This window comes from Carassius auratus, chromosome 18 (genome assembly GCF_003368295.1).
Source record: "Carassius auratus strain Wakin chromosome 18, ASM336829v1, whole genome shotgun sequence".
In the NCBI taxonomy this organism is placed as follows: domain Eukaryota; kingdom Metazoa; phylum Chordata; class Actinopteri; order Cypriniformes; family Cyprinidae; genus Carassius; species Carassius auratus.
In genome coordinates, this window is record NC_039260.1 from 8917327 (window position 1) to 9205684 (window position 288358).

The 288358-nt window shown below is 37.3% G+C and overlaps 13 protein-coding genes, 1 long non-coding RNA gene and 7 other non-coding genes across 30 annotated transcripts; 6 read left to right on the forward strand and 15 right to left on the reverse strand.

Annotated features, from left to right (window-relative positions):
• Window positions 1–181: 181 nt before the first annotated feature.
• Window positions 182–8047, reverse strand: LOC113118352 (uncharacterized). The gene is made up of 4 exons (XM_026287447.1): window positions 7872–8047; window positions 3393–6310; window positions 1778–1814; window positions 182–357 (listed from the first exon to the last, which is right to left on the reverse strand). The coding sequence occupies exons 2-4, from the start codon at window positions 6268–6270 to the stop codon at window positions 306–308; spliced, it is 2967 nt and encodes a 988-aa protein (XP_026143232.1). The 5' UTR covers window positions 6271–6310; window positions 7872–8047; the 3' UTR covers window positions 182–305.
• A 10127-nt stretch (window positions 8048–18174) lies between these two features.
• On the reverse strand, window positions 18175–21360 carry LOC113118353 (phosphopantothenoylcysteine decarboxylase-like). Its single transcript, XM_026287448.1, has 5 exons — window positions 20915–21360; window positions 20195–20290; window positions 19914–20042; window positions 19649–19817; window positions 18175–19424 (listed from the first exon to the last, which is right to left on the reverse strand). Exons 1-5 carry the CDS (start codon window positions 21056–21058, stop codon window positions 19354–19356), a joined length of 609 nt encoding a protein of 202 aa, XP_026143233.1. The 5' UTR covers window positions 21059–21360; the 3' UTR covers window positions 18175–19353.
• A 572-nt stretch (window positions 21361–21932) lies between these two features.
• Window positions 21933–27528, forward strand: LOC113118355 (very-long-chain (3R)-3-hydroxyacyl-CoA dehydratase). The gene is made up of 11 exons (XM_026287450.1): window positions 21933–22141; window positions 23371–23413; window positions 23493–23566; window positions 23681–23845; window positions 23942–23990; window positions 24097–24207; window positions 24746–24873; window positions 24985–25097; window positions 26110–26216; window positions 26354–26485; window positions 26682–27528. Exons 1-11 carry the CDS (start codon window positions 22061–22063, stop codon window positions 26756–26758), a joined length of 1080 nt encoding a protein of 359 aa, XP_026143235.1. The 5' UTR covers window positions 21933–22060; the 3' UTR covers window positions 26759–27528.
• On the reverse strand, window positions 27312–37080 carry LOC113118354 (integrator complex subunit 14-like). The gene is made up of 12 exons (XM_026287449.1): window positions 37026–37080; window positions 36249–36529; window positions 36055–36162; window positions 35338–35493; window positions 35025–35143; window positions 31986–32128; window positions 31383–31475; window positions 29026–29170; window positions 28697–28830; window positions 28192–28310; window positions 28033–28098; window positions 27312–27905 (listed from the first exon to the last, which is right to left on the reverse strand). Exons 2-12 carry the CDS (start codon window positions 36468–36470, stop codon window positions 27654–27656), a joined length of 1557 nt encoding a protein of 518 aa, XP_026143234.1. The 5' UTR covers window positions 36471–36529; window positions 37026–37080; the 3' UTR covers window positions 27312–27653.
• A 463-nt stretch (window positions 37081–37543) lies between these two features.
• LOC113118357 (sodium/potassium/calcium exchanger 1-like) lies at window positions 37544–48898 on the forward strand. Of its 2 annotated transcripts, XM_026287453.1 has the most exons (10): window positions 37544–37672; window positions 38545–39739; window positions 41509–41571; window positions 41922–42030; window positions 44228–44311; window positions 44823–44914; window positions 45750–46016; window positions 46106–46195; window positions 46309–46475; window positions 47429–48898. In XM_026287453.1, the coding sequence occupies exons 2-10, from the start codon at window positions 38702–38704 to the stop codon at window positions 47676–47678; spliced, it is 2160 nt and encodes a 719-aa protein (XP_026143238.1). In that variant the 5' UTR covers window positions 37544–37672; window positions 38545–38701; the 3' UTR covers window positions 47679–48898. The 2 variants fall into 2 exon arrangements, with proteins under 2 accessions (XP_026143238.1, XP_026143240.1); XM_026287455.1 differs by lacking the exon at window positions 44228–44311.
• A 59-nt stretch (window positions 48899–48957) lies between these two features.
• On the reverse strand, window positions 48958–79294 carry LOC113118356 (C-myc promoter-binding protein-like). Of its 2 annotated transcripts, XM_026287451.1 has the most exons (31): window positions 79078–79294; window positions 73757–74102; window positions 72945–73191; window positions 72092–72161; window positions 71565–71734; window positions 70656–70894; window positions 70481–70547; window positions 70279–70337; window positions 69729–69873; window positions 69420–69595; window positions 68815–68915; window positions 67718–67939; window positions 66935–67080; window positions 66479–66505; window positions 63100–63233; window positions 62192–62324; window positions 61874–62080; window positions 61621–61749; window positions 60405–60549; window positions 58681–58803; window positions 56899–57018; window positions 55713–56602; window positions 55408–55627; window positions 53934–54025; window positions 53680–53855; window positions 53493–53598; window positions 52762–52980; window positions 52483–52600; window positions 51588–51741; window positions 51430–51494; window positions 48958–50769 (listed from the first exon to the last, which is right to left on the reverse strand). In XM_026287451.1, the coding sequence occupies exons 2-31, from the start codon at window positions 74065–74067 to the stop codon at window positions 50633–50635; spliced, it is 5148 nt and encodes a 1715-aa protein (XP_026143236.1). In that variant the 5' UTR covers window positions 74068–74102; window positions 79078–79294; the 3' UTR covers window positions 48958–50632. The 2 variants fall into 2 exon arrangements, with proteins under 2 accessions (XP_026143236.1, XP_026143237.1); XM_026287452.1 differs by lacking the exon at window positions 66479–66505.
• Window positions 79295–84584: 5290 nt separating this feature from the next.
• Window positions 84585–84656, reverse strand: trnaq-cug (transfer RNA glutamine (anticodon CUG)). Its single transcript has one exon. It is a non-coding gene; the product is annotated as a tRNA-Gln (tRNA).
• A 644-nt stretch (window positions 84657–85300) lies between these two features.
• Window positions 85301–91452, forward strand: LOC113118358 (ras-related protein Rab-11A-like). Its single transcript, XM_026287456.1, has 5 exons — window positions 85301–85479; window positions 87106–87301; window positions 88243–88436; window positions 88584–88664; window positions 89129–91452. Exons 1-5 carry the CDS (start codon window positions 85440–85442, stop codon window positions 89263–89265), a joined length of 648 nt encoding a protein of 215 aa, XP_026143241.1. The 5' UTR covers window positions 85301–85439; the 3' UTR covers window positions 89266–91452.
• A 1256-nt stretch (window positions 91453–92708) lies between these two features.
• megf11 (multiple EGF-like-domains 11) lies at window positions 92709–195050 on the reverse strand. Of its 4 annotated transcripts, XM_026287457.1 has the most exons (26): window positions 194855–195049; window positions 176345–176476; window positions 174065–174188; window positions 170294–170395; window positions 169658–169758; window positions 161303–161395; window positions 131935–132181; window positions 129574–129694; window positions 128424–128560; window positions 127261–127473; window positions 125734–125908; window positions 117637–117757; window positions 116421–116584; window positions 116184–116286; window positions 109335–109481; window positions 106997–107131; window positions 103220–103348; window positions 102457–102585; window positions 101591–101719; window positions 101220–101348; window positions 100098–100331; window positions 99541–99656; window positions 99211–99265; window positions 95789–95848; window positions 94991–95200; window positions 92709–94042 (listed from the first exon to the last, which is right to left on the reverse strand). In XM_026287457.1, the coding sequence occupies exons 3-26, from the start codon at window positions 174178–174180 to the stop codon at window positions 93867–93869; spliced, it is 3342 nt and encodes a 1113-aa protein (XP_026143242.1). In that variant the 5' UTR covers window positions 174181–174188; window positions 176345–176476; window positions 194855–195049; the 3' UTR covers window positions 92709–93866. The 4 variants fall into 4 exon arrangements, with proteins under 4 accessions (XP_026143242.1, XP_026143245.1, XP_026143243.1 ...); XM_026287460.1 differs by lacking the exon at window positions 106997–107131 and having other exon boundaries at window positions 194855–195050; XM_026287458.1 differs by lacking the exon at window positions 102457–102585 and having other exon boundaries at window positions 194855–195050.
• Window positions 195051–199279: 4229 nt separating this feature from the next.
• On the forward strand, window positions 199280–213366 carry map2k1 (mitogen-activated protein kinase kinase 1). Its single transcript, XM_026287461.1, has 11 exons — window positions 199280–199692; window positions 206548–206758; window positions 207558–207704; window positions 208707–208784; window positions 208908–208959; window positions 209058–209182; window positions 211962–212169; window positions 212266–212330; window positions 212449–212507; window positions 212858–212903; window positions 212994–213366. The coding sequence occupies exons 1-11, from the start codon at window positions 199610–199612 to the stop codon at window positions 213105–213107; spliced, it is 1188 nt and encodes a 395-aa protein (XP_026143246.1). The 5' UTR covers window positions 199280–199609; the 3' UTR covers window positions 213108–213366.
• A 341-nt stretch (window positions 213367–213707) lies between these two features.
• On the reverse strand, window positions 213708–217097 carry rpl4 (ribosomal protein L4). The gene is made up of 10 exons (XM_026287462.1): window positions 216964–217097; window positions 215987–216158; window positions 215700–215806; window positions 215340–215478; window positions 215124–215248; window positions 214914–215043; window positions 214576–214732; window positions 214269–214352; window positions 213956–214076; window positions 213708–213872 (listed from the first exon to the last, which is right to left on the reverse strand). Exons 1-10 carry the CDS (start codon window positions 216964–216966, stop codon window positions 213777–213779), a joined length of 1134 nt encoding a protein of 377 aa, XP_026143247.1. The 5' UTR covers window positions 216967–217097; the 3' UTR covers window positions 213708–213776.
• LOC113118846 (small nucleolar RNA SNORD18) lies at window positions 214160–214228 on the reverse strand. The gene has a single exon (XR_003294397.1). It is a non-coding gene; the product is annotated as a small nucleolar RNA SNORD18 (small nucleolar RNA).
• Window positions 214459–214526, reverse strand: LOC113118847 (small nucleolar RNA SNORD18). Its single transcript, XR_003294398.1, has one exon. It is a non-coding gene; the product is annotated as a small nucleolar RNA SNORD18 (small nucleolar RNA).
• On the reverse strand, window positions 214801–214869 carry LOC113118844 (small nucleolar RNA SNORD18). The gene has a single exon (XR_003294395.1). It is a non-coding gene; the product is annotated as a small nucleolar RNA SNORD18 (small nucleolar RNA).
• Window positions 215539–215636, reverse strand: LOC113118849 (small nucleolar RNA SNORD16). Its single transcript, XR_003294400.1, has one exon. It is a non-coding gene; the product is annotated as a small nucleolar RNA SNORD16 (small nucleolar RNA).
• On the reverse strand, window positions 215884–215952 carry LOC113118845 (small nucleolar RNA SNORD18). Its single transcript, XR_003294396.1, has one exon. It is a non-coding gene; the product is annotated as a small nucleolar RNA SNORD18 (small nucleolar RNA).
• Window positions 216235–216332, reverse strand: LOC113118848 (small nucleolar RNA SNORD16). The gene has a single exon (XR_003294399.1). It is a non-coding gene; the product is annotated as a small nucleolar RNA SNORD16 (small nucleolar RNA).
• A 371-nt stretch (window positions 217098–217468) lies between the features above and the next one.
• On the forward strand, window positions 217469–224329 carry zwilch (zwilch kinetochore protein). Of its 2 annotated transcripts, none has more exons than XM_026287466.1 (19): window positions 217469–217625; window positions 217749–217788; window positions 217878–217967; window positions 218059–218177; window positions 218287–218477; window positions 218564–218643; window positions 218735–218890; window positions 218977–219048; window positions 219497–219590; window positions 219759–219811; window positions 219998–220100; window positions 220183–220262; window positions 220377–220533; window positions 220678–220706; window positions 220799–220935; window positions 221194–221289; window positions 221409–221524; window positions 221658–221754; window positions 224139–224329. In XM_026287466.1, the coding sequence occupies exons 1-18, from the start codon at window positions 217576–217578 to the stop codon at window positions 221747–221749; spliced, it is 1755 nt and encodes a 584-aa protein (XP_026143251.1). In that variant the 5' UTR covers window positions 217469–217575; the 3' UTR covers window positions 221750–221754; window positions 224139–224329. The 2 variants fall into 2 exon arrangements, with proteins under 2 accessions (XP_026143251.1, XP_026143252.1); XM_026287467.1 differs by lacking the exon at window positions 224139–224329 and adding an exon at window positions 223678–223911.
• Window positions 222069–228668, reverse strand: lctlb (lactase-like b). 2 transcript variants are annotated; one of them, XM_026287464.1, is made up of 15 exons: window positions 228481–228668; window positions 228132–228311; window positions 227809–227969; window positions 227634–227721; window positions 227443–227552; window positions 226480–226608; window positions 226302–226397; window positions 226157–226211; window positions 225921–226082; window positions 225565–225839; window positions 225288–225414; window positions 224922–225121; window positions 224007–224070; window positions 222629–222673; window positions 222069–222491 (listed from the first exon to the last, which is right to left on the reverse strand). In XM_026287464.1, exons 2-15 carry the CDS (start codon window positions 228259–228261, stop codon window positions 222376–222378), a joined length of 1758 nt encoding a protein of 585 aa, XP_026143249.1. In that variant the 5' UTR covers window positions 228262–228311; window positions 228481–228668; the 3' UTR covers window positions 222069–222375. The 2 variants fall into 2 exon arrangements, with proteins under 2 accessions (XP_026143249.1, XP_026143250.1); XM_026287465.1 differs by lacking the exon at window positions 222629–222673.
• Window positions 228669–229731: 1063 nt separating this feature from the next.
• snapc5 (small nuclear RNA activating complex, polypeptide 5) lies at window positions 229732–232299 on the reverse strand. 3 transcript variants are annotated; one of them, XM_026287470.1, is made up of 5 exons: window positions 232181–232299; window positions 231792–231966; window positions 231572–231687; window positions 231417–231491; window positions 229732–230620 (listed from the first exon to the last, which is right to left on the reverse strand). In XM_026287470.1, exons 3-5 carry the CDS (start codon window positions 231659–231661, stop codon window positions 230444–230446), a joined length of 342 nt encoding a protein of 113 aa, XP_026143255.1. In that variant the 5' UTR covers window positions 231662–231687; window positions 231792–231966; window positions 232181–232299; the 3' UTR covers window positions 229732–230443. The 3 variants fall into 3 exon arrangements, with proteins under 3 accessions (XP_026143255.1, XP_026143254.1, XP_026143253.1); XM_026287469.1 differs by lacking the exon at window positions 231792–231966; XM_026287468.1 differs by having other exon boundaries at window positions 231792–232299.
• A 26360-nt stretch (window positions 232300–258659) lies between these two features.
• Window positions 258660–259998, forward strand: LOC113118781 (uncharacterized). The gene is made up of 3 exons (XR_003294372.1): window positions 258660–258697; window positions 259821–259888; window positions 259985–259998. It is a non-coding gene; the product is annotated as an uncharacterized LOC113118781 (long non-coding RNA).
• Window positions 259999–288358: the final 28360 nt, after the last annotated feature.

Below are 288358 nucleotides of genomic sequence, written 5' to 3' on the forward strand. Positions count from 1 at the left end.
CGATCTTTACCTCCACATGTGGTCCACTGTCATTGGAAGTCACAGGAGACACTTCCCATTCATCTCTCTCTAAGGAACTGACGACGCTCCACCTCGCCGGTTCCTCAGTGAACTCATCCTCTTGTGATGATGAACTGGTCTCCTCTAAAAATGTCCTTTTGGAAGAAATCTTTACTCTGCCTTTCTTTTTCTTTCTCTTTCGGCAAAATAGTTTTTCCAGCTTGTCCACACATGTGGTTTCCGGTGTAAGAGGTCTGGAGGACTCGAAGTAGAATTCTTCAGCACCATTGACACGACCGGCTGATTCATCCGAGCTGTCCGTGTTCTCGCTCTTGAACGTTAAGATGGTTTCTACTCCTGTAGAAAGAAAGAAATGGAATTTAGTATCAGCATTTGTTGACTGATAAGTGTTAAAGCTGGATTACAATTAAAGACTTGGATTAATGTTGACTAAAGCAGAATAGGGATAGTTTATCATACAAGTCCGCATTTACTCAGCCTCATGTTATTTCAAAACTGTATGTCTTTCTATCTCCAATGTATACATTAAATAAATAGAAATATTATATATAATCTTTAAATATTCCAATATTCTTTAAAATATATTTTTAGGCTCCACAGAAGTCATACAAGTTTGGAAAGCCATAAAGGTGCGTTAATGACAATTTTAATTTCTGGATGAACTATCCCTTTAAGACTCATTAGCATATTTAAGGATTGCATAGAATGGTCATTTATTCAGCTTAATGATCGTAATGTCTAATGAAATAACATAACCACTCAAAAATAGAATTACTCAAACAATGTAATCATAGTTTCAATGCTAGCATTAGGCATGATTTTAAAAATGATAGCAAATATTGAATCTCTTCAGACCACTCGCCAGACTATGGCGTAAAAATTTTTGGAGCTCAACAGAAAAGGGCAGCCAGGATAATATATTTTGTGTTTCATCACAGGCTGAATAAATGATTAAATAAATGTATTTTTGGGGGGGTTAATTAGTACTTTGAAGTATTCAAGCATTCACACAGGATATGTTCTTACATTCTGAGGGAATTTTTGGCTTCTGTCTGAATATGGAAAGCATCTAAAGATCCAGTTTCCAGTGTGAATGCAACCTTATACCTGATGATGCATCCAAATGCTTTTAGAAACTTTTGTGTGGTAACATGACAGTAGCATCAATAAAATGTGATTGAACTGGTTACTAATAATAGAAGAAATATTACCTAACCATGCCAATAAGAACAACAGGCCATTAGATGAAACATAGGCGATAGGGCAATTTTCAAAAGTGTCAGAAGTTATTTAGAAAGGCTACAAGTGACAGAAAAGTACAGAAAGAGCTGGAAACAAAGAAAATAAAAACAAAAAAATCTGCTGCACCTTTAACTAAGTGTGAGTTAACTAAGTTGAATATTTAAGTGCCATAGCTGATGACAGACAACTGTTAAAATCTGTAGGACTATAAATGGCACTGCAGGTGAGAAAAAGAACGCCAGAACATAACTCCAACTCCTTCCATCCTTCACCTGCCGTAGCATACCTCCAAAAACACACTAACTTCCTTCCCTGAAATGTGTATCTGAAACTGATATATATCCTGAAGCATATCACTGTTCCGTGCCAGATAACATCTGATCAGAAACACACCTGCAACAAAACTGCACCAAGGAGCTGTGACTACATGAGCAGCTCAAAGATTTACAGCCCTCTCTAAAACTATTTGTGATTGGAGAAGGAGTTTTTTGCGGACAAGGTAATAAGAAGGTACCTGTGCATTTTTTGGACACCATCTGTAGCAGTGGAATCTGCAAAAACAAATGTGTATCAAATCAAAAAAAGTATGACAAAAGTATGATATAAAAAAATCAAAACAAACGTAAAACATGAACATTAAGACTACAGGTATGCAGCGTGTATGGCTGATCTTAATATAAAAAGTAACTCAAATAAACATACAATTTCAAAATAATTAAAAGGCTTTTATATTAATTAATATGAAATGTATAACTTTTAGCATATGTATATATAGGCTAAACATTTACAGTTTTTTGGGGATCCAACAGATAACACAAGTTCTGCTTACATTAGAAATGTGGAACTGAAAATTAAGATTACTAAAATTATAACAAAGTTTCAGTATGCATATTCATCCCTCTAAGCACTATGAAAGTTACTATGCTATTTAGCCCCAAATGCCCTCAAATAATGCATTTGTGCACATGGAAAATAAGCAGCTTATAAAATGTCCTTCTGTCCTTGTGTGACTGCTTATTTTATTACTCTTTAAAAGAAACCAGTTACAAAGAAATGGAACCACAAGTCTGATACTTATGAGGGTTTTACTTGAAGTTAATATGCCACAGTAATGTTTCAAGCAATGAAGATAAAAGTACCATCATCAACACATTACCAGTCAGACCCAAAAATAAGCAATTATGTAATAAATAAAGTGTATTAGGGGTGCCAAAATGTTTTATTAAGAAGGCAACAATATTAAAATACTACTACTAAATATTAAATAATATTTCAAATAATGTTTATGTTATGGCCAGCAACTCACACATGGTTGACATAACCATTCTTTACTATTTTGTCTATATTTAAACTATTTAAAAAAAACTAAAAACTAAAATCAATTATTTTAAATGTTAGAGGAGGCACTTTAATGCCCTTTGAATATAATGTGTATGTTCCATTGGAACTGGAATCATGGCGGAATATCATGTGAAGTCTACGCTGCAGAGAAAAGACGACGCTTGAATGCTGTTGTCTGAACAAGAGACCGCCTTACTGAAGTGAAAGTGCTGGCTGGTGTCACTATCTCCCAAACGTGGTGGCAGGTCTCCACCAAATTCATGGGATCCCTTCAGCTCGAGGAGCCCTACTCACATGCCACCCTCCATGCGTTGGTTGCCCCCCGGGATCGCCAGATTGGGAATTTAACCACCCGTAACTCCCGAACCCTGGGGGCTATCGACACGGGGGTGGTCTCATTCCAAAGGGGGCCTCAAGATGTTCTAGAGGGATCCTCGAGCTGAAGGGATCCCCCAAATTTAGTGTGGATCCACCGTGCCGTTAAGGAGATATGGCCGTTCTTACACTTAAGCTTAAGTGTATAATATTCTATACACTTAAGCTTTAAAGCGTTTCATCCATGTTGCCAGTAGCAAACAATGGAGCCCGCTCTGCTGGACAAACTACGTAGATACACCATTTACAAGCATTTTATCTGTGTTTTATGTTACGTAAAAAATTTTTTTTATAACAGTGGCATATTGGCGGAATATAAATATCTTGTGGATGCCCAAGTTAAACTTTTTTTACACAGCAGTTCAACACTTATTGAGTATTATGCTAATAATAATCAATCATCCAGCACTCACCAAGGAATTTGCAGACATTGGCATGGTAGAGAAGGTTAAGGACATCAGGGTATATATCTGGCAGATGTTTAAGGGACAGAAGTCTTCTAAGTTTGGAAGAGAAGGCCTTTCTGTGGAGATGAGTCAGCTGCCTCTCCTCTGTGAGGGTGGTTGGCCTGAGCTCCACTCGATGCTCCTGCAGGACCTGGTCTATGAACGTGCCTTGAACCTGAGGAAACAGCACCTCTTTGACCACCAACATGGGAATGAACACCGCACCGGCCCTCATGACATGAGGAAAGGGACATTCGCGGCTCTCAACATACTTTTGAAGTTGGAAGACCACCTTTTTAAGAACCACCTCCATCTCATCTCCTTTCAGCCATACTTCCCTAATTTTTGAGCCCAAAAGACAAGACACCTTCTGATCTTTGCCTGATTCTCGAAGGTCCAGTCTGCATAACCAGTCCCTGAGCTCCTGACACGGGGTTTGATTAACACAGCAGTGTATGAGTCCACAGAGAGACTGATGAAGCTCCATAAACTGATGACGGGCATGTTTACTGCTACTTATAATTGGCTTGGCCTCCAGTGGAGACTGAGGAACCTCGATGGGTTGGGTTACAGGAGCTTTCAGGACCTCCGGGATGACTATTTTAAAGTTGGCCAATTTCAGGCAATGAGGTGGGATTTTAGTGAGGGAGAATTTAGTCAACTGAGGAGGCACTGGAGGTGTTGAGGGCAACGTAGGGACTGGAATGTTGTCCATGTTGTGTTTCACAGCAATCTCAGACTTGCATGTGGCTAAAGATTCAGACTTTTCTACTAAGAAAGGATTGCTTTCATCTTCAGAGTCACTTTTTACTACAACATGACAAGGAAGAGAATCAGATGTACTTGTGTCTGGCTCCCCTTGCTCTTCTTTTACCTCAGAACTGTCCGCTTGATGATTCATCTCCTCTGTAGTGCTTACTTTCATTTCCGACTGACAAGCCACTTCATCTGGATCCAATTTTTCTTTTTTGATCTTTACAGTCTCTGGCATTTCAACTGGACTGTCACTGTTAGCTGGTGACATTTGGGTGTCTTGTTTCAAGCTGAGGTCACTTTCACCTGAATTTGGTTCTAGATCACAGTTTTGAATTTCTGGCTCTTGTTTAAGCAGTGTCACCTCAGGCTGTAGCTTTGAATTTCCTAGTGAAGACAACATGCCTGTAGCTTCGAAATAAACTTTATAAGGAGCCAAGCTGAAAACCTTATTAATAACTGGCATGGGTGGGGAGGACGGTGACTGAGGCTCATTATCTGACATCTCATGGGTTGAGTCAATCTTTTGCCTTTTACTGGCCAGGTCCGTTTCAAGTTCCTCTCTGGGCCTTTTAGCAAATACATCTTTGTCAGGTGGATCTGAAACACAATGCCTTATCTTAGGTACATCTTCATGGGACTTTGTGGGAAATTCTTTGGAACTGCCTACAAGAAAGCCAGTTTCAGACATCTCTGAGTGTTCAAGGGTAGTGGTATTACTGAGACGTCTGTAGTGGGGCGGAAAAGGATGGAAAGCCCCAGTGGTTCCAGACTGTTTGGAAAGCTCCCAAGGGGAGTCGGGTGTTTGCACCCTTCGTATGGAAAAATCAAGTGGTCGCTCTGATTGATGCACTGAGAAAGGTGGGTGTGGCCTATCATGCATGGGTGCTTGGTTACTATTAAAATGCACCCTATACGATTGATAAGTAGGATATTTGGGGATTATCGGATGGGGTGGAGTTACAACAGAGCGGGATGGTGACATCAAGTCAGCTCGAGGGGAATGGAACTGATCCATGTGATGATGCTGACCATGCTCATCTGTAATAACATTGGGATCAGTTTGGTAAGCCTCGTGGTGACTCTGAGGGTAATAGACAGTGGGACATGGAGGCATTGGTGTGTATTTAGATATGCGAGGAAGCTCCTGATATACTTTTGAAGGAACTCCACGGTGTGCCAATGTCCTTGGGTCATAAGTGTGGGGAAGACCCTTGTATATCTGGTGGGGAATTGGGGCACGTTGGCAGTACTCTGGTGTGGAACCAATAAATTGATGTGCAGTGTTGTACGTATAGTTTGGCTGCATTAAAGAAAGTGACCTCCTGGGTTCATTTGATCTAATACCATGGTAACTCTCAGTCTTTCCATCTTTTATACCCCCCGGGACATGCTCTAACTGCAAAATCCTCTGTTGCGCAAATGCCTCCTGGCCCTTTTTATGCAGGTAAGCCAGGCGGCTGAAATGAGCAGCCCATTCGTCATCATATATGCGAGGGGACATCCTCTGTGGTCTGTGTTCCACACTGTAGTGCCCTGCGGTGCATCCACGCTCAGTGCAGCAGGGGCTATGACCATATATCGGTTTTGGAATAGCCAACCCAACACAGCTTTCTGCATCCGATCCTCCAGTGTGACCCTTGGAAACTGCCACTGGAGAGATGACTCCAGCCGCCCTGGGACTGTGCTGTCTGGGACTGCTAGCATAATAGGCAAACCTTTGCTTGGCTGCTAACTCTTGCGGTACAGCACAGCGTCCACCCCCAGCATCCACAGGGAAGGACACTTTATCAGGCCTGTAAATGGCTGGAACTGGAACTGACCCCTCTGTGGCCGATGAGTGAATCCTTGGGCTCGGCCCATTTCTCACACAGGTTTTTGAAGGGCCCCATGGAGAAGGAAAGTCAAGTGTGTCTTGTCCACCAAGAGCATATGGGAAATAAGCTCTGCTGATTGGCAGAGATTTGTCATGGGAATAGTGTGGTAGGCTGTCAGCTTTAGGGAGCCCCGTGGGGACTACAGTGCCCATGGCACCTTCCATATTACTTTGAACTAAAGGGTCGATACAGCTCCGTCCCTGCTTGCTGCTCATCTTGGACTCCCGACTCTGGCTTGACCCAGTTAAATCAGAGCTATTCAAGAAAATAGGAACAAAACAGTTCTTGAGTGTATATGTTGAGGTTATTAGAGTTATCAATTCTGTACAATCATTTTAATAAAATATTAATACAAACAGTCACTCAGCTTCACCTCTGTGGTTTATTTATCTACTTAGAAATAACTTCCTTTCTGTGGTTGTCAAAACACAGTCCCCTGACTTTACATTTTTTTCATTCTATATCCATAAATACCATGTGACACGTTCCTTCAAACATTAGGATGAAATGTGTGAGCGGTAACCACAACAAGAAAAAAGCTGGCACTTTTCTGCTTCACAACAGGGGGTGTACCTTACTTCCTTTGCATGCAAGAGCATCTTGCAATTTGCCAAAATACAGTTAATCAGGTGTGAATATGTACAAATGTTCCAACCGTCACATGCATTTTGAATTCAAGTAGGACAATACTTATTATATACACACACACTCACATATGTTTTAATCTTTTTCCATTTAACTACTCTAACTGGACTTTTACTATTAATAATATAGTTTTGTATTTTAGTTATGCATTTTGATATACATTTGTACATATCTATTCTTTATCTTTATATTTTTATCATATAAAAAGTTATGTTAAATAAAAAACACTTATTAATTGTAAATTTTTATAAAACTCAATCTATACAGCATTTTAAAGGTGTTCGCATAGAGGAGAAGGTGTACTCATTCCCTCCTGTGATGTTCCCTAATGAGCAAAGAGAGCATAATGATGCTCACAGGAGGGCAACACTAGGCTTGACAGTGGCAGTGAAGGTGGATTTAAGTGGTTTATCAGTGGTGAAGACAGCCAGTCCCCAGATGAGGCGACCCAAAGGTATAAAAGTGATGAAACAACCCCCAACATCTTTCAGCATACTGTGGGTTGCGTATCAAAACCTTGTGGCCTGCCTTCCTAGTCAGCAGCATCTTGGAACGCGCCCAAAATGCCCAAATATGCTGCACGTGCTTATGATGCCATTGCAACACAGAAGAGTCATGTCTGTTAAAAACCGAAACTTCTTAACAGTTATCAAATGTTATCAAAAGTATACCTTAACAATATACTGCGTGACGCACACATAGTTATTACATTACGATAAATTGAGTACAATAGTCTATTGTGTGCGCGAAGCGAGTAGCCTATGCAAATTCACTAATGCAAATCTGCGTTAAGAAAAGAGACCATTTGGAAGACGTTTTGAGGTTTTTTTTGGTAAACTTCCGTCAACATAAACCTGAGCTAAATCTGTTTATAATACACGTCTACATACTATGGTGAAAACAAACCGAAAACAAGCCTCCTGAGCACGAGAATCGTGATTCAACATACATTTGAATAAACTATATGAACAAAGTAAAAACTATGTTTTAACATAGTACACATCTGTTACTGAATCGTGGTACTCCAACGACAAATTTTAACCCGTGCCAAATACAGTTGTCAACTTTCATCTCTGTATTGATTATGTTCGTATTGCTTCGTCAATCTTCGACAACACGCCAACGTTCTTATAATCCCTAAAACAACTTTTGTTTCTGCGGGAACACTCACCTCACGCGCTGAGATTCCTATCCGACCGCACCAATCCATGACAACTGAAACACCCCAAAGTATAACCCAAACAATCTGGAAGCGGATGGGGTATTGTACCAGAGAGTAGGGAGGCATGCTTTAACGCCTCTGCTTATTTTCCGAAAGGTTATTTTACACTGCCAGTCGAAGTTTGTCGGTGGCAGCACGTCTAGCCAATCGGAGGGCTACAATGAAAAGAGGGCGGGGCCTCAACGTACAAGCGGCAGCAGTTAAACGAAGCGTGAGTGAGGTACGTTCGTTACATTAACATGAAACATTTTAACTTAAACGAATAACGTTTTAATCCGTGTGGTATAGTATGATATAGTACATTTTATTAAGTAGAAAAGCCTGTAAAAAGTATGAATGAAATCAGGAAACTGGTCTCATTTAGGCTTCAGGCCTTCTATGATTTATAGCCTCACTGCATGTTTCACTTCAGGAACTTTACTGCACCAGTCACCAAGTAGTAAAATGATTTAAGTGAAGCACCCAACTGCACATTGTTTATACAGGTTGAAAAGAGATTTGGAAGTGTGTTTGAAGATCTGCAGGAATCCCGGTTTTGTTGTTTTAACCAATGACGTCTTGGTATCTAGACGAGATTCTTTTGAAAAATAAGGATTTTCTTGAAAACCCATTACAAACCATTGTATATTTTAGTGCCAGTCAAGCATTAAGAACTGCAGTATAAATGTTAGTTTTTTTCTGTTTCATTAGATTTTGCCTTGGTTGCACCCGCACTTAATAAGCAGACTTTTAGAGAACATTGCCTTAATAGTTTGCTATATATAAATATATAAATATATAAATATATATATATATATATATATATATATATATATATATATATATATATTTATTTATTTATTTTACAAAACAGATCATATGATTAGCAAAACAAATAACTGTAAAATGAGAATACATTTTTCAGAATGTCTTGGTATTGAGGGTCACTCCTGGTTTTAACTAAAAAAATGAATTTTTTGTTATATATATATTTGAAAAATATTTGTTTTACATTATTTGAAATCCAAATCTATCATCCAGTTTTAAATAGTAATTTAAATGATCTCCGATTGCTGTAGGCTATATTTCTTGCTACACTGGGAAATATTGTAAAAGTGCTGCAGATTGATTGCTGTAGTCCTGTCAAACGATTAATCATGATTAATCGCATCCAAAATAAATGTTTTTGTTAACATTATATATGTATGTGTACTGTGTTTATTATTATGTATATATAAATACACATTCAGTATATATTTAGAAAATATTTACATGTATATACATTTATATTTTTATATAATTATATTTTAGATTATATATATATATATATATAAATATATTTAATATATAAATATGACATATTTATCTTAAATATATACACTCACCTAAAGGATTATTAGGAACACCTGTTCAATTTCTCATTAATGCAATTATCTAATCAACCAATCACTTGGCAGTTGCTTCAATGCATTTAGGGTTGTGGTCCTGGTCAAGAGAATTTCCTGAACTCCACCACAGTCACCAGATCTCAACCCAATAAAGCATCTTTGGGATGTGGTTGAACGGGAGCTTCATGCCCTGGAAGTGCATCCCACAAATCTCCATCAACTGAAAGATGCTATCCTATCAATATGGGCCATCATTTCTAAAGAATGCTTTCAGCACCTTGTTGAATCAATGCCACGTAGAATTAAGGCAGTTCTGAAGGCGAAAGGGGTTCAAACACAGTATTAGTGTGGTGTTCCTAATAATCCTTTAGGTGAGTGTACATGCATGTGTTTGTATTTATTTATGCATAATAAATATACATTGTACACACTCGTATTATGTAAAAAAAATTAATCATTGGACAGCACTACTATTTAGTGATTTACAGCCACTACAGTGTAAATTACCATTGGTTTATGACCGGAAACAGTGTACTAATTAAAAAAATTACTTGTTACTGCTTTGAAATAGCATCTTAACAGCCATGAGCTGCAAACATATCCTGTAGGCCTATATGTGGTTTGTGATGCTTGAAAAAGCCCATTTACCCATCCCTGTGTGGAAATATCACCAACTGTCAAATTTTGAGCTGACATTAAAATCTCATGATAGCAAAACCTTGCCTTGGTTGCTCAAATGAAAAAGGAAATCTACATAGTCAAACTGGACTCCTTTGTCAAGCTTCTCCCAACCATTATGTCACACATGGATGAGTCAGTATACTCGGGATTGACATAGAAACTCACCAACACCTCTGACCATCACGTTTTGTTGTCTCTTCTTCTTTGTGAAATGATATTGAAAACCAAGTTGTACCAGAAATAATACCTTTATTTATAACTTTATTTCAACACTTATTTTGACGATTAACACTTTTTTTTCACAACAGATGCAGAAACTGAACTTGTGTGACATGAGAATTTTTGTGACAAATGTAGTGAAATGCCAAATCAGACTTTATTTGTAGAGACAACAAAGCTGTGATCACACTTGCAACTCATGGTTATGTACAGTTTTTGACTACAGATCTCATTACAAGTGCCTTCCTCATTTTTTCTTCTTACAGTAGCATATCCCCAGCTGACCTTAATCAGGTTACATACATCATATTGAATTTTGCAACGTTGTACTGTCATGAACACGTGTCAAATTCTGACATGGAATAGAAGAAATTGTTGAATAAAGTCAGATATTTTTGCATTCTTTGCGCACAAAAAAGTATTCTTGTACCTTTATACTACATTTCTGGCCTTGAACATGGTAGTAGTTGCAGGGTCAGAAAGCTCTCAGATTTCATCAAAAGGTATCTTCATTTGTGTTTTGAAGATGAACTAAGGTCTTACAAGTTTTGGACGACATGAGTCTTGTTTCATTCCTGACAAAAATTAAATATGGTGCTACCCTGAGTAAGATCTATAATTTTTCCACAGTTACACAGTTAATCTGCTAGCTTGGTTTTAATAGTGGCATTCTGCCAATCAGAACAAAAAATCACGTTTTCAACAAAATATGGAATATACTTGTATAATACTTTCATGCCATTAAAGACTAATACATGTAAAACATGGGTAAACATTTAGTAAATAGTGGACTTATAATGTCCTGGCCTATACACTGACTCTACAATGCTATACATGAGTATTAATAAAAACACACCATATTAGTAATCTATTTAATATGTGGAATTCAAATTATAAACCCATAATTAGTATGAAGGGGTGTGTTTGTTTGTATATTCCATTCCTTTTAAAGCAGCCGTTTGGTTTATGTAACGTACTACTTGCAAGTTCACTACGCCTCATTAGTCTAACTGGTGATGCAGATATGTTATACATTAAGTTTATTTACTCTGAGGCTTGTATGGAGTGGTGACTAACCTCATGACATTATATCTGTTATTAGATCTGCTCTGCCGGATTTGTGTTTGTTCAATAAACTACTGTTAGTGCAAAAGTCAATATTGAGAAGAAAAGAAAAATACATTAATGGCAGAACAAAGCAGATGATTCAACACTCTGTAACAGGTCTTTGCGTTTCATCTTAGAAGTGATCTAAAAACACATTTATACTCTTCTGAACACTGCTATCCTTCCACATTTCTGAGTAGAGGAATGCAATACTTCCTTTTTTATATGTCCTGAGACACAGATGTGTCCAGTCATCCTGCTTATCCTGAATTTTTTTTTACAATAGATCACGTTGACCTAAAAGAAAAAGTAGAACTAATGAAATACGAAACAGGAAATCAGATATCATGATTCTCTCATGACCAGGAATGACACAACAATGCCTTAAAGAGTAATCTTCAAACTGACACAACCAAAACGTTCAAAGAAACACGTGTGTATCACCATAAATTAGAGAAGTCGTAACAAAGTACAGAGGCTTACTGCTCATATTTTCCTTCACAAAGTTACTGAGTCGCAAGCAGCCCCTTCACCCCCTGTTAAGACTCATAACAGTGCTGATAGGTAGTCCAAACACTGCAGACGGGAATGATAATACCGTTTCATTGTTTACACTGAAGGGTTCTCGCTTATCTGGAAGTTGGTGCATAGAGAAAAAATGGGAGGTTTATGTTCATCTACAGTCAAACTGATTGGAGTATAAAATGCAGGGGCGTCGGACTGGGGGTAAAACCAGTACTGATTACCAGGGCCCCAAGGGAAGAGAGGGCCCTTGAAAAGTCTGGAATATACAGTACAGACCAAAAGTTTGGACACACCTTCTCATTCAAAGAGTTTCTTTTATTTTCATGACTATGAAAATTGTAGATTCACACTGAAGGCATCAAAACTATGAATTAACACTTGTGGAATTATATACATAACAAAAAAGCGTGAAACAACTGAAAATATGTCATATTGTAGGTTCTTCAAAGTAGCCACCTTTTGCTTTGATTACTGCTTTGCACACTCTTGGCTTTCTCTTGATGAGCTTCAAGAGGTAGTCACCTGAAATTTTCTTCCAACAGTCTTGAAGGAGTTCCCCGAGAGATGCTTAGCACTTGTTGGCCCTTTTGCCTTCTGTCTGCGGTCCAGCTCACCCCTAAACCATCTCGATTGGGTTCAGGTCCGGTGACTGTGGAGGCCAGGTCATCTGGCGCAGCACCCCATCACTCTCCTTCTTGGTCAAATAGCCCTTGATGCCTTCAGTGTGACTCTACAATTTTCATAGTCATGAAAATAAAGAAAACTCTTTGAATGAGAAGGTGTGTCCAAACTTTTGGTCTGTACTGTATATTTTCAAGGGGGGGGGGGCATTAGGACTTTTTTTTCTTAAACATATGCTTAAAAATATATTACACTCTCAGAAATAAAGGTACAATAGGTGTTTCTGGAGTGGAAAGGTACTCTTTAGGTACAAATATGTAACTTTGAGGTACCAATACGCACCTTATAGGGGTAAATAATGTACAAAGGTTTACCTTCTGAAAGGGCACTGCCCTGGTGACAGCTTTTGTAAAAAAAAAAATTCTAAGGTATAGCCTTAATTTTTAATTTTGGAAAGTTACACAATTGAATACAGTACAATCAACAACTATTCTCTCTTAAATGGACAGATCACCCCAAAATGAAACTTCGTTTAGTTAAACTCATGTATTTACAAACATGTATAACTTTTTCCTCTGTGTAACACACAATAAGATACTGAAAAATTAAAGGCAATAAAAGGCAAAGAGGTCCTAAGCAGTTTTGACTCATTGTAAGGATAACTCTTAAAGGTACAAAACGTTTTATGAATAATTATATAATTAATTGCTTATAGGTTTATGCACTTCCAATCCATATGTAAGAGATCTGCTGGAAAAAAACTTGATTCTCACCATCCTTCAGAAAGATTCCAGCTATGTAAAAAACAGACATTTTAAAATAAGAATAAGTGTATAAAATGTCACATCTTGAGTGATTGTTAGAACTGATGGAAAGAACAAAGGTCAAGAGCTTTGCTGTCAATATGCATGCTAGTATCAAAGATATTAGATCATCTTGTATAATAAATGGTCAAGGGCACACATGCATGGCCAATAACTTCTGCATAACTTCCTCTAATTATTACCCTTATGAAATGATGTATTGAGTATCTGACCAAGATAAGCAAAAGTAAATATTGCTTGGAAGGACAAAGTTGCTTTAATTCATCACTTCACACACATAAATAAGGTACATCAGTTATCCATTTACTTAACAATTGCACACAACCATTTACTAAAGAGCAGACACTTCAACAATAACAGATGAGTATAAATGATTTACACACCCTTATCAAATTTAAAGGGATAGTTAATTTGGAAAATAGATATCAACACTGACTACCATGTGTTGTTTCAAACTTGTATGACTCCATTTTTTTCTGTGGAACACAAAATAATATATTTTGAGTAAAAATTGAATTGTTTGTATAATAGCTAAAAAAGTAGTAATTTTATGCTGTAGTTTCTCTAGCTTTACACTATAATATGAGAAAGGGCTAATCTAGAGGATTATTCCAATCAGATTTTTTTTTTTCAAGGAAATACTGCATTTCAGGTTTGACGCAACACAGATGGCAGAGATAAAGGATTCCAGCTGTCTGTTGTTTATTGAAGCCTGTTGTCTTGCTTGAGTTAATGGCTGGCCATAATTGTTATAGGAGGCCAGAACTAGGTCATTTATTATCTTAATATATATTGTATTTTTATTTCATAATAGCTGGAGTATGTATGATTCATATCTGAAGGGAATCAGATTCATGCACACAAAATATTTTTCATCACTACTATGAAGTAGGTGTATTTTTTTTTTTTTTGACATTATTATTAAAAAAAAAACATGAATGTTGAGAAAAAAAAGTCAAGAAGTCCCAGATGCCAAAATTAGACTTTAACTTTTAAGACAACAAAGACAAGATGCCTGTAAAATAAAGTTAATAGTGTAATAGAGTAAATAGTGGACTTACAATATTATATAAGAAGAATACCCCATAAACGATACAGTAGATCTGTCAACTGTGTCTAATCTTTTGCCTGCCGAGACAGCGTCTATAGCCTAGACAAGACCCCCTGTTCCCCAAGGGATGGCCTTTCCTCAGAAGTAGAGTCTCTACAGGATTTCCTACAATGCCTTGTGCTTCCAGTTTCCATGGTGTTATGCATTAATGCTGATCAACAGATGGCACCAGGAGTTCTTTATAGAAAAGCCTATAAGTGAAGATGAAAACAATGCTGCTAGATTATCCAAGTCAGTTCCCAGGTAACTAAAATATGTTCTGAGAATGTTTTGTAAAAAATATGTTATTTCTGAATGTCCACAACATCATTTTTCTCCATTATATACAAAGTTGCATTTTTTTCATGTTAAATGATCTCATTTAAACATTTGAAAACCACCAGACAAATGTCTAACTAAATCATTGATTACAGACCAGATAAGTTTGGAATGAACATTATTTCTAACAATGAAGATAACATTATCGGAAAAACAGCTTTAGCTCTGATGTTTTCACACACCTATACTATGAAGTTTTGTGTTCTCATTGTTTTAAAGTATTTTGATTGTATTTTCAAGTATTAAGTTTGCCACTTTATTTAAACAGTCCAAACAGTTCAGGAAGGGAACAATATTCAGAGAGAGAACAAAGGTTGTGTAATAACTATGGTAGATAAAGGAAAAAGGAAGCCAAAGCATGAGTGCTTCCAGTTAATGTGATGGTTGTGACAAATTAAACCAGTTCTGGCGAGGGGGGTGGGGTGAGAGGAGTTTTGCTTTTTAATTCTCAAAAAAGCATGCACAATAACCATGATGTTCTTCATGTGACCCTTGTATGAGGTTGTAATGTTTGATGCCTCAATCATATTTTTATTTCACTGAAATATAAGCTGGAAGATGTTTTGCAGTTAAGAAATATCTTGGAAATTACCATCCCTAGATAAGGAAGAAAACAACAGAAAATAGCGATAGTTAGGAGATAGCAAAGTTCAATGGTTGCTTCTCTCTAAGCACATCTTAAAGGAATAGCTCACCCCAAAATGAAAATATGCAGAAAATGTACTTACCCTCAAGCCATCTAAGAAACTGATGAGTTTGTTTCTTCTTCATATTTGGAGAAATTTAACATTAAATCACCACGCTCACCGATAGATTATCTGAAACAAACTTATCTAACCTATCTTCAGTGGCTTGAGGAAGTGAATTTAAGTTTTTGGGTAAACAATAGTTAGTTTCTTTATATAGTAATACAGTTTTAACATCAAGTTATGAATAAATTCCCATGAGTAAAGTGTGTTGAGTTAATTGAATGCATTATAAATGGTAAACTTATAAATAACATGAACCTAGTTAAAAAGGTTACTTTTTAGTTTACGATACTTTTAAGTGTTTTTTACTTTTCGTTTTTACGAAAGTTTACGAGCTTTTAAGTGTTTTTAATCTGTTTGTGTGATGTTTATCTGTGATGAAATTGATTGTACTGCTGCTCATTTTGGCCAGGACACTCCTGTGAAAGAGATTTTTAATCTCAGAGAGCTTTTTCTGGTTAAATAAAGGTTAAATAAAAAATAAAAGATACCTAACGCATAAACCCTAAAATGTTTCCTGCTGTTGGTTCACAGCTGTACCTTTTTAGCAGCAGCAGTCGTGCTAGTTTGCATGTGTTTACTTTAACCGTGTGATATGTTTAGTATGAGTGATGAAACCGTGCCAGTTCAGGAGCTACAGTCAGGAGCCATGAGTTCACTCAGCTGTAGAGTTACATCAGCCATGTCTGTATTGCCTTTCAGCTACCTGGGGAAGAAGCACCAAGGGCCTGTCGGCATCCCCAAAGGACTACAAGCAGGAAATGTGACAAGTGTTTACTCAACCTTTGTGACACCTCCAACATCAAGCAATCTGTTGGGGTACACCTGAGCCCTGTGTGTGTGCATGCGAGTTCTTTGTGTGTGCAGTTTAAAATCATAAATCCGATTTTCTATTATGATAAAACATAAAGGTACAGGCATGGACAAAAATGGCTAATTATATTACTATAAAACAATTTTGTTGTTGCTCTAAGTCTTCAAAAGCGGTGGAAGTAATTGCACCAGAATTGTGCAATATTTTAGTTCTTGATCTTTCGCAATATATTTCCCATGTAGTTTCCTGTCACTCCTCCACAAAATGCATTTCCGTGAACTGGCCTTGACCAGCACAGATCGGAGTCGTCTACAGCCCACATGTGTATAAGAATATTTCACTCTCATTTAGCATGCCAAGAGATAGGAGCCTCCTCCACATTACACTCAGTTGATTTCACTCTTCCAGCACCTGCTTGATAAACGTTTCCCCTCCTGCCGGAGAGCCTGTTTTTAAAGTCTGGCTTGGCAGCCAATGACAAGAGGACACCACATCAGACTGGGGACTGTGTGTAAAACAGCACTGACTTCATCTGATGACAACACCTCAGCTGCTTTGCTAAACAAATAAGGATGAACAAGTCTCTTGATTAAATGTTCAAATTTAATGTGCCAGTGTATGCATCATCTCGCATGATGGCTGTTTGACTGCCCCAACAGCTACTGAATCTTTCATATGACATGATTTAGCATGTTTAGCAAGTTGATTTCTATATTTTGATTTCAAACCATCTGTTGAAAATAAAAAAATAATTGTGATTTTCCCAAATGGTGGGATATGTTAAGGCGTACATTGTCAAAATAGTTTTTTTTTTTTTTTTTACTAAATAGCCTATGTTCCGCAAAATCCAAACAGAACTACAAATTTGAACATTGAATGTTTAATCTAATAGCACATAAATCATGAGAATATTGCACAAGCTGAAACACACACACACACACACACACATGTTCTGGAGTGATTTTAAAAGGGCAAAAGAAAGATGTTTTTGAACAATGTGTCTCTTAAAAACAGTTTCACAGATTGCATAAATGTTCACATAAGCTGTTTATCCCTATACACATATTAGCAGGATGTTATCTATCCTTTTAAACAGCAGGGACAGAGATACACCCTTTTTTCTGTTTCCAATGTCAGGGATGTGTGTTGACTAGACTTTTATAAATCCTTAGCATTAAGGAAAATACACTAAAAATAATGAGCAGGTAAACAAGAGCCATAAAGGATATATGGCATATATACAAATGAATGTGTTTGATTTAAAATTGCAAATCAATTTTTCAAGTTTCAAATACTGACTAAAATAGATTTCTGATTATAATCATGACACTATATTGGTTTTTCTCTGAAAACTCCATTAAATGCTGGCATGATGTTACTAGCAGCGATACTGGGGACAGTGATTCTTTGTTATAAAAAATGTGTGCACAAATACTAAATTATCTAAAAGTATGACTCAAGTTTTAGGAAGTGCAAAACAGAATTCCTCCTTTAACACTTCTACTTTGTTACAGAGAGGAACTTAAAAAGTCTGGGCAGATGATAGAGCCCAATTTTTTATATATTAGGATATGTAACATTTCAACATTTTTAGTAATAAGAAGAAATATTTAAAACAGAACTAAACAGTATTGCTACTATATCCTTTAAACCTAGATTAAAAAAAAAGTTAAATCTTATCACTATAATCTATTGTCCCACATTCACTTCAGATTAAACTTTCCTCTTTGTTTAAACTTCTTCTTGTTTAAATCTTGTACATATTTGTAGCATAGATTAACAGGTTCAAATCATGCTTGAAGAGGATTCTGGAAAACTTCAGCCAGAAAATGCTTCATGGTGATACTTAACTGTAGCTGAAGGGTGCCCCCCCCCCCACAAAAGAAAACAGACTAAAAAAATATATATATATATATATATATATATATCTATGCTCGTGCTGTTGGCATATCTGAGCAAAATGAGAATCAAGGTGGTTAACCACATATGATTAACAGATGGAACACATTTCTAACGGTAATCTGCAACAGGATATGTACCTGAACAAAACAAGATATTTGGAGGTGTTAAACGTATTAGTATCTTCTAGCACAACCTGAGACTATTTTCATGAACATCTCTTGCTGCTGTTGTGGTTAGAGGCCTCTGAACTCACTCGACCTCTGAAGCCCTCGCTGGGGGAAAGGTCACAGACAGAACACGCATTCACACGTCAAAATGAAGACTTCTAACATTTAAACCAGTTAAATTATCAAGTAAACATGTTTTAAATATGTTTTCCTGTAAAATATTCTACTATTATAACATTACATGATTTTTGTGCTCATTAATCCGATGCCATTAAGTAACAACAGACTGTGTCAGTCCTCTGATCATTTATCATAATTAGTTTCAAAATAAGGATTAGCTACCAGGGCAGATCCAAAGATTAAACAACAGTGACATTTAACTATGCTGATATGTGACACTTTATTATGAGGAACATTTTCAGTATAGAAAATAATTAAGTAGCTTATTTGAAATTACTATGTAAAAATAAATGGATATAATGAATGTAACCATTACAAACATAAATAACAGGAACATTTTGTTTGTAGGTTTCTTAACATTGATACGTATAATTGTAAAACACTAAAATATTAAACATTTTACATATCATAACACCTTAAATTGTCTTTGTGCAGATAACTATAAAAGATGGGTTCTGCCATGAAAAAAATAAAGGGTAATTGCATCTTCACAATTTAGACTTTGTTTCTCACATTTCTAAGATCCAAAAAGATGTCAACTAGCAATTTTTGAAAAAAGTCAAGATTTGTCAGATTGTAAACTTTGTATTTTGACTTTTAAGAATTTTAATTGCTTTTTTCATTCACAATTCTGACTTTTTTTCTAAGAACTGCAAGTTTATATCTAACAATTCTGAGTTTCTATCTTACAATTTAAAAATTCAGAAGTGTGAGATATACAATTCCACACATTTCAATTTATTCTTTTTTATTCTGGAAATATAGTGTTTTAGTTTTTATTAAGAAATGGGGCTCCATAGATAACTTTGTATCTCTTTACCATTGGTATGTTTAGTCCGAGGTCATTCAGGATGTTTCTGGACTGTATTGTTTGACAGTTTCAACAATAGTTGAAACCTCTGCCATGGCGCCTTTACCTGTGAAGACAGCGAGACTGGAATGTAAGACGAGCCAAAACACAAAAAACATTAATTCATTAAGTCCTTCTTTGATCAAGGAGCATGCTTATCAAAGCCTTGATCTTCAGTTAACGAATAATGCATGAGTGATTTTGCACGTCGATTATAATTCTTTTATCTGTGCCATTTTCCCTTATCAATGCAATAGCCTCATAAAACCCACACACTGTCTTAGAAGATACCTTCATCTCCACAGACTAGTTTTTTGGCAATGCATGGTATCTCAACGTAGCCAAAGCTTTTAAGCATGGCCACCTGCTGTGCAGTGATAGGGTGCTGCCACATGGCTGTGTTCATAGCAGGACAGAAGAGCAGAGGACGGCTGGAGTCCCAGGCCCGCACCACACATGTCTGTCATCAACAAAATGGATTAACACACTTAGATACTAATGTATCAAAGCAAATCCATACAAAATGCCACAACAACGTAATAAATACACAACCTACCAGGAGGTTGTCACATATTCCACTGGCAATTTTACCAAGTGTGTTGGCATCCAGTGGAGCGATTACTAGCAGATCTGCCCAACGTCTAAGTTCGATATGAAGCACAGGGTCAGAGCGCTTTGTCCACATCTAGCATAGAAATATAAAGAAAACCCTTCATATCTTCTATGAAAAATGCTGCCAGTCTGGCTACTGATGTAACGTCACAGCAGGAAACAATATTATGTTGTTCTTTGAATAGTTTGAAGATGCGTTGCTTCCTCTTCAAAAGCTGTATTTACCTCCCACTCATCCTTATCTGTGTACACACGGACAGGGACTTCACTGATATCGTAAAAATGAGTGGCATGGTCTGTGGTGACCACACGGACATCAACCTAGAGAACAGAACAGAAAAAATTATGTGTTCACTCCCGAAAAACATATCTTTAAATATAGCTTTTAACCTTGACATAGATTTCACCCAGATTTAAAATAATTACAAATTCACAATAACAAATTAACAGTACAAAAAAAACTTAAAGTTAAGATAAATATTGGAAGGAAATTAAACAAATATATATTTCTATTTTTATACATTTATTCAGTTATTTATTTATAAATCGATCAATAAAACAAACACATACATCAAAACATCTCTTTAAAAGTCTATTTTATTAATTCTGAAAGGCAAAATGCCACAGCCACTTATAATTATTTAAAATTATTAAAATGATATAAAAATAAGCAATATGTTAACTTAAATAAATCTTTAAAAAGTCTTTAAAAAGTCTTAAAAGAGAACTAGCATCATTTCCATGTTTAAAAAGTTTACTTTGTGTTCTATAAATTAAAATCTAGTCATATCCTATTAGAATAACTTTCTATATTGTAACACACAGCACTCCCTAGTGGATAAATGTGTGAAATGACAGTGACATTGGCGAACATGATAAACTCAACGACAGCAGTGGCTCTGTGAAATCATGTAGAAACTGTCTAAACATATATCATATACTTACCCCTGGAATCTCAAGTAGTTGTGTTACCAACAAAGGCGCCTTGAGTGCAGCTACACTGCCAGTCAAACCAACTAGAACATTAAGTTTTCTACTATTTGTTGGCAAGTCCAGTTGAATATGATCAGATTCAGAATTCTGCTGCATCGTAAAAACATAAAACTTAATCTTGTTAACAATACTTTTTATATTTGATTGGTTTCACCTGTCTAAAGTATTTCTTTGGTAAGGTATGATATGATATTTGTATCATTCATATTTGAAATTTATTTCGAAGTGAAATTTTAAACTACACATTTACAATTAAACAATTAAATTACACATTTAACTATCAGTAAATTTAGAGTATGTGCAGGTCAGTTGCATAGACTGCATAAAAACGGCCAGTCGTGTCCTTTCTTTTACTGTCTATGGTTGTCGCTCGCGCTCCACGTTTAGTTTACTTCCGTAAACATTGGAGCTGTTACAAACATCGTCACAGCGCCGTCGCTGGCTGGAAGTACCGAGTAAAATGACATATGAAGCCGTCAAACTGATAATATTCCTACATATAAGATGCCTTTATTTGTGAGAATGAAATATAATTTGAACTTAATTTAAAAAAATTAAAAGTAATTCCCAGTGACGAATTGTGCTACCCATAATCATGAGGGCAGCTCAGGATATTAAATATTGTAAATATTTCATCCTTATAATAAAAATATATAAATTGATAGTTTTGCATTGCAAATTGTATTTATTTCTTAATTTCGCATGTTGTTCATTTGTTCGATTACGTCATTCGCAGTGCTTCATGGGTAGCGTAGTTCATTGTTTTGTACCGTTCACATTTTCTCAGTTTTCCATTTCCTTAAATACATTTTTGAAAGCTGTGACTTGTCTCAGGGCCGGGTGGTTCGATTCGAGGCTTAAAACCTTTTTACTTTTTATATTTTATCGAAAATTAATTGGATACTTCCGGAATTAGTAAAAGTGGGCGGTGAGTGTTGATTTCACGACACGTGCACGCATGCGCACTCTTAGAATATTCTGGACAAATGTCAGAATACTTTGAAACGTCGTCTTCTGGCTGCCTGTTGCAAGATTTACATAGCCTGTCATTCAATGTTAAATCTGAGTAAGGCGCATTATTGAATGTGAATATTTGTAATGCAGGTTCTCACACCTCACGTGTACTGGGCGCAGCGGCATGGGGAGATATACCTGCGGGTGGAGATCAGTGATGCACAGGTAACAAAAACCTGCTTTGGGGCAATTTTTAAATTATAGTTCTTTTCGCATTTATTGTTTTTATGCAAATCCAGATTTCAGAAGGTTTCAGAACTGTAAAATGAATAGTGATTAATATTCTGTTGAATAACAACAGCCTCTGTAGGTCTGATGACAGGGCTTGCATCAAGCCTAGGTCACAGAGGATAAAACTGAAGATTATTACTGAAAGGGAGATCAGGAAGTGATCCTGCTGGACCCACCAACCATCTGGCCTAGTCACAATGACAGAGCATGTTTTATTTACTATCCAGTTTCTGACACAGGAGGAGCATCTCCTGCCCATTTCCCCCTAAATGCTTTCAGGACAGGTTAAAGCTTGTTTGACCAGTCCTCTTATTAAGTTGAATAGACAGAATATCCTTCTGCCACAAGAGCTGTGGAACAAAGGTGGTATTGCTGTGGTATATTAATAGGTTTTCTGTGACGTCCCTTTATGCAAATAACTGTTAAAACAGTTTAGAAAGCTGTTACATTGTTACCTTAGTATGTCTTCAATAAGTCAGAATGGCAAAAGAAAAATAAATGCCATACATAGGTCAAAACTGTATGACTTTTGTGATTTTCATGTCCAACCCTGTCAACACAAGCCCCAAGTATTCACAAATACAACATATAGTTTATCAGGTTTACAAATAACACTTTTATATTTTATCAAAGAAAAAAACACAGTTGAGGGTTGAATCAGGTTAACAGATTTCATGATTTTTAATTGCTTTAGCTTATCTAATGCTTGTTTTGTCTTTATTTAATCTTGCGGCAGCGGCACCCAAGTTTGCTGAGGCCCTTTAGAGGACATTGGCCCCTAGTTTAGAACCGCTGTTATAAACTGTTCAGTACGTTATAATATTTTACTGAAACCTCATGAAAACAGCAGGGTTTCCACAGAGCAAGAACAATTTAATAATCTGTTATAATACTGGTCTGCTGGTCAAGTGTGACAGTATAAAATAAGTTAATTTCAGATGCTGTAACCATTTAAAAATACATGGAATATCAGAAAGACTGATTTTTTTTTGTTATGTATTCTATATATTATTGAAGCTTCATTATTTTACAACTGGGCATAATAATCTCTGTTTGATGCATGGTGCATTTGAAGGCATTGTACTGATAAAGCAGGCAGTGGGAGGAGGAGCTTGAATCTTCACTTCACACTTCTTTGTACTCGTTTTGTCTCTATCGCACAGAGTCTCAGTATTGGTGTCGAAGAGAACATCCTTCACTTCAAAGGTACCTCTCCCGACTAACCGTCAACTGGATGCTCTTTCTATTAGGTTGTGTGACTTCTCTTTCTTCTGCTCTTTTCGAGGTCAAGGGCACGGAGCGAAAGGAGAAAATGAATATGAATTCAGTCTGGAATTCCTAAAACCTGTTAAACCTGAGGTAACAGCCATCTTCCTTTATACTGTTGTGAGAAATTTCTGAAAGCATCTATATATAAAGTGTTCGGTTGCATAATGAAGCACAGAATGAACATGAAAATGTTTGTGTCTACAGGTGAAACACAAATCCACCCAGCGGCAGGTGAATATCACAGTAAAGAAGCAGGAGCACGTCTGGTGGGATCGACTCACTAAGCAAGAGAAGAAGCCTCTGTTTTTAGCACCTGATTTTGACCGCTGGCTGGATGAGTCAGACGCAGAAATGGAGCTCAGAGAGAAGGTGAATATGTTTACTAATAACCAAAAACACGAATTATTTGTTCTACTTGAGGAGCTTCACTGATGCCTGATGTGTTAAACGGTTGTCTGTACACAGGAAGAGAAAATGAACAAAATCAACACTGAGTCAAGGGTTCGTAAGGACCGTGAGTATATATTTAATTTTTTTCAAGTAGAAAGTAAACACATTGGGTCTGCTTACCAAATAATAACCATGTATTTATTACTCTTTTTATGTTTCTGTGTTTACAGCTTTTCTTGGCTTGAAAAAAGGTTTTCTCTTTATGTACAACTTGGTCCAGTTCCTCGGTTATTCCTGGATATTTGTCAACATGACTGTACGTCTGTTCATTCTTGGCGAAGGTTAGTCTAGTTTTTCAGCTTTTTGTAAGCAGTTAAAGATACACTTCTGCTTTTTAGCTGATGTTGTTGTGAGGAAAAGCACCTTATTTGAATTTTTTTTTTTTTAACAGAAGGCCTGCCTGGTCTGTTATGCAAATTTTGTGTGTGTGTGTGTGTGTGTATATGTATATATACACACACACAGACACACACATAGAGAGAGAGAGAGAAAGAGAAAGAATTCAGTTTAGGGTTTCTAAATCCCTTTCAAACGCAGGTTAAAAAATTTTTAATTCTCGCTGGGCATTTTACAAGTGAGGTTTTTACCTAGGGGTTAAGAAACACCTGCTCTGAAACATAGGAAGCACAGCTTTTGCAGTTGTGTGCTGTGTTCATCCAATCAATGATACTGACACCACATATATGGAATAGTATGGATTATTTAGGATGAAGTATGAGCTGTGTGAAAAAGCCACTGTAATTGGTTGATGTATAGTGGTTCTCCAAAGTTGTCTTTGCTCGGAGTTCAGTATGGTCTTCACTGTTTTTTACCCAACAGATTCTTTCTATGACACATTTCATACTATTGCCGAGGTGATGAACTTCTGTCAGATGTTGGCAGTAATGGAGATTATTAATCCTGTTGTTGGGCTGGTTAAGACTGGAGTCATGCCTGCTTTTATTCAGGTATGTCTGGTGCGCCTCATGCTTTTGTAACCAATTCAACGCACTTCATTATATACTGCTTTGAATAATCAATTTCATGACAGTGAGATATTTACATTCCTGTTGTTAAAGGTGATGGGGAGGAACTTCATCCTTTTTGTCATATTTGGCATTTTAGAGGATATGCAGTACAAGCCAGTGGTCTTCTTTGTCTTCTATCTATGGAGTATGATTGAAATATTCAGGTAATTAATAGTGTTACATGTGCATGTTTATTAAGAACAGTTTCTGCTGATGATGTGGAAATGTAGGAGCTTGTGTGGTGGGGTAGACTGCATTCTTTATCTACAGGATATCCTCTTCTTTATGCTAATATTTTAACTTCCTATTTGCAGTCAGGTTTGTTAAAGCAAATGCATTTTCTCTTTCCAAAATATATTGAAAATTAGAACCTTAATTGGAATTACAGCAACAGAATACATACTGCATTTGAAAGAAGTTTACCGGTGTATCCTTTTCAGCTTGGTATATGTATAAATATGTATGTTTATGATTTAAGGCCTTTTTATGTTCTTTGCTCTTTAATCAGTGATGTGGTTTCTGTAGAGCAACAGTTTATCCACACTTCTTTCGCTCCTCCCCCTGAAATTTTGAATGTTACATTTTTGTGATGTGTTTGGATTTTATATATATATATATATATATATACACACACACCACTAACTTAAAAACTTTGGGGTCACTAAGATTTTTATTATTATTATTATTCAGCATTCAATTATTCAAAAGTGGAAGTAAAGGGATTCAAACAATTACAAAAGATTTAGATTTTAAATAAATGCTGTTCCATTATATTTATGGATTTAGCTTTTGAAATTTGTATTCATTAACGAATCCTGAAAAAAAAAAAAAATTATATCATGGTTTCTCAAAAAATATTAAGCAGCTGTTTTCAACATTGGTAATAATCAGAAATGTTTCCTGATTGTCAAATCAAGGATCACGTGACAGTGAAGAGCGGAGTGAATTATATTAGTTTCACAATATTGTTTAAATGTATTTTTGATCTAATAAATGCATTATAACAGAACAAAAATATATTTTAAAACTTTTTAAATGGTAGTGTATTTTTCTATTTTAATTTAAAAAGCAGTGTTGTTGTTGTTGTAATCATCTGAGCCCTACAGCTCAATCCTAAAAGGTACTTTTTTTGAATGAAAATGGATCTAATCCTGCATTTGTAAAAATGAATCATAGGTATCCTTTCTACATGTTGGCCTGCATTGATACTGAATGGAAGTTGTTAACTTGGTTGAGATACACCATATGGATACCGCTGTACCCTCTCGGAGTTCTAGCTGAAGGTAGGTTTTCTTAAGTAATAATCTTTAGTTTAGCCCTACCAGAAGGAAAAATCATGATGGGCTGAAGGCGAGACATTTATGTGTAATGTGCACGTGTAACTGACAGCTTTTGCTATGCTCCCTTATATTATGATCAGCTGTGGCGGTGATCCAGTCCATCCCCATCTTTGATGAAACCAAACTCCTCAGTATTCCTCTGCCTAAAGCCATTGGCACCTCTCTCAGCTTTTCCTACATTCTGCAGCTCTACCTGGTGATCATGTTCTTGGGTAAGGTCCACAAAACGCATGCAAAGAAGTGAATCCACAATGTTTGTCCAATGTATTATTTATAGGCATTTTGAGCATAAATTGGCATTACACTTTCATGACGTTAATATTTTTTAATTCCCTAATATTTCCATGTCTGTGGGACCTATAAAAGAGTATAACTGCTATGCAACAAATATATTTTGGACAATTTCAGGGCTCTTCATCAACTTCCGCCACCTCTTCAAGCAAAGGAGTAGACGGTTTCGCACAAAAAAGAGGAAAGCCAACTGAGAGGGGAAGGGGAAGCCACATTTCACTCTCCATGTGCATCTCGGTTTTCTTTTTCTTAATTTACTGCCTTCATTTTCTTCTTTACATTTGCCCTCTGTCACAGAGAAGTCAAACACACTTCTTTCAAACACCATCTCAAGTGCATTAACTTTCTACATGCTGAAAGACCATGTCTGAGTTGTAGAGGATATGGATGATTAATTTAAAACACTAGTAAGAAATAGATCTTCTCAAACCAGGACCATGAAGGTATTTATACATTGTATCATTCCATCTATATGCAGTATGCTTGTGTGTTTGGTGTTGTAGATTAGCTGTGTGACAGGTCTACAGAAGCAACATTTTATTTTCCTGTCATTCCCTGAGATGTGTTGTAGTAGATAACAACATAGACCATGAACCTCAGGGAAAACGTCATGAGGCATTTGAGTCACATGAGAAGAGCTGATTCAGTGGCGCTGGATGTGAAGGTGTAAATGAAACAGTGAAATGTTTAATTAAATTTCAATGAAAAGAAGCATTGATTTTCAGATGACTATTATTAAGCACAAACTAAAGGCAGGTTCATTTTATTGGTCGTTGTTAGAAAAAGCTATTTACACAAACAGCTGCTTGTCTGAAAACAGATTCCAAAGTCTCTAAATGCATTTTCTTGGAAAAGCAATGAATGTTTTTCTTTCCTCAAATTGAGTGTTCAATGTCATAATTTATGTCACATGTTTCCAAACCTTTCTGGCAACTACTACAACATTGAAAATGCAACATTTGTGAGATTCTATTGCAGTAACTTGTTTCCCTTGGACAAACATTTTGCATTGAGCAAAGTTTTTAAATAAAGGTACATTCCTCTATAACTGATTTGGAAGTAGTCCATTGAACAGTGTACCTCCATCCTCTATATTCTGTCGGCTCCTCCCCCTGAGAAATCCGTGAGCATGGGGGTGATATTGTGTTCATAGGCTGCATACTTGGAGTCTCCACTGCTAGCCAGTTTGAGCTGCTGGGCCGCATGAGAGAGCTGGAAGGCGGCATCGGGATGGGCGGAGTCAGAAAGCAGCGTACACTCTCTCTCCAAAAGTTCAGCCACACTCTTTAAAAGCTCCCAGAAACCAAAGGCGAGAGCGGCCTTCCTCAGACGGTTCAGTTCCTACAGTGATAAAAACAACATTTCACAACAAAACAAGGGTCATACATCTACATATGATATCCTTTCTACATATTTCATACGTTATTTAAAAAATAATATTTATTATGTAATATGTACAAATACCCACCTTATAGAAGGTTTGTGTTTTTTCTGGCAGTTTTCTTGCATTACGGAGAATTTTCTGTACATCTGTCTGAAGGTGCGAATATAAAAAAGTTTAGTAAAATGACTTTTAATTAGTGTCCTGTCAGATATATTAATTGTAGTGTAGTATTCGGGTGTATACCTGCAGTCCACTGGCTTTAATCCAGACAGTAACATTTTGAGCATAGCTTCTTTTGTGTTTTGGTTGTATGGGAAAAGGACTTTTACTGTCATCTTCGCCATAGGGATTCTCAGCTGCATCTGTAGGTCATCCAAACAAAGAATCATAGTCAACTGATATTTATGTCTTTGTCTAGTTAGCAAAACCTTATGGAAACAATGAGCAAATATTTTTTATTATGTTATATGTGTTCCTCCAGTCTCAGAAGGTACCAAAGCATGAGAGAGGAAAATAAATATTTAATCATGCAAATGTGCGGGATTACCGTTATCCCTGAACCTTGTGTTATTTACCTACAAGTTTCCTTACTGAACTCAGTAAACCATCCAGGTTACCTTTGTTTCAGTGTATTAATTATTAACTACTTGAACACAATGCATAAAACAATACAGTGTAGTTTATTTTGTATGCAGTTTTAGTGCGGCTGTTACATAAAATGACTGAGTAATGAGTAAAAACTTGCTACCTGAGGCAGGGCCAAGCTGTGATATTCTGCCTAGCCAGGGCAGAGGCTCAGAGCCAGGATCGAAGAGTGACATCATTAGATTGGACTTCTTCTTACTGTCTGCCTGGGAATAAAGCATCCCGAACCAGTCTGGCCTGCCAGAGGAAACATTATGGACAGGGAAAACTTTGATTTCACAGTAACTAGATTATTCATCTCAAATATGCTGGAGATGAAAACAAATCCTTCTCATTTGACAGTGCAATTCACTAAAAGCTCATTTTTAATGTAATGCCAACATTTTGAATGCTTATGAAAAGACAGATGCATATTTTCATATTGATCCTTACCCTAGTTGTACAAGTGCCACCATCCCCTCCACCTTTAGGCTGCCATGTAGAAGAACACAGAAGTTTGGGCTCTTTCCAGCCATCTGATTTGTGGAGGTTTCTTCCTCTGTGTCATCAGTGGCCCCCGTACCGATCTCATCCCCCTCTGTCAAGCCAAAGAACATTCCTGTGAGCCCCAGCAATAAATAAGATTCCTGGCAATTCCCTCCCAAGTGGTTCCATTGTTGTCAATATTAAGTCAAACAATGATTCAGAGGCTATATAACCCTCATCCGTTCCTCAGGTCATTTTGACCTGAAAGTTATAAAAAAAAAAAATTTTAATCGCGAGTGGATCGTACTGGTCCAATATTTCTTTACTGTCATCGCACTTGCACCGGGAACACACACACACACGAACACACACGCAAAATTGAGTGGATTCGAGTAGTTTAAATGGGTGCAATAAAAAAAGTGTCCCTCGTGGGTCATTTTGACCCGCATTGGAATGAATGGAATTTACGAGAAAACTGAATTTTTTACTACATTCGATTTTTTTCATATACAAAATCTGAGACAATCCAGTAAAGATTTATACCCAAACGAAGGGCTGAGACTACAGAATTATCCCAGTGTAGAAAACACTGACAGACACAAACACACAGGGCACACACACTCCCATAGGCACACATTATAACATATTTGATGTTTCTGATGGAATATCACTGTCAATGTCATTTTGCAATATTCTTTTACTTGAAACAGTTCAGTTTGAGTGACGTTGTGGAGACCAATCAGTTTATATCCTTTTTAGATTTTTAAATATACATATTTTTTTTTACGTATTTATAACATTTTATTAATATTCATATGTTTAGATTATAATTTAGTGTAATACCCCCCCCCCCCACACACACAAAACGTAGTTGTTATTTTATGTTTCAATATATATGTGAATGCTATCAACCAATTTGAAGGCTTAATATGCTCAAAATCTAAAGCAGGGATCCTCAAATCTGGCCCATGAGATCCACTTTCCTGCAGAGTTAAGGTCTAACCCTAATCAAACACACTTGAACATGCTAATCAGTGTCTTCAGGATCATTACAAAATCACAGAGAGGTGAGTTTGATCAGGGCTGGAGCTTAAACTCTGCAGCGCATTGGCCCTCCAGGACAAGATTTAAGAACCCTGATTTAAAGGATTCACATGTAGGGCTCATTAAGAATCTCCAGAGGCCCCTCTAGTGGCAGTAACGATAAAATGCAATTTTATGACTCTTTTTCCACCAGATGGCGTCAGAAAGACTCCACTCAGAGCCCATCTTAAGGTTTTTGATGATTTTGGACTGGAATTGTCTCTTGTTTTCTTTTTGCTGAAATACTGTAACAAAATTGCTTATTTGGTCATAGATTCTTAGAAATATCCAGAATTTAATATAAATAAATACAAATCACCAAATATACCATATTTTCCGGACTATAAGTCACACTTTTTTTTCATAGTTTGGCTTGTCCTGCGACTTATAGTCAGGTGCGACTTATTTATCAAAATTAATTTAACATGAACCAAGAGAAAACATTACTATCTCCAGCCGCGAGAGGGCGCTCTACACTGCCAGAGATGTTGCTCAGAGCTCCTGTAGACTACACTGAAGACATAGAGCGCCCTCTCGCGGCTGGAGACAGTAATGTTTTCTCTTGGTTCTAAATAAATGCGACTTATAGTCCAGTGCGCCTTATAGCCCGAAAAACGTTAATAAAAAACCTACATAAATAATTAGAAGAAAAAAATAAAATGAAAAAATATATTTACAGTACTGAATTTATATATATATATATATATATATATATATATATATATATATATGTACTGAATTTATATATATATTTTCATTTAAAGGTCTTTAGGTAATTTTGACCAGCGAGGGACACTTCTGTATTAGGTACAGGAGTGTTGGATGAGAGATAATTGTCAAGACATCACTTCTCTTTAAAGGCTTTCAACATATTTACCAAAAACTGTATTTAGTAACTTTGAGGGTATTCTCATTTTTTCAACACAACATTTTCACAACACACACACACACACAAGTGCTGTTAAACGATTCGCATCCTAAATAAAAATAATTCTTTACATAATAGTGTGTAATGTGTATATTATGTATAAATAAATACAAACTCATGCATGTATATATTTAAGAAAAATAGGTTATGTTTATATATTAAATATATTTATATATAATATTAAAATATATTTTGTATTTTGTAAATAAACAAGTTGAACAGCTTTGTCATTACAACAGAAGTACCAGAAAATAAATAAGGATGTGGATAAGGTGACTTACTGTAGGAAAAAATTATGAAGCAAATGACTGACCTTTGTTCACAGCAATGGGAAGGACCAGGTGCCTGGATAAAACCGGGGGGCTGGAGATATCTCCAATCTCAATAAAACCCACAATCTCCAAGTCTATATATAAAACACAACAAAGTCAAAGAACTATCAAGTGCACTTTGCTCCAATTTCCTCTATGTAGAATCAATTTCCTTTATGTAGAATTAGCAACAAATAAAAACTTTTATATATATATATATATATATATATATATATATATATATATATATATATATATTTATTGCCTGAATAAAGGCTTAAAATGTAAAGTAGCACTTTAGGATGTCTCCAACAATATTCTCACAAAACTGAAGTTGAGCCACTGATGTCACATGGACTATTTTACCGATGTCCTTACTATGTTTCTGGACCAAGGAACATTACAGTTGCAATGTTGTGTATGGAGGGTCAGAGAGCACTCACATTTCATCAAAAAGATCTTAATTTGTGTTCTGAAGATAAATGAAGATCTTATGGATTTGGAACCACACGAGGGTGAGTAATTAATGACAGAATTATCATTTTGGGGTGAATTAAGCCTTTAACATTAAGGACACGATATTTCACTAGCTTCTTTGCTCATACCTGTTTGCACTGTTCTGGGCATGGGATCCACTTCCTCGTCTATCGTCACTGGCTCTGGCCTGGGAAAGACCTGCACATCAGAAGTCAGGTTCCCACAGCGCAGCACCGCATGGAACGGAGAGTATGCCTGGTCAATCAGCTTACTGCCAACACAAAAGTAATGTTAACCTCAAAATGTTGCATAAACAGCAGAATGCACTAAATTCAATCAAATACAAAAATATATAGAGTTTTTAGAACTTCTCATAATAAACTAATTAATCCTCTAAGCCTTTGAATTACACTGTAAGCTGAGAATTTGTATCTTTCAAAAAGCTAGTAAAATAATATGTACTGTCATCATGGCACAGACAAAAAAATTTGATTAGACTTGAGAAAAATAATTATTAATGCTGACAGAGGAAGAGAAGCATATACACGTTTATCAAAGCATTTGTGTGTCATGAACAGACGTGAGAAGTATTATTAAGAATTTGAAGAGACCCACACAGTGGAGAACAGGCAGAAAGATTTCAAAAACTTTGAAAAGAAAACTACTGACAGTGATTTCTAAAGACCCAAGAACAACTGCCAGGACAATAGTGAATGATTTAATCAAGTCTTTGATTGATATCTCAATGAAGACGGACACTAGAGGCCCGGACAGGTATGGACTGTGAGGTTGCCGGCCATGAAAATCTCCTCTTCTGAAGAGGAGACACTTCTAAGCGAGACTGAAGTTTAAAGGACAACCTGGAGAAAAACTATGCATTCTAGAAACGTGTCGTTTAGTCAGATGAAACAAAAGTAGAGCTCTTTGGCCATAGAGATGTTGCCTATGTTTGAAGAAGGGACAGATGCTCAACCCAAAGAACACCATCTCCAGAGTGAAACATGGAGCTGGAAGTGTAATGCTGTGGGGATGTTTCAGTGCATTTGGAATGATGAATCTCGTCAGGGTCAAAGGAATCATGAAAACGGAAGTTTACTCAAAGATTTTGAAAGACAACCTCAGGCAATCGGCAACAAGAGATGGTTTGGGTCAACGTTTTATTTTCCAGCATGATAGCGACTCAAAGCATACCTCATTTCTGATGTAGAACTACCTCCAAATGAGCAAACTGAATGTCATTGACTGGCCTGCTCAAAACCCAGATTTTAATCCAACAGAAAATCTGTGGGGCTCACTGACCAACAGGAGACCAACAAATCTGGAGGAGCTTGAGAGATTTGCTAAGGAGGAATAGGCTGCAACTCCTCAGGAGACATGCCTGAAACTTGTCAAGAACTACAACAAACAACTAAAGGCTGTTATCAAGCAAAAGGGATACACAATTGACAATTAACATCATATGGCTAATAATTTTGGCTGTAGACTTTTTTTATTCTAGGTTATAATTTTCTATTTGTATTACAAACATTCCAAGCTTCCTAAATAAACTATTATGTTTTGAAAATCTGTGTTGTAAAAAAAGTACCTCAAGTCTCTGGATGCTGTGGGGCTGTCTTGGCTGACACGCCTCTGCAAGATCGCATGGTGGTTGGGGACAGTACCTCTGGACTGGCAGACTGGGGTGGTGGTCCCTCTTTTCAAGAAGGGGGACCGGAGAGTGTGTTCCAACTATAGGGGGATCACACTTCTCAGCCTCCCCGGGAAAGTCTATGCCAGGGTACTGGAGAGGAGAATTCGGCCGATAGTGGAACCTCGGATACAGGAGGAACAGTGTGGTTTTCGTCCCAGTCGTGGAACACTGGACCAGCTCTATACCCTTTCCAGGGTGCTGGAGGGTTCATGGGAGTTTGCCCAACCAGTCCACATGTGTTTAGTGGATTTGGAGAAGGCATTCGACCATGTTCCAAGCGACATCCTGTGGAGGGTGCTCTGGGAGTATAGGGTCGGCGGCCCCCTGCTTAGGGCTGTTCGGTCCCTGTATGACTGGAGCAAGAGCTTGGTTCGCATTGCCGGCAGTAAGTCAGACCTGTTCCCGGTACATGTTGGACTCCGGTAGGGCTGCCCTTTGTCACCGGTTCTGTTCATAATTTTTATGGACAGAATTTCTAGGCGCAGCCAAGGGCCAGAGAGTGTCCGGTTTGAGGACCATACGATTTCGTCACTGCTTTTTGCGGATGATGTTGTCGTGTTGGCCTCCTCAGACCAGGACCTTCAGCGTGCACTGGGAAGGTTTGCAGCCGAGTGTGAAGCGGCTGGGATGAGAATCAGCACCTCCAAGTCCGAGGCCATGGTTCTCAGTCGGAAAAGGGTGGATTGCCCACTTCAGGTTGGTGGAGAGTTCCTGCCCCAAGTGGAGGAGTTCAGATATCTTGGGGTCTTGTTCACGAGTGAGGGAAGGATGGAACATGAGATTTACAGACGGATCGGTGCAGCTTCTGCAGTAATGCGGTCGCTGTACCGGTCTGTCGTGGTGAAGAAGGAGCTGAGCTGTAAGGCAAAGCTCTCGATTTACCGGTCAATCTACGTTCCTACTCTCACCTATGGTCATGAGCTGTGGGTCATGACCGAAAGGACAAGATCCCAGATACAGGCGGCCGAAATGAGCTTTCTCCATCGGGTGGCTGGGCGCTACCTTAGAGATGAGGTGAGAAGCTCGGTCACTCGGGAGGAATTCAGAGTAGAGCCATTGCTCCTCCACATCGAGAGGAGCCCGCTAAGGTGGCTCGGGCATCTATTTCGGATGCCTCCTGGACGCCTTCCCAGGGAGGTGTTCCAGGCACGTCTCACCGGGAGGAGGCCCCGGGGGAAGACCTAGGACACGCTGGAGGGACTATGTCTCCCGGCTGGCCTGGGAATGCCTCGGGGTCCCCCCGGAAGAGCTGGAAGAAGTGGCTAGGGAGAGGGAAGTCTGGGTGTCTCTGCTTAGACTGTAGCCCCCGCAACCCGGCCCCAGATAAGCGGAAGATGATGGATGGATGGATGGATGTGTTGAAAAAAAATCTTCTCTCTGTTAAACAGCACTTGGGAATAAAAAAAAAAGAAATATTTTGTAGGGGGCTAATAAATTTGTCTTCAAATGTATGTATGCAGAAAGTAAAATTACTCACCCAAACATAGATTGGACACTTTTAAGACAAAGGGGACCCTCCATAGTGTATATCTGACCCTCTCCACCATTCAAATTAATCAGCTGTTCTAGGTTAACCATGCTATCCGTAGCTTGGAGCTTCAGGGGACATCAAAACAACATCGATTTAATAAATGACAAACATAAAATAAAGACATTCTATAAAATAAAGTGTATGTTCTTGAGTGTGTTCATTGTAATGAAATAACTATGTTAGTACATAGACAAAAGTCTAGTCTCTTAATCATACCAAAATAACAATGGTAAGGAGACAGTAAAACAGACTAATGTACCTCCTCTGCATTAGCAATGCACATGACATAGAGTTTGGAAGGGAATGGGAACGGCAGTGGAAATTTCTTGTCCTCCACACGTTGTTTCACTGTTTGCAGGGAATGACGCAAAGATCCACGACCAATGCCAAGTGCACCATCAGTAACCAGAACCACCTACAGGCCACCATAAGAACAACATAAACACTGATAAACAACATCAATGCAGGCAAATCAAAACATTTAGCATTATATCTAAAAATAATTATCTGTAGAAAATAGAACAGAACAATTATCTCAATTGTGTATATATATATATATATATATATATATATATATATATATATATAAATAAAAGAGTTTCAAATCTAGACATTCTACTAAAGCAGTTACATTTACATTTATGCATTTAGCAGACGCTTTTATATCTAAATGTATTGTCCAACTTGATTAATCGCATCCAAAACGTGTTCAACGTGATTAATCGTATCCAAAATAAATTTTTGTTTACATAATATGTGCGTGTACTGTGTATATTATGTATATATATATAAAAACACAAACATATATATATATACATATTTCAAAAAAATATGTCGTTTATATATTAAATATATATTTTAGAAATATATATTTATAAGTGTACTGTATATGCATGCTTCACAATATTGCTTTTTTCATAATATATTGTATTTTCAATTATTGCTGTTGTTTTTTTGTTTTATTTGTTTGTTTTACCTGGCATGGGCAAGAGGTTCCCCATTCCTGCTGTACTATATTACTAACACCTTGCAATGCAGCCTCTAGGCAGGTTTTATCAAAGTCTTCAAGGTTATTCAAGGCTTCCTGCAAAACATTGAATTACAGATAACAATAAGAGACCAGACAACTTATGTTTTATGTAGACAGCATGACAACTGGTCTGTTTTTACCTGCAGTGTATTATAGTCTCTGGTGAAAGGCACCATCAGCTCCCAGAGGGAGGAGAAGGAGACAAGTGAAGTGAACTCCAGTCTGTAGTTTGTGGCCATGTGTTCAAACAGCATGGTCAGTCCATGAACTGCCAGGTTCTTTCTCTGAAACTCCTCACTGCCCTCCACTGACACGGGTCGTGTCATGGACAGTGACGAGTCCAAAAGAACCACAGTGGGCATGGTAGCAAGCTCTTCTCGTTACACTCTGAAGAACCGTTATGAATGAAAGCTTGAGATATCTGTATAAAAACAGGAGCATATGACAATGTGAGCAAAGAGGCTTCTGGAGTGGACATCACAAGCACGTCTGGTTAATTGAAAAAGCACATATAAAGTAATTTCCATGGTTTTGTTATTGCTACACTCATTAAAAAAATAAACAAACAAAAAATAGCGTAAACCAGGTTAAGGTGGTTTGCTCGTCTTTGCTGGTGTAAACTATTCATGGCCAGCTGGTCTCCCAGTCTGACCAGTTTACAAAATCCCTCTAAAACCAGAGCTGATTGACCAGGCTGGGAGACCATCAAATCTTAGGTTGTTTACATTTTTAATGATACAGAACAAAAAAAGTAAATAAGAATGTTGCTATGTCAGTGTCCTGCCAAACGTTCTCACTGTAAATTTGACTCAGAATGATCATAAACGTTTAAATTCAGTAGGTATTTTCGAATTCAACTCGTCAGTTAGATATGCAAACCAACTTTCGAATATTTCAACAAAATGTTGAAATTTTACCCATCGCTGAAATCCCGTCTCCTTTACCAAAGTGTGCACCGTGATAACAAGACCGTTTGGAAACAAAAGGAATATGTTAACTAGTTCCTAGTAGAGAACACGCTAGAGAAAATTATATTATAAAAGTTGTATCTTAATATAAATAAAAAATAAACAGTGAAAAATATATAAGAGATAGCCTATACTAAAAAGTACATATCTAGGATAATGTTGAATGACAAATGACAAATAGAATCAGTTAAAAATCTTATTGTGGGCCAATTAGATATTAATCTGCAAACCATAATCCATAACCATAATTATGCAATAACAATAAACTATTATACAAAAGTTTATTTAAGATTTCAGTTTATATTTTTAATTAGCAAGTTTTCGCGTGTGTTCACTTTCTGCAATTCTGAATGAAACGTATAAGAGCAAAATAATTGGGATAAATGGTTCAAGACGTAATGAGAGTGTGAGGAGAGAGTACATCTAATCCTCTTAAAAGACTTCAGGTATTAGGTATTGTGCTGATCCACGCTGAAGAGCTGTCCTGCGGTGCGTCCTGCTTGACCTGAGCAGCGCTCCCAGCATCCGTGCCTTTCCCCGCAGTCCAGCTGTGAGACAGCAGCGCTCCACAGTCCGCCAGCGTCGTCTTTCAACCGGTAGGTTTTATTTGGCTTGTTCTGAAATATTTCTTGCTTGAGAGCAAAGCAAGTTCTAATATACATCTCTTTGTTAATATGGTTCATTTATGGCTGATATAGAAATACCTGACGCCAGCAAAGAGTTGGTCACACTTTACATTTCAGTGTTTATGCTGCTGTGTTTACAAAATGCGTAACTTTATTGCTTTTATGGAGCTTCTTACAATGGCACAATGTTATTATTAATATATTTATAGGCATGTCAAAAACTTTAATACAAATGAGACGGATATTTCCCATGCTATGTTCGTTTAGACTTAGCCTAAATGAAAGAATCGCTTCAGTAAATGTTTTCTTAATCATTTATTCGTTCAGAAGCAGTGTCAAAAGTTTTTATTTTTTATTAAGGTACAATATCATCTCTTGAAACAGGGGTATCTTTATTTTTTTTATTATGGCGTTTTTCAAAACCATACAAGCTATATAGAACAGTGTGCTGTTAATTTACTTGAATAGATAGATAGATAGATAGATGTGAATTAAATGTATAAAAGGTTGAATAATTGATAATTAGGGGCATTTCATTACTTTAAGTGGAATTTTGCCCCAAGCTCAGTGTTTTTTGTGTGTGTGTTTTTTTTACTTCTGACCATCGTAATAAGTTGGATCCACATTTTAATCAGTTCACATGCTTCTAACAGTGTTATTAACAAGACGCTAGATCTGTTAAAATATAATTTCATTTTTGTTTTAATTTATGTCCAATGCAGTGTGTTGGTTAGATGAATAATCTTAGAGGAGTGTAATGGCCACTGTAATCTGCTGATCCTGTATTCAGTGTTTCCTAAACAACTGTTGCACTCAGTATTCCTCCTTTTATCCACTGTAAGGTATGTGAGAGGAAACCTGCGCCACAGAGAAAATGAGATGAAACGGTCTGAGAGTGAGAGCTGCATACCCCTGCATATTTTGAGGGGAAATTCTGGATGTTCTGGGTGTTATTGCCCTAAAAAACAACTTGGTGCCCTTTAGGAAGCATACTAGAAAATGTTCCTGACTCGAAGAAAGAGACTTCACCTTAGCCGGATTATATTTCTTCTGTCTGGGGTGTTCCTTTGTTCTTTATATCAACTCACTATAAGAGCCAGACTACCAGAACCCTGGTTTGAGCCCCAAATCGCAGGAGAACCTGAGGATGGCTCTGAACTTGGCTCTGGAGGGTCAGAGACAACAATGCTTTTGACTAATTTGACCACTGCTGAGCCAGAGAGCTCCAACCACACAGATGGGGTCGAGTCGTCCGAACCAGCTACAAATGTACCCATCCCAACAATATCTAGAACAGAGACACCTACAACAACCACAAACAGGACAATCATCCATTGCATCTATGTGGATCCAGACCTTCCAAAACCCACCCCTGTTCCTACACCAGCAACCGATACAACTACTGTAGTGCCCAACACTACAACGTCCAGACCTGGAGAGGCACCACACATGAAGGGCGAGTACCCGGAGGATATCTTCTCCATTGAGGATCGACGCAAAGGCTGGGTCGTTTTTCACATCTTTGGAATGGTATACATGTTTGTTTCTTTGGCCATCGTCTGCGATGAGTTTTTCGTTCCTACGTTGGGGGTTATAACAGACAAACTGGAGATCTCAGATGATGTGGCCGGGGCGACGTTCATGGCCGCTGGAGGCTCTGCTCCTGAACTCTTCACTTCCTTGATTGGGGTCTTCATTTCTCATAGCAATGTGGGCATTGGAACCATCGTTGGCTCGGCTGTCTTCAACATCCTATTTGTGATCGGAATGTGTGCAGTGTTTTCCCGGGAGATGCTTCACCTCACCTGGTGGCCTCTTTTTCGGGATGTGTCGTTCTATATCATCGATCTCATCATGCTCATCATCTTCTTCTTGGACAATACCATTATGTGGTGGGAGAGTATGATGCTGGTGGGCGGTTATGTTACCTATGTTGTCTTCATGAAGTACAATGTTCAGATAGAGCATGCCTTTAAGTCTCAACTCAGGAAACACAAGAACATAGTCAAAGTTATCGCAGTCGAAGAACCTGAGAAGGTACGCCTTATTGTTTTTGTCTTTAATATTCACACAGGAGTTTTTTGCATCACATTTCACAACCTAAACTAAACTTGTAATAAAAGGGCCAAATTATCGGATACAAAAAATAAATAAAAATGACAAATAATAAAAGTTTATGCCAAATAAAAATAGCATAATATTATTTACATTTATTCACTAAACATATACTTTTATTCAGACTGACTAATTGTGTATTTAATAAACAAATTTGAGCAGTACTGGGATTCGAACCCACAACCTTATGAATTTATAGTGCTCTGATGCACAATTTCAAGAACATGGATTGCATGATAGCAATTAGCAATTTGTAATTAGCAATTAGCACTTTGTTTGTTTTGGATAGTGTTGATGGTATCTGCAGCGGTAAGCCTTCTAGCGATGAGGAACATTTGATCTGCAATAATATCTGCTCATATCTGTGATTAGAGAGCTATAATAGAATCCCACTCAGGTGAATGTGAATGTGAGTCACTTATGTTTATTCATTGAGCAGATACGCATGGGTTGCGTTTTCCTTTGATAAACAGAAATGAAAAGGATCTCTTGTGTCTGCTGGGGCCAGACATTGTTAATGAGTTGTCATGTAGCAAGTGAGGTATTTGGAGCAGGTGCATTTGGCTCACTGTGACAGCCCCATCTGTATTAGTGACACTATCCCGTCACATAATAAAATTGCGTGGTCATTTTCACATGTTCCTTTCTTCATCCTGAACATCCCTCAGCTTAGACGCTGTGGTGAGAGAGGGGTTTAGAGAGATCAACACTTAATAATCTGTCATAACATACCACCTGAGAGGCAGACTTTAAACTGCAGTGACAAACAGTCTACTGATTATAGTAAATATGTCTCATACTGGAAAATGGTCTGACAGAGACCCTCTGGACTGGTAAAAACAATGACACTCTGATCTAAAGACATTCACGTAATCCTTTGAGGGTCTGCTATGATTTACAAACTGTGTAACATATAGAGTGTTTAAATCTACTAAGTGTGATTGAAGCTTATATAGTGTAAGAAGGCTTACTAGACGCAGAGGACCTAGATCTCTGTCAAACTAAACCCATTGGATTGAATTTATCACAGATAACAAATACAACAGTAACAATAAAATACAGAATTGTATATATTTGGGTGCTTATGTTACAGTGCTGTAAATGTTAACTAAAGCCATTAATCTTTTTTTAATTGAAATAAAGCTGAAATAAAAAATATAAGATGGAAAACTTAAACTTAAAAAACATAAAGACAAATTATAAATGTTGACTTGGGAAGTAATTGAAACAAAATAGGTGTTCAAGTACTAAAACAACTCAAACGTAAACTGAAACAATAATAAATAAAAGCTAATTAGAAATATTAATAATAGTGACAAAAGACATAACAAAATCACTAAAACATAAAGTCAAAATTCAATTGAGGACTGGAAATATAAAAAGTTAATTCAAAATAATAATAGTATATAAATACCGTACTACTAAAATAATACTGGCGTGTTTTGTTACAATATCTTATGTTACAGGTTTTCTTCCATTTAGAATAAATAAATTATATGGTCATTTCAAATAAATACATACATTTTAAATACACTCCTTTGAGTCTGTGAGGGTACGTGAATGAATCCCTTGTCAAGTTTGTAACAGTTGTCACCTTTATTCTCATTCAACAGTAGAATGAGAGGTGAAGGTCAAAGGTCGAATCAGTGCCTTGCATCCTCTGTAATGTTTTAAACTGCTGTTGCACACAGGACAATGCGACCTCAAGTGAAGAGAACAGGCCGCCTGAACCAGAAGACAAGAATAGACTAAAGGTATGAACAAATTATAATAATTCAAAATATGTGATATCTGATAAATCTTAAAAGAAAAGGATGTTATCTATGCGTTACTATAGTCAACAAAACAATGACTGTTTCCAAAGAGATCACATAGCTGGTGGAGCCAGTGTTGATGTGTCGAACTGGACATAGCAATGTTTAATTGAATATTGAATATTCCTGTCATATGAATATGGGATTATTAATTGAATTAACATGAAATAACACATTTAAGACATTTATTCTCCATAAAGTCCACACAATTTGCAGGTACAGATATAAATTCTTTCGACATGATCATTTAGTGTGAGCGTTTGTCTGAATATTTCTCCTCTCTTGTGTAGTTGAAGCCCACACTGCAGCGCGGGGGCAGTTCTGCCTCTCTGCACAACAGCACTATGAGGAACACCATTTTTCAGCTGATGATTCACACACTGGATCCTCTCGGAGAGGGTAAGAGCCCTTCAGTGCCTGAACCCTCAGAATGATAACTCATTTAGCAAACATTGCACGGAGCCGTTACAAATTTCAAATCTGGTGGTTTAAAGGGATAGTCCACCAAAAAAAAGGACAATTCTGTCATCATTTACTCACCCTCATGTCGTTCCAAACCTGTATGACTTTAGTTTTTCCGTGGGACACAGTAGAAGATATTTAGAAGAATACTGGGAACCAAAAAACATGCATCCATTGTATGCACATTAAAAAATATTTTATCTCCTATGTTCCACAAAAGAAAGAAAGTCAGTCTTTGGAATGAAAAGATGGCGACATGATGACAGAGTTTACATTTTTGGCTGAACAATCACTTTCAGATATGTTTATGAAAGCTGTATCACAAGCTTAATGAATTAGCTTATTAGTAAATGTTAATATTAAATAAGCAGGAAAGGTGTATGCTAAGTATGCTTTTTTATTATTTGAAAACTCAAATTCTGCCATTTTATGATGTCTACTTACTGTTGTTTATACAAAGTGGTTGATTTAAATTACTGCTTACAGGGTAGATACAATTTTTTGCTCTGGATGTTTTATGGTTACGTCTTCTGAACTGTTCTTCTATATCAATATTGAATAAAGATCAAAATACCAATCATATAATAGGCCTGTATTCCCTCAGGCAAGCGCTGTAAGCAATTCAGAAGTGGAAAGCAGGAGAGTCCCTTTGTCCTTCTCCCAGTACAAATGGATTAGCAAAGCATGTTCTATATTATGACAGCACTAAGTCCAGATTGATACTAAGAAGATAAATAGCTCTTTCTCAGTCTATGGAGTGGAGAATGATTCATAGTAGTGAGATAAGGCCCATCGCAGTGGCTCTATGACATTTTGTCAAGTCACATCAGTGTGTATGTCACCATTTAAACATACACTATATTATTACCTTTTTGCACACAGACTTTCAAACGAGATGGTTTTATGTGTGTTATTTTAGCATCACAAAAATGTCATCAGCAATGTCTGTTCCTATTATAAGACACAGAAACATCATCATAAACTTGAATCTAGTTACATAAATACTATGTGCACTGAAGATATGATATCATACGATTACCTTGTATGGATCCTTGATGGCTGGCATGCATACGTGCAAGGCAGAAGCCCTGGTGCTCTGGAGGTCTGTGCTCAGTGGTTTGGGTTGGTCCCCTTGACCTTCAGCCTGTCCTCATGAGGCTGTGCAGCACCTGCGCTCTCAGGGTCCTCACAAAAACCTCTCAGCGCTGTGCTGCTCCATCATTAAGCTGCTTTTGATTGAGCTCATAAAGGCTGGATGAGAGCCAGGCTCCAGCAGCTCAATCCTGTTATTGTGATGGGGTCCCTGCTCATTTACATGCCATAGTCAATTAGATAAATTTAAAGATTCAGTTGAACATATCAACATTTTGGCTGATGAATTGCTGACAAGCACTTAACAACTTTAGGGCCTCAAATGCCTGCTCATCAGTCTTTTGAATCTCTCAAAGACATTTCTTGGTAATATTTCACCCCAAAATTAAAAGAATTTGAATGAAATGAAGCCTATTGATTCCATTTTTAATTTAATTATTTCTGTTACAATTAAACACCCCACACCTCAAATTTGATTGCATAATGCAAAATATAATATAATAAAAAGCTTAAGTTTGAGTCAAATGTCAAAAGTTTGGAACAATGAAGAATTTTAAGGTTTTGATAGATTTTTTTTTTTCTTGAATAATGTCATAATCTAAGAAATCAGTCTTGATACCCCAAACATTTGTGCATTTATACCTTGAACTGTCCAACGATTTTTGTAAACAAATCCATTTTTTTTTATTTTACTCCAAGTCAGTGCAGTGCAGTAGTTTGGAGGGCATTAGGAGTTGCTTTTGTGACACTCACCATGGTATTTGTTGTATATGAATCTATTTTACTCATTAGAGTCAGTGTTTAATGGAGATGCAAAGGCTAGAAGCTCTTTGGAATGTAAAGGTAAGGGGCTTAGTGTTTGTGATGTTATTCTTGTGATGTGACGCCGTCTTGTAGTAGCCTGTGAGATGTGAGGAAATGACATTTTGTTTTACGTCTGTGAATTGAGGGCTTCTGTCATTTGTGGTACTGGCATTGTTGACCCTGACAGTGTCAGTCAAAGTCTACATTCAAGCTATATTCTTCCTTTCCTGGTTTGCAGTGAAATTTAAAGACAAGGCTGAGATTTTGAACGACTTGGCCCGGGGGAAAGTAGAGAACAAAAACAAGGAAAAATCTGGTGAAGGTGAGATTTTATAATCTTAGTCTGTTCTATAATGATTGCACAGAGCTTTGTAGACAGGTCGGTACATTGTCCTACCTCACAGATGAGCTCTGTTGCATATTCAGAATGGTTATTAATGTTGCATTTCCACAAGCAGTAACGCACCAGCTGTGTGCTGGATGAAAGGTACAAAGAGAGGGCAAGCTGCCAGGAGTTTGGCCCATTTTGCCCTCTACACAGCATCCCACATTCCATATATCCACCTTTTGTTTCTACTTGAGAGCTGCTTTACACATTACCTGACATAATGACCATGCTCCATCTCATGAATTAAGCATGAGTGGCTTGGAATCAATGCAGATTATCTTGTGCCGCAACTGCTGTGTTTGAAATTGCCGCCAAGCAATATAGCAACATTACTCACTCCTACTGAAGAAATCTTCACTCCACATCTGAGAGGAGCTTGTAGTATTGCAACATTTAGAAAGTAATTGCAAGCTTGACTGATATTTTATTATTGTGGTTTAATAAGGTGAAGATCAGACGGAACAGTCCAAGGATTCCAAAGACATGGCTCCAGGAGCCAAGGAAGAAGACACTAGTCAAAAGCCTGAGGCACAAAAGGTGGGCCTATTGCATTTCTAAAAAAGTTGGAAAGAAGAAGGAGATCTGAGAAACTTGTGTACTTTTAATGAGCTCATCAATTCTTTACCTTGTTGCATATCTGACACGTATGATCTGTCAAACAAAGTATAAGATTAATATTTAAGAAATAATTCACCCAGAAATTAGAAGTCATTTAATCACCCTCATGTCATGACATCCTTTCTTCTGTGGAACTCAAAAGCAAATGTTAGAAGAATGTTCTTTACAGTGAAGGAAAACTGGAGGTTTCAAGCTTAAAAAAGCCAAAAAAGCACCATAGATTCAAAGTGTTATTTTTCATGATGCATTAACTGTCTGTTTTATGACGTAATCATTCAGTAATCATCAAGTCACATCTTTTCCAAATCAGTCAGTTCATTCAAGTTACAAAACTGGTTTGAATGATTCATTCACAGTTGGGACTGATCAACTTTTTAAGTTCAGTTCACCGATTCAGTCATAGCAGTTTTCAGGCAACAGCAACATTTCAGTGGAGACAAAGATTATCTTTGAATGAATTCAGTGAAGCTAAAGCTGCTTTTATTATACTTTTATGGTGCTTTTGTATACTTTTTGAAGCTTGAAAGCTCTCGTCCCGATTTATTATTATAACTGCATGGAAAAGAGCAAGCCTTCTGTGTTCCAAAGAATAAAAAAATTCATATTGGTTTGGGACAAATTGAATGATGATTCAACTTATTTTAACTTATTTCACTTTTGGGTGAACTGTTGCTTTTAGTTAGTTCTCCTAATTATTATTTTTTTCTATGTGGGTATTATGTTTACATCTGTCTCTTTCTTACTTTGTCTTAAGGAAGAAGACACTGCAGCAGGAGGAGGTTCAGAGAAGCCAGGAGGTTCAGGTGATCCAGGGCATGATGAAGATGACAGTGATGAAGACAGCGATGAAGACAGTGATGATGATGATGATGAAACTGATGATGAGGCTGAGGAGGAAGGAGAAAATGATGAACCTCTGTCCTTAGAGTGGCCAGACGACAGACGTAAACAGGCCACATATTTGTTTCTGTTGCCAATTGTATTTCCACTTTGGCTGACAGTTCCAGACGTCAGAAACCCTGTGAGAAACAAAACAAAGCATCACATTTGCATTGCATCTACAAAATTTTGTAAAACTGACATGTATATTGCTCTATATTGTGCTTAAAGGCATCCAAGAAGTTCTTTGTCATCACTTTCCTTGGCTCAATAGTATGGATTGCTATATTTTCCTATCTTATGGTGTGGTGGGCACATCAGGTCAGTGTAGAAACTGATATTTGTGACACTTAAGGCACACTTAAATGTCATTGCATCAGCAAATAAAATACCAAAACAAACGAGCAACCATTAATCAAGATTTTCTCTCCTAGGTGGGTGAGACCATTGGCATCTCTGAAGAAATCATGGGTCTTACCATTCTGGCTGCAGGAACATCCATTCCTGATCTCATCACCAGCGTTATTGTGGCTCGAAAAGGCTTGGGAGACATGGCTGTCTCGAGCTCTGTAGGCAGCAACATATTTGACATCACCATGGGGTAAGACAATAGAAACTTTATAACAATTAATCAGGTGTTTTAAAGGCTGGAAATTATGTGCACAGTTTTAGTCAAATGTGACTGGCTGAACACTGGCTCTTTGTGCATTTAACCGATCCAAGTGCACACACACATACACACACATGTAGCAGTGAGTAGTGAACACACACACACACACCATGTACACACTCAACTGGGGTTTGGTGCTATACGCAAGAGCACGTCAGCTTTGGGTATTGGAAGACTTGCTGCCGGACCTGAGATTCAAACCCGTGACCTTTGGGTAACATGTCCGACCAACACTAATTTTTCTAATCATTCACAAATTAAGTGCATTTTTTTTAGTTAGTCATTAGGTAAATCACTCAACTGATTTGCTCAGCAACTCTCATGAAGACTCTGATGAAGTGACTGGCTATATCCAAAACTGCATACATCTCTCTACTATATAGTAAGCAAAAAACTGAGTAAACAGAGTAGTATGTCTGAATTCACTGCAATAACAAAACAGTGGGTGAAAAATACCTGGGTTACTTACTAGCTACTTATGGTGAAATTAGAAAGTGTGCATCCAGAGGTTTTATGAATGGCATCTGACACTGGTAGACAAAGACAATAACAACATGGCTATTATCGTAAAACCATCTGAATGTATTATATTCATACTACACACATTCATTCTATATAGAACACGGTTTTTAGAAGTTTCAAAGTAATTATTTATTCAGAAGAAGCACCCGTGCAGAGCATATGTGATATCTGAACTGAAATGGCTAAATAGACAAAGTATCTGGTTAAATTGCATTTGAAATGTAAGTTACTTAATAATAAAATTTTAAACTGTTGTTTGTGTAGAAATATCACACTTGCAATAATCGCATTGGTATGAATAAATGCCTTATCGCTTATTTTCATTTTGTGTATCTTAATTATATCTCCTCTCACTGTTCCAGGCTGCCGGTGCCCTGGCTGATGTACTCATTCTGCCACTCGCTGGCGCCGGTTACTGTGAGCAGTAATGGGCTGTTCTGTGCCATTGTGTTGCTCTTTCTCATGCTCCTCTTCGTCATTATCTCCATCGCTGCCTGTAAGTGGAGGATGAATAAAGTATTGGGATTCATCATGTTCATCCTCTACTTTGTGTTCCTGGTGCTCAGTGTCATGCTAGAGGATCGAATCATTATATGTCCCGTGTCCATCTGAGCAAACATTTGAATAAAGTCCTGTCATTTAAAACGTTCTGAACTGTAACTTCACACATATTTAAAGCATCTCTAGACTCGCTGTTGGCTTATTCTGTATTTCGCAAGATCTTTTGAAAAGGGATGCAATGACTGGCCATAATTTCCAAACTAAGTTAACTGTTACAGACACTTTTTGGCCACCACTTTTGGCTTGTTACATTAAAATGACTGCAGTATTAACAGAGAAGGGTAACAGGCCTGTCCCAAATGGTCACCATTTGTGTTATCCACACTTTGGTGATGTAATGCCATATGGATTGTTGAGTGCAGACTTCTGTGTTGGCCCACCAGTGTGGGTTTTGTAAAAGGGCACATTGGGACCACATACAGAGGCACTCTTGAACACCCTTTTGAACCGTGTAAAATGACAAATAAGACACCCCACTGCCCTGTGGACTTGGCAAACACAATATGATTATGATTGCATAACCAAAGGTCACAGACAGTGTGGCATTTGGGACAGGACTACAGAGTAATAAATATGTTAAATTGCAGTATGTATTTTTTTCTTTCTCTCAAACTCTCACTTAACGATTTGTGATGCAATCAACCATTTAGGTTTATTTGGGATGATACCTAAACACAAATGCAAAACATATTTGTCTAAAACATCGCAAAGATTATAACCTCATGAGAAGTCAAAGTGTGGCTTACATTTTTTCAAATGATAAAAAAAGAAGAAGAAAATGTTTCCAAATTGTTTTTGAATAATTTTATATTGTGGTTGTATTGTTTGATGTTGTGGGTTTTCAGATAGCTTTGGGACTACATTGGGAGAAATTGTGAGCTTATTGTAAATGATGTAATTTAATCATTCTGCAACGGAATTATTTTTGTAACATGGAAAAATGTCATTAGCGAGCGTTCTAATTCCAGATCCTGTGCTGTATGTAAGATATGACTTTTTTTCCATCATAAAAGTAGAATCTCAAGCATATAAAAAAAGACTTATTTACAAAGTCTAATGTAATCAGTATGATTCTGATAAAAAAAATTTTTTTTTGTGAATTTCCATACAAATATCACACTGCTGTTTTAATTTCAATACTGAATAGAGGCAAAGATTGTTTTTTTTTTTTCAGAAGGTCACACATTGTGTTGATTTCTCTCTTGAGAGTTGCTCATTGTAAATATTCATTTGTTGGTGCAGTGCAAAATTAAATGGGGTTTCAAATGCGACTTTTTTCTCCCTATATTTCATCGAACAAACCAGAGACACCAACACAAACACACTGGAGTCGATTTAAGTGTTTATTTACAGTTTTAAACAATTTTATAGACCTGGCTCAGATCTGACAAAATGATATATACAAATATAAATAGAAGTAACAAAAGGTGTGATATGTAAAGCACATTGCCCGAACAAAAGGATTTGTTTCAAACGAACAAACAATACGATTCACCTTATACATTAACTGCTTTAAATTAGCTTCCATGAAATAGGTCAGTTTGTTTCACTACCATACCATATGGACGTAAAAAGCAGATGATACAAAAACTGCTAAACATTAAAAGCATTTCTCTTTTTTTGTGTGTGTGTGGTTTTACACAGCATCGGGTCAATAAACAAAAACATTCATCCTAAAATGTTTAGGGCAGTATTATCTGTTTTTTTCTTTTTTTTTCTACTTGGGGCATTAACATCAATGTGTCATTGAGTATAATTACCTTTTCCATAATCCATTGCATTTTAAACATTTAAACATCATCAATCCTCTTCCCAACCACACAGACTCAAAGTGCATCTTCATTAACATAATAATAAGAAATGAACAGTATTAAAATATAACATTTCAAGTTACCACATGTTTAGAGTTCAAACTGAGTAAATAAGTGCTTGTATGCTTCAGGTACTTTATGTAACTCGACAGTGGGAATCCATCTTTATGCAACATTGCACAATATAAAGCAATATAAAAAATAAAAAAAAAAGATAATTATGTACCTTCATGGCAAACACAGGATTACGTAAGTGAGTGTAAAACGTCGACCAGATTCACATTAACAGTCCATTTTATTTTAGACTCGCTATAATACCCTTTATACCCTGTTGTAAATTTGTCTCCGTACTGTTCTTCGCCCCAGTTCAAAATCTCATCAAATATTTTTCTCATCATGTGAAGTGTGAGTCAAGAGTTTATATTTGGTCCAGTTCTGTCCCTCAAGACGACAGTGTCACTGACGATCACCATACGACTGGTCTCCAGGACCAGGACGACAAACAGCACACGCTCAAAAGAGAAACCTTTACACTACGAACAGCATAGTCTTTACAAATGGAGACACGTCAATTATAACAAATTCCAGTTTTAAAATATAACTGTATAATACAAATATGCAAAATAATAAGACTATGTACACAAAGTCTCTCTGTATGCGAAATATACAAGTGCCCCTAGTCGGCCTAAAGGGGACTGTGTTTGTTGGGGTTGCTCATTGTGCTTCTACGCATCCTAAACGTGATCGATTTGATTGTTATTTAGCTACTGGTCCCGAATCCACTCCACGATTCACTGGACGTGAATGAATGGAGCGATGGAAAGACCTGAGCACAATGATATTGCTCCTAATCTACAATGACCTCTAAACTCAAGTTTACCTGAGCGGTGCTAGATGATTCAAACGTGACCCCAAGTTTCCAAAAGGGGTTGATGGTCAAGACACCAGGCAGGTTGAAGAGCAAAAGTGAGGGGGAAATGCAAGAAAAAGAACAGGATCACAGACTATATAAAGTGATGTATTCACAGGAAGTGTTTGAAGAAGAACAGTCACATAAATAGACAGGACTTGTGTCGAAAGAGACCTCATGGGAGCCAGAGGTAGCTTTGGTTACGACGAATCAAAGTGTTCCTTCTTTGATTGCCTTCCTGTGTGATGGATGTGAGGAAAGAGGGATGAATGAGAGGAGGTGAATCAGAGACTGGGCAGCCCGAAGGTTCTCCTGCACTCCATGACTCCAGCGCTGGGTGGACGGTCACAGTTATGGGTCAACTTGACCTGGCTCGGCGCCAGACGGTCATATGCCATTTTGTATTCACGGTCAAATGCATCTGTGAGAATAAATGAAGGTGTTAGTAATGATACTAGTGCTCACGTTCAGTGATTTTATAAACATACCATATTTTCCGGACTATAAGTCACACTTTTTTTCATAGTTTGGCTGGTCCTGTGACTTATAGTCAGGTGCGACTTATTTTTCAAAATTAATTTGACATGAACCGAGAGAAATGAAACAAGAGAAATGAACCAAGAGAAAACATTACCGTCTCCAGCCAGGAGAGGGCGCTCTATGCTGCTCAGTGCTCCTGTAGTCTACACTGAAGACATAGAGCGCCCTCTCGCGGCTAGAGACGGTAATGTTTTCTCTTGGTTCTTGGTTCTAAAAATAAATGCGACTTATAGTCCAGTGCAACTTATATATGTTTTTTTCCTCATCATGACGTGTTTTTGGACTGATGCGACTTATACTCAGGTGCGACTTATAGTCCGAAAAATACGGTAATACATTTTAAAAGTTTTGGGTCAGTACAATTTTTTTATGTCTTTGAAAGAAGTCTCTTATGCTCTCCAAGTCTCCAGTATTTGAAATATAACAATGTAATTTGTTTAATGTGTCTTTATTGAAGTATAAAAAAGTATTAAAAAAAATCGTACTGAACCCAAACTTTGAAATCGTAGTATATAACACATCATGAAAGCAGTCAGCTCACCAATATTTATGCTACTCTTGCCCAAAGCCACCAAAGATAAGAACAGGATATCTCTATATAAGCTCCTGCATATAATGAAGAAGAAGAAAAAAGAGATTAGCTTGTCAAACTGTTTCTTAAATCAGTTTCTGTGTTTCATTGAAACACTGTTCTCATACCGTTGTCTGACGAAGCCCAGTTTGGTGCCCAATAGCTGCAGTATCTGACTCATGGGCTGGTAGACATCGTTCCTCTGGATGCTCTTCACAACACTCTGCAGCAGCTCTGGGCTCACAGCCTGCTCCTCCTCCTCAAATACTGCAGGATTTGCACCTATTAAAAAACATGAACCCAAGATGAAGTAGATGGCTGGTGCATGGAGGCAAAGCTGCTGCATCTGAAGTGTTTTCAGGGGGGTTAAGTACATTTAGTAGTTTTGGTTCAGCTTTCAATGCAGTTGCTAGGTTGTTCTGTCAGGTTAACCAAAACTAGTCAAATCGTTTTCAAAAATTTCAATAAAGCTTAAAGAAATATTGTAAATATATCTAATATAAATATTAGATAAAAGCTTAAATAAAAAGACAAACTATTAGTTTCCCTGTCAAATAATTGAAATAAATAAAGCTGAAGTACTACAATTAAAAACTGAGATAGAAAGATAAATATAAACAATTAAATTAAAAATACAGATGCATATAATAAAATACTAGAATTTCAAATATAAAACTGTTATTATAATACACAAATAATATTAATAACACGACTTAGTGAAAAGAACCAACTCTCTGATATTCTGGCACCTAAATATGTCTCTGATTCCTTTTCCAATGTATGATTAAAATATATTTTATATCCACATTTTCTCATCCACCAGGCAAAAATTGTAAATCTGTTCTCTTTAGAAAAATAATGCCACACTCCAGCTAAAGCCTCAAGGTTTGACGCATAACTCATGTCCATAGCACAAACAGGATAAATATATGTTGTCAAAGAACCACTTTCATGCACATTTACAGCCATAAAGCTCTGTGTAAATGACTTTGTATATACAGTATATTTGTATCATATTCTTACAATATGAATTCCAGAGCAAGTAGCAAGGCTTGATGGGGTCCTGATGCAGTCTGGGATTGTCCCATAGGATCTGGACCAAAACATTCTTACTGTCTTCAGATGCACTAATTTGCAGAGGCTGCAGAAGCAAAACAACAACAACATGTAAATTACATTTATGCAAGCTCTTATTAAGAAGTACAGTGGCATCACCTACAGCTTCTATGCATTCACGATTATTTATTCATTCAAACACAAATGGGAGAAGAGGAACATCATGTGAGAATTCTTGAGACCCACCTGAGAAACACTGCAGTAGTGTTTGGAGCTCAGATAGAGGCCCGGCAAGCTGCTGGCCAGGTCCAGCCTACGGAAAAACCACACCAGATTCCAGAACACAATAGGGTGGTGATCCACAATGGCTGCAGATGAGATGGCCTGGTCCCCCTCGTTCTCCAGCAAGCTTTCCAGTTCCTTCCAAAGTACCAGAGGACTCAGATAGGGCACGGTAACTGGCTCCTGGAGCAAAGAAACACTAAAATAACTACCAGCATAATCAACTGAACAAACTTTTGAGTCACAGACATATCAGCTATTACATAATACCGCATTTCTGGAAAAAATTTAGTGAAAATCGCATTTTTTCTGCATTGGTGTATGTTACATATTACATAAAAAAAAATAAATACTGTTTACAATGTTTATAAACACTATAAACACCTTAAACAAGTATTTGAGATCTTTACTGGCATGTGAGAAATGCACTGTATAAATAAACTTTGGCTCACGTAATGCATTAAATCAAATATGTGTGCTTTGCATATTTTGCATGCTCAAGGTTAATTGCATTATAAAGTCGCTTTGGAATGTAAATCACTGCATGTTTCAGATTAACTGCAATTGCTATCCCTGAAAATATGGCACATTGCACTACATATCGTTATAGATACTATTAGAGATCTGATGCATCCAAAATATGATTCCAAAACAATGAAATGTAATGAACTGAAGTTTGAGAAATGTATTCTTACAGGGTCTTTTTTGCCATTGCTGGATAGATTGCCAGTGGCATCATAAACTTGTGGTTGTTCATCTGTGGTGTCTGTCTGGCAAGAATGTGCATCTTGAGAGGGGGATCTGATAAGATAAAAAATATAACAGTTATAAATTGTGAATATCTCCACAGAAATGTCTATTCTGTAGTTGCAGACCAATTACCTTTCCTGGTCACCCAGGTTTCTGATGTCCACATTGAGCAGAGGCAGAAATGGAGAGCCGCAAAAGGGGCATGTGCTATTGAGGTTAGAGTCATCAGCTGTCCAACCAGCCATGATCTCTTCATCATACACCAAACTCTCACAGGTGTTACAGCACGAACAACTGGACATACGTATCTAGAAAGTCAAACAAAATTAGCCACCATACCTCCTTCTACAGTAATACTTCAACATAAACGTCATTCAAAAACTCACTTCAACAGCGTAGTTCTGCATGGACTGAGAAAGGCTGGAATCAGAACACACATCTGGGGTCTGCAGAGCTTTCATTACTGTCAGCGGTGGACCTGAAGGACAAAAGACCAAACAAAAGTCACTCTCTGTGGCAAAGGGAGCTTTGAAGAGATGATGTTTTTCATCAGAGAGCAATCTTCTGCAAAAACAAGTGAGATTTTAAGTTGATTGCCTGCAGGGATTATGAATGCTAATTCTGATGGCGCTGAATGAGGAGAGAGGCTCTAAAGAAGTCTGGGAGAAGAGCGTGTATGCGGATGTGAGTGATTGGGGAGCACTCCAGCACAGCCCCATCAGCCTGATTAAAGAGCCCCTCTAAGACCCCATTTCTGCAGAGCCAGACACACTCACAGCCGTGTCTACTGGCCTACTTCTGCAGCTGCTGGAGCAGAAACAATGACCAGCCTCATGAACGACACACAGCACTCCATATATGCAAAAACATGCATAATCACCCAACCAAAGCATCAAGCATAAATGGCCTGGAAAAGCGGCAAATAAGTTCATTTTCACAATAGAATTCTTCACAATTAGAATGATCACTCCTTCACAAGCATTTAAATATAGCTGTAGCTCCTTCTCTTTCTTTGTTTCTCTAATTGTACAACATTGTTATCTTAATAAAAGACCGGAAAATAACAAGCATTACTCATGGGAGAGCCTGATGGGTAATTTTCTAGCACACTGTCTATTTTCAGCCAGTGTTATTCAGGAGAAACCTCAAAGTTACCTCAAACAGAGGGAGCCACTTATAATCAACATCATTTATTAATATTAAAGATATTGTATGTAGTTTTTGCCACTTTGCCGAGCTTGCTCACTTCAACCTCATGTCCTCAATTCACTGTCTAGAAAACTAAGAACTAAAAAAAAAAAGTGGGTCACTCTTTTGAGCCCAGGCGTTTCACATAGACAAGTGTGTGAGATGAGTTCAAATTAAATAAAGTAAACAAATTAAAAAATTAATATTTATATTAAAATTACAGTAAAAGTTGTACATTATTATTTTAATGAAATGGATAAACGTCAACACATATTTATAATTAAAACTTTACATGGACAGACATTAAACAATATGTTATGATTAATAACTTGAACTGTCAATATAACAAAGTGTCATAATTTCAAAGAAAGCTAAATAAAGCAGTAATATAATGTAATAAAATCATTATTGAAACCATTAGAAAAATGGTTTATATGTGCTACATTGTTTTTATTTTATTTTATTTTCACTTTGTATCAAGACACCCATTCATTTTTGTGAGGCAATAAGGAATCATTTTATCTGTGGTATTAAAAATGGAATGGAAGAATGGTGTCTGGATATATCTATAAGAATGTAGGATGACGCAAAGCATAAAAAAATTAGCATGAGTGCTTGGCATTTAGCCTAGATAAGTGTTTCTTCAGAAGATCTAGAATCTAGCAGACGTACCAGTGAGCGAGGACTGGCGGTAGAGTCGAGGTGGTGCAGATGGGCTTTCTAGGCAGTGGTTGCTCCTGTAAGGGCTCCTTTTGGGACGCGTGACCGGTTGAGCGGCGTCACGCTGCGGGGAAGAGAGCCCGTCAGGGTCTACACAGGAATCGCTCTCAATCAGAGAGGAGCAATCAGGGTCACCTGACCCCAGAGAGGACACACTGACCCGGTCAGAGTCCTGGGGAGGATAATAAATAGAGGTGAAGAGATTCAGAAAGCATTTCATTATCAGAAAGTAAGAAGTTACAAAACGTCATACATACCTGTGCTATAGACGTCTGGGAGGAAAGTCGCGAATACAGTCGGCTGGCTTTCTCAGCAACGCCCTTCCCAGCAGAGAGGAAGCTGATCTTAAACACGTCCAGGGTCGGGGTGAGCAGAGAGTCCATGGAGAAAGAGGAAGAGGAGGGAGTCGGTGAGGAAGGGGAGGCCAGGGAGGTGGGCCGCTGCTCCCTGACCCTGCGCACGCGGCCCTGGGGGAGAGAGGGCGAGGAGAAGAGTCGTGTTCGTGGCTGAGGTTGGAGTTGGGAGGTGATGGGGGAGCTGAGTGCTGCAGACGTGCAGGGAGAGCTGTGAGGGGATGGGGTCTGACGACCCTTCAGGTCTACACTGAGAGACCGCTGGCTTAACGGGCTGCTCAGGTTGTTCATGTAGTGGTGAATCTCTTCAGCCAGGTCTCGGCGGGCGGTAGGGGTGTCTGCATTATCGCCCTCACTGTGGGCTTGAGTCTCAGCCGCCATGAGGGACAGAGGATCAAACCCTGATTCGATACCTGTCCTCTCAACCACTCGTCCAAGAGCACTGCTGCAGCTCACGCTCCTCTCCACGCCAATATGCTCCTTCTCCATGGCAACTGTGCAGCTAAGAGTCCTCTCCACAGCAACTTTAGGTGGGCTCACAACGCCCCCAACTGCTTCCATTTCGATCAATGCTGAAACAGATTCATTGGTGTGTTCTCCTACTGTCTTATCTGGGGTTAGATCCAGAGTGCTTGGCCTTATGGGCTTTTCTCCAAAAATATCCAGGGAGTTTGGCCTTTTCGTCTTTGGAAGGGCTTCAGAAAAGACATCACTGGTTTTCCCATCGGTTGCAGATGGATGGATTCCAACCATAGGAGATGACTCCTCTTTCTTTGAGAGTACAGTCTTGGACACTGAGCATTGAAATGAGTTGGAAAAACAGGGAGTCACTTGTTAAAATGAAGCAAATAAAAAAGCAGTTTAATAACTTGCAGTGCCATACTTTACCACTAGGTGGAAGCATAGAGGTGTTCAGTGCAACTCATGTAGCAGGTGTTGCTTACTAAGGTTACTTGCTAGTTGCTTATTAGCATGCCTAATATTAACAAATTGATCACTAACTACTAATAAGCAGCAAATTAGGAGTTTATTGAGGCAAAAGTTGTAGTTAATGGTTTGTTTAGGGACAACAGCATTCTGTGTGACTCACATGGGCAAGAGTTTCTGTCCTTCTTCTCCTTCATGTCTGGAGATGAGTTCTGCTCCTCACCTCCTCCTAATCTCACCTCCTCTTTAGACAGAGAATCGTAGCCCTGATCAGACTGACCACCTAGAATCAAACAATACACAGAAAAACTCCTTAAACCTTGGCAAACCATAACAATGTGCACAAAAAAAATATATATTTGCACAACAGAAAAGTTAAAGAGATGCAAGGTCTTTTTCATGCCTCACAAATCTGTATAACATACTGTCAGTATTACTTGGGTGATTTGATGCAACTGGATAGAGACTCTTTAACAGAACGGCTTCAAACAAAGGTATTTTAGTCTAGCACATCATAAGGAATGATAACATAACACTAAAAAGGAGCACTGGTTTATTCTCTCATATACCAAAATGGGACGAAATACACTAAAAAAACACTCACAGGGTGGCGCCTTCCGAGCCACACTGAGAAAGCTGATGGGGCATAAATCTCACATCATAGCATTGCCTCCAGAGGTGAGCTAAAATAATACCATTAGTCATTCCTTCTTTCCTTTCTCGCCTCCTCAGTCAGACTCCGGCTACACCGCTGTCTGTGAGTGCTCAGTAACTGCAAGTCTCTTCTGTCAAATCCTACATCTCTCAGATCTCCTCCATGGGCATCACTGCTTATAGCATTAGAATACTTCTAAAAGCTGTACGAACATATAGAGGGGCTCTTTTAACTTATTGTCAGATACGGGTGTCAGGCACCTACTGCAGTCGTGCTCATTTGTTTTCATTACTTCCCTTCTTCTGTGGAATATAAAGGTGTTCAGTATTTGTTTTTGGTCACTTAATGAATATTAATGGTCTCAAATGCTGTTTTGAACCATACTGACTTTTATTCTATGGACAAATACAACAACAAAAAATATGTGTCCTTTGATATAATTAACAATAAGGCATGGAGATGACTGCTAGACCAGTCTCAGTTTAAAGATCCAGCAAAAACGCTGCACACTACTTTTTAAATGTTTGGGGTCAGTAAAATTTGTAAAAAAAAAATTATTAATATTTTTATTAATCAAAGATGCATTAATTTGATCAAAAGTGACAGTAAAGGCATTTATAATCTTAACCAAAGATTTATTTTTAAAATAAATGCTGTTCTTTTGAACTTTCTATACAGCAAAGTGTCCAGACAAAATGTATTATGGTTTCCGCAAAAATGTAAACAACATAACTGATTTCAGCATTGACAATAATAGGAAATGTTTCTTGAGAATCAAATCAGCATATTAGAATGATTACTGAAAGATCATATCACAATGAATATGTAATTTCTGCAAAAATGTAGCTGTCATCACAGGAAAAATTAGATTTTAAAATACACTGAAATAGAAATTACTGTTTTACACTGTATTTTTGATCAAATAAATGCATCCCTGTTGACCATAAGAGAGTCAAATATATATTTTGAGAAAAAGTACAAACCTGTTATTTTTTGTATTAAACTTTTGTTTTGGAAGTTGCATTTGAGGGGGCATGTGAATGGGTGTAATGGTTATGTTCACTGAACCAAATGTGTTATACTAATGTGTGCTTTAAAAAAAGAGAGAGGACTGAAAGTGAGAAAAAACAGGGAGAGATGTCTTTTCACTCCCACAGTGAAAAATAATGACTCTCCTAGAGACTTCTGACGAGTTTTGAAGGAGAGAGAAGCATGTCCTGCTGTGCCGAGAGCGCAGTGGAGAACTGATGAAGGAACGAGAACACAGACAGAGTGAAGCAGACCGGGTACCTGTGCTGGATCTGTCATCACTGGAGTCCATTTTAGTGAAGTCTGTATCAATGGAAACCCTCTCCGCCAAATCGTTAGAGCTGTCCAGACTGCCATGGCTGACACTGTCGAGATCACTGGCATCTGCTCGGAAGAACAGTATGAAAGACAGTTAGCAGGAGAACTAACAAGTAACATATTTCAAAACACAACAGTTTGCAACGTGAAAAGCTCTCTGGCCAAAAAATTGCATCATGTTTCAAAGTGGCAACAGAGCAATCAAAAAAACGTGTGTGTAGTGTGTTTTCTGATCCAAAATGAAAAATAAAGCCACCCACATGGTGAGACGGCTGTTGAGGGCTTTCAAATTGAGAATTGTTCAAACTGATCTCCCTCAAAAATACATGATCATTTTACCCAAAATATTGAAAAATTGGGTTTTTATGTTTATGCCTTTAAAAAAAAGTAAAATAATCTTAATTCCAGGTAACATGCTTAGACAGTAGACAGTTAATTTTCAAGTTTTTTTATTTTATGATATTTAGATGCTATGCTATTATAATGTAAAATATTGTACAATAATAGTTTCCAGTTTATTCTTCTGATGGTTGATTATTCAGCAGTCATTACTCCAGTTTTCAGTGACACATGACACTTCAGAGATCAGCTGATGATGCACAGGGCAACCAGGTGAGACGCAGGGCCCACAACCAATCTAAAGTGTCCAGATAGAAATTTGTTACCCATTCTCAAGACTTTTACTGTGAGATAAATTCATTCTGCATGACAAAGTTGCAGTATTTTGTGGGTAATGGCAGATTGTTTTAATTATGAAAGCCCTCTTGTGCCCTCTCTCTACTATGCTGTTTACAGGGGACTGTGTGAGAGAGGAGATCAAATCAAGTGCAGACCGTGAACTGTAGTGGACGAGGAGGTGGCTATGGACTCTTATCTTAATCGGCCCCATTAAAGTCTTTCTGGTTCAGCAGACAGGCTGGATCTAGCCTGAGTACTGAGGGGGAGATAGCTGAGAGCTGGTACCTCCTCAGGCACAAAACTCAAGTAACCCTGTCTTTGTGAGAAATGATGGAAAGTTTTTCTGACAGTGGGAACCGATATTGAGTCCATGCTCCCCTGTAGACTTGGCTAGCATCTCAAAGGGGATATCTTTATTCTGTTTAGAAGAGAAATTAAAAAGTCCTGGTGTGGAACTGAGTCTAGCCAAGTACCGTTTCTATACACAGCTTCCTAAAAGAAATGAAATCACAAAAGGGGCCAGTTTGGAACCGGCAGCAATTCCTTCTCATATGAAGCACCTAGAGACTCGCTCACAACTGATGAATTGACTGGTAAAATACTACTTTTATAATGTATTTTATTACATATACATTATGTTAGAATAGTCATAGCTGAAGAAAATGGGTGATTTGGGTGAAATTTTCCTGAATTAAATTTATTTAACATACTCAGATATTTTGCAAGCCTTATACACCATCTTATACTGATTTTTGAGCTTTTACAGTGCATTAAAAGATTATATTTTTTTATTTAATATTATTATTAATTTTTCTTTTTTCTTTTTTTTTGATTTTGACAATATTAGAAGGATAACAGGAGGCGAGAAAGGGAAGAAGCAGCATAATCCTGTGTAATTGTTCTAGATTGGACCTGACTTTGTTTTTACAGGAAATTTAAAGAGTGTGTCCAAATCTGTGGAATGTGTGAAATGGAGTTGGGGGTTTTACCAGAGAGATGGGTGTCTTTTGGGTGGGTGGTCTGCCTCCTCCATACTTGTTTGAATAGCACCACACCCCGAATCACATTTCTCAGCTTTCCCCAAAGGAAGTATCCCCCTCTGGTGGAGGAAGGCCATGTGCTCTCCAGAACGGCCTGAGAAGAGAAGAATAGCACAGTAAGACACACACACACACACACACATAGAGATTAACTAAATAATTCTACAGTGCAATGCCTCTCATTATCCTAAGTAGATTGTGTTCTCTCTCAAGGTCTAGCGGTAATTACTTTGATAGAATTGGAACAACACTCAGCTGACCAGACTTATGTCTCTCTGAGTGTGTCCTATTGGTATTTTGGGACGTCTTGCAAATCACAGACAAAAACTGGCCCGCACGGAGATGATTGCTAATCTAAACGTTCTTCTACTTCTACTATACTTTTCTACATAGAATAGCTTTTGAAGAAGTTATCTCACAAAAAATTAATTACACAAATGTCATCTGTCATCTTTTTATGAAATATAAAGTGGCTCCAAAATGTATTTGCATACTTAAAATATATTGATGTAATTTCATTAGATAACAAAATGTCAAACCAGGTGGCATTTACAAACCAATTATGCCAGAGCAGCGGCTGGGTTGGGACTCATAAATGGGTTGCACATCTGTCCTGATTCTGTCTGTTCTAGTTAGAAGGCTACTAGGAAAAAAATGCTAAAAGCTAAATTGCAATTAACCACATTATTGTGCAGTTTATATGGAATTTGAATGCAAAATAAATATGCTTATTCATTTATAAAATTAGGAGAAAACAACATCTTATATATTTTGTGGTCTATGTTGTTTTCATTTTAGTGTGCATTAAAGTAACTTTTGTAAAATATAATAAAATCAGATGATGCGACACTGTTTGCGTGACATTTCTCATCCTCAAAAACTAGCAAAACACCAAAAAGAAAAGGAAGCACCTCCCAGACAACATTAAAAAACAGGTGCACTTTTGATATTTCATTTTATAATACATTTCATAAATTGTATTTTGTTTTAAAAGGTCACTGCATGTATTTGAACAAGAAATGGCAATAAAATTCAGAAATTTTGTATCATGTGGTCTACCACAAAACCAAAAGTATGTATCAGCACAGAAAATGTATGCATATTTATTTAGTATTATTTAGATTGCAATGTGTCTCTGTGTAGCACAAAAGAAAACTATGCTCACCCTGTTGTAGTATCCATATGTAATAGCATTAGGCTGCACTCCGGCTTTCTTCATTTCAAAAAGAACCCGGACAGCAAGAACAGGCTGCCCATACTGCCCACACAGCTGCATCAGGACCCGGTAACACACCTCCATTGAAGCAGAAACAAACCATTACTTACAAAACCACAACACCGGTGGAAATGTCCACTGTCTAGGTGCAGCACAAACTGTACTGACAAACCAATCAATGGAGACTTTTAGGCAATTCTACCTCATCAGGGGGCTGCAACTTTTTGTCCTGCATGTTTCTCAGCACGTCGTAAGCAGTATGCAGCGCCCGCACCTTCGAGTGGCAGGCGCTGACATACGCGGGCAGGCAGATGAACCACAGGCCGTGACAATGCCTGAGCAGACACTTGGACCACATCTGTGGGATGGAGGAGTATGTCTTAGCCATCCTCTGGGCTGATTTGATCTCCTACAAAGGGCGGATCAGAGAGATGATGGGGCATTAGATAGGAGGGGGTGAGATTTGACAAGCGGCATCATGGGGTGTGATTTGGATGAGATTTCTGTTTGAAATTCCAACCTGTTGGGAACGCCTGAATATGGCAGCTGGGCTGATGGGACTGATGTGTCTCATGGCTGATGTTGCTTTGGGGACTCTGGGACCATCCTGAAGCTCACAGAGTTGGGCGTTCAGTACAGGAAAGCCACTGTAGCTGCAAGACATCAAGAGTTCATGATAAGCTTGTACTTGATTGTTATTGTCAAGTCACGTCAAAGCTTATTTATCAAAAAGCAGAATGCTACAGCATGCAGCAATCGATGTCGTTTCTGCAGCTTTAGAAAAGATTATTATATAGATAGGATTGCAGATTTCAAAAGTTACAAATAATATATAACATTAAAGTTATTTGTTTTTGTTTGTTCTTTAACACCATACCAGCTTCTGTGGCCATTTTTATGACGTAAACTATACTTAAAAAGAAACAAATTCAGAGTATAAATATTTCAATTCAATACAACATGTTTATATAATAGAAAATAAATTCACAAAAATAATAGAAAATCTGTCATTTAAAATAAAATTCAAATATTTCAAAAAATTTATAATTTTTTTTATATAAATATCATGCAAGGATAAACTTGGGCTTCAAATAATAATAATTAAAAAATGTACATATGGGATATGGGACAATATTAATCTTTATTGTCAAGATACCCCATTGCCCATTATAACAAAATAGAACCAAATCCCGAAATAACAGATCCACTTAATATTATCACATGCTCTCTAAGGAGTGTGCATTACTGCTTTAGTGAGAGTTTCTGTACACATACAATCCGTAGAGAGGTTTACTCTACACGCTACACCCTGGGAAGGTTTAGAAGGGGATTATATTGCTACAATGCCATCTGTGGTGTGGCATACTGTTTATGTGCACAGTAATGTAGTGTGCATGAGAGTTTGTGTGCCAGAAGCGTCTATTGTACCTATAAACCATCGGTGGCTCTTCTCCTTCTGGAAGTGCTGGCAGCTCTGGAGGGGTGATGTAGACCGTGTGCTCGCTGCGGTGGGATTTGTCAAGTTCAATAAGCCTTGTGTCTTCTGGCTTATCGCTATCCACCTAGGGTAAAAACACACTTAATGAGATACAGACTGTGTTCTGTTTCCACTAGAACACAGAGCAGAGGCAATGACCAATGACTGAGAAAAGATCAGGTTTAGGTAAGAGGACATATGTTTGCCAACACTGGTCTCTGAATAAAATGAGGAAAGTAAAATGCCGAAAGAGGAACCGGTGAGAATAATTATAGCAACTGGAAGTCTTAAAAAAGCCTTAACACTTGCTAACTTACTCAGTACTACTATATAGTCAAATAGACAATTTGGTCAGAATTGGGAACTGAATCTTGAACTAGACACACACACTGCCATACAGCCATGCCAAGGGATTTTCCACTGTCTGGACATGCTGCAGCTTGCCAAGTACAGATGATCTGATCTCAGATCAGATGGAGCACCGGTTTTAGTGTAAATGACCCTGATAACCTCCCACATCTCTGCGTCCGACTGATCTCACATCTGTACCAAGAAGCTCTGATCCTCCTAGTCTCCATCCAATCCTCACCATCTGCCACAGATGCACTACAAGTGCACTGACCTGGACTTAACGCTTAATGTTGTATTGCTTGAGGGGCGTGAAACCATCCCAGTGCAATTTATAGGCTAGACAAGGCTTGGAGGAGCCATTGTGCATTTAGCCCTTCAGACAAAGTCTGTCTACAAGCCCTGTAAATAGACCACAAATGCATCATAAAGCCTATGCCAATATACTACACTGGCTATCAAATAAAGCATGACTTTATATCTATTGCTAAAGGGAAAATCAGTTTAAGTATCTGTAAAGCATTTTCAGCAAAGGGGGTTTTGGATCATACTATTAAAAAATTATTAGACAGACAGTAAGAGCAACAGAACAGAATCGAGCTCTAGCTAGACTTGCCAAATGAGTTTCCCTGAGAAGGTTTTAGATCAATCACTGGCTCTTTTTACCAGAAAAAAAACAGCAATTGATTACTTGTGGCGTCAAACAGAGCTCTCTGTAATGCACCAGGATAGCTGCCAAAAGGCACTTTCCATGAATACGGTACAAAATGAAGTCTAAAGTCCATTTTCAAGTCAGTGAAAGCAGGTGCCTAACCTTTAGAAAATGCTGAAACAATTTCTACCTCAGGGTGTCAAAGTACTGTGTATATTTATTATGTATATATAAATAATATACCCACATGCATGTATATATTTAAGAAAAATATTTGTATATATATATATATATATATATATATATATATATATAATTGTAAGACTATAAATATATACATGTAAATAATAATAAAATGTCAATATGCTACCTCAAGAGGTGAAAGTGCTGTATTAGCTATTAGCTTTTATTGAAATCCTGATTCGTTTTTTTGTGTTTTTTAAATGTTTCTTATTTTTGATATATATCTATATATACAAGTAAACAAATAATGTACAGTCATTCTTTAACCTGTTAAATGTCACCCCGTCCCGTATACGGGACGCCTACGTTGACTATACTATATTACAATCAAATCTAATCTAATCTTGACAAACTATATATCGTTGGAAAGGTCTAAGACTCCCAAATATATATTATACCAATATTTTTTGTTAAAAATTATTTAGGAAAAGTAATAGATCAATTTATGACAAGAGTGCACCCTCAGAAATCTACATTACAAAAGGAGCTTTGACCTTTGTTTAAAAAAAAAACTTCCTCGTTGCCTTTTTCTCTATCACATTTTAGAAATCATCAGAAGTTATATATCACTTGAAAACATAAAATCTCAAAATTCATCCTTTAAAACCCATTTTAAAATCAGACATTGCATTACCATGTAAATGGCACATCAAAATCATGTTACAAAATGTTTTCAGTCATGAATTATAAAAATTTAGGTTTGTATCATGCACATTCAAGTCTATCTTCAAAAACGTGAGTGACAGTTAACAGGTTAACCACAAAATAAACCAATGGGGCAATGTAGATTTGAATCTGCTTTTTACACAGCTTACCAAGTAAATACATAAACTGATGTTGATTTGAGCTGAAATTAGTTTATTGTGTGAGAGGAAAGAGAGCAATAGTATACATCTAGCAGTGTAGGAGATTTGTTGCTAGGGACAACAGTGTCATAAAGAGTTTAAAAATAGTTTTAATAATATTCCACAGTAGAACACTACACTTGTTGAATTATAAGCAAGTATTTGAGTGAGCCGTGTAATAATTATACACAATGCTGCAGAAAACAGAGGCAGCACCATAAAACAAAAGTTTTACAGATACTCAGAAAAATGGTCGCATATTACTAAATTCTGATGAACTTTAAAACTGGTTCATTGGATCATTGAGGTGTCAAACTGTAACCAAATGCTTTCAGGCTATAGCTGTACATGGTTTGTCCTTTACCTCCATGGTTCCTTTATAAACGTCCTCTGTGAGCACAACCCACAAACCCATGTTAGTTTAAATCAACTCAAACTGTCATTTTCATTACCACCACAGTGCTAAAGAACTGTCCTGCAAGGTCCTTGCATAACGGAGGGACAGGCCAGAGCAGGATAAGTGTGACTTTCATAACTGAAAGTGTAAGACTAAAGAGCTGCACAGTCATCTTTACTAGCACACTACAGCCTTGTGAGGAGGACAGGTGAGAGATGATTCCTGCTCCTCTAAACAAGAATAAATTGTGCTCCTGTTGAGACGGATATAAATGTACAACAAAGGCACAAAACCACCGTCTGGAAATAAATTGATTTGCACTTGAAAAAGGAGACAACTTGCAGTGGTTTGCTGAAGTTACAGCTTCAGATCCATGTGCAGTCTGGATCATACCGAGAAAGGGCACATGAGTTGCGTATAAAAAAACGCAAAGTGCCGTAAGGCACCGAAAAATGTATTATGCATGCAGGATCTCAGTGGTTCTGCAGAGACTCTGATCTAAACAGACATGTTTTTTTAATTATGAAGGCAGCAAATATGCATCTTCAAAGCCAAGCTTCATAATACCAGCTATGAATCACCAAACCCATGGAGGAACCACAAAACAGGTCATATGTCTGTCAACTGAGGTAAAAAAATAAAATAAAAAAACTAGGCCAAGCCCCTCCCCCCCTTAACAGTCCTAATGTTTTAGATATTATTAATAAAAATAAGGTAAAATAAAATTGTTCACAGAATCATTAAAGGGCCTTTTTTTGTAATCAAGGTGAAGTACAGTACTCTAGTGACTGTTTTCAGTTTTGCAATACATCAGAAGTTAAAAGACACTGAATTAAGCAGCTTACCTTCCCCCCTTTCTCCGTACCGAATAACTTTCCAAGCAAGCAAGTAAAGATAAAAGTTTAAAGAAAAAAGAGAAAAGAGAAAAAAAAGTAGTGAGAAAAGCAAAAATAATAGGACAGGCTGTTTAGATGAAACACCAGAAAGAACAAACGAGAGAACAATGCTCAGAGAAAATTAATAACCTGACATAAGTAAACCCAAGGGATCACAACTGCACAGCTATTAACGACAACATTTCCCCTTACTGTTCTCAGAAATTATGCCGTGTACACTTCCTCGAACTCTTTGTTTTTTTCCACATGCTCTTTGCTAAGAGCCTGGAGTGTAGTTTAAAATGATAACTCTTCGTGAGCTTTGTAGAAGCAGTTTATATTGAATCTAATTAGAGGCGGCTGCATTCTGGATAAAGGCATGAGATGTATTTCTTAGCGGGAACTAATTATGTATATGTTTCCTACCTTGTCAACACAGTCATCAAAGAAAGCAAGGCTTGCATCCTTATCGCTGACAAAAGAGCACTCTTCGATGAAACGAATGAACATCTGAGTCTTGGTCATGAGGGAGTAAAACTTTTGATGGGATCGATCGCGACTCTTCAAAAAGCCTGCAAAAAAAGCCATATTGAAAGTCAAGGACATCAAGCGGAGAGTCTGAGAGGTGCCATTACAATAAAAAAAAAGTGGTTGCATTTCTTATTTAATTACTATACTTCACGGCCACAGTTGTCCGTTGCGATTAAACATTTAATCAGTCAAATTTAAGAGGGCGTGTCATGAGTTACGTGTTATTCACTGGACTGTCGTCATTGAGAAAGCCGTAGTGTACACAGTGTGAAAGATGCAACAGATTCTAACTCAGGGATTACATAAGAGGCTGCAGATGTGTTCTCAGACATTCTATTAATCATTGCAGTTTGTTGGACCTGTCAGGCATGTCTAATTTAAAATGGGGCTTTATCAAAATCGCCACAATAATTTCAAGCCTGATTTAAGCCAGACTCTACAGGCACAGGGCCAGATTTGAGCATTCTGAGCAGCTGCTGAGCTCCAGCATTCCACTAATGTATCACAGTGGACCCGCTGCATGTGGTCGGGTCAAAACAAGATTTGAATGCATTGTTTTTTCAGTTTTAACGCTGATGAGGCAACACTTTTAAAGCTGTTCCTGACGTTCACAAATAACCTGATACATCGGGACAGGAGAAAGAGGATTTAAGAATCAAGTCCATTTTGGCTGTTTACCTTGCAAATCAAAGAGAGAACTGGAGTCAGTTGATTTTTCAGATGGAGCCTGTGTGATGGGCAACAGGTATGAACGGTAGCCTTTCAATATGGCCGCCATGAAGCGCAGGAAAGCCTCCTGGATCTCCATCTCCAAGGTTTCCAGACTTTTCCCGCCACTGCCAGGTTCCCGCTCACTCATGAAGGCCTCCATCTGTATTTCCTCACGGCTCATCTGATAACCTGTGGAAGATCGATGCTTAAATCACTATTTTTAAACTCCCATTCAAAAGTTTCTAGTTAGTAAGAGTTTTATTTATTTCCGTTTAAAATTTTTAAAACAACACATTCAAATTGTAGTCATATTTACCATAATTATTCTTTTAGTGTATGTCTGATCAAATCAATTTAGCCGTATAAAATTGCACTAAATTTTTCAATGGTAGAGTACAAATCAACTTTCATACACGAGAAATTTACTGATCATATCTCAGTAATGAAGATATAGTAGGCTCAATTTGAGATATGGGTGCGGTACATAAGCTCCTTTGACATCACTTCAGAAAGGTCAGCAAAAAGATCATGGCTCTTTCTGTTGTTAAACATCCATATCAACTGACACATAATGTTCTCAAAAAAAATATGGGAACACAGTCACTTAGTGCAGAAACATACATCATTTTTATTACTCTTTACCTATAAATAACTTCAGTCTTTAGGCCCAATTCTACGAGTTGGTACATTCCATACAGGACATATTCGAGAACCAAAAACACATTGAATAATTGAGTTCAAAGACTGAAGCATCAATCAGCTCTCATGTATCAGATAGTATCCCAGCAAGACTTTGTGCCTTACTTCACCTCTATCCAGCCAATTGCTCCCGTCTCTAAATCTCATCACATCTGAAGGATGACTGGTTTTGCTCTTACTCAGTCAAGCTTTCATAAAACATTGTTAGGTAATAAAAATGATACTGTCAGAGCCCAAAAGGACAGTAGAAGGCCAATAAGAATGGCACTTTCTGTGCAGTGAAGTGAACTAACATTGCCTTGAAAAGGACAGAAGATAAGTGAAATCTTTCTTTTTTGACACCACAGTGACCCGCTCTCACTAACCCTCATCCAGTTGCTGGTGGAGACTGCTGAGGGTGTTGATCAGATGTTTACAGGCTTTTCTTGGCAGGATCTTCCAGGTCAGGGATCTGCGTTCTTCTTTGCTGAAACAGGCCACACACGTTTATCATTTGAGAGAGTAAACAGCTAAGGGAGTCCATGCCCGTATAACAACATAACTGAGGACTGTTTTCTACTGTCTCAATGTTTTTACTGTCTCAATGTAGCTTTTTAAAAGGTCTGTAATCTTTAAGGTGAATACTGGCAAACAAACAACACAGGAGCATGTGTTCAACACATGGTGGTACTGAGGGTCCTATCTTTACTACAACATTCCTCACTGCTCATATATCTCCATCCTGATCTTTTAACCATCTGCATAAAGATAAAGATTATTACTTGGAATTTCACAAAAATGTTTGCTTTTGCTAAAAATGTCAGTATTCATATCACAAAGGACACCGATCATCACCTAAACTGGGAAATTAGTGTTTATTTTGTGAATTCATGTGGTAAAGGATGCCTTTATCTCAACAACATAGGTCAAAAAGGTCAGGAGAGCATCTCATGGGAACTCAGAGGTATGTAGATGTTAAAAGGTCACTCACTGAGTTATAGTGTTGGTGTCCAGGTCCACACAGCTAATGTCCGTCGGTGGCTCATAGAGGTCAAAGTACCGTGAGTCCACCCCTACAATGAAAGGGCATGGAGCACTGAGCACGTCTGCCAGGGCCAGCGGGCAGAGAGGAATGTATGGGCAAGGCCAGTGGAAGGGAAAAATCATCTGTGGAACATGTAAACAAGTTGAAACAAGACACAGCCAAAAGTGGGACAACAAGCAAAAGGAACTGATACTGTAAGAATCTTAAAATAGAAATTGCAAAGGCATGAGTGAAAATGAATAGTCTTCCACTCACCGACACCAGGGCCTCGGTAACGCTGGTAAGAACAGCTGGACGCAAGGAGTGAACTAGGATCTTATGTTCAGTCACAGCCAACACCAGCAGAGTCGCTGCATTTTTTGGGCCGAGGTTCAACAGCAGTGTAGAGAGCCTTCCGCCACTGTGGGCAAAGAAAACAAGTGTGTAAACAACACTTACTCACTAAAAATAAAACCAAACAAAAAAACTAAACAAAAGCAAAACAAAACAAAGCAAAGCAAAACAAAGCAAAACAAAGCAAAACAAAACAAAACAAAACAAAACAAAACAAAACACATAACAATACAAACAAAGCACAAAAACACAAAGCAAAACATAAAAAGACATGAATGATCATCTGCAATGAAATGAGCAATTGACCTGTGTTCAGGTAATTGCATAAAATACAGTAAAGGAGTCTCAACCCACTTTAAACATGCTATTAAGATATCACACGTAACCAGGTCCTTTTGAAGTATAATTTCCACACTTCATGGTTTGATCAGCATTCATCTGACATGGTCAGTGTATCTTGTGTCTGACTTACCTCAGAGGGAGTGGGGAGGAAACAGGCTGGCTCAGCATCAGGCTGTCATGTGGAGACAGCTGTGAAAAACAAGCACACAAACAACGGTCAGAGTGAGATGAGGGCCAGGGTTGGTAGCTATTTGACTACACAATGTCATTTTGTTTTGACACATTCAAGAAAGACGGTGTTCAAACAAAGTGCCACGTGTACAAAAACTCACCTGTACCAGGATGCGTGGCCTTTGTGGGGAAGGGAAAGGAACCTTGTGCATGAAATGGGATATATGCCTAAGGACAAATAAAAAATATTACTTTATAGTGGCCGCCAAATATTTTTTGGACTTTAACATTTCAGCTCTAGCTTTGCAACCTCTAAAAATGTCCTTAGAAACTCACTTTTCAATGGGCAGAGTGTGTGGACCTGAGATGGAGTATCTGTAGAGGAAGGTCAGGAAGTTATGGAAAGCATCAAAAAAGGGCCAGTGAGAGAGAAGGCAGATGCTTTTGTTGGTGTGGACAGTCATGGATCCTAGGGGCCTGAGCCCGTTAGCCTGCAGACCCAGCTGAGATCGCTGCTTGTCAGTCAAATAGTCTTCTGGGTAGGGCTCATAGAACTGGATGGCGGCACCATAAACCTGAGAGCAAGAGACAGACTCATGAACACCTGCCTAGGATTTGGGCTGGTTTACATTTTAGAGAACAAAAAAATGCTGTATTGATACCTGCATTACATTTTTTAAATGCACAATGGCAACTATTCTAGCCTACTTAAAAGCAATCACAAACAGTATCTATTTCAAAACCGCTTCTCAAATCCACCCATTGAGAAAGTGATACGGAAGATTTAATTTTGCAGTCTTTTAGATCAGAGATATCTCAGCTTAGCCATGTTTCTTTGAAGCTGCTCACCTAAAATAATAAATTATACAATACTGCAGCACAAACAGCCTTGAGACGTGTTCAGCTCAGGAGAGTGAGCTGAGTGTACCGATGTGTTCGACATAATTGAGCTGACCCAAACAGCACTTTAGCAATGCATTATTAAACAGGCCAATTACACGTTAATCTTATTTTCGATTCTTTTCTGAGGCCCTTTATTCATGGGCAGTTTTGATATTCTGTCCACGCTGGTTTCGAGCTGCTTTAAATTCTTTGAACATTGCTAAACCAGACAAGACAATTCCCCTTCTTGTGTGTCTGATTTTCAAAGAATGCTGGTGCTGCAGTGAAAAGAAAGCATACAGAAAGTCTAAATGTTTGTGTGTGTTTTTGATGGTGCTCATGTGTGAATTTTCCTGTCTGTACCTTTTCTCCAGAGGCGCCTGTAAGAACAAATGTTGAAAAGACAGGAAGAGAATATTTGGTATGAGAGGGCCAGCACTCAATCGACGCTCCCGTCGGCAGGCAAAACAGGGGCACGGATTCAGGCAAAGGAAAGGAATCATAATCCTCTTCTGGATATCTGGACAAAAGACCTGCACACACCCCATACAAACCCCCAATTAGGCTGTACGGCTCCATCAAAGACAACAATTATTACTGATCCCACATCGTTTCCCCTGTAATTCATTAATTGACCCAGTCTTCCAAATGACAAGCTAATCACAGACAGCGGTTAAAGCCTAGATCTTTTTGGTGCTGAGAGCACTGAGTTTAACAATGACATCTTGTTGTTCTTGCTACATGGGAGTATCAAGTATAATTTAACTGCAGTCGTATCCTACTGCTCTGATGTGTCTCTCGCTAACGTATCCTCTCCCTCCTACTGTTCACTGCAAAAAACACAACAAAACACAAACTGTGAAAAACAACTCAAGGCTGAGTTACAATACCTGCTTTGAATGCAAGTGTGTTGGTTTTGGCCAACGATTTTTTGTAGCACAGATACACAGAGGACCCCCACTGTAAAAGCAGAAAAAACAGAAATTAAGTTGATTTCAAACTTTATACAGATATGTAAAATGTTGATCGTTGTGGTCTGATGTTATTATTACTCATAATTTTAAAAAAAACTACCCACCTAAAACGCTTTGAGCAGGGTTGTACCAGTACTAAAATTTTGGAAATACTGATAAGCTGATAATTATTGAAAATCTTGCCAGTGTTGACTGATATCTAATATGGTAAGCATATTTAAATCAAAGGGCCAGCACAAGTGGTCTCTTGGCATTACAATATGCGCAGTAAAGAATTATCACTGAAAAGGAACGGGTTATTTTTTTGCCTGACCTTATTGAACATGCATTTTTAGGAGTATCCTTTTCAGATGCATAATTTATGGGAGGAGAGTATTAAAATGAATCCTGCAACACAATTTACTAAAGCTAATTTGCGCTGCTAATTTGCGCTGCTCTTGGTAGATTGCGCTGGTCATAATGGAAATTATCTGGCTGCGTATGTGTTCTTTAATTTGTGCACTGTTAGTACATCACTCGCAGAATTTTTCCCCATCTGTGCTTTTATGGAATTGTGCTCTAATGCTAATTTGCCCTGTTTAGTAAATCTGGCACTAAATCTCTACATTTTAATGCAGTTCAATTCTGCCTAGAGTTTAAACAAGGTTGCTTGGTTAGCAGGGCTTCCATGGACAACCAGCATTGCTAGAAAAAACCATCACGGTCAACCAGTTTTCCTCCATCTAAACTGCTGGTTATTTGAACAGGATAGGGTGACTGTTGTGCTCACCATACTGCTGTTGAGATTCTTGTCCACCTTGCAGAAAGCATGTGGTGGTGTTTCTCCCTTGTTGGGAATAATGACACAGATGTCTGTGACAGCCAGCGTGGCATTAGAGTGGTTCTCAGAGGCACGCCGATATGTGATGTAGATCCTTTGGGAGGAGGAGCTACTGATATTAGCGGGGCGGCCAGAGGGTGTGGTCTGTATAATTTGACAGTCCGGCTTCAGTTTCTTCTTCCACTCAAAGAGGACTCTAAGAATCATGAAACAAAGGACATGAGGATAGTCAACGTTCTGCACAAACACACCAGGTTCCAAAAATGACTGAGCTGCCTCACTGTCTACTGCCTACATTAGTAGCTACCTTAAAAGACAGCATCCTAAATAGTACCTTATGAATTATTGATTGGGAAAGCAGCTCCATCAATAGGCATTTGGCAAGTAGCATCAGTGACATGACTCACTTACTGCTGATTCCAGTAAAATTGAGTTTTAGCATGTTGCTAAAATAACTATGATGTTCGAATAAGCTAATTATATACAATTAAATATTAATAGAGTGTAGATGTCACTTTTTGTCTTCAAGTTCTATATTTAGCTTTTTTTCTTGATACCTTCTAATATATATAAAAAAAATTGGGTATATTTATAGTCAACATCTTCATCTTCATCAGCAGAGTTCGTCGCATGGAAAAGAACAAAACTTTTAGCAACTGTGTAGAAAAGACTTTGCTTCAGGAGCATAACTTAAAATGCTTTCTAAATAAGCAGCTTACTAGGTTTTTGGTACAACCATATCTGAAGTTTAGATGTCTTACCCCAGGTCTGTGAGCGGCGGTTTGTCTCTGCCTCTCTTATAGCAGAGGAAGATCTGCGGCCCCATGAGGCTTCCTCCATTCAGTTCGGCAGGAAGTCCAGAGGGGGTGCATTCAACGCAGGTATACCCTCGAGGTACTTCCTCCCCTAGGGAGCGAATCACCACAGCCACATCAGTGATGGGCGCCTTGAGCTGGGCTGAACTCCTATGGCCACCATCCTCAGGGTGGACATCTTCCTCGAGGGGCTTAGATGAGTCGGTGAGTCCTGCCACCACAAAGTAGTCTGCTACACGAAGGCTTTTGTCTTCCATCTTCGATCATCCCCATAAAACGAGGACTGTTTATGCTGGGAACAAGAGAGCAATGTGAATAGAGTGAGCATATGAAGAAACGGGGAACTGCAGCCTAGTACACACTGTTGCTTAATAATGCCAGGTGTTCAGATTCGACCATCTTCACGAATGAAAACATCCGTCTTTAAACCAGGAGGGATTGAAAAGAAAAAAACAATCAGAATATGCAGTACGAGTTTTACAACACTCCTAGGAAATACCATTTTTACTCTGGTTACATTTGCTCCCTTATGGGCTTAGAAAAGGATATGACCATTACACATCCACAGATGCAGAGAACAATCTCGTACAACAGTCTTTGTGAGAAATATAAACTGGACAGACGGAAGCAATTACCAGTTCCTGCTGGGGATAAATGAATATGTCCTATTGTGCTTTTGAATCATGAGTCATAAGAGTTTGTACCTGCTGAGTAAGTGCACAGGAAGGAAGAAATAATGTACTTAAAAAGGTCAGACAACAAAGGGAATTCCTTCTGTCTGCAACTCTGCATCAATGTGAAGTTTGTCACCATAAGCCTCACTAATACCACAACCACTGATATCTTAATTAGAGGTTCCCTTCTCTTTCAGAAGAGGCCTGGGGCTTTTACAACACTCAAGTTGGCACAAGTACTCACTCTGAGTCATTACGAGTGACTGATGTTCACATGGCTTCATAGCACCAAAAATAGCATGGTACCTGCTAGTAGACTGTAGGTCCAGTTTTATCTTTCTGTAGAGGTCATGCAGTCCCAAAAAATGACTGAAACCTAAATCTAGGGTAGACTTTTTAGAAGCCATTACTCTAGTCTTCAATGTCACATGATCCTTCAGAAATCATTTTAATGTGCTGATTTTCTACTCAAGAAACATGTTTAATTATTATCATACTGAAAACAGTTGTGCTGCTTAAGATTTCTGTGGAAAGCAACCAAGATAAATGTTTTTTCAGGATTCCTAGATGACTACCCTTGTGAAAAAAATATGTGCTAAGTTCACTTAAAATAAATTTACATATTTATGTGCCTAATAAAAATACCCTGCAGTTGTACTTTTTGTATATAAAGTCTGCTAAATTGGGACAACTAATTTTAATGCACATTAATTTTGTTGAAATAGTGCTAAGGTCCAACTAAAGATATAGATATAGCTATAAATAAATATGTCTGTGCTAAAGTGAAATTATTGCAAGTATACTTCAGATATTGAAAATATCTTGCATTGAAAGACTCATGCAATCCTTATTAATAGTTATATTAAAACACATTTTAGGGATAATATTAAGAAATGTGCAACAAAGAAATACTCCAAATAAAGCTTAATTATAATTTTATATCAGTCAGTCTAATGTGATATGTCAATAAATATGTTAATGTAGTCTTTTTTCCCCTGATCAAATATTGAACTGTACCTAAAATCATGAACATAGAAATTTAAACCGTTACACGCCTAGTACCATCATCATTACAGTGGACACCATCTGGGCCAATGGCTTCTCTGTGATTTACAGTAATGGCCTACAGAGTCATGGGACACGGCTTAAGAGCTCAGGAATTGAAACTGACCTATTGACTAGTTCATTTGATATAACGATGTGTCGAAGTAAAGACGTTTTTCTTTTAAGGAACCAGTGACGCTGATGGTGTGAAACGGGAAGTTGCTGTTTCTACCAAATATTTTGGAAATGGTGACAAGTCATCGGCAGATTTCAAGATCCTTGTTAGACGCCGAGAATAAATTCAGGCCTTAGAACTCTAATCCTTCTCATCCATATAAACCTTTGGGCTTTGAAGGAGGAGACTCTAGAACACTCTCTCTGTCCCTTGTCCAACAACATTGACAAAGACACTGATGCACACTTTGTTCCAGATGTCTCTCCGACAGCTGATTTCACATATTGTGCTCAACAACATCACACAAAGCAAACATAAATCCATCAATCTACTTGCAGAAACAATCAAACATCTCAAGATCCGATCAGAGACACACACAACAGAAAGTCCACCAAACAGACACAAAGTGAGAAAAAAAAACGTAGCAGATGTGTCACATGTTACGTGAGAGATTTAGGATTATATATAGACATAATCTCTCGGTCCAACAACCACGCCATCCGCAGAGGCTGGCTGTGCCCTCTCTACCATCAGAAGAGAAAAATGATAATCCTCACCATGGCAACCATGAAGAAAAGCCAGCAAATATTCATCATTCGACTTTAAAATGTAACGGGGGAGAGAAAAATACTTACATAAAACTAATAAAAATGAGTCAGAAAGCGGACTCTTTTGGTAGAAATAATGATGCAGTAATGAGGACTTCACAATCTCACATCAACAGTTCAATAACAACTGTTGGGGAGGAAAGGCAACAGCATAACCCGACAGGTTAGAGAGAAATTCTAGGCAAATTTGGACAAACATGCAGAGAATTATATTGTTATTATTATATTGTAATAAGGCATACTGTGCACTGGAAAGCCCTGAGGCAGATTTCATTGTTTTGTGATGCAATAATAGAGACTCTTGCACTGACTCAACACTTTTCCTTTCAACTCATAGGAAGTCACTTCTTGATTGTGAAACACCATGGTAACGTCAATGAGGGACTTAAAAACGCCCGGAAGTGCGTTGGTAAAGGCACTTTCATCAGACAAATCAACATGGGTCCTACGCAGCGGAAATCCTGGCATGGAGAAACCATGAAAGAAAATGACACTTCATGTCTGAGCCATCCCATCTGGCTGCTGAGAAAGAAATAAGGAACTCCTTTACTTCCCTGATCTCTGACCGACTTGATACTTGTCTTTCCAAAGAACAGGAGTAAGAGATCGATGGTTCCCTTTTCCAGTTTAAATGACTGGACAGTTCCAGTACACACAATACAGAAAGCACTACGCAATGAATGATGCCACAGAATATGAAAACAGATTCAGTGATCTAGGATTAGCACTCAAAGTCCTGGCCCATTATCAAAAAAGTAATGCATTATTACATTACATAAAATCTATGGAATAAAAACAGTCCAAAAATAATATAAAAATGATAACATAAAAAAATCGGGAAACATATAGTAGTAGACAGAGTCTTGTCCCAAATAAAACACCCACGGCATAACAAACACCATTTTCTAATAATTTCATCTTAGTACTGCTTTGGGAGGCATGCTTTTGACATGATAAGCCTTGCTCTTCTTTCACCAACCTGTGGCGTGTAAGAGCCACAGGATAAGCCAATTTAACAGCCTGCCCATAAAAACAAGCCTGATCTTATCCAGCTGTGCTGGAGCCATGGGCTGTGGTCCTGCGTAAGGGCTCCATGGACCAACAGGCTGCACAGCTCTGGGACAGCAGGGAGGCCTGGAGGAAAACACAAGAAGGGGGAACTAATGCAGCACATTTGGCCGAGCATCTGGTCCTGCTTAAGACATGGGGCGGACATTTGATTCCTTTGCACCATGCCGGGAAACAAGCAGACATCTGCATACTTTGGATAGGGGGAAGCAGGCAAGCTATTTCTATGTGGAAATGTTTTGTCAGGAAGACTTTACTGAGGTACAGGACAGGCAGGGTTTCTTTTCTCTTTAAAGTTCCAACTCAACTGTATCTACTAAAACTTTTGGGTTAAAAGACACTTATAAAGCAATGCATTTATTCAACCTATTGTCAAGAGACAGATTCTGGCAAACTTCTGGAGTTTTGAAACAAGTTCTGCCCATGCAGGTTTTCCAAAGTGGATGAGAAGATGAAAACAACCAAGAGTCTTATTAGTGAAAATGTTTCAACAGATGTTTCCCTTTAATGTAACATTAACTGTAATGTCATGACACATTTTAAAGGAACGCCCAACCGAACTAAAGCATGCACTGCTGAAGCTTGTTAAGCACAGACTGTTAAACTTAAAATATATAAATTACAGTTGAGCGATGACGAAATGCAATAAACCGGTAAAACTGGTTTGATGTATCATATTTTAAAAAAATCATATTCATGCTTTAATGAATTTAAAGATACACTGGCAATTACCGAACTTCAACACAAATACATGCTCATGAATCCATTGCAGTTTTTTTCTGAATTAAGATACATATCACATCCAACTCTGAATCCTGGATCAAAGCCAAATCTCCACAATACATGATGGATGCTTTGAGAAATCTTCCTTAAACTCTCTGAAATAACTTTCAAATTTTTCATGCTTTGCTCAACCAGTCTTTTTTTCAAACAACTACAGCTTCACATTATCACATCAGACAAAATCTCTGTCTCTGTAACTCTTCTGATCTGTATTTGAGTGTGGCACCCTGCTGAGTAGCTATGCCAAAGGATTTAACCCACATATTCAGAATTGGGAGGACAAAATGTACACATTTACAAACAAGTCATTAAAAATATACAAGTCAACCACTTATCTATATATTGATAGCACACATTCCCTTTAATGCCTATAATTTGTTCTGGCCCTGCAGACGACATCACACCAGTACTGACATTAATACTCTTTTCAATTATAGATCCATTTTAATTGCCAGTAAAGATAGAACATTGCATACTAATAAACAAACATAAAAAAATGCGGTGAAATAAATATGAAGGTGAGACTGACTGCATCCAGATTCCAGACAGCTGGGCTGGGTCAGTCTTACAATAACTCATAAATCATTAGGGCCATGTTATTTACATCCGATGCTCAAAATCCTGAATTATACTAATAGAAACATATTTCTAATAAGCTTCACCGATAAATGGTGTAGGGGATGACTATCATCACATAGTATGTAAATCCACGATCAGAATCAAAACAAGCGCACAGTTACCTACGCGTGTTGACAGCAGTCACTCCATCCCCGGTCAGTTTTATATATTTACATCATATATTGACTTAAACGCTTCATATTTATCATCTATCGATTATTTTAACGTGTACAATTCATAAAGGAAAGCAAATTAATGTTCGTAACCAATAAATAGAAATGAGCATAGCGCACTCACTGTTTCAGTAGGACGACGATTCAGAGGACACGCTCATTGAAACACGCACCGTTATTCTGATTATTAATCACGGGACTGAAGAAGGCCTTTATGTATTTCCTTCCATTTTCATCAGACAAATAAATTATTCTTCTATCACGTATAAATATTCCCTCCGGAAGGGCTGTGTCTCATCTCTACACGCTTTCAGAGATGCGCTCAGCTCCAGGCTCGCGCAAGCGCTTATTAAAACCTACCACCGGGGCACGTGACTGCCAGCAAGCCGTGACGTCAGCTGAACATTCCGGGGACCGTCGCTGATTTAATGTGGGGGCGTCCCGACAGGTAGTCCATATAAAGACTGTGGCGCTGAATGTTATTGACAGAATTTGTTTGAAAGTGTTGGGACTTGGAAGTTGGATTTAAAGACACAGTCCGTGATAAATAACAAGCACAAAAAGCCTTGGAATTATAAGAGAGGTACACACGAAAAAAGTAGTTTGAATAACGCAAATAATTAATACAACTATAATAGTACCTCAAAGAGGAATTAGTTTTAGGAATTCGTTCAAATGGAATAAGTTTGTATTGTTATATTTTGCGTTTTTTATATGAATTTTATTTGTAGTTTTGGTAATGTTGTGTTTTTTTATTGTTATTAATATGTCTGTTTTTAAATGCATATGCATATATACAGGTGTATCTAAAAGAACATGTATTTTTTTTGTAGCTTATTTAAAAAAATCTTTAAATCTGAAAAGTTTAAGTTCTTTAAAGTATGTTAATTTATGCACTCAACAATTGGGTGGGGCTCTTTTAATAAAAATTCCAGCATCAGTGAGGTGTGGCATGGAAGCAATCAGCCTGTGGCACTGCTGAGGTAATACTGAGCCTGTATTTTTGGATCGACTCTCTCTCATATTTCTTCTCAGCAGATGGAAGCATAAAGTGCTCCAAAATCTCCTGTTAGATGGCTGGATTGACTTTGGACTTGATAAAACACAATAAACCAACACCAGCATATGTCACGGCTCCCCAAATCATCACTGACTATTGAAACTTGACATTGGACTTCAAGCAGCTTGGATTCTGTGCCTCTCCAGTCTTCCTTGTATCTCCAGACCTTGATTTCAAAATGAAATGCAAAATTTACTTTAATCTGAAAAGAGGACTTTGGACCACTGAGCAACAGTCCAGTTATTATTTTCCATAGCCCAGGTAAGATGCTTCTGACGTTGTTTTTGTTTCAGAAGTGGCTTGGTAGCCCTTCTCTGAAGACGGCTGAGCATAGTGACTCTTGATGCACTGACTCCAGCTTCAGTCCACTACTTGTGAAGCTCTCCTAAGTCTTTGAATCAGCTTCGCTTGACAGTATTCTCAAGATTGCAGTCATCCCTGTTGCTTGTGCAACTTTTCCTACCCAGTTATTAAACTTTACATTTAATATGCTTTGATACAGCACTCTGTGTACAGCCACCCTTTTCAATCATGACCTTCTGTGACGTCTTCTGGACCATTGCCAAGTCAGCAGTCTTTTCCATTATTGTGGTTTCATGGAACAAAAGATACCCAGAATTTATACTTTAGGAATGGTTCATTTAATGAAACTCAAATGTAAATATTCTAATATTTTGAGATACTGGATTTTTGACTTTCATGAGATGTAAGCTCTAATCATCAAAAATAAAACCAATTTTTTTTTTATGTTTTACTTTATATGTAATGAATCTAGAACATATGAAAGTATCACTTTTTGCAATAAGTTACCAAAAAAAGAAAAAACTTTTTCAAGATATGAAATTTATTTTGAGATGCACCTGTATATATACTATCAATATATATATATATATATATATATATATATATATATATATATATATATATATATATATATATATATAGAAAGTCAAATTTTTTATATATAAAATGTTTTATATATATATATATATATATATATATATATATATATATATATATATATATATATATATATATACACACACACACATATATATATATATATATATATATATATATATATATATATATATATATATATATATATATATATATATAAAACTACAGTTTTACTATGGTTTTAACTCTAATAACTCTGACAAATGGTCAATCTATTAGAATTATTTCAGACACCCTGCTCTTTCTAACTTCCCTTAGCCATTAAAAAAAAAACATTTAGATCAACCATTAATTGTTACGTGTCATAATATGCCAATGTAACAAAAATCAACGTATTTCATTCCATTTTGTATTATTATTATTGCTCATGTCCATTAGCAGTCATTGTGTGGGGAAATATCACCATGTAAATGGTTGAGTTTATGGAGGCAATCTCCTTCACATCTGATTCAAGGACAAAGTTAAAGAGAGTATAGGCCCTATGGGACTTTTCTAAGTTCGTTTGCAAACCCTGGTCCTGCACTGCTGCTTTAACAGTGCTTTGAAAATGGCAATGCAGCCCACATCAGACAGAAAATGAGCAGAATTTTTTCTAGTTAATGGTGTGACTGCCAACAAAATGTGCCACTGACTCAAACATTCCATGCCATTCTAGGTGGTCTGATGAGGGCGGATTGCCGCTGTAACTACATTCTCAGCTACAGCTCCTCAGCTTGTTAAATAAGTGTTTCAACTGACATAGCATAAGGTATTTTCTTGCAGTGTGTCCAAAGACAAAAAATAGCAGGATTTGAAAACAATAGGAAAGAAATCCACTGACAAAAGTTGACTTTTAGGAGGTGACATTTGCAGTGCTAATCTAGAAAACGTGTGGGTGTTAATGTTCTGCAAGAGAATTTTTGTTTAGAAGGTTCAGAGATCAAAAGGTGTTGCAAAGCACCCCAGAGACTACTGAAGGCCATCTTCAAAGTGCTTCAGGTTTCTTCATCAAGAAGACACCCAGAACACTTCTTAAACTCAGATGAATGATTTAATAAAGCAGTTTAAGTGGATGCTGGCTGGCCACCCAACTGACTGTGCCAAGCCATAAACATCAGAAGGAGTGGGATATCCATCACCCCCTCGTGATATAGTCCTATAGCTATGTGGTTCCAAAGGCCACACCATAGCCACCCAAAGGACTAGAGTTTCATCAATCTAGTATGCCCTTTTTGGCGTCAGTAAAGATAAGGTATTTGGAACGTCATTGCCTGCCTTATGAGTTTCAGTCTGCTGCGGAGTGTGGAGTACAACATTTCGCTTTGTTTTTTTCACTTCTGTAAAAGCCTTTACAGTGTTACAGAGAAGTTTTTTAGTTTTAATGTTTGGATCTGAATCTGAGACTGGAGTTGGGTTTTATACATCTGACATGAGAGCAGCTGAACAAACTGAGTAGAGCTTGAAGGCTGCTGTCGCTGATCTCTGCCTGCATCTGATGATATCCACTGGGGTCTTCCAGAATCATTGCTTGTAATTCAGTGGTATTCAATATGTTGCGCGTTTCTACACAACTTCACAGGATTCTCCATTTGTTTAGATGTAGCAATTATGTTTGTTAGGCTAGAAATTGTGTTAGTTTGAAATGGAATTTATACACAGCCCACTTGTGGTAGTACTCCGGTTCACCATAGATATGTCATCTTGATATAATTATCTAAGGATTTATCTAAGAACTGAGAGGTACATCTGGCAAAAATAAGATGTCTGTGCCTAAATTTTACTTTAACGTGCTGCACAGAAATCATATTTATGCGTTGGATATGTGCCTTGTGTTTGTGTCTACCTCAGTGTCTCTGTAATCTCCCGGTGGAGCTGAAGTAATGTTATTATCTTTCAATGTGTGCTTGTGTATGATTCGAATAACTAATAACCCAAACTTGAAATGTGTAATAAGACATCTCTATTTTTTGGGATCTCATGTCTGACTGCTTTGAATGTTTTACAGGAAAATCAAAACACCTTGCAAACTTGTTAAGTACAGTTTTATTATTGTCTTTATTGATGTTCTCATAATTATTCTGTTATATGGTTTTGTAAAGACATAATTTTGCTATTTGAAACGGTTCCTATTTTAATTGAAACTCAAAAACATACAAAAATGTACTGTTTCCATTTTTTTTAATTCATAGATATTAATAAGAAAGATTTAAATAACATTTTGACAACTGAACTGGGAAATATGTAAAAAATCCAGTGACCTTTCAATTGCATTTACACTGTATAAGTTTAACTGTAAACTCCAAAAAAGCTGAAAAGTAAAAAAAAATGTCTTCTTCTATTGTGTTTAATGGTGACAAAAGTGAAAGGCATTATATTGCATATTGTTTGGTATAAGAACATATTTTGCAGTGTAGAAACCCCCCAACTGTCCAGCAGGTGATTCTTTTTGAATATGAGTCAGCAACACAACTACAGTACATTACTGGCAGACAGAATATACATAAAAAATGTAGCTCTGATTACAGTAATGTACCGTTTGCTGCAAAGCACCAGAGGATATTCACTAGATTCTAGAACATCTGGACAAAGTCTTGGGTGATGTAAAAAAAAAAAGAAAAGAAAAATAAATTATGAAAAAATGGGTGTAGCCATTTGCTAAACATATTGGAATAGTTAAGGAATATTTGAATGCTGGTTTATTTGTCTCTCTGAACTAGAATCTAAGAAGTACAAAACCTTCTTATAGCTGTAACTGTTTTTTTTTTGTGTAATCAAAAAAATATTTTGATGTAAAAAAAATTAACATTTTAAAAGAAAAGAAAACAATCTAGACAAATAATCTCTATTCAACAGAGTACTCCATACAACTGGAAGAAAATCAGGTCTGGTATACATTGCCAGGAAATGCATGTTTATCTATTATGAATCACAGGCTTGGTTGCTATATGATTGTGCAATATGATTGAAGAATGGAATATGAACCTTTTAAGAATATAATTACAGAATGACTAAATACTTTTGGTGGCATCATTGTCCTTGTCATTTCCACATTATCCACTCAAAATAAAATAAATATAGACGCCTAAACATGAGATATGCATTGATTCAAATCTGAAATATGTTTCTTACTGTATGTACCGTGACTCATTGTGAACCATGGGGGCTTTCCCATCAGCACTGCAATGCATTGCCTTTCATCTGCCTAAAGAAGGTACAACTGTTTGTTGTAGATTACTAAATGAAAGTACTCAGAAAGCCCCCGCCATCACATTCGGTACATTTCAATCTTTTTGTATTTTTTTCTGACTCAAGACACGCACAATACTGCACCCTAGTGGTCAAACGTAAAGTTTCAATTTATTATAAATAAATCGTTTTACGTTAGAAAACGCTTAATAGAATGGGGTTCCGTTAATTTAAAACTATTAATACCTGATTTACGCCTTTCCTTTGTGTAAAATGAAAAATATATATATATTATAAAAATTATAATAAATTAATAAAAAAAAGTGTTATGGATTTATCAGTGTTTGAGCTAATTATTGGCCTTTTAAGCACAGACGTTTCATGCTCCTTGTGACTAGTATTGATAAATCCAAACTAACATTTCTTACTCAAAAGAATGAAAAGCTAGGTTCCACCGAGATTTGAACTCGGATCGCTGGATTCAGAGTCCAGAGTGCTAACCATTACACCATGGAACCGCCCTACTAACAGTAAGAAATCTACCGGTTTTGATGACTAATTATGAGATGTGTGGTCACTTTTGTTATTAGTTTGTTTGTTCCTCCAAACCTCCATCACCAGGAAGTATGACCTAAACAGCCACATACAAGCCTAGATTGAAAATAACTCTCACGAACACAGTGGTACGCCACAAACCCATAGACAGTAAAAAAAAAAACATACCTCACTGCAGGAGCAGGGCATATTTCATATCACTTCCTTTTTATGTTCCCCGTAAATGAAAATAACGTTAGTGTTTTCTGTTCTACAAAAAAATGTTTTGACAACGCACATATTTTATATTAAAGTATATTAAGCTTTAAAATTAGCATTTTTGTTGTTGTTTAGTAGAACGTGATAAATCAGCAAAACGTTATCACTGTACTGTATTCAGATCAAACCACACTTAAATCACCATTAACATATACGCTATCAACAAGGCACACAATATTTTACACACTATACACCATACATTTGTACATTACAATAATATCTCATCTTAATGAAAACTTTTTGTTAAAAACTACAGTCAAATGTAATTAAATGAATATTATAATAAGGCTTTTATTTTGGCAGTCTGTAAAGGCTCTAACCCGGAACACTTCGGGAGATGTTCGCTGGTTCGCCTGCTTGCTAACTTGCTAGCATGGCTACAGCCTAATCACAAATACACTGCAGTGCAGCTGCGGAGAGGACAGGGTCGAGTCGGCTCCACTTTTCCTTCACATTCTTCCATTGTTTGCGCTTTTGTTTTAACCGAGATGGGGACGCGAGATGACGAATATGACTACTTGTTTAAAGGTGAGTACAGAATACATTTGTCTCGAGTGTAAAGTTAAAGCGGCTCCGATAATCGTGGTTATTGTGGTTTTATATTAAACACTGAAGGCCAGCTAACCGGCTAGCTGATTTCCAACAGCCCAAACAAACTCCTGCTCCTCGACTGAAAAAGTATAATTTTAGCGTTTGTTGGTTAATGTGAAGTATTCCTCAGTTAGAGCGCACTGACTTCATATGGGTGATGGCTGTCACATAAAACGCAGTTTACCGTGGATTTGACCACACCTTGAAGCGGCTAGCTGAAGTTAGCGGAGACTGTCGCCGGGGGATTTTAACGGAGCAGGCGGAAATTGGAAACGGCCTATTTTTTTCAGTTTTTTTCCTAGTATGGGTTTCTTTTTGTTTATGGACGACAAAGGAGATATTTGGAACAACTTAAACCACCATTCACTTTCATTATATCTTCTTCTGTACGGTTACAGTGAACGGTGATTGAGGTTGTCATTCCCTCTAACATCTCCTTTTGTGTTTTGTCGGCAAAAATAAAGTAATACGGATTTGGTAAAATGTGAGTAATGACGGACTTAACATGTTTTGGTTGAACTGTGTTTTAAATATTAATAATTGTTTGTGTCAGGTTATTGTTATTGTATTTTAAGTCGCTATAAGGTGTCAGGTGACGCGGCCTCTCTTTGTGAACCTATGTTTTTTTTCCTTCATGAAATCATATGAGACTTTTGCGACAAGTCCCTGAAACAAGTTGTTTTCCATTTTCTTTGCAGTGTATTGTTCTAGCAGCTTGTTAGGTTGTCACCAGTTAGGAAATTACATGCTGTCATGTGATTCGTAGTAAACTACCTCTCTAATCTAGTAGTTCAGTCATGATCAGTGTATGCGTCTTAAAATAAGTTTAGAACGTTTTTCTACATCCACAATCTGCAACACGTTTGTGTCAGAGCAGTCTTACCAAAAATGGTGATCTCTCCCAACAATTACATTTTTTTGCCACTTATTTAAATGCACTTCACTTTTAAATGTGGCATCTGGTTGTGACATAAGCACTCAGTTTCCTAATGTGAAGAGGTTTGTTCCTTTTATACTATTTTAGACAGAAGTACCTTTGATTTATCACTCACACTCCCATTTAAAGGGATGGTTCGTCAAAAAATGTAAATTCCATCATTTACTCACCCTCATGTCATTCAAAACCCATAAGACTTCGGTTTATCTTTGAAACACTCATTCAAATATTTTAGAAAGAAACCTCAGAGATTTCTGTTCCTCCATTAAAAGACCATGTAGGCTTAACTAAAACTTGGTTCAAAAACTCAGACATAGCAAACAAGTCTTCTTGCTTTATGTAATTTAGTCTTATATTCATATCTAAATATCGATCAGTGCATGTATATAGAGTATATCAAATATGGTAAGCATGGAACATGCTTGTTTCTGAACTGTTTAAGTTTTTTATGGAATGGATACAAGGTTCCATTTAAAATACCTTCATTTATGTTTGAAAGATGTGGAAAATTCTTATGGGTTTACATGAGGGTAAGAAAATGATGACACAAAATGTTTTGGTGAACTAACCCTTTAAAGAGAGGTCTGATGTCCTGATATGAAACCCTGATGCGTTTTATTTTGAAGTGGTCCTGATTGGAGACTCTGGTGTGGGGAAGAGTAACCTGTTGTCACGTTTCACCCGAAATGAATTCAACCTTGAGAGCAAAAGCACTATTGGAGTAGAGTTCGCTACACGTAGCATTCAGGTGGATGGAAAGACGGTGAAAGCTCAGATCTGGGACACAGCCGGACAGGAACGCTACCGGGCCATCACTTCAGCGTAAGACTCTTCAAAAATCTAAAATGTTATTCCTCATATTACAGATAACGGTTGATATTTCTGAATTTTTTTTTTTTTTTTCTGAAATCTAAAGTCTTAAGGCCCATTCACAGCAAGGACGATAAGTGTGACTTGTGAAGTTTTAATAAACATTCTAAGCCTAGAATTCCACACCACAATCACAACAGTCACAATAACAACATGTAATGCAGAATCACATTCAGTAATAAAAATTCCCAGTTGAAGAACGTGATGGTCAGAATACACCTGTCTTTAAAGAACTCAAGCACTTAAAATTAGAGAACTGCTATGAATGATAAACAAAGTTATTTTGAGTTAGTGTGAATGCAATTACGGTATTGTTAACGTTATAGTTATTTTTATAGATATTGTTTTGAGTGTGAAACGTCCTTAACTCAGTGTTCAAACTCAATGTGAAAATCTTCAAGAAACACCTGAAAACTCCTCTCCTCTGTCAGCATCTAACTGCCGCCTCATAAAAAAATCAATGCCTTCTCTTTTTCTATTCTCTTAATACCCTTTATCCCTTCCTGTCCTAGCTTGTACTATTTTGAACAATAATTAAAACCTTGTGTAAAGGGCACTTCTCATGTTTATTGGCATCTTAAGATAGTCGATTGCTGTATTCCTCAACTGTAAATGTAGCTGTGGCTAAAAGCGTCTGGCAAATGAATAAATGTAAATGGCACTCACATTAGCATAATCTGATATATTTTTGATTAAAAAGAAGTACGTGACCAGCCCCAAATTAAAACCGTTTCAGAAGTTTTTACATGAAATAACCAATTAGGAAGTCAAATATTTTTATTTTTATTGCAATAACCATTGAATTACTCAAATTAGAATCAAGAAGTGTGCATTTTGACTTTTAAGTGTACATATTGAGCTTACTTTGATTTATTATCCATGCTGGTCTACAGGTATTACCGGGGAGCTGTTGGGGCCCTTCTAGTGTATGACATCGCCAAGCACCTGACCTATGAAAATGTGGAGCGCTGGCTTAAAGAGCTGAGAGACCATGCAGACACCAACATAGTCATCATGCTCGTGGGCAATAAAAGCGACTTGCGTCACCTTCGGGCCGTGCCCACCGACGAAGCACGTGCTTTTGCAGGTTAGATCCACAGTAAACTCTTACAAGTAGACCTTTAACTCCTGCTAAATTACAGGAAGAGTGTATAGCCAGGGCTTCTTTAGTATCGTTGTGTACTTTGTTAATTGTTACCATGTCCATTAATATATATCCCCTTCATGCTTGCAGAGAAAAATGGTCTGTCCTTCCTAGAGACCTCAGCCTTGGATTCCACTAATGTAGAGACCGCTTTTCAGACCATCCTGACTGGTGAGTGTGCGTTGAAGAATTATAAACTTTTTTTGATTTTTTTTTTGTAATGAGTAATGCATGAAGAAGGAAATACACACTAAACAAGCTTGAGGAAGCGATTGTGTGTTTGTGTAAAAGGAAAAGAAAGATTGGCTGAAGGCCAGATCCTTATGAATGACTCATCAAAAGCCCTGCTTTGGTCGGTTGGGTTTTTCTAGCCTGACGTGACTGCAATAGAGAGTTTCGGTCGTCTTTTGCGCCTCTGTTTGGCTCCTGGCATCTGCAGAGGAGGACCAAATAATAAATGTTTCAAAAGCATTGCAGTCCGTTGCAATGCTATAATTGCGTTCGTCCCTGACATCCAGTAATAACTGTAGGGTTTATAGGCTTTTATGGCAACACAAAGTCCATATTCATCACCAGTTCCTGGATTGTTGGCACCGTACATCATCTTAGCATCAATATTTCTTTCTGTTCTGCAGAAATCTACCGGATCGTATCCCAAAAGCAGATGTCTGACCGCCGGGACAATGACATGTCACCAAGCAACAATGTGGTTTCCATCCAGGTGCAACCTACTGAGAATAAACCAAAGATGCAGTGCTGCCAGAGCATCTAGCGGCACCCGTCCCGTCCCGTACCCTCCCCCAACCACCCACCTGCAACACCCCCCTCCTCCCCTCCCCTTCAAGACTGCTTTGGGTCTGAGATGCAGCTGCACAACTAGGCTTGAGCACAGAGGCTGGTTCCAAAAGCTGGAGTCTCAAAGGGTCACCACCTGCAGTCTGGACTAAGCTTGTTTTTTTTTGTTCTTGTTGTTGTTGGTTTTTTTCCTTCCTGCCATGGTAGGCTTTTATATTGCAGAATTTTAATAATCATTTGTGCCCATCTTCACTGAAATGTCTTAATATATAATTTCATTCGCAAACGTGTGAGGTTCGCTTATGTCTTTAGTAGCAGCCCCCTTGTCACTGGGGTGGAGGGGAGAAACGTGCAGTATTGGAGGTTTTGCTATATTTAATGTTGTGATTGTAGAGAGATGATGTACCTGATAGATGTTAGATGACATTTAGGGCCCAAAGACCACAGTCTTCACCTTTTAGCCATCTCCCAAGTATAGTTTACATCGCATGTACAGTCCCTTCATGCACTTGGCACGGGGAACATCGCGTCACGTTCTTGATTTTTTTACCATCAGGCCAGTGGAAAAAGGCCTTGGCATATAGCTACCGCGCTGTTTTTCTCATCACCTTCACGTGCTTCGAGGTAGAATAGTGGTTTTATAGTGCCTTTTTTTCTGATGGAACGTCATAAACGGACGCCTTCACGCATGTGCTTAAAACGCAGCACCTTTTCAGCTACCCGTGCATGTGCGAACTGTAATGTAGTCTTTTTCTTTTCGTATTCCAGCCCTTGTCTTCATATAGCAAGAGTTCAAATTGTACAAAAAAAAATTGATCATGCAAAAAGAGGGGAAAGTACTTTAGCAAACAGGCATAAGTTCTCTTTGAAACACTACCACAGATCTATTCCGTAAGAAACGAGGGAACGTAACATTATTTTCTCGTCACAACTTCGAACCCATTGTACTTTTGCAGGTCGTTAAAGTCGGAACAGGAAAAACACGCAACGGTGAATGGCGGCCAGCTGATGGCCACGTCACATTCGAGAGCATTCTAGGGAATAGACTGAATACTTTCTCTTTTCGTTTTTGCACTGAATGTAAAATCTCTCTCCCGGTTTGACTTAGCGCCACTACATACAGTTAATGATCTTAAGACCCGTAACTTGTATTTATTCTGTGGTAGTCTCTTGAATCGAGTTGTTAGCCTTTAAACTTCGTGGCGAAGTGGTGGGACTCTTAAATATTAAGACCGTGTGATAATTTATGAATGTATTCTGTTTTAGCCTACAAAAAAGTTGTTGTCCTGAGTTGAGCAGATGGGGAAACTACCACAAGCTGTGATGCTTGTCTTCGCTTAATTGCTGTCTAATAAAACGTACTCAGTGTGACATAAAATATCAGTAAAGACTGAACTAATAATGCATGTTATATAATGGTCACTCACCGCGGGTGACCTCGGAGCGGAGGAATACTGTAGACCTCAGCATATTAGTCTGCAACAACCGTGAAGTCATTTATTTGCTGGAAATTTCACTTTGGTTATCGATCCCCTTGACTTTAATTACCCCAGCCCTAGGTGAAACAACATAGTTTGCTACGATCATTCTCCGCAGTATCAGAACACATTCCAGGTGGAATTGAAGGCCCTTAAAGGCTGCAATGTTATTAGTGAATCAGACTGAACAGACATAAGTGCATGTGAGTCATTTTACGGTTTTCGTCTCCTGTATCTTATAAGGTAAAACTCTAGGTCTTCTAAGCAGCACACCGAGGTAATATACAGTACTTATCGCCATCAAAAGGAAAAGACCTGGAGATTATACACACGTCAGGGTCTGCTTGCGCTCGTTTAGGACCCTGACTCTGATTGTATGACTGTTCTTTCGAGGCAGGGGTCTCTGGTGCTAACGGGGGCCAGTGCCAATGATGTGAGGGTACAGATGGCACAACTATGACCTGCCCATGCACTGCACATAGCTGGTGTGTCCTAGGAAGATTAGCCGGATATTACTTTTCTGACTGTCGGATCTTTCACGTATTGCCTCGAGAACTTTCTTTCGTTTTGTTTCTTTTTGTCTGCACTGTACTGTGATTTATTTTGTATTGGTATGATTATACTATTACTCTGTCCACCTGTAATTCCAATTTAAAAGAGCAAATAAAATATGTAGTTAATTCAAAGTTTGGCTTATGCTGGTTTTTGTGTGTTTGAAGTAAGTTTGCCCCAAAATGAAAATGGTCCCTCAGGCCATCCAAGATGTAGATGAGTTTGTTTGATCTCTTCTAGCCAAAATCCATAACATCCATAATGATGCTTCCTCCAGTGAAAAATCCTTCCCGTTTTGTCTTCACATCAAAACCACCAAAATAATTTGTTTGTTTGGATCTGTTTTGGCTTGTAACCAGTGCTTAATCTGTGTCTTATTTCTCTCCTGATTCAGATGACGTGACTTGAGAAAGCAATATTATAAATAAAACACTCATATCTTAGTTAAAATCAACAGGGCTGACATAAAAAAAATGCCTTGATGGATTTGTTTCTTGAAAACACACAGCTTTTCACTTCACAATACATTACTTGTGAAATACTGTGATTGTTTTATCAGCTGTTTGGACTCTCATTCTGACGGCACCCATTCACTGCAGAGGATCCATTGGTGAACAAGTGATTTAATGCTAAATTTCTCCAAATCTGTTTCATAAAGAAAAGCAATCATCTAGATCTCGGATGGCCTGAGGGTGAGTACTTGAACTTTTCTTTAAATGCTTTTAAATTCTTTAAAAAAAATTTTTTTACCTCATTAATCACTGCTGCTATATTCTGTTACTTTATTCCTTTTTTTGTTATATTTTATTTCACTTCCTTAAGGCATGAGCATTAAGTCCTAATTTCTTAAGTTAGTAAAAGTAGTTGGTTTATTCAAAAGGGAGCACTTGTATGTAACAAGATAATATTCAGTACAGATCTGGAAATAAATATTTTCATAATTGTTGGCCAATATTAAAAACGTGTTCTAAATTAATTAGAAATAAAAATCTTAAGATTAAGTACTCTGATTGAAGTATGTGTACTGTACAAATTTAAAATTGTGACATATATATATATATATATATATATATATATATATATATATATATATATATATATATATATATATATATATTTTTTTTTTTTACAAGAAAAAATCAAGCAGCAATTAACCAAAAAAATTTAACTTGAGTATTCTGGAAAAAAACAAATCGTAAAAAGTGCGAGAGCAGCCAATATTAATCTGTAGATCTGGTAGGATCGATGAAATGCGTTTTTTTTTTTTTTTTTTATTTATGAAGGATTGTCACTATGTTATTGCTATAATATGGGAATGCAGCCACTTTAGAACAAAAATCAAAGCAGCAAAGCTGTAGTCATCAAACAAACTGAAACACAAAGAATGGGACACGTCTCCAAGTCTATTTATACTAAACTTTTCAGGACACGCATGAGGTCTCATCTGGTCATGGAATCTACTATGACATAAGAGCTAACATATAATGTCGACTTTATATATTAATACTGTGCACGAATAGCACAAGCACATGAAAATAATTGGTCACTATGGTTATCATCATTTGTTCATGCTACTTTTTTTTTCCAGTTTAAATATGTTTACCTTTTACACTACAAAGAAAAACATCACTTGCACAAACGAGGCATAAATAAACATCATAAATACAGAACCACAAATTAAAAGCCCTTCAAGGCCTGCTAACAGATGTTTAAAAAAATGTAAACATACAAAGAAGAAAAACTAAACATGATAGCTTAGTCCCACGTTCATACAACATACACACCCAAAGAAATGACAGCAACAGTCATAAACTCCTATGTACAGTAGAAAGCACCAGGATGTTACACAAATGAGCAGTGCAGCTCATGTTGACCCAGGCTCTCCTCATAAACCTTTATAAATATTTCTGGGTAGGTTTAGAAGTGGTCGATAAATGATCGGTTCTCGCTCTTCTCACACACTGTTTTGGCAACCATCTTTACACAATAAGAAGTTTTATTATTTCTTACTGAAACCATGCTTCGTCGCCAATGCCTTGAAGTCCAGACTTTTTTGGGGGGCAAAAAAAAAGAGGATTGTTCCTTCATCGTCACCCCTGGCTCACGTTTTCAAGATCGATGCCAGCTCCTAAAGAAAAGTTCTGGATCACTGGGTCGCATTGATTATCCATTCCAGTATGCGGAGCATACTGTTTTTAAGATTCAACATATCATATGTTTCCATTAAATAATCTCAAACACTCCTTTATTCCCTCTAAAAGTCTTTTCACAGACCTATAAACAAAGAATGCTTTTTACACCTGATTTAATATGCACAGCTTGTTTTAAAACGCCTCTGAGAGGGATGATGAATAATCGCTGGTGTCCAAATCTGTTCTTGTTTTGATGTACTATTCATTTCCCACAGACCTCAGAGAGGGATCCGCTCTTCTCCTGTGTCATGTCCAGTATGTCATGCATCTGTACTTGAATGATTGTTGAAGAGAAAGAGAGATTTTAAAAAACGAGGTCCTGGCGTCTGTGTTTTTGGGCTGGGCAGGACTGGGCTCTACAGCAGGGAGCTCGGGGGGCTCTCTGGAGGGGGTGGGGTGTGTGTTGGGCTGTGGCGCATTGGCAGGATGTCGTAGTGGCTGGGAATGTGGCTGTTCCGCGGGAGGTCATAAGGACTCTGAGAGAATCCGGTCGCCAGGCCGTTGGGTCCCTGAAGAACACTCACTGTCGGTTCTGAGGAAGAAGGGTGGTAAGGGGTGAGTGGCTCCATTTCTCAAACTCTCTGAATCTTTCAATCAAACTGTAGCTTTGTCTATGGGATGCAGTAGATTATATTCTAAACATATTGCAATATGGCAACCTTATAGTACAACTGAAAATGGTCAAATGTTTCCTTTAAATAACTTTTTTTTAAATACATTGATAATAAATTGACACGTTTAAACATTTGCACTAAAATTGAGTGCATTATCATTTATATTTTAATGTTTGGTCTCATACATAAATAATGCTTAAAAACATTAAGCATAAATATACTTATGGATAAACACATTTTACAAAAACTTTACAAAAGCTATTTTATTTTAATAAAGTATATAGTTTAATATATGCTATTTTATATAGATAGCAGTGTTTTTGTTAACAAAAACAAACTTAAAATAATTTTTGGTAATTGAAATCAAGCTATGGCATATGGCAACATTTAAACTTCCTTTTTTTTATTACACTTCAAAATGAATATTTTATAATAATATCATAACATCTTACTAAAATATATTCATATAAAAGAAAATTCTATTTATAAATAAAATAAGTATAAACATACGCCTTTATATTGAAGTACAAATTACATAAAAAATATTTAAGTGCAACTTCATAGCTCAGAATAGTAGGATTATTTATTTAAGAATTGATTTATTCTTTTTTAATTTATGAAACATGGCAACAGATATTTTCTTTAACTATTTTGGACAAAGTTGATCTGTCAACAATACAAAGTCCCTGTCTTTCCTATAGGAATTACAATGCAATTTTTTTTCTCTCAGTAGTTAGACTGTGAAGGACAGTGTTTTCATATGGCAGCATTGTACTTACAACAAAGTAGTGCTTAAAGAGACAAAAATGAGAGAACTGGAGCCTTTCTATAAGTAGTAAGTCCCCATCTGCATTCATGAGACTCACCCGCGTCATAGACGTTCCTGCTGGCACTGGTCAGGGTCGTGCTTGTGCTGGAGCAGAAGCTCAGGTCTCTGTGAGCAGGTGACTTCATCTCCACGTAGCTGCTTTCAGTGTGCTTGCAGGCCAGGCTGGGTGGATCTCGGATGGTGGCGTACGGGTTCTCACTATTTAGGGAGCATGAGCTGGAGCTACACATGGAGGCCTTTATGTAATCTACACACATTACAGAAGCGATATTACTCACATATTCATTTCACATCATCCTCTGGGAGAGACAAAATGTAATAAATGTTAGTATTTGTACAAAGAACTATAGGAAAATGAAGTTATGTTCAAGACGGTCTCTAGTCAAAGATGCAAAATAAACACTTTTCCATGATATACTGTTTAGAAACTGCATCCCATGGTAGATTTTCACTGTGAAATCCTGTTAGACAGCACTGGAAAATCTTGTTACAGCAGCTAAGATCTAATGTAGCTGAAGAAGAGTTTGTGTATAAGATTTGCAGGACATACACCATCCGGAAACAGAGGAACAGATTAAGTTGTCCTCTGACACAACTGACTATTTATAAATCGGTAACACAGTTGAAAATGTAATGTGTTTGTGAATGAGACACATGCACATCCAGGTCAGCATGAACTCTATTTTGTATCACTTCACTGACTCCAATAATCTTCGAAAGTAATCCTTAATTTACTGAGAGAATGCAATGGACCATAAAAAAAAGGTGAAAGGACCTCTTGTGTATAGTTTGGTATATTCTTAATACAAGAGCAAATGTCCATCAGAGTTATTACCTTTGGCCATTCGAGTGGTTTTGTTGTCCCTCAGTGTAAGTGTGTCTCCTCGTGATACTCCTGATGAGGCAAGTGAACACACATTCTGAGTAATTCATGATTCAACAACTGTATAAATAGCTGATGATAAGCTTCAGTAATGGGAAATCTCCACAGAAATGTCAAAATGACAAAGTGATGGGAACAGATCAGCTGCACTATCAATCAAACAGCATGCTCTATAATATTCCTATATATACAGTTTATAGTCTCTTGTGCTCAGAGGCTTTATTTGTTTGATCAAAAATACAGTAAAATAGGAATACTGTGAAATATTATCACAATTAAAAATATATATATTTTAATTTATTTTAAAATGCAATTTATTCCTATGATGGCAAAGCTATTACTACATTCTTCAGTGTTACATGATCTTACAGAAATCATTCTGATATATATGAAGAGTTCATTTGCAAAAACAGATTCTAACAGTTTTCAAAAATCATGTTTTTTCACTGTGCATTCCAATTTGATTGACTGACTTAAGGATATATACACACACACACACACACACACACACACACCCATATATATACAGTCTTGTTCAAAATAATAGCAGTACAATGTGACTAACCAGAATAATCAAGGTTTTTAGTATATTTTTTATTGCTACGTGGCAAACAAGTTACCAGTAGGTTCAGTAGATTGTCAGAAAACAAACAAGACCCAGCATTCATGATATGCACGCTCTTAAGGCTGTGCAATTGGGCAATTAGTTGAAAGGGGTGTGTTCAAAAAAATAGCAGTGTCTACCTTTGACTGTACAAACTCAAAACTATTTTGTACAAACATTTTTTTTTTCTGGGATTTAGCAATCCTGTGAATCACTAAACTAATATTTAGTTGTATGACCACGGTTTTTTAAAACTGCTTGACATCTGTGTGGCATGGAGTCAACCAACTTGTGGCACCTCTCAGCTGTTATTCCACTCCATGATTCTTTAACAACATTCCACAATTCATTCACATTTCTTGGTTTTGCTTCAGAAACAGCATTTTTGATATCACCCCACAAGTTCTCAATTGGATTAAGGTCTGGAGATTGGGCTGGCCACTCCATAACATTAATTTTGTTGGTTTGGAACCAAGACTTTGCCCGTTTACTAGTGTGTTTTGGGTCATTGTCTTGTTGAAACAACCATTTCAAGGGCATGTCCTCTTCAGCATAGGGCAACATGACCTCTTCAAGTATTTTAACATATGCAAACTGATCCATGATCCCTGGTATGCGATAAATAGGCCCAACACCATAGTAGGAGAAACATGCCCATATCATGATGCTTGCACCTCCATGCTTCACTGTGTACTGTGGCTTGAATTCAGAGTTTGGGGGTCGTCTCACAAACTGCCTGTGGCCCTTGGACCCAAAAAGAAAAATTTTACTCTCATCAGTCCACAACATGTTCCTCCATTTCTCTTTAGGCCAGTTGATGTGTTCTTTGGCAAATTGTAACCTCTTCTGCACATGCCTTTTTTTTAACAGAGGGACTTTGCGGGGGATTCTTGAAAATAGATTAGCTTCACACAGACGTCTTCTAACTGTCACAGTACTTACAGGTAACTCCAGACTGTCTTTGATCATCCTGGAGGTGATCATTGGCTGAGCCTTTGCCATTCTGGTTATTCTTCTATCCATTTTGATGGTTGTCTTCCGTTTTCTTCCACGTCTCTCTGGTTTTGCTCTCCATTTTAAGGCATTGGAGATCATTTTAGCTGAACAGCCTATCATTTTTTGCACCTCTTTATAGGTTTTCCCCTCTCTAATCAACTTTTTAATCAAAGTACGCTGTTCTTCTGAACAATGTCTTGAACGACCCATTTTCCTCAGCTTTCAAATGCATGTTCAACAAGTGTTGGCTTCATCCTTAAATAGGGGCCACCTGATTCACACCTGTTTCTTCACAAAATTGATGACCTCAGTGATTGAATGCCACACTGCTATTTTTTTGAACACACCCCTTTCAACTAATTCAACTAATTGCCCAATTGCACAGCCTTAAGAGCGTGCATATCATGAATGCTGGGTCTCATTTGTTTTCTGAGAATCTACTGAACCTACTGGTAACTTGTTTGCCACGTAGCAATAAAAAAATATACGAAAAACCTTGATTATTCTGGTTAGTCACATTGTACTGCTATTATTTTGAACAAGACTGTATATATATAGTACAATTTCTAGCACAAATGCCAATATTTCCTCATGTTGTCTCCAACCAATATTAGATTCTACTATAAACACCTTTGTAGACTACACTTTACTGTTGGAGTTTTGGCTTAATGGTATTTCTAAAGCGCCAACAAAATATCGCAAATAGAAAAAGCAAGATAAAGAAACAACACAGGAACACCTGCACATATACATATAAAACCAAAGTCAAGCTCTTAGCTCTTACCCAGCTTTGTCTGTAATAAGTACTATGAGTTAACCTTTAACCAAAGCATATCTCTAAATCCCGTTTCTCAGCTGACTACCCAGAGATACTGACATGCCTTTAGGGTGACGTCAAGATCCATGCAGGAAAATGCTCAAACAAAACTCCCACCCCACACTGATAAAGCCAGTGCAATATTAATTTGGATTTTCTCGGTGAATAGTCACCATGGCGACATGACAGCAGTGGAATCTAAGTGTATGCACACTGTTCAGTTGGGTTTTTCCTCTCTACAAATGTGACGTAGTTTAATCTGTTTAAAAGAAGAAGGACAATTTGTACTTTCACTCGATTTGACTTGAATCAAAACGGTTCTCATTTACTCACATAAATTCCTAAACGATTCATCAAGAAGACAATGTCACTGTAATCTCTATTAAAATTGAACAATTCCTATAAAAGGATTGAAATCACTGTCCCACTTTGTACTTGTGGTCCCTGGCCCTATTGCACTTCCTCTATGGGCTTGTAACAGAACATGACTGAAATACCCAACCTCCAACCAGAGTCTCTGAGGCCTGTTCTTATCAGCAGACCTGCAGGTAGACATAATGGGGTGAGGTGGCTTGGGATGGGAAGTCAGAGAGGTAATGAACTCTCTCCCCCCTAGTCTGAGTGACCTTGGATAATATAGGCAAAGTCTGACCTTCCAGCATGTGTGTGTTCCACCTTATTAAAAACGCAGCAGGCGGACCCGGACATCTTGCTCTGGTGCCAGAAGCACAGTCTACTGTTCGTTACAACCCCAGGAATGAGCAAGTAGTTTAATTCCCTGGTGCTTCAATGGAAAACACGTCTTATTTGTTTTGCGGAATAGGCTGAGCAGAGAAAAGAACGATATATCTGATCCATTTCAAATTGCATGAGTACTTTTCAGGCTTTGTTTGACGGGAACAGATAGAAGATGGTTTGAATAGGGGGTGAGATAAGAAATTAAGTGAGGACACTGACCCAGGTCATTGAGATTGCAGTACGCTCTCCATTCTGAACTGTTCCTGTCTCCTTTCTAAAAGGGGAAAAGAGACAAAAAACATCAAAGACAATGAAAGCTCATTGCCCTGAATGCCTTGATGAAACAGTAATGCAGGGATTTGTGACCTTTTTTGGTCTGCGACCTATTGTTCTGAAGTTGAAACCATTTGAATTAAGATGTATCTTACAAGCATGATCATCTAATTACAGAACAACAACACGTTTTATTAGTCAGTTTTACTGTTATTGGCTCTGTCATAGCTCAAGGATGTGAACCTCGCTGTAAGGCAAATGTGTCTATGTCCTCACCTTAAGAGCAAGAGTGCCGTCCAGGTTGTTCGTGGTGGACGAGATGTTGCACTGTGCTACAGTGTGGTAGCTGGGATTGGAGAAGCACTGACCACCACTGCTGCTCTGAGATGTTTCTAAGGGAGAGAGCAAGGCAAAAATATTCACAACTTCTACCACAATGTTCACAAAGTTTACTAAACTCCTGTCTAATAATGCATGACCTTCTGTTCCTGCAATAAATTTAATGGACCGAAGTTCATGACACTTAATGGAACTGGTCAAGCCATTTATAGCCACATCATCAAAACTAGCCCATGCAGATGGGATAAAAAAGCGATCATAAATATGCAGCATTTTCACATTATTGAATACTTAAGTGAAGGTTATCAGCACTGTGATAACAATAATACAGTGCTGATACTGTTACTTTTACTTCCAGTTACTGATCAGACAAAAATGCCACTACACATCTTTCAAAAATATGTACTATATAAGTCACAAAACATTCTTGGAGCATCTGAAGTTGGTCATAGCTTATTCAATATTTGATGATTAGTCTCAAAGGAGGTTCTCACCAGAGAGGGAGTAGTCAGTGTTGGTGACACGCAGGGCTGGGGTGTACGAGACACTGGGCATTTCCTGGCCTTTGTCTCTCTGTCTCTGCCTGAACCAAACAAACAAGCTGAGCATGGCCATGATGATCAGCAGCAGGAAGATGATGCCCATCACAGCGCCTGCCGACTGCCGCTCTGAACCCAGAGAAGGACTGATCTTAGTGTAGGGGTTCAGCTCCTCCATCACTAGAGCCGCTAAGACACAGAATATGATTATAGATCAGGTACAATAGAATTATTTGAACCATTTCGTTGCTCCAGTAAGCATTAATCCATAATTGATTTACTTTTTAAACGTGGCCAACACTCCCTCTGAGTCGAAATAAACCAATATCACGGAGTAATTATTTACTTTGCACTGACTGAACTGTTGTGAAGACAGAACTGAAAATGAACACGAGCCGAGCAGCTATCTATAAGCAATCTGTGGTGCTCTATATTGGCGCCTTCAGTATTATAATATTTTCTGCTAAATTAAAGATTATTAACGTAATAGTCTTCATTTTTCTGTCCTATCTATGATACGTTGCTGCCTTTATTACTGTGCTATAGATTTAAAAGAAACGTCTTTTAGATTTCTATATAAATGTATATACTTGTTTTTTCAATAATATATTTTACAACAATACAAGGAGCAATGTGTAACCTTTTACCAGATTTGAGACTTTTATTTGTAAATAAAATATTTAAATAGATTCGATAAAATTATTGTGCCCCCGTGATTTTTCTAGAATCTAGGGTATCTTTTGCTGCCGAATTATCTACCAACCTAGTTTATAATAATATTTTTGTAATTGTTAATGATCATTTATTATTTTTCATTAAAATGATTGTGATTAACACAAAAGAATGATGATCAGGTCAACAGAGAGAAGTATAGAAATTCAAAAAAAAAAAAAACTGTGCCGGTATCGGATTGGATCGGTATCGGCACATTCTCAGAATTTTCGGTATCGGTTCGGTTCTGAAAAAATGGTATCATTGCATTCCTATCTAAAACAATTCCTTTTTTTTTGTTCCGTATAAACCTACTATTTTTCCAAATTGTTTTTTTTCCACCCTAGATGAAAAAGAGAGTGTTACCCTGGTCACAGCGGATTCCTTTGTATCCCGGGCTGCAGTAGCACGTTCCAGTCACATAGTCGCAGGTGGCGTTGTTCATACATTCACACAGCTGCTGACAGCCATAGCCAAACGTCCCAGGAGGACACTCTGTATAAAAACACATGCACCAACACAATTAGCCAAACACCACGGGCCAACAGCGTGTAAAACAAACTCTCAGACACATGTTGTGATCGACTGCCTGGGATGGTGGATGAGGAGCACAGTCACACACACACAGATCAACAATCACCACCATCATCAGGGCTGCTAAACGTCTCTTTCGAATTGACATTCTCACAACCCCCTAAGACAAGAACACACACTCTTAAAGAGACTACAACACTCACTCTGTTCACAGTTGGTCCCAATAAAGCCAGTCCGACAGGCACACTGGCCAGTGATATGATCACAGTCAGCTCCATTTTGACAGCGGCACACCTCTGCACAGTCTCGCCCATAAAACCCTGAGGGACAGCCTGAAGGAAAGAGATATCCTGCTATATCACATTAACCTACAACACACAGTTGGTGTACGCTGATGGTGCCAGCAACAAGGAACCCAGAGTGAAAGAGAAGCCTTGACATTCGAATTCCACAAATGACCAAAATTTTAACTGAGTTATATTAGCATGGCATTGTTTCCCTATTCACGACGGCCTCGTACACTAATAGCATTTCGTAGACAAACACACATACAGTACATAAACACACAAACACGCAAAGACACTCTGGCCACTAAAGATAACAAGCCTACTGGAGCAAACATTGCAGCATAACACAAACTGATTTCATCACTCCTCAAGAAAGAGTTTATATCACTGCCGACATTAAAAAAAAAGTTTCAAACAGAGTGGCAGCAGAGGAGGGATCAAGAAATGATTGACGTAATGAATGAAAGATGGATTCGGGTTTTTTTGCAGGCGTGATGTTGATGGGTTTTGATTTCAGCCTTGAGCAAGGTCATATAATGAGTTAAATGACTGACGTGAAAAAACGTGCATTTATTATTAAGGACCACTCAGTGGCATCATAACATCATGAGATTTCATAACTCCCTGGTGCAGTTCTGAAATACTGCCAACAGATGTCACTGTGTCACTTTATGTTCATTAAGTGCGCGGGAGAGAGTGTTTGCATGTGTATAATAGTGGCTTGTTATATGTTTAATAACTGTGAATGTGTGTGTGTGTACTTGTGTGTGAGAGAGACTCACGCTGCGTGCAGTAGAGGCCGGTCCAGCCCAGGCTGCACCTGCACTCTCCGTCGTAGGCACTACATTGGGCTCCGTTGTGACAGTTACATGAGTTCAAGCAGTCAGGGCCCCACTGGCCTATGGGACAAACTGCGGAGCCAGAGACACGTCAAATGAAGACTAACACACATGTGTAAAACACGCGTCTAAACGCACATTTACAGGCCCCTAAATTAAATAACATGTATACAAAATGATGCATTTGATGTAAAATTTGCACGTTTTGCAAATAAAATATGGTTGAGTGAAAATAAAGAGAAAATCACATCGAAATGAGGGCCATAGCTGCAGTATAAGCTGAAATTGTCACTGTTGGGAATTAATAATTAAAATCCGTCAGTTAGTCCTCACCCCTTCACTTACAGCAAACAGTGTTAGATTAACAGCATGAGGAGGGGAGGGGGGTTGTGTGAGGGCGAGCGATAAATTCCCCGGGACATTGCTCTCGTCTCTATTTCATATTGCTGCTCTCTTGCGCTGTGTAAATTATTGAGAGTGTGCTATCAAGTAATTTATTGAAGAAATTGTTGGTCTTGTGGGGTATTTGGCAAAGAAAAATGGACGTGGTCATGATTTACGTGGCACTATGCCATGAGACGTCCACGAAAGACAAATGGATGAAAATGGATGGGAAAGAGTAGCAGGATAAAACACTAAGAGTGGGACAAATAAAAGAAGGTGGAACTGAAAATGCGAACAAAGAAAAGGACAAATTGGTTCGTACTCTGTGAACAGTCGTCTCCAGTCCAGCCTGGGAAACATTGGCAAGAGCCGTCAATGGGGTTGCAGGTGCCATTGTTAGTGCACACGCAGATCTCAGCACAGGCTTTCCCGTATTTGCCACTGGGACAAACTGACGAGACAAAAACAGACATATCACAGACACAAACACAACACTTAAACCCGCGAGTCATTCATTCAGAGGTAATCACAGCATATCTGGATGATGCTAACAATGATTTTATTCCAAAGAACACTGATCTTAGTTCACAATAATGTTATTGTGTTTTCGAGTTAAAACACACATCCTTCCGAAATAGCTTTTGCTTTTAGTGAAATAAAGGTGAAGTGTGTCAGCAGTGGCACTAAACAATTTTAAGACTGAAATGATGAAAAATAATGATTATTTCCCAAACTCTAATACAGCCCCCACTCCTGTCAACCAGTCTTTTGAAAAGAAAAAATGCTCTTATATTCACCAAGGCTGCATTTATTTCATTAAAAATCCAGTACAAAACAGTAGTATTATGAAATATTATTACAATTTACAATAATAGTTTTTATTTTTATTTTAATGTATTTCAAAATATATTTCACACACACACACACACACACATGTCTCAATTAAACTTTACTGTAACATCTTTCAGGTCACCTTTAAAACTTTTCAAAGATCAAAATGCGTCGTCGTAAGCTCTATAATAGTTGTGCATGAGTAGTAACTGATGATAAACCAGAGTGACACGTGCAGGAGTGATTGTAAGTCATGTCTGCGTGCACTTCAAAGCTGAATCACCCTTCAAACATGTGCTTCTGTCACACTGTCCAATTATCCGTCTTTGCCAGCTTCGCTCGGCACCGTCAAGAACAGGGTCGACTGATGTACTTGAAATTAAAAATAGAGCTTGTGTACATTTTTAATAAAATGAATATTTCACCACGCTCTGACACTTGCCTCAATTAGAAATTTTTGGTTTAGTTTAAAGCCCATCATGTTTTTCACCCCTCTCTATCTTCTAGTTTCGGTGAGTTCACAAGGTAGATACAATGGGATGCGTCCCTTGTGGAAGACAACGTATATGTCTTCATCTTCTCATGAGAGTTGAAATACGGACACACAATAGAGTCACATGTTGCAATCAGACAGTTCGTCCATTGAGGTGAAGCTAAAGCTAAATCTTGGTGCCACTGGCTTTAATAATTATTTTTCCACACTCTTCTTCATTTTGTGGAAACTCTTTCAACTAACTCAAAGCTTCCTCTTATTAGTTAGTGGCCCCCTCATGTCACGAGCTCTGTTTCATTCCAACTGTGACTAGCTGAAGTTCATTAGCTCGATCTGAGACGAGTGAACATGGGCTCAAGACATCGGAGGACACCGGCATAGACCAAACTACAAAAAAGTAGGTATGTGGGCTAGCCATGATCCCCCCGAGGCCTGCCTTTCTTTCAGTAATTATGATCTGGACAAATTAAAACAAGCCTTTTCTCGAACTTTTCCTTCTTTCGCTTTAACATATCAAATATTTATTCACAAGACGGCTCTGAAAGCAATGAAAGTGAATTCTATATATTCATACTGCCTTTCCTTAATTCATGAAAAGACTGGTTAATTATTATGAGATGGTCTATCTATATTTCATCTGGACGTCTCAGTTGGGTGCTGTGGAGTGGGAAGTTAGTGTTAGGGTTTATTAATTTGAGTTGAAAATATGCCTCATTGACCTGAAATGTGTACTTGCATATAACAGTCAACACAGAGGGAATATTTACAGTGCTCTCTTTGGACATGAGCTTCATTTGAAAAACTTTTAAAAAGTTAAAATCGTACAAGAGAAACGATCCCTTAAAATAGTATATGCAGGGTTTATTTTGGTCAAACCCTACTGGTAGAAAGTCATAATTACATTTCCATTGCGTCTTTCTCCATTGACAGCCATTCAAAAGTTGCCATGCTTTCTGATGAAATAAATGCATTTTTCAAGCAACATACAGTATATGCAGATATGTCATTATATTACAGTAGATGTTTTGCCATCAGCCAGAGATGGCAGATTTCAAACTGCGCTCTTCTCAGGGAGGGGGTTATCCATAAGCAGCACAGCTGAACGGGAATGATGAATGGGAATGTTAACGGATAGCTCTCCCCAGGTATTATAGACCTCCTAGATGTAAATCTTGAAGCATGAAGTATATTAGAGGAAATTAACAAATTATTGTCTCTGCGCTGTCTCTGGTTTTCCACAGGAGCTCAACAAAAATGGAAAGCGGTGATATCGACCTGACTCTTCAGTGTTTGTCTCGCTCAGAAGAATGAGCTCAGCAATATTCAGATTTCCTCTGAAGGTTATTTGTCAGAGTGTCAGTGATAATGCCAATTATTTTCAGTACGGGGAGCCGCAGAGTCAGCGTGGCGTTCTGTGGATGGGCATAATGCCAATGGCAGAGCGCACACACACACAGAATGGTATAACATGCCACGCGGGTCGAGTACAGCTCATTTCAGTGACAGGTAGGGTGAGAGGGCAACATTTTTATTCATGTGCATCACTTATGTATAATCTCCAACATAACCGCTATATCGTCATTACATGCCAATCAGAATGCATGCCAGCAATAAATGACAGCGTCAATCCATTTATGCTTCTTAAAGAGTGTACAATCCAGCCGCATAATCTCATCTACATAACAATCGATTCTAGTTCACTCTTGTTCATCAGCAGGGGAAGTAGCAACTAGAAGGAAAGACCTGTGATGTCATTACAGTTTGTGTGAATTGCTTCCGAGAAGAGTCACCTGCTTATATGGGTCTGAATCATGCATTTTTAAAATGTGAGGAAATAATCTGCAGCTAGATTTTCTCAGCCAAAACTTTCACTGGCCCCACCACAAAAATGATAATAAATTATTTTATTATAAGCAATGCACTTTAGTCATGTGAAAAGTACCAGTAAATGTTTTTCTTTTAATGATAAATACTGATACTTTAAAAAGATAAATATAATAGTTTAAGTTTAGAAATTTAGACAAAAATTAAACAAAAAATATTTAAAAAAATGTTTACGAAGAGAGGTATATATATATATATATATATATATATATATATATATATATATATACACACACATACATACAGCTATAAGTAAAACTCCACAACAACTGTAATTCATTAACACAATGTTGCTGCATAACAATAACTAGTTTGTAACTTTACTTTTTTTCTTTTCTTTTTTTCTCATGACTATAACTATGTCATTCTCACAATATCGACAAAACTTGTCTTAATCTATGTCAGCCAGTTAGACAGTTTTACATTAGTGACAAGTTTAAACCAGCAGAATTTGCAACAACACTGTTCAATACCCCAAAAAGTTTTCAAGCCATTATAATTACTGACAGCAATATTTTCATCAGCTGGCAAGGAACATTTTCACATTGGCCCCTGAGAGTTGTGCAAAAAGCAAAAAAGTCCACCAGAACTCCAAATTGTGTGTTAGCAACAACAATGTGTCAACAGTTTTGCAGAAACTGCGTATTTCTGGCACATTATCATGAGAAATGGATGCCTTAGTGTATTGATTCAGTCATAGTGTGTTTCCAATGGAAAAATACTGTAATTATAGTAAAGGTAGTTGGACAGTGATGTGACCATACTTCTCTCTTACCTCTCTCCAAGCACAACTAGCCTCCAAGGATCTATAGTAAGGTCCATAGGTGAGAAGAAGAGAAAAATAGAGAGAGAAAGCAGAGAAACAGAGGGAGAGGAACATGAGCTACTTGCCTTGGTTGCAAAGCGGGCCAAAGAAGCCGGCCAGGCATTCACAGTGACCCGTGATGTGGTGGCACGGCCCTGTGCTGTGCACACACTGTGGGCATGACTGGCTGCAGCGGTGCCCGTAGAAACCAGGAGGGCAAACTGTCACGGGGCATATGACAGCAAGGGGAGCAGAGGAGCAAAACAGAAAAGACAACAGAGATTTGGAAGGAAGGATAAAGTGGGAAAGCAAGAAATGACAATTTAGAGATTAGACACTTAATAAATGGAAAATATGAATACAAATATGTATTATTATGCTGAAGGACTTAGCGAACATACATGCAACTATAGTTAAAAAAATATTGTACAAAGTAGTTGACATTTGTATATAACATTCAGGAACATCAATGTTTTTGTCCTGTTATTCAGTAAAATAATATCTTATGTACTCTACCATTCAAAAGCTTTGGGTCAGTATTTTTGTTTAATAAATAGTAATAAATTACTATTTGTGACCCTGCACCACAAAACCAGTCATAAGTAGCATGGGTATATTTGTAGCAATAGCCAACAATATTTTGTATTGATCAAAATGATCAATTTTCCTTTTATGCCAAAAATCATTAGGATATTAAGCAAAGATAATGCAAATTTCCAACCGTAAATAATTTTTTTTTATTCATATGAATTGCAAAGAACTTAATTTGGACAACTTTAAAGGTGATTTTCTTAATATTATATATATATATATATATATATATATATATATATATATATATATATATTATAATATAATATATATGTTGAGATCTTAATTTCAAACTGAACCTTATGACTAGTTTTGTGGTCCAGGGTCACACATTCAGCGAGAACGCATTAAACTTTTTAACAGTAGTTAATGTAACAAAAAAAATAATAATTCATCTTTTCATCACAAGAATAAATACATTTTTAAAACATTAAAATAACAAAAGCTGAAACAAAACAAAGCTGTTATTTTCAGTTCTAATAATATTTTACAATATTACTTTTCTTTACTTTATTTTTGATCAAATAAATTCAGCCTTGATAAGCATAAGACAATCTTACGGAGCTCAACATTTTGAATGGCAGTGTATAGAAATATACGTTAGCAATTCATTTAACAGCCCTGAAACATTTCAGTAATGTAATAATCTATGGCCACTTGAGGTCTGAAACATTCTTCCAGGTGCAAGCGTTTAACCCTAAACCACAGACCCACCGTCACCTGTACAACTAATATAGGCAGAAATAATGAGGGGGTTTTGTCGTCCTCATGGTCAGGCTCATTGTTTCACAGAGCATGAGGGCTCAGTCTCTGTCACTCAGCTCTGTCCAAGACAGGAGCTTCTGAGGGTCATTTTTCTTCATTAGTGTCTTGATTTGCTTTAATTGCTGTAGCTTTGTGTAATGCAGGAGAGTAGTGTGTGCTGACCCTTCCACCATGGGTGGTGGGCCTTTGTAATTAAGATAATTGTACAACAACTAACAGTATGGTGAAGATTAATCACATTCCCTTTCCTTTATCGCTGCAATCTTTGAACACACTTGCATACACATCTCCTTACTGGTTCAATCTCAAGACACATGTCTGGATTATTTTTTACACTACAATCAAGAGGCATAAAAAATAAAGTATATTTTACATTTTTTATATATATTTTAAAATAATATTTTAAGATTTTATTTGCATTTTGACACCCTTAATTTTCCTAGTCTATTTTCAATATAACATAATTTTTTAAAAAATTATTTTAACTGAATTTGGCACCAATTTTGGCATAAGTATTTATTGTAGACAGACAGATAGACAGACAGAGAAACAGATACCCTAACCTGGACATGTCTCCTGCCATATTACTGCCTTTACCATATACAGACTATATTTGATCCTTGAAAATGACCAGCAATCAGTCAGCTTATCTGTTGAGGGCACAGTGTGGTAAAGAGAAACAGCAAGAGCAAATCAGTGTTTTAAGAAGCAGACCCTTGAGAGGCTGAGTAAACACTTCTCCTCATGGAGAGGCTGATGAGAGCCCCACATGGACACTGCATCTCTACAGCGATCCAGGCCTGAAGTGATTAAGACTTGTGTGATTAAAGATTTGCTTGCACACGTTCATGACTCTTTACTAAGTGCTTCCCTCTTCAACCGTCCCCACTCCACTCCCAGAGGGTCACCATCTGGATGTAATAGTCGTGACCCCCTCTCATCCCACCAGTTGTTTATCGTCTCGGTTGAAGTGTGTTCAAGGAAACCACTTATGTGACATCCTTTGAGAAGGTGACATTGTGTTAAGAGTGTCACTGGAATGACAACTGAAGTTGACAGCAAGCTTACTTCTCTTGCAGGAAGTCCCGCGGTAGCCAGGAGCGCACACGCAGGTCCCGTCTTCAGGAGAGCAGGAGCCTCCGTTCTGGCATGAGCAGGTCATGGAGCAGTTAGGACCCCAGAAGCCTTGAGGGCAGATGCTGTCACAGTGGATGCCTGTTAAAACAAATGAGAGAAGTCTCACTGCATGTTCTCCATGTGCTTACATATTTACTATTATAGCAGAAAACAGGAGTGGGAATAGATGCAGGAAAGCAAAACTAAAGCAAAATAAATAAGTTGCTTGTCTCGAAAAGAGACATGTGTGATGGGGGATGCCTGATCCTTAAGGGCACTGGTTTTATAGTAAGCTAGTATCACATTTTCTATTGGAACAGCAACAGAGTACCAAGCAGGCTGCTCTGAAAGCACAAGTCCTGGTTTCAAAAGTGTGGGGTGTGTGTAGGTTCATGGATCTCTTGGCCGCAGAACTGGGCTGCTCTGTGCTGTGCTCTGTATGTATTTTTGATCAGACTGGGCCTCCCTGCCAGTGTAGAGTGTTCATTAACAGGGCCAAGTCCCTCGAGTGGTTGAGCCTCCTCTCCCATTCTCTTTCAGCTGGTTTGTGTGTTGAGTTCCACTAGGGACAAGCTCAAGTGCGCACACTCATATACACACACACACACACACACACACACAAATATATAAAGAAGAGACCTACTCATATATTATGTAAAAAAAAACGTTTATTTCGGATGCGATTAATCGTGATTAATTGTTTGACTCAAACAATTAATCATGATTAATCGCTTCCAAAATAAAAGTTTTTGTTTACATTATATATGAGTGTGTACTGTGTATATTTATTATGTGTATATAAATACAAACACATGCTTATATATTTAAGAAAAATATGTTATGTTTATATATTAAATATATTTCTATATAATAAAAATATAATGTAAATATATAAATGTATATATTATTATTTCAAAATATATACCATATGTGTATATATTTATATATACATAATAAATAAATTATACATTATGTAAACAAAAACTTTTATTTTGGATGTGATTAATCATTTGACCGCACCAATATATATATATATATATATATATATATATATATATATATACATTAGTGCTGTCAAATGATGTGGCTGCTGTCATCAATTTAAACAAAGACATTAGTCATTTGGATCGATGAACTACAGAACTGACCACAGTTTTGACTAAGTACACCATTTATCTTTGGTAAAATCAGTATAATTCTCATCCTCGAGTGGCTTATTGCTTTAATAATACAACTTAAATAAATTAGCATCTATATATTTCACACTCCATAAGGAAGATTGCATAGAAGGGAGAAATGATGTACACACACATTCTCACACACATCCTTTCAAGCTTCAGCTCAGGAACCTCATTTACAATTTCCTTTGACAGAGACTTCCCGAGCAAAGTGGCATGGCCCATTAAAATGGCATTAGTCCCAGGGCTTTGAATTAGACTGGGTCTAAACTTCAGGGACAGGCATCATACCTGCTTCACCTCTGTGGCAGGACAGAGAAGTGGTCGGACGGAGAGGCAACGGGGATGTGCAGTTAAGACAAGCCCAGCCACCGCTCATCAAAGGAGGGTCAAGACTTTTTGAGCTTCTGCTGGGCTTGGCAGAAAAAAAGTCCTGCACTTCCTTTATTGTCAGCAATGAATGAGAATAGAAGAGTGCCCTGAAAGCATAATGGTGACAAACAGAGGGGCTTTTGAGCAGAGCGACGGAGAAGAAAGAGGAGAAGTGACTCACTGCATATGAGACTTTTCTAGAAGAGAACTGCCAGGAGGAATGGCAGCCAATTAATGAGTGAAGAGCAAGTACCATCATATACAATCACTTTCCACCACACTTTACATGTTAAGTGGACACACGGGCGCACATGTAATGCAAAGGTTTCTGCTGGACACTCTGTGTTATACCCATGATCCTACAGTTTAGAGCCCCTGGAGCACCTAATATCGCACGTCCAAATTTCTTTGCTTTTTCACTCTATCCCTCTCTCAGTTATTTTGTCTCTTTCTCTTCCTCCCTCCATTAGACGCACACACAGTTTTATTGAAAGTGACTATTTAATTCCCGTCTCACACATCCCTCTCTTTCTCTCTTTTGATAAAACACACTCTCAGCTTGTCTGTCCTTGGGCATATCTTTCTGTATGCTGTGCTCCTCTATTCTTTAGTAATATTTTTCATTTTTATCACAAAAATCTTCTAACTGCTGCTTTTCAAAGACAGTCCATATCCTTTTTTTTTTTTACCTTAATGAGTTCTTAATAAATATATTTTATTTGTAATTGTTATTACTATTTCACAACAATTTCCCATCTCTGGCCCTTAGAATATTTTTTTTTTAATATATAATTTTTTTTGCTGCTGTACTATTAACCCTTCTATGTATATGCTTTTGTAATTATTAAATATTTTTATATAATACTTTGACCAGTTTCCATGACCTTTCCAGGTTGTGATTACTGGATAAGGATTTGTGAAAATCATTTTGGTTCATATGATTCACTTATTAATTTTTGTTTTTGTTTAATGAATTAATGAAAATAACTAAATCAAAATATATATTTTTAAAATTATTATTATGGCTTGCAAGTTTTACTGTTCACAAAAGCCATATATAGCCAATGAATATATATACACATACACACACACACACACACACACACATATAAAACATTTCTAAATAAAAATATAAAATAAAAAATTAATTAAATGTTAAAAAATTTCTTTAAATAGTCTTTTGGGACTGTGAGGATGTTTTGAGAGATAGAGTTTCTGGGCTTTATAGGTACAGTAGTTGAGTGACTTGATTGAAAATGATTATACAGATACTATTTAAACTGAACTGAGATGATGACATCACTGAATTCAATGATCAATGTATCTGCCTTTAACCCGATTCGATTAGTCGATTAACGCGTATACTTGTCATTTTCTCCTGATAACCCTGAAAAGAACTTAAATTACACTTTCAGTTCTGATCGTACATATAAGAGCAATACATCAATCGAATCTGTAAAGGGTCAACTTTTTTGGTATACAGACATAATAACAACAAAACTGTGCATTTAGAAAATAAAGATAACAATGTCTGCAGCATTTGTCTGTGCTGATCTTCATTTACAAACGCGTCATTAAAGTGAACTGTAACTCAGTGAATACTCAACGAAGAGACAGGAGAGATATATATATATATATATATATATATAAAGCTTGACATGTCTACTTTTAAACTAAATAAGTGCTGCTGAAAACAAATATTCTGTGATAAAGTAATCCATATGAAAACAACATGACAAAACTTCTCCAGGCCCCAAAAATACCCTTAGACTTCAGAGGGTTAACTGTCATTTTGCTCTACTGACACACTGTTTTCCTAATTAATGTTGTTCAGTTGCTTTGACACAATCTTTTTTGTTTAAAGGGGGGGGTGAAATGCTCGTTTTCACTCAATATCCTGTTAATCTTGAGTACCTATAGAGTAGTACTGCATCCTTCATAACTCCAAAAAGAGAAAGATAGTCTGAACCGATTTTTCCCGGAAAAACATGACCGGCTGGAGGCGTGACGTGTGGGCGGAGCTAAAGAATCACGAGCGCCAGTAGGCTTTTGCGTTGAGAGTGTTTGGAAGCTGTGACACCGTGAGGAAAAACAAACCATGGCTAACAGTCAGATTCAGCCGTATATTTATGATCCAGAATCAGATCCAGAGGCTGAAATTTAACAAGAGCAGCATCAGCAACAACGTCTCTATGTGGTATGTACTGAAACTGTATATATTTGCTTAGCGGTTTTGGGAAAGTTCCACTTTGTCGTCTTTTTTTTTTTTTTTTAAGCTGTACATGTGGAAAGTGCAGTTTGATGACAACATTGCATGTTGTTTACTTGATGTGCTTACGCGCCGATAGCTAAGTTAACAACACAGAGATATTTGAAGCAGTTTTACTCACCGCATGCGGTTCCAACACACGATCGTGACCCTTTTTCGTTGGGACTGCATTATCCTTAAGAAATAAACGATGTGCAAATCCGGCGTCAAACTGGGCCTTGTTTGTAAAACAAGCATCTTCGAAATGCAGGGGAACAAACACTTGCACAACTCCGTTGATGCTCTGTAAAAATAAACTCCATCCACTGGTCCCTTAATGCTGTTTCTCTTTTGGTAATCTGTGCAGGGTTGTCTTGCCCTGGCAACCAAAAACACACTCCTTTTGTGACATTTCGTGACGCTCTCGCTCTGATCAGTGAATGCCTGTTGTGCTCTCAGTCAGTGCTCTGCTATACAGGAGCGCGCGCTCTTCCGGCAGACGTGCCCTAAGGACCCATATAAGGAAATTCCGCTCCATCTAACGTCACACAGAGCCATACTCGAAAAAAACTTTCCGAAACTTGTGACAATCCGGAAGGAGTATTTTTGGAACAGAAATACTCCTTCAAACGTACAACTTAATTTTTGAAACTTTGTCCATGTTTAGCATGGGAATCCAACTCTTTAACAGTGTAAAAAACTCAGTATGCATGAAATAGCATTTCACCCCCCCTTTAAAGTGCTATATAAATAAAGGTAACTTGACTTGACTAGTATAGACTTTATAGTAAAAACTTTTATTTTAGGAGATCGATTCAAATTTGATATGACCTATTTTAAATGAGCAACCTCAAAAACAAGACTCCACATGAGATTCCATTCTTATGCAACCTCTCTCTTTCTCAATCTTATGTGTAGCTCATTCTCTTAAAGTCTTAGACCTGACGCTATCTTCTCACATATGCACTGTGTACATCTAGCTCTCCCTTTCTCTCTCTCTCTCTCTCTTTCTCTCTCTCTCTCTCTCTCTCGATAGCTTCCATAAATCAATGTTCTTCATAGTCTTTTTGTTCAGATGCTCGCAGTCTCTGAGGCCTATTTGCACCCTGGTGACTCCATTAGGTCTGGCAGATGGCGGAGACCTGGGCAGGATGCAGAGCATGAGATTTCTGCGAGGATGGCTCCTTCTTGCAGATAATGAAAGCCACATAATTTCCCAGTACACATGGTCAGAATTCAGAGACCTGAAAGGAGAGAGTCATGGAGGGCCTGCAGGCAAAGTCACATCTACCATCTCAACCTGTTCCCTTACGCTTCTTGTATAACATGTTCACATGCTGAAGAACTTGTAAACACAGCCCCTCTGTGATTTTCAGACATGTCCACTGCCTCTCATATCCCTTTCTTGGACACACAGTGCTGAGACCGTTGCAACAGAAGGTGTAAGCGCAGTGTGAAAGCCATATATGCAAACCGCAGAACGATTGCTTCATTCTGGGTCAGTGCAATCTAATTAGATAACATGTTCAGCAACGGTTATTATAAATGCTTCATGCTTTTGGAGATTTCATATTAATCTGCCTGCAGGCTGTTTGTCCTATGATAGCATCTTTTGGAGGCATGGTGGTCCTTTGTAGAATAATCTGAACAATATACCCACACACACATATGTAGAGTTGGTTTAAATTAACATACAACATTAGCAAGAGCTGAAATAAAAATGTGCTACTGCTTTGCTATTGAAATAAAATGGGATTTCATGTTTTCATAATTATATTTCAGAAAAAAAAAATCATGATTTTCCCTCAAGATGAAGGCTGTTGAAAGATTTATACTTTCATGATTACAAAGAAAACACTGATTTTATTATTTCTGGATTAGGCTGCTTTAAAAATTAACACTGCAATATTTTCTTGCAAAATCCATTACATTCTAACAATAAACTATGGCAGATGCTTTAGGGTGGATATTATATATTATATTTGTGTCATGAAGACACATTAGTATCTCGAGAGACCACAATATCTTCAAAATTCTGCCAGCAGACTCTTATAATGACTAGCAACAGTATTACTACTAGTAGTAAGTCTGTTTCACACAGCTTGAGCAAGCAGCGCTGCAGCGTAACTGTAACAGCAGGGTCTCATTGTACTTTCACACTGACAGTGTTTCTGCAGCGTAACAGAGCTGCGTCTCTATACAGAATATAAAGTAATTTCTGGAAAACCACATTGAGTATTCCTATAACAACTGGTCATAACATAAAACGGGCTATCCATAATTTGTACTTGATCATCTCGAAAACTTCATCCTCAGGTAATCAAAGCGTAGCTATAAACTATACTAGTTTCTACACTAGCATTCAGATGTTTGGTGTTTGGTATCTCATGCTAACAAAGTGAAAGTGAAAGTGACATTCAGCCAAGTATGGTGACCCATACTCAGATTTCTTGCTCTGCATTTAACCCATCCAAAGTGCACACACACAGAGCAGTGAACACACACACACACACACACTGTGAACACACACCCGGAGCAGTGGGCAGCCATTTATGTTTCAGTGCCCGTGGAGCAGTTGGGGGTTCAATGCTTTGCTCAAAGGCACCTAAGTTGTGGTATTGCTTGCCCGAGATTCGAACCCACAACCCTTGGATCAGGAGTCAAACTCTCTAACCACTAGGCCACGACTTTTAAAAATATAATATTCCTGTCATGGCAAAGCTGACAGTGCTCCAGTCTTCATTGTCACATGATCCTATAATATGATGATTTGGTGCTTTTTATGCTTTTTTGAAAACTTTGATAATTTTTCATACCATACTTTGATGAATAGAAAGTTCAACTTGAATAGACTTTATTGTCACTTTTCATAAATTTTGTGTCATATGTGCCTGTCAATTCTTCTTTTAACATTGAGTGACTATTTCACTCCAGTCTCTATGTTGCATCCTAAAACCCTATTTTAACGTGACGATGTGATTATGTCACTGGTCTTACACTCACCGGTCCATCCTGGCAAACAGCGACAGAATCCGCTCACAGGGTCGCATCCATCAGCGTGGTTACAGTCACAACGCTCGCGACACTCCAGTCCATATGTGCCATCCTGAATAACCACACACACAAACCATCTTGCTAAGCTTAAACTGCTCTGTCATGACAAATATTAATAAATCAAACGGCCAGTCTTGCTAGCCTCTGGCAGAGAAACAATGGAACTGGTCCCAGGATGATACTCACAGGGCAGGGCTGCTGGCATAGTTCCCCTCTCCAGCCTGAGGTACAGGTACATGAGCCGTCCATTGGATCACAAGCCGCACCATTGGCACACAAACAAGTCTGGTTACAGCCCAATCCCCAAGTCCCGCTGGAGCACAGGATTGAGCAGTCTACACCCTGCCAACCTGTAAAGCAAAGGGAGATGGCACAGACATTCATTAATTTATTTGTCTACTTCACCATTGGTTCCTTCAACCGTTTATTTGCTAAAATCCAAGTATTTAACAATCTCTTTTTGAGTTCTGGCCAAAACTTCTCCAGTTTTATTATAACAGTGTTCAATTAATAGAGCGGGAAGAGGGGGAAGTGAGGTCACGTCTTAACAGAAGCCAGAGGATTCTTGTCTCCCTCGGCTCACGTCAAGGAGTTGAATATATGCATGGTTTGAGGTCAACATAAGAGCAGAGTGGGATAGGCAGAGAGGTTGTGTAGCACACTGGGGTTCTGCATTATGAATGGGATGAGGATTTTAAACGGACTGTCTCTAATGAGCTTCCTTCCAAACTGGAGAGACCTGAACGAATACTCTGCTGGTGCAGGCCTTTAAGGACGAGTCCATGTTTATGCAACAATAAAGGCCATCCCGCAGGTACGGTTAGCTGCGGTCAGCCAAACGATGAGCAGTCACAGGACTCTTGTGGATTCACGCTGCATTTTTTATGCTATTACAGGCAAAAAATGCCATATGTGCATTAAAGTGCTAAGTGGTTATGTATCCTTTGAAAGTGACCTGGAGAGACTTTGGATCCTTTGATACTGAAACACCAGTTTTTCCGTAATGACAGAGATGGATATATACAGAACAGATGGGGATGTTATTTACTTTTTTTTTCTTAATGTCTGATGTCCGGAAAGTGTTTTTGGAGTATAACCGGCTTGTCAGGCATTCCTAATTTTTATTTATAGACAGGGTTAATTCTCTAATCATTGACATCACTGTTTTAAAAGGAAATTCGAAAATGATGAATTAGTCCCAGAGTAATCGAACGAAAAGATTACGACTTTTCCTTAGCATCTGATTTCATGCATTGATTGTTTATTGATTAATTTGTACAGGTCAAGCTATAATCTTGATATTAGGCTGGTTGTAAACCAAAAGTCTCTCTCTCTATTCATGTCTATAAGAAAAATGAGGGAATAAGGATTAAAGGAAGAAGTAGAGACCATTATGCTGTACCTTCTTTACAGATGCAGGAGCCGTCGATTGGTGAGCAGGATGCCTGGTTGTGGCAGTGGCAGGTGGAAGTGCAGTTAGTACCGTATAGTCCAAGTGGGCAGGTATGGGAACAGTCGTCGCCCTGAAAAACACACAGACATGAACTGTTCAAGAAATGTATATTAAACAAATTTTGCCCTGGCAACTACCTACAACAATATATAAACTGCACAGTAATGTGTGGAACCACCCAGAACATTTTAGCACGTGTTAGGGAGTAACTCGCATGTAAAGGCATTTCGTTATTAAATTACAAAATAAGGTTACACTTGATTTTTAAGGCCGTGTTCTTGTTACAGAGTAATTATACATTTAGGTACTGAGTAATATTAATTAACTACATGTACTTACTATATGGTTGGGTTAAGATTACAGTTACTTCCATGTAATTATGCATGATTAATTGTAATTATAGTAGTAAGTACATGTAACATTTAACAAGTTCACATTATAAAGTTTTACCCAAAATAAATGTAACTGTAATCATTCACTGTGTGATGTGTAATTAAATTACAATTACTTACAAAGGGGGTTACACCTGAATTTTTTCACACATACAGATTTAATTTATTGCTTTCCCAAATTGAGATACCAATGTTTCAGGAGTTTAGGACACAAAAAATTTTTTTATTTCCTGTTTGGATTTATGTATATGATTTATTTCAAGTTTTTTTTTTTTTTTTTAAGTAGGGTATCTTGTAATCTATAACCTGTTAAATTTCCAAAGTAACCTTCTCAACACTGATTTTAGCCTATAGAACAGCAATGTGATAAAACCACTCAGAACGCTCCAGCAGCCGTATAATAACCACCTAGAACTGTTTAAAAACTACATAGCAACACCTTGGCAACCACTCACAATAGCCTAGAAACATAATAGCAATGTGCTAAAACCACCCACAACACCTTGGCAACCACCCAGAACAACCTACCTGTAAACCCTGTAAAAAAGAAAAAGAATTCAGTTAATAGAATTGTTTTCTGCTTTGGAAACCATCTACAACAACTTTGCAACTACAAAGCAGTGTCTTAAACCACCCAGAACACCTTTTTATCCAGTGGCCACATAGCAACACCCTGGTAACCACATCCAGCTTTATCTAGCAACGGATGTGCTAAAACTACCCCCAAAATCTTAGCAAGCATATAAAAATGGCGAAAACCACCCAGACCATTTTAGCAACTGCATAGTAACACCCTTGCAACCACCCACAACAGCCACATTAGAAACCACCCAAATCACCCGACAACCTACAACAATATGCAAAACCTCCCAGAATATTTTAACCACAACATAGCAACACCCTGGCAGCCACTAACAACATCCTAGCATCATAAGAGTGAGTTCTGCTCAGATAGGCACACATTTCTTTCAGAAAATCTAAGTTTTTGTTATCACAATTTTTCTCCACTTACTTATGTAATTTTATACTCTAACATGAGCACTGTGCTGTGAAGTGTGACTCCAAATCCCATCTGAGGATTAAGCGAAACTTCAACTGAAAATTTCCTGCAAAACATTCTCTGCATCAGAATTTGATACAGTTCAAATGAGTAGAGAGGTGGATAACACATTTGTACAGCAGCAAACCTAAAGTCCGTGTGTAGCTAGTCTCCTTGTTGCAGTCACACAGAGTGTGGCAGCGGACGCTCAGAGCTAAAGGCTCGCTTTCCCCAGCCGCATTAATGAGCTGACAGTCCCTGGCCCTTGGCACCTCCGTCCATCCCCCAGAAATGTATTGCTGATGACTGACAGACACTGTGTTCTTAAGCCGTTCCTCAGCCAAACAACACCAGCACAATCTCTGTGCTTTACCAGGCTCAGCAGGGGAGTCGCCTGTATCCCAGCGCTGGCCATCACCGGTGTCTTTTTGCCTCATCCCTGTCTCTGACTGACAGCTGACAAAATGATTTAGACTCCCAATTAGTGGGGTAATGGCAGTGTGCTGTGCGCCTCCTGCCTCTGTCTCCCCGGTGCCGGGGATGGAGCAGCAAAGGACCCGCTCTCTCATTATCATCTGGAACTAGGTCTGAGTGGAAAGCAGGATAAGATATGCCACAGGACGCCATGGGCACTGAGCAGGACCGACTCACGCTCGCTCACTTGCTCTCTCTCTCTCTCTATATTTTTTGTTTCTCCACGCTCTCTCCTTCTTTCAATCTGTCATCATTTATCTCGCTCGCTCGCTTTGATACAATCATCTCCAATATTTTCTCTTACTCCCACTCTTTTCTTTCTTGTATGCTCTCTTTCTTTTTCATTCTCACTCTCCCACATTCCCCCTATTGTATTCCCCATTTCAAATATTCTACCTCTCCATCTGCTTCGCTCGTCCATCCACTCCCCACATGAAAAGCTTACATCTGTGGATTAATTTTTCATCAATCTACGTGCAGTTATCTTTGTTCCACTCAAAAGTGACAGCAAGCAGACTGCTAACAATGGCAGTTCTGTTCTACGGAAAAAAGACTTAAAACTATCGGTGCAGGCAGCCGAATATGGGGCGAGAAAGTTAGTTTGTTCGACTTTTCAGCAGACCTGCAATTTACTGGTGAATGGGTTGGAGGAGGTAAAAGAGTCTCTGGCTCACAAATGACCACAGGGATTTAGCGAGACCCATGAATGCTCCAGATTACACTGACACAGGCCTGAGAGCACTCATTCAACTGGGTGACTAAACTCCTCTAAAAGCAGGCTAAAGTCAGACTTATGTTTAGAAGTTAAATATTCTTAAATATTTACTTTATAATAAAATCAACAAAAATAATTGGCATATTCAAAAAGCTATCAAGCTTTAAAAGGTACATTTTATATTCAGTGAGGTCCAAAAATCTGAGAACACATTGAACATCTTGAATACAGTATTTTTTAAATATTAAAATGATGATTTTTAGGATAAAAATAATTAATATTATATAAAATATAATTTTGATTACTAGTGATAAGCAAATTTCTTTGAAAAAAAAAGAGACAGTTCTGTTTCCATTCAAGTATAAAATTCTATGAGGATAATTCTCAGATCATGCTGGAAATCAGTGAATATTCTTAAATATTCACTTTATAATAAAATTAACAAATCATTAGAACCTTCACCAAGCTGGAAATGTTTTCAAGCTTCGAATGGCATATTTTCATATTCAGTGAGGTCCAAAAATCTGAGAGCACACTGAAAAGCTGGGATACAGTATTTTTAGGATATACATATAAGAAAACAATTTAAAAAAGAATTATTATTATATATGATGATATTCTAATTAATATTGATAAACACATTTATAACACTGATCATTTGAGATTATTGTGGAAAAAGTCAATTTTGTTTCAATTGAAGCACAAACAGTTAATATTCTTAAACATTCACTTTGTAATAAAATTAACACATATCAGTGTTCATTCAAAGAGCTAAAACGGTCTTGAAGCTTTGAAATCTACATTTTAATATTAATTTTCAGAGGTAAAAAAAAAAAGAAAAAAAGCAAATCTGTGATTCAGTATTTTTTCATACCTCTAAAAATAATCTTTTTAGGGTAAAACAACAAAAACAAAAATAAAAAGAAACAAATAGTCAAATTAATTTTAAATAAGCAAATTAATTACACTGATCATTTGAGCTACTTTGTACAAAAGGTCAGATGTTTTTGTGTCCACAGAAAAAAACAACATGCTTTTTGGATAATTTTTAGATCATGCTGGAAAAAACATCCTTAATCCTACCAAATACATAAACTTAACAACTACTTTACTAACTATTAATAAGCAGCAAATTAGGAGTTTATTGAGGCAAAAGTCATAGTTAATGGTTTGTTAATAATGAAAATTTAAGTGTGAACATTTTTTTTTTTCAGTTAAAATCTGCAGTGAAGTAGTTATGTTTATAATAAAATATTTGTATAATTTAGAAAATGCTAAATTAGCAGTCATTCATTAGTAGTCATTCATACAATATCTACAAGTGTCGGTAATGAATGTTATTTTAAAGCATTAAAATTCCTACTAATGCATCTGTGCATTCTAGTGAAGTGTCATGAAAGTACACATGAATGTGGCATGTGTGCTTTCAACGTGGTACTACCAGCATCTCTCCACCTGTGCTCTCTTGTACCAGCAGCACAAGCATATATATGTTCCTTTCCCACCCCTATAAATATGATTCTCTCAGAACTCAGATGAGAGTTTTGGTGGCCATTACCCCTCTTATTTTCCACCAGACTGCGGTCAAATTGTTAACCTTTGTTCTTCTATAGGTCCAAATGAAAAAGCTGTTCTGAAAATGGAGCTTTGTGTCCCAATTCCATTGCATCTCGGTCAGACTCCTTGGCCAAAGCTCCTCGAGCAGGGTTTAATAGAACTGGCAGCAGGCTCCCCAAATCCAACACAAAAAGCAGGTGGTGAAAATTAAGATCCAGTCTGTGCCTCCGCCTGCTAGTTCAAATCGCTGTAGTAGCTCTGCCACAGGACACTGCAACAGTAACAGCCAAGGCAGGAGTTGGCTACAGCCTCTGGTACTGAGTTTGTCTTAATTATCACTGCCGTTCTAGTCTTTACCTGCGGCACTGTCTTAATTTTATCTGCTTTGCAATATTTCCACTGTTTCTGAATGCAGCGGGAGTGAAATCAGTTCAGTGGCGGGGAAGATAATTGAAACTGTAGCTTTCCATCTTACTCATAACTTTAAGTGACGCTACAAAAATTTTACAAAGTTAACAAAAAGTGGCTAGCTACATTTAAGCTGCACTACCATTTAAAAGACTGGAGTTGGTGGTAATGTTTTATGCTCACAAAATGTGCAATAATCTGATGAAAAATACAGTTTTCTGTTTTAATACAGTATATTTTAAGATGTAATTTATTCTAGTAATGACAGTGCGTCCTTGATGAATGAAAGATTAAAAAATAAAACAATAAATAAATAAATAAAATAAATAAACAATAAACTCTTACTCACCCCATACTTTTTAAACATGCAATATCTTAAAAAAAAAAAAACATATAATATAGTCCATACTTTTTAAACATGCAATATCTAAAAAAAACAACATATCAAAGACATACAAAAACATTGAAAACAAACAGAAAAATGATTACTAAATATTTTACTTTGGCTGAACAACATGAAAGTGAGAATAATTTCTGGTAGAACTTGTAAGTATAATTTAAAAGTTGATAGTGAGTTTTAGTTACTCCCAAAGCTACTAGCCCTAAAGGAAAGTACATTTGCTTCTGAGGATGAACAAGACGAACAGGGCTGTAAGCAATACCATGACGCATTCAGTGAAGCAAAAGAACGAGTTATCCATCTATTTTATCATCTCTCTAAAATAAATTCAGATTACTGATATGATCATCTCTCTATCGGTCTTTCTCATGCTCTCTCCTTGTATCTTATCACTTTCATTTTAGCATCCCCTTTGTTCATCAGAGAACACGAAGCAGGGTAGATTGTGGGCCATGTGCAACCAACTGGATAACAAAACGATTTGTTATTTATACCATATTGAGTCTTGACTAGAAAGCACAATCTATTTTGAAGTCCTTGTATCTAGCGCTTCTTTCTGTGTTTGGGAAGGTCTTTGTGTTAGGTATAAACCTGCTGTGTAATAAGACACAAGCATTGCGAACGTACCATTGCTGAGACTCTCACCTTGTTCCCAGACTCCCTGCAGGAGGTGATGTGTTTATGTGTGTGTGTGAGACCACTATAGAGATCATTTTCAAAGCAATAAACTGTATTCGCTGACACTTCTGCTTTAAGTATCAGGACACAAACACTTTTCAAAGAACGATCAAGGGAAGTGCTGACTAGAAATGTTTTCTGAAAGATGCTTCCATTTTTCCCTGAAAAAAAATCCACAATCATAAACCTTTATTATGTAATTATGAGTTTTGCCACCCTCATTTGTCATATCTATGGCCCTGTTTAGGCTTGGTATTTTCCATTTTGGGTCATCCGGTCACAAGTGGTGAGCCGAGACACATTGCTGTTTGCATCTGTGTCACACAAATGTGTCTCCTGTGAACACCTGTGATGGGATTTTGATGGGAGGTTTACTGATTTTGTAGGTATAAACCTACAATTTTCACTTATTGCTTGCTACTGCATGGCATTAAAAGTACAAACTAAACTAAACAAAATTGATCTTAACAACCAATTGAATGTTTTGTCCAGGATTCTCACCTGGGGACTGAATATTTTCATCTGAGGGATCTCTATATGTCATATATAGGATTAACTAATTCCATTAATTAATCTAATGAATCAGCAAATTATGACATAAACTGGCTAAACTGGTATACTTAGGGTGTATTAACAACTGGAAAGTCCGCTAGTTCAATTGCTTTTGTTCGGACCAAATACAATGTAGATTTTTTTTGGCTTGGTGCGGTTCGCTTTCGCATTGCCCTTTTTGCAAGTCAACCTGATATTGTAAACAAAACCACCTGTGTGCTAAGGTCATCCATTCATTGGACAGAAAATTCTCAAGCAGGGAAAAACAGGAAGTGAACAAACAGGCTAATCATGGTGATCTTTTTTATTGAAAATGAAATGGATTCAGTCTGCCTTTTCCACGATGTCGAAAAATCACAGGGCCCTACTAATGTCGCAAACGAATATGATAAGCTAACTGTGAGAGTAAAGACAGGGACATTGTTTATTGACTTTAGCATTTAGCATTGTTTATTGACTTTAGCATTTCCAACTAGGTGGCAACGCAGAATTAATTCACCATTCAATAGACTCAAGCTACCATCGCAAAAGATACTAACTTTTCAATCTGCTACGTTACTCACTGTAATGTTGGCTAAAAAAATGTGGTTGACCGATTTTATGTTCTGTTGCATGAGTTTTGGGACATGGCACAGCTGGTATAAACACAAGCGTTGACTGAGTGGCCATAAAGCTTTTAGTCGCCGCAGACGTGTGCCGTGATGTGCAGATCAATTCTAACACCACTGAACTTGCTGTTAAAAATTAACAATCCATTCATCATATCATCATGCAAAACTTAGAAATTATAATCATTGTATTGTAATGATCGGGTGCAGGGATCAGCATGGCTCTCTCTTTTCTCTATCAGAGAAAAATATAGCTGCAGGTGGAGACTTTTCTAGTACAACCCCAAAACAAAATCAAGACTTTGTAAAAGAGCGTAATAAGACCCCTTTAAAGCATTTAATTACTCTTTTACAGGGGAATTCACTTGTTATAATGTCTATTTTATGATTTAATTTTGCCACAATAAAATAGAAAAAAAGGAAAAAAATATAAAATTAAATAGAATAATAAATAACTGCAAATAAAAATAAATAATATAAATATAAAATTATAATAAACCATAAATTTTACATTTTAACTTAACCAGAAACCACTTTTCTGAGCAAGTACTTATGTGATTAATTCAGTTAATGAATCAGTATTTAAATTAATTAATTAATTAGATTAAGAAGTTATGATTTGAAGGTTATGAAAGTTACTGATAAAATTATATATGTACAAAAACATTAAAATCCAACAGATATTGTAAAGCCATATTTGACCCTGGACAACAAAACCAGTCATAAGGGCCTTTTTTTTTAAATGATACAACATCTGAAAGCTGAATATTTATATATATATATAGTATATAATATAATATACTAATAATTTTTGGCGTAAAAGCAAAATCTATAATATTGACCCATACAATGTATTGCTGGCTATTGCTACAAATATACCCGTGCTACCTATGACTAGTTTTGTGGTCCAGGGTCACATATGTAGTCGACAATTCAAATCCTTTTTTCTTGGTACAGTGCTTCATAGACAGGTTGGTAGGTGGTCTTTAATGGTTGTCTAGGACGTATCGGTGTTTACTCTACAAATGAGAGGTTAATGGCAGGTGTATAGGGGGCCTATATGTCAGGGGGCATATGAAAAAAGACCATCCTTTAGTTCAGAACATTAACAACTATAATCATCAATGCTTAGCAGTCCATTTCATGTGACAATTTTTCAGCATGGCAGGATTTAGCAGTATTTAATGAATGTAGACAATGATAAATGATAAACATGGACTCACTGTGTAGCCTGGGGCACAGATACAGGCCCCAGTGAGACTGTGGCAGTCTGCTCCATTAGCACACTGGCACGGCACTCTACATCCTTCTCCATAGTAACCCGGGGGACAGGTCTCATTGCAGTATAGACCCGTCCATCCTGCTGTACACAAGCATTCACCTGTCAGGGGGTGGCAGCTGAAAAAGAGAAAGACAGATTGACATTTAGGTACAAATATGCCTAAAGATACATTGTGTATACGACATCCAAACAGAAACACTTTGGTTTCCAGCACAAGGGAGCCAAATCTGAGGACTAAAACCATTTGAATTCATCCATCCTGGTGTCTGTGAGCTCCACTCAGATAAATGGGGTGTCCTTTCTCTCCTTCATGTAGTAATGAGCCCCAGTGTCTTAGGGCCTAATCTACCCATACCAGGCATTAACATTGCATTAGCCAGGAACGCGGCTAAGAAATAATGAATGAAGCACAGGTCACGATAAAGAGCAAGTGCTATGCTACTGTTGAAAGGTGTTCACATTTTTTTTGACTTGCAAGTCAAATGAAGTCAAATGGACTTTACTCACCCATGGCTCCGGAGGTTAACTTGTGGAAAGTTGGCTAAAAAAGTAATGATTGTAGGACTGAAAGAGTGGACTCCACAAAGATGTATTGTTTGTATGAAATAACTTAGCTGAATTGTTATCTTCAAAGCGTGAGGATATTATGATCTAATCAGCACTGTAATTTAGTATAATATATTTAATCATGTCTTCCGAGTGTCATACCTTTGCATTGTATATATAGAACAACTTTTTAAAAATGGCATAAAAGAAATGCAAAAATTCATGGAAAATGACAAAATGGAAACAAAACAAAATGAACAGCAATATATTTATTAAATTAATTTGATTAACAAGAATATAATGCAATTAATTCAAATATATTTTTACTCAGTTGACAGTCCTAGAAACAATGCATCCATAAATATATTGGTTTACAAATTTTAGACAAATTTAGAATTTCTTTTCTTTGCAGGGAAACAAAGTGCATTAGGGATGCACTGATATTAGAAGGATTAAATTATTGCAAAATTCTTACTTAAATTTCATGTTATGGACAATATTAAAATTATTTACTATCTTGTCTAAATCAAAAATAAATAAATAAATACGCCACTGAAAACTAAAAATGTTTTAAATGCTACAAATGAATTTAGGCATCACAGTATTTTAAAATCCAACACGGATATTTGTTTTAGGATTTGCTAAAGATTACATTTAATAGTATTAAAAATTAGATCCTTCATTTTAAGTGAGCATTAAATAACAAAGGTAACAATAGATAACAAAGGAAATCTAACGGTAAAAATAGGGCTTATGAGCATGCAAAATTAAACATTTTTTTAAATAATAATAATAATAAAAAAACTGTTATATCAGCTGATAACCATTATGGTACTAATATGCATTCCTAGTCCATTGATTCTCTTCATTTCCAAGGTTATCATTCTAGTGTGGTCTACTGATGTGTGATAGTGTGTCTCACCTGAGCGTGTTGGTGGCGTTACAGGGGCAGTATTTGTCACAGATGAGACCGTAGAGGCCTGGTGGACAGAACCTTTCCTGGCAGTAAGGCCCTTTGAATCCTGTATCACACAAACACGCTCCGTTGATGTGGTAACACTTGGCCCCATTCTGACAGTCACAGTGGAGGGCACACTGGGGTCCATATGTGCCGACCGGACACTCTTCCTGGCACCTGGGAACAGTGAGGGAAGAAAACCCCAAAGCAACTTTACATTATTCGTTACTCAGATGGCTCAGTAAGAAAAAGGAGCCTGTCAGAATAACACAAGCAGAATTAGTAGAATACTGAATCATTCTAATCTAAGGGTCAAGGGTCAAAGCCTTGGGCATCTTCTTTGGAACCTCAGGATCATCAGCCCTTGGCTTCGCCTGGGGTGACAGCAAACTAAGCAGTCATTTATTACCGTGAATACAATTAGACCCCGGCTCATTCTCTCTGTTGAATAGCAAAGTGACTTAAGGAACAACGACTTCCACAAGATCTTCAATATACATTCCTGGCAGAACATCAATCTTGAGTGTCCAAAGAAGCCATTAGGAGATAGATAAATAGCTCAATTAAATTATAAAACGGACTAGGTATGTTTCATGTTGAAATTACACCAGCGTCCTTTGTATCAGGAGAGACGGGTGTGAGAAGGACTTTCGGGAAGGGAGGAGGGGGAACTAACGCAATCTGAGATTATTCCTGCTGGACTAATTCACCTGTCACAGACCAAATGAATGAGGGCAATTTTGTTAAATATTAGAGGATAAGAAGTGTCTGTCCTGAAAGTGTTTTCATTCTGCAGACAATCACTTTACTGCGCTAATAAACCCTAAGCTGCTGCAGAAGACACTGGGAAATAAAGGCACTGAGCAATTTCAATTGGATCCTAATAAAACTCCATTAATGGTAATTAATGGACAGAAACTTAACAAACCAGTGCAGATCTCGGAGTGGGATCAGTGGACACAGGGAATGTAAACACAGAGCAGTAAAAAAAGAAAAAAAGCAATTAATCAATTATTCAGCAACCAAATTTTGCAGGCTTGTTAACAAACTGCTTTTGTGGTAGTTTTTTTTAAAGGCACAGAGGAATAACAGATATAAGATCTGATGGAACTGGGTATTTATTTTACCTGTGGCCACTGTATCCTGCCATACACTGGCACTGTCCTGTAATGTGGTCACACAGTCCTCCGTTGCGGCAGGAGCATTCCTTGCTGCAGTTGATCCCGTACTTGCCGAATGGACATGGCTGGGCACACACAGACCCCTGTACAGAAAGAGGGCAGAGAAAATTTGGGAATCAAATGATAGTCATTCACGACCATTAAAACAGCACTTATTTATATAGGAAAGATTTATTTACTAACTTTTAAATAGCATTTCTCATAAAGGGAATAAGGGAATAAAGGATTTTAGGTGAATATACAGTATATATAATCATTGTAATTAATCTATAGAATTAAAGATGAAACAATTATGCAGAAACACAATATTTGGCCCTTTAAAAAGGCCATATTTTATATATCTGTAGCCACTTATGTTAAACTGATGAAAGTGCATGATCGCTATCTGATCCAGTATTTGCTGCTGTACCTTTAAGACCTCTAAGCAAGGTTCCTTAATCATTGAATAGGAACTGAATCACTGCATTTCTATCTAAACAGCTAATATGATAATATACAGTACACAGTTGAGGCCAATACTATAACAATTTCTAAATGACCCATTTTTGCAGTTTAGTTTTAATAAACGATGAACTGAAGATGGAGCATTGCTTTGTGAATATTAGAGTATGTCTACATACTGAGAAGAGAAAGGAAGGAAGGAAACTTGTGTTTTTGATATGTCCTCTTTACGAGTTTGAGATGATGCAAAAGGAGCAATAATGAGACTTTACACAATTTGCTTCCAAATATTAACTTCAGCTGCTCTGCGAGACTCAGATCAGTGTCATTTCTTCCCAACTTAGCTTTTGCATGTATCTACATTCAGATTCTCCTCCACCCTTCCTTCATTTACCTCTGAAACTCTTTCCCCTTTCCCTCCATTCACTTAACCCTCCCTTTCTCCTTCTAATTACTCTCTCTTTTCCTTCCTTATTTCCTTTTAAGCATGACTCACCTCCTCCATCGCTTCAGTATCTTGCCCTTTTACTCTCCTTCACTTTCTGCCCCTCATTCCTTATCATCTGTCTCCTCATCTTTATTCCTCTCTGTTTTTTATTCTCTCGGTCACTTTCCCTTTGTCCCCCACTCCTCCACCGTGTGTGCAGCTTCTTACCGTCCATCCAGCAGGGCAGGAGCATTCTCCAGTGATGTGATGGCAGGTTCCTCCATTCTGACAGGGGCAGCGCTGCTCGCACTGTGGCCCATGACTTCCAGAGGGACATCGCTCTCCACAGCTGCCGAACCACAAGAGCAAACACTTGAAACTCAGGCAGTCATTGCAAAGGATTGCAACATAAAACACAAGAAAGTTCAAAGACTTTAGAACAAATGCTTCAAAAAAAAGCAACCTCACAAGAACTTCACAGTGTTTTCACTATGCTAACAATGAATATAGACAAAGAGTGAGTATATAGTATGCAGATTAGTATGGGAGACTGGGGCTAGTTGTCACATGTGGAAACCCAAAAGGTTTTAGGTTAGAAATCTCCATGCCCAAAACAATCGATATTTTAAGGATATTAAATTTTTCTCCCCCATTAAAAAGAGATAGACTTCTGTTCAAAGTTTGGGTGGCACTTAATAGTCTATTAATATGCACACACACACAAAAAAACATAAAATTCACATTTTATGATGATCTAAAAAATTTTTTTTCCAGTCTTCAGTGTCACATGTCACCTTCAGAAATCATTCTAATAAGCCAATTTGCTTAAAGAGCCAGTAAGATGAAAATTTTAAGCTTCCTATCACTGTTTATAAGTCCTGTACATTAGGTTTAAATCCATCCAAGGTTAAAAAACATTGTCATTTTGTCAAAATATCATTTTAAAATTACCTCAATTCTCAGAGATCCCCAAACGGTTCGTGCGAAGCTGTTCAAAAGATTCAGTTTCCTTAAACCCCACCTTTCGGTAGCATACTGTGTTCTGATTGGTCAACTAACATAGTCAGGTTTGATTGGTGGTTCCGCACACACCTCCACGGTAAACTATGCATCCAAGAGGGTTAGCATCTGTTTGGGGTGAATTATGTCTTATTCCTCTCATCGCGAAGCAAACAGTAAAATAAAAAAACTTGAACAGTCTCGCTGCTCGCGCGCTTCAGTTTGAATCTGAATAGTGCGTTCAATGCGCGGGGGTGGGGGGGGGGGTGCACATTAGATATAAGGAAGGGAGACATGAAAAACAGACATCGCGTTGTTTTCATATGGATTACTTTATCACAGAATATCTGTTTTCGGCAGATAGTTTTAAAGTAGACATGTCAAGCTTTCTATAGATATCTCTCTCATGTCTCTTCGTTGACTATTCACGGAGTTACACTTCATTTTAATGACGTGTTTGTACATGACGATCAGCGCAGACAGGCTGCAGACAGCACACATACTGATAAGACGCTCGGGAGAATACAGACACATAACTTCATAATCATACTTCGCGTTGTGATTTGGAGATGCTCGTTGTTCTAAATAAAGTTGGTAATGAACCCTCTTTTATGGCCAAACGCTTTGAAAATCCCGCTGTACTCACCGAGATTAGAAAAGCAGTCATCAGTGAAATGTTGTGAACACAACAAGGATTTGTTGTACTGCTCTGGTATTGTGGTAAAAATGAATTTTAGCCATTGGTTCTTCTGATCTTCATTCTTTGGCAGTGAAAATAAAACAAACTTGTCTTTACAATTAAAAACACACTGTCTCCTTGAAATGATGCTATCACACTAACCAGAGCGTCTGTGTGGGGGGGTGGGGCAGGTGAGAGTTCCGTTTCTCCCAAGACGGTAGGCGGAGATTATTATGCAAAGTGTTCCTAGTGACGTACATAGAGATGGGCAAAAGATTTGAAATCTATAACGACTCGTTTCAGCGATTCAGAGTTGACTCCTTACTTTAGAAGCCAATAACTTTATAAATCGTCTACTTTTTGGTTTAATTACTTTGCACACTGTTTACACGGATGGACAGCTACATCATACACAGTAATACAGGTAATTTTTGATTTCCCATCTGTGTGGCTCTTTAAATAAATATTTACTGTCTTTTTTGATCAATTTAATATATCTTTGGCAAAATGAAAGTATGTATTTGTATTCAAAGAACTAAAATCGTACTGACCCCGAACCTTTTTGAACAGAAGTGTATATTTGAAGGATTTTCTTTCATATTTCACGTAGCACAAAACATTATGGGTTTTAATTTAGCTGAAAAAACTGACGGCAGGTTCTCATTGTGGTAAAACAAAAGGTCACACAAGCTGAATCTGGATCCTTGGCAAAGATGGTGTAAAGGTTGAATAGCTTTTTTGTAGTCAAGAGGTGTGTGTTTATACAGAAATTGTCTTTCAAAAAGAAACCTACCCTTTTCACCAGTGTAACAACTTGCCCTTGTCTCCTCTATATGAAGAATATATTTCAGGAAAGACATATTAACCTTCATATCTCTATATTGCAAACTGGTTTTATCCCTGGTACTCACATGGGACCCATGTAGCCTGGTGCACATATGCATTCCCCCGTCTCGTGGTGGCAGGTGGCACCATTGAGGCATTGACACTGCAGCTGGCAGCCCTTGCCATAGTATCCAGGCTCACATTGATCTTCACAGCGCCATCCTTGGTAGCCGTCTGTGCAGACACAGGCTCCTGTGATGGGGTTACACAGGGCCCCATTCTTGCACTGACAGCGGTTGCTGCAGTGGGGCCCCCAGTGGCCACTTTCACAACCTGAAACACAGAGAAGAAGAAAGAACACATTTTTACTCAGGCTGGGGATGGAAACTCATGCTTATCAGTACAACTCGGTTGTAACACATTCCAAACGGTTACCTGTAATCCTGGAATTGCCAAAACACAAGATTTGTGAAGTCATGGGATTTTATTGTGGAACGTGTGCAAGTTTGTACAGTGTTTTGTCAATACAAGTGAATCCCACTGTGAGTGGGGATTAGCTAAAGCATAGATTATTTACATCCCCTCATATATTCTTTTTTAATTATAAACAAGCTAATACCATGCGGAAAGCAAACGCTATCAATAAAATGAAACTGCAAGGAACTAATCTTGCAAACGCACCTTAAGTGGCCCAGAGATGCTATAAAACACTGACACAGTCATTCTTGTGTTAACACAGTATTAACTAGCATAAACAGGGCCATAACCACCATAGACATCAGTTTCAGATTTTTTTTATTTTATTTTTTTACATTTGTTTACACCCTGACTCTAAGAGCACTTTTGGTTACCCTCGCCACACACTCTAAAAATCAGTGTTAACTATTAACTCGTGCTAACTTAGTGGATTTTTCTGCATCATCACAACTGTTCAAATGTTTGTTTAAAAAAAAAAGAAGAAATTATTTTATTCAGCAAGGATGCAATAAATTGATCAAAAGTGACAGTTAAGACATTTCAAATGTTACAAAATATGTGACCCTGGAGCACAAAATCAGTCTGAAGTAGCATGGGTATATTTGCAGCAATAACCAACAATACAGTGTATTGGTCAAAATTATTTATTTTTCTTTTATGCCAAGCAAGCATCTTTAGGATTTTAAGTAAAGATCATGTTCCATGAAGATACTTGGTTAATTTCCTGTAAATATATCAAAACTTACATTTTGATTAGTAATATGCACTGCTAAGAACTTCATTTGGACAACTTTAAAGGTGATTTTCTCAATATTTAGATTTTTATGCACCCAGATTCAAGATTTCAAATAGTTGTATCAATAGTTGTAATTTATTTTGGACTGTTCAAAAAATGACCCTTATGAATGGTTTTGTGGTCCAGGGTCACATATTTCTGTCAAATAAATGTGGTTCTTTTGAACTGTCTATAAATCTTTTTTAATTAAATAAGTGAGCACAGCGACTTTTTTTTCCTTCCAAAAACAACATTTCAAATTCTTACAGTTCCTACAATTATAAACAGTATCTATCATTTAGATGATGGTCACATGTTGAAGGTACCATATGATTTAAACAACCTCAGAAACTAGTCCATATTTAACCACTGATGCGGCAGATGCTTGACTAAGCTCAGAAGGTTATTTTGAAAGTGGATGAAGCCCTAATGATGGCTGTGTGCTGCGAGACACCAGCGTCCGTCATCTATGCCAGACAAACACGAGGTGGATGATCAGCATTTCGAGAAGACAGCTTGGCACAGAGGGGGGTCATGGAACATCCTGGCTCTGCGGCAAGTCTTTCCCAGGAGGTGCGACGTAGGCCGCATTAAGCAGCTCAAAGAGGGCAGGAGGCACGTTATTGATTTGAGTAAATCTGCTACGGATGAGTTCTCCTGTCAGTTGAGCTCTCACACTCACACCAAAAGACCAGGGCACATTAAAGGCAGGAAACCTGCGGGAGGTCAACGAAGACAGATGAGCCGCTCATCGTCTGCTCCACTCGCAGTCAATCAGCACTCATCACGCTCCTCTCAGCTCTCCTACGCTGATGAGAGAAAAAGAGCAGAAAAACACAACACATCCACCGTTTGCCTCACTCACCGGCCCCCGGACCTCGCCAACTCCCCATCAGCCCCAAAGTGAGTGCTTCACTTTCAAAGAAGCCTCATACTGGGACGCAAACAGTTTCCCTCCCATTCAACATGGCAAATCCAAGTCCGCCGGCCTCTTCATCTGCAGCCATTCTGAATCATTGCGGAGGAGGACAAATAAAATGGAAATCTAGACAGAGCTTAATTTGCAGAAGTCTTTTTCTCTGCTGCTCAGAAGCAGCACAAAATGTTGCCATTGAAGACTCAAAGCCTCTTTTCGCCCCACAGCGAAACACTTCAGCACATTTCCTCCTAAAGCCCATTATCTCGGCCCGTCTCTTCTGCGTTTAGTTTCAGACTCGCCGCAGATAGTCTCTCACTGCGGGCCCTCTGACAGCATTTAGCCGTGATTAAAGAGTCAGAGATCATTTTGTGCCACGGGCAAGGCTGTAAAACACACACTCTTATTCCTATTTCTCTGTGTTTAAAGTATCTAAAGGAAAGCTTCCATAAGGATGAGTCTAATCAGAGAAGAGATGAAGGAAGTGCGGATGAGGGCCCCGTTGGGGCGATGGATGGAGTGTGTGGGCAGAGATTCAATGGTAAGTACACCAAACAGCCGACCTGCAACACAACCCCCATTAAAAGTGCTCAGCATTGCACAAACAGGCTAATCAAAGGGGTGCGTTTGGGGAGACAACCGATGCTCCTCTTCACAACAAACTTGCACCTTGAGGCATCAGGACCGAGCTGTGAGCGTGCGATTGTGTACTGTACTTTGATAAGCAGAAAAATGTAACGGCCTGATTTGATCAGATGGTTGAGAAAGATCTCAGGGCAGGGCAGCACCATGCACAATCCTGTGAGAATACCTAATGCTGAAGTTCTCTTATAAGTGTGGCAAGCCTTATTACAAAACAAGTGAAATCCCTTCAGCTGCAGGCCTGATTTAAAAATTATTAAGACTGACAAGAAAAATTCTGTTTGTATTTTGGTGCTACGTTCTGCCTAGAGCTGTGTGTGCAGCTAAATAAACATGAACATCACAGAAGGCTAATTAGGGAGAATTCCAGAGTCTAAACTCTTGTATTTTCTATGAAGACAAAATATCTCACTCCTGTGGAATATAGAAGCCCTGCTTACGCTGTCTGTTTTTATTAAAAATCAGTTTGGTGTTGGAGCCATAGCCTTAAGTGTAGTGCACCTAGAGCTGAAGATCTTTGCCCGAACACGATGGGACCCGTCGGGACCTTAATTTCTATCATCTTACGCGGGCTCGGGCCGGGCTCGGGCTTGCGCTCTGGTTTGCTAGGTAAACGAGCGGTCATGTGATGTGTTTCGATTAGCGCGAGAAAGATGCGAAAATGAATGCTGAGCAGGTGTAACGGAGGCTTGCCTCTGGTGATTACGTTTTGGTTGCACCAGCAACTAAAGCCAACTCTTGAGGTGTGGAAAAGTTTTGACCATGCTTATAATGAGAATAATGAGTGAATAATGACGCACCATCAGTGAGCGCAGGAACGCGCTGAAGACATCTACAGTGGATTCAATAATTTTCCTCCACAAAAACATGTAGACCTAGCTTAATCTCTGTGAGTAAAGGTTTTTCAAATGATAACTAAATATTCATTGAGTCTTAAATGAATATTGTCTTAAATGCATAATGTTGACAGAGTATTTACGCTAATGTTGGCATTATTCTTTTATTAAATAAAGCAAATTTTAAGGTTTTAAAATTAAAATTTACCTTATCTGCCTTCAATGTTATTTTCATTGCAAGAATTAGAATTTTTATTTTTTTACTAGTTTTAAACTAATGCAAAAACAGTTCATCACTCCCTTCCTAGCATTTCCTGTCACTTCTCACAGTCAAATAAAGGCAGAAAATCTATTTAGAAACTATTTTATTTATTTTATTATTTTTTTATACCACGTCAGCATGAAAGGCTATATTTGTATCACTAAAATCAGTATAAAATCTATAAAAAACAGGTAAGTTAATTAATAAACATATTTAAAAACGGCACTTTGGATCCCTACTCTTCTAGCATTCCGTCTCTCCTCAAACTGACATATAAAGTCAAAATGCATAAAGAAGAAACCTATACAATATCTTTAAATGTACTTCACTACACATCCTTTACTAAACTTTCTGAACAAAATCTTTGTCTGGTGGAAGATGAAAGTTCCTCTTCAGGAAATCGAGCTGCGTCGATGACGCTTTGGGGAACGCCTCCAGCGTGATGTCTCTGAATAACGTGTGTAATCAGTCCAATGGATGGGCGAGACGTCATAAGCAGGGACGTCAGAGACCAGGAAGCATAAAAGCACGAGCGGAAAAGACAACAGACAGCCTTCTGTATTCAGCAAGTGATCTGTGTGTGTGTATCTGTTTGTGAGTCTTATTTAGTGTTGTTTGTCCACTGATAAACTCCATTGTCAAAGCTTCAATCAAGAGAAGTTCTGGGCGAGAGCAGGCAGCATTCAGGCTGTGTGTTTTCCCTGCCAGAAAAAAAAGGGGGTAGGAACATATGAGAGTGAAGCGCGCAGTGTCAGTTGATGGCTGCGATGCGAGTGTTTTGCTTCACTCTCAGAAGGCTCTCTTTGAGGAGGGAGCCTTCATTGGCGTTTCTCACGGTGCCAGCCCTGCTTTCGCCGAGGCGGAGCGGTGGTTGTGCTCGTGGGTTTAGCTTTCGGATCCGCTGGAAGGAATGTAGACGGGCAAGTCCCTATCTTCTTCCTTTACCACCAGATCCGGCGCCCGCTCTTGGGGGTTTGGAAGCCTGTGTTTGCAGTACTTTCTCCGCAGTGAGAGAGCACAACACACTGCCTGTATTTCTCTGAGGAGTTTGATGTGGAAGTCATCAATTAGCTCACCAGATGCACAAGCATCAGTTCCACAAGCACCAGTTCCACAAGCATATTATGCCTAATATTATAATAAGCAGCATTATTGAGGAGTGGAGCTCGCGCAGTCTGCTTTCGAGTGGCTGATTGTGCTTTTCTCGCTGTTAAGCGCGCCGCAGAGTGTGTCCGTGCATGCGATCTTGCTGTTGGGAACGCACGGATTGGAGACGGCTCATCCAATCGCCACCCGTGTTCACTAGATCTAGAGCTCATTCCAGAGCTCGCTGCAGCATTCATCTTTCTCTGAGGAGATTGTTGTTGTTTGTGTAATTGAGTGGCAAAAAAAAAAAAAAAGATATGCGCACTGCCGAGGCAACGCGTGTATAACATTGTTTCGTTTGATGTGAGTTTTTCTACACCAGACCGTCTTGATTCGTCTGGGTGTTGAATATATTTAATTCTGAGGAATAAAATGACATATTTATCTGACTATGTGAAGTTAGATGCACAGGGGCTCTTGGGATGTAATTTCTTGTGTGAGAACACATGTTCACCTCTCTTCCTCTGAGGAGGTTGGGGCGGTCAGGGGCTGCCGGGCAGACGCTAGAGTCAGAGTGGCGCTCCCAGGCCGAAGGCTTCTAGTGGAAAGCAGTTCTGCAGACCTTCATTTTAGCTGGATAGCCTTCATCATAATGTCCTGATGCCTAAGCCCTAGGACGTTTTGAGGGCCAGCTCCCTCTGGGGAAGAGCAGTGTAAACTGCATTACACAGTGCCAGTCTCTCCTCAGTGCCATCAGGAGATCGATCTGCCAACCCTGCGATCTCCGGCGAGCTCTTCTCTCAGTTACTTGGAAACGTAGCAGGCTAAGAGGTTTGCTACCTCTACGGAGGTCTCTAGAGAAGCTAGTATGGTCGTCTCCCCTGCTGTCCGCCGCTTCAGGGCACCGAGCTAGTGGCTCTAGGCGCACCAGAAGGCCAGTCTCGCGAGACTGGTTCCCTTAGGAGGTCCACTTGGTACAGTGCTGTAGTTCCTGCAGGCTCTCCGCAGGGTTGACCCGCTCCACCCTGAAGGTCTATGTGGCAGCCATGGTGGCCTACCGTGCCCCTATCGGTGGCCAGTCAGTGGGCAGAAACCCTCTGGTTACATGTTTCCTCCATGGTGTGCTGAGGCTGAGGCCTCCAGCCAGAAGAAGCATATGCTAAGCTGTGATCAGGATGCTATCCTAAGCCTCAAGTCCTCTGATCTCTCTTGGGGGGTCAAGACTCACTCCTTCTGAAGTTGGCCACTGGACGGGTTGTCCCCAAATACTGTCAGGCTCCTGTCTCCTTCTCTTGCTTTACCTGTGCTCTTCCACACTAGGCATCGATTTGAAAGTCTGGCAGTGTGGGCATTCTCGTTGCCCAAAGCGCCATCGACGCAACTTGAGTTCCTGAAGAGGAACGTCTAAGGTTACTTATGTTACCCTGGTTCCTCAATGGAACAAGAAGCTGCGTCTCTGTGCCACACTTCCGGCATCTCTGGCCGGCGCTTGCTTCATCCTTTGAGGCTGGCTGCCGGCTTCGCCGCTCATGCTTTTATGCTTCCTGGTCTCTGACGTCACCCGCCTATGACGTCTCACCCATCCATTGGACTGATTACACACGTTATTCAGAGACATCCCGCTGGAGGCGTTCCCCAAAATGTCATCGACGCAGCGTCTCGTTCCTTCGAGGAACCAGGGTTACATATGTAACCTTAGACGTTTTTCATCCTTCAATGAAAACACACATATAGGTCTTGTATAGCCTGACATTTTGCATATACCACTTCATGACTATATGTAAATGAATATATCAGTCTTTTGCCAATCTACAATTTGCCCTTTTATCATCCAATAGATGGACAGCAGCCAACTAGAAGTTTGTAACAGAGCCAAGAGTTTCTGAATCCGATAATGTCATAGGAAGCACTGTACAAGAGTGTGATTACAGTGTCTCTATCACAGCACACAATGCCTCCAGGGCCAATTACTACTTCCTTGCACCCAGTCCATCCCATTCCACTCCTTTAATTAAAGCTCCAGCGGTGGAGGGGAAGACTCTAGTCAACCCCTTACATCCAAGTTTTAGCTTTTGTGGTTAATGACTGGAGGAAGTGCATCCAGACAATTAAACCTGCAGATAAATGAAGATCCCAAAGCTTGGCAGCTGAACTTTTGTGTTTGGGTTCATCTCTGTTATGCCATGATGAATACAGGATGGGAGTTTGTCTCTACGTGACAGAGTGTTTTAATTAACTGAGCAATGTCACAGCACCATGTGCTACAATGACGGTTAGAGTGAGACCTGTTTTGTGCCAGTTAAGTGTGTTTTTCAGATCACCAGTTATACAGAGTCCTTATTAAGTCACTGAAACAGTGTGCAGCTTCAAAGAAGGCAAAAGTAAATTAAAGTATATGGGCAAAGTGGCATAAAAGATCATTTTAAAATATACAGCGAACGGGAGATTTGAAATTTGCTCTGATAAAATATTCTGTCCAGTGAGAAATAAGTGAAGATTCATATTCACTCAGAAACCTTGGCTGATTGGATTTAGACTGCAAGAATAGATATTTTAAACAATTATAGGTCCAGCAGGTTTTCTGATTAGGGAGGAGGCAGAAGAAGAAAAACTGCCAAATTAGATCATTTCAATAATTAATTAATTTTTTACATAGACCTTTTGATGACAACATTTGGAGTAAATGCCATTCAATCATTTGTCTTAACTATAGGCTTCATATTAAACAACAACATTAGATAATCAAAAATTTGTTAACATTTCGAACACTCACTTTTATATAAGAAAACCTACTGACGAAACTCATTATGTGTATCTTTAACTACACTTGGTCATGTAAACAACAACATTAAGCTGTACACTGTATGTTTGATTCACTAAAAAGAACAGACTCATAAAAGCCAAACTAAACTGTTTGCACTGTATATGTTTTACATTCAACAATTCAACAAACTGGATCTTACAAGTAATTGAGTATTTTTTTTTACGTATTTTGTTTTGTCCTTGTAAGTTATGTTTGTTCCATTTCTACCCTTTCATTCTTGAGAGGAGTAAACCAAGAAATAATTTCATTGTACTAGGCCATATGACAGTAAAGCTATTGAATCTTGAATCTAATTCATTTAAAAATCAGATCACACTACTAGTCTTGTACAATTTTAATTCATGAAAATAAACTTGCTCACAAGATTTATTTGCTCGGTAATCAGACTTCACTGCCTTTCTGTAAAAAAATAAAAAATATAAAAACCATAGCGCATGGTTTGATTCACTAAACAGAACCAGTTCATGAGACTCATCTTTCAGTAATCAGACTTCTCTGGTCATATGTGTCATGCTTTAGATTCGGTAGTGATGTTAAAGGACATTTAAATAGTGGTCAATCAAACTCTGTGAGCATTTTAGTGCAAATATTTCATCTACATTTTTCATCTGCAGAAAAATGAGCACCGTTAACAGAGCCAAACGTCATTCTTTTTTGGTATTTTGAAAATGGAAAGGTCAGTTCTACTGGCAGAGGTTCCAGAAGGGCGAACATCACTTTCAGTTCCTTTACCGCTTAAATTTTAAAACAAACATACGCCTCTATCCTAACATTCTTCAATTAAATTTCCCACATTCATCTCGGTTCTACAACAGATGGACAGAGCTACAGTGCTTTGATGTACATTTACAAATATAGCTCTTTTTGGACAAAAGTGCTGAATGTTTTTTACACAAGGGTGACAAATGTCTCCTGGACATGCTGTTAAACGTATAGTTGTAAAAGCTGCCAATATTCTCACTGTGAAATGGCCCACTGGGCCGTCTAGGGCTCCACTGACACTTATCACTATGTTATTTATCTGTGCGCTGAAAGAGGCGACTGCTAAAGAATGAATTAGGCATACATTAAGGAATTTTGGATACATTATGTGGGGTGGAGAGCTGATGGATGCTATTCTAAATATACAGAAGAAACTGCCAATAGTCATGTGGGGTGGATAGTGCTGAGTTGTAATAACAGAGGGGGGAGCGCTTGCACTGCAGCTGCCAGGCAGCCTCGATGGACCGTGTGTCCCTCCTACCCTAATTTATCTCAGACCAGCCCCGGCTACATGTTTCCTTTTCCCCAGGAACAGCATGGGACCTGCCAGCCAAAGCCTCAGGGGAGACACGTAGCATAAGGATGTGCTGATGTCGTATCTTTTCGCACTATGACTCACGCTGTGTTATGGTTCACATGTAAAGTCTTGTACTTTACTGTTTTGATGTCTTACAGTATCTGCTCAAAATTAAAAAAAATTCAACAAACTTGTGTATGTTAACATATTTAACTTCTGGTTGCAGTGTTTAGTAAGATTGCCCAAAGATGAATGATTGCCCGTAGAATTGTCAAAACTACTTTTCTTACTATACTAAATGTGTGTGTGTGTGTGTGTGGGATTGAAAATGTAAAAGTATGTAATAATTAGACACATCTGGGATTTAAAAGATGTGATGCTGAAGCCATTGTTAACTTAGAAACATGCTTTCAAACCAAACCAAACTTGAGCACCTTGTATTCAAAGAAGGTTGTTTGGAGACATCTATATCAAATTAAGCACCGACTAATCACTGTCTAGAAAAGACGCTCCCCTGTGGATACAACTAGGTCATTTGTTCAAGATACATCTAGGATGTGAACTCAGATCAATATCAGCCTTGAGAAGTCACCTTCTGTTCAATACAGTGCTAGAGACCTTTCACAGACAACTTGCGGGATGGCACACTCTAATCCCAGCATCTTTTGTGGAAGGTGAGGAGATCTTTGAAGTGAATCATGCAGGCACAAGTCGGGTCATTATCGCGCTACTGAATGATTCGAGAAAAGCCATGACCTAGTGCAGCAAACCAGTAGCTTATTCAACAAAAGTCAGAAGTGTCCTCCTCAGCAGATTGTTACACGGGCCGTTGCTTTACCAAATTAATAACTCTATCTTCCTCTCCCCCCTTGGGAAAAACACAAGCTTTTCTTTACGCCACGAGGCCAACAAGCACGAAAAGAGGCTGTTTTACAATGCTCCACCCAGAAAGGAATGACTCGAAATAAAGATATGCATGAGATGGAGATGCATGAGACAAATGTGAGATCAGCAGTGACCAACAACCGCTGCTCTTGAGACAATGTCAACCCAATAAAGGCCACTTGCGCTGCGCTTAATTTGCACCCATCGATTTCCTATTTTCAATTATTAATTCTAATTAGGATGAAGTAGATGGTGCCAGGGGCCGTGGCAGAGGGTCGATGATGGAGAGGCCCGGCAGATGTAGCCGAGTGATCCACATACGGGAAAGAGTGTGACTACTCTACACCAATGCTTGATTTTTGATAACGATACTCATAGATTTAGTTATTTAAACCCAATTTATACAACTTTCAACATCATTATTTTATATTATCATATATCCTGATCCGAGCTGGGGGGTTGTTATGCTCACGTTAGCTTTGATTCCTCATCTAAAAGCGTGAAACTCTTTCACCAGGGGGCAGTATACCACATAATTGAAGCACAGGTCAATATGCGGAGAAGGCTGTGCGCCCGCCAATGGTCTGACATGCAGAATGGTGCTTCATGATGTATGTTTAATTATGAAGTTGCTACAGTGTGGTGACGGTTGCAGCCCCTCCTCCATCTAGTGTTGAAAACACAACAACAACCATGATGCATTACCAATAATCCACAATGCATTCATCAAAAAACATGGCCGCCCAATGAGCTGAACTTGCATACACTGGAAAATTATTCTGTTAGTTACCATAAAAACTGTTAGCTGCAGAGAAATTCACAGTAAAAAAAGTTCTATAGGATGCATGTATATTTTACAACTTATAACCATTTATTTCATTAGGTTATATATTGTTAGTATACCTACTTGATGGGGTGTAAAAGGTACACAAAAACGACCAGTATTTACCTATAGGTTTTGAAGTTACGGTTCAGTATTTTTTTTTTCCGATACAGCAGCGGGAAAAAACTAAAGATAAAATGTCAATTTTTTATTAAATAGTGGTTTACTGAACAAATTGCTCTTTCTTTTAATAAATTCACTTATAATTTAAAAAAATTATTATAAAAATCTTAAAGTTTATGCTCTAAACTGTAGGAAGCTCTTTTACATTACTCTAAGGTTACAATTAAAGGGTTACTTCACCCCAAAATTTACATTTTGTCATTAATCACTTACCCCCATGTTGTTCCAAACCCGTAAAAGCTTTGTTTGTCTTCAGAACACAATTTAAGATATTTTGGATAAAAACCGGGAGGCTTGCGACTGTCCCAATGACTGCCAAGTAAATTACACTGTAAAGGTCCAGAAAAGTATGAAAAACAATGTCAGAATAGTCCATCTGCCATTAGTGGTTCAATTTTCGACATGTATTTTCACTTTGATTTGAACGAAAACAGTGCAGCGGATGTTCTCCAAAATGGCACTACAGTGATGCGGAGCGACACAGAAGAGTTGTTATTTTTGTTTTCTTCACATACAAAAAGTATTATTTCTGCTTCATAACATTTGGTTGAACCACTGATGGCAGATGGACTATTCTGATGATGTCTTTGATACTTTTCTCGACCTTGACATTGTAATTTACTTGGCAGTCAATGGACAAGTCACAAGCCTCCCGGTTTTCATCCAAAATATCTTAAATTGTGTTCCGAAGACAAATAAAGCTTTTATGGGTTTGGAACGACATGGGGGTAAGTGATCAATGCCAAAATGTTCATTTTGGGGTGGAGTGTCCCTTTAACAACAGATCCCAAACTTAAATTGAATTACTATTTATTTTTAAATATAATAATCAACACTCAACTTAAAAAAAAAAGTATGCAAACGTAAATTGCACATAATGCAGTTTTTAGATTAACTTCTAAATTATAAAATGACTATTTGTTGTTGAAATATATTCATTTACACAGTGGATGTCATGACAGATGTATTTAAACATATATTAAATAATTAAGACACCACTAACCGTTAAGGTAAAATATAATGAGCATATGGTCTAATATTTTACAAATGTTCTTCTCTATACTTTATTTCTCTAGATAACTAACAAGCTTTGGACACTGATGACTTGCCTGGGGTAAATGAAATGCTACGTGTCATTTTGTGTAGAAGGTGTTTTATTGATGTTTTCCCGCAGTTAAAACACTGATTGAGTGATTACATGAGATGTTCATTAGTGGGGTTTTGTGTGTGTGTGTGTGTGTGTTAATGCTAGTAGTAAAGAGGAAAGCATGATCATGATTACTTGCGCTCTGACGAGGCATTTATACAGCAATCTGTCATGCCACATCAAAGAGCATCAAAACAGCATTTATTGTTTGAATTTCCTTAATAAAAGAGCATAATTTGAAAGATTAGATTTTGTTTCTTATCAAAAGTAATAATATATAAAACTGGAAAATTCCAATTCATGCAGTGGTTAAAACAATGCTGTAATTATTTGGTACACATACATACTTAACCAAAAGACCCATATCGATTATACAAAATATAACTATAAGCACTGTGGTATACTGTAAATAGCATAGCAATTTAGTTTTTTATTGCAAAAAAAAAAAAAAAAAAAGGATTGTATTTTAAAGTAAAATGACATATAATGCGATGTTAAACCGTTTTTTACAGTTTAGTTTGTCACTACACGGTTAAAGTAACTTTACAGTAAACATTTTTACTGTAGTATTCTACTGTATTTTTCTGTAAAAACCTATTTTTTTTCAATATAGCATTCTATTAAAAGCTTCAGAACACTTACATAAAGCAAGAAGCAAAATACAAGAGGAAGAGTCTTCTAATACTGGGACATTTTCAGTTGGTTTGCATATGTGCGTTGCATATATTTCAAAAAACCAGAAGACTGCTCGTTATGAATCCATTACTAGAACCACTTGACCATTATGCCAAAGCAAATAAACAGAAATGAAGACCCAGAATAAGGCAATTAAAAATCATATGTGGACAGGGACAATGACAGAGTAATGCTGAATGAAGATCTCTCCTGACCCACACTGCCAATGCATTATGGGTTTCCATGGCATCTGCACCTGCTGAAAACTGGTAAGGGGGAGGACAAAAATGAGGTTGTTATATATCTTTCCTTGGGTTTGCTGCTAGTCTATTGAGCATGAACTCATTCTGCAGGTGCTGGCAATAGTATACTGCATATTATGTGAAAAGAAAGTATCTCATACAAAAGCCTTATATAGAGCATGCACAGAAGAGTGAGCTGGAAAAGCAAACTATAATAGCTAAACATGCTGGTGTTTCCTTTTAAATTGATTCACAATAACAATTCAGTGGCGTGTTGGGAAGGATGTTAGTTATAGCAGTGTTCAATGTGCCCGTTTAACTAATGATGTTTAGTAACCACTAGTAGTATATTAGTGCCACATGGACATCACTTATCTCTCTGACTGAGAATACTTTCTGATTGTAACATTGAAACATACATTTTCTGTGAAGCAGCTTTGAAACAATGTATTGTGAAAACCACTATGCAAATAAACTTGAATTAAATCATGCAGTGTGAGAAAAAGTAAATATTTTCATAAATGGAATTCGTGTAAGGCTACAGAAAAGTCTTCCTATGACCGCAAGCATTTTCTGCGTGCATATGCATATGCCTACAGGCAAATACAAAGGCTAGTAATAGACAATTCTTGGTGGAATTATCTCTCTCAATCCACTGCCTGCTGCTTCCGATTGCAGCTTTGGGAATAAAGTTGCCTGTTACTGCTGTTGTAGGATTTTCTACACTAAGCAGAGCTACAAGGGAAATGGGAAAAGTTGACTACATGTGCAATGAAAAAGTTTTAAAGGGATTGTTCCCCCCAAAAATGAAAATTACCCCATGATTTACTCACCCTCAAGCCATCCTAGGTGTATAAGACTTTATTCTTTCAGATGAATACAATCTGAGTTATATTAAACAATGTCCTGGCTCTTCTAAGCTTTTTAATGGCAGTGAATGGGGGTTGAGATTTTGAAGCCCATTAGCATTCTTCTCCGCAACATGGATCAAGATCCTGCGAGTGCCTTTGGATGTACCACCACATCAGTACACCAAAACTACAGCGAAAAAGCATGAACATTTTCCTTCCAAGAAACTTTCCCAACACTTTTCACCACACGTACACACACAGATCAGTATAATTGGCTTTTAATGATCTGACATTATGCTAATGTTCATTGTAAGGAGATAAATCCTTGCGAGGGGTTTACGATTCTCGGCAGGTGGCCGTCTGCCCACCAGGGCCATGGAGATTAAACATGGAGGACAGACTCGGGAAAGCAACAATGACGTGCGCATCATCAGAGGGTCAGAGAGCAACGCTTGAATCAGTTTGTGGGGAAAAGCAGATTATCTTTGCAACAATGACTTCATGTGTTTACATCGACATTAGGCTGAAATGAGAAGAGACGTTTCGGTTGCATTTGTAACAACAAGTGGTTTGTTTTAAATCAACCATAACCCATGCAAACAGCCGTTTAAAATTTAAATGCTAAGAATTAAGGTGTTTTGAGAAATAATGGGTTCGCAGGAAACAGCCACTTGAGCTCCATCAGAGAGCTGCCCACTTAGGCAAGGACCACATTAAAGCTTCATTAGCGGAGTGACTGCAGCAGCGAAAGTGGAGGTAAGAGGAGTCTCAGTGGCCGAAGAAGGCTTTGGAAAGAAGAACCGCTTCTGCGGTCGGGGCTCTGGGGGTCTAAGGGTCCTGTGAAGTGGCCAATGTGTGTCAATCACAGCTGTTCCTCTCCTCCCTCATCCACTCAGCAGTCACATGAAGAACCCTCAGGAGAGTCCCAGCCTCTCCGGGAAAGGTTGGCAGGTTCAGAGGCGCAGAATTATCCGGAATGAACGGAAAGATCTCTGAACGCAGTTTTGTTCTTCTCGTCTTTGGGAACTCACCGGGGCCCATGAATTATTCCTGTGGATTCTCAAAGTCACAGTGAAGTCAAAGGTACACATCAGTGACTCCCTGAGAAATCAATTGTGTATCTCTTTCTCTAACTGACAGTCAAAAATAGACGTGAAAAAAAAAAGTCTTGTTGCTGGGGAAGTTGTAGTGCGAGTTAATGGATTATTAGTCATGATCTCTTGCATGGCAATAAAACTGCTTGGTACTGAGAACAACTGGCAATCACAAGACTCCCAGTGCAGTTATTTGTTACTTCCTTCATGACAGACAGAGTTGCAGATGTCTGAGAAGAAGACAAATAGAATGTAAAAAAACTAAAACAAATCTGATTTATCCATTCTCTGGTAAAGTTTACTAGAGAGAGGCTGCAGTATTGATCTGCTGAGGAAAAGATCCTTTTTATTCCCGATGAACAAAAGCAAATGATCTTATCTAAATCAGACTTAAAATTAGTCTGGCTCACAATAGCTGGTATTTACTCTTGTAGATGCACAACTGGGGGAAAAAGAATCAATGCTGGACAACATATTTAAAAATAATCTTACAGGAGGTAGACTTTCATTGCATTTCAACATTTCTCGACTTAGTTGTCAACATCAATACAGCGAATTATTTTTTTTAATTAATCAGCATTTATTTCTTGTTTTCTATTAAAAATATCAAATTATCATTAAAACAAATTTAATCAAGAAAACAATATAGAGTATAGAGTACAATACAATCTGAATATATTTTCAAATATACATAAATATATGGCTTAATTAATATATAATTGAATTTATACATTTGCATGTTTAATATATTCTCAATTTAATGTTTATGTTTATATATGTATATATGTATATATATATATATGTATATATATATATAAAGAATTCTGCCAATGAGGCAAGAAAAACAAACTTAATTCAATAAATATTCTCTGAGAAAAAAATATTAATATTTTATGCAATTATGCTTGCTATGTAATGCGTATTGTTTAAAAGATACTACTTACTGGATGACAAGACAATACTGATTAAGAGTTTTCAGTTAAGTCTTTGTCTTCACAAATATTGATAGTTTTTTTCATTCAAAACAAACAAGTTTGAGGCATTCCACAGCACACTTTTTATTACAGCCATGAGAGTAACCTTGAATTCCTTTGGAGTTTATTCAAAAGAGGAGCATTAGTGTAAAATCGTGGAAGGAACGTTCTTCAAAACTCTCCTTTGAACCTTATCGTCTAGATGCCCTTTCTCAGACGCAAAGATCACAAACCCCATGCCTTTGTTCCTCTTATTAAGCCTTACCAATGCACACCGGCCTTTCTCTTTCCCTCTTTCTCTATGCCTCTTCCCTTTTGCTCGGAGGCAAAAGGCAGGAATTTAATTGAATTTCAGGGCTTTTAATGTCTGCATCAGGATAATCAAAGCAAGCCAGTCTGGAGTTTATCATGACCTTGGGATCATCAGCAAGGCCACGTTCACAGAGATAGCCATTGTACTCAGCCTTAAAAAAAGAAAACCAAACAGTATTGCACAGGACTGTTTGCCTTTGAAGCTCAGTCGGTCAGAAGACATAATGAAAAATTATGAAATAGCAAAGATGCTGCTTCTAAACTTCTAAACTGGTAATGTCAAAAAAATCAGAAACAGAGCACTTCAAGGTTATAAAGCCACAGTAAAAATTAAAAACACATCTAGTCTTTATCTCAAAGAAGTTGCAAGTTATCTACTAACTGGAAATTAGCAGCTTTAATCCAAAACCTAGAAGACTAAACATGTTGGCAGGAAGCATAAATGTCCTTAGCACACAAATATTGCTTAATAATCTGTTTTTAATTAAATGGAATGTCTGTTTTTCAGTGTTAAATGAAATGTTTATTTATATTGAATATAATTCTCATTAAGTATGTCGCAATGCATTCTGGGATGTGATGCTACTTTACATTTTGGCTAAAACTAAGCATTTTGAGAAGAAACCAAATTAATTTGTTTACTGTTTGGATCAGCCATTATGTTGGAAGCCTGCTTACGCTTTAAAATGCTGTCTCCGTTGGGAGCCAACTAAGTTTTGGCAGCTAAACAGATACATATGTTAAATATATAGTTCATACATTATAGCTGGTTGAAAACTGTCATTAAAATGTGAAGGCTGTTGTTCCTTGTCCTTAATCATGCAAAAACAAATTGTTCTCTCAACAACCTTTTTAATAAGAAAGTGTGTAACAACCGCCAGAGAAGAATGGAGTAGAATTCAGAATAAAACCCCTGTTACCTTGGGGCCCGGAGCACAATTTGATTAAAAGTTTGTTTTTCTTCCCTCTCCTCAGTTACGGAGGGGGCGCGTCGATGCAGCACTGACAGTTAATTGGACTTGGCAGGGCCAGGAGTTCATTCGTCAGCATTGTGTGGGGTTTGCCAGAGAGGAACAGGACAATCAATGTCCCACAGGACGGCCAGTAATCAGTGCAACACTACCATGGAGTGCAGGGTTAAACATCAGGAGACTGCAGGTGCAGGAGGATCCGAGGCAGCATACCGCTAATACTATAACCCCCCCACCCCACCACCACCTACCTCAACATCATAATCAGCCAAGCACACCCAAGGACACCGCAGAGGCAAGGCATCATGGGGTAGTACCCCAAGAACAAACAAGCAATATCACTATTTATTGTACTTTACACTACCAGCAGGAACAGACTAAGATACCAAAACTTCTTTGGAAGTCATTTGAGGCATAATAAATAAATAAAAATGTATCCCTTAACCATAAAAGGTGAGTAGATGCAAAACATAGTGCAAATTTACAGAAAACATATATTTTTATCTACATTATATAAAACATATATATTATATGTATTATTATTTCTGACTATTGTTAACAAAAATAAAGATAAAACTATCAAATATATATATATACACATATAAACCTTGGAAACTAACTGACTAACTTGAAGTACTAAAATTACTAAAATTACTAAAACTTTAACAAAACAAAAATTAGAAGTGCAGTATTTAGAGAAAATATTATTGAAATTACAAAACAAATTTTGTAAATACTAAAATAATAAAGAGAATTAAAAATATTAATAAATTGTAGTATGAACTAATTGCATTTTAAGTATACAGAAATAACACTGATACACTTACATAATGCAAAAATAATTGCTGTAAGTTAAGACATCATCTTACAGGAGGTGAACACAATTTATTTTTTGGTAGGAAAACAACAGCTCAAATAATATTGAAAACATCACTATTAACCATAGCAATTCTGATTAATTGGTTGGTCTCATTTTCCATCATTCCATCTTTTTCCAAAGCCAAAATGTTTTCAAAGTATCAAAATTAACTTGAAGTTGACACATCAAGGACAAGCAGGACAAACTTTACAGTAGCTCTTTATTTGCACCCTCTTAGGCTCCATCGTGTTCATTGCCATTATGCAATCAAGTTATAATTGAAAAAAGTTTAAGTGCCTGAGGTTAGCCAGACTTTTCTGAAATAAAAAATACTTGAAATTACAGCTGTGCATCTTCATTTTAGAAAAGTTTGAGAATTCAAACGGTACTACAAAAGGCACAGAAATGACCCAACAATAATCCACATAAAGAATACCTGCGGTGACTGCAGGTACCCTTGAAATCAAGGCCTAGAGACTTGTGCGGGGGAATGTGCTCCACAGCTCCATTAGGCAGAGAATCCGGTTCCCTTTCCTGCCTTCACCTCATCACAACATGACCTCTAATGCCAAGAGCAATTTCTGCTCGGAGGCTGGAGAATTAACATCACAGCGAGTAAAGAGATCATCAAACGTAATGATCAATGAAATAAATTGAATCCTGTAGCGCTAAACTTCATAAACATGGAAATCAACCCCAAAATCAAGTGTGACTCAGACTATGAAATGACCACAGCAGAGCCCGGCCCTACATTAGTATGCTGCAAGCAGCTTGTGGTTGCCCTGTCATCACAACATTTTAGCTATTTTAGACCCCACAAAGAAGTGATAGAGCTTTTCAATTACGCAACCTAAAGGCTTTTTAGACTACGGATAACATTCTAGATTCTGGCTTTATGTCCTTTGTGGACATCTATTTGATGGTTATATCTAGCGAAGGGAGGCATAAATGATTCCTGTGCAATCACAGACGCTGCTATCATCTCCGACACTCATCAAAATAGCTGGACCTTTTCTAAAAAGCCTTCATTCGAGAAAGCCGCTGACTGTTTTCAGGGAAGATATTGCTGTTATCAACAATGTGCAATATGGAAATAATCACGGCAGAGAAATATGCATCCTACAATAGGCCGTATGGGACATTACTCTAAAATTAATTGTGATTGAATACAACAAAAGGCTGATGAAAAAACTACTTTCCTGGTGGGAAAGCAAAAATGCATTCAGGGCTGAGCTATACAATAGCATAGGGGTAGTTTTGGGGAGCTTCTGTGAGAGAGTGGCCTATAAAGAGGGCACAGGGTTTGGCCCATTACAGCTGGTCAATTAATAAGTGCGAACAGTAGGGAACAATCACATGGCCTTCTCAACTCCACCGATAGCCATTAAAAACACTACTATAGTGATTTATATAACCAATTTATTTAAAAACACATCATCTATCAATGCTCTAATCACACAAACTCACACACACCTTGAATCCTGAATGATTGGAGCAAACTCCCTTCAAGGACTTTCAGCCGTTTCTCTATTATATTTTTATTCCATCCTCATCCAGAGAGTTTCGGGGTCAGTCACAAACAGTAGCCCCCAGTCCCTCGCTTTTGACAACAGAGACGCAGCGCTGGCTCATAAGTGAGCAGTCTGCAAGGCTCGAGGGGCTGAACTTTGAGACTGCAGACACACGCACACACACAAACACCTGGGCAGTGTTGAGGTCACTGAGCGAATCTCACTCCCTCGCCACCTTTCACAGCACGCTTTGATTCTTCAAAGTCTGAGAAAAGTCTGTATCGATGGCAATTTTTCCAAAGGTGCAGGTTTGGACCGTGAGAAAGTGATGCCGTCTGGCTTTTTTAGGAAACCCTGTGCATAGCGAGCGATAACATTCAGTTAGCTATATAATGAGGTATCCCACTGATTACGTTTTGTTTTTCCTCCAGCACGGTAAAAATGATTTGTGCTTACAGATGAGACAGATGAGTTGTCACCGTGTTTGGAATGTGCAATTAGCGTGAGTGATCAAGTTCTGGACTTTTCTGTCACCTTTTCTGATTTTGCATTAACACCACTAAACCAGAAGATGGACGCACACTTAAAGGCCAAAAGTGTGTGGACACCCGAACAACACACCTATACCTATATACTTGGTCGGCATTTAATTTCAAAAACATGAGAGTTTATAGAGTTGGTCTTGCCTTTGAAGCTAGTTTCCTCTCATCTGGGAAGGTTTCCAATAGATTTAAGAAATTGGCTGAAGGGGCTTTCTTTTAAAGGTACATTTCGGAAGATGTTTTGGGGCAAAACTTAATGAATTTTGGGAAAATACGTAACAAAATCATCTGTGTTCAAAACCTGTGTTCTTAACCTGGTTCAATACGGTAAGTCTATAATAATGATTTGAATTTAAAGGAGTCATGAATGGAGAGATTTCAAATAAATCAAATTTCCATAAGTTAGTCATTTAAGTTTCAGAACTCAACATTAAGCAGATTTTATTAAAGCCAAGCTGCCAAAATGACCTGTTTCATCTCAATAAGACGCCATGGTGCGATGAAAGACAGTTTCTGCAGAAGATCAACTCCTACTTCTACATCATTACCTCTTCAGTTTGCCCACCGATTCAAGCATATAGTAGGAGTAAATACATTCCAGACCTTCGGTAAGTCACTGTTCATTTGTTCACTTCATTTTACTCCGGCTGCTTTTAAACAAGACACATTTCTACAGGCTTTTTAGAGAGACTGAAACGAAAAGAGAAATGCTGACTAGATTGGATCAGACAGTAATGTCACAACACAAGTGTGACTATTGTGTCACTATTGCTTTATCAGTTACAGATCATTTGATACGAGCGTACAACACAGCAGTGTCCATCTATTATTTTAATATGCAAAACTGTTGAAAGTGGCATGCCTCTCAAAACATGTTTCAAAGAGAGGGTGGAAAACAGGATAGAAAATACCCTATTACTACTAAAATATGTTTTTTGATGTAAAAAGATAAAATCATTGTAGAGGTATGGAATTCGCCACTGGAAGATCGAGTTTTGACATTTTGATTAAAGTTGTGATGATACGGAAATAGCAGAAGATCTTTCTTTAGTATTGTGAGAAGTCTTGGTTGGAGCTAAACTCTGCAGCACATTGGTCCTGCAGGATAAGAGTTGAGGAACCCTCGTTTAATGTTTTTTTGCTGAAAATACAAACTCCAAAAATGATCCAAAAAGCAAAAGATATAGTAAGCAAAACTAGGGCCCTATGATTTCCATGATGTGTAAAACTTCGACGGAATTGCAGAGTCATAAAAATAGAATTTACTGTATAACGTGGAATGTCATGGAATTTGTCAAATTTTGGATGAATCTGTGAATATTAAACTGCAAAAATGCTATTTAAATATGAATTTTGAATGTTCTGTGTGTCTCTGTGTGATTGAATGGTGAAGACACGCAGTACCAGAAAAAGTATTTACCAGAACATTTCAAATACACAACAAATGAAAATAAATAAATAAAATAATAATCTTTTTTTTTCATGAAATCAATTAATTAAAGGTGCTTTTGATTATAAAAATTTAATCGAACCGTTAAAATTGAATCCAGAAAATTACATTGTGTAATAAATCATGTAAGTTTTAAGATTAATTTAGATTAATTTAAATTAATTAGACATGCTTTCTGATTCATTATTTTTAATTTAACCTTTAAAATGGAATCCAGAAAACAAAATTGTGTATGTTTTATGATTTCAATGAATTAGACATGCTTTCTGATTAATACATTTCCCATTAAAATGTAGTCTAGAAAAATGAAAAAAAAAAAAAAGATTTTGAAAATAAATAAAAATAAAAACTGAATTTGGGAAGATTTACAGTATAGGGTCATATAAAACTAAAATGTATACTTATTTAAATGAGTGTAAAATGTAAACAAGAAAAACCCTTTTAATAAGATTAAAATGTATTTAAAGAAAAGCTGATATACAGTACAGCTAATACCAAAATAAAACTCACAGATCCATAAATTCATGATTAAATCTAATAATAGATCTATAAATCAAAATAAAAAAAACAAACTTACCATAACATCAGCGATTCATTTAACGAAAAGTAAAATCAATGAATGGCCAAGTCACCTGCACTGCAATTACCTGCAATTACAGTGAGGTTCAGGTCACACTCTGTGCAGATCGGTCAAGTTCTTTCACACTCTGTAAACCATTTATTTCTGCACCTTATTTTGTGCACAGGGGGACGGCTGGTCATGCTGGAACAGAAAGGCATTCTACTTATAGCAATGGCTGAAAACCCATTAATTAGAAGCAGATTTACACATACCTTTTGGCCACCATGTAATGTATATGTATAATGTATACATCTCCTTTCCTTACTCTCTTACATAAAGAGCCTCACACACACACACACACACACACACACACACACACACACACATATATATATATATATATATATATATATATATAAAACAAAGGCAATGAAGCTCTTATGAGTGTGAGCTGAGAGCACTTCCTGGTGCGAAGTGTCTGTATTTGGAGCTTTTGAGAGCACAGCAGCAGCAGTGCTGAGAGATTAAAGGAGGCAAAGAGAGGAGAGAATAGGGAATGAGAGAATGATTTATTTAACTGCTTTGTAGATGACAGAGGAGAGTCGGCGAGAGTGTGTCCTTCTTTCCTGCCAGCTTTTCCTTCTTGCCCTCTCTTGAACGCTGAATAGGTCTGCGATTTCTTTGTGGTGTTTGCTCCTTCTATGTAAATTTTCATCTCTGCCTTTTTCCCCCAACTTTAATCACTCCATCCATCTGTCGCATTTAATCCAATTCAGTTAAATTCAAAGTTCAGTTACATTCAAGTCGCTCTCTCACTTTGACGGCGTATCATGTCAACGTACTTGTGTCGGATCTGGAATGGCACCATCTGTTTGAGGGCTTCTGTTGATAAATGAGGTGTCGTGAGCAGGTGAGCCAGAGGCCCCCTGCGACCCCTTCCCTTGCACTTCTCCTTCCTTCAAACCCGCACACGTTTCTTTCACATCATCACAACCTGCACTTATGCAAGAAAATTGCCTCCTAAACACTTCCCGAGACAACTGCCATTAGAAGTCATTAGTTGAGAGTGAGCTGCATAACTACCATCACAACCTGGCTCAACCAAACAGTCAGTCCGAGGGACTGCATCACAGTATGTACATTCCCATCTGAAATGAATCAGCTGAATAACAGTATAGAAGATAAAAAGGTAAGTGAAGTGTTAAAAATAAGCACTGGTTGCTATGATTTGTACATGAAAGCTGATCACTCTTAAACCGCTTATTTTCACCTAAAATGAAATAATATTTTGCTCAGTTGCCAATAGGTCCTGCTGTTTGTTGCCATGGCAGTCAAGCTGCCACAGAACCTGACAATTATATTCTGCAATGCAAATGTCCCACTCTACACCCTGACTGGGCAATGTGGGGGAAAAATCACGAAATATTGTGTAACTTCACAGAGAATCTCATTAGCACTGCGCACAGTTCACAGTTTACAATTTGCAAAAAAATACATAAAATTAATAAAATTCTAAAATAATATTTACATACATTTAATCTACAAACAATTTGATTTATTTCAGTAAATACAGTATTTAATGGAATTAATATTACTGAAAAGGACAGACAAGACAAAATAAAATAATATTATAATATTAAAAACAATGATATAAATAAATATATATTTAAATATATAAGAAAAGTAAAGCTGTCATTTTTAAGTGAGAAAAAAGTGAAGTGAAAAGATAAACAGCCTGAAAACCTTTCAAATGTTTTGATGCCAAGCATTCACCAATTTGAGAAAAAAAGATTCAAAGAATCATGTGAGACTGAAATAATGTATGCTGAATTAAGTTTTGGCAAGACAGAAATAAATTGCATTTCAAAATATAATATGTTTTTAATTCTAATAACACAATATTAGTCTTTTACTGTATTTTTTATTAAATAAATGCAGCTTTGGCTGTCCCCAATTTGAAAACCCCAGGCTTACAAAATATTACAGTATTGGTTGCTTGTTGATAGTCCTATGTGTAAAGTAAATGCTTTTGACCTGCAAACATCAAACATAACTAGAACATGCATACATCAGAAAATGAACACCTACTGTATCGAGGCAGCTTTGCCTCCCCACTTCAGACTTTCACTGCATGCCACTGCTACAAATGCTGTCCCATGCCATGAACAAATACATTTGATTGACTGCGCTAAACCAGAATAAAATATATATGCATGTATGTTGATGTGGGTGTAGCTCTCATTTCCATGTGTATTCATATTTAATAAAAGCTTTGGGCCAAGCTGGCATGCATGTTTCAGACCATAATGACAAACTAGAGACGGAAAAAGATGTAGCCATCATAAAGACTGCAGCTGCTGAGATACTGTATCAAAATCTATTACTCAACATCCATCCTCACCCCAGGCTAATCAATATGAAATAGAGAAATCTGTAGATGCATTCTGGAAAAAACTCCCCAAACGCAGCATTCTCTTTGGTCCTCCAGTCCAGCTTTAATTCTCACGCTTTGAACAAATTATCAAATAGAATGAAACTCTGTTGCCAAAGCAGCAGAAATAAATTTGAGACTGGAATCTGAAATAGACTGTGTCAGACAAGTGCTTCACTGTAAGAGCATAATTCGGATTTGTGTGAAAGCATTTATGTCGCCGATGACCTTGCAGTGACTTTCAGCACCTGAAGCTTCCGGGACGGTCCGAGGTTATATCTCGCATTTGCAGTCTGACAAATGTGACGGCTACATTGTCTTTAGGCAATGGCAGATTGACCTCAGCGGGAGTGAAATGACAGGCCTCTTCTACTCACCTCCCTCCCTCTCTTTCTCATTCTTTCATTTAATTTCTATCCCTTCATCCTGGATGATAAGCTCCACCTTCCAGTTTTCATTTCTGACCCAAATAGCAGACTCCTAGTGGGTGCTGCTCCAGTAACGCCAGCCAGCCTCTTTGATGCTGCTCCAGAGCATCAGCGCAAAGCTCGTCACTTCAACTCTCAAGCTCTTCAGTTGCCCAAAAGCAGCTCTGTTTTTCATAACCATATCATCCCTATTGCTTAGCATTATCCTATATACTCCATTCATTCAGCATGCACATAATACTCGGCTTTATCTCACTCTCATACCTTCTCATTGACTCAACCACCAGGCATTTGTGCCAGTGACCCAAAGCCCTGATTGTGATTAACGATTTATGACTATTTGTCTCTTTTCGCTCGCAGGATCCTGATGACAGAATCCACCCCAGGACAGTCGACGTTCCCAGCATTCATGAAAGAGAAAGGGAGAAGAGAAATTTACCTTGAATGGCCAAAAAAAAAAAAAAGATGCACCATTTATGTACGAGTGAAAAAAGAGGTCAGATTTAATTTAAAAATTGGCTCTCATTCCTCATTTCTACAGATGAAAGCTCATAAATGAAAAAGCCTGGCCTAACGCCCGGTATGGAAATATGAAAGTTATGAATAATGCTTCTGTCTCAATCACCGGGTCTGTTTTAATAAGGTGGATTAGTACAGAACAGCAGCTGCTCAGAAGAATGAGTGGTCCTCACACAGAGATACTCAGGGGAGGATCTCGAGCTTTAGAGGTGGGTTCCTTTCCTCTGTTGCCCACTGCTAAAACTCACATGTAAAGTGTAATATAGAAAATCGGTCTGGGTCATTAGTGCCGGTGGTGTCTTTGCCTCCTTTACTGTGGCTGGTGCCTTGAAAGCTGCTGATTTACAGACTGTTGGTAATCATGAAATGGCTCCTTTGTTAATGAAAATGGCCATAGAGCCATGCACAACCTTTTGCAACCATCATTCACCGGCAGCGAGTGAGCCACAACCAAGCCGGAAAACTTAATGAATCGGGTCAAAACACACATCTTGAATGAGAAAATTAGCGTCATGTCCATTGACGAGACCTTGTACATCAGTTATCGATGCTGGACTAAAAACGACTAAGGACATTATTAACGTGCCTACATTAGCACAGATCAGCAAGGTCAAGAAGTTTGCACCCCTGCTGTTCCTAACATGAAAGAGCTTTAGTTTGTTGTCCCTTTTTCCTTCAAGTTTCTCAACACATAAATATTAAACAAGTCGATACCGCTTTCTCTCTCAGCCTCTAGTCTCTCCTACTACCTGCTTTTTCATCATTTAGTTGATTAGAGAGTCAATGTCGATGGCTTCCTATTTTGTCCCGCAATGTTTCAGCCACTGAGGTAAAGGCCTGTTAACCAATTCATCTTGAGGATCCAATGACAGTCTGTTTGTTTTTCACATGCAGATTGATTCCACCCTGTGCACTACTTATCATTTTAATTATGATAAAGACCATTTCATCAAGTACTGGGGCAAGAAAACAGGCCAGCTTCGTCTAATCCATCTATCCATTCACCTGTCCACCCACCCCATCCATCCATCCCACCTCCATCAAACTATCAATCCAGCAATCAACCCATCTATTCAACCATCCACTCTTCTATTCATTGGCCCATCCATCATCTATTACCCTGACTAGCTTTGTATTGAATAGGGTTGGAACAACTAATCAAAAAAACTGATAAACAATAATCAAAATAGTCAATGAGGAGTTTAGATTAGATTTTAAAATAGTAGTAGTAGCAGTTTTACAAAAATAAAAAAACTGCAAAAATGGCAGAACATGCAGCAAGAGGCAACATACTTTTTACTGTTATATTGATTTTTCAGAACAGTTTCTAGCATTAAGCAAGCAATTGTTGCTGTCACTTTCAAACTCTAAATACTTCACATGACAAGCTTGTCAATCAAACAGAGAGGAAAAAAAGCACAATTATTTTGGACAAAACAATTCATCATTGGATTTCACATTTAGGTTTTAAATGAACCATAATGAATTTACATCCTATACATGAAGCAAGTAATTTGATGTTGTAATTGTGGTCTGTAATGTATGCAAAACACTGAGTGCAAATAAATGTGTAAAATTCATGATAAAGATAAAAACACAGTTTGAAAACAGTAAAAATAACCATTAAATGATCTAAATAAAATTCTAAATGAATAAATAAAAATATAAAAATATAAAAGCCAGAAAAAAGAAATAAAACAATGATTATATATATATATATATATATATATATATATATATATATATATATATATATATATATATATATATAGAATCATTATTTTATTTCTAAATATACACACACACACACATTTTATTATTATTTTTTTATTACACACAGTGTTAATTTCGTTGACTAAATATTTTCGTCATTATTTTCGTCACGAATATATTTTTGCGGACGAAAACGAAACGAAAACTAAAAAAGAAGGCACTGATGGAGACTAAAACTATGACTAAATTGATTGGCATTATCGTCAACGAATAAAGGACGAGACGAAAATAGACTGTGACGAAAATCAAATCAGCAGACGGGAGAGATGCGAGGAATGAACAAAAGAACCGGCAAAACGGAACAGGCGAGACTGCATGAGAGAAGAGAACCAATCCGAGCCTGACTTATTGAGACGTGAAGCGAAGGTTTTCAGTTTTTAAATGAGCTCCCGGGAAGTCGGCATTCGAAGAGGTGATGTCTAAAAGAGCGACAAAATGTCCACAGCTCACTTCACGTTTGACGACGAACAAAACAAAACAAAGTGTAAAGCACACGGAGCGCTCATTCGTGGCAAGAACACAACCAATTTGAAAAGACATTTACAGACGAGCCACCTGGACATTTTCTCAAATGTAATTTCACAACGATGTTCTTTTGTTTATTGAGCTAAGCAAAATTGGAAGACTGCAGTGCGTAGATGTTGTAGCATTAAATATTACGAACTGAAAAGTACTGTAAAATAGCCCCTTCTTCAAGTTAGATGCTAATACGTAATATTATGATGCATACATTTGATTAATACTAATGTTTAGTATATTTTATAATGTTCTACCTGTTGACAATATCACAAATATTTCTATATTAGTCATGTGAAACGTGAATGTTCACATCCTATCATTATACATACTAATCTAGCAATAGTGTAGTATTTAAAACATACAAAATTGCTAGACAAATGAATACCTTATAAAATCTTGTTACTTTTTTTATCCACCCAACTTATTAAATATTTACTCTAAATTAAAAATGTATGCACTTATTGTTCAGCTCAGCTGTAAGCTTTAAGGTCCTGGATCTAACTTTATTTTTCTTTTATTGATGGTCAATTGGCAGCTAGTTATTGTTTACATTATCATGACAGTGTTTGTTGCTGCATAAAAGCTTTTGAATCGAAATAAAGACACAGTTGTGTTTAAATAAAGTTGAATTTGTGTTTTATATATTTTGGTTAAGTTTGTTTCCTATACCAGCTGTAAAAAATTGTCTAGTAAATCTGTTATTGATTTTAGTCTTATTTTAGTCGACTAAAATACCAAGCAATTTTAGTCGACTAAAATAAGACTAAAATTAAAACAAATCAGATGACTAAAACTTGACTAAAACTAAAAAGAATTATAGTCAAAAGACTAAGACTAAAACTAAATTAAAATTTCGTGTCAAAATTAACACTGATTACACAGCTCTCTGGAATACTAATTCAAACACATCTACCATCGTTTTGCATTTTTACTTTAAAATGAAACCAGAGGAATTCAGTATTAATAGTAGGCTTGTGGTAATATTGTCGAAGTGTTCATCTTGTTGGCATAATACCACTGTTATAGATTTAAGGTAATAAAAAATTAAGATTTTAAAATGCCTCCTTCTCAAATAACAATTCAAGTCCTCAAGAACATTATGCCTTAAACGTCCGTCTTGTATAAAGTGTGTCTACGTTCAATGCCATTTGTTAGGAACAGTGGTTCTTTTTTTGGCATATTTGGTTTTAAAAAGCTAAGAAAATAGTTCAACAAATTTTTCAACTATTTTCTGTATATTTATTTAATATGTGGCAAGTAGCTATGTAATAAGCTGGATAACACACTATTTTGGGGACAATTAACAAACTGGCAGAACATGGAATAATTCCATAGTCAGAGAAATAACTCATCAAAATAGTGTTTTTTCCACCCAGAGCTTTAGCCGAAGAAGTAACTTGTTGATTGCACATCTCATTCGTCCTTCATGATTTCCAGCTTTACTTTTTAATACAGCTGGCAAAAGAAAAGAGGGGAGCGAGTAAGTGAGAAACATGGTAGCTTTGCAGTGGTGTCTGGGGACTGGTGCAGCCATTAACTATGTGAGAGTGAGAGGGCCTTAATGAAGTGAACTGTGCTCTCAGAGTTAATGAGAGAGTGAACTCACCACTAGAGCAGTCCAGTCCTCCCCAGCCTGGCTCACACTGACATGTATCAGGAGACACACACCGACCATGGGCACACTCCTCGGTACATCGTGCTATCAGAGAGAAAGGAACAGGAAGACAAAGAATGCTTTAAACACAGTAGAAATAGAAAAGGATTCTGGCAAAACACTTTGCAGAGAGTAAATGGAGCTTGAGGTCCAAACACAAATAAGTTGTTGGATGGATCTTGCATAAGACAGGAATGTGAATTAGCACAGGATGCTATCCAGACACTGCAGGTCTGGACCTCCCGCAAGACATAATTTAGCTGCCCGCAAATGTCTGCTGATGTGCTGATATGGAGGCTAATGACTACACTGGCCATTTTCCAAAGATGGCTGTCACCGATGCCTCCTCGCTAGTGCTGTCGAACACAGCAGAGGAAAGCACTTCTCATGGTCGCACGTTTAAAATACTCAATCTGACCACAAGCTAAATGATTTCCTAAGAGACTGAGCCCTTGGTCAACATCTCAGTTTATCACGTGAACCAGTTGTTCAGTGCAAAACGAGCCGACGTAAGCAGCCACAGCCACAAGGAAACAAGCTGTAAATCCCTCCAAATTTGATCAGCCTGCACTTTGCCACAATACTCTAGCGCAGCGCCAGCCAGCCTTCGTGCTGTTTACCAAGTGTGCAGTTTTCTTGATCATTCCTATTGAACAACACAGCATCCAATTGATTGTCTGTAGCATTAGTATTCCTGCCCTGGCCCTCGCATTCAGTCAGATATTTGGATTCGGCCGCGTAATAAAATGACCTACATGGAGTTTTTGCCAGTCTTCTTTTTTTTTTTTACTTTTTCAGGATGATGAAAAAGATGAATTAGAGGGAAAATATGTTAGCGTTAAGAATGAATAATGCTTAAGGGAGTGAAGGTCACCTGGCCAGCAGGACTCAAAACGACAGGCTCTTATCGGAGTCAGGAAACAGTCGACCCCCAAAGCTTCTGGAACAATCCACTTTGATTGGAATCAGCAGTGACTCTCCAAGTATAGGAGGAAGAGAGCATGTACTACTAGAGATTTAAGCGTGAAGAAGGTAACAAAAATGTGTCAGATGCTATGGTATGTGCTTATCTTTGACCATGAAATATGTGAAGGTTGGTTATATAAATAACAGAAAGCTAATGTGGCCAGTCATGCATTCCGTTGAAAGAAACCTGATAAACACAATGTGATGACCAGCATTTATCTTGGTTAATACGCATATTATGATTCTCTTGGAAAACAGTGGGAGAAGTCTCCCCTAACCTTTTCTAACCTAAATACAAGCTCAAAAGGCAATGAATTCAGGTTCTCATAAGTGTTATATAGCAATACAGTGGAGTGCGTGTTAATCTGAATAAATCAATTCAGAATGAACTAAGGGATTGGTACTTGGGCTTCTTTCCCCCCCCCCCCTTCTACTCCAATGTGTTCCTCCAAACCACACAAGAGCCACTCAGTAAGGAGCTATATTTCAAGTTCTGTCACGTTCACAGGAGCCCCGAAGTATGACACCAATCTTAAATGTCAACACTTCGGGAACAGTGAATTATTTTGGCAAAAGCTGCCCACACATTTCGTGGTGCTTATGATAATCTGGGTTTTACCAGTAAATTGTTTTGAAATATTACAATGCATTTTTATACGGAGGGAAAGGGCTGCAGATTTCTTATATTTTTAAGTATGTAAAAGAGTGTGATTTTATGTATTTAAAATGCACTGTACACGAATTAAGGTTTCTATATGAATCAGCTATGGATACTTTTATACCATGTGAAAAGAAATCTTAATTTTTTTAATTATTACACTCCCACTTAACCATTAACCAATAAATAACAACCATTAGTTATATACATGCATATGTAAGTATGCACTAATAATAGAATAGTGACTAGAACATCAGCAATTCTTCACAGATCCAATAATATTCATACTATTTACTTTGACTTTTCTTTGTTTTATTATTGGGGAAAATTGTTGGTTGTCATGGAAATGACAGCACAGCTGTCTGACAATAATGATAAAAATGTAAATATTATAATGGATTTTCATAGCTAAAATCGAAAAAAAATATTGAGAGTCTGGGTTAAAAAAAACCCGACACCCCACAGTGAATGTGACCTTCACATATCAAAAAGAAAGAAAAGTCAACTCCATAAAAGTGCCAGAAGTTGTTTGTATGCAGACATTGCAAATTACCTTCTTGGTTGAAAAAGTTGAAAAGAGCCTCTCAGAATGAATTTAAACATTTTTGTCATGCAAATAAATCACGCTCATAAGAGTGAATTAATGTGTGTGCATGTTTTGATTCTGGCACACACTAAAGCTGGCTGCATTAGGTAAAGGATGAGGCAGGACTTGCCCTCATTCCAGGCCAGCACGGCTATAGATTATTGCTCTTTCAGCCTTCACCTGGGCCCTCAATATTGGACATAAGCACAGGAAGGGTTGGGAGAGAGAGAGGGAGAATCCCAAATACCCAGAGGATGGTGCTTAGAGCAGAAATGCTCCACACACAGAAAATGCTAAACCTGCCACTGGCAAATAATGCAGTATGGATTTACACAGCACTGAAAACCTGATATTCAAGCATGCCAGTTCTCCTCCATCTTAAGAAAAAAGAAAAATCCTTCGCATTTTGTGCTGACAAAGACATCAATTTGACTTCTTGAAATCAATGAAGCCACACAACGTGCTCAAAAGCGACGTTTAAAAAAACTCTGGTGATGAAATGATTGATTTTTGTTACAATCAGCAATTTCTGATCAGACAACAGAGACGAAATGCTAATTTGTCACATCTTTTCAGCAAATTAAAATTAATTTATGTAACGTAGGTGAAAGGATAAAGCGTGCCTTCTCCCGAGAGCTGAATTGATGTACGTGTCTATAATACTTCAGAAAATAGGTCCTGCATTTTAATTAAAATTCAATGAATCTTCTTCCTTCCACACAGAAAAAGTCTATGTCTGCAGGCTGTGGTGAAAAATTACGTCTTTCATCTCGATAAAAGGCTAATCTCATTACACACTGGCGTTATCATACCGTGTAACAATAGAGCTAATTGTAATTGGCATGCATTATTACACCGAATACTCGTCCGGCCAAAGATTTAAACATACAGTTTGACAATCAGTCAATCATTTAACACACTAAATAATCCAAGGTTATTACTGTATGCATTTATCATAAAGGATCTGCTTTAAATCCTAGTACAGTGTTTTCATTTTAAATAACAAACCTAAAACAGGATTTGCAATCAAATATCTAATCCATCATTAAAACTAAGATGGGAATTCTACTTTGCGATGGTGCATGGGACTTCATTAGAGCATCTAATTCTCCAGCAAGAAGCTGCAGCATGCACATAGCATCATTAATACTGCATCACTAACTATTTGAGACTTCTCTGACCAGATGGTGTAAACTGCTTTGGCCACATGTACGGCTTCCCTCTGCAAAAGCAAAGTCATTTTAGCTCAGTATGAGCAAGATTGCCTTCTCAATATTACATGCAAATAGTCCACACTTGCAAAAACAGTTGCTAGTGTTATGAGAGGAACAGACTCACTGGTTTTCTTCACTGCTAAGTCCACTGACAGTTTGGGATTGATAGGAGTAGTGCATGCAGGTTAAATGACTCACATGATGCGGGAACATAAAACAAGAGAAAGTCTTGTTTGATTGACCTCCCTGTGGACACAGAAGGTAACCCGCAAACATGTTGCCTTCAAAGCGACTAGGCTCTGTTGGTTTAGGCCATTAATGAATTATGCCTTTAAAATGCAGCCAATGCACAAGGGACTGATTCAACTAGGAAAGCAGCTCATAAAAGACCCATCCGAGAGGATAAACCCTGAGGTGTTCCGACTGAGAAGAAAAGCAAAGATACACATACATGTAATGAAAATGGCTTTAATACCTTTTCTTGTCCCGGTGAACTGAACATAGCTAGTACTACAAAGCTTTTAATCCTGCCAGTGAGAGCAGTAGGATTATTCACAGAGCAGATACAGCAAAAAAAAAAAAAAAAACACTGAAAACCCACAGACCTCTCTAAGGTGACCACACCATTGCACAAAAACACCTTATTAGACTTCTTGCTAGCACCTCACATACAAGGTTAAATTATACCAGGAAATCAAATGAAGTCTGAACAACAAAATGAATGCCTAGATTAATAATTATTTTTAACAATTTACATTTGTTGAAGACTTTGTACAGAGGTATTTCTTCACTCATGGTTGTACAGGTAACAAATGTCTGTCGCCAAGTCTGGTCTGTGCACTATTTACTAAACGTCTAACAAACATAGGCAAAAGTCCAGAAATTAAAGGGGTCATATGATGTGATTTCAATTTTTCCTTTCTCTTTGGAGTGTTACAAGCTCTTGGTGCATAAAGAAGATCTGTAAAGTTGCAAAGACTAAAGTCTCAAATCCAAAGAGATATTCTTTATAAAAGATAAGACTTGTCCACGCCCCCTAAAACAGCTCGTTCTAACACGCCCCCACATCTCTACATCACTATGTGGGAAGATTTTCAAATGCCGCCCACATGTTCACGCAAAGAAAGAAGGTGTTGCTGCCAGCTCAATTTCGTGGAGAAGCTGCGTTTCATTGCGAAAGTGAAACTACTTTGTTTGACCTTCAAAAAGAGCATGATATCTGCTTCGTTGATCCGTGATGGACCTGAGAAAATACATTAACTTTGTGCTGTGGATCGCCAGATTGGCTTTCACTGTGGAGGAAGTGGAGTCCAGCCTGGGGTTGTCACATGTGGATGCCACAACCCCCGGCCGCTCCTTCATCAAATCCACAGGCCGTTCCTCATTATAGCCGCTGGCTGCTGCTCACTCTAGCTGTGGGCCGTTCCTCACTTTAGCCCCTGGCTGTTCCTCACTCAGGCCGTGGGCCATTCCTTGCTCTTTGTTCGGACAGTCTGGCACTTCTGACTCACGGTATGTAAGTAGGTTTACATATGTAAAGGATTTGCCACTGACGATTCAAAAGCGAGTTTTGAGCAGTGTAGAGTAGCACTTGTTGTTTGTTATATCTCCAATCACAAATGCAGACATGATTTTATGTTTATGTGACAATATGCAACCCAACACGTTAAAAGACAGTATAAGTAATTATAATCAGTAATTATGTCCCCACTGGATGCAACAACTGCCTCATTAGTAATGGGTTTTATTGCTTTTGTCCTGTCATGCCGGTGTTCTGACCGGGACACACCATAACAGTATATGTTGAGGGGTGTAACATTTCCATCAAACGCTTAAAATGTTTGGCCAATCACAACGCACTGGATAGCTGGCTAATGTAAAAATCGAGCCTTGTAAAAATCAATGCATTTCAGAAGGTGGGGTTTAGAGGAGAAACAATAACGCACGTAAAAGACTGACATGGAAGATAACTTGTTGAATGAAGTTGTTTTTGTTTTTTTCTTTGCGCACAAAAAGTATTTTCGTAGCTTCATAAAATTAAGGTTGCACCCCTGATGTCACATGGACCATTTTAACGATGTCCTTACTAACTTTCTGGGCCTTTAATGTGGTAGTGTCTTTGCTGTCTATGCAGGTTCAGAAAGCTCTTGGATTTCATCAAAAAATAACTAGATTTTTTGGTTTTCTGAAGATGAACTAAAGTCTTACAGGTTTGGAATTACAATTTCTGTGAAATTGTATTTTTGGGTGAAATACTGTATCCCTTTAATATTCACAATAAACAATTCTTCCGCCAAGTAAGCCTGAAAGGTTGCATGCTAGGTAGCCTCATTGTGCAGCTGATCAACTGATTTGATCTATTTTACCAATCAGATTTGGAACTACTCGTTTTATAAAGTATACCTTAGTCAACTCCATGTTCAGCCATGTTTTAAACAGCACAGAGGCAATAAACATACCATGAGGTCACTGAGGGGAAAAAAATTATGCCTACCATCTTCTCCACAGATGGTGTGGTTCCATTACAGCAACAACTGTTAACATGAAATTGTTGCAGCTATTGTGTGGTAATGAGAACATTATTGATTATTGTCATTGCCTTCTCCCACTCAGACCACCAGACAATGTCAAAACTGATCCCTATCCCAGCTGCACCTAATCCCATGGTTGTTAGCAGTGCCTTCAGGCTACAGACAGAGCTGGACACAATCCCACTCAATAAGGACAGAAACACAAGATCAACTTTATCTTCAACAGACCATAGTCACTCTCATTCAGCCATAAAAAAAATTCCTGTTACTAAAGGTCATTGTTGAAACCTCCTCCTTTATACAATGACCTTTAGTAACGAAAGAACAACATCTGGTGAACAAGCTGTTGATTTACAAGAGGGTTACAATGTATGTATTACTCTCTTTTTTCACTTATTGTTCAATATTATAAATTTCATTTTTAAAAAAAATCAAGAGGATTTGGTCATTTGGTCAATCAGTTTAATTATAACAACTGAACAATAGTGAACCCCAAAATTAAAATAGCATCTTCATTTACTCACGTTCAAGTATTTATTTTTGTATTTTTTTTCTGTGCAATTCAAAATTCAAAACCTTGAAGAATGCTCATGCTGCTCTCTTCCATTATATGATATTATATTATACAAGTAGATAATCAAAATGTGTCGGGGGGAGTGGACAATGGACATTGTGCTGTAAATAACTTTATTATGTTCCACCACAGAAGTTAATAGGTCTCGAAAAACGTGATGGTGAGTAAATGACAGAGTTTTAATTTCTGGATGAATTAATCCTTTTAACGCTAAAAAGAGTAACTGTGTGAGCAAATATATCAATTAAATAACTGGTTGAAATATCAAATTGCTCAATACCTGCTGTCATGAGAGCGAGGTGTGAAACCGAAAAATGAAAAATGTCCTTGGATCATAAAAAGTGTTTTCTGCAGCATATGTAAATGACTAGGCTTTTAAATCAAACTACAAAGACTGACTACGCTGGTTAGGTCCCTGTGACACGACGACAGCAAAACAGCTGCTGGGTCTCATGGCTCGTTCTATGGTAAAGTGTAAAATTCTCTTTGATACGGTGGAATTAAAATGAAAATTAATTATGAATTAGTGTGAATTCATATAGCAGCATCGCAGGTTAGCAATCAGCATTTCAACCATCCACACCTGCAGTCTGCAGCTCATCCTCTTCTCTTCATAACATTGAACGGAAGTAAAGTTTTATGATTCCTGCAGAGTTGAATATCACAGCGGCCCATATCACAATTTAATGTAGGCTGTTAATTTCTTTCTTTCTCATGGGAGTCCATTTAAAACGCACAGGCTGAAGAATTACATGACATTATGCTTATTAACGTCAAGATGCTTTAGTAGCGGACACCGAGTTGAGACTGAATTAATTTATCATAACCTTACATATTTAAAGCCTAAAAACATGACCACAGGTATTAGTTTCATGCAGACATAGCTGTCCATAGTTAGCCATCCATCCAGAAACAGACATCCATCAGAAAGCCCGTCCCTTCCCTCTTGTTAATAATGCCGAGTAGCTGTGAGGGCATCAAATCCCATTTGCTCTTAAGCTACGTGTGCTGATTTTTATCCTCTCCCTGGAGCTTGGTAAGACTGTCATTTACCTCATCACCTTGACACGGTCCTGTGCGAGGTCCTTTCACGCAGAGATTTTTGCATATTGTCAAACAACCGCTGAACTGTGTGAGCCAAAGGTCTGAGCTGACTGACAGGATTCGCTCACTCGTGATTAAAACACATTAAAGAATAATGAGTCTGGTCTACACAATCACCAATCCTGAGAAACAAAACACGCATTTACAGTCTTGGCAGCGCCAAAAGACAATAAACTAGTATAAAAGCTGACATTTTTGACATTCACTGCTCATAAAATAATCGCTAAAATCTATCATTCAGACCACAGCAAGGGAAAGTTGTTATTTCCTTAATTAGCGTATTATCTCCAGAACGGGAGGAATTAGGACAATGTATTTGCAGTGAATCACTCAAGATTCTTTTTTCTAAAAATGAGCGATAACTGAATGCTATTAACGCGGTTGTAATGGCGTACTGGCAGTGTTAAAACAGAAAATATGAGCAAACCCAATATGAGTAGGACCAGTAATGAAGGGCACAAATTATGCCTAGAATATGCAGTTGCAAAAATGCCTCAAAGATGGCTGAGATTTTGATGAATGCCTCCAGAGAAAGGAGCGGGGTTCAAGGCTTAAGAGGACATTGCTCAAGCAGATGAATGCTTTTATTGTGCTCATAACCACTTGCAAGAAAGAGAAATTGAACTGTGATGATTTAAGAGGAAATAAGCGAGTGAAATATGAAAGACACTCACGGACACACAAGTCTCCGCTCTCGAAGTAGCCAGGGCAGCATTGAGAACGCCGGCGGTACATGGTCCTCACCCCACGCCGATAAGCTGTCTTGTAGCTGGTCCTGAGGTGCAAAGAAATACACAAACATTCAAGAGAAAGCATGAACATCAATAAACCAGGCAGGTGAACTCCACAAGGGCAGAGACACAAGGACATTATGGTATGCACCTGGCTAGTGTAACCGTTAGCTTTTCTATTTGTGTCTAATCCAAGCTACACGCTAGAGGTGGATAGGGGAGAAATAAACATAATTAAAGTGAGCTAAGGAAAAGTTTCCACACTCAGTGAAGGACAACTCGCCTCTGAATGCAACGTTGCAGCACAGTGACTCAGTGAACCCACAGCTTTTAGCCGGGACACTGATGATAAAGTCTTTAATGCAGCAATTAAAACCAATGTAATGTCGGATGACAGTCAAACGGCCATTTCCATCCTGACTCTGACCACTACAATCACAGCTGGTAACATTAACACTTGGTAATAAAGACAATGGCACACCGGCACCTTGATTTTTATGTGTCTAGTAGGAGAGTGCTGCTTGTTGCCATGGAGCAGAATCGTGACAACTGTAGTTCAAAGGTCAGGGTCATGCTCACCTGTGTCTGGTGCATTTAAACCAATTGAGGATGTCGGTGCACCTGGTGTAGTAGATCTGGTCAAAAGGATGAGCGTAGGACTCCTGAACAGTCACTGCGTAGCTGAGAGAAAAAAAGACCAAGAAGAAATTGAAATCTCTCGTTCTTATGTAAAAATCTTTTTTTTTTTTGCTTGTTTTCTCTTTTGCTTTGTTGAAATACATTTAGGTTCTCAACCCTTCAGACTTGAAGGCCCCCTCTGTCCAACACAATATTGCTAGGATAGCAAAGTCCACTAAAGGAAGTATAGCTTTTTCACATTTGGCTCCCAAACTCTGGAATAGCCTTCCCGATAATGTTCGGGGTTCAGACACACTCTCTCTGTTTAAATCTAGATTAAAGACACATCTCTTTCGCCAAGCACTCGAATAATGCATCTCTTAAATTGTGATTGCATTTTCATCTGATCAAATGCACATTCTTATTCTTTAGCTTGGGTTAAACTAATTAATTGTATTTGTTGGAACAGCAGCTACAATAATTATGTCTCTATTTGTCCCTTTGTTTTGCCACGGGATGTAACTAGGATATAAACAAGCTCCAGTCTGGACCAAGAACACCTGAGAAAAGATGATAGTAAAGTTGCATTAAATGCATACATAATTGGTTTATTTTATATTTATTCATTTTGTAGAAATGGCATTGTAACATCTTAGCCCATATAGCATGACAACATTCCCAACTATTAGGGGTGGGCGATATGACAAGAATCTTATATCACGGTATAAGTAGTTTCGCGTATTTCAGTTAGCAGTATATATCACAATATAGATATTTTTGTTTTAAATACACCCTATATCATATAATCGAAATTTCCTAATTCTTGTTTCCAATGTCAGTCACAAAAAACGAATACTAGCCTAAATGTTTTTTTTGTTTTTTTTAATTAAAGCTCATCGAATACTAGTAAAAGAATAAGAAACAAACTACAAGCAATAGGACAAAAAACTACAGTAGAACAAATTAATAAGAAAAGCTACATACATGGTATAAAGAAATCTAATGTATTAAAACACTGCATATTTTTCACAGTGTAAACTAAATACATGTCTTCTTATTAAAACTACACAAGTGATTTAGTCAAGAGCAGTGAGATTTTCTCTTTTTTGTTGTTTGAATAACATGAATGACAGAATTACAGGAATATTAGACTGCTGTCACTTTAAGAGCTTCCCAGGTCCAATATTATGTTACACATGGGTTTTCTTCCTCAGTTGTTTGCTTTCACTTAAGACCTACTGTGTTAACGAGGATACTTGCAAAGTCAAGCATTTTAACACATAAATGTGTGTATTTAACCGTTCAAGTCCTTTAAAGCAGCAAAAATTACTCAATAAATAAGTTCAATACTCCCAGACTCTATGAAAACCATCTTTGGTCCTGGGCATTAACAGTGCAAAGTTTGAGCTTTTTTGTCCATTTAGGTTTTTGCATAAACAGCAATAAACCTACCCCAAGAAACTAATTAAACTCATTAAAGTAAGAAGTGACAACTTGCCGTGGGGACCCCTACCTGAAATTGCCCAAACATGATTATGCTGCAGAGAGACAAATAATTCTATGCTAGTCTTCTAGTCTCAAGTCTATAATTAACTGTACCGGGAAGGTACTGTATCCAAAGAAACAAAACCATAAAATACTTAAATATAATATTCAGACAAGTATCCAACTATTTTGCTTCATTTCAAAACAACTTATCTCTAATAACAAGACTAGCATAATACTTCCCTTCCGAGCTACAGTAGAAAAACAAGATGTGTTGTCTTCCTTGACTTCCTTGAAAAAACATTACAAAACTGTTGCCAACAAAATGACATAAAAGCTCCGAAATATTCAGAGAAGCAATGCTAAAAGTCATTCATCTCTGCAGCCCTCTGTCCTCCTCTCTGCAGAGGCAATTGCTCCTGCTTATTTGTCATATCTGATAACACCATTTACAAACAATAATTTTTCAGGCAATAGTTTCAGTCAAAACAGATTGTTCTGGTCAACTGGATGCTGTTCTGCCTGCTTTATTTTAGCAACTCCCTCCCTCCCACTCTTCCTCTCTCTCTCTCTCTCTCTCTCTCTCTCTCTCTCACACACACACACACACACATAGCTACTACAAGGTTAATAATAAGAACATCAATATTGTTTTGCGAGTTTAGTGACTGAACCTAATATCTGTAGGCAAGTGTAACCAGATCAACACTCCCAAACACAATCCTTTACATCACTTTAGCTGTGCCATTAAAAGTGAATTCAGTCAATACAGGAACAAACAAATGTAAATCCCCTAAATCTCTGAGATAACAGAACAGAACTACACATTGTTTGTGTTTTTCAGCTAATCCAAACAGCTCGTAACCACTTACATCCCACCTTGTACAGAACAAAAGTTTATCCACTGATATCAACTACAATTTCATCAAATACCCAATATCATTCTGACTAGTATGCATATATTACAAAACAAGTTTTTTTTTCAGGAATCAGTGTTGAAGATTGACCTAACTTGACACTGACTGGGCATCAACACTATTTTGAAAAACTAAGCTACAAAAAATGTTTAGTCAAGTTAGTAGCCTGACTTCTTATAGTACTAACTTCACTACATTTTTCTATTGCCCAGCTGTTAAATAGTGTCAGTTTTTTAGTAACCATTTTTCAGCAAGTAGCAGGTAGCTTGACAAACACAGTAAGTCATATTTAACATCACATTCAGTTGTTAAATTTGCAATGTATAGACGGGAGAATACATACAGTACAGCTTTTCCTTTATGTCAGGAAAGTCCAATGCATTCTAGTGAATCTAGTGAAAGTTTGTTTGGACTGTTTAAATACATGAACTGATTCAAAACAACTCCCAATTCAAAAAATATTAAATGAAATGTTCAGTGCTATAAATTCAACTCTGTTACATAGGGTGTCTTCTAGTGTATTTACTGTAAATATATCTGTTAAAGTTAGATGCAGTCACCCTAACTGAGATTGTCATATTTTATAGTTAATTCATACAACTTTTTCAAAATAGTAGCTTGGCTGTAGAAGAAGCTAGACGAGTAGCCAGTGAGCAGCATCACACCATTGTTTTTAAAGTTTAAAATGTAATTATAAATATTTATATATAATATGAAGAGTTCAGATGCAAAAGCTTCTAAGTGCCATCTGCGATTTTCATCTAAAAGGCGCATTTTTATCAGGCTGCTTAGATCAGTAATTTTACTCTAATTGCAATGTATAGGTCCTTTTCTATGCAGTTAAAGTAAAATATCTGAACATAAATATAGGGGCCTGATAAAAATTGTCTTTTTTAAACACCATATAGAGGCTTTTGCATCTGAACTCTTCATATATACTTAATAGTTATTAAATTGTATTATAATTGTTCTGTTTGCAATAACAATACTATCAGTAATAGTAGCAATTTTATTATTTTATAGTAATTAATCTGAATATGATTATTATTATTTCTCATCAAGTATCTATACAATATGTAATTTTTGTATACTAAATAAATTAATAAATAATATAACATTTAATTGATTCATTAATTTATTACAGCCATTATTATAACACTGTCACAATCCATTAAAACTCAAACAATCAAACTGACATAAACCCCTTCTCCATTAAGTTAAAATCCTCTTTTGACCAAAACATTCTTCTGGCATGTCAGAGAGGAATAACTATGCTGTGAGAATCGGAAGGTAAAAGGGAGTTTAACACAGGAGAGTGCCTCTCTCTCACCTCTCCCAGTGACTGCAGACGTTGGGGTCATCTGGGTTGAGGCTCCCTGCACTGATAATGAGGCCCAGAACAGCCAGCACAGGCAGGGCTAATGGGTAGGCCCGTACCGGCCCCATGACTCCTCCTGAGAGAAAGAGAGTGAGAAAAAGAGTGAGAGAGAGTGAGAGAGAGAGAGAGAGAAAGAGACAAGGACACTTTTTGTCCTTTATCATTCTTCTGAATTGGAGCCCTTGGAACATTCTTGGGAGTGCAGTGAAAAGAGATTACTTTTTAAGAATAATATCAAGAAATGTTACAGGAATTTGATAAGCGCGTGACCGTGTGTCTTTGTTATCAGCTGACCGAAATGGGTGAATAACCAAAGTGTGGTGGCAGATGGCTGATATAATAGTGTGAAATGTGTGTGATATAGGCTAATACAATTTTATTAAAACAAATGAGACGCTTGCAAACCTTTTTTTTTTTTTTTTTACAAAATATTTACTTAATAATCTCAAAATGTCCAAATACTGTGGAATTCGTTCATCTGGTCTTTATGCACATTATATATTTACGCATATTTGAGTGACTGTGTATGTTCTGTAACACTTGGCACAGGATATTAGTCTCATGACAGTGACTCTTTAAAACCACACAGGGTTTTAAACTTTCAGGATATTTCATTAGACTCATGATGGGAGATGAGCATGTGTGTGATGAATTGACATGACAGAGACAGATGTAGAAGGGCACGTGAATGACACACTGCTCAAGCATGGGCCAGCGAAGCGTGAAAGCACTGATTATGTTAAACGGCAGGAGGCATCGCAGAAGGACACAAGAACAACAGTTTACTTGATTCTAGCCAACTATAATGTATATGATGATAAAAGAAGCACTATTACAACCATTAACGACCTGGTGATTGTTTTTGTGACATTTTTATGATATTGCACTTTGTTTGGACTGTATACCTGATCTGATCTGTTCGCTTCACTCACTAGCCAATCTGAGAACACTGAAAGGTCTTCAGGGGTCATTCTTGTGTGAGAGAAAATCAATATTGATTTCACTTCCACTACATAACAGTTCATTCAAAGGCAGAGTCTGAAGTCATGTTCATTTCTGTAAAAAGGTTAATTTACACAGTCACCCTTTGAAGGCTTCGTATCATTCCACACTAGGACTGCAGCTGTAAGACATCTCTATTAGAGGAAAGCTGTTAGGATGTTCTGCTCAGCTGTACAAACAGCTGTTACCTATAGTGAATCACTAAAATGACAGATTGGTAGTTAAAATGAATCACATGGGTTTCTTCTGTATTCCTAGATAGGTGTACATGTACATTTGGGACGCTTGCATAGACTTTGAAATGTACAATAACCTAAAAGATGTAAAATCTTTATAAATCCTTAATGATTGGTCAGATCCTTTACAAGGGTACCACAGAACTGATTTCAACTAAGACACAACCATATAGTAGGAAACTTTAGTAACCTAGTATAAGAGTTCTTTAATGTCTTATAATTATCTTTATTTCCTCTTTATTTATTCATAAATAAAATTCAAAATGTTCAAAGAAACTGTCAATGTTACAGTTGTTTACTGAACTGTGTGTTTCTGTGCTGTCACAATGGTTCTGAAAGTCTATAGAAATCACACAGAACAGAGTGAGCCTCAAAAGATAAAAAAAAAAAAAGTTTGAATGTATGAATTAAAGCTCAAACCTTTTAAAAGTAGTATACGTTAAGTAGAAACAACTCTTTAAAGTAGGAGCAAAAACCAATTGCAGGTTAACAAGTGGCTGTTGATTTGTCCTGCCAACCTTTTGACACAGTGCAATTTTAAAGAATGGCAGTTATTGACAACACTAGGTGACATCCAAATTATAGGAGTAAATGTAGAATGTAGAATGCTATTAACATATATGGATGGCAAAAACAATAAGTTTTAAGGGATGATCAGACTACTTCTGTAATGAATTCCATGTATTATGAATCACTGATTTGCACCGTAAGATCACTTAGCCTTTAATCAAAATGCATCTGCGGCTCTCTGTTATCCCCATAGACTTGCGGTGGTTCTCGAGCATGAAAAAGATTGTACTTTTGTCATGGCTTAAGTAGAAGTACCATAATGAGGCATCTGACATCAAATTATTCTGTGCTTCCTCTTGAAGTGCAGGTGACTCTAATGAACACTGATTTCTAAGAATTAAAGCTGCGTGGATCCGACCGGCATAATGGTGATTGCGAACGAGGAGAGACAGGAGCAAAGGCGATGGATCCCAGTCAGACTCACCTCAGACCACGGGCTACAATCCCTGGAGATGTCTGCTGTGGAAGATCACTGCTCGCCCGAACCAGACAACCAGACTAAAAGAGCTGGAGACCAAGCAGACCGATAATCAGGCTCAAAGCAAAGAGAGGACACCTGGGTATTGAGAAACAGAGAGAAGAAACAGTTAGTGTTCAACTTCAGAACAAGAGAGCACAAGAGAGCAGGGAAAAAGGTCTAAATGACAAAAGAGAATGAAAAGATTGAGGAAAAGGGACACTTGGGGAACTGACTCGAGCATTAGGAGCTCCCCAATGCAACAGCTGCTAAATCCCCGATATTAAATCTAAACTGCACTTCCAGTTTGGAGGGGATGCAACATCGGGCTCATTCGCCTCCTGCTAACACACATTACATTACCTTAAGAGCATGGAGAGTCAAAGCCTCTCATCGCCCCGCGAGCATTCTCAACAAAAGCAAAAGGAGAACAAGCTATTCATGGCCATTAACGACACAATGACATGTACTGCCGTGCCGACAGCTCTGGTCTAACTAGGGGCCTCGTATTCCTCAGCCTCATTACGCGGATCTTCATTATGCCTGCGTCGGGCCTTGGGTCATCTACGTGGGTTTCAGAAAAAGATGAGAAAAATAACACTGTGGGTGCAAACAAAAGATTCCGTTTCCTCGCTGTCATCAAGATTCATTATTTATTCTCCTTCTCCTTCAGATTCAGAAGAGGCCGGGCAGAAAGCCGCAGGCGAGGACACAGAGTGGAACAAGAGCAGGAAGACGAGCTGGAAGCACACTGGAGGGGACAGGCTGTCTGGAAGTGACCTCTTCCACCGCTGTTCTGTCTACAAGCCGAAAAGTTCAGCAGTCAGCCTCTAAAAGCTACTGGGTCTTGTTTGTCTGTCTAAGTAGTCCGTGGAGCATCACTGAGAGACACGCAGCTTGAAGATAGGAAGATGTGACGGAGGCGCAATAATCCACGACTCATGTTCTGTTGGATTTACATAAGAAGTATTCTTTAGAATCTCGAGGGGAAATTCTACGAACAAATGATGCTCTGAATTCTTCTGTTTATTAGTTGCAACAAAGCCTAAGGGTGCAAAATGGGATTGCATATATTAACCCGACGAGGCCCACAGGGTGGAATGTACTGTATAGGCACATCACATTACAGACTCATTACAGAACATAATGAAGTGTGTAATAGAAATCTAACTGAATGAAAGGTGAGAGTTAGATTGAACCCAAAGTGGAATTTCCATGTGAAAGAAGCTAACTCTGTAAATAATATAACTGAACATTGTTTTATGACTGTATCTTGCTATCACAAGTCCACTCACATATATCGATTTACATTTTCGGCCACATAGTGCTGAATGGATAAATTATTTGCAAAGTATTTTATGCTCACCGAAGCTGTGTTTATTTTAACCAAAATGCAGTTAAACATTTTTTTATTTTAATATCTTTTCAAATGTAATTTATTTCTTGTGACTGCAAAGCTGAATTTTCAGCAGTCATTACTCTGAGTCTTCAGTGTCACATGATCCTTCAGAGAAATCATTCTAATATACTGATTTGATACTCAAGAAACATTTCCTATTATTATCAATGTTGAAAACAGTTTTGCTACTTAATATTTTTGAGAAAACCATGAGTCATTTTTGTCAAGAACACCTAGATACCTTTACTGTCACTGTTGATAAATGTAATACATCCTTCCTAAATAAAAGTATTAATTTCTTCACTGACTCCAAATATTTGAATGGCATTGTATGTTATATGCCAATATTATGATTTAGTTTTTAATATTTATTGCTATTAGCCAACATTTGATGTTCGGATGCCTTGTAGCATTTAAAATGACTCATTTTAGTTTTCAGTATTTTATTATTATTTAGACAGAACCGTATCGAATTTTAATATTGGCCATTTATCATAATCAAGCATAGCATGACAATAATGAATCGACTGAACCGTACAGAAACTATAATATCATGCGTCTCTACTATTAGAGAGGTTGTATTTGTTTAAAACACTACACCTCCATCAAACTTCAAGATTAATCTTTGAATAAAACCTCTCAGACAAACAGCTTAGTGTTACTGAAATGACAAAATGCATTAGGCTCTGTTCTGCTGCCATGTATTTCAATGGCTGTAGTATTACATGACAGCCATGAAACAAATGGGTAACTAAAAGTATTTCACCCGAGACCGTGATACTGAAATATGAAGCCGTACCATTTTACTTCTCATTAATGAGTCTGTGCACAAAGAACAATAACCTAAAACTCAGATCAATAAGGTGGGCCACAGTGTATATTTGTTGTCTGCTCTGCCTGCCTGGCATCACAATAGGAACAACATGTTTTATTGTCTAAAGATCCTTTTCATAAAACTAAAACTCCCTTTTGGATTCTTTTATCCTGCTGCACTTATTTTTGGCTTTGGAATACAACAATGCAGTAGTCTTCATAGACTTTGAAGTATGTACGTAAATAATAAAAAAGTGCTCTCTGTCCAGACTCTTGAGAGAAAAAGGGTCCTTTAAAATGCTCAATCCAACTCTGTATTCCCACCTTGTCAAGCAAAGGAGACATTGACATGATTCAGGACATGCACGTATTAGAGCTCAATGCAATTAACCGACCAATTCCCTGATCCCCCTGCATCTGAGCCCCTCTGTGAGTGATGTTATGGGTCTGCTGGCAGCTCTCGCAACGATAAAGTAAAATCAACCCATCCACTCAGACAAGAGTCATGACCGCATCTTAAGTTTATGTCAGCATGTCACCAGGCAATGGTTATTTATTTCTGTCCTCATTTAGGAGAAGATACTGACCATTTACATATAATCATTTAGAAACTGAAGAGGTTGCTGACGTTGGAGCGAAGACGCAGTGATTGATTTAATATACAGTAAAGCACCGTGTTCTACCGTACTACACCTTTCCATCCGTCACATAATTTCTGTCTTCATGTACAAAACTAGATTAGATTTGTTAACACTACATGCACCAGTTACAGCTACGTTTCAACTGTAAGCCTGATGGTCATATTTGATTTTGTGTTTGGCTGTTCACTTTATTTATATTTTTTAAACGTATCCAATATCAGATTTGTGTGAACCTGTCACAGCCTCGACTGCCTCGCATGTGCAAAAGAACAATAACAAAGATGGCACGTAGCATGCTGTCATATAGAATTACACATGGAGGCCACTGAAGTTAGTGCTTTCGTGTTCACTTATAAGTTGATGTGTCACGAAAGCTAGTGAATCTGTACACAGATGATAAGTAGGACAAATAAGAGGATGATGGGGAAGAGTGCTACTGTAAGTTTTTCTCACATAGTTTTTCCTCAGGTTTTATTTGTTGTCATTGTAATACTTGAGTTTAACACCTCACAGTCCCTCCACAAAATACCTCCGTAGCTGTCTTCCATATCAACCAAGTGACCAAAGAACTACCATCGTGTTAAATCAAGTTAAGAATTGCGACAAACGTCAAATCAGAGTGACAAAGTTGCATGAATTCTGTAATGAATGATATGACTGTTCAGAATGAGGTCGCAGTAGACCTGTATCTTTATTAGTGGCACATATGAAAGTAGAAATAATTATATAAAAAAGAATAGATTTCAAGAGGTTAGTGAAAAAAAAAAAAGAAACAGATTGGAGTCTTTAAAAAAAATTTAAACAACTTTTAAAATAACATTCAGTCTCGTGAAGCTCAAGAAACAGGTTATCTTTGTAGAAAACAATTGTACTGCTTTCAGTTTTTGTGGAAAACGTTTTTTAAGGATTCATAAGAATATAATTAATCTGAAATATAAATATTCTGTAATATACATTTTACTGTCATATTTAAGCATTTTAATTTGTCCTTACCAAATAGAAGTATTAAATTATTCCAAAAAAACAAACAAAACAAATCTTACTGAACTTCAGTCTTTTTAACAATACAACTTACACTCATTTTCCATATCCATGACTTTGTTTACATTTTGTAAATCGAGTTTAAATTCCATTTTATTTCAGATTTTGATGGTACTCTTCATATCTACCTGCAGACCCAATGATGTTTCCATACATTTGCATCATACATAATACATTTTCTGCACATATGAAGAGCCATATTTAGTGTCAATGTTGCCATAGCACTGTGTGTGAAGCCTGAGACCTGTCAGTGTTCTTGTCACGAGAAAGCAAACAACCTCAGCTGATTAAAGAATTTCGGCAACTCAGCATGGCACCCCCGTGCATAATTGGCCGGTTTGCCTTAAATTATGCCAAGAAAGCTTTCTCCTCATTTTTCTGACTTTACTTAACAAATGTGGGATTTAGAAGCAGCTTCCTGAAATTCTATCTTGCTTAAACTAAACCCCAATTACTTGAGAAGTCATCTTTTAATCCATTTGTATGAAATCGTCAGATTCAAAGTTTCACATGCTAATTAATAATTTATTTAAAGGATTATTTGAGAAGCAAATGGAAAACATAATATCCGAGGTTCTTATACGAAGCTTTTCATTCCAGCTCAGCCCTGCACGTAAACATATCTACTCCGTGGATTCACAATAAGATGAGCAAATAATCATATGGCTGTAACTAGTGGTAACTCAAGCAAAAATAATAAGGTACTCTCTCTGATACGATTAGATGATCACTGCTGATTACTAAAGCTGTTTTCAACCAAAAGGTCACAGACTTTCTCACATGAACCATGTGATTGACCTGAAGGATCTAACTGTTAAGATAGCCTTGTCTTGTCTCATTTGGAAGCATGGACCATTAAGAGTGCCATGGTCTGTTAAATTGCAGCAGCCAAGTAATTCCTTCCTTTATCTGAATGATCAGTGTGTGTGTTTGGACCTAAGGGCTCTAAGCAATGGCTATCTACACACATTAGTTCAATAGGTACTAATCTGACCTGTTTTATTTGCCTTAAAACTTTCAATCGCTATCAATCTTGTTACAAAGCCTGCCAAATGCTATTATACAAAAAAAAACAAAAAACAATATTTTGCAAAGGGCAAACAAACAGAGTCCACACAGATAAGCCAATCTCTTGATCAGCAGCACTCCGTCCTGAATGAAGTAAGTGTGGATGAGAAAGCGTGGAACTGAAAAACAGAGCGAGGAAATTTGGCGAATGCTCTAGGTCACTTAATTCTGGGGACATGGATTATTCATGTGGCAACCACTGATCGTCATGACCCTCATAAATCAAACAATGTGGCATCTCGCACCACCACTGAGCCCGGTTACAGCCTGCTAATCTCAACGCCATCCTTCATCACTATAACCTTTCCTTATCCGCAGTCTACACCCCAAGACAGAACTGAGTTTGAGGGGGCAGGTCTTTCACGCTGATCTTATTTCACCTGTTTATGCAAAGAACAATGCAAACTTTATCTCTCTTGTCATGCTGTGTGCTCTACTCCTGCATAGGCTATCAAAGGCCTCCAGCCATTTAACTCAGGACACCTGGTTGCAGCACACCGGATGCCTCAGGCTTACAGGAGACTAAATATAATTTAGGCCATGTTTATCTCTCGTATTAACATATATCCAATCACACGCCCTCAACTGAGACTACTGTGCATCTAAAAAATACCTTCAGTGACCACTTGTGTTTGGAGGGTCCCTGATATGCATAGTGCATAGTGCCAAAAAAGTAAACATCACAAAGATTCTGGACTCTTTTTACATTAGATATACATAAACTGTTCTTGGATTTTTAAATTGTGCACACTCATTTCCTCCATTTTTACATTTAAATGACCTTTTCTGTGATCTAACGATCAATTTTACGTGTGAACTGTTTATTATGTAAACCAAAACGTTTATTTTGGATGCGATTAATCACAATTATTCGTTTGACAGCACTTTTATATATATATGTGTGTGTGTGTGTGTGTGTGTGTGTGTGTACGTATATATATCTATATATATATATATATATATATATATATATATCTATATATATATATATATATATATATATATATATATATATACACTAAAAATTATGTATACGGCTAAAAATATACTGAATATACTAAGAATATACTGCACTAACTGACCAACAACTTTCTGGAGCTTTAATACAAAGAAAGCAAAGATTACAATCATTACTTAAGTATTAATGAAGAAACCACAAAGTTGAAGGCAAAAAAGAAAAAAGAAAACAGACAAGATCAACACTAATGAGGGATATATTTAACAGCTCTCTACCTGTTAATGTACCTTGTGCTCATTTGCTATTTCAGTATGGTACGCCCCATCTTATGTCAAACACACAAAGTCTTACAGTCTTAATTGGATATATTTTGAGCAAGTGACTGAAACCCTTCTTCCTGAACTCTGTGCTGCTCCACAGTTATGATTCATAATGTCTGCATGAGCCTTAAAGAAACTGGAAAAAAAGCTTAATTAAGCAGAACAAAAAGTCAATAAGGACATATCACAGCCTCTCTGCAATCAAATGCATTTGTTTGTTTGAATATTCTATGAAAATGAATAACACATAAGCTACTGACCAGTCTTCATACGGTCACAAGCTTCACACCCACTCAAGCCTTGACACGGCATCCCACTGCCCCAGTCAGAGGGCAACGGCAGGGGTCCCTTGTCTTCTCACCAATCCCCAGCAGGTTCCAAACAAGCTCGCCACAGCAAAGTCAATTACTTCCCCTGTGACTTCTCACATAATAATAGGATCGTATGCATCTGGTGCATGTCATCTGGCGAATTAGAACAAATTAGCAGCGTGTTGGCGAGGGAGGCGGTGCTATGTTTTTATACGAAACACCTTTGCACATTCAAGTGTAGCCTTGAGACATAAATGATGGAATATTACAGCTCTTAGGGTCTGGATGTAGTGCCTTGAAGCGGTGCATACAAAACAAAGCGATCGGTTGTTGCTTTATAGTTCCGGCAGACTCTCGGGCCAGGGCTTAAGTCAGCATGAGCGCAGTAGGGCAAGGTATAGAGATGGGTGGAGAGAAAAAGGTGAAAAGGAAAGATACAGATAGGTAGGGAAGCAGGCTGAGCGGCTCGCCATGAAATGCTGAAACAACAGCATGGCTGCCAGGGCAATTTTACAGCTCAGTGGTTTCACACCTCAGCCGTCGCCTATCCAACTCTGAACATCCAAGTCCATTCTGCGTCTTCATTTATTTGGTGTCAGCATCCGAGGAGGTGCAAGGCTCGGCATGGATCGGGAGCCCGTCCCAAATGTCTTCAAATAAGTGGTGTGTGAAGTCGACAAGAGAAAAAAAGAAAAAGCATTATTCGGCTTCCCGAAACCATGTTACGGGTGACTCTCTCCTACATTCGGTGAATCATTATTAATGAGCTTTGAACACCAAATACACACCCAGATCAGCCTTGGCACATTTGCTTCAAACTTGATTTAAGAGAAGCTGTCCATCTTCGCTTTGTCCTTGCAGGGCAGATAAATTCATTCGGTCTAAATTTAAATGTCCAGTAGAAATAACAAATGAGGGCGGCGATCTATGGTGTCCCTCAGCGTGGAGGCCGAACTTCAACATTTGACGTAAGCGCTATGATTTCTGGACACATCATGAATTTGACTAAACAATCCACTGTGTAAAAATAGAATGCTAGGTTGAATCTCCCCTAATCTTTGACTTTGTCAAGGTCAAAGCTGTGAGCTAATGGTTTATTAACCTGAGCTGTTGCTGCTGCACCATCTACAGGGAAGTAAAAACCTATGATCGTGACTTGAGTGCGTGAAATATGGCAGCATGATTGGAGTACTTAAAAGACTAAGAATAAGGTTGATGTGACCTGGCCTTAGAGAGGTGACATATTCGCTCCATCTACTGTACCCACATTATTAAATATACATGCTCAATTCATCGCAAAGTCATCCTTATGTCCTTGAGGAACATGGGGTGGGGGGGGGGGGTATCATTGTACAAGTAACAGACGTTACATAATCCATGATGGATATGATGGAGTGTGGTACATATGTGCTTACTAGTGAGTGCAGCTTTCGGTTCCCTCAGAAATTTGTTTTTAAAGCTTCGAATGTATTACTTGAAATCATAAAAAAGTAGCAGTAACATAATTATAACAATCAAGAAATGTGTTTTCTGTTGGTTGTGCACAATAAAAAAATTCTATATAGTAAATTTAGTATTTTAAGGAGTATTGGTAAATATTATCTAACATAATTTATAGTGGGTAACTTCAGTAGATAATATATTTAAATGTGGCTCCACTGAGGTATAGGAATATTATCGTGTTTCTTATCTCACACTGTATATACAAATCAGCAATCGCTAATGAGGGCCATCAAAACATTTGAAAACTATAGATCATAAGTTACTTTATTTAAACTATGACTTAGATATTCTTGTCCATAGCAATACATTCATTTATTATTACCAATATAAAAAAAATACTTGCAAATGAAGCATAGCAACTATACTCTACATTGAAAAAAATGGTGTCAAAACAATTTTCACTGAGATTGCAAGTAACTTTCAGAAAGAATTACAAAGAAAAACATTTGCATATTTAATTTAAGTGGAATAACTGCAATAGTATTTTCATGTAAAATGCACCCCAATTAAATCTACCAAAAAAAAAAAAAAAAAGACTCAATCACTTGACAATGAGAAAAAAGTAGCAAAAGTACCTCAGTGCATTATTAAAAGTAAAAATGCAACATTAGATTAACACAATATTTTGTTCATTTTTAAATGTGATGGTCCCCAAAACTGTCCTTGAGCACACCTCTGCCAATATTAGACTGTCATACAAAAACATCTAGTCAGAGGAGAGTACACCACACAGGCACACACTCACACTCACACTCACACTCACACATGTACATCCATGTATGCATTAACACAAATGCTTCTCAGAACTTGGCTGAGTGACATGGAAAGTGTGAGAATTCATTAGGAACAAATGCAGTCTATAGAAAGGAACATCTTAGAAGAATCATCTGATGAGCATTATTGCAGTCTTGCGCAAAGCGAGGTAGTGCGATTAATCTCGCACCTCTTCGAACGCCGCGGCTTCCTCCGCACAGGTCATTACGAGGGGTCCCTCACCACACACAGGCAAACAAATGAGCCATTACCACCATCACTCAGGCTCCAATTAAACAACCCATGCAGCCCCTGCTCCTCACAATCACTGCCAATTAAAGCCCAACTGTGTGAATTCCAACACCACTAATTACATGAACCTGATAGCACTTTCTGACATTGCTCTCTAAAATTAATTTACAATATTGTTCAAAATTAATAATTAAATCTGCTCTGCCCAAGGTAAGCCACCCTGCGTCTTCATGCGAATTAAATCACATTTTTTTAAAGCCAAAAACTCACAAAGGATGTTTCAAGGTAAAGTGCAGTTATTAACTCAAGGTAAGTGTGTCTTGACTAGACGTAATTTGCAATAGAAGCAAAAGCAGAAGTGTTAAATATTTAAAAGCTAATGATTAAATCCTACCGTAATATCTGAACACTGGACCCATGAGGTGGCACTTAAAAGACAAGTCCCAAAAAAGTTTTCACATGCACGTTCTCTCTTTAAATAACTTACCGGTAACTCTTTCACTCTATCTGTTCTCCTTCACTAACTCAGTTGATGGGACAGTCCACGGTTACCAGAAGTAGTAGCTCTCATCACCACCTCCGTTCTCATAAGCGAGACTGTGATAGGAGTAAAAGTGGCCTGGTCAGAGATCGCTGAATTATTCATATATGACTGGCAGGTGTTGTTGATAGGGCAGCTCTTCTGCATTTCCAAGTCCCAGGTGTGGTTTTAACAGCTCTATGTTCACAGCCCTGCCTATAGCTGCCATTGATTGCAGGCTAAAGACCCTGCTGCTGAATAAGCAAAGGAGCTTTACATAGTGGCACATGGTGCATCCAATAACACTACAGATCCATCACAGCCCATGACACCCACTGGTGGGGGCTGGGGGCATCCTACAGTACCTCTGGGTTTAGAGTTAAAGACAGAGCAAAGAATAAATGACATTCAAACAGGACTGTTCAGCATGATTGAAGCTAATCTAATATCCCACCGTGCTTCTGATGACCGCTGACTCGGGAGACACGGATTTGAGTACAATACAAAGCTGCAATAAAAAAGCATCTGGACTCTGTGGAGTCATGCATAATAATGTGGCTCTGAACTAAATGTTCCCTAAAACGTAAGAGAATGACATTTCTTTAAACCTAATTTTTTTTTTAAGGAATTGGATCACACTAATGTTTTGCTGGTTAAGGGAAAGTTCACTCAAAAATCATCACTCTTGTTATGCCAAACCTATTTAACTTTCTTTCTTCTGTTTTCCATACAATTAAAGTCAGTGGGTCCAGTGTTGTTTTGGACTGCAATGACTTATTTTATTGACAGAAACATTTGAGATGCTATAGGGGTTTGGAATGACACAAAAGTGAGAAAATGATGACAGAATGTTTGTTTTTGGGTGGACTATCCCTTTAAGGTGGTCTTGTATGCCCCTGTCATATGTTCTGGAAATTGGTATGGGAATGGATATGTCAACTTGCACGCATACAGTACATACACATATTGCAATGCAGGAAAGAATAACAAAGCTGCGAAAATGCCCATAGCATTACGTACCATTAAAGGTCACAGTAGGTCATTTCTCAGAATCAACTGCCTCTGGCATATCAAAATATGAAGTCATAAATATCCTGTGCAGGCTTTTACATGGGGACTTTTTCCATGTGAAAAAGAATGTAAAGTACTTTCCCGGCTGTGTAAGTACACTTGTTAGATTTTCATTAATGATGATGTAATTGGCTGCAAATGCACATTCGTTGTGTATGAAACGCTCATTATAATGTATGTGAAATATTCAAAGCTAGCACCAGTCCTTTGTAACAAGCTCGTGTTTCATTAAAAGTTCAAGAAAGAGAGTTGCACCACCAGTTCTAGAGATAATGGAGAACTGTTTTCCTTTTTGCTCAGTCCTTTGGATGTCATCAAACACACTGAGCTGTTCTACGTTACAAGTTCAATTGAGATGTCCCTGAGCACAGTTGTTTGGCCTAGGACAGGACAGAAGGAAACACCAAAAGCAATTTCCACCCAGGTGATGCCGCCCCAGGGCCCCAGCGGGGTTTAGACGAGGAAATTAAACCCAACGCTCGTCCCGCTGCTTGAGAACTCCAGTCAAATGAACAGCCAATGTGCAGTCTTTTACCACTTCACAGAGAAAATATTAGCAGAATAAAGAAAGAGGTTTCCTGCAGGGTGTGGAGCGAAGCCGCTCACGCAGAATGGCTAATGTCCTCTCTCCTGAGTGATGGAGACGTCTGCAGGTTCAACTCTAACGACTCCCGGAGCCTGTGCGGAGAATAGTAATTTACCAATCACGCTGTCCATACATGAGCAGAGAGCACACTGGGTAAAAAAACTCAACAAAACATTATGATAAGTTCAGACACAGTCACGAGGCTTACCCATCAGTAAGAACGGCTGTACACAAACCACTCAAAAAAGTAACTGAGAGCTATAGTCAATGGAGGACTAAAGGGAAACCAACTAGAATGCGCAGGACACAAAGTACAGAGCAGAACAGACTGGGCATCCCCCTCAGTACATCCATTAAGATGTCTCACAATACAGGACGGATCCATGGAACACTGAGCTTGTTTAGGTCTCTCTATTGTGAGTGCTGGGACAGGAATAGCTTGAAGCAAAAAAGCATAAAGTTAATGGGGGACACACTCTCTGGGATTGCAATGGTAAATTATGACTCCCATAATATACAATTCAGGGGCACTCTTGGTTTACAGTAAAGGCTGGATGAAGTCCTTGGGCTATAGTGCTCATAATGGGTGCCGTAACTGAAAGCCTGTAATGTTAATGAATAACCAACTCAATCCAGATCCAAAATAATGCAATAACTCCAAAGCTCCAGTGGAGCCAACAAAGCAGATGGCCTGGTTTCTGTGAGCTACTCAATTTTGCATTAATGTAACTTTTCAATATAAGGAAAGATTTATAGGCGGCATTAAAAACGATGACCCTTCCCCACTTCAATTACAAAACAGAGCCGTTTTAGTTCCTGCGCTCACGACGATTCCTTATAAGAAGCGTCCTGCGGCGTGATGACATCAGGTCAGGAAGGCTGTGTGGCTCTGAGAGCTGGTCTTTATGGTAATACTGCTCTGATTGAGATAAGTGGCAGATGTAAGCAGGACCATCAGCAGTATTTGTAAAAAGTCAGTGGATTCTCAAGGGAGAGCTGCTTGTCATTACAACCGCTGGGAAAAGACCTGATGAGTGCATTATTCAGGACTCAGCAGAGCCGCAGCAGCTAAGAGGTGTGGAGTTGGCATCTGAGAGACGAGCTCCACATCAGTGCTTGTTAATTAGCTTTCCTTAAAGATGCTCAGAGCCAATCTTTATTTGATTCTATTCTTGTTGCCTCTGAACTTACAATTGTGTGACTTATCATTCGCCATCTGTACTGAAGAGCGCAGTTAGATATGAAAGATTGTTTCACTCCTTACTAGCTGGTGAAATCTTTATCGTTCATCATATCGTAAGTATTGTCATTTTCTCTAGACAGTGGAGGACCTGGGATTGGCTGGACGTAGAAGCACTGGAACTTTTCAGGGAGGGCTGCCTGTTAAAACCAAACAAATACACTACAGTTCAAAAGATTCCGCTGGTAAGATTTTAAGAAAAAAATCTTTCCAAGGATCCATTTATTAAAAAAAAAAAAAACTACTGTAAAACTTATAATATTGTGAAATATTCCTGTCATGGCAAAGCTGAATTTTCAGCAGCCATAACTCCACACTTCAGGGTCACATGATCCTTCAGAAATCATTCTAATATGATGATTTGGTTTTCAAGAAACTTACTGTAAATGTTAAAAATAGTCACGCTGCTTAATATTTTTATGCAAACCATGATACTTTTTTTTAAGGTTCTTTGATGAATACAAAATTCAAAAGAACAGCATTTATTTAGAAATCTTTGGAACGCTACAGTTGCCTTTGCGGTCCCTTTAATGCATGCTTGTTGAATAAAATAATAAATTCATTATTCTTAAACAAAAGTTTTGCTGACTTTAAACTTGACTGGCATTTTGTATTTACATTTTGTAAAATCTTAGATTTTAAAACGACGTTCACCTGACTCTAGACTTATAGGGTTGGAACATCCTCAAAAGAAAATCTTTTTCATGTCTTGCCTGGTTACATTTATTTATAAATCATAAAGTATTTGATCATTTAGAAGCTAGTTTGCCCTTCTATCCCCGACTTAATGTCTTTGCAAAGAAACAATCCCCTGAGAGCTGTCTAAACGATCTTCCTCTTTCAAGTTTTCTGCTGGACAAATGCAGCAACATTTTTTTTTGGTAAATTATTATTATTAATGAGTAGTCAACACGGCAAATACGGGCTGTTCTGTTCCCTAAAGACATTTTTTTCCATGTTTCATGCAAGCCAATCCATTTAAACAATCTGCTCCAGACATTACTAAAAAGGCTTTTTTGGTCTTACTGTGTACGATTAATCTGTGAACTTTTTTGTACATTCATATAACACCTTATAAAAGCCTAACAAGCACTCCATCTCTATACTTTTCTGTAATTAAAGACATGTTTGTCATGCCTCTTTCAAATTAGATTAGAGTTTTCCTCCCAGTGGAAATGTAAACACTAACCTCTGGGTTAACGTGGAGAAAAACATCTCTGAGACTGAGACCAAGTACTGACACAAAGATCTTAATTGAAAGAACATAATTTGCTTTGAGACAGGCAATGACATGCAACATTGCAGAACACAGCGAAAATATACTACGGTCAGGAGACAAGGATGAGGAAAGATACAAGCTATCGAAAAAACAAAACAAAAAACTTGTGGCTGTCCTTGATCTTGAAAGCTTCTGTATATGCCATCAGAGGAAATGAGAAACATACATCAAGGTTTTCAATTATAGAGCAAAAGCTGACCCAAGAAGGCTCAACTAATGGCTTTATATTTTTCATTAACATTTCTTAATGCTTCTACCATGACCCCAGGGTATTTGTTCAGTGTATAATGTTCAATACGCCTTGGATAAAATAGCATCTATTGGGCAGCTCATTAAGAAATCAGCTTGATTTGCAGAATAAAGGTCAGGTCTTACTATGCCATTGAAGGTTTCCTCTACTGAGCACTCACTGTCTTCAGTGTCATTGCATAGCATCCAGCATTACTGCAGAAGACATGTTAATATGTGCATTGTAAGATAGTTATAGGCTTCCTCTATTACAATGTTTGGCCTATTAATGGCTGTTTACATCAAATCAGATACTGAACACATACATACATGAAATACTGAATACCACGTTAAAGCAGAATAGAGATGATTTCGTTCCTCTGAATTTCAACCAGTCCAACACCCCCCCCCCCCCCAACAAATTGGCTGCTGTTTTTAATCCATCATTTTATGATTTACAAAGACAGTCTGTTTAATAATAAACCTACATACATATTCTTACCATCTCAGTTTTTTTTGTGCATTTTTCACAAATAAGGTAAAACAGGGCCTGAAAGTTGTATTTTATGCTAATATAAGTAAAAAGACTTCATCTTCAGATTATGTTCAACTTCAAATGGTTAAAGGAAATATTATATGAGCCTTTTTATTTTCAATTAATTTTATATGAGGCTTGCCATTTTAAAAAGCCTTTTACCAAAGAGTGTAAATAGTTTAAAACACCAATGTATGTGATGATGAGATTTGAGCAATTAACATTAAATGAACACCAAATGGACATTTTTTATCCCATAAATAATGAATTTAAAAAAATAAACCAGAATATGGAACAGATCATGGAACACTGCCTGCATATTCAGATATAAAGTCCTATATGGCTCCATCAATCACCCTTGTAAAGATAGGTATAAATCTGAAGAGCAGCAAAACATTAGAAACTCTTTTATATAATTTATGACATCATGTACAAACAAACACAGCGCCATAAACAATGTCTTACATGATCAGTACATAGCATCCTAATGTATAATACATCTACAATCCAAGAGCCACTTCATCTATTCAAGTCTCCATATCCCTGTTTATGTCAGTCATAATAATTAAGGTACAAAACTTTCATGAAATTGAGCAAACCAGTAGACATATAAAGGATATGGATTATGGAAACCAAGCAGAGAGACTCTTGATGAGGTCACAATAAAACAAGGACATTTTATCCAGTTTCTATAGCAATTTGCCAAACACTGATGATTACCTTTATACACACATAAAACATCAGTCTTTAAAACTCAAAATGGATATGCCATGATTCTTAAATCCCCTTGTTTATATTAGCATCTAAATGAAACAAGTTGCATGCAATGTCTGAAACGAACATAAAGTATAAAAATGAGCTAACAGCTTGTGATACTAATGTTAAATTTATGTTGTTGTGATGACATTAAACCAGACTGAATAAAAATAAATAAGCCTTTCAAATCTGAATACTAAAACAAAAGGATGCAGCTCATTTTCAGCATTGAGCTGAGTCAGTGTATAGCCACAGAATACTAATGAAATCTTAATTTGAACTACCCCTATATGCATCAATTCACCAGCACCAATACCTAACCAATTAAAGACAATCTCATCTGCAATTTGAAAATCATCAGGCATAAATATTTCAGAAATGCACAAAGGCACGTCATAAATTTAAATGTGATTCAGAACTTAAAATGCCAGGCAAAGCATTAAGTTAAAGCACATCATCCTTGGGAATGCAAACAACTATTAGCAATGCACAGCCACTGTTCCTTCATTAATCAGCACTAATTAAGACTATTGATTGAAGCAAACATCAGGATTTCCAGCTGAAAGGGTTTACTAGACCGTAAACTCCACAGGCGATGGCAGAGCAAGGAAAATATCCAAAAGATTTGCCTTTGCCCTTGGTTCAGGCTTCACTTTGCAAACCAGCTCAGAAAATTAAACCAAAAATGCCCCTGCCTCCCTGTCATTAAGTGCTGTCAGGACGAATCAGAGCTCACAGGCCAGTGGTGCCGCACAAAGCAGCGCTCCGTCTCTCATTGTTGAGCCTCCTGTCTCACTCACACACATGCATGCTCAGTCACACAGAAGGTTAGGCTTGACAACAATGTCCCAGGACTCAAAACATAACACATGAAGGTCATATTGAACTTGTGGTAATAGTTACAAGCAGTCAACATCATCAAGCATTATCATTATTTTCATTCTTGCTCTAAATCTTGTGCATCATTTATTTAGATATTGTCGTTGTAATATTATATTATTCATGATTCTCTCTGGTCAAATGTAGTGTCTGTATTTACGTAATAACTAAATGTTATATTGGGAAGAAACAGAGGTGTTCACCTTTTAAACCTATTAGCAGTTCCGGAAATAACTCGCCTCAAGACTGAGCTGCATTTAAATTTAATGTGTAATTTTTACAATATGCTCATATTGATATATATTCATGCATGAGGGTGGGAGTGGGGGGGGGGGCAAAACACAACAATGGCTTTTCTAGTTTGTCTTGAAGGAATAATTGGGCAGAATAAATAGCAGCCAAATAATGAATATCTTCTCAACAAGACTGCTGTTTAATTAGGCTAAAAGCTCAAGACTGGAAACAAAAGCTGCATTACTGTATTGGCAAAGTACATTTATGACTTTTTGACAGATGGCTGTAATGCAGTCTAGGCAAGTCGACGAACTAACACGCAGGCAAACACAGCCCTAGATATGCCAGACAGACTGGGAAACAAATGAGAGTCAGACAAAACTGTGCACATATTTGCTTGCTTCACATGCAACAAAACCCATATTGTTTTTCTACATTCTGAATTGAATGCAGATCATGCACACTTCAGAGACGAGTACAAACAAACTCAAATCTGACTTTCATGTCAGTAACAGAAATATGGATCTTATTTTGCATCATAAAGGGTACTGGTCAGTCATCTTTATGACTTTAGTTTGCAACCAGAATTGAGAAAGTCAACAGTGCTCATGTAACGAGACATTTAACTTGGTTTTTAACAGCCAGAGAAAGCAACTGCCTCACAGCCTGGAAAGCTCATACATTTTCAAAAATAAAGTTACAAAATAGACACTGCCAAATCAGAAACAAATGATGTCTCACAAAACAGCATACAGCTTATGTATGATAATAAACACTGGAGGGCCAACCAATTATATTTTATACAGAGCTGTTCTTGTCTGTATGAAGGAATATTGTCCCTGATATTGTTGCTAGAAAAAAATGACACTGCTATATCATCTAAACCAGATATATTTCTCTATTTACAGGACTGCATCTGTTTGGTAATGCACATGGGCTCTGAACATCTCAATAAGGCTGTCAAATTGCTCAACAGAGCCATCTAGTGGCCATAAAACTTTAAATCAAAACTAATGAATGGAAAGAAGACGATCCCGAGCGACTGGTGCGTCGTCTCCTCTCAAATGATTTATATGCCTTTAACAGAAATAAAAACACAGTTACATGCCTATTCAGACTTATTTGTCACTCTTCATTAGCCACCATAAACTTGTTTATGAATACCTGTTAATGTTTTACAATGAGAGCGTTACAGTTTCATTCCTTGTAAATTACAGTGGCAAGACAAGGTTTCACAGACATCAAAACATTACGAGGGGTTTGATAACGCAACATTCTAACAAATGTATTAAATAATATTACGTCGGTAAAAGACTCAGTTAGCAAGATTAAATATGGATAGATTTAGTTAGATTTTAGCATATTTGATTTCATTGACATAGCCCATACGACAACGCATTTAGTTTTATTTATAACAGCATTCCCTAGCTAAAATAATTAGAGCCATGAAAAGCTCGACTGAATGAAGACACTGACTGTTGAACTGTACTGGATACGATACATCAACTTTGGCTATAGAAGAAAATCGACCACGCTTATAAATAAATATAGACTGCAGCGATGTAGGCTGGCCAAACTGACAGCTCACACAATCGATCGTGTCGCCTAAACTAATCAAAAATGACAAATGATTAAAAAAATGTTATTAATTAAATAAATAATAACTTAATTTTCTACATATAAAACATTTTCTTTACTTTTATTAGCGAGCTTACAGAATGAAAACACATGTAAATATCGTATGTATAGGGCAGCCTATATAAGAGTAACCTAGGCATTAATAAAACCATATGTCCAAATGTACCTTTATTGACCAGTTTAACTATCAACTAAAATCATATTCGAATAATAATGTTAAAAAACTACATTTAGGCTAAATTTGGTAAATACGATTTTTATATTCAATAGAAATTCAGCATGATACAGGCTATTCATCCCGTTTACTGAACAGCTCACATATGATTCAGCAACACAGAGCGTATATATATATATATATATATATTATTTTATTTTTTTTAATACAATTTTATTGCAGATGACAGTGTACTCCTATAGGCTAAAGAAGCGAAATACAAAATACATAACGTTACCTTCTCCAGGTCCGTTTTACTCTCCCTGATCTGAAATCGCTGTCTACTGTTCGTCCATAGTCTTCGTCTCTGGAATTAAACTCTCCACTTTCTCGTAGATAATGTATGGCAACCTACATGAAGAAGAGTCCTGGCGTGTATTTTAGAAATTTCGATGGACTGTTCGCATTGTCAGGGTACGTTAGTGTTGTCTGAGCGTTGCGCTGCAGCTCATCCTCTGTAACCGACACTGTAGCCGAATGTTTCTGCCTCTCGCGCGGCCTCATTTTAAACTCACGTGACGTCAGAGCTCATGGTGCTCAGACTGCAAGCGCTTAGTAAACATCACATAGGCTACGTTTTGTTAGAGAAAATACATTTTTCGATTAACTTTTACCTTAGTGTAACACTTAAAGCAAAGCAAAACCACAATTGTAGTAAATACAGTGAGAAAGAAAAAAAACGTAATCATTCAATTAAATCTGTTTACATATTCCTGCTCTTGTGAGCAACCTGTATATATGATTAGACAACATTAGATTACAGAAGTAAATATAGGTTGCAAATTAGTGTGTTGTATTTATTTTTAATGAACACTGAATACAGAAAAACAGTTATGTAGGCTACACTGCCAGTCAAGTTCTTGAACGGTAAGATTTTTAAAGTTTCTTAAAGAAGGCTCTTCTGCTCACCGAGCTTGCATTTATTTGATCCAAACAACTGCTAAAAAAAAAGCTATTTAAAATAAGTTTTTATTTTTGAATATATTTTGAAAATATAATTTATAATATTAAAATATAATAATTTAAAATATAATTTATTCATGTGATTTCAAAGCTGTTTTTTAGCACCATTACTCCAGTCACATGATCCGTCAGCCATCATTCTAATATTCTGATCTGCTGCTCCAAAATTTGTTATTATTATAATGTTGAAAACAGCTGAGTATAATTTTTTTCAGGTTTTTTTGATGAATAAAAAGTTCAGAAAAGCACCATTAATCTGAAATATATATATATATATATATATATATATATATATATATATATATATATATATATATACACACACACTCACCGGTCACTTTATTAGGTACAACTGTTCAATTGCTTGGTAATACAAATTGCTAATCAGCCAATCACATGGCAGCAACTCAATGCATTTATAATTCTTTACATTTATATAGTACTTTTCTAGACACTCAAAGTGCTTACATAGTCAGGGGGTATCTCCTCATCCACCACCAGTGTGCAGCATCCACCTGGATGATGCGACAGCAGCCATAGTGCGCCAGAACGCCCACCACACATCAGCTTACTGGTGGAGAGGAGAGGGAGTGATGAAGCCATGATGGTCAGAGGCCAAGGGGCAAATTTAGCCAGGATGACAAGATCACACCTCTACTCTTTTCGAAAGACATCCTGGGATTTTTAATGACCACAGAGAGTCAGGACCTCAGTTTAACGTCTCATCCGAAGGATGGTGCTTGTTGACAGTATAGTGTCCCCATCACTACACTGGGGCGCTAGGACCCAAACAGACCACAGGGTGAGCACCCCCTGCTGGCCTCACTAGCACCTCTTCCAGCAGCAACCTAGTTTTCTCAGGAGGTCTCCCATCCAGGTACTGACCAGGCTCAGCCCTGCTTAGCTTCAGTGGGCAACCGGTCTTGGGCTCCAGGGTGATATGGCTGCCGGCCATATCAGGCATCTAGATCAGGCTGCCGGCCATTTAGGCATCTAGATGTGGTGAAGATGACTTGCTGAACTTCAAACTGAGTATCAGAATGGAGAAGAAATGGGATTTAAGTGACTTTGAATGTGGAATGGTTGTTGGTGCCATACTGCATATTTAAAAAACTGCTGATCTCTAGGGTTTACAGAGAATGGTCAAAAAAATATAAAATATTCAGTGAGCAGCAGTTGTGTGGACGAAAATGCCTTGTTGATAGCAGAGGTCAGAGGAGAATGGGAAGACTGGTTAGAGATGATAGAAAGGCAACAGTAGCTCAAATAACCACTCGTTACAACCACGGTATGCAGAATAACATCTCTGAACGCACAGCAAGTCGAAACCTGAAGCAGATGGGCTACAGCAGTAGAAGATCACACCAGGTGCCACTCCTATAAGTTAAGGACAGGAAATGGAGGCTATAATTCACATAGGCTCACCAAAATTGGACAATAGAAGATTGGAAAACATTTGCCTAGTCTTGTGGGGCTTAATTTCTGCTGTGAAATTCAAATGGTAGGGTCACAAATTCAGAATTTGTAAAGAACATGAAAGCATGGATCCATCCTGCGTTGTCTCAATGGTTCAGGCTGGTGGTGGTGGTGTAATGGTGTGGGGCATATTTTCTTGGCACATTTTGGGCCCCTTAGTAACAATTGAGCATCGTTTAAACACCACAGCCTATTGTTACTAACCATGTCCATCTCTTTATGACTACAGTGTACCCATCTTCTGATGTCACAGATCTCAAATCATCTCAGACTGGTTTCTTGAACATGACAGTGAGTTCACTTTACTCAAATGGCCTCCAAAGTCACCAGATCTCAATCCAATAGTGCAGATCTGCAACAACAGCATGATGCTATCATGCCCGAAGGAAAAAGGGAGTCCAACCCGGTACTAGGAAGGTGTACCTAATAAAGTGGCCAGTGAGTATGTGTGTATATATATATATATATATATATATATATATATATATATATATATATATATATATATATATATATATATATATATATATATATATATTTAATGAACAGGAGTTTCTTGAGCGGAGTGATAACCTATATCCTAGGCCAATCCTTTAACAGATCCTGCATTAGAACTTCATAATGTTACACAAGACCGCATAATGCAGACAATAAAAGTTTTTATCTGCAAATAAAGCCCTTCAGAGATTCCAGATCTACACTGAACACATCTTAAATAAAAATGACTTAAGATGAGACTATTTATAACAGTGAATCAATTTCAGTTCATAAATATCATTTTCTTTTTCAAACTTACACATTAATTTGACAACTCTTCAATTTAAATAGTATCTGATGTTCCTAAGAGGACATGATTTCTTGCATACCTAAATGCAAATTCAGTAATTATCCAGATCTGCTTTTTATGAAATCACAGGAGGGAGCCCATCAGAATAGCTGACAGAGCAAATCTGCCTGTTGCACCAAAATGTTGAGTATGTTACTGATAAATTGCTTACAGCTATGGAAAAGGCGATAGATTCCTGTTTACACTGCATCACAATGTTGAGAGTCAAGATAGATGCACTTACATTCTTATGTCAAAAATGTTGGCTAAACATTTTTCTTATCATGCTTAGTAAGGCCTGGTAATGCACAATTGACCTTAGCGTAATTAATTGTCTATTTGACATTCTCCTGCAGAGTACAGATGGGAATAATATAGTACAGGAAAATATATAGCAGTATATAGGAATATTATCAACCACAATGGCACTATAAACAGCAGATGAGAGGTTGGCATGAGCAGATATTAGTAATTCGGCTGAATCCTCAAAGCATAATAACTGGACTGGTTCCGGCATAAACATAGATGGATGCTTAGAAAGAAACCACTTTGGTAAGGAGCAAAGGATATGCATTTGTTTACGAAGCTGTAGACAGATTTAAGGCCTTGAGGGGTGCCGAGAAGATTTGTATAAATTTATGTTTGATCTCCAAATGGGGCTAGTTGCCCTTCCTGTGAAATGTGGTCTAAATATGTGTCCAGACATTTGAACTTAATTTTTCCACTTCTTCAGGATTCACACTGAAGGCATCAAAACTATGAATTAACACATGTGGAATTATATATGGAATTATATACATAACAAAAAAGTGTGAAACAACTGAAAATATGTCATATTGTAGGTTCTTCAAAGTAGCCACCTTTTGCTTTGATTACTGCTTTGCACATTCTTGGCTTTCTCTTGATGAGCTTCAAGAGGTAGTCACCTGAAATGATCTTCCAACAGTCTTGAAGGAGTTCCCAGAGAGATGCTTAGCACTTGTTGGCCCTTTTGCCTTCAGTCTGCGGTCCAGCTCACCCCTAAACCATCTCGATTGGGTTCAGGTCCGGTGACTGTGGAGGCCAGGTCATCTGGCGCAGCACCCCATCACTCTCCTTCTTGGTCAAATAGCCCTTGATGCCTTCAGTGTGACTCTACAATTTTCATAGTCATGAAAATAAAGAAAACTCTTTGAAGAATATTCATAAACCCGTTTTAATGAAAGAATTTAAGTGTTACCAAGGACATAACTTTACGAACTAGCTTTTTATATTGGGGGTCTGGGTCTGTAACGTGCAATCTAATATCAATAAGTTATTTATTCTAATACATAAACGCAGTAACAACGCATTTTCACCAGCAGATGGGGTCGTTGCCCACACGCGGTCATGCTGTCCGGAAGACAGATGTAAATATTTTCATGACGTAAAGAGACAATCTCTGTACCCAACCTCTATTATCGTCCACCTTTAAAAATACCCAGTTTCCCCCTGAATAATTTATTCTTCGAAACAACCTCCACACTACCTGTCAGAAGACCATGCTGGGTTGTCGTTGACTGCATTCTGTCTTTATTTATTTATTTATTGTAAAGCAAACGGCGATTGGTAGGGTGTGATAGGCTATTCATCCTGTAGCTTATGCATCACTGCTCTGTCGGCGAGTGAGTTGGTGTAGTCTGCGGATCAGATTGCTCCTGTTTGAATTTATAATTTTCCTGCCGAGAAGCCAGCTATTAAGGATTCATCATGCAAAAAAGGAGGAAGCCAGAGCCGATCCAGCTGAACCCGATTCCAGATGGGAACGCTATAAACGGAACCGGGGCCACAGAGTGAGTGTGCTCGAGTCTTACGGTGTCGTTTCGTGTCGAACAAGCTATTAGACGACTTCAAACCAGAGTTGCTTCATTCATAGATTGTTTGCCACATTAAAAATATGATTTGACTCTGACGGCCGGGCTGCTTAATAGATTTAGCATTGCTAAATCAGCTTGTATTGGCCATTAAATTGGTAGTAGTATGGATCTTTTTGAGGGAGTGTTGGTTGTAAGACGTCAACAGATTTATAAAGACCACCAATGAATTGTAACGTGATTATTACTAGTTGACTTGCATAACACCAAATATGGGTCATTTTTGCGAAATGAAAAAACCTTAAGTTTGATAAAGTGAAACTTAAAGTAAACAGCTGTGAGATTTTAAACATTCTATCGGGTAATCTCTTTGAGTGTTATTAAATTGCATTGTGCCCTCTAAAAATATTGTAATATATGTCGGAATATGGTTATGAGATTTGTTACAGGTTTGAGAATAAGGTTTTACAGTTCAAGACTTTAAAAAGTGTGTGTGTGTGTGTGTCAAAGCACTTTATTTCTAACAAGAAATGAGCACAAAATCAGCATATTAGAATCATCATCACAGGAGGAAACTAAATGTATTTTATATATAATGTAAAAAAAATAGAAAATGGATATTTTAAATCTTAACAATATTTTACAGTGTTTACTGTATTTTCTAAATGATTAAATTCATCCTTGGTGAGTATAAGTAACTTATTTTTCCTCCAATATATACAAGTTATTGTTTTTTTGGGCTGTGAAACATCTATATCTGAAACCTATCTATATTAACACCGCAAGAGTTGGTCTGAATTATTTAAGTCATTTTATGATGAAAACAAATTGCATGCTGTTTGTGGAAAAACCCAATAACCCATATGTTGTTGTTTAGCATCTATCAGGTGCACATAAAAGAGCTGCATCGCCTGCAACTCAGATCAATGAGAATAGCTTATCACATTTGGACAGAGCTGCCAGCACAACACTGCTCTTCTCTGTATTATGTTGTCCAGACATAAATTGGGCCCAAAATGTAGTACTATAGGAGCAAAACGGGAGAGATAAAGCATCTATAGTTATCTTTGTGTTTATAATTTGTAAAGGCCAAAAATCAAGTATTTTGTTGACCCTAAAGTAAAATAGAAGAGTAAATAAATGTGATCTCATTCTCAGAGCCCAAGTATTATCAACCAGTTTACCTCAGTATGTGATTTATTGAGGATTTTAACTGACCTCCACATATAGATGCAAGTGATGGCGATCTATCGATTTGTTTGTCAGCTTTACATCGCCGCAGATAGATATGGTGACAAAGGACCACCTCTGTCTGTGCTACCTTCATTTGGCAGGCCTGTGACTCTTCTCCTCTTGAAGACAAGGCAGTGACAGTCCTCACAGCCTGAGCCAGTGGTGCATGTCATTGCCTCTTGTTGCATCGAGCTCATTTGAGAGCTTAGAGACTTTTCCCCCCTTGGCATTAAGAGACTATTAATTATTTAAGATAAAGTTGCAGCCTTGTATATAGAAACTGGCTATTACTTGTACATAAATGAGTATTAGCTGTGCTATAGTGCGATAGAAGAGGCGTTTGGGAGAATGACAGTAAAGCAGAATTACATTCCTTCCTGGAGAGCAGGACAGGCTGTGGCGAGCTTGCTTTGGAATGTGTGTGTGTGTGTGTGTGCAGCGGTGATTCAGTCCTGTGGAAGTCAGTGTAATAGAGAGAGGCTCAGTGGAATGTTAAATACTGTGACAACACTTTTTTTTTTCCCAGAAGCCTCTGCTTTAAATCTGTCGTGGCAAGCCTATCACAAAGAATGCAATTAATATTATTTTCTAGGTTCTTGCTTGTCGCTTGTGAAGCACTTCATATGTATCAACTCTTTCATGCATTTACAGTTTGTAAATTAGGAATAAAACAGCAACAGTATCTGCCTCCAGTGGAGAGTAAGTTAAGAAGCCAAAAATATATTAACAGCAATGAAACTAAACATTTTTTAATACCAGATAATTATTTTTCATTCATATTTTCATTTTGGTGCCTTAAAGTTTTAAAATAATTCAGATTCTTGAAAAATATTTAATTCCACTGTACACCATAACTATAATGATAACAGCAAAGAGGAACAATATGGTTGAAATCACTTTGAGAATGATAAATGATAAAAATGATAAAAATATTGACGAAAATATTGAAGAATTCATCCTGACTTCAAGAGCTCGAGCATTTAAAGTGGCTGAAGACAAAACTGCAGCATGCGCTTATAATAAACAGAATGATATTTTTCACTGGAGCCCGGTCTCAAGAAAATGCGTATAAATAGTACGCCATATAAAAACAAAAACTTGTGGTATTGATTAGTGCAGTCAAATGATAATCGCGATTAATTGCATCTGAAATAAAAGTTTTTGTTTAAATAATATATGTGTGTGTAATGTATATATTTATTCTGTATATATAAAGACACACATACAGCATATATTTAGAAAATATTTACTTGTATTTACGTGTTTATATTTATATTCATATAAATTATATATAAATATATTTAATATATAAACGTAACATATTTTTCTTAAATATATGCATGAGTGTGACGTATATGTACATAATAAATATACACACTGTGACTGCACACACATATATTATGTAAACAAAAACTTTTATTATGGATGCAGTTAATCACAGTTAATCATCCAAAAATGGACTTTGGCGTGCATATAATACGCAGTTTTCACATGCATATGATATGAAATTTGTTGGCATGTATATGATACGCAGTTTTCATGTACATATGATATGCATCTACCCCACAACCCTAATCCTACCCATCGCTAGCATATGAGATCCTTCAAAAATCATTCTAATATGTTGATTTGACGCTCTTGGTTTCCTATTATTATCGATGTTGAAACAGTTGTGCTGCTTAATATTTTTGTGGACACTTACACATTTTCATTTGATTCACTCAAGTGTCAGACTTTAGTTCTGGTGATATAGTTGTGTTCTTAAAAAGGTTGCTGTCCAAATGACTGGTAACCTTGTTTTATTTTCTTACCAAAGCCAGTTTCCTTTGCATTTGGCACTTGCCAGTGCTAATTTTGTACCCTGCCAACATTGTTTCATCTCTCTTCATTGGCAGCGGTGCCTCTGCTGCTATTGTTTCCCATTCCCACAAGCTCAATGCGGCATTGTGTCTTTTCAAGATTATCAGTAGGAAACCACACAGTGTTACAGTGTTACACCATGGCACCATCTGCTGCTCTTCATTTGACTTAAGAGCGCTGCTGAGTATATGAATGCTGTGATAGTGCATCAAGAAGAGCTTGATAATTCCCAGACACTCCCTATACCTGTTCCCTAATTCTCTTCCTTTATGATGGTTATGTCTGAGATCTGGATGACAGCACAGATGTATCCACAGGAGTGATTTATGGAGCGTAGTTAAAAATGGACTAATAGAACAATCTCTGGTTTTGTGCTCCTCCCCACAGAGAAACGATTTGCTTCTGTCTAACCTCAGCTGGTCCCGGAGCTCTCCCTAGTGTTTACATCCACATTCCATTGCATGACATGTGAAGTTGACCACTTATTTCCTGTGTTTGAGCATACTGTATCCACACACCTCTTCAAAAACTCAAAAGAGAAAAAGGAAGATAAGTTATGATTCTTCCAAGTACTGTGAGCAGTTTTACTCTTCTCTTTTATGCACTTTTTGTATCTTTCCTCAGAAAGAATCTGCCTTTTTTTATGTATACAAAATGGTGTATCAAAGGTTAGACTAAATAATTAAATACTATGTAGTAGTATTGAATTATTTATTACTTTCATACAAGTTGTTGCAGCATAGCATGCTGGGTTGTCACTACATTAATACTGTTGCAAAAAACACCTTTGCTATGAACCGTTCCACTTTGTATTATGCTCTGTAAATATATTTTGTAAATATTTTTTAAATTAATAATTACATTTTCAGTTTATTTGTAAAATGTTATGAATTGATTTTATTTGATGCTCTTTTTTAAGATGAATTTTAATTTTAAAACTCAGAATCCAGAACAATTAAAGTGAAAACACATTTTTGGGAGGAAAACATAGCAGTTTGTTATGTGGGAAAAATGTGGGAAAAACAACCATATTCTTACCTTGCAAACGTAACTTTTGCCATTTTTATGTGTGATGTATTTGTTGTTGTTTTTTGAAGGATCATGTGACACTGAAGACTAGAGTAATGACTGCTGAAAATTCAGCTTTGCCATCAAAATAATTAATTATAATACAAAATATATAAAAATAGAAAACCAATTCAGTTTCAATGGTAGTATTATTTCACAATGTGTGTCTTTTTGTTTAAATAAATGCAGCATTGCATTTTAAAAACAAATTTTGCATTATATCATACTGTTGTCATTTTTTAAAATTTTCTTTATAATATATTAAATAAATAAAAAATTCCGATAATACTGCTAAATAAATAAAAAATGTATTTATGTTATTCATTTAACATATATATATATATATATATATTTATATTTGTGGCAAGTCGATTAAAATTTTGATATTGGTCTGATCAGGCCAACATAAAACATCTTCTGTTGCTCTTCACTTGGACTGAAACTGTTCTGAATAAGGCCTCCTACATGCAAACACAAGGTTTGAGTTAACTTGTGAAAGTATTTTTCTCCACTCTGGCATCTTCTGCGTCCTTCACCATTATCACGTCTCCACCGCAGCGTGTCCACGCCACCCACGTACACCCACACAGCAGCCTCGTAACCATGGTTATATCTGGCCTTGCTGTCAAAAATGAAAACACTTCGCCTCATTCTGCATATAGATGAGACAAAGACATCCTGGAGCACTTGTGCTGTTCTCATCCACCTGAGTCGTGCCGTCTGTCCTGGAGCTTAAGTGTTGCGATATTTTGCAGACTGATCAGCAAGCTTTGATGTAAATTTATGTGTGAGTGTCACTTGTTGTGGACCGAAACATTGTTCAAGAGCAGAACAACATGTTTTACATCTGAATTGGCTCAGTGCTTAAAAGCCCTTGAGGCTCATGGTGTCCAATGGTCCTGAAACACTCATTTGGTGATACAGCATGAGATACACCCACATTACAGATGTTTGCAACGTGTGGCAGCCAAAGCTGGATTGCAAGCTGCAGGAAACCTAAGATTATGTTAACATAATTCCTAATTAGTATCAATATCTGAATCATAAGACTTTTAATTGGTTCATTTGAGCACAAGATTTAATCATGATTGCACCTGGTAAAAGCAGTTATGCAACAGTGACGAACAACAAGAAGTGCTGTTGGAGGAGATGCAGAGAGGATGGAGAGCGGAGGGTCATGGAAGTTAAAGGAAGCTAAGGAAATACATCACCATGACAACAGGGCCAAGGGAAAGGTTCGCATGCTTAGAGGAACTCGCTGTTTCCTCAGCCAGAGCTTTAGGAAGAAGATGTTATAAAGTCTTCTCATCACATACATTTCCACGCACAGATTGTACAATAATCTATTCAATATTTTTACGTTTTCTGCCTTAAGGATGGGAATATGTTTCAGCATGCAAGAGCTTTGGCTTATTACCAATCACGAGAGGAATTACTGTTGTAGACATTACATTATTCATTTAGTTGACGATTTTATCCAAAATGACTTACAATTGCTATGTCAGAGGTTGCACACCTAGCAAACAGGGGTTAAGTGTCTTGCTCAGGGACACATTAGTGTCTCACAGTGGATTCGAACCCGGGTCTCTCACACCAAAGGCATGTGTCTTATCCACTGCACCATCAACACACAGTGTTGTGTAATATCTAAAGCAAGTCCAAGACTGTAGCAGTGTTATTTTAGTATTATTTATATACTATTGTAAAAAGAAGTTTTAGTTTTAGTTTTAGTAATTGTATGTACTTTTGTTATTTATTTTTATATAATTTTAGTGTTGGTCATTTTAGTACTTCCACCTCAGCTTATTTTATTTTAGTTCAGGGCAACATTTACATTATTTTAAGTTATTTAATACTTTTGTTTAATTTTATTTCAGCTTTTTAATTAACAATTTTTTCCCCCGAAATCTTAAGACTTAGTTAACAATAACAACACAGGACTGAAGTTTGAAAAATGACATTGTCAGTGACATTAAGCAATTTTGTCCTATTCATGTATATACCAAAAAAATGCATCAAAAAAGTAATGCATACAGTACAAACAACGACTTAAAGGAATAGTTCACCCAAAAATGCTAAATTCTGTCATCATTTACTCACTCTCAGGTCGTTCCAAACCTGTATGAGTTTCCTTCTTATGTTGAACAGGAGATATTTTGAAGAACGAAACAGGCATTTCAACAGGCATACGCAAAAATACAGAAATACAATGGAAGTCATTGGGAACCATCAACTGTTTGATTATCAGCATTCTTCAAAATATCTTCTTTAATGTTCAAATAAGAAAGAAACTCAAAAAGGATTGGAACGACATGAGGGTGATTTTTCATTTTTGGATGAACTATCCCTTTAAATACACACTCTGTGATATGCATGATTTCATTTACTGATTTAAAATTTAATTTGTAAAAAAAGTAAAAAGTAAAAAAATGTCAGTCTAATACAACTGTCCTGCTACTGTAATGAATAAAAAAGAGAAACTCTAATAAAAAACCTTATTAAATAATTTAGCATAATTATAATTAAATTTTAACAAAATTGCTTAACTGATTATTAATATTTGAAGCAATTGCTTTGGGTAAAGAGAGGAGCTCTGTAGACCCTCATGGCTGCGTTGAGGTGTAGATTGAACCAGTTCCATCACAAATTAAATTAATTTTTTCTGTCTGTTAGAACAAATCTGGAAGCTCTGCAGAAGAAACTGGAAGAACTGGAGCTAGATGAGCAGCAGAAGAAACGACTGGAGGCTTTCCTCACCCAGAAGCAGAAAGTCGGAGAGTTAAAAGATGATGACTTTGAGAAGATCTGTGAGTTGGGTGCAGGCAATGGAGGAGTGGTCTTCAAGGTCTTACACAGACCCTCAGGCTTCATCATGGCCAGGAAGGTATGTTATGATAAAGAAAACTGCTACAACCAGGGAGGGTGTCACTTAAGTCCAGCGATTGTCATTACCAGCCTTGAATCGATCGGAAGCCGTTTTAGAGCTGAGCCAGTGCTGCCTTTCCGATATCTCTTGAAGGCATCAGCTATTCATGTCATCATGTCTTTTTATAGATTGGACAAAATTAGACATACAGTAATAATGCATGACATTTTGTTATTAGCATGCAGAATGGATACTGTAATATTTATTGCACATGTAATGCATGTAGTGAAGCTAATTGCATTTGATTCAATAGTTCTTCCTTGAGAGTTAAATTACACTTTTCCTTAAAAAACTTGTGCAAGGAACAAATCTACTTTTAAGCCAAATTACCACTAGTCTCCTACCTAGAATGATGAAACAAATCATCCTTAATATGAGACCGCCCAAGGAAGAAAAAAAGCTGAAGTGCAGTCAGCAGACAAACTCCAAACAGCTCATTTACCGCATACATGAAACAAAGAATTGACAGTACGCATGCAGAGAAGCAACTACTTGTCAAGCTAACTATAAAATGCAAACACCCTGGCAATTACAGAGAGAAGCTCTGCCTGGTACTGAGAGCAGTTAATTAGGCTTTTGCCCTGCACTTACAAAGACAAAATCACAACATTGTAAACAGCAGCATGATTGTAAAACATTGATATAAAGAAAAAATATGCAAAATATTCTTCGATTTCAGTGGTTGATTTTTATTAAAAGTTATAGATTTCAACCTTTTTTCTTGTAATATAGTCCTCTTTTTCTTCTCTTCATGCAGTTGATCCACCTTGAGATCAAGCCAGCAATAAGGAATCAGATCATCAGAGAGCTGCAGGTGCTGCATGAGTGTAACTCCCCCTACATAGTGGGCTTCTACGGAGCTTTCTACAGTGATGGAGAGATCAGTATCTGTATGGAGAACATGGTACTGTCTGCTCTCAGTGTCCAATATAATACAGAGGAATATGGGAATATCTCTCTCTCTTTGTATAACAGTATAAATATATATTATATATATATATATATATATATATATATATATATATATATATATTTAATCTGTTGGATACTTTGAAGTCAGTAAGATTAAAAAAAAAGAAATTAATACTTTTAATCAGCAAGGATTCATTAAATTGATCGAAAGAGTCAACAAAGACATTTATAATATTTAGATCACTATTTCAATTAAATGCTGTTCTCTTGAACTTTTTTATTAATCAAAGAATCCTGAAAAAAAAGATTTTTCCTCAAAAATATTAAGCAGCATAACTGTTTTAAACTTTGATAATAATATGAGAAATATGTTTTACATTTTATTTAAATAGAAACCTGTACAAACAAATTACAATATCATTGTTTTTACTGTATTTTTTCCTGTTTTTTTTCCTGTATTTTTCTTCCTTGGTGAGCACAAGAAACTTTCAATATATATATATATATATATATATATATATATATATATATATATATACATACATTTAATTTTATCATTCCAGCATTCTTTCAGTTTCCTTAAAACACTACCTTTGCTTTTATAGGTGCTTTATAAGTATTGTCGAATAAAAAGAAAATCCATTAAAAATCTTGGTAACACTTTACTTCAAGCCTTTATGTATAATGTAGTATAAAAGTAGTTTTAATGCATTAATTATGTTTTGTAATACACCTTATAATCCACTGTACAATCTCATGAATAATTGTAACTACAGGTTATACATTATATCACTTATGAATTAATTGTTACACCATGCATTTAAAATTTGGTTATAATTATTTCCGACAAGATATAATGTAGTATAATGTATTATAAGATATAATGTAACACACATTGTGAATAATTATAATGCATTATACCATTTAAGAATCCTTTATAATGCATTATACATAAAGGGTTTAAGTAAAATGTTACCAAAATCTTTTACTGTAGGATGGCGGCTCGCTGGACCAGTGCCTGAAGAAAGCAGGCAAGATCCCAGAACAAATACTGGGCAAAGTTAGCATTGCGGTTGGTATCTCTGCAACCTTTCTCAAAAATATCCCCAATAGTCTCTTTTGGACTGTTTCCAGAAAGCAAAGCTAAAGCAAAGTGCTTAATGTTACTGGACCTGTTTCCTTTCCATTTATGCAGGTGATAAAAGGCCTGTCCTACCTGAGGGAGAAACACAAGATAATGCACAGAGGTGACTGGTGTTGTGTTATCTCTAACTGATATCTGTTCATCTACTTTTTCTGTTGACACTGTATTTACTGAAGGGAAGACCTTATCGTTGTCTTTCAGATGTCAAGCCATCTAACATACTGGTGAACTCGCGTGGTGAGATCAAGCTGTGTGACTTTGGTGTGAGTGGACAGCTCATTGACTCCATGGCCAATTCGTTTGTGGGCACCAGGTCCTACATGTCTGTAAGTTTATTTGCATCAAAAATACCAATACAATAGAATCTTCTTACGAACATCACATTTAATTCTTGATCAAACTCCTCAGACATGTTGATCACCTGAGATACACCCAGACACTTTGATTAAACAGTAAGACTGGAAGATCTTCTGAGATATAGACAATACACACCAAGTGCATTAATATACAGACATTCATCTCAACATCCCACTCAGAGAAGACGTGAGAAAAGTCCCTTCTCACCTATCCACTTCCTTCCTATCCTGTTTGGTATCGTTTGAATTGTCTCAGGGTGACTGGTACAATGGTCTCAATTTTACAAGAAGTAGACTAAAAGGTAATACAGATCTTTAGAGTTAAGAGATATTTTGCTCACTGTAGAGGGTGTGCCATTTCCCAGTGTCTTTCATGCAAAGTACCTTCTGTTCCAAAAGGTGATAACTCTACTTGATCAATGCAAATTACAATTCTTAAGGAAATCTTGCAAGAAGATCAGGGCGATTCTAATAAAATAATAAAATGGAGTCAGATTAGAGTTGAACTTAAATAAATAGCTTTGTGCACTGAAAAGCCTTCAGCCACCATTGGATACCTCCGTAGGGCCAATTTTTTTGGGCCAGTTTTTTTTTTTTATACCTTTGAATCTCTTCTCGTGTGTGCCAAAAAGCTATTTTTAATTTTATCTGTTTGCACCTGTGTGGAGTTCCAGTAGTGTCTGGCAACTGAATAATCTGGAGTTTGTTTTTGAATGAGAGCAGAATATTTTTTCTTGAGATGCTCCCAAGCTGCTTGTGGTGGAGTAGGTGATTTTTTTAATTATTTTAATTTTTTGGCTTTCTGACTAAAGCTTAACTAATTTCAGCAATTTTCCAACTGTGATCCTTTGGTTTTATTCATTCTGATGAATGATCATGGGAATTTAGCCTTTGTGTTAGCTCATATTTATGTGTCTGTGAAACATTAAGTCCGTTTCATGTTCCTAGCCACCCTTGTGTATTAAAAAGGATATTTAAATATGAATGGTAATATGCTTCAGAGATATTTTATACATATTCTTTTATTTTACGTTTATTGGAGAACAAATATTTATTTTATCATTACAATGGTGCCGATCAAGGGGTGGGATATATCAGGCAGCAAGTGAATGGTTAGTTCTTGAATTTCATGTGTGGAAAGGGCCAAATAGTCATGGCTAGACAGTTGGGTCAGAGCATTTCCAAAACGCCAAGTCTTGTGGGGTGTTCCTGGTGTGCAGTGAATAGTGGTACCAATAGTGGTGCAAGGAAGGATAACCACAGGTAAACTGGTGCCCAATACACCCTGCCATACTACAAAAAATGTTTAGGGATGGCTTGAGGAACTTGACAATATGTTGACCTTCACATCTGTGGGATGTGCTGGATCAACAAATACAATCTACGGAGGCCTCACCTTGGAACGTTCAGAATGTAAAGGATCTTGGTTTGTCTTGGTTTCAAAGATATCACAAGACAAAATATTAGGCAGGTGGTTTTAATGTTCTGGTTGATCATTATCAGTGTATATATTTTAAAACATATGTAATTTATAACCAATATAGGTACCCCATATGACACTCCTCCCCTCCCCCCAACCCAAAAAAAAAACAAAAACAAATATTCATGAACACGTACTCTAATCACACATCACCATCAGAAGAACCCTCACCAACAGAAGGAAAAGTAAAAAGTAAAAAGTAAAAAAAAAGAAAGGACAGGAAAAACAAGATCGAATGACACGTGTAACACATTAACAACATAGCAAGGACATCCTTAAAATATAGACCTGAGAAAGGGGCCCCAGATTTTGTCAAACATCTTCAATTTATCAAAATCACTCTTTTGGCCAGCACCATGCCAAACATGAGAGGGACTTGTTGAGATTGAGGCCAAATTAGAGCCTGGTCTGAACATCGCAATAGCTCTAAATCCATGTCAATATTAATGTAATTTTCAAAAGCACGGGAATAAAGCATAAAAATACTTTCCAAAATTCGGACGGGACCAGAATATATGACTGTATGTCCTGTCAGGACTTTTACATATATCACACAAATGAGAGATAGAGGGGTACAACCTATTCAGTAGGGGTGCACAATTAATCGAATTTCTAATCGCAATTACAATTATGGATGCCACAATACTTAATCCTTCAAAGTCCACTTATTTTTTCCTTTCTGTTATCTTAAGGGTTTTTCCCATTATTTTAATTTTAATTTTATCATAACATTCTAATACCATTCATATTTAAAGAAACCAATCCGATGTTCAGTTGACATTTGAGTCTATACACTACAGAACTATTTCTACACTACAGAAATAGTACTATAGAAAAGCACAATGTTTTTCAGTTAGTGTTTTCAGCTTATTTTCATATAAAAATATGGCATGCAGTTGCATCACACCATGGTATAAACTTCATTTAATGTAAATTGTGATCATCGTAATTAATAATCGCAATTACAATTTTAATAGGTTTTAGACAGTTATGGTTTTTGTCATAATCGTGCAGCCCTACTATTCAGATTAGCTTTGGTGTAATGTAATCTGTGCATAACTTTATATTGTATAAGTTGCAGTCTCACATCAATGAGCACAATTTAATTCTTCAGCCAGGACATTATTCCTTGGATGTTTGATTTGGAGTATCTCAGTACAGTCATTTGTTTGTTCAGGCTCCTGCTTTTTATCACATCGCTTCCTTTATGATAATGTTCATTTCCTCTCTCTATGATCCTTCTCCTTTTGTCTCTATGTCCATCTGTAGCCCGAACGCCTTCAAGGGACTCACTACTCTGTCCAGTCTGACATATGGAGCATGGGTCTCTCTCTGGTGGAGATGGCTATTGGACGCTTCCCTATCCCACCACCTGACGCCAAAGAGCTGGAGCAAATCTTTGGGCAGCCCCTTGAGGGGGACCCCTCGGCCAGCGACGCCTCCCCTAAACCCAGGCCTCCTGGTCGACCCGGCAGCTGTGAGTGTCTGTTATCCTGTAACTTATGTTAGAGGTGTTTCTGAGAATATAATACATAATAAAGTGATTTTATTTTTTATCTTTTTGTCTTTGTAGCATACGGTCCAGACAGCAGACCTCCCATGGCTATATTTGAGCTGCTTGACTATATTGTCAATGAAGTAAGCTTTCAGTGGTGCTTAAAGGATCACTAAACAGTTTTATGGCAGTGAATTCATTAAAGTGAGGATTTATTGGCTGCTTCACTTAGCCTTAATGGAGCTGTTTCTCTTTTTTCAGCCACCTCCCAAGCTACCAAGTATCTTTGGTGCAGAATTTCAAGACTTTGTTAACAAATGGTAAGCAAAATTGCACTGTAGCTCACCTAGGAGAGCATGGTGCATGTTATGCCAAGGTCATGGGTTTGATTCCCAGGCAACTGGCATACTGATAAAAATGCAGAGTGCAGTGAAAGCTGCTTTGGATAAAATCATCTTCTAAACGCAAAAATTCTTCTACAGTGGTGCTTGCTGCTCCATCTAGTGGTTGAACTAAAACTAGTTTGGGGTTCTCTGGGGAACGCAAGTTTTCCAAGAGAATGGAGATCATTTGAATCTTACCCATGTCCTCTTAGGGTCTCTATACTAGACAGACCAATATTAACATTTTTTATTCTGTCGCTCACTGTTTTATTTTCTGTTTTGTGCAGTTTAATCAAAAATCCAGCAGAAAGAGCAGATCTCAAGCAACTGATGGTAGGAACAATCATTTTATTTAAATATTTCTGTATTTTTCCTATGAATGCACCTCATGCATCTAACGTCAAATAATTATTTTTTTTCCAGGTCCATTCCTTCATAAAGAACTCCGAGGCAGAGGAGGTTGACTTTGCTGAATGGTTATGTAGCACTATTGGGCTAAACCAGCCAGCAACTCCAACTCACAGCGTGGGAATGTGAGAGCAGCCATCTTTTTCTACACCAGCCATTATGTGTTTCTTCCCCTGCAACATCCCCAGTTCCACCTTAACAGTCAGTCCAGGGGCCAACGGCAACCTACTGCCCTCTTAAACACACTCCTTCTTTTAGATGTTGTCCTGAGTATTAATGAGCATACTCCTGTAAATAACTGCATTATGGCTCCAATAGGTCGTTTGAAATCTGTTCTGCCAAATATTGGTTAAATGCTGATAGCATCCATAAGACCAATATAAAAAAATATTTTTTTTCTTACTAATATTGATTGCAAAAGTTAACAAAGGCTGAAATTACACTGCAAAAACCTCCTGAATGTCAACTTGCTGTGATCATGTTATACTTTTTAATCTCTTAATTTCAAGGTTTATGACTGCACTATCAGCTACCCCTGAAGTGGTTACATTATTTCATTTTAATGTTTTGCATTCTGTTTTATTTCAATGTGAACGTGCAACCTTTAACTCAAAGTGGGAGAAAAATCAGTCATAACTTAGACAAACTTTTGATTTATTTAACAGATGACAACTGATTGAATGTGGCAGTGCTTAAATTGTTTGCAGTGGATTAAAAAAATAAAACAGATTTATCAGAATTTTCAACGGCTGTTTTATTTGAAAATCATGTGTGAAATCCATAGACTGTTCATGAAGTTTAAGCTTGAGCTGGAGCAGGAGCAGCTGCAGGCTTCTTGGCCTTGTTCTTCTTCACAACCCTCTTCTTTTTGGGTTTCAACATCTTAGCTTTGATCTGCAAACAAATTTACAGATTTAGAAATTGCTTAGCATGTTTATCAGACTATACTGACACTAGTGGATCATGAGGGTATTTACGTCAGGGTTGTGTGCCAGGATAGCACGGCGACGGGCTGTCTTGGCATAGGGGTTCAGCTTAATCATCACTCTCAGGTTCTTCAGAGGGTTCTTCTTCAGTACTCTGCGATTAATCTTGTGTCTGCAATTGTGTAAAGAAACTTGTTACCCTACTTGTCAAGTAAACTAAAAAAAAAAAAAAAAAAAAAACCTTACAAATCAAGATGGCTCAGGACTTCCTATACAATCATTAGTCAGAAACACGGACCTGAAGTAGGAATCTCATCACTGCAATATGTTGGCAATGTAGTTGATTAAAGTAACCAAAACATACTTAGCAGGACGAAGTGCCTTCTGGACCTCCTCACTCTTCAGGATTCTGTGCAGATCTGTATTGTTCATTTTGTGCATGGGCAAGCTGGAACATGACAAGACCGTGAGTTCAAAAGTTTATGCTCAACATCTACACATTTTAAAATCTAGGTGTGCATATGAACAAGTGGGGTTTTAGACCTCCTTATTTTTCACTCAGAACTTTAATGATATCATTGTGTTCAAAAACACGGACTAAAGTTGAAGCTCATCACTGTTGTTTCATGCACAACCATACGAGGACAAGAAAGAAGGGTAAAGGAACTCACTTGTAGTCCACTTTAAGGGAAGAGGCTTTGCGCCAAGTGCCATAGAGGTCATCCAGTTTGCGGAATGCACCCTCAGTCCAAATGCAAAAGCGTCCGATGTGTCCACCTGGAGCAAGCTTCAACAAGTCCAGTCTGCTCACAGACTGCAGTGTGATGCCTGAGAAAAAGAGACCTTGTGGTTAATGATTTTGCAATCATCTGGATCAACATACATTTTGCCTGACAAGGATCAGAACTTCCACTGAAATCACAGGATTCATAAACACGGACCAGAAGTGGATATCATCATGTTTAAAGTGTTTAGACGTGGAGCAACTGCAAAATACGAGCTCTCGTACCAGGAATGTTCCTGAAAGCTCGTGTCACACCGTTGTCTTCGTTGTAGATGATGCAAGGTCCCTTGCGCTGGATACGCCTTCGGTTCCTCATCTTACCCTTACCGGCGCGCATACGCTGAGAGGCATAAACCTAGAGACCAGAAATATGCATCAAAAAAAAGTTCATGATGGTAAAGCACAACATTAAGCTAGAGTTTGACAGTAGCTCACCTTCTTGATGTCGTTCCATGCCTTAAGCTTCTTCAACAGAAGCACAGCCTCCTTAGTCTTCTTGTATCCTTCAACTTTATCGTCAACAACAAGTGGGACCTCAGGAATCTCCTCAATGCGGTGACCTGAAACATTTGCAATATGTCAGTGAGAGAAAAAAAAAATAAATCAGGGAGACTTGGATTATGAAGCTCTGGACACAATGTGTTCACTCACCTTTGGCCATGACCAGGGCAGGCAGGGCAGAGGCAGCCAGGGCAGAGCAGATGGCATAACGTTTCTGGTTAACGTTGACCCTACGGTGCCAACGGCGCCATGTCTTTGTGGGGGCAAACATGCGGCCACCACGACACATCTACAGTGGAGTCAAGGGTCAACATTTCACACTTGATTTTTAAATGCGTATCAGTGAACCAGCTCAGTCTTAATATTCGTCAACCTTCCACGCCAGCATGAGACAGCAGGCAACTGTCGCTGTGCATAGAGTAAGACGCAAATTACACCATCACAGCAAGGGTTGCTTATAATCATGTTTTGACAAGTTGTTGAAGTAAATGTTGGGATAGTTTAGGATACATTTCCGAAAGCACCCTGTCCGGAGCGGTGGGTGCCACCACCACGCACGCGGGGGATACGGGCCACGGCTCTTCCTGTGCCCCAGGACTCAGCGCTAGTCTGGTGACCTGAAACGACACACAATTTGGAGTTATTATTGATCATGTCATACCGTGGCAAAATATCAAACAGAAAAAAAAAAACGCCTATCAGATCTTCCAACATAATCAGTCGTCAGAAACACGGACCTTGAAGTGGAATATCATCATTGAATTGGCATTTCAATTTTGTGTATTTAAAACACTCACCGGCCAGTGCACTGACAGCATAGGGCTGGCGCTTGTTCTTGCGCATGTTGGTATGCACAAAGTTCACAACATCAGGGCGGATGGGAGCCCTGAACACTGCAGGCAGAACCACATTTTTGCCAGATGTCTCCCCTTTCTCAGAGTAGACCGAGATTAACGGTCGGGCACAAGCCTAAAACAAAAACAGAGGTATGAACAACTTAAGGTATTTCCATTTACGTTTGTTCAGCACTTATAAAATTGGATCTTGCTCAGTCTTTGTTTTCATCAACCTTCTGTGCCAGCATGAGACAGCAGGCAACTGTCACTGAACACAGAGTAGGACGCAAATTACACCATCATAGCAAGAGTACCAGATAAAAACTTGAAGGTAAAATTATAAGTTGCAAAACATGTATAGAGCTATTGGGTAAACTGATGTAAATTAACGTGATGATTGGGTGTAAAATCAACTGTGTCATTTGCATATCATAAGGTTGTTCTAACTTGTATGACGTTTTTTTCTTTTTACCATCATATGGACGAATAAACGATTAAGTTAGGCATTTTAAAGTGAACGATCTTTTCACATCTGCGTTCAAACCTAAGACTAGGCCACAACACGCAAGCTAACATTTTCGACTATATTATACGGTCTTACATATGATCAAGATTGTTAAACTATATTACAAGTTCTAAAATGACCTAGCTATTCCTTCTAAAAGGAATAGCACTTATTTAATATCTACGCGTGTTTGAATTTAGAGGTAATAACCTCTAAACGGAGTCAGCTACCAAATCACGACTACACGTGTGTACACGCTGCACTAGATCAAAATGGCTCCCGCGAGCCGCCGTTAGTGCGAGCATAGAAGCTAACGTTTAACACTTTATCCAAAAACCAACAGCTGATGAATTGTATGCATGTAAAACAATATAACAGAAAAGCTTTATTGAAAACGCGCTTAATGCAGTGAAATAATATTCTCTGTGCTCACCATTATTATAAGTTTTCACGGCTCGCCAGGAACCACACTCCTAACTCGATGGCGGCCACGGAAGAAAAGGAAGAATGAAGCACTCCACTGCCACTCGGATATCCATCCGATTTATGTCACTTCCGCCCAAGCATGTGCTTCATTTTATTCAGTAGCTTATTTTTATAAACATGATATAGATCTAATTAAATTAATATTTTGTATTATTTATTATTTTAATTACAGTGAATTTCAATAAGATACATGCGATAAAGTAATAATCGTGCCAATATGTTTCGGCACTATATAAGTGGAAGCTGGCGGATGGGTCATATGGATCTACTTTCAGTAATTCATTCAAATATTTAGAAATGTTTGGATATTTTTTAGTATTTCATTAGTTTTATATTAGTTTAAAATAATATTGCAAAAATAAGTGAATAAATAAAAACAACTTTTTGTTGAACATTATATTTTTAACAAGAATAGGCGTGGCAAAAGGACGCCTGCGTCGTAACCCTCGTGACGTATATTAGGCGCGCAGAAATCAAATAGCTTTGAATACTGTAAGTTCTTAATTCAAACGGAAAAAATTTGGTAATTAAATATATATTTTGTTTTAAAACGAGGGGAATGGGATCAAAAATAGTTTCGGACGCCAACGCGTTTGTTAAATTTCTGAAGTGAGTTATTGTAACTTTCTTTTTTATTACGATTTACTGAACTTGAATAACTGGCATATGTCATGTTTTTGTTATCTGTAATTCATATGTTTATCTTATATTTTCTTTTCTTGCTTGTTTTAGGTCGTGTCAAGATGAAAATAAAGGGAACTGCACGTTTATGGTAAAACTAAAATGTGTGCAGATGAATAGAAAAGATGTTCGGTCTTGCGTATGGAAAAGTTGAACAAGTTATTTGTCTATTTATTTCAGGATGATATTTCAGTTCTACTGGTGGAGAGGGAAGAACTTTTGCACGACATACTCAGTGGAAATCAGCCTATCTTTGTCTGTGAGAAAGCAGTAAGTTAGTTTATGGTGGTCTCATACATAGTATGTGCTATTCTTATTTACCCTAACCATTACAAAACATGTGAACTTATTTAATGAAAAGCAACCAAAGTGTGAACCAGAAGCTGCAGAAACTACAGCTGACACCAGTGTTGTTGAAGAAACTCTTTTTAAAGTGGAGCAAGATCTAGGGCCTCAGCCTCTCTCTGTCATGAAAGCAAGGTGAAAGGAGTTGCTTGTTGCAATATAGTACAATTGAATGATTCTTTTCCCCCTCACAAAAGCTGAGCACTATGATAAAGAATTATTTTCATTCCCTTTCATTTGCTAGGCAGCTAATGTCTTGGTACACCATGGCTCAAAACCCCAACATGCCCCTGGTGGAAGCCCCAGGGACTCTACACCCTCTATGGGTCCGTTGTGACAAATTGGACCCATGTGCCACTACCTGGCTTGGAGTAGAAACTGTCTATAATGGGAACAAAACCAGTGGTGTCAAACTGTATACAGTCACCTGCAAAGGTAGTAGTGCTTATTTGTTACTCATGGATTATTCAAAGGGATAAGTACCCATAAAGAGAGACAAAACCTTTCCCAATGTTCTGCAGGTCCAACAGGAGATGAAACCTCTTTCACCACAGTCGATGAGCTTAAACAAGAGCATGAGAAAAGACACCATGCTTCTACAGTAATATTTTTTTGTCATTTAGCTTCTATAGGTTTCTTACTATTAGTTGTCTCTTAAGAGTATTATGATTTTTATTGTTACTTTTTTTCAGGTGGCGACAAAAGGCTATGCACAGTACAACCTGTTTTGCTCCTTAAAAGAGGAGAGCATGATGTTTGAGTCCCAGAGCAGTGTAATAGCGAGTCTTACATGGAATAATGTGGAGAAAGTATTGGAGTGTCCTCCGTTGTCTTCTAAAGCATCTCTGGTCAGCATCAGTTGCATTTGATTCAGTCCAAGTTTTGATCATACTGTCTCTTGAGGTTCTGTAGCTTTTTTTCCCCCTATTAACAGAATATCAAAGTCGCAGTTGGAGACATGAGGAGTCCATTGTATCAGACCTATAAAGAGATGGAGTTCCTTCTGGTAAGTGTTGGAAATAAATAGTGTTTCCTATACAGTGTAATTTAAATGTTATTTATATACTATTTTGTTTTTTTGTTTTTAGATTATCAGGTGTCATAAAGTTTTTTTTTATTTTTTTTATTTATTTGCTTTTGTCATTTGTTTTAAAACCTGTATATTTAACTTTTAATTTAATTTTTGTTGTCATGTTAACTGTTGTCATTTTAGTATTTCAATTCAATGTATGTAATTTTAACTTTCATTTTAAGTTTAAATTTATATTTTGTTGTTTCGGCTTTTTTTTTTTTTCAATTAATGAAAAGTATTTAAAATAACTTATAGTTAATAATATTTGTCTGTAATAAATCATAAATAAAAAAAATACTTTCTATCAAAAAACTTAATATGTAATTATAATAATTTTCATGCCATCAGCATTTATTGTTTTTGTTTTAAAACATTTGACTAGGCTTTAGCAGAAGGTTTGAGAACAGGAGAAACTGAATGGTTGGAACCAATAGAGACTCAGTCTGCAGTGGACCTGACCAGAGCACTCATTGACGGTATTGCGGCTTTGCTGAGGAATTTGTGTACTGTATGTTCTGTATACATAACAAGAAGCCATAAATAAATATAAATGGTGCTGATGATCAGACCTTTTAAGTTTAGCATCTGTAGTTTGAGGGAGATCATTTGCTAGTTTATGAAGCAATTTTTCTCCCTTGTTTTAGAGCTTGAGAATATTGGACAAGGAGCACCAGGACACACTGGCAAAGCATCCGAGGTAAATTGATAATATAATATTAACAGCACATTTCTTTATTTACTTGTATTATATATTCTCAGGTAAATTCTCATTTTGTGTTTCCACTAAAGAAAGATTCATGCAGAAATGGAATGAATGAACGAGTAAACAATGGCAATTTTATTTAGTTTATGTTTTAACTATACACTTGATCTTTTATAACAGAAACAAAAAGCTAAGACAGATGCTTTATCAGCCTTCAGCTCAATGGTGATTGAGAGAGGAGACCTGGACTTTACAGAACAACTGTGGGAGAAGATGAGGAAGAGTAAATGTTACCTTTGGGAATTTTCACGAAATACAGCGAAACATCTTTACTGGAACCAAATATATATATATTTTTCTCATAGGTGTAACTTCATATCAAGACGTAACAGAATGTCTGAGAATTGTTGTCAAAGCAGTGAAACTTGGTAAAATCAAACCATGGGTATGTGCAGCTTCATGTCTTTAAATGCACTAAAAAACATGATCTAACATTTTTAACCTTTTTCTTCACCATAATTATTTAAAGAGTATCTAATGAGGGTATTGTTTTTCTTAGATCCACAAAGACAGCAATAGCACTCTCAGTAAGCTGATCCTGCAGTCGTACCAGCAGCAGATAGACGCCATGCCTCTCACCGGTCTCACACCCGCCAATATGTTGCTAGAGCTCGGCCTGGACAAGATCAGGAAAGACTTCATCAACTACCTTGTTGGTACATGCATTTTCAAATTTCAAATCTAGCTGTTTTTTTGGTTTACAGTTCACTCCATCTCTTAATTACCTATAAAAATGTTAGTTTTTAGATGCACTTTGAGAAGCAGATTGAAGACTTAATTCTGATGTTATTCTTTTTTAGGAAAGGAACTTACAACTCTCAACTATTTGGTAGAAAACTACTTTTTACTTAATTTTTCTATGATTTAGATAAATACTAGCATGTACTGGGGTTGTTTATACATTTTATTTGTGATTTCTAGAGATATTACTTGGACACAGAGGTGGACCTGCAGGAGCAGGTGATAAGAGTGAGGAAACTGCACCATCTGCTGGAGATCCTGGGCACCTGCAGCACTTTCCTCAGTCTTCCTCATGATCGCCTCTTCCTTTTCACTCAGTGAGCTTCCTGGCCTTTCCGGGAATTATATATTAGTCAAATGGTGATTCATAATGTAGAGAAATAATATATCGTACCATTTGTTTCACAAGAAATTATGATTTATGATTTGGAGAAAGTATTTTTCTGACATTCAGAGAGCACTGAAGATCCCTTGATTGCATTGGGGATGGTGCATAGCAAGATAATTAAACAGATGTAAAATTTAACTACTGAAATTAGTTTTTTCATGTTTCTTACCATGATATTTGATTTCAGGTCCTGTTTGCAATACTACAAAACTTCCAATTATGATGAGGACCATGTCTTCCAGCTGCAAATTAAACCTGCGCTCATTAGCTATTTTTATGAGAAGTGAGTATTTTTATGAGCTGTCATATTCTCTGTAGAATTGTTCCAGATGATGTAAGATTTAAAAAACAGAATAATGATATTTGTAAGTATGAATTAATATTTGTTTGTTATTCTCTCAGGGAGCAACCTTTCTCTTGGGCCATGGAGGTGTCCAGTGGACAGGGGTCAAAGGAAGTCAAGACAGCACTTTATCTCAGCGACAAGCCTCTAGTAGACCACATCAGTTTTGACTTAGGTGAAGTCACTAGCTGTTTCTTTTTTTTTTTTTTTTTTTTTTTTTTTTTTGCTGTTCTCATTTTATGTATTATGTTGTTGAGTTAATTTAAAAATGTCGTATTTGTTTCAATGATCTGGTCACACACATGCAGATGTACCCCTAGATGAGTCTGTGAATGGAGAAAGTGAGAAGATGTTTTACTACAGGACCATGGTGAGCTGTAGTCTCAACAGCTTCACTTAACGACGGTAAGACTCCATATCAAAGAAATTAACTCATTTCAAATGTCAAATACCATATTTATAATTTTTTGTATGCAATAGTTTTAATTTGTTTATGCACAATATTGTTCAGGAGTCTGGGGTCATTATTATAATTATTTTGTCAGGATCACCGGTTCTACATTTATTTGATTGATACAGTCAAAAACAGTATTATGAAACTGTGCTGCTTAATATTTATGTTAATTTTTTGATTAACAGAGAGTTCAAAAGAAAAGCATTTATATGAAATCAAAATCTTTGTAGCATTTTACATTTTTATTATCACTTTTGATCCATTTAATGTATCCTTGCTGAATAAAAATATTAATTTCTTAAAAAAAAAATCATACATACCCCAAACTTATGAGCTGTATTGTTTATGCAACCACTTCAGTTTGCAGAAGTTTAAGCTTCAACAGGGTTTAAGACAACTAATTTAGTCCACATAGAGATAAGTAATTTCCAAAAGCAGTTGACTATTTGCCTATATCATTTAAATTCAGCATAGTGTCCGTAAACTCCTTAATGCAAATAGTATTAACTAAGAAACAAGAGCCAAATTCAGTTTGTTTCCTTTAAAAAAAAGAAAAGAAAAAAAAAAGTCAGCTAGTTTCGTTTGCGGAGTAGGAACATGAGAAAGACAGCGCTGATCAAAATGCAGAGGGTGCACACTGTGGGAACCACAACCTCGGTCACCATCTCCATGTGGCTGGTTAAAGGATCTGAAATATATATAAAAAACATGTTTATCAGACCAAATATAATCACATTGCCCAGTTTCACACTGCTTTTGCGTAACAGGGCACTCAAAGGGTTAATATAGTTCTCTTCAAGCTATTGTGTTTATGTGATGGCTTACCATGAATAAGTCTTAGAATATTGGCAGCCGTATTCCGCTGTTCCTCTAATGAAGAGAGAGAAATAATCACATTAACCCTTTGAGGGCCACTGTGTAAGCTCACAATAAAGCAGCACAGTCAACTGGGTTATAAGCAAAAGGGCAGCATCATCAAGCATCCTTTTAGATTTATACTTATATTGGCTGTTTAATTGAAGATTATGCAGCACATACAGTATTTCAGTTCAGTTAATCAAAATAGTATTAAGAGTATTAGCAAAGGCAACATTTTTAGTTTCTGATTAAAAAGATTTCCATATCTTGATAATCAGATGATTATTTGTTGATAATCAAACTTCAGTAAAGCAAGCTCTCTTCAAAGCGGCAGACAGTTCATCAAGTTTATGTTGACTGAATTCCTGGTCACCAGTCCATAAGCAGTATGTCATTGTGATTTATGAAACTGCACCAGATTAAACCTTGACAACATAGTATGTCATTTACTATAATTATAGTGTGCAACAGTCAGGTTCTACAAGTAAAAAAACTTCCATTCATAAAAAAAAAGAAAAAGAAATCAGTGATATGATGATGTTATATTATTTTGTTGAAGCTATCAACCCACATCATTTTCTTTAAACTAATCCTTTCTGGTGAAGGAATGAAATAATGAAATAAGGCTTTGCCGTGTATTGACACTTTTATCAAAGCTGCTCCAATAGCTGATCTGGTTAATTCTTTATGGTGACATTTAATTAAGAATATATGTACTGTGGAGCCATTATAACATCATTCACTGAAGCTTGTAGAATATGGCCCCTGAAGACTTTAAGACATTTCAGCTTCCCAAGAACAGAGACGACCAGAACTGGAGTTGCTTAACGTTCTTTTTATCCAACTACACCCACACAATCATTGTGAGGTTTTTAAAGACTTTGTGAGAAGTTTTCAGGCTGAAAAGTAAAGATCAAGTTACTTCTATATGTACCCTAGTGTCTAAACTTCATTATGCACTGGCCAAACCTTTGGCATTTCTACATGATCTTTCTTTTCCTTGGATTTGCTTCTAGCTGGAGGGGCAAACATAGAAAAATCCTGTTTGAGGACAAGGCTCAGACTCTGTTGCAGACCTCCCCAAAAGTCTTTGTCAATCCATTCTCATGGCAAGCATACCGAGTCCCTATGGATACTAATGGCTATGTAGAAACCTTGTCAAACCACAAATGAGGTTAGCATAATAAAACAGTGGAGATCCAGATGAAGACAAGGAATGTTCTCATGTACTGTTCAAGAGGAATTTGAAAGGCTACATGATTTCTTTTAGTCTATGATCAACAAATGGAATGTTTCCTTGTTTGCCCCGGTTCTTCAACTAAGTTTGAATCAATGATCCACTGACCTGCAGCCAGGAGCTGATTGCTGGTGGAGCAAGTCTCTGTAGCCTTCGTTTTCCAGTTCTCAACCTGCCAATGATGATGATGATTCAGAGCATACAGTCATTGTCTCATTTATTCATACTGTTCTCTTACAGGTAGATGCTTGCACAGATGGGCACTGGTTTCAAGATTCTGTTCTGTAAACTCTTTTTATATTGTATTTTAACTTGACTGTTTAATTCAGTTAATTACACCACCTTTAATACATAGTTGATATAAACATTTACGTATAAAATGGTTTATATGGTTTTGTATAATTGAAAATAAACATTTGTAACATGTTCAAGGCAACTGCAGTTTGTTCAATATAAGAAAACAGAAAAATCATTAGAAAATACCATTTATATGGTAATTACATCCTAATCTTGGCGGTTCTCCAAGATGGTTTTGTTGGTAGATAACCAAATGAGTTTGTTGGCGTGTTCACCCTAAACCGCTGTTTAATTGGAAATGCTTGACTCCACAAACATTTTTATTTGACTCTAAATAGCATGTTTCAATACCAAAACAGATGCTCTAATCCAAATAGTACTAAAAGACAGCTGTCAAACAGTCTGGAGCAGAATAAATTCATTCAAAATGTTAATCAGCAAGTAAACACCACTTTCCTTAAAAATGGCTTTTATTATTTAACTATGAGTGTGTGTTATGTGATTTGGTTTCCTCCACAGTTTTATATATGTGTGTGTGTATTTATGGTTTAGTTAGAGTCATTGCTATATATATAAAACTGACATTTTATATTAGAACATAAAAGATAAGAAGAAGAAAATGTTACTTTTATATATCTCGACTAGGTAATCATGTCTTTAATTCCTTCTTTTCTTTCTTTTTTTTGAGTAAATCATAATGTAATTTTATTTTGACAAAAGAGATACCTCTCTCTGATTGGGAAATCCATTAGACTTGATGATGCGTTTGTAGAACTGAACCGAGGCCTTGGGGTAGCGAGGCTTATTTTTGCTCCTGAAGTCCACATAGTACAGGCCGAACCTCTCTGAATAGCCCTCATCCCACTCAAACTTGTCCAGAAGGGACCAAGCGGTGTAGCCCTTTACATTCACTCCATCCCTGATAGCTGCAGGTTAAAAACAAATACAGTATAATTGTACACTTTTTTTTTTTTTCTTCAATAAACTCAAGTTAATGAGGTCCAATATTGTTTTGTACCCCACTGACTTCCATCATATGGACAAAAACAGTTTAAACATTCTTCAAAAGATCCTCAGAAGGAGGCTGGTTACCTTTGAGCATCTCGTTGATGTAACCCTTGTAATACTGTATCCTCCAGTCGTCACACAGTTCTGTGCACATCATCTTCTCCGAGACCCCATTCTCAGTGATGAAGATCATGGGGTTCCCATATTGAGTCTTTAGAAAATCAGAGAGCACAAATCAAAAGTTATCGATTCATGGCATGACACTGTCACAGAGACATTATATTATTAAACAAGATCAAAGATTCAGCATGAGGAAATGATGTGAAACGGTGCCCTATAAACAATGACAGCCTTTGTGCACCTTTATAAAGTTGAGCAGACGGCGGAAGCCCCAAGGGACTGAGTAGAGCCACTCTGAACCAGGATCAGGCCAACGTGGGTCGACCAGCTCTGCTACATCCCGGTCTGAGAAGTAGGTGGAGCCACGGTTGAAAGGATAGTTCTTTTGGGTTATGTAGCGTGTGGTGAAGTGTCCCACACCTAGGAAATCAGAGGTGCCTTTGATGTAACTCTTCTCCTGAGAAGAAAAGGTGGGAAGGCGAGACGTTCCCAAACCCTGCTGTGCGCTTTTCTTCCCTTGGATACAAAATTGTTATTAATATGCCAGATTGCGACATTCTTAACCTCACATATTCAACATCTACTTAGCAACAGTACCTATGAAATCCTTCATCACTTGAGGATAATCTCCATGAAAGATGGGTGTAGCAAACCAGCCTAGGTAAAACTGTACATATCTCTCTGCAGCCTCAATGTCCTTCTGGTTAGTGATGTCCACAGGCTCTCCCCAGTCCCCGGACAGTGAAATACCCACCATACCTAGAGAAGAAAGTAGCCAGAGGGTTCAGAGGGTGTGATTTTTAATAAACTTATAGATACTGGTAAGCTCATACCTCTTTGTTTGTTTCGCCACTGAGTATCGTAAGTGTGCCAAACCTTAGCATGTGCCTGTCAGTAAACCAACACAAACAGTATTGTACAATGCCTCCCTTCTCATATACTATGGTACAATATCACATCAAGGAAGTTAAGTGTTACCTTAATGATGTGGTGAGCTGCTCTGTAGGCCCCAGTGCCCCTGAGCTTCAGTCCTGGAGCATGTTCTCCAGTTTCATATCCTTCCACTGCCACTGACTGACAGACAGTGAGCATTAATAAGCTCATCCTTTACATATATCTTTAATTTGCTGTTATTAGATGAATAGAGTGAGCGTACCCATGGGTTATTAAAAGTTATCCAGTATTTGACACGGTCCCCATAGCGTTCAAAGCAAAGATTGGCAAAGTCGTTGAAATAATTAATCATACTGATGTTCTGCCATCCACCATATTTCTCCTGCAAAACCTGTCCAAATGAACAGACAAAATGATGAATGATAAAACCTTCCTAAAAAGGTTACAGACTGATCCATTATTTCTGCAGTCAATACAGTGGATGCATGAAATTCATTAAATGTGGATTCATCTTTTTACTTGTTAAATCTTGACAGATATTGTTGAAAAATAATGTTGAGAGGGTTGAGTGAATGTAAAATGAATCGAATTGGCTCTTTTTGGTTAGAAAATGAAGAGGAGGCTGTGAGGGACAGTTGATCTGTTTGTTATCTGAAGGCGCTGTCCCTTTAGCAAAACTCTGACTTTATGTGGGCAAGAAAGCAGTTAAAGATAAGGATGTATGAGATATAAACATATATAAAGCAATGTACATACAGAAATCACATTCTACCAAAGCAACTTATTAACGAATAAAGGAATTATCCGAAGGTACACGGACTTAAAACACATCCAACTTAAAACCGTTGCTAAATTTACGCGGGGAATTGTTCCGCTCTCACGTGAAACTCTCGATGGATTTTTGGATTTCACTTTAGCAGCATTTCGTCGAGCAGCAGTTAAGTATGAATCACAATATCACGACTATTTTTAACACACGTTTTCCACAGTTTTTGTTTTATTTCTGTAGTAATTTCATTACACAACGTGGCATTATCTGAACGGGCAAAAAGTCAAAAGCATTAAAGCCCATTAGTCTGCTGCCTCACAGCTTTGTTTTAGTTCGAATAAAATATGCTATTTAAGATTATTCATCAAAACGTCCCAGAGAAGTTAACTAAATAAGAATATAATATTTTAAATAGCGCTACTAGTAGGCCTATTGGACATATTCAGGAATACACACCTGTGGCAGGTCCCAATGATAAAGGGTCACAATAGGAGTGATATTGTGTTCAAGCAGCTCATCAATAAGAGCACTGTAGTACTTCACTCCTTTCTCATTCACATGGTCAGCTGCAAATACACAAAATTGGAAGTCAAATATTTTGGAAATATATGAAATTCCTACCTAAAGTTAGCAGTATGGATACTTACACCTGATTCCAGTTGGCATGATCCTAGGCCAGGAGATGGAAAACCGATAATGATTCAGATTCATCTCTTTTATCAATGAAATGTCATCCTATATGAGAAAATGAAGCAAAAATGTTGTTGCATTTCAGCTGGGGTATTTCATATTCAATGTCATAGCAAAAACCAGCATGGTCACCTTGAATTTGTAGTATCCCTCACAAGAAGAGTCTCCAGTATCATTCAAGAACGTCTTCCCCTTCTTATGAGTGAACACATCCCAGATGCTCAGTCCTTTCCCATCTTTGTCCCAGGCTCCTTCTGTTTGATAGGCTGAACTGCCGGCGCCCCACGAAAATCCTGACAAATGAAGTGAAATGGTCTTAAAAATTATTTTACGCAAAGTATTATTTGTCAGTTAACGTATTTCATTTTCATCATCAATATCCATGCAGATCAGTTCATTTCCCAAAGTCTACAATATCTGAGAAAGGAATCCATTTAGTAACGGTGGCATCATACCATTTGGAAAAGTGCCATAATAGAAGGAGTCGTGGTTGTTCGCTGACCAGTCGAAGTCCTCAGCCGCAGACAGACACAACACCAGCACAAGCACATGACAGGCTCGTCCAACACGGTGTGACAGCATCATATTCCAGATATCAGCTCCAGCTCAGTGACTCTCATCAGTACCACGCTCTCCTGATTTGAAAGTTAGTTACCTTTTCACTAGACACCCTTCATCGCTGTTACTGAACACAATGCAGTTTGCCCAGTAATGAATGACCAAAACCTTTTCCCAACATCTAGAAAATTGCATCTTTGGAATTTTTTTTTTACACTCATTTTCATACTCTTGATTTGAACATACCTTTCTCAGAAATTGCATTGATTCCAGAAGGAACTGCCTTTAAAATCGATGAAAACTATCCCACACCTTGATATCACATCCAGTTTGGAAGTTTGAAGGTTGCCATACAGAGTCTGTTACTGTTCTGCTTGGGTGGCAAAGCACTGTGATGTACAAAAGGTGGTCCCATGACCCCACTGTAGACCCAAAAGCCTCCCTATTGAGGGTCAATGGACTGTGATCACATTTTGCAACGGTGGACAGATCTCCCACAAACAAGGGTTTCACTCTGTAAGCAAAGTTAATGTTGGAGAGGCTGATACGCTTGTGTTTACTACAACAATGACAAGTGGGATAAACTGACTCAAATATTATACAACAGGTTTCAGGTCTTACTCTGACTTTTACGTTATTGAGTTATTGTGACTGCGTGATCCACTTACTCCACAATTAATGGAGGAAATAAAAAATATTAATTACAAATGTAAAAAAAACTGTGATTTATCCACAAACCGTGCTTTCTTTATAAAATAGTATAATTAATGAAAAATTTACAGATAAAAATATTTTGTAAAAAAAAAATTGTTACAATTGATCAGTGCAAGTGTAATTTATTGTTAAAGTTTAATTAAAAATGTGAAAAAGTGATTATCTACAAGCTTGCTTTCTTTATAAAATAATAGAAATAAAATAGCATTAAATAAAGAATTATGAAGAAGAAATTTAACTTTTAAAATAGATTTTGCATTATATATGAGAATATACATAAATTATTTCTAAAATCTATTTTGCACTTAGAATATTTAAATATTAAACATTCTTAGTTATTAGAGTACTATCTATCTATCTATATCTATATCTATACTGTTGTTGCATCATTTTTCTCCAGACCCTGCTCTTTTTGTTAAGTGTAGTATTGTTAAAATATTGCTTTCTATATAAAAAACTAAAATGTTAAATATTAACATTTATTTTGCACAATAAATAGGCGGATATACATACTTACGTCTAAAACATTCTATTTAGCACTTTAAGAACATATAAATGTTAAACATTCAGTTATAAGAATATAAATTAAATCTATTATTGTGGCTTCATTTGTCTCCAGATGTGCCCCACTTTTTGTGAAGGTGAAGTACACTGTTAACAGCTTTTGGGAGAATACTGAATATGTAATGTTTTTACTGCATTGCAGGTTTATGCAGCTGTGGTTGGGAGGGGGCAGAAGTCTGCCGTCACAGAAATAATACTGGCCAAAAGAGGAAATGCATCTGTCATCATACTCGCCTTTATTAGCATGTACCTAGCTGTGTATTAAATTTGTCATTCACACATCATACACTTAAAACAAGGCAACACCAAAACACCTAACTAAACGACCTGCATCGCTCTGTTAAAGAAACAGTGCTAAGTTGAAGTGTTTTAAAATGCAATTACGCTGAGCACCTTCTTTAAAATCGGTCTCTAAGAAAACATAGGAACTCTGTAAAAAAAAGTTAGAATACTGGCTCAGCTAGAACAATTGTCATGCCCATGCATACACAACCTAGTCCACACACTCACTCCAAATAGAAAAAGTACCTCTGCAATTACCTCACAACATGAACATACATAATACTTATCATCAGCTTCATAATCGTAATGCATTCAATCTGAAAGCAATACAATACAATATTAAATAAAGCCTATATAGTACAGCATAAACTCGGTGAACACCATGAAACAGAATTGGTGCAATCTTTAATTTATATGTATTTAAAAAATACATAAAGTGCAGGCTTGGCCAACAGCACAGTAATAGGAGGAGTTGTATTTGTGCTACACATACTTTTGGAGGATTTTAAAGATGGGTGAACCAACGGTTTATCTAAAGCAACACCAATCTAAGACAGAGAGACTGATGTAGTCTCTATCAGCATGCCAAATGTGCAGACTACACACCCAAACACAGGAGTAAATGATAACACCGTCATTGCAGGCACAGTCAGTAGTCATCTTCATCTTCCTCATCTTCTAGCACCATATCAAGGTCTCCATCTGCATCGTCATCCTCATCATCGTCATCTTCCTCCTCTTCTTCTTCCATGTCATAGTCTGTTTGAGCACCTAATACTAATTTGGTCTGGTTGATCTCAGTCTCATCATCTAGGTTGACTTCCACCTGCACACAACAAATATGAGCATCATAATTTGTCAAGAGAAACATCTTAATTGTCTTCACTTAAACTGTTTTCAAAAGAATAGCTTTAATAATTCTGAAGAAAGTCTCTTATGCTCACCCAGGCTTCATTTATTTAATTGAAAAACCAGTAAAAACAGTAATATTGTGAAAAATTGTTGTCATTATTCCTTTCTTCAGTGTCACATGATCCTAATATGCTGATTTGGTGCTCTAGAAACTTGTCATATTATCAATAATGTTGAAAATAGCTTAAAATCTTTGCGGAAACCATGATACATTTTTTTAAGGATTCTTTTATGAATAGAAGTTCAAAAAAGATTGAAATATATATATTTTTCTAACATTATGTCTTTAATATCACTTTTGATCAATTGTCTCCTTATTTCTTTCAAAAAAAGTTTTGAATGGTTAGTGTAATCTGAAAACTTTATCAAAATTTAATCTCTTGTTGTTCTAACCTGACTGTGTCATGTGACCAATAAAAATGCAGCTAGTTTAAAAGGATTGACCACAAATGTGAATTTATGATGCTTTTTTACATTATGGAGTTTTGCAGTATAAATAACCATTCACATTTGTTGTATGAAAGGCAAACTTAGAAATTCTGCCTAGTGTTTCGTGAAAAAATGTTCCACAAAAAAATAATAGTTTAATAGAAAATAGGAGCACAAAATATTCTTATACTTACCCTTACTTTTATTATTATAAAATATGATTAAGAGTACTACTCCTTTAATTTAAATCACCAGTTCCAAAAAATGGTGAGTTTATTTACCTCAGGGGCAGGGGGTTCATTTGGGCTTTCTTCAGACTGGGCATTTATCATTGACCTCAGGGTCCCTTCCTCAAACTGATGAACATAAACAAATACAGAGAGCAGTTTTATGCAGGGAGACCACAATGACATTTTTATTGCACGACTGTTATTACCTTAAGTCTGTTGAGCTGATCTTGCAGCATGACTTTTATTTTCAGAAGAGTCTCCTCTTCCTTCTTGAGCTCCTGAAGGCGACTCAGCATAGTGGACGAGTGTTTCTACAGCATTACTGCACACAAAACACAGGAAAATCTCTTTAGTTTGCTCTGTAACAGAACACGAGCTCAGAATTAAGAAGCAAACATTTATTGCTTTTCATGAACCACAATTTACATTTAAACAATGTTGAAATTAACTGTACAGCCAGTAAGATGGAATTTGTGATCGTGCTTGCTGTTAGGTTCAGGTGGACATCATGTTCCTGATCTCCTGTGCTTTAGAGGCTGCTGCTGTTGCTTTTCTTGGGAATTACGCTCCCATTCCATGAGATATCGAGTTTTATTCAGACCTTTAATAGACATGTAAATAACGCATCTTCTAAACTGTTATTTTACTGACATTTTCTAATGTGAAACCGTGTCGGAACACATCTTACAATAATGTACCGTGTAGACTCAGCTCATTTAGCAAACATGCTAGCGGAAATAAAAACAGTTAAAAGCAATTGATCTCGTTAAGCTTTTTTTCTTTTTTAGCCTCATAAACTAAACGACTTGACTTACTTTATCAATTCAACACGCACTGAGGAAAGTGCATGGTTTCGATTAAACTGTTCATTTATTTTCTTCTCAACTCCACAGTTCTAGCATCCTAAAGAACATGTCACGCGCACTTCAGCACGCATGCGCATAAAGCACATTAAAAAAGTGCTGCAGGTCTGATCTGTCCAGTCATTCCCTTCTCCTATATTATTTAATATAAAATACACTAAAAGACGTTACAATTATACATACACACAGACACACACACACACACACATATATATATATATATATTAGATTTTATTTTGTATCGTTAAAAATGATAATTTCAGGACATCTTTTATAATAATGTTGGCTTCTAATATACTATTCTTAGATTTAAAATTATTGTCATTAACTTGTTGTTATTTATTTTATTATATATATATATATATATAGAGAGAGAGAGAGAGAGAGAGAGAGAGAGAGAGAGAGATTTTATTCTATTTTGTATTTGTTTGTTTATTTAGATTATCTATGCTTATTTGTCCATTAAGCTATTTGGATGTATTTTTTAATTCTGAATATTATATTTAATTTTATGGTATAATTTGTTTATATTTATAGTTTTTTTTTTAACAACAAATACGCACACAATTATGTCACCACATTTTCATTTTTGGCTTTTTAAACAAAGAAAATGTATTATTATTATTATTATTATTAATAAGTTAAAATTTATAGTTATAATAATTATTAAGATTTTACAGTATATTTAGTTTTCAAATATATTTATTTTTATTTTGGTCTAAATATTAATAATACTTTTATTTGTAATATTTATTAATATTATTCTTCTGTGATACCATTTAATATATATTATATTCATATTTTCATATCTTTAAAATTGTTGATATTTAGTTTTATTTTTTTTATTTTTTTTTTACCATAAGCATAGCTATCAAGCACCCGCACTATACAGTATGACATACTGCACGGAAAGCAGTAGCGACGCCATGTGGAAAAACATAGGAAGTGCATGACCATAAAAAAGAGAATGTTTGGAGACACATCAGTCTATGGAATTTTAAAAATTATTTATGCTATTCATAATTATGCTTTTTATGTATAGATATACCCCGATCTGTAGAGCTAGAGAGAGAGAGTGAGCGAGAGAGAGCAAAAGTTCAAAGTTTCCATCTGTCCCCCAATTACCTGCCGTGCTGTACTGTCCTCACCAGCATATGGTGATGTTTGAACTGGCAGGTGTCAACTTTATAGCACCAGGAAGCCTAATTCATTGCAAATGTAATGCATGTTTCGAGTCTAGCACACAAAACACACACCCTGCTTCTCAGATGATTTGCACAACATTAAACTTCTGAGCTGATATTATCATATCATTGTGTGCATTTGTCAGTGTCTATGGTGCCATTAGAGGGCATTGTTCTTTTATTCAACTGCCTGATCTAATAAAACCTTCAGTGTCAGCTTGAAAGCAATGGATGCTCAGAAGGGCATCCAAGAGTATTTCTCAAGAACATTATTTATTATGACTGTTTTATGCATCACATACTAAACATATTGTGCACTGTCCTAATGTATGTTTTGTATTAGATGACTCCCATTAATTGCAATACATAAAAGACTTTTGTGATATACATCCAAGCTCAAAGCCTCCAGTCGACCTTTTTGGGTTTTAAAGCTACTTGCAGGTACCACCTCAACACATCAACCTGTTCAGAAGACATGTACAAATTTTGCACATTGCGTAAACAATACCCAAAGTTAAAAAATAAATAATAAATACTAATGATAATTTAAAGTTAACTCAAATAAATCACAGATGTGGGGCACATCTAAAAGCACTCTTAATCAGACTCTCAAAATGTTAGGAGAGCCCATTAGTTTCTTTTATAGGATTCTTTGACTAAACCCATCCAGATGTTTACAACAGCATGTGAGCACCACTAGACAGTGTAGAGAACAAGTGACTGTCTAAAAGATATACCTGTGTGATTAATGCATAAATAATGCTAAAATAGTCATATTATGATTATATCATGATATCCAAAGCTTTTGTTCAACCTAACCGCTCTTGATTAACGCCTGAATTAATCTGACGAAGACGACGAAGAGTTTGTTATCGCAACCATGACCTGAAGATACCTGCAGAAATTGTCACATTTCGATTTTAATTATTATTAGGGATTTAAGATGATATATATGTGTGTGTGTGTGTTTTATATTAATTTAATAATTATAATAATATAGTAAATTAATTATTATTTTATTAATATTAATATAATAATATTAATGTAATAATAATAATAATAATAATAATAATAATAATAATAATAAAAATTTAACCCATCCAGATACGCTGAAATACAGCACCACTGGGCATTGTGTAGAGAACCTGTGTTTTTTGCATAAATAATGCTAAAATTGTCATATTTTGATTTATTATTAGTATTAGGGATTTAAGAAGATGGTTATTTATAATATTAATATCATTTTTATTATAATTTAATCCATCCAGATGTGTACACTGATACATAGCACTACTAGACACTGTGTAGGAAACCTCTGTGTTTCATGCATAAATCATGCTTAAATTGTCATATTATGATTTTGTAAAATTATTTGATTATTATTATTTGTTTTTCCCCTATTTGTATTATTTTTATTAATATATTTATTGTATTATTTAAACCCATCCAGCTGTGAACACTGATGCACATGTGAATATTTTTTTTATATATTTTTTGTTTATTAAAAATAATTATCTATTTTATGCACATCTTTATGTATAATGAGTTTTGCACTTTTACTAAAGACTGGCAATACACCATTTTGAGAAAGTAAGGCTTCTTTAATTTCAACAGTTTTCTCATTACATCATTATGTATAACATGATATATATGTGTATATTACATTATTTCCGAGAAGGTGCTTGCGTGAAGCTCATTCGTGCAAAACTCTGCTCCTGATTCTTATCATCTCCTCAATCATTGCTTTCAATCTCCATATACTATCTCACGTGAGGATGGCACCAGCAGACATGTTGTGGCAGATATGGCATGTTCAGATAGACTTCTTTCTGGCCGGTGAAAGCCAAGGCAGTGGCTGTGGCAGAGAGGCAACCTGGCATCCGCAGGTGGGGTCACTGGGTTCAGTGAGTGCATGGCATTTGGATGGTGGTCACTGGAGACATCTAAGGCTCTGATAACACAAACCTGGCAAACTTCACCCACCTCTAATGTCACATCTCCTCTTCTCCTGGCCAGACCTCCAAAGAGGGCTTAGCACTTGCGTGCTGTATGCATGTGTGGATGCCAGACTGCGCAGAAGGATGTAACTGGAGTACTCCGTCAGCACAGGGGGAGCCCATAGTGCTGCTGCCTGCCTCTTTTGGGGTCAGAGGGGAAATGGTGCAGGGCTTACACAGCTGCAAGTTCCAAGAACAGACATGGGAGAGACTCATGGAGTGAGTGGGTGATTCTCACGGAACATGGTCAGAAAAAAATATTTCACTGTAAAATCAAAAGAAATAAATTAATATTTTATGTAATTACTATTTAATAACATTATTTATTTCCATACACATTTATTTAAATATTTAAAATGTACAATAACATGTGATAATTACATAATAAGTACACAATAACAAAATATAGTTATATGTATGTATATATATTAAAAATAAATGTGAAGTACAATAAAATTATAATTAAATTTTTTTAATAATATTGAATTGATATAAAACATAAAAAAATAAATAGAAATATATAATTATAATAATCTAAAATAAAAGAAATAGAAATATTTTTTTGCTTAAAATCTAAAGCCTATTTTAAAATAAAAAAATATATTGAATTTAAAAAGTTGAAATAAAAGTAGACATAAAATAATATACAATAATACAAATATATATAATGTTTCGTGTGCAGCAACTATGCAAAATATTTTATGATTTAAAAATATATTTCTTGTATTTTGAATTGTTACGTTATACGTGTATATATATATATATATATATATATATATATATATATATATATATATATATATATATAATTAAACAGTTTTACAAATTATTGTGACAAGAATAATTGTGGGTAAAAGTGGAATACAAAAAGTACAACATCAAGATAAAAGATTGCACGAATGAAAAATGTAGATAAAACATGCTTTACTGTCCTCAAAATAATTTCTAATGTAAAGTTTCATAATTTGTGTGTGTATATATATATATATATATATATATATATGTATATATATATATATATATATATATATATATATATATATAAATAATGAGATGAAATATAATAAGTAACGCAGACATTTCATGACAGGCTTTGTGAAATATTCAGGATATTCTCATGGTGGGCTTAACTTTGGACTCTGGTTCAGACGACTAATGTGTTGCATATACCAATCTGCGCCCCGCAGAGCTCCCAGTTGCCTACTCCCTGTCATCACAGGGGCCGGGTTGCTGCTGGCCTGCATTTTCTAGCAGTGAGACCTTTCCTCGAGCTGGCTGGATGAGTGCTGTGGGGGCTGCTTCAAGCCCAGCTCCGCTCTGTTTGAAGGTGCTGTATGGCTGAGGAATGTGGAGCTGGGCGTGCTGTTTGAGGGGCCTCACAAAAGGGAAAGGGGGGAAAGGGAGTCAGATTGTGCCAGCGGGATTGACCTTTGGACAGTCAAGTCAGGAAGTTGTGACTCAATTTCATGAAGCAACAGTGATGGAGGGCTCAAAAAAAGCAATGAAACAAGAAATATATACATTGCAAGATAAGCAGATAATGTATTCATGAAAGAGAAGGAATGGAGTGGGAGTGGTGAAGAAAAAAATGCATTTTTGAGTATCCCAAGCTCCAACAGCTTAACATGGGAGTAAAATTCTTGTTATTGTTTTTTATATCAAACTGGTCACAGTGTCAAACTATGTGGTCACTCGACAAAATTAATATTCTCTATCTGCATTCTCATTCAAATGATGTTTATTTGTAAGGAAAAGAACCCACAATATGTACAATGCAGTTATGCAAAATCTGACCGATCATAGCCACAGCACTTTTTTCTCACAAAATCTATTCTATAAATGAAAATGCACTAACAAACAAAACCATAATGTCCAGGATGTTACCCCTTGAGCCCATAATGGTGGAAGGAGTCCTGTGCTCCAAGGAAAAGGAAAACTGTGTGTGGGGAGACTTCAGACTCTTTGTTTTCAAAGCTCCGTCTCAACCTTCACCTTTCCCATCCGTTCACTCTTCCTTCTACACATATCGCCTCATGTGCATTCAGACACGCACACATTAGAAGCCGTATATGCTTCTGCACGTATACAACTACGTGAATGCAATTGTCCTCAAAAAACTCCATATATTGAGCGCTGGTCTAAACAGGAGCATTCATTTGCTATAAACCACAAAGTAGGACTTGTTTTTTTTATGGTTTTACTTTCAAGGTGTGGCCTTGCGTTCCCTCTGCAGATCTTTTTATAACATAAAATTTATAACAGAATTTTTTTTTCTTTTTTTTTTTAAATGCCAAATATGAGAACCAAACAAATAATGTATACATTTTGCCATGTGAAATAACGTAGAATTCAGTAAATTTAGACTACAATGGTAGTGCTGTAAGTTTGTGATTCAACAAGAGAATCATTCCTTGTCTGTTTTTTGATTTACATAGAATAAAATGACTCACAAGAGAAATTCCATTCAGATCCAGACAGCATTGCATGCTGTTGTATATTTTTGATTCAAATCATTCGCACAGGAATCACATGCACAACTCTTAAAAACAATTTTCTTGGAAACTGACCTATTCTGGTTGCATTATGTTTGGGATTCACTAAGAACTGGCTGATATGAATCTTTTGCACAAGAATCACTTGTACTACAGTGGTCAAGATGCATGTTTTTGATTCACTAAGAACCATCTCACAAAGACAGTTTGCTGGGAATTGCACTACACTGGTTGCGCTGTAAATTTAAGATTTACTAAGAACCACCAGCTTATAAGAATCATTTGTTTACGAAACTGAAAATACAAGTCGCGTATGTTTTGCACTGGAGATTCATTAGTGATGTTCCCAATCTTAAAATGTGGTAGTTTACAATGGAATGCATGTTGCCATTATTGAGATAACAAAGGACTGATGTGACTGGATGTTGATACAAGCTTTTAGTTCTGGTAGCATCACTCAAACATAAGTCAATGACAAACTATCATACTAAACAAACTTAGCGTGGAGGAGCGTACTAATCAAAGCAGCGCAAATGATGCATGCTCATACTCTGGCAATACGTCCAGCGACCACAGTAAAAAGGCCAGTTGATTTAGGCTGAACTAAATGGAATGAGGTTCTTTATGTTACAGCCGAGGGAATGCCTCAGATCACGCATGCGGTTTGTTTGCATGTTTGGACTGCTGTTGATCTGATGTGGTTCTAGAGGGAGAGAGAGTCTATGCTTGCCTCCAAAGCCAGTCACTGGAGCACTGCTCTGTTCACAGCTGAAACCTTTAAACGAATTGGCCACCCATATGCAGCAATCCTGCTCTTGGAGGCTTATTTTTTAAGAGGAACTGGTGTGAGTGAAATCCCTAGCCCCTCTCAGACTGGCTCTGTGGCTTTTGCAATGAGGAGTTCTGGTGTGGTCAACTTACAACGTCATCCAGGCCAATTTCCCCTCATCTGCCTGCTTGTTTACATGTTTCAGAGCAGTTCACCTTCAGTGGCATTTCATGTTAAACAGCTTGGTCAAGTCAGAGCCATATGGCACACAAGACATAATTCTTGCTGTTTTGGTTTGTCTATGTTTTCCTTTCTTCCTTCTCTCTCACATCAATAATTCATTACAAGTCTGTTTTCTCCTTCCCCTATTCAAGTGAAGGCCTTTTAATTCCAGATAACATTCTGCATGCATCGCTGAGTGGAGTGGTGAAAGATTTTTGGAGTGAAATTTGAACTCTATTTATTCTTTTTCTTCTGAACGTCAAAGGAGAGGAAAGGAGAAATTAGGAAACTATAAAACATAAATCCACCCTGGGAAAGGGTGAGAAAGGGTCTATTTAGCCAAATGTCAAATGCCAGTCAAAGGTCAGATGTCTGTCCTTTCCAAGTTTTCTTTATAATGTACAAATGTATTGTTAAAACCCCCACATATTTTGCATTGCAATGGTAAAGAGAGTTCAAACAAAATAATAATCCTTTCATCATTTACTCACCTTCATGTTGCTCCATACCTTTATGATATTCTTTCTTCAATGAAGCATAAAAGCAAATTTCCTCTAATGAGCTGTTAACTTTTTTAACCAAATCATTGATTTGGGGCCATTGATTAATTTAAAAGATCGGATACAAAAGAACAATAAGTTCATGAACTCAACATTTCTAGTTTTCCCATAAGTGTGCCTATTTCTCACACAGAGCTATATACTAAGGCATCTGAAGACTTGCAATATAACGCATAAGACATTTGGATTAAAAAAATCATTTTTTGGGCATTTTGAAGCATGACAGATCCAGTCTTCATGAATTTTTATTAAACTGAAGAAAAATTGGCAGAATATTCATCAAAAATTAAAAAAAAAAATTGTTCTATGAAAGGAAGAAAGAGAAAGATATGCAGATTTTTGGTATTTGGTTTGTTTTAACTATTGTTATAATAACTTAAAACATATTCTGTTGTTCAAAAGTTTGGGGTCTAAATATATATATGTTTTTTTTTCTTTCTTTTGCTCATCAAACATTATTTAATAAAAAGTACAGTTTAAACAGTGTGAATTTTTTTAGATTACATTTTGTCAAGGACCAGGCAGACCCGGTCCCAGCCAATCCACAATGCTCACACTCACCTGAATATTAATCACCCGCACCTGATCACCCTCACCATGGCACTATAAAGCACTCACCTCTGCACCAGTTCACCGTCAAGCCTCCAACAGGGATCGATCTCACGATCTTGTTTCCAGCTCACCTTGACTTCAGAAGATCGCCAGAAGTAAAGTATACTTACCTTTTGAGAAGCTAACCTGTGTGTCTTTGTTCTCCTTTCTCCAGGAGTGTGTGGCTTTGATGTCTCGACAATTGACGAACTCACCTGTATTAACCTACTCACCTCTCACAAACTCTTGTTTTAATAAAGATGCTGTGTTGAATTCTAATACCTCTGTCTCCAGTGTACTATCCTGACAGAAGGCTTGACCAACACCGACATGAATTCGAGCACAGCCCGAGGACGGCACTTCTGCAAACACCGCTCCAACACTGGTGTACCTCGCGAACACAATCTCTCGACCAGCGCCCTTCTCCGGCCGGGAAGAGGACTGCAATGGATTTCTGTTACAATGTTCTCTCGCACTGGAACAACACGCTCATCAGTACCCCACTGAAAGATCAAAGATATCATTCATTATTCAGCAGTTATCCGGGGCTGCGCTGAGATGGACGGAAGCACTGTGGTTTCATGAAACAGCGGTCACTTCATCGTTTCAGAGTTTCATCAGCCACTTTTGGGCGTTTGGGCGTCCGATGGGTGACTCTTAGGTCAGCGAGCAGTTGTTGCATCAACGTCAAGGGAAGAAATCTAGAATTCCGAACTCTGGCCGCAGCGAGCGGATGGAACTAGAAAGCATTACTGATGGTATACTGGGAGGGGTTAAATCCCGCACTACGGTTAAAGCTCGCCATCTATGACGATAATCTGGGGTTAGAAAAATTCATGCAGCGAGCCCACCAAGTTCATCTAAGATCCCAGTGAAACTCACGCCCCAACTTCTGTTACTCATCAGCCCCTACCTGAAAAAATTCCTGAGTCGCAACCAGAACGGATGCAGGTAGAAACCAAAAGACTGACACCTGCAGAATGAAACTGCTGACGAGAGCTCAGATTATACCTTTACTGTGGAAATGAAAATCACTTCATACGAACCTGTCCATCTCGTCCCCCGCGGGTAATGGTGAGTTCAGTTCTTCCTCAACCCTCTGTATCAACCCCACTAACTATTTGTGTGACTCTGAGGTTTCGAGATCTCGCCATTGCAGCCACAGCCATTGTTGACTCCGGATCGGCCGACAACTTCATTTCAGGGTAACTCCCCAAGACACACAACCTCCGAAGAACCCGAACCTCGAAACCATGTTCAATCTATGCAGGGACGGGCAAGATGATCAACCTGGGGTATGTGACATCACAAATCGCACCTGTCGCTCTCAGTGTAGAGAATACCCATCACGAGCCATTCACTCCATTTATTCTCACTAACAGCCAAGCTGAGATAATTCTTGGTCGCCCTTGGTTAATGCAGCACCAACCCTCAATAGATTAGGCAACCGGGAAGATTCTGAGCTGGGGCTGCGATTGTCCAAAACTAAACCATTTACATTCCCCTAGTGACAAACCCGACTCCATGGTAATAAACTCTACGTCTATCAAGAGCCCCAAGGAAAATCTGTCTACCATTGTCCCCCTCCTTGGCAGATGTCTTCAATCCAATAGCAGCATCAAAGCTACCCCCACATTGACCTTTGAATTGTGCCATAGACCTCATTCCTGGAGAACCCATTTCTAAGGGCAGAATTTACTTCTTGTCCATCCCAGAGCAAGAGGCCATGCGTGAGTATGCTAAGGAGACCTTAAACAAGGGTACATTTAGATCTTCTTCTTCACCAGCTGCCGCCAGCTTCTTCTTTATCCTGAAAAAAGATGGTGGTTTACGACCTTACATTGATTACAGAGCCCTAAACAAAATAACTGTGAAGTTTAGTTACCCACTTCCTTTGATTCCATCCTCCATAGAGCAACTCTGTGACGCCCGTATTTTCACCAAGCTAGACCTCAGGAGTGCCTACAACCTGATCAGAATCCGAGAGGGACTCGAAAGGAAATGGGTTTCATCACCCCAGCTGGGCACTACGAATATCTGGTAATGCCATACGATCTAGTAAATGCCCCCTCCGTGTTCCAAAGTTTCTGAGAGTTCCTGAACCGGTTTGCCCTTGTCTACATCGACGACATACTCATTTACTCTCACAATGAAAGTGAACATCAGCATCACGTTACCCAAGTGTTCCATTGACTCTGAGAGTTCTCCCTGTTTGTGAAAGCAGAAAAATGGGTCTTTCACCAGACCTCTATTGAATTCCTAGGCTACCACATCAGTGCAAGAGGGGTAAAAATGAATGATCGTAAGACACAAGCAATCACTTCCTGGCCTACTCCCAAGCCCATGATAGATCTCCAGAGGATCCTGGGCTTCGCAAACTTTTATCGCTGGTTCATTGATCAGTACTGTATGATTACCACCCCATTGACATCTCTACTCAAGGGTATGCCAAAAACACTCCAATGGACTCCAGAAGCAGAACAGGCCTTCCAGGCATTAAAGATCGCCTTCACAAAGGCCCCTTTGCTGCAGCTCCAAGATCCAGAGAAAAAAATTATTGTGGAAGTGCATGCCTCTACAACAGGTGTGGGAGCCATCCTATCCCAGTACTCAGAACATGCAGCTAAACCCATGCCTTGTGCCTTCTTCTCAAGAAAACTATCTCCAGCCGAGAGAAACTATGACATTGGCAATCGAGAATTACTTGCTGTGAAACTTGCCCTTGAAGAATGGAGGCATTGGTTTGAGGGAGCCCGACAGCCTTTTCTTGTCCTTACAGATCACAAGAACCTCCAGTACCTCAAAGAAGCGAAAATACTCAACCCACACCAGGCCAGGTGGGCCCTATTCTTTACCCGGATCCACTTTCAAATATCCTATCGCCACGGTTCCAAGAACACAAGAGCTGATACCTTATCCCGCCTTTACACCCAAGAAGAAAACCCAGAAGAGTCACAGACCATCTTGCCTACTAGACTATTTGTCAATCCGATTCAGTGGGATCTAAATGAATTACTCCGTGAACAATCCCGAAATCAACCCATTCCACCCATGTGTCCGGCGGGTAAGATTTACGTGTCTGAGGACCACCGTATGCCCCCATCTCGGATGCTCACTCATCTGTGGGAACCGGTCATCCTGGAATCAGTAAGACCTTGTCCACTCTGTGCCCTCTGTGCCATGACCAAGGTACCTCAACAACTACCTACCGGAAAGTTTATCCCATTACGGATTCCTCGTCCACCTTGGTCCCACATTGGGGTTGACTTCGTCACCGACCTCCCAGCCTCGGATGGTAATACCTGCATCCTTGTGTCCATAGATAGATAGATTCTCCAAAGCATGTAGACTGATTCCCCTGAAGGCCCTACCCACAGCATTTGAAACAGCAGAACTTCTGTTTAATCATGTGTTTTGTAATTTTGGTATTCCAGAAGACATTGTTTTCGGACAGGGGGCCTCAGTTCATCTCGAGGGGTTGGAAGTCCTTCCTTGCTCTTCTTAACGTCACAGTAAGTCTCACTTCCGGCTACCACCCACAGGCAAACGGAACGCAAGATCCAGGACATCCTTTTGCCACCGTAACCAAAATCTTTGGAACAGGTACTTAGTCTGGGCCGAATATGCCCCAAATTCCCTCCGACAAACAACTACCAACCTAACTCCGTTCCAATGCATTCTCGGTTATCAACCTCCCTTGTTCCCATGGATTGGGGAACCGTTTGATGTTCACCGTCAGCGAACCCCTACCTACCAGCCTGGCCAACTGGTATGGCTATCCACATGGGACATCCGATTATGACAGCCTGTAGAAAGTTAAGCCCAAGTTACATAGAACCATTCCCAATAGAACGACAGATCAACCCTGTCACCTACCGACTCCAACTTCCCACTCAGTACCAGATACACCCTACTTTTCACGTCTCCTTGTTGAGACCCCATCACTTACCTGTTTCTGTTCCCTCGGCAGACCCGGTCCCTGACGACAACCCCCTGTTACCGCCCATCACACTGAACCAAACTACACAGTGAAGGAGATACTGGACTCCTGGCATCGTGGTGGGCGTTTAGAGTACTTGGTAGACTGGGAGGATTATGGACCAGAAGAGAGGTGTTGAATGCCTCACCAAGATATTCTCGACCCGAGTCTGCTCACAGAGTTTCACGCCCAGCATCCAGAGAAACCCGCTCCACGACCCCGAGACAGACCCCCATGACGCCAGAGAGTAAGGTCCGCTGGCACGGACCCTGGTGGGGGGGTAGTGTCAGGGACCAGGCAGACCCGGTCCCAGCCAATCCACAATGCTCTCACTCCCCTGAGTATTAATCAAATCTGTGACAAAATCTGTTACCCGAATTCCCTACGAGCTTAGATATCTCCTGTGTTCTCGTAAGACTATCTGGGCAGTGGCTTTCCCTGTAAAACAAAGTATTAGACAAGTATTAGTGTCCCAGAATTTTGTGGCTTTGATGTCTCGACAATTGACTAACTCACCTGTATTTCACCGAAGTGAACTCCACAGAACCCGCACCTGAAATGAACTTCCTCACCTCTCACAAACTCATTTCAATAAAACAGTGTGTTGAATTCTAATACCTCTGTCTCCAGTGTACTATCCTGACACATTTTTAGATAATTTGTGATAATAAAGACAATATTACAGCAGTCATTACTCCAGTCAGAAAACATTCTAATATGCTGATGCTCAATAAACTTTACTTATCATTATCTGTGTTGAAAACGGTTGCGCTATATTTCGGTTTAAAGCCTGCTACATTTGTTTCAATATATTCTGATGAATTAAAATAACAAAATGTATTAAAATAGAAATCTTTGTTGAAATGACAAATTTATTATTTATTTGCATTTATTTATTTGAACGGTAGTATATAAAACGTTAGTATATCTTATTTTTTCTGACAATTATTAATGATAGTTTCTATTAAATGTGCGATATAACGATTTTTGATCATGGATGATTAAAATATCTCCACAAATGTCTCCTGCTTTTGAAGAAATAGTCTATCTTAGTACCATGCTACAGCGCAATTTCTATTAGCTGCAGCTCTGCCGCTCCATCTCAAAATCCTACTGCACAACACGACATCCACACCAAATGTTAACTCAGCAGTAGAGTTACACTCACTGGACACCGCACTTATTCACAATAACAAAAGTTCATTATTTGCATCTGCTTTAAAGCCTTGCAGGCTAAACATTTAATTCATGTGCTGTTCTGTCGTGTGTTTTTCTGAGCATATATACCCAAAGCGCTCTCAAACAGTTTCTTGTCTTTTGCGTCTGATTGATTTTGCATCTTATACTATCGAAAATGCATAAGGTTTACATATAAACACATTTGGTTATTGCTTAAATTAAAGTAAACGGTTGAGAGAGAAATGGATGTGTGTTTGCTACGGAGCCCCGCACATGACACACAGGAAAAAATATAAGGCTAAATCGTGTGCACGATTTACTAATTCGTTTCCCCTCAATGTACTAAAACGTGCACACGATTACTATAGCATTCCCTCGATTTACTATTGCGTTCACGTGATTTATAAATTGTGCGCACGATTTACTAATTCGTTCCCTCGGTTTGCTAAATCAAATCGAGCAAACGCAATAGTACATCGAGGGAACGCAATAGTAATCGTGTGCACATTTTAGTAAATTTTAGTTTAGTTATGTGCGGGGCTCCGTAATGTGCAGCTCTTAAAGCGAAAGAACTAAACATGCTGCCACTTGTGATTAAAAGAATAGTTCAGTCAAAAATATAATTTCTGTCATTATTTACTCACTCACATGTTGTCCAATACCAGTATTAATTTCTTACTTGTGTTGAACACAAAAGAAGATATTTTTAATAATGTAGGTAACTAAACAGTAGCTGGTCTACATTGACATTGATAGTAAGGGGGAAATGCTATGGAAATCACTGTTGACCAGCAAATTTTTGGTAACCCACATTCTTCAAAATAACGTTTATGATCAAAAGAAGAAAGTAATTTAGGTTTAAATCAACCTGTGAGTGAGTAAATGATGGTGTAAAAATAAAACACTATGACGGAATTTACAGAAATTTTGGGTGAACTATTCTTTTAATGTTAATAAAACAACAACACAGATAAAAACAACTCACTGCTGATGACTGATTAACTGATTAATACAGTTGCTTTAAAAATTTATAATTGATGTATAATATAACACTATATATAGTGTTTTATTTTTATATTTGTTCATTCAATTTCTTAAATGTTAGGCTACTGTTAATTACTGTACCTGAAAAATAAACAAAGCACTGTTTGTTTTATTTGTATGTTATGTGTATTTGTAATATAATTTTGTAGTTATTTTTTTAATAACAAAGATTTTATATCTTTGCCCACTTTGGCCTAAATGCCTGTCATTCATTTTTATTTTAGATTTTGTTACCTTGAATGGCTTTTTTTACAAGAGGGAAATTAGTAGTAAATAGTAAAACCAATATGTCAAAGAATTCTGATAAAATTATGAATCGTGATATTCTTGAGAAAAATCGTGATATTTTTTTTACCATATCGCCCACACCTAACTTGTGCTACAAAACTTTCTACATCTGTAGCACCAGTTCTATGTGCAAAAAAGTTAATGTATAGCCCTGCTATCTCCTCGGGCCATGACCTCAATCCTGAAGCAGTAATTTCCTTAAAAACACATACCACTTACATTTGACAAAATAAAGAACTTTTCTTACTTTCAAGTTCTAATTGATTGATGAAAGCTTCAACAATGTCATGAACTAGAAAATCTGAAAGCATTATTAATGTTAGGACTACAGGGACAAATAAGTGGGAGATCAGAGAGGTGTGAATTCTACAGTGCTGACTGATTTGTGTAATGGAATTATGTGGTTGAGTGAAACTACTGAAGGTGGAAAAGAGTTACTGAGCATTGTGCATCATATCTGAATAACGTCGACCTGTAGGGATGGAAGACCTGCGTTGGTTGTATGGTTTGAGTCTGTATAGGGGTATAGGATTATAACTATAGGGGTGATAGTCTGCATTAACTCCAGGGGGAATGTGTGAACACATTGTCAAACCCAGAAACACTTCCACACTGAGGTCTAGCACCTGCAATCCAAGTACATCCCTGATGAACACAAAGCTGCGTGTCAACAGTGTAACAGCAGCATTGCGCACTTTGATCGACACGGCACACAGGCAGCCCTGAGCTGCAGAAACATCACACATCTTGTCTGATATTCTGCATGTGCAAACTGTGAAATTCCAGCCATGCGAAACTCAACCCGTGACAAATGATCAGCCAGGGGAATTCCAGTGGGTCCGTTGCCATACAACAGGGTGTGTGTGTTACAACGGGTCCTTTTGGGTTCTGTGTGGATTTCTCCCAAACCGCACACACTGATGCAACGGAGAACTCGGCTCTGAAGATACAGGAATCCAGCTTGGATTATTATATTAATGTTAAGCCCTGCAGGGTGGGCTGCTAAGTTAACACTGACCTTTAGCAAGTCCAAGAGACAACATCTCACTGACTCACTCACAGACCACATTAAAGCCAAAGTGAATTGCTTTTTGCAACCAATTCACTTTTAACTTATGTAATGCGACACATTTATGAGTGCGGTAGGATAGTCTTAGATTTATTGGAAATTGATTGGATAGTGAAAAGTGGGAATGGAAAAGTAAAGTCATTTCAGTGAAACAGCAAGTGATATTTACAATAATATTCCATCAATCCTTCCCGTAATATATTAAATTACGTCATAACTAAAATGAATGATAACTTGATGATTCAGTGGTTGATTCAGTAGCTGCTATGAGTTCATTCAGTGAGGCACTCAGATTAAAATGACTAGCTCAAAAGAGTCATTAGTTTGTGAATTTAATTACAATGTTTTTGTTTTTGTTTCATGATACAGAACCAGATCACACAAGCCATTGGTTGGTGAATTGGACTATACTACACTTTAACCAAACCCTAGTTCGCAAACGAGAGTTTTAAAAGCAAACATTTATTTTGATTTACAATTCTAGGAACTGTTTGCCAATTAAGTCTACCAAAATGACAGGACAAGCCACATTAACAACAAAACTAGATAAACAAGAACGTGCAGACATAGCGAGGAGACAGATCATTATAAGTTACAGATGATTACTTTCGGGTGGCTATGCGTTAATGCATTCAGAATTCAATGTGCAATATGTTTTCGCTTCAATCTGTCATCACTGTTGGAATGCTTGCATCTTATAACCTAAATACAGCACCATAAAAACTCTGTAAGGTATGCAATAATGTCAACATACATTCAATGCCACAGCGAGCAGTACAATCATACGCTGTAGGTGTGAAGCCTGTAAAATGTCCATTTATTTCTAAAGCCCGTTAAACAAACGCAGCCCTGCACAACTCAGCAACTGATGTCATTTCCTGCCATTTCCTTGCCTGGGCTGGATGCCACTAAATACCATTTTCCTAAGCCATGCTAAAGTCAAATTTGATTTCTAAATGATTGAGTCTTTTACAGCTCATTTCCAAACTTCCATTCACTCATGACATTTTCACCAGCTTTATCCACTGAGGCCCTTCCCCCGCTACCTCCCTGGTACTTGTGTGACTTAGATTTTTCTAATGCATTGATTTAATATAAAAATATGGAAAAATAAATTAAGTTCATGTGCCTGGCTGAGGAGCAGATAACATGTGGTCATCTCAAAACCAACAGTTGCCTCTCTCCTATGAGTTCGGAGGTATTTCTGGAGCTGTGGGTCTACTCTGTCTCTTTTCATTTCACTCAAACAAAACTGGATGTTTACATGGTCAGGAATATGTTTTATGCTTTCCTTTTTTTTTTTTGGTCACATGGCCTGGTCAGTCAGGATCTTCTTGTGTTGAGACTGAAGTCACAAGAAGTGTGGTTCTGTAAGTAACCCCTTTCTTTTTTTCAAAAATATCTACCATAATCTGTGGGTGATGGTGATCTGTGCCAGAAAGAGACGGCTGCAGATTTCACAAGAATGCTTTCAAGATCTTAACAATTCCAGTGTATGTGTTCGACAAGGTGTTATCAGACCGATCTCAATTGCACAATTCATGGAGTATGACTTCTAGTTCTGGCTTGTCTGGAGGCATGCACACATGGAGGAGAAGAAGCTCATCACGTAAGGCGTTGCAGAGCAAAAAAAAAGTAGGATATGGAGAAGTACTTCTTCTGCTGTGACACTGTAATATTTCTTGTTCCTCAGCTTGGTTGTTAAAAGGGATTGTTCATCCAAAATATAATTCTTTCATCATTTACTCTCCCTCATACCCAAACCAGTATGCATTTACAGGTTTAATTATTTATGCATGAACGTTGTAGCTGAGGTTCACCCACGACCCTCTTTTATAGAGAAGGACAGTCTGGAAAGCCTGCTGACGCAAAGCAACTGTTGGGTAGATTTTGGGCCTGCTGGAGGACGTGTTGTGGAGGGGCCACGGGTTTGGTTGCTATGCGACGAGGGGTGCGCAGGTTTGGGGTAATGAGTGAGAGCTGTCTGCTCAATGTTCCTCTTGACGAGAACAGACATGCTGGCCTGGGACTGCCTGTGTGGAGCTGCCACCATGGCCACCTGCTCACAGCAATCATCACCAATTCTCAGGCCAGCCACTGATACAGCATACAGACCCAATTAAGAGCCCCTACATATCCCCCTCCAACCAGCCATCACTAACACTCTTGCCAGGCTGACAAGGCAGCCTTTTTCCCCCTGAGCACAACTCTAATTAACAGCGGTGGATGTAGAGAGGCCGGGCAGTTTGGGGCTACTATGAGGGCCTGGGGCACTGGGCAGGTAATCAGCTTAAATACAGGTTTATTTCCTGTCCTCTGATTCCTGCTGTGTCCAGCAGAGAGTGCATTCTTTTATCTGTTTACCTCCAATTTTCTCTGACTTGCAACATGTCTTTCAGACTCACTGTCACCTCGGCTTAAGCGCTGGGTCTTGGGCAGCCATCTCCTCTCATCAGATGCTTTCAGGAGATGGGTTTGTCTTTAGTTTTTCTGACAATGTCTGGATGAAAGAAGAAAGGGATTAAATAAATTCAATTAATATCTATTTATAGATATTTCTATTTGAGTATAAGTTAATTGAATAATCTGATTAATGCTCCATTGAGAGGATTTAAAGGGGTAGTTAACTCAAAAATAAAAATTTCTGTAATATTTATTCTCTGCCATGTTGTTCCAAAACTGCACTCATAAAAATAAAGTTTCCAGAAGGGTGTTTTTTTTTAGTGATGCCATAGAAGAACCATTTTGGTTCCCCAAAGAACATTTCAGTGAACAGTTCCTAAAATAATTTTTTTTCGACTATAAAGAACCTTTTTTTTGCATTTGAAAAGTTCCATGGATGTTTAAGGTTCTTCATAGAACCATTGATGCCAATAAAGAGTGTGTATTGCTTTATTTCTGTGGAACATAGTATATTTTGAGGAATTATATATATTTTTTTCATACATTGGTCACCAAAACTGTTAACCAACATTAAGCAAAATATCTTCTTTAGTGTTTTACAGAAGAAATTCATACAGAATGACATGAGGGTGAATAAATTACAACATAATTTTCATTTTTTTAATGGCATTATTGTATATTGTAATCATGCAATTCATCTTTGGGGTTGATTTTCCTGCAAAAATAACTATTTTAAAGATATATGCAATTATGAAATTATGTAGCCTAAGATTTTAGCAATTCAGCATACCACACACAATCTACTCACCAAAATGAATATAAAATAATTATTATAAAAATTAGAACAGATCCTGCTTTGCGGTCCCCGAGCTTTCCAAAGTTAAATAGCCCTCTTAAAAAGCAATCCAAATCCAGTGATTGAAGTTTATGACACTTGAATGTACCTGCAAAATACATATACACAAACTATACTGCTGTTTGACAAATGTGGAGGATTACACAAACTTGTGGAAATGGGATCTGGAAATGTGATTGTTTTCTTTACTGTAACCCTTGGAGATAATGGAGTTCAGTTTGCTGTAATAGTAGAAAGAAAAGGCTGCAAATGACATTGTGAAATTAGCTCATTAGAGTGCAGGATTAAGCGGATGCTGTGTTCCAGCAGTGAGCCCTGGAGGAGAATTTCCTCTGTGTGTTGAGGTGTTGTTGTTGGAGGCCCATGGATGGCTGTCGTATGAAATATCCTTTTCCCTATTTCAGATTTGACTTTTGCTCCAGGCCCATGACTTGAATTTTGGATTGGATCTGTTGGTTTGAAGAGCTCAAGTTCAGGTCAGTTTTTGCAGATTTTGGGGCACTGGTGTAATATAGGTCTTGATTAATAAATTGGATGTTTGTTTTTTCTATTATTCATCAGATCTGGAATTAGGTCAGGGAAAATTTTCAAGAAAAAAAAAAAAGTTTCCTACAAAAGCCAACAAACCCAGCTGCTTTTAAGCATAAAGTACCACTGTATTACTTTTATGCTTGTGATGTGGTGTACTGAAGACATTAAAAACTGTTTTTAGAGACAAAATGTTGGAGGCTAAAACCACACAATTAACTACCAATACTGTGCTCTTGTGCTCCTACTTAAAATCAGGTTTCTTCAGGGTAACAAGTCCCTGTGGATACTAATGACAAATTATTTAAACCTGACCAGCTGAAAAGTACCTCAGACCCTTTTTAGAACCAGCTAACAGACCAGCTGATACCAGCAAACCAACTGAGGTTAAGCTGTCTTTTTTTCTCAAGAGGACACTGATTAGTACAAAAATTATGTCTAGACAATATTGACCAAAATGTAATCTCACAATGTAACCTGTGATCAGATACATTGCTTTACTTGCGTTTAAAAGTTAAACTACGTTTCAATTACAAAGCATTGATGGGTGAAAGACAGACTCCAGCACAAATTTGCTATAGCTTATTTTTTTGCTGCTTCCGGCAGATGGCGCTGTTCGTCACATGGGGCTCCACCATGCTTGCATGAGGCACATTCAGCCACAGAGACCAATTAAATGTTCATAGCATGCATGAATGTACATGCTGATATTTATTGGTGAACAAAATCAAAATGATTTCATCACATAGAACATATTAACTGCCAAACAAACAACCCAAACTGTTCTATGACTTCAGGCTAATTATCTAACTTGGCAAAGTGAAGAATTAGTAACTGAAAGACCCCTTTGATGAAGGCCATTGTGTTATTAGTCTGTAAAAGATAATTAAAACATATGATATGTTAGCAAAAATTTTACCTGCTACAGTGAAACATCTGAACATTATTATATAGAAGTGACTCAAAATGTAAGCGCTAGTTTGGTATTTCATTGTCTGTTATTAAAAGATTGGAAGAATGCCTGAAACACACGATATCCGAGAATAAAGTTGTCAGCCCTGTTAAATACCTTAGCGTTTACTCATAATTGGTTATTAGTGATAGACTAAGAGAGAGACCAAATTTTATGACCAAACTGTTACATTTTCAGGACTCGCGTCACAACTACATTTTCGGTAAATGTCACATGTTTTGTGAACATAACTTAACGTTACTGGCCTAGTAGATGTACATCTTTAAATGTATGGCAAGCCAAAAGGTTCAGATTTACACTATAGATAAATTATAAATCAAATACGCAGCCCTGATAACAGTCGCTGTTAAAAAAACACGCATAAACATAAAAAAAACACTATTCTGATTGCATAAAAGCATGTCTTATTTACGGCCGTTTTCCTTGTGGTATAATGAACCGTGTCCACTGATTTCCACAGCCAGTAATATTGATCTGTCTTAACCCAATTAGTGATGAGCAGAACCAGACTAATTCACCACAATTGTTTTAGTGGAAGAAGTGTCTGTGAACTGATAGGAAATATTTATGTACATTAAAGTAAATTTTATTTTCATCTCTACCAACATTGAACATATAGGCCGATTCCACGTCTTTATCATAGCCTACTTTAATGGAATTATTATTTAATGGACAGCATTTTAGCATACCAACCCCATTGTGTGTGTGTGTGTGTGTGTGTATAAATACACACACACACACATAGAAATATGAGTAATGTCAGTGTGGCATCTTATGATTTCAGAACCAGTCTTCCTCCGGAGCTAATCACATCGCTTCTTCTGCATGGACCAACTATACTGTAGGCTATTCTACGGGGAAAAAAAAATAAAAGCTGTTTTCTGTTAATTAAGGTTTACTCGTATCTCGATTAAGTTTCTGGTCCTATAATATACCTTTGTCAGCTGAGATACATTTGTTATGGACGCTATCTTTACTACTTATGGTAGGTCTCTATGGTTACTGGTGAATCAGGTTATTGCCTACTACTGAAAGTTACTGTGGATGTGACTGAGGCAGTCTTTTCAAGCAGCATAGTTTTTTTTTTTTTTTTTTGGCTAAATTGCTTTTGAATCTCCTGAAATATGGAATAATAGTAATTAGTGAAACATTCAATAAATGAAATAATAGCAACTAGTGAAAAATACAATAAAATGTAATCAAATGCAGACCTGTGGTTATTATAAAAATTTAGAATCCGATCCAAACCAAAGCCTGGAGCAAGAGTTAAAAAGCAACCCATACCCTACCCTAACTATACTCCTTAAAATTTAATGTAGAGTTTTATAATAAAAATACTTGGAAATGGAAAACAAACCAGATTTGCATCTGTTATTTGATCATTCAGTTGTAGTTCATTTGTAACCTGTTGTAAAATTGCTTTGAAATGGGAATATCAGTTACAAATGCTGATTATTAATGTAGCCATGTGACATCCTGTGACATGTACATTTCTTTTATGCTTTACTAGTGTCAAAAAAATCTATTTTAAACTATGTCATATTTGTCTCAGCCTTTTCCACAAAATAATTATCTATTTGTCACATAATAACTTTCTTAAGTTAAATTGAAGTTTATTATAAATTATTTATTAGTGTGCATCATTAAATGTAAAATTAAATAAAAAAAATTAAATTCATTACTATCATAAACTATAATCAAAAACATTAAATTCTCTTCCATGAAACAATCCATTTTCTCTTCTCTGATGAAGCTGAATAACTGAATAAGCTGAATAATGTCACAGTAAAAAAGAAAATACGATCAGAGTTAAAGAGTCTCAGTTACAGTAACCTGAAATAAAGATGGTCAGTGACTTGTTGAATAGGGGTCCTCATGAGAACTTAGAATGTGGATTCATTTGTCCAATCTAGAGTAGTTTGGAAAGGGACATGGAGACTCTTTGTCGGACATGAATATGGGTTTAGTAAAATTGCCTCTTTTAGAGAACTATACAGCAAATCCTGCACCTGTGTTGGTGAAGGGTTATAATATGATTTCACTTGGCCTTTAACCACCATCCCCATACAGAGAAGGAATTATTGCTTAGTCTGTACAGTTTTCCCCACTTCTTTGTAAGTAGCCTTGTTAGGTTTGTTCTTTTTGGGATAACAATAGCTAGGGATGACAGAGATGTAGAGAAACCCATTTGTACACTTTCTTTGTGTCTCAATTCTCCCAACATTTAGAGATGATACCTTTGACTTAGTGTCACAATTCTATATTTGTGACATGTGGGATGAATATGGTCCATTTTGCAGCTTAATTCGGATCCACTCACTGCTGTAAAAACAGTAAATGACATCCACAGGTACCTGCTGTTGCAGTCTGAAAAATAACAGTATTATATAAACACACATTCACACACATACATGCCTATTGCTTATTGGGTTAAAATAGTGGAAGGTGAAAGCAAATAGGCAGTGCAAGTAGAGGAAGTGGTATAGGGAAAAAATTGCCTGGTATTTTTTTGGATTTCCATAGGACTGGCAGAGACTGCACTGGGGGTCTATGTCTCTGGGGTCTCGCATTCTCTCTCTCTCTCTCTCTCTCTCTCCCTCAGTCTTTTCTTCAAACTGTCCCACTGTCTCTCGCTCCATGGGGCCACACTCTGGATGAAATTTCAGCAGGGTATGAGGGAATGGTTCACAGAGTTTAGCACCTTTTTTAACATAGGCAAAATAAATGACTTCTCCTAATGCTTTAATTGGCGGTGGTTTGATGATCAGGTATCATGGCCTTCAGGCTTGTTGAAGCACCTCATTGTTTTTCCCATGGCCTGCTGAAAGAGCCTTGAACTAATTATTATTTAGTAACTAGTTCCACAGAAATTTTACGTTTAGTCCATTTCTGTCTTCAAAGTGTTGCCTGCTTTGTTATTTTTTAAGTTGACTCAACCTTTACTGAAATAGAAATTTCTGTGGAACTAGTAATTATATTTTATAAAAAGTTTAAGAAAACTATTAACTGGTGTCTATCACTCACTAAAAACACACATATTATGACACATTATAGCCTTTATTTAATAGCAATCTGCATTCATACATTTTTTCATACAGAATAAACATGTAGGCTTAAAGGGATAGCTCACCCAAAATTGAAAATTTGCTGTTAATTGACTCACCCTGTGGCCATCCAAAATGTAGTTAACTTTTTTATTCAATTGAACAGTAAAAGAGATTTTAAGGTGAAACCATTGTCTTTGGCGATTCATAAACTGCACGTATCTGGCTGCTGGCTTCTGAGATTCAAATAAACATATACAGACAAGTCCAAATTACCAAAGGTTCCTGAGGATACATTGATGTATTGTGAAGCTAAACAATTAAAAGTCGGCAGCCACAGATGTGCAGTGTATGAATTGCCAAGGATCACTTCAGATAAAAATCTCCTTTATTGTTCTACTAAAGGAAAAAGTCACTGACATTTTAAATGGCCTGAGGTTCAGTAAAATAACAACAAATTTCCATTTTTGGGTGAACTCCTCCAAAGCGCCATTCACGTTTGCTCGTAAAAAAACAAAAACAAAAAAAACAAGCATGTTGTCAAAGATTTCAGCATTGCTTGTTGTTAGTCACGTTTAATGCCATCTTTTAACTTCATGGGACAATAGTAAAAATTTGCAAAAATTACGCAAAACCCATTCAACACACCCACACTAACTTCATATAAGTGCATTACTGTGGCTTACATTACACATTTCATCAATGGCTTATAAAAGAAAGACTGGCAATCTCTTCATGCCATCTTTTCACTTTATGGAAACACAAAAATATCATACAATATGCCAAAATTAAACCTAAAATTCATTTATGTAGCACAGCTTTTGATATTGTGTTTTATGTATTAAATGAGAAGAAAGACCACGTTTCCTTCACTTACAGCACATTATTCTCAGACATATTTATACAAGGCTTATTTGATGTTTTTATATATGTTGTACATTTGTGTAGAAATATATACATTAAACAATTTGTTTAAACTTTTTTTAATATAGAGTAATGTTACAGATACTGTATTTATTCAGTCCCACTTACCTGATGCATTAACTTGACATACGCCTTATAAAACAATAAATATCCACTCAAAAACATTGGATTTGCTGTACAGTTTCGTCGATAAATTGAGTCTAAAAAATAACATTTATTAAGTGCAACTTATGCATGACCTGATGCATGAACTTGACAAGATGGCGCTGCTGTTTCTCCCGCAAAGTCATGTAGGCTTATGCATGTGCGGAATTACTTCAGTGTTGGCTTTCTTGTTTTTATTAGTTTAATCAACATTAGCATAGCTAAATGGATTTGAAAATAACCCGTCATTCAGTGTTTTTAAAATATATTTGTGTAGACGTATTAAAATATGCCTTGTCAATCCCAAGCAGTAAAATAAGCTTAACTTAAATATTTTTTCCCTTCAAACATTTTTGTTAATTTGACTTTTTACAGTGCTCTCTTTTCCTCTTAATGTCCTGAATTTAACTTTTTTGATGTTTAATACTTGGAGAAAGTTTTTTCATAAAGAGAAATTTGAAATATACCATCCAAGTTTTCACCTACTTTTAAAAATCCAATGTGAGAATCTATAGAATGAATGAAGGCTCATGATATATGAGGAAGACAAAGAGTGCTTTGCATAAATACTGTACATAGAGATGACAGAGACAGAAAGTAAGTGCTTCTTTGTTCATCGTAAATATTTAATGAAATATTGCAGTAATTAAATGTATTTACTTGTTTGTTTGTTTATTTAGGTATTCATTCATTCATAATAACACAAATATAATTTTATAATTATTTATATTAATTAATATTATCATTTTGTTTAACATTTATAACTTTTACGGAACAGTGATTTAATTAAATAAATTAAAAATGGTACCTAAATATTAATAATAACAACTGAGCTATGATCAATCTTAATCATTAGCGCTAATGTAACATTATACTTTAAGAACACCAGTCAGCCAAACAGAACATATGTTCAGAGTCTATTTTTATTTCTTAAGCTTACAAATCCAGTGTGGTTGCTTGGCAACAACTTTGGCCTTCGGGCCTGCTACGTTCCATGAATGCAGAATCCAAAACAAGAGATCATGTTTATGCTTTACTTTGATAATATGGCTGTTCTCACATATTTTTTTGTTTTTGTATTTTTTATAAGTACTTGAATTTTTGTTGTGCAAAATGTATGATGGATGATGTTACGCTTGCGGAGAAGAGCTACTGTAGATCAGTTTGTCTGTTGCAAGGAGGGAAGACAGACTGTCAAATAGTTTTTTATGGTTTTGAGTTGAAACAACTGCATGCATCTGAATAATTCCTTTTATGTATTTGAATGTTTTTTTCTTCTTGCTCTGGTAAAAGCATGATTTTGATGCCAGACCTTTTAATCTATGCCAGAATGGGTCCATGGCGCTGCTCGCTTGTAAATCAGTGTTAGTAAACTGAATTAATGATCAATGAATCAAGTCCGCTCACTGCGTCCTTGACAGTCTGGGCCTCTGCCCAACACCAGGCATGATCTACAGCTTAGCCATTGTTTTCATCCAACTACAAAACAAGGATTTGCTCCTTTTTACAGGGAAGCGCTATATTCCCTTTCAGAAACTTTATGTGTCTACTTCTAATCAAACTGTGGCTGTGGATCAAAAGATTTTTGTAATCAAGAGTTTTTTTCATAATTTTTAGTCTGTGTTTAATTAATATGCAATGCAAATATTTGCTTACTGTTAACTTTTAACCTTTCTATCTGTAGCAGACATTCAGTACCTCCCATTCACAACTTTGTTCAATGAAATGCTATTTATAGAAGCCTCTGTCATGCTGAGCATCCTCTGTTGTGAATGAAGCATGGAGGTTATGATAAGGTTAGTTTTAGTATGATGTTGTATAGTTCTGATGTTGTAAATTGTCTAATGCGACACTGTTCAAAAGTGTGGGGTCAGTAAGATTATTTTAATGTTATTCAGATAAGGCTGCAATTACTGGTGAAAATACACTGTAAAAAATTGCTGTAGTTTCTACAGCAAAATTTTACAGAATTTTACTGTATAAACATTTTACAAGATGCAGCTGTAATTCGCAATGCATTATGGGTCAAATAAGGTTTTACAGTTGTTAACAGTATATTTCCACGTCAACTGTAATTCATTTACAGGAAGCAGGTGTTTCCTACACTAATTTACTGTAGTGTGGCATTATGGGATTGCGCGCGCATCATTCAAATTCAGAAACCCAGCCGACTGGAGCAGCTTGAGAACGATTGAAGATAAGAGGCTTTATTCATAATTCCTGGTAAGTTCACTTAATTATACTTAAGAAATATAACCCTTTATATTTATTTAAGTTAATCTATAAGCGATTTCATGTCACAATAGCCTCCTATCCTGACATTTAGTGGCCTTGGTAACTTCTGTGCAGTAAACTGGGAATTGCTATCATAGCATAGTTGCGCCAAATGTTCGATTTTTGGAAGTACAATGTTCTTATTGAGAGCATTTAAAAGTAGTGTTTACCTAATGCGAACGATTGTCATAGTAACTAACGTTACTATCTATCTAAATAACTGACGAACAGCAACATTTGAAATTTCATTCGTTTATATGTGTTCAACTATCCCATATTGACTCAACGCCTTACTATAATAAATGAAAGACATCTTTATATGCCCGACTGGACAAGTTCGTCTGATTAAAAAAAAAAAAATAAAAATAAAAAGACTGAGGAAGCATCGAAACGCGAGACTGATTCTGATTATATTAACGTTTCATTCAACATCAAAAAAGCTTAACAGCACACATAAACTCACAGAAAACACATGAGGGAAGTTAAATGTTCAACTGTTGAGTTTATTTATAACATATAAGAAGCATCACAAGTGAGCTGTTTTGCTGAGTATCACGATTGCAAATACATAGTTCAATAAACAATTAGTTCACAACTTACTTACTTTTTTAGACACAATATTAACTGTTGTTGTATTTCACCGACGAATATAGTTCCAAACAAAGACCAAAGCAAAACTATTTTGCTCATTCTCAAATCAAAACTCTCCAAACTTGAGCTAAATGATTCATCTTTTTGATCGGTTCACTGAATGACTCAGTTGATTCCCTCATTAAGTTATTTACTGCCACCTAATGGCGGATTAGTTTCAGGTTTAATAAGCAGCATTGCATTTTTCCAACATTTATTAATTGTATTTTCAAATTTCATATAATTTTGCACTGTTAATTATTTAATTTGATTGGTGGTACAGTCCTACAATGTAATATTACAATTTATAATTATAAATTATATAATTTATAATAGTTTGTTTATTCTAATATATATGCCTTTTGGGGTGTTAATTGTGCTCTCATTTACAATACATAATGCTTTAAAGAAATCACAAGATTATTTTCTTTATGTCTTTTAGGTGCAAAGAATATCAGATGATGTGGAGAAATGTTCGATGCTTCAAGACTCTGAAGCTGATTTTATTAGGTAATATATTAATTATTTAAATAATTTGATAAACTTGTAATTTAGATTACATACTGCATTGTAGGTTACATTATTGCTTATATTTATTAATTTAAGGTCCACCCAGTGGCTTTTGACTATTTGAGGGTCAGATGGTTGTGAATTCATACCTCAACATTGTGCGTCCCGGGAGCAGGCATCTTTTGCACACATTAATTTTTTCAAAGGTAAGAAGTTTTACTTAAGTAATTTCATTCGCGAAAAACGTTACTTATTCAAAATGAAATGTAGTCATTCATCACTGTTAACTGTTAATGTCGTTCCAAACCCGTAAAAGCTATGTTCATCTTCAGAACACAATTTTAGATATGTCAGATGAGAACCGGGAGGCTTGCGTCTGTCCCACTGACTGCCAAACAATTAACAATGTCTAAGCCCAGAAAAGTATGAAAAGGATTGTCAGAATAGTCCATCTGCCATCAGTGGTTCAACTGTAATTTCACCAAGCTACAAGAATAATTTTTTTATGCAAAGAAAACAAAAAGAACAACTTTATTCAACAGAGACGTTATTTTTGATTATGTCAGCCGCACCACACGGATACGCTGTTTTCGTTCAAATCAAAGCGTAAATAAACATAGAAAGCGTGTCCATGTGACCCAGCTGACACAGAACAGGCTATGTAGTGTGTGTCCAACAGATACTCTTCAAAAATGGCACTACACTGACGCAGAGAAGACTAATTGTTGAATAAATCCTTATTTTTGTTTTCTTTGCATACAAAAAGTATTGTCGTCGCTTCATAACGTTACTGTTGAACCACTGATGGACTATTCTGATAATGTCTTTCATACTTTTCTGGGCCTTGACAGTGGTATTTACTGGAGAGTCTATGGGACGGCCACAATCTTCCCAGTTGCATTCTGAATATCTTAAATTGTGTTCCGAAGACGAACGATGCTTTTATGGGTTTGGAACGACATGGACGTAAGTGATTAATGGCAAGATTTTCATTTTGGGGTGGAGTAACCTTTTAAGTACTGGTAAATGCTGATTGTATTGTATAAGTGGCATTTTGACATTTATTTTATTGAGCTAGTTTCATTTGATACATAACTTTATCCTGATGCTTTTGCTTGTTTTTATGTGCAGATGTTTTCTTGGAATCACAACACTCACTGGATACAAGACGGACACATAGAGGCAAAACAAGTGGAAAAGTCTCAGAAGAGGGACAACCCTCATGCGTGTGCTCATCTCAGAAAGTTGATGGACTTTCAGTATGTATTTATTAAATTGTCTTTTGCAGGAATATTCTTAATTTAATAGAACATAAGCTCAAACAACAGAATTTGTGATTTAATGTTGATTCCAGCATTTTATTTGAATCCTTTTCTTTAAAACATTTTTATTTTTATTTTCAAATGTTTAAAAAAATTATACAAATTCTGTTGATTGACCTTCATTTTTATAGAAAGTTAAACAAAAAAAGAAAGTTTTTTTAAACAGTTATTTGTGATGCTATGCTATTTTTATGATTAGATTTAACTGTTGAAAGACTGAAAATTTTATTTTACCAGTAAAAGCCTTGCAATGACTTTCTGCCAGTTTTAATAAATACTTATTTGCAACATCATTGACTTGGTTTTCATTCATTTGTAAATGTATTAAGATAGAGCTCATGATAATGCATTTATATCAGTATTTTATAGTTTACTGTTAAAATTATTCTTTAAAGCAGTTTCATTGTTAAATTATTACAACATCATATTGTATTTAGGGGTATTTACATGATTTTATTGGCAACTTTTGTTGCCAGCTAAATACTGTAATTTAATGAAATTACAAAAAAATGCTGTAAAATATATTTACAGGATTTTATTGGCAACTTTTTTGCCAGGTAAATACTGTACTTTAGTGAATTTACAAAATATTGCTGTAAAATAAACTACTTGTAAAATTCAATGTTACTGTAAAAAATACTACAAACTACTGTATTTCACATACAGCAATTAACTGTTATTTGCTTTGCAGTAATATCCTGTAATCCATTTTACAGCAATTAACATCATTTTTACAGGATTTTATTGGCAACTTTTTTGCCAGTAAAATCCTGTAAATTCTACAGTACATTTTTTACAGTGTAGAATAATAATATTGCAATTTAAAAGAATGTTTGAATATATTTTAAAATGTAATTTATTCCTTGATCGTGGAGGTGAATTTTCAGCTGACATTACTATGTCTTCAGCATCACGTTTCTTCAGAAATCATTCCGATATGCTGATTTGATGCTCAAGAAACGTTTTTTATTTTTATCGATGTTAAAAATGATTGTGCTGCTTAATACCTTAAAACCATCATAATCAGGATATTTGATGAATAGAAAGTTCAAAAGAACAGCATTTATTTAAAGTAGACTTTTGTAACATTGTAAAGGTCTTACTGTCACTTTTGATCTATTCAGAGCACCCTAAATGTATTTAACAATGATAGAGTAAGTGTTTGGGTAAATGGTTTTTCACAACATTTTTCACCTTTGTTCTGACTCATTAAACAGGCTGTTTTTGCTGATGGACCTGGCTTATGGCTTATAAACACTCTTCACATGAGAAACAGTGTTTTGCTGTGTTCATTGGTTCACACATTCACATAAGATCCCTTAAGTGTAACTATCCAATCTACTCTTTCTTTCAAAATTGGTGCCAAATACTTTTTAAAGCTGGAGTTGAGTCTCAAACTGGATAATATGAACAAGTGAACTTGTGAATTGCTGTTTTTGGCAACTTTACGGCACCAATGCGTTGAGAGCAAGTTTAAATGAGTGAATGGTTTGCTGTGTTTTTTTTTTTTTTTTTTTTGCTGCCTGAGAGCCATCAATTTCTTCTGTTGTGTATGATAGATAGATAAAGTGTACTTTGTCATGGTCAGCTTTCTGTTCGAGACAAGATAGTTCAGACCTCAATTTGTAGGAGTTCTTGGCAAGTTTCATACATCAATGAGGGAAACAAACTGCTGATTCTCTGAAAGTTAGTGCACTGTACAAATTATTGTAGAATTTGATTCACTTTTTTGGCATTGCTTTCTGTAGTTCAGCCTCAAGCTCCCGGGTATAGTTCGTATGTACCCCCATACAATAATACAATGCAAAAAGTAACAAATTATATGAAGAACAACACTTACTGAATCCACATATTAGATATTATTGTGCAGAAGCTGATAAGCATACTTTGAAAACAAGCTTATGTGTTAAGAACATTGAGCTCATTGTTATGCTAGTCTGTCAAAAATAACTCCGAGCACTGTTTCCTAAAAGTTCCGTTATTGTGTCAAGAGTCCTTTTGCTAATAACCTTCAGCTGACTGGAAGAGAAAATGTTTTTGCAGGATTCAGGGTGGCAAGAGAGAGAAGTGAAAACTGTATTTCCTCCATACCTATTTTGCTCTAATTCTCATTCTCTTTCATTCTGTGCTGTTGTGTCACTGGCCGCTCTTTGAACCTGTGTGGTTGTATGCAGTGCCTGAGCTCAGGCCAAGGAGCCTAAGCAGGGAAAATAATGAGAGGAAAAGGGAGGTGAGGCTTAGACACTCAATTACAGCTCAATTACTGTATCCTTTGAGCCAAGAGAGAAAAATGTGAGCACAAAACTAACCATATTTACAGACGTTTCAGTGTTTTCATACATTACCATTCAAAAGTTCAAGGTTAGTGCTTTTTTCATTACTTTTATTTAACAAGCACACCTTAAACTGTTCAAAAGTGATAGTAAAGCCATTTATAAAAGATTTCTATTTAAAATAAAAGCTATTCGTCAGAGAATAAAAAAAAAACTTTCAACAATCAGTTTTAATTCAGCTTTGCCTTTATAGAAATACATTAAATTTTAAAATGCATTAAAATACAGTGGTTATTTTAAACCAAAGTGTTACTGTTGTACTGTATTTTTGATTAAATGAATGCAGCCTAGGTAAGCATAAGATAATTAAAAACATTATAAAATCGTACCGAATTTCAACATTTAGAATTTTAGTATAAATGTTTTTCAAATAGTTTTTTTCATGCTGCTAAAACATGTTTCATAGCCCTAAAATGTTCTATTTTCTTTCTTTGCATTTTTTACCCACATACACTGTGGATAGTTCCAAATCAATTATAACTAGAATTAAAAGTTAGTGAACTAACTTTGATGTTGGCTTGGCCATCTTGGCCATGGAGCAAAAGAGCCAAAGTACTTGTGTGCCCAACATTGAGTTGCCCCGCTGCAAAATTAATACACATAATAATTCCATAAAAAATACACCTGCAACAGTCTTTTTCCATGCTCCCTTGCTGTTTTCTTTTTTTAATAAAAAGCCTGGGCTATGATAACAGCTATGACAGGGTTGTCTAGCTGGATGTGAAATAAGTCATGCCTATTTTTCTCATGTATGTATTTCACAGTCCTGCCACCGTCGCATTGTGGGCAACGACACACAAGATAACTGAAACAATGCATTTTAAATCAAGGAGATCATAAGGGGTCCAAGCACAATGGTTTGTATAGATGATGCAGTTACACACTGTTTAAAATTGTTTAATTTGTACTGTATGTTCATTCTATTTATTTATTTGTGCTATTTACATAATGTTTACTTTTTTTAAGTTTGTTTTTGTTAATGTAAAATAGCACTGCATAGTCTTCACTGTAAGATAAAATACACAATCAAACCAAAATGTATTCAGACACCTTCAACATTTCTCACATTATCACAGTTTATTTGCTGTAGTTTAGAAAGTGGTAATAATATATGACAATAACTCAGAACAAATTCATCTTGATAATTTCGGGTAACTTTGATAAAAAGATATGTAATGGAATCAACCAAAACTTCAGACTGTCAGTATGACAATATTTACACAACTATCAATACTTTGTTGAACAGTTACCAAGCAAGAAATGCTTAATTTGGTTCAGTCTGTGGTGTGAAAAGGTTGCATTAACAATTAAAGAAAGAAACACTTAAGCAAAACATGGGCAGGTCCTTAATTATTATTTTTTTTAAATCAATTTCACTGGTAGCCTACAGTATGAAGAATTAGTGGGTATAATATTTCACAGATCACTATTTTGCCATACTCACTTACATAAATGAACTAGTGGCCTGCACCCACTAGTAAAACAATTCTATCTGATTTTTGGATTGACTTTGGATAAATTATTGTACTACAAGGTAATTCAGTCAAGAGCAGTGAGTGATTTACTTTCATTTTCATACATTAAAGACTCTGACAGCAGAGCTAGTAAATTAGGCGCGGTCCCTTTAAGAGACAAACGCATCCATTATGATGATACACATCCGATTTTTTTTTTGCAAATCTTTACTTTCACTTAAGACATAACCACATACTTATTCGAACACACTTTCCAACACGGGTATTTCGACATATTTTGTATGTATTTGTTGTCGGTACAAAAGCAAGAAGACTTTGAGACGCGTCTCTGCTTGCTCCCTGAACACCAGAACACCGCGCTGCTGAATTGAGCTCTTTTGCTTTTCGCTCTTTTTTCTGTTTATTTAAACTGCGATTTGAATTTGTTCGTTCAGGAGGAAGTGAACGTCCTGAACGACAGCTCTGTTCAGTGTTGCTGTCCCTGTCCGCGATACGCGCGGCTCTCTCTCGTGCACACGCGCCATCAGCTGCTCTGCTCAGTTCAGTTTCCCGCAGCGCGGGGCTGAAGCGCGAGCTCACTGTGACGTTCCGCCTGATGATTCAGTTAGAAACCAGCTAAGACCAGCGAGACAGTGGCCAAAACTACTTTAAAACCATTTAATATATTATTCAAATTGTTTTGTGCCGTTTCGCTGCAGTGTTTTAATGTGAAAGGCTGTAAATGTGTACTTCAAGTGTTCAGAGAAATACATCGCCAGCTCGCTGTGATGTTCAGCCTGATGATTCAGTTAGAAACCAGCTAAGACCAGCGTGACAGTGGCCAAAACTACTTTAAAACCATTTAATATATTATTCTAATTGTTTTGTGCCGTTTCGCTGCAGTGTTTTAATGTGAAAGGCTGTAAATTCTCTGTGGACTTCAAGTGTTCAGAGAAATACATTGCCAGCTCGCGAGCAGTTGGCTGCCGCGAATATATAATGTTATTACTTTAAACAGTTCAGAAACATCTGAATTTAGCTCTTGGTGTGTTCTAAGGTGTGGATTGCGTGCAATCGCGTTTTTAAAAGGTCATAAATAAGAATGAATTCGCTCGTTGTGAGCTCCTTATGCGCGGCTCTCTCTCGTGCACACGCGCCATCAGCTGCTCTGCTCAGTTCAGTTTCCCGCAGCGCGGGGCTGAAGCGCGAGCTCACTGTGACGTTCCGCCTGATGATTCAGTTAGAAACCAGCTAAGACCAGCGTGACAGTGGCCAAAACTACTTTAAAACCATTTAATATATTATTCAAATTGTTTTGTGCCGTTTCGCTGCAGTGTTTTAATGTGAAAGGCTGTAAATGTGTACTTCAAGTGTTCAGAGAAATACATCGCCAGCTCGCTGTGATGTTCAGCCTGATGATTCAGTTAGAAACCAGCTAAGACCAGCGTGACAGTGGCCAAAACTACTTTAAAACCATTTAATATATTATTCTAATTGTTTTGTGCCGTTTCGCTGCAGTGTTTTAATGTGAAAGGCTGTAAATTCTCTGTGGACTTCAAGTGTTCAGAGAAATACATTGCCAGCTCGCGAGCAGTTGGCTGCCGCGAATATATAATGTTATTACTTTAAACAGTTCAGAAACATCTGAATTTAGCTCTTGGTGTGTTCTAAGGTGTGGATTGCGTGCAATCGCGTTTTTAAAAGGTCATAAATAAGAATGAATTCGCTCGTTGTGAGCTCCTTACGCGCGGCTCTCTCTCGTGCACACGCGCCATCAGCTGCTCTGCTCAGTTCAGTTTCCCGCAGCGCGGGGCTGAAGCGCGAGCTCACTGTGACGTTCCGCCTGATGATTCAGTTAGAAACCAGCTAAGACCAGCGTGACAGTGGCCAAAACTACTTTAAAACCATTTAATATATTATTCAAATTGTTTTGTGCCGTTTCGCTGCAGTGTTTTAATGTGAAAGGCTGTAAATGTGTACTTCAAGTGTTCAGAGAAATACATCGCCAGCTCGCTGTGATGTTCAGCCTGATGATTCAGTTAGAAACCAGCTAAGACCAGCGTGACAGTGGCCAAAACTACTTTAAAACCATTTAATATATTATTCTAATTGTTTTGTGCCGTTTCGCTGCAGTGTTTTAATGTGAAAGGCTGTAAATTCTCTGTGGACTTCAAGTGTTCAGAGAAATACATTGCCAGCTCGCGAGCAGTTGGCTGCCGCGAATATATAATGTTATTTCTTTAAACAGTTCAGAAACATCTGAATTTAGCTCTTGGTGTGTTCTAAGGTGTGGATTGCGTGCAATCGCGTTTTTAAAAGGTCATAAATAAGAATGAATTCGCTCGTTGTGAGCTCCTTGTAGACAGCCTGGGCTGAGCAGCAGTATTTTTAACCAGTTTAAAAGTGAAACGAAACCCGACTCCGCCCCTAAATCTCATTGCAACTGTAGGGGCGCAATTTTTCTCTTTTTTTTTTACATTTAAAAATTAATAACAAAAAAACTTTAAGTCTGATCACTCTGAAAAGATATAGCACACACCACCCCTCTATCCCGCAGGTGTCTGCCGAGTTTGGGGCTTGTGGCTTTAAAGCCCTAGGAGGAGTAGCGTTCAGAATTTTTTTCTCAGAAGAATAATAATAAAAAAAATAATAAAAACTAGAATTAAAAGTTAGTGAACTAACTTTGATGTTGGCTTGGCCATCTTGGCCATGGAGCAAAAGAGCCAAAGTACTTGTGTGCCCAACATTGAGTTGCCCCGCTGCAAAATTAATACAAATAATAATGCCATAAAAAAATACACCTGCAACAGTCTTTTTCCATGCTCCCTTGCTGTTTTATTTTTTTAATAAAAAGCCTGGGCTATGATAACAGCTATGACAGGGTTGTCTAGCTGGATGTGAAATAAGTCATGCCTATTTTTCTCGTGTATGTATTTCACAGTCCTGCCACCGTCGCGTTGTGGGCAACGACACACAAGATTACTGAAACAATGCATTTTAAATCAAGGAGATCATAAGGGGTCCAAGCACAATGGTTTGTATAGATGATGCAGTTACACACTGTTTAAAATTGTTTAATTTGTACTGTATGTTCATTCTATTTATTTATTTGTGCTATTTACATAATGTTTACTTTTTTTAAGTTTGTTTTTGTTAATGTAAAATAGCACTGCATAGTCTTCACTGTAAGATAAAATACACAATCAAACCAAAATGTATTCAGACACCTTCAACATTTCTCACATAATCACAGTTTATTTGCTGTAGTTTAGAAACTGGTAATAATATATGACAATAACTCAGAACAAATTCATCTTGATAATTTCGGATAACTTTGATAAAAAGATATGTAATGGAATCAACCAAAACTTCAGACTGTCAGTATGACAATATTTACACAACTATCAATACTTTGTTGAACAGTTACCAAGCAAGAAATGCTTCATTTGGTTCAGTCTGTGGTGTGAAAAGGTTGCATTAACAATTAAAGAAAGAAACACTTAAGCAAAACATGGGCAGGTCCTTAATTATTATTTTTTTAAATAAATTTCACTGGTAGCCTACTGTATGAAGAATTAGTGGGTATAATATTTCACAGATCACTATTTTGCCATACTCACTTACATAAATGAACTAGTGGCCTGCACCCACTAGTAAAACAATTCTATCTGATTTTTGGATTGACTTTGGATAAATTCTTGTACTACAAGGTAATTCAGTCAAGAGCAGTGAGTGATTTACTTTCATTTTCATACATTAAAGACTCTGACAGCAGAGCTAGTAAATTAGGCGCGGTCCCTTTAAGAGACAAACGCATCCATTATGATGATACACATCCGATTTTTTTTTTTGCAAATCTTTACTTTCACTTAAGACATAACCACATATTTATTCGAACACACTTTCCAACACGGGTATTTCGACATATTTTGTATGTATTTGTTGTCGGTACAAAAGCAAGAAGACTTTGAGACGCGTCTCTGCTTGCTCCCTGAACACCAGAACACCGCGCTGCTGAATTGAGCTCTTTTGCTTTTCGCTCTTTTTTCTGTTTATTTAAACTGCGATTTGAATTTGTTCGTTCAGGTCCAGGAGGAAGTGAACGTCCTGAACGGCAGCTCTGTTCAGTGTTGCTGTCCCTGTCCGCGATACGCGCGGCTCTCTCTCGTGCACACGCGCCATCAGCTGCTCAGTTGTTTCCCCCAGCGCGGGGCTGAAGCGAGAGCTCACTGTGACGTTCCGCCTGATGATTCAGTTAGAAACCAGCTAAGACCAGCGTGACAGTGGCCAAAACTACTTTAAAACCATTTAATATATTATTCAAATTGTTTTGTGCCGTTTCGCTGCAGTGTTTTAATGTGAAAGGCTGTAAATGTGTACTTCAAGTGTTCAGAGAAATACATGGCGAGCTCGCTGTGATGTTCAGCCTGATGATTCAGTTAGAAACCAGCTAAGACCAGCGTGACAGTGGCCAAAAGTACTTTAAAACCATTTAATATATTATTCTAATTGTTTTGTGCCGTTTCGCTGCAGTGTTTTAATGTGAAAGGCTGTAAATTCTCTGTGGACTTCAAGTGTTCAGAGAAATACATTGCCAGCTCGCGAGCAGTTGGCTGCCGCGAATATATAATGTTATTACTTTAAACAGTTCAGAAACATCTGAATTTAGCTCTTGGTGTGTTCTAAGGTGTGGATTGCGTGCAATCGCGTTTTTAAAAGGTCATAAATAAGAATGAATTCGCTCCTTGTGAGCTCCGTGTAGACAGCCTGGGCTGAGCAGCCGTATTTTTAACCAGTTTAAAAGTGAAACGAAACCCGACTCCGCCCCTAAATGTCATTGCAACTGTAGGGGCGCAATTTTTCTTTTTTTTTTTTAACATTTAAAAATTAATAACAAAAAAACTTTAAGTCTGATCACTCTGAAAAGATATAGCACACACCACCCCTCTATCCCGCAGGTGTCTGCCGAGTTTGGGGCTTGTGGCTTTAAAGCCCTAGGAGGAGTAGCGTTCAGAATTTTTTTTCTCAGAAGAATAATAATAAAAATAAAAATAAGTTTAAATAGCATAACAGTATGTTGGCTTGTTGCCAAGCCAACATAATAAGTTTAAATAGCATAACAGTATGTTGGCTTGTTGCCAAGCCAACATAATAAGTTTAAATAGCATAACAGTATGTTGGCTTGTTGCCAAGCCAACATAATTAAGTTAGCATGCTGCCATAGAAGGTAGCTGCTTGTGTAACTCGCTAGTTTTTTGAAATAGTGCCTATTGAGATCCTGTTCTGCTCATCTTTTTCCTTGTTCTGCTGTTTCATATCCAGCCATCTTGACTCTCGGGGCCTCAGCCAGGCTAAAACACTCAGTTGATCTCCCTGACTAGTTTAATATCAGCGAGGAGCCGCCGTGCTGCATGCTTATTTATGCCCCTAAGCTGCGGAGCAGAGTTTCAAAGCTATCTCCTGGGCATCTCCCAGGAAGAACATTGTCACTGTGTGGTCAAGATAAGCTGCTTTTGGGGGGATAAACTGCAAATGAATACTGGTGTGGTTGTGTTTTGATAATTTAACAGAGGCTGCACGAAGAAACCCCACTTAAAGTCATTCAAACACTCTCGCGCCTTCAAGTCTCTCGCGGTACAGGCCTCGCTGTCCCTTCTGCTTTGTTTGCATGGAAAAGCTACTTCAAAAACATGTTGTTCTGATACTTTCCTCTCCATAACAGACCCCTTATGTGACCTTTTCTAGCTTTCTCTTAATGTGAGCATAATGTGTTTTCCTGCAGCTTGTGTACCATCCATGTTTTGTTAGAGATATATATCAATGTACTGTTCTGAAAAACTCTTTGAATTTTAATGGGATCTGCCAGTGTGTTGCATTTATTTTTCGTGGATGGTCATAAGTATTCATGCACAGGATATCAACACCGCCTGGGTCTCTAGTCCTACTCTCAACATAACGTCCGCCAGTCACTCAATAACAAAAACAGGCTGTTCTGTGCACACACACACGCACGTCACGCAGCCAGTGATTCTCACACAAGTCTTTTCCAAAAGTTCAGTCTTAGTGCTGTTAAAGCCATTCCGTTTATATTCTGAAGTAATCCTCCTTTAAACAAAAATATTATTCCTGTGTTAACTTCTCTGTTAATCACTTAAATGAAAACAATGCCCGAAGACCACTCAAAATTAGTGAAATGTTTATTTTGTCTAGATTTTCTGTTTTATTTTTGATATCGTGTTTAAGAATATTTTCCACTGGCAACGTTCCCTACACATTTCTGCCAGTTTGCAAATATTACAATTAGGGAAAAATTAGATTTTCTTTTTTTTTTACTGAAAATATGGAGAAGGCTTATTAGATTCACTCAGATTCATTTAACTTGAGATCATTTTGCTCCAGTATAAAAGGTTTCTTTATTATTGTATGTAGTGGTACAATTAAGCTTGCTACATTTTCATAGTAGAGCATGGATTTGGCTTTTTTCGGTGTTTATTGTTAGCATTTTTATAGCATGATAGAATGTCAACCATATTACTCCTGGTATATTTTGGAAAATTTTGAGTCCAATTTACAGTAACAATTTTTGAGTCCAATTTAACTATTGTAAGTATTGATAAATGGTACGTATATAGTGTTAATGCAGGCTGACCGACTTTTTGTTAACTACAGTGCAATGAAAAAAATTTTTTTGACTTTGGTTCAGTCTAGCATAATAAAGCTTAAGGTTCAAAAAGGTGTTAATTGGGTCATTCAACAAAATATTTTATTTTGTGTTCTGCAGAACAAGGGTGGGTAAATGATCACAATTTTCTTTTTTGGATGTCGAAAGTTCATCTAATAATTAAGAAATTGTATTTTTGCTGTTTGTAATTCTTATGATCTTGTAGTAAAAATTATTCAGCATTGTTGTACTCTAAAATGAATGCTTACTGCTTCTAGATAGTCCTAAAAATACAGACTAGGGTTTAGTCTAATCAGAAACTCTTTCTGCATTCATTGAGTACTGCGTTCATTTTCCACTCAAGTAATTGTTCTAATGGCTGGGCCAAAACAGCCTTCCTCCCTTCTGCTCATTAGCTCTTACACTGCCACCTGCACCACCTACACTTAACTTAATAATGAGACCTGGCCCAACTCCAGGTGCATTGTGGGTGAGTGCGATGGAAGGAGTTGAATAGATTTTAGAGGGAATTATTGAAGATATGGGAGTGATGAAGAAAGGATGTTTCAAGAACTTACTGCCTTAAAAGTTGCAACATCTTATGGGTGAAGTTGTTAAAATAGCATCTCCAAGTCCTGTTTAATGTGCAGAGATTACTGTAAGTTAGGCATTTATAGGTGTTGTTGGTTGTTTTCGTAAAAAAATTGTCTCAAAACATTGCTGCATCCCGCCCAACTCCTGTCTCAGAATGACTTTGCCAGAGTTTGGGGAAGTGGACGATTTATTTATTTGACCAATGGCAGATGGTAGTAGTGTTTGGGAAACCTGTTTTGAAAATGATTTTATTTTGCAAACTCTACACCTTTAAGTCTCTGATCTGTTTAAATCTAGTCCACATTCAGCATTTCTGTTGGTCCAAGTGACTCCAGTGAACTATGGATGGTCATTAAGTCCATTAGGTTTTCCCTCATGGTGACCACAAGATTTTGTTATGGATGGAGAGAAAAGGAATGAAAGTCAAGACAGAGAGACTGGAGCAGAAGCTTTATTTATGGCTGTGTGTCTTACTGTAGGTGAAAGAGATAGAAACTAGCAAGGGAGGAACTGTCTTTAGGGAAGGTTGGCCTTTGGGAGACATCTCTCCTTCCTGATGTCCCCATTACAGCTTGGTCCCTCAGACCCTGTGTTCCTCTGCCAGTCGACTCTGCAGCAGTGAACCCAGCCAGCATGTACAAATAAACAAGAGCACGATCACATCCCCTTAATACACTGTTTACAGCCATTTTTTTTTTTTGGTTCCTGGTGGTGTTTTTCTTGGGTATCTAACACTGCTTGCTGCATTTCAGATGAAATGCCACCCAGATCTTAATAGGATTCAGTTGCATTGGAGAAATGAAGCAATGTGCTACTCATTCTTGCCAAGGTTGTTTGAGACTTGTGTGTTGTTTGCATCGACATACTTCAGATGAGAATCAGCCAATGCATGGAAAATAAACTACCCTAAACGTTTTCTTATCGCTAGATGATTGGTTTGGGTCTTTACAGTGAAACGATTGAATAACCATAATTTTTGGTCCTTTTTGTTTTTCTCTTCATGGTGTTTGTTGTGTACAAAAGCAGAATGTGATGAGGAAAGAATAATTAAATGAGAGGAACGCTTCACATTTTCCACCTGAGAGAGTTGAAGTCTGCATATACAGTACTGCCAGATCCAGACTGGAGTTTAGCGTTGACAGCCGTAACTTCCCAGAGTGTTGGGACAACTTCAGAGGCCAATGTTTGTTCACCTGCTGGACCTGGTTGGCCTGTGGCTTCAGATGACATTGAATCATACTGACCCTCACCCTAAGCTCTCACCACATTTGCTATTATGATTTCCTGAATCATGGAGAACTGTTGCATACGATATGCAGAGTACTTATGTTACTAATTTATTTTTAATGTGACCCGGAGTGAAACAGTGAGAGTGTGTTTATCAGCAACAATTAGATGCTATGAGTCATTTGAGTAATTTTGCCAAATTGTGGTAGACTTAAACACTGAATTTGACGATTGTATTTAGCAGCTGGACTTCAGGCTCTTATTGATAATAATTTGATAATTATAAAAGTATTACATACACATTTTTAATAATTTAATAATTTATGAATCTGAGATATATTTTTAATGTTTTCCTGTATATATTAAATCATTCTGACAGCATATGTCATGATTTGTGAAGAACCAAGAAACCATGCAATGTCCTACCATTCTTTGAACTCTTGAAAAGTATAGATACTGAGATTCAAATGTATTTTTTGACTTCTTTTGATAGTCACTACTTTCAGAAAATTCCCTGTTTATTTTGAAAGGAGTATGCAGGTTTTCTTGTGCCCAGTGGTATGGACTCACGCCACAGAAATACTCATAAACTGCTGTTTGGCCCATTCTGAGAGCATTTTCCATGACCTGCTTTCTAACAGGCACAAAGCCAAGCATCTGTAAGAAAACTTTTGCTTTGCTCAGTATGTTCTTTCTTTCTTTCAAAAGGTTCCATTTTTTTTCTTATTCATTCTTTAATTTGGTCTCCCACCATCAAATTTAAAGACACATTTGTAGAGAAGCCAGTTTCCGTTTCCGTCTTACTGTAAAGTGCTTTATTTTTCTTGCTCAGACAGGTCCCTTTAAATCCTGTGCAGACCTAATAGAGATATCAAAACATTCTTGACTATGTGTTTAGTACTCAGTTTAAGAAAACAGACACAGAATCTTAATGACAAAACATTGTTAACCCTCATGGCACGGAAACAGGAAGGAGTGACATGGAGGCATAGAGAGTATGTTTTCAGGAAAAAGTCATCACATGCTCTTGCAACCCTTCTCAGGCATGACCCTGACCACATTTTAGCATTTCCTGTCACCTTCAATCTTCATTGGATCTCTCCCCCTCTGCAGTGACATCAACAGGAAGTACCTATGGCTTATATTTTGTTGCTAGAGAGCTATAGTTATTTATAATTGTCTTGGGGTGTACTGGCCAGCAAAGTTTTTTTTGGATACAATTTTTTTTTTACATTTGTTATATTTATTTTATTAATTTAGTATTTAAAGTATAGCTTAAAAACATCACTTTCCATTCATATAATTAATCAGAGCCATACTTTTGCTGGCACAAAATAGTGAGATTTAAATACATTTTAATTAGGGGAACATTAGCAAGCATAAATTGGTAAATTTATACTAAATACAACAAAATCACCCTAATTTGCATGACTGTGTTATATAGATTTATAATGCTTCAGTGCAGGGACTTGAACCACCAAATAAATTTCAAAATCTGTTCATTTACATGAAATATATGAATAAATCAGTTCCCTAGAATGAATCTGACTTTTCAAAGCTACATACATTACAGTTCAAAAGTATGGGGTTAGTAAGAATTAATAAAATATATATATATATTTTAAATAAATGAATGCTGCATGTTATTCAGCCAGGATGCATTCAATTGTTCAAAAGTGGTCGTAAAGACAATTATAAAAGTAACAAAAGATATGTTTCAAACAAACGCAGTTCTTTTGAAAGTTCTATTCAACAAAGAATAAAAAATCCAAAAAAACATTAAGCAGCATTCATTTTAAACAATATTTCACAATAGTACTTTTTTATCAAATAAATTGCAAGTGTAAAATATTTATTTCAAAATAATCGGGTCCCCGGTGCATCGGCCAACCCAAGAAACGTGAAAAGTTTAATCTAGGAAATGTTTTTGGTAAGGTAGAAAGGTGATCTTATTATAATATTACCCCCCTTTAATCTGCAAATTTACACCCACAGTGCTGCCTTTTCTGACATGCTTAAAAACACTATGTTTCTGCTTCCACTCAAAGTAGCCATTTTAAAAATGATATAATAAATGATCTGTGGGGTAATTCAAGCTGAAACGTCCCAGACACATTGAATGTCATCTGAATGAACCAGTTCACTAGAATGAATCACACTCAAAGCTCCAAAGTAGTTAGTAATGTCACCAGTTTTAGTTAGTCCCCAGCCCTGCTGTCAGCAGAAGACAAGAAGTCTACATTATGTTTTCTGCAGTCTGTTTGCCCTTTATGTAAAGTGTGTGTGGATGTAAGCAAACTTCATGCAGAACCCCTATAATTTCCACAGGTCCATCATTGTCCTTGCAGTTTTAGTGTGTGTTTAGAAAAGGCCTCTGCCGCTTGGACAATGCAAACACACTGTCATTTTCTACATGATTATGGGGCAAACGGAGTTTAGGGAAATATTTGAAAGGCACGTTCTGTTTTTCATTTTTTTTTTTAGATATATGGACGACCGCAGAAATGACATGCTAGAGACTCCTCTCCGCCCAGAGCTGAACCCTCCTTTGTTCCTCAGCTCAATCCAGCCTCTAAATTACAATTGCTTCTGCCAAGAGGAGATGCAGTGCAACGTTTCCTCTCCACCACTAACAAGCCTTCTCATGTTGGGAAGACAAAGAACTTTCAGGACACAGTGACAACATTTTGGGAGTTTAGACTGAAGACTCCCTTCTTAAGATGCGACGAGTCAGTTTGTAATTTATAATGTCTGTGTCTTAAGAGGCTAGTCAACTAGTAAAGACATCAAAGTCTGTGCTGCAATAGTTGCCCTTTACAAACAGCCTTTGATCACCATTATTTGATTATCCAAGTGTTTATCTTCGTGACTTTTTACCCAGGACATCCCAGGACACAGAGTGCTCGGTCTGAACAAGTGGGGCTCTTGAACTTGGACACAAAAATTTGTTTATTGCATGCAGGGCTATGCGCTGAGTGCTTGTTTTCTAAGTAGAAAAGTTTGTGGACACAGCCCTTTATGCACAAAAAAAAAAAGAAAAAGCCCAGTCTCGCCACAGCTGGACCAGTGAGATCTGACGTGATGAATTGGATGTGGGCGCGCGAGCCTGTGGCGAGGAACCGAGAGCGGAACTAATCTAAAGAAATGATTCCCTCCTCTAAAGCTTCGAAACTCGACACAATCTGGCACTTATTTGACAGCTTGAAGTTGGTAACTCTTAGCCACGGTTACAAATAGCAAGTCAGGAGGAATTTACTGAGTAATAAAGACCTCTTCTCCTCTCCTGAGTTAAAATAATGTTGTTCTGGATATAATCATCTAATTAGGGCAAGAGGCTGCTCTTGGAAAGGCTGAGGATCGCATTTCAAAGGGTCGTGTCTGCCAGCCTCCACACTGATGCTAAGATATCCAATGGTATGGCGGCGCGGCCCTGCGTGTGCGTGTGACGGGAAAAGAGAGAGAGCATTCCTGTGTGCTTGTGTAGGGTTGCGTGCGACCATGTGTCGCTCGCTCCACGAATAGTATGGAAGCCATTGTGCATGCTGGACCCTTATCAGCAGTCTATCTTAATCAGTCCTGCCTTATTTCACTTCGTGTCGGCCCCTAAACTCTCGGTGCCCTCTTCTTGGACCCAAAGTGGAACCATGATATCTTTCTTACACATTAAAGGGATAGTTCACCTTCAGTTGCTGGTCCCCACTGACTTCCATAATATTGAAAAAAACAGGGACCAGCAACTGAAAGTGAACTATCCCTTTAAATGACAATATTTATCCAGTCAACCCCAAACTGGAGTTGTTATATTGAGGTGCCATATCTTGCAGACTTCCTTAAATTCTTCCATTCTAGACTTCCTTACTTTACACAAAAATTATGAAAAATATTCCTTCAGTTTCTAAAATATCATTAATTCGGTTTTTCATATTTTTGTTTATTTATTTAGAACACAAAAGTAGTAATTCTGAAGACAGCTTTGGACTGAATTAATTATTATTATAATTTTTTTTTAATCAGCTTAATTTTTATTCATTTTTAAGGAAACTGGGGCAAAATGCGGAAGAATCTTGATAAATAATGACATCGATTTTCAGAAGACTTGGTTTATGTTGCTCAAGTTATATGGATGACTTTTATGTAATTTTATGGTGCAGTTATTAAATTTTTTTATTTAAAAGAATAACTCAGACTCACAGGAACCAGTGTTGTTGTTGTTGTTATAATTAAAAACATTTTTTTATTCAATTAAAATAAACCTGCAATAAAACATTAGCATTTAGATGGAAAAAAAAAACTTGAACAGAAATGTTTCCTTGACTACTGACTGAAATAAAATAAATCTAAAATTAACTAAATCTGAAATAAAATAGAAATAATAAAAAGTTATAAAAATCATAAAAGCACATAAAATTACTAAAACCTGAAAGCCAATGTAAAAATAAAAGGTCGCTCCAAATATTAATATATACAATATTAGTATACAAATAATACTAAAATTCCACTTATAATACAAGCATATTTCATTAACTACTTAAATTCATTCCATTGTAACTGCACTGAAAAGAGCGACTAGAAAAAATTATCTAGAATCTGTTCCACAGAAAAAAGAAAGTCACATGGGTTTGGATCGAAACCTAGGTTGGAGAGCAGCAGAAATACTTATGCTTTAACAGAAGTACAGAGAGAAAGTTTACTGATCCCAGTGCTGCACTGTGGGTAATTACAGACTCCCATGTGGATATTACTAGGTTCCAGTGATGTGCCTGCAGCTTGCATGGCGACTTTCCCACTGCAGTTACGAACAGGATGAACTTTAAGTTTAAATTAAGACTAAAACTTTGCGACCATTAGTTCTTGTAGTTTGTATAAGTATGCACTGCATTTCAGCCACAAATATGCAATTCAAATAGGCAATATTTTCTTGTCCGTTTTGCTTATGCTATTCCAAACATGAGGCAAGCGCAATTAACAACAAAGGTTTGGTCTTTCCAGGTCTGTCGTCACATCAGGGTGAAATGTTGGAGGGGGCAGTAGAGGAAAGGGGTGATGAGTTCAGAAATGTGAGATGAGATGAGCAGCTCTCTCCTGATCCCCTCGGCTGATCCAAGCGCAGTATGAACAGATTAACACGCAGAGTGAGCAGAATTACGGCTAGCTGGTGTGCAGTTAGTGAAGTCTAAAACAGATGTAAGCTATGATAGGTCCCTAAACTCCCACTGCTAAAGTGGAGCCATGATATCTTTTTTACCCATTAAAGGTGCACCATATAAACCCCAAACTGGAGTTGTTTAAAGAGCATTGAGGTGCCGTATCTTGCAGACTTCCTGAAAATTGTGCAATTATTTATTTATTTTTTAAACATTCATTTGTTTATTTTGGAAAACAAAGAAGTAATTTTGAAGACAATTTTGGTTGCTCGTTTTTCTGTGTATTAATGGGTACTGAAATAGTTAACAAATCATTGTTTAAGTAAGATCTTTTTAATTAATCAGGTGAAACATGGAAGATTCTCAGTAAATAACCCCAAAAGAATAAACTTAAGAAACGTCATTAACTTAATTAGAAGGATTAGAAGGAACAAGTTTTGTAATTGTTAAATAAAACTACAACTTTTTTTTTAGTTTTCTTATATAATTTAGTTAAAGCTGAAATAATAAAATGTTTTTATAAAAAAATTTAAGAAATCAATCAGAGAATAAAACATGACAAAATGTAAAATTACAACGTAAAATTCAAAATGTTAATAAAATATTATTAGTATTTAATTTTTTTATATGTGCTGTATAGTCTAAAACGTGATTGGTAAATAAACAAAGCTTTTTTTTTGCTAATGTAGTTAAAGCTGAAATAAATATTAAATGAAAAATCACAATAAAAAATAAAGCTAATAAAAATTTATTAAAATGAAGAGACAAAAATTACTTACATTTGAAGACGTAAACTGTAATTCAAAATATGAATAACATGCTATTAATATTTATGTTACAATAATAATGCTAAAATAAAACATTACATTTTTTATCCGTGCAGTGTAGTCTGAAACAGGTAAATAAAACTAAAACACTGAAAAAGCTGAAATAAACTGAAATATAAATGCTGATGAAAAACCTAAAACTTAGTTGGATATAAATATAAATAAAGACAAAAGCTAATAAAAGTGATAAAAGCGCATACAATTACTAAAACTTGAATACTGTAAAAAATATAATTTAAAATTTTAATAAAATACTGATTTTCTTTTTTCATCTAGTTTTTTTGTTTTGTTTTTTGTTTTTCATCTGTGCAGTGCAGTCTGAAACAGATGTAGGCTACAATTGTATTACTGTAACATTGTTTTTTTTATTAACCTCTCAAATATGGCTTCCATATCTTCAAGTGACTGAGAGATTCAATCGTAAATCATTCAACGATGAACACACATCTGACCTCCTTTTCCTGTAAATCCATATCAGTTACATAAAACTTATGATAAGGCACTTTGCCAGATTTTTTGTCTACATTTTTTCATCAACATCCTAAATTTGAGCCAAAGACAAACTATGGACTCTACAGAAGAGCACTGTAACCTTTGGCAGCTCGAGCCCAGAAATATTTCCTCCAAGGCAAGCAGAGACACTCTGTAGGTCATTGGATTTATTTGGAGCCTCTGCTACTACAGAGGTCACTGCATTAATTGATAATCTGCTCAGCCTTGCACACTCTGTCATCTCATATTTCCACAGTTGTAGCCACTTACAGGGCATTACATTCTCCCCGGGTTAACTCACAAGTATGTATAGGATTGCAGTGGAGGGCTGCTGCAGGGCAGTATTTTTAGTGTGTCGAGCAGGTGCGATAAATCTTTTTTTTTTGCTTTTTGCTTCTTGCTTCTGTGGTCACGTGAGCAGAGGGGGAAGTTGGGACAGATGCAGGCTTCTGTCACTTCAAAGGTCGAGTCCTGCCGATTGACATCTTTATTTGAAGAGAGACACATGTGCATCCACACACAGTCTTGTTACACCAATCAGTTGGTGTGTTGAAGAGGCGCAATCATTTCCTTCTGTGGTTGTGTGAAAAAGCTTTTTTAGAACACTATAACTTTATACTTACAGCCCTGCACATCTGTGTTGAGGATTGTATATATATATGTGTGTGTGTGTGTGTGTGTGTGAGTGTGTGTGTAAAGTATATTATTCTTGTGTTGTGTTGAGTTTTTATGGATTTTATGTATCCTACTAATAATTAAAACACTACCTTTTTGAGTAAATAACTTCTAAAGTTCTATTATGTTTGCTCTTTGGTAGTCACATTATTCTAATATTATTTGAAAGGCTGTTATATTTAATAACCTATTAATTGAGTTAATTTAATTATTGCTTATTCTTAGTAATAATACTAATAATAGTAGATATATAATTGTTAATATGTTGCAAAATATAATAATTGTCATAATGCATAATTTATTATAATATATTTTATAATTTAAATAAAATATTTCTAACATTTTATAGCTTATGAGAGCATGGGGCATTATATTATATTATATTATATTATATTATATTATATTATATTATATTATATTATATTATATTATATTATATTATATTATATTATATTATATTATATTATATTATAATGTTTGTAATGTTTTAAAATAAATCTCTTATATTTTTGATCAGGAAAGAGCGTTGTGCAAATCATATTTTAATAATACTAATAAAATATTTTTTATGCTGCTTATTTTTTGATGTATAGAAAATTAACAAGAACAGCTTTTATTAGAAATAGAATTCTATTACAATATTTAAATTAAATATTCTTACTGATCGCAAATGTTTAAATGGTAATATATATATATATATATATATATATATATATATATATGCATGTGCAGAGTACATGAAAAATATGTAATAATTTTATAACTTTGTACAGATTTTTTATTGTTCATGAATTTTTGACATTTGACAAAATTGCTCAAATGATTTCCGTTTTATGGATCTACGTTAACCTGTGAGCGTTCATAAACTGAACAAACTGTGTCTAACTGCACGTGTGACTATGTAGCTAAGCTACTGAGCAATCCTTTGGCTTGCTTATACTGTTGTAAGAATTTGAGGCATGGGAATTTTGAAACTGTGTCGTGTAATATTACATTGTGGTTAGCATCTAAATACAGAGTTAGCTTTGAAGTTCTTGTTCTCGTTTTCTATATCACAAGACAGCAGATCTAAAGTCAGTGTATGGTTCCAATTTAGTTGTGTAAAGGGCTTGGTTTAATGTCTGTTAAATCAGTGGACTGAAATTCTGAAGGTGTTTGTAATAAAGTGTCATTACAGCTCTGCGTCTCTGTATTAACAGGATAGTACTCACTGTAGGAATGCTGTTACCGAGCAGGTCTGGAAGTTGAGAAGAGAAGGCATGAGAAACTTTGAAGTATTTTTTTTTTTACATACTTCGCCATGGTATTGTCACACCATTATGTTGTTTAGAATAGTATGGCTGTATGAAGACTTTAAAACTTTCCCCATGCATTAACAATGAAGCTTTCAAGCATCAAAAAGGATGTAAAAGCATCATAAAAGTGGTCCATGTGAATCATACACTAAAGTAAATAACCAAGTATCCTGAAACTATACAGTAAGGAACAGACCTCATTAAGAAAAATATCCATATTCAAAACGTAATAATCACTTGAATCTAGTAAACGGAAACAGTTCAGGGTTCAGCTTTATGCTTGCGCCGCTCAGAAGTAACGCAAGCGTAAATGTAGTAGAGAGATCAAAACAAAACAACGGTAACTAATTAGAAGTACAAAACGAGGATTTGTAAAAGGAGCTGCTTCTGTGTACAACTGTTGATGAAAGCTAGATTAAAGTGATTATTACGTTTTGAATATGGATATTTTTCTTACAAAAATTCATCGAGTCACTACAGGAGGCCTTTGATCACCCCCTGGAGCCATGTGAGACACTTTTTTTATGGAAGGTTGCTTCTTTTTGACTGAAGCAATGCAACACCCGCTGAGTGCAATGATAGAGTTTGAAAGATCCAAGAAGATTTCTGACTGGATTCATCTGAAAGAAGAAAGTCATATACACCTAGGATGCCTTGAGGGTGAGTAAAACGCAGCCTAATTTTCATTTTTGGGTGGACTAACTCTTTAACTTAAGTTGCTGACACATTTTTAAGTATAGTCATGATGGCTGTACTTGTTATTTCAACTTAAATTAAATTAAAGTATCTTAAAAAATAAAGTTATACAAGATTCAACTATTTTCTTTTTTTATTATTAAAATTTGTTAAACTTGAAGGGTTAAAATAATGGAAAAACATGGCATGATTAATAAATCAGTGTAATAAAGTGTAATGGAATAGTTCTATACTGTTGGAGAATTATGAATACTGATGTATTTTTAATTCAGTTTTCCCAATGTTTATCTAACTTTGTTTTTCACATATACAGTAGTACTTAGAGAAATATTACTCTATTACTCAATATTATAATGTTCAGTAAAAGAAAAATAAAACAGGCAAACTGATTATTTATTAAAGAATGTACATTTTTAGGGGATGCACAGTTTGTATTTACAATCCATTTCCTTGTCTAATGAGCACATATTTGTTAGACACTAATGGCAACTAACTGGCTGATGGAGGTTGGAGGAAGGTTAGATGTTGGGCCGGTGATGATGTGACGCATCCCCTCCCAGTGTTTGGGTTCCAGCGTGTCCCAGAGGCGTCTGTCATCCCGTGGCGCTCTCTTATCTTAATGACCATTAACCATCATTGCTCTATGTCAAAGGGAGAGAACGCGATGGAGAAAAGAGAGAGAGGGAGTGGGAGGGAGGGAACAGCAGGGAGAGCCTCAGTTCGAGAATTCCTGACAGCTGATAAGAGGAAGTAGGAGATCCAGTTTACTGCACAGATAGGACAGGAATGTGCTGCCAGATGATGACTCTGCCCATGACTGCACCGCTGCCCGTATCATACCCTGCCAAGAGCCATCAACGCTACTTCTCTCTCCCTCTCTTATTCTCAGGATGAGGGCTGTTATAATCCTGCATATCTGTTATGGAGCATCATAAACCAATTTAGTGTATAGCCGCAGATTGAGAATATCAGGAATCTGACTCTGACTCACTGGCGGACAAAGAGAGGAAACAAAGTTACGTTTCATTTAGCACTGAAAGTTATTATAGTAGTACAGAGTAATATCAAATTGATTATTTGTGTGTCATGCATTCTGTAGAAATATAGTGTTAAAGGTCATAAATAAATAAATAATTTAAGCTAATTTTGTGATTCCTAAAGTCCTTTTAGCATATATTAATTGGATTTTTCGTGTTTTATTGTTACATTTAATATAATAAAATTGTAACATTTAAAAAATTATCACATTTAAACTGGAAAAGATTTAGCACCTAATCGGCATTGGTCCGAATTTTGGTTATAATAATCAATAAAATCATCATCATCATCATCATAATGATCATGTTTTAACAGACAGAATTATGTTGTAGATGATGATTAATTATTAGGTTTACAATTATTATTGATTATCATCATCATTCTCACATTTTATTAATATTTTAACATGAAAATAATTATAATTTCAGTATTGGCAAGAATTGTTATACTACTACTACTACTACTTAATATTATTATTTTTATTACCGTATTTTCCGGACTATAAGTCGCACTTTTTTCATAGTTTGGCTGGTCCTGTGACTTATAGTCAGGTGCGACTTATTTATCAAAATTAACTTGACATGAAACAAGAGAAATGAACTAAGAGAAATGAACCAAGTTAAAACATTACCGTCTACAGCATTGAGAGGGCGCTCTATACTGCCAGAGATGCTGCTCAGTGCTCCTGTAGTCTACACTGAAAACATAGAGCGCCCTCTCGCGGCTGTAGACAGTAATGTTTTCTCTTGGTTCTTGGTTCTAAATAAATGCGACTTATAGTCCAGTGCGCCTTATATATGGTTTTTCCCTCATCATGACGTATTTTTGGACAGATGCGACTTATACTCAGGTGCGACTTATAGTCAGTAAAATACAGGTAGTAGTAGTATTTAGTTCAATAATTATTCTAAGGACTCATAATGCATAATGAAAATAATTATCAGTATCAGTCTTTATTTATTATTATTAACATTCTTAAGCATGTCTCCATCGCTGTTAGGATCATGCAGTCTTTGAAGTGTAGGCAGCAAGACAGCTTACTAGGATTTGGAACAGAGCTAACATTGTTAACACTGTGATTTGTGTTGAATATCCTTTATAGCCTCTAAGTACCAAATCAGAATGGACTGGACTGAGCGTCTCCTGCAAAACAAGCCCGTTATTTCAGATACATCAGCTCTCTGTGTGCATTCTTCAGCTTTTAGCATTACAATGGCCGTGTCAGGCAGAGAAATACAATCCTTGTCAGACAGTGTGGAAGTGAGCCAGCTAAACACAAAGAGCATTTCAACAGTGTGGTCTGGGCCACAAGCCTTTTTAAATTAATTATAAATCAGTATGGACACTGTGACATGGTGAATGGGGAACGGGGCAGTGGTGCAAACAGCGCTGCATGCTAAGATCGGTTAGTGCTAGCAGAGCCAGTATAAGGAAGAGGAGATGGAACTCTTATAGGAATATGAATGGAAGTAATTGGGACCATAAGAGCCGTTGATCTATAATCAACTTTTTGATAGAGTTTGTATAGCACATACACACCAAATGGACTTTTCAAATGGAGTTGCTCTTTTGTGCCGTACCCTATCCTGTCCGCTCATCCCATTCCTTTTCCATCTGCTTTTTGTTTATGGAATTTCATAGATTTCACTGTACGTGCCTCATCATTGGAAAAGAGTGGGTTAAACAACAACAACATTTTGCCAGGGACCTTAGCAGCCCCATTTCTCTGTGAACAAGTACAAGTGAACAGAAAGAATAATCAGTAAAACCTGGTTGTGTTTTAGATTGTCAGGACTTTCTATTTTTCTTATGAATATGTGTATCTGTCTCATGTCTCATTTACTGCATTTACATCTGACCGTCATAGAACACGTGTGATTATAAAGCTGTTATCGGTCAGGCTAATTCAGTCTGCTGCCCTCAGAAAACTTCAGAGCACTTTATTATATCCATAATTTAAAAATGTATTTTTTTTCTTTCTCAAAATAATCCTTTAATCTTTTGGATTGTCAAAAATTCTTGATTTTTAAATCTTCAGGTTTTACTCCAAGATCTGAGGTCGTATTATTGTCTCAATGTTTTTTAGCATATTAACAAGTGTGAAATATTTTGGAAATTAGATATAACAACATGATTTATACATTTCAATATTTGTAAACCTTTTTATTGTGTCATTATGAATGCATGTTGTGTTGATTGATGGCAGTAATATTATTTTAATCCCCCCAAAAAAAAATTTCCCAAAAAGTGGCTTTGACAAAGCTCTTTGAAGCGAGCACAAACTTTCTCTAAACCACTAAGACCTGGAACTTATTTGTTGTTTGCTCCATCTTCCAACAAAACAATCAAAACTGAAGAAAAATGAGGGAGTCGGTTACATTTGGCAGACCTTATAAACTTTGCATAATTGAAAGCCTAAAATCATACCAGTTGTATGACATGATTAAAACCAGCACGATTTCTCCCAACATGCATTTGTTTACCACAGTCTGATAAGTTAGCCGCCCAGCCTCACATCTGATCAGATTCAAGGGATGCAGGCATTTAAAGTAAAAGCATTATAACAATCATATGTCTTCCTCCTCTGTATTCCATCCCGAGATCAGATCTGATTACGGCTTCCTTTGTAATGCATACGAACAAACTTACTTCCACCGTTACTGCATCCAAAAACAATTCACCGGTCAGTTCAAAAGAGTGCATCAAGGTCTCACTGGCTTTTCTTGAGACGGGAACGTGAGCTTTGTCACCGTGGCAGGATGCAAAGGAGGCTGTAGCCAAGGGTCACGGTACAAAGCCATCACCACTGACCTCTCTCCTCCTCCAGCGAGAGGAAACAGGAGGACACATGGGCAGTAGGCTAGCTGTCAACCCCTGAACTGAACTTGACCCAAATTTTCATGTCCAGATCTGTAACGTGGAGCCAGGCACGTTCCCTCATTCATACATGACTCCACTTTGAGTACAGGACTCGGACGTATTTATTCTAGTCATTTCTAGTTAATTGCGCAAGAGGAAACTTTGAGAGGCAGATTATTATGATGTATTATCATTAGCTATGCTGTGATGATGCAACAAAGACTGGCGACATGGCAAAGGATCTTATCTCTTTGTCTATTTTTGTGTCTGAGCATCTCCGTCTATCTGCGAACAATGGCGTTGGATGCGTTTGGTAGAGTTTTCCATGAATTATCTCCCCCATCGCCCTGATGATAGCGCAGAGACTGGCGTCTGAGCCCGCGATGGCTGTCAGGAGCAGTATCTTTCTCTTTCTATCTCTCTTTCTCTGTGCAGTAGAGCGTGACATTATGGAGGCGGTCTGTCCGGGGGGTGGGGAACCCTTTGTCATGAAAAAAAGTACAGAGTCAGGCGCTAGCCTCTGTGAGTGTGTGTGTGTTTGTTTGTGTGTGTGTGAGAATGAAGCCAAGATGGCACCGGCGGGAGGGCAGAGCAGACTGGAGCCAGCAGGGAGAGGCCAGCGGTATTATCACCGGCTCTGTGCGCTCTGGTGACGCGATGAGCCCTTATCTCCATCGTCATCGGCCTCTTTGTCTGCCGCTGAGTCATGGCCTGTCCTGCTCCTGGCCCGGAGAGGCAGGGTGAGCCGCTGTGAGCAGGGCTGATCTTATGATCTTGATGGGTGCAGCAGGAGGACATCTCGCCTGTGGCCCCATCATGCATGCCCGCTCCATAAAAGGCATCGCAGAAGCTCAAGGAAGATCTTTGAACTACATTTAAACTATTCTAGAAAGACATCCATGGCTGGCCGACCCAATCCAAAGAAACTAGCAGAGACGAGTGACATCTCAATTTTTAAGATATCTGAATCCAATCATAGTTTGAAATCCAAATCAACATATTACTGCTGTGATTTTCATAATATTTATGCATTTGGCAGACATCAAATGTTTAGACTAATAAGGATTTTTAATGTCTTTCAAAGAGGTCTCTTATGCTCGCCAAGAATGTATTTGTGTGATCAAAAATGTGATCATTATTGGTAGTGACGCTTAATATTTTTATGGAAACTGTGATTTTTGGGCAGGTTTCTTTAAATAAAATGTTTCTATGACAAGCATTTGTTTAAAATAGAAATACTTTTATAATATTTTGATCAGTGGAATGCATCTTTGCTAAATTAAATTTTTTTAACTGCATTTTTAGATTTAAAAAAAAAAAAACTCACCCTGAAAAGCATGAAAAGAGTCACTCCGCACCAAAAGTTTCCTCATAAATCACCTTCATGTTGTAATACCTATATCATACCCATGTCATTATACAAATGTGTGTCATCATAAACGACATAAACACACACACACACACACACACACACACACACACATACATACGTGTGTATATATGTATATGTGTGTGTGTATGTATATATATATATATATATATATATATATATATATATATATATATATATATTATATATAAATATTATATAAATTAGTGCTGGGCAACAATTAAAATTGTTAATCTTGATTAATCGCATGATTGTTAGCGATTAATCAGATTGTTATGCTCAAAACTTTTTAATTTAAAAGTATTGCTATTTGAACAAAAGTGAAATAACATTTGGTTCGCAAACACTTTAAACAAATAAAGTGCTTTTTACAGCAGTGTTCCTTTTACATAGTAACAGTTAAAATATTTATTGTAAATCTTAACTTATAACATTCATGTAATTAAATTAAATATAAAACAAG

What these genes read in the sequence shown, in the direction of transcription:
- LOC113118352 (XM_026287447.1), bottom strand. Translation starts at nt 6,270, where the DNA reads ATGAGCAGCAAGCAGGGACGGAGCTGTATCGACCCTTTAGTTCAAAGT. An exon ending in CAATGTCTGCAAATTCCTTG is followed by an intron (nt 1,815 to 3,392) that starts GTGAGTGCTGGA and finishes TTGTTTTTGCAG; the next exon opens with ATTCCACTGCTACAGATGGT. An exon ending in GGTGTCCAAAAAATGCACAG is followed by an intron (nt 358 to 1,777) that starts GTACCTTCTTAT and finishes TTCTTTCTACAG; the next exon opens with GAGTAGAAACCATCTTAACG.
- LOC113118353 (XM_026287448.1), bottom strand. Translation starts at nt 21,058, where the DNA reads ATGCAGCAGAATTCTGAATCTGATCATATTCAACTGGACTTGCCAACA. An exon ending in GAATATGTGACAACCTCCTG is followed by an intron (nt 19,818 to 19,913) that starts GTAGGTTGTGTA and finishes TGTTGATGACAG; the next exon opens with ACATGTGTGGTGCGGGCCTG. An exon ending in ACTAGTCTGTGGAGATGAAG is followed by an intron (nt 19,425 to 19,648) that starts GTATCTTCTAAG and finishes CTGTCTTCACAG; the next exon opens with GTAAAGGCGCCATGGCAGAG.
- LOC113118355 (XM_026287450.1), top strand. Translation starts at nt 22,061, where the DNA reads ATGCAGGTTCTCACACCTCACGTGTACTGGGCGCAGCGGCATGGGGAG. An exon ending in TAAAACCTGTTAAACCTGAG is followed by an intron (nt 23,567 to 23,680) that starts GTAACAGCCATC and finishes TTGTGTCTACAG; the next exon opens with GTGAAACACAAATCCACCCA. An exon ending in TCTGTTCATTCTTGGCGAAG is followed by an intron (nt 24,208 to 24,745) that starts GTTAGTCTAGTT and finishes TTTACCCAACAG; the next exon opens with ATTCTTTCTATGACACATTT.
- LOC113118354 (XM_026287449.1), bottom strand. Translation starts at nt 36,470, where the DNA reads ATGCCCACTGTGGTTCTTTTGGACTCGTCACTGTCCATGACACGACCC. An exon ending in GTGGCACTTGTACAACTAGG is followed by an intron (nt 28,831 to 29,025) that starts GTAAGGATCAAT and finishes TTCCTCTGGCAG; the next exon opens with GCCAGACTGGTTCGGGATGC. An exon ending in TTAAAGCCAGTGGACTGCAG is followed by an intron (nt 28,099 to 28,191) that starts GTATACACCCGA and finishes TCGCACCTTCAG; the next exon opens with ACAGATGTACAGAAAATTCT.
- LOC113118357 (XM_026287453.1), top strand. Translation starts at nt 38,702, where the DNA reads ATGTTCCTGACTCGAAGAAAGAGACTTCACCTTAGCCGGATTATATTT. An exon ending in CAGTCGAAGAACCTGAGAAG is followed by an intron (nt 39,740 to 41,508) that starts GTACGCCTTATT and finishes TGTTGCACACAG; the next exon opens with GACAATGCGACCTCAAGTGA. An exon ending in TTCCAGACGTCAGAAACCCT is followed by an intron (nt 46,017 to 46,105) that starts GTGAGAAACAAA and finishes TTGTGCTTAAAG; the next exon opens with GCATCCAAGAAGTTCTTTGT.
- LOC113118356 (XM_026287451.1), bottom strand. Translation starts at nt 74,067, where the DNA reads ATGGAAGACAAAAGCCTTCGTGTAGCAGACTACTTTGTGGTGGCAGGA. An exon ending in CCACCAGCAACTGGATGAGG is followed by an intron (nt 67,940 to 68,814) that starts GTTAGTGAGAGC and finishes GATCTTCCACAG; the next exon opens with GTTATCAGATGAGCCGTGAG. An exon ending in TGCAGAACTACGCTGTTGAA is followed by an intron (nt 53,856 to 53,933) that starts GTGAGTTTTTGA and finishes TTGACTTTCTAG; the next exon opens with ATACGTATGTCCAGTTGTTC.
- LOC113118358 (XM_026287456.1), top strand. Translation starts at nt 85,440, where the DNA reads ATGGGGACGCGAGATGACGAATATGACTACTTGTTTAAAG. An exon ending in ATATGACTACTTGTTTAAAG is followed by an intron (nt 85,480 to 87,105) that starts GTGAGTACAGAA and finishes TTTATTTTGAAG; the next exon opens with TGGTCCTGATTGGAGACTCT. An exon ending in TACCGGGCCATCACTTCAGC is followed by an intron (nt 87,302 to 88,242) that starts GTAAGACTCTTC and finishes GCTGGTCTACAG; the next exon opens with GTATTACCGGGGAGCTGTTG.
- megf11 (XM_026287457.1), bottom strand. Translation starts at nt 174,180, where the DNA reads ATGGGGCCGGTACGGGCCTACCCATTAGCCCTGCCTGTGCTGGCTGTT. An exon ending in TTTAAATGCACCAGACACAG is followed by an intron (nt 169,759 to 170,293) that starts GTGAGCATGACC and finishes TTTGCACCTCAG; the next exon opens with GACCAGCTACAAGACAGCTT. An exon ending in CTGTTTGCCAGGATGGACCG is followed by an intron (nt 109,482 to 116,183) that starts GTGAGTGTAAGA and finishes TTGTTTTAACAG; the next exon opens with GCATCCACTGTGACAGCATC.
- map2k1 (XM_026287461.1), top strand. Translation starts at nt 199,610, where the DNA reads ATGCAAAAAAGGAGGAAGCCAGAGCCGATCCAGCTGAACCCGATTCCA. An exon ending in TGGGCAAAGTTAGCATTGCG is followed by an intron (nt 208,785 to 208,907) that starts GTTGGTATCTCT and finishes CCATTTATGCAG; the next exon opens with GTGATAAAAGGCCTGTCCTA. An exon ending in GCACCAGGTCCTACATGTCT is followed by an intron (nt 209,183 to 211,961) that starts GTAAGTTTATTT and finishes GTCCATCTGTAG; the next exon opens with CCCGAACGCCTTCAAGGGAC.
- rpl4 (XM_026287462.1), bottom strand. An exon ending in GACAGGGTGCTTTCGGAAAT is followed by an intron (nt 215,479 to 215,699) that starts GTATCCTAAACT and finishes ACTCCACTGTAG; the next exon opens with ATGTGTCGTGGTGGCCGCAT. An exon ending in TCCCTTAAAGTGGACTACAA is followed by an intron (nt 214,353 to 214,575) that starts GTGAGTTCCTTT and finishes GTCATGTTCCAG; the next exon opens with CTTGCCCATGCACAAAATGA.
- zwilch (XM_026287466.1), top strand. Translation starts at nt 217,576, where the DNA reads ATGGGATCAAAAATAGTTTCGGACGCCAACGCGTTTGTTAAATTTCTG. An exon ending in GCGTTTGTTAAATTTCTGAA is followed by an intron (nt 217,626 to 217,748) that starts GTGAGTTATTGT and finishes TGCTTGTTTTAG; the next exon opens with GTCGTGTCAAGATGAAAATA. An exon ending in TCTTTGTCTGTGAGAAAGCA is followed by an intron (nt 217,968 to 218,058) that starts GTAAGTTAGTTT and finishes TTTAATGAAAAG; the next exon opens with CAACCAAAGTGTGAACCAGA.
- lctlb (XM_026287464.1), bottom strand. Translation starts at nt 228,261, where the DNA reads ATGATGCTGTCACACCGTGTTGGACGAGCCTGTCATGTGCTTGTGCTG. An exon ending in CATGCCAACTGGAATCAGGT is followed by an intron (nt 227,553 to 227,633) that starts GTAAGTATCCAT and finishes GTGTATTTGCAG; the next exon opens with CTGACCATGTGAATGAGAAA. An exon ending in AGTGATGAAGGATTTCATAG is followed by an intron (nt 225,840 to 225,920) that starts GTACTGTTGCTA and finishes TTTGTATCCAAG; the next exon opens with GGAAGAAAAGCGCACAGCAG.
- snapc5 (XM_026287469.1), bottom strand. Translation starts at nt 231,661, where the DNA reads ATGCTGAGTCGCCTTCAGGAGCTCAAGAAGGAAGAGGAGACTCTTCTG. An exon ending in ATCAGCTCAACAGACTTAAG is followed by an intron (nt 231,492 to 231,571) that starts GTAATAACAGTC and finishes TATGTTCATCAG; the next exon opens with TTTGAGGAAGGGACCCTGAG. An exon ending in ATGAACCCCCTGCCCCTGAG is followed by an intron (nt 230,621 to 231,416) that starts GTAAATAAACTC and finishes TGTTGTGTGCAG; the next exon opens with GTGGAAGTCAACCTAGATGA.